The 218,596-nt window shown below is 43.1% G+C and overlaps 3 protein-coding genes, 2 non-coding genes and 1 pseudogene across 10 annotated transcripts; 5 read left to right on the top strand and 1 right to left on the bottom strand.

Annotated features, from left to right (window-relative positions):
- Window positions 1–6,069: 6,069 nt before the first annotated feature.
- Window positions 6,070–33,546, top strand: MCOLN3 (mucolipin TRP cation channel 3). Its single transcript, XM_045064798.1, has 13 exons — window positions 6,070–6,394; window positions 9,699–9,928; window positions 13,612–13,779; window positions 18,093–18,246; window positions 19,803–19,887; window positions 19,968–20,064; window positions 23,979–24,078; window positions 27,067–27,179; window positions 27,261–27,410; window positions 29,107–29,208; window positions 29,302–29,424; window positions 30,249–30,455; window positions 32,356–33,546. Exons 2-13 carry the CDS (start codon window positions 9,701–9,703, stop codon window positions 32,488–32,490), a joined length of 1,662 nt encoding a protein of 553 aa, XP_044920733.1. The 5' UTR covers window positions 6,070–6,394; window positions 9,699–9,700; the 3' UTR covers window positions 32,491–33,546.
- Window positions 33,547–35,887: 2,341 nt separating this feature from the next.
- Window positions 35,888–90,723, top strand: MCOLN2 (mucolipin TRP cation channel 2). Of its 5 annotated transcripts, none has more exons than XM_045064793.1 (14): window positions 35,888–36,156; window positions 54,066–54,225; window positions 60,283–60,456; window positions 62,443–62,596; window positions 66,650–66,725; window positions 66,830–66,926; window positions 68,714–68,813; window positions 74,481–74,593; window positions 75,815–75,964; window positions 77,406–77,507; window positions 77,614–77,736; window positions 85,583–85,789; window positions 87,415–87,536; window positions 89,871–90,723. In XM_045064793.1, exons 1-14 carry the CDS (start codon window positions 36,080–36,082, stop codon window positions 89,905–89,907), a joined length of 1,692 nt encoding a protein of 563 aa, XP_044920728.1. In that variant the 5' UTR covers window positions 35,888–36,079; the 3' UTR covers window positions 89,908–90,723. The 5 variants fall into 5 exon arrangements, with proteins under 5 accessions (XP_044920728.1, XP_044920731.1, XP_044920730.1 ...); XM_045064796.1 differs by lacking the exon at window positions 35,888–36,156 and adding an exon at window positions 36,449–36,605; XM_045064795.1 differs by lacking the exon at window positions 35,888–36,156 and adding an exon at window positions 36,538–36,822.
- A 10,981-nt stretch (window positions 90,724–101,704) lies between these two features.
- Window positions 101,705–196,794, top strand: LPAR3 (lysophosphatidic acid receptor 3). 2 transcript variants are annotated; one of them, XM_045064792.1, is made up of 4 exons: window positions 101,705–101,915; window positions 111,717–111,784; window positions 145,767–146,523; window positions 194,997–196,794. In XM_045064792.1, exons 3-4 carry the CDS (start codon window positions 145,788–145,790, stop codon window positions 195,323–195,325), a joined length of 1,065 nt encoding a protein of 354 aa, XP_044920727.1. In that variant the 5' UTR covers window positions 101,705–101,915; window positions 111,717–111,784; window positions 145,767–145,787; the 3' UTR covers window positions 195,326–196,794. The 2 variants fall into 2 exon arrangements, with proteins under 2 accessions (XP_044920727.1, XP_004752739.1); XM_004752682.3 differs by lacking the exons at window positions 101,705–101,915; window positions 111,717–111,784 and adding an exon at window positions 119,466–119,635.
- On the top strand, window positions 150,286–150,382 carry LOC123387501 (annotated as a pseudogene).
- Window positions 196,795–209,860: 13,066 nt separating the features above from the next.
- Window positions 209,861–209,986, bottom strand: LOC123387463. Its single transcript, XR_006601915.1, has one exon. It is a non-coding gene; the product is annotated as a small nucleolar RNA ACA64 (small nucleolar RNA).
- A 5,143-nt stretch (window positions 209,987–215,129) lies between these two features.
- Window positions 215,130–215,320, top strand: LOC123387464. Its single transcript, XR_006601916.1, has one exon. It is a non-coding gene; the product is annotated as a U2 spliceosomal RNA (small nuclear RNA).
- Window positions 215,321–218,596: the final 3,276 nt, after the last annotated feature.

Genomic DNA, 218,596 nt, shown 5'->3' with positions numbered 1-218,596 from the left:
ACACTTTCAAAACCAACTCCTGATTCTCCCCCACCGAGGTGTTGGTCCTGCAGTCAGCTTCTCCTCCACTGATGGCAATTCCATCTTTATGGCTGCTCAGGCCAACATCTGTGAGTCATCCTTGACTCCTTTGCTTTCATCTTTCACCCTTTTGGGACATATTTTTTCACTGCATCCAGAGGGATACACTTTTAAAACATAAGACAAATCATGCCCATCCTCTCATTAAAACCATCCATTGGCTCCCATTTCACGCTACATGAAAGCCCAACTCCACACAATGGCCTCCGGTTGTGCTCCAGCATAACCTGGCCCCTGTTGCGAGCCTCATTTCCTCCCAGTTGTCCCTGTGGCTCCCACTGCTGCGTACATACTGGTCTCCTTGGGGTTGCTCAAACAGACCAGGCACATGCCTGCTTTACACTGGCTGTTCCCTCTGCTGGAATACTGAAAGCAGATAGCTTTCAAGTTTTTGCTAAAATGTTAACTTCTCAGTGAGGTCTATCTCCACCCAATTGATAATAGCATCTACTCAACATTCCTCCTTCTCCTTTCTCTGATTTTTTAAAAAAGATTTTATTTATTTATTTGAGAGAGAGAGTATGTGTGTGTACAAGTGAGGGGAAGAATAGAGGGGGTGGGATAGAATCTCAAGCAGACTTACTGCACTGAGTACGGAGCTCACAATGGGGGGTAGGAGGGATATCTCATGACCCTGAGATCAAGACCTGAGCTGAAACCAAGAGTCAGGGACTTAACAGACTAAGCCACCCAGGTACTCCTCTCTGAGTTATTCCCCCCACCCCACAACATTAATTGCCTCCTAACACAGTCTATAATTAATTTATTATGGTCATTGACTATTTTTGTCCACTGAAATATAAACTCTGCAAGGACAGAAATTTTTGTCTTTTTTTTTTTTTTACTGCTGCACCCCCAATGTCTGAATCTCTGCCTGGCATATAGATAATACACCATATAATATTCAATAAATGATTTGGAACAACTGCTTTGGGGAGTAATTTGGAAGACCTATTAAAACTGAAAATGTACATAACCTATACTCTAGCAATTCTACTCCTGGATATTCACCTTAGAGGAACTCTTACATATGTGTGTGAGGGAATGCTTCATAGATGTTTACTGCAGAATTTCTTTGGCAAAAGATAGAAATAACCTAAATGTCCCTCAGTAGGATAATGAAAGGTGTTTTGCTTTAGTCCACAAATTATCATAAAGCTGCCAAAATAAACAAACTTGCATGGATACAGCTCAGAACCAAAACGGTGAGGTAAACGTTGAAGATTATGTACAGAGCATTGTCATCCTTGTGAACAAAAACATGATGCACAAATTATTTCATATCACAAATGAACTGTTGAGATGATTTCCACCAATTCATGATGGAAGGTTACTTTTGGGGATAGAGGTTAACTTTATAATGTTTTGTTTCTTATAAAACAAAAAGACTGGAAGGAAATCAAATGGCATGTAAATGTGTTGAATTTGGAGGCTGTGAGGGGCAGAAGAGGGACAAGGAGAGAGAATCCCGAGCGGACTTAGTGCTTGAGCACAGAGCTCAACATGGGGCTTGATCTCACAACCCTGAGATCAGGGACCTGAACTGAATGCAAGAGTCAGATGCTCAACTGACTATGCCTCCCAGGTGCCCGATCAGTAAACATTTTAATTTTAAAAACAAAGAAGGAATTAAGGGGGAAAGAAGATGAGTGATACAGATATAAAGAGAAAGGTGAAAAATATTGGGGGTTGACATATGTGTGACTTAATACTCAGGCTACCTGAGACTTTCCTCTGTTACACCGAAACAGGATTTTTAATACAGTGAGAAGAAAAAGGTGTGAAAGAGCTCTCTTTTACCCATCAGATGCAAAGAATGCTGTAGAGATTCATTGGTTATTGTGGTAATATTTCCCAATTCCCAACAAATATTAACCTTGGGATTCAGGATCAAAAACAAAAAAGAAATTCCTAAAATTGTGTTATTTTGTATTTTTATAACACTTTATTTTTATGCTTTTTTAAATATAATGAGTAACCATTATAATGAACAATGAATCATTTTCCTGCATAGGGTTATACTAAAAGCTCCAGAGCTTTCTTTCTGTTTAAAAAAAGATAATAATAAAAGAATGGCTTATTATTATTATGAACCAATATGTTGGACAAGAGTATATATTTCATTACATGCAACAATGATCACTATCTATTACAGACATTTCATAAAAGAAGTCATTAAAAGAAGGAAGCATTAAGGCAAAACAAATTCTAAATAAAAATAATTTTTAAAATAAAAAATTTAATACTTAAAAAGTTACTCTTCAAGTGATAATTTAAAACACATAAGACACTAATGTCTTATCCAATGGATTTGATCTTTGTTTTGTGACAAATATTCCAGATAAGGAAAAATTCCTCTCATTCTGTGTTTGATACTGGTTTAGCTGTTAGAAGCACTTCCAAAACATTACCAGATCAGGCATCAGGGCATATACAAGTTCATTTACTTTATTAGCAATGAAAATATTTTGTTTGTTCTATAAATAATTATATCTTTTAGTAAATAGTCAAACACTGGAAATTGCAGCAAACATGATTAGATAATAGTCAAATAATGTAACAATTGGATCTCCTAGAAAGATCAGCAGTCTTAAATAGAAGTATGTTGACACTGCCAAGTTAGGGAGTTATTTTTCTTGCAAAACTTGTTATTTCTTGAAATACCATGCCATGTGTATTCACTATGTATATAAGCGTAGTCATGTTAATTTTATTTGCAAGAAGTACTCACCAGCAAGGCCATGAGCACATCCTCATAATATGACAACAATAACAAGCAAGATTGATTAGCTCCTAACTGGTGCTTTCTAATGTCCTCCTGTCATGCTTTCCAGAAATGTTGACCTTAATCTTTGACTCTGCCTGTCAGCATTTCCTGTCTTCCTTTTGACTTGATGTCAGTATATTCTTTTGAACCGATATTATTATGTTGAATGTTAAGGTTTAAGTTTGCCCTCTACATTTGTTTGACATCTTTGTCAAAAATCAATTGACTGTACACAGAGATAAAAAATTAAAAGTACAGCATTGGGAAAATAGTCAATAATTTTGTAATAAAATTGTATGCTGACAGATGGTGACTACACTTATCATGGTGAGTACTAAGTAAGGTACAGAATTGTGGAATCATTATGTTGTACACCTGAAACTAACATAACGTTGTGTGTCAACTGCATCTCAATAATAAAAAAGGGAGACGTAACCAAATACCAAATAAGGGAAAAATTCATTTCATATTAAAAAAGCAAAAGAGAAGAAAGAAAAGAAATGAATTGACCATGTATATGTGTGGATCTATTTCTGGATTCTCTAGTCTGTTCCATTGTTTATTCATATTTTTATGTCTCTTTTCATGAATACCAAACTGTCTTCCTTAGATATGTTTTATAGTTAAGTATTGAAATCAGGTAAGATAAGTTCTCCAATTTTGTCTTTACTTTTAAAAATTATTTTGGGGTACTGGGGTGGTTTAATTGGTTAAGTGCCTGCCTTAGGCTCTGGTCATGATCTCAGGGTCCTGGGATCCAGTCCCCTGCATCATATTGGGCTCCTTCCTCAGTGGGAAACCTGCCTCTCCCTCTCCATCTGCCATCCCTCCCCCACTTGTGCTTTCTAGCTCTCTGCCAAATAAATAAATAAAATCTTTAAAAAAAAATTGCTTTGTTTATTCTTGGCTCTTTGCATTTACATATTAATTTTATTTATTTTTTTCTTTTCTTTTCTTTTCTTTTTTTTGGAGAGAGAGAGAGAGAATGAGAGCATGAATGTGTGTGGGGGAGCAGATGCAAAGGAAGAAGCAGGCTCCCCGCTGAGCCGGGAGCTTGATGTGGGGCTGGATCTCAATCCCCCTAGACCCTGGGAACATGAGCTGAGACCAAGGCAGCCCCTTAACTGACTGAGCCACCCAGGTGCCCATACATACTAATTTTAGAAACATTTTGTTAATTTTTGCAAAAGAGTTTTCTGGAATTTTGATTGAGCTTGGGTTGAAAATATAAATGATTTTGATGAGAATTGATATATTACTAGTATTGAGCTTTGCAATCTATGAACATGGTTGATCTTCTCATTAATTTAGATCTTCCAAAAATAAAAAAGATCAATATTTACAAGCACATAAAATATGCCAGGCACAGTAGTGGGTGTTTTACACGTATATTATTAATTAAAATTTGTCATTCCTTTCATTAGATTAAACACAGAAGGAAATATGGAGGGGAGAGGCTCAGTAATTCTGCACAGTCAGTAAGTGGAATTAAAGAGAATGTGAGCCCCATTTGTCAGATTCAATTTTTTCTTCAATTTGCTTAACTCGGCTCCAGCAAGGGTTGACTGTGGGCCATCATTTATGCCTGTGAACCTCTCCAAAGTTCAGATTGTTCTTGAACAATCAAGCACTTCAAACTCCCACTGTCGAGAGAATCCTCACTGTTATGGTAAGGAAATAGTGTGAAATCATGTGAAGGTATACAAGCATTAGAGATTAAATTATATTTTCCAAATTACACTTAAAAATCAAGTGTGCCAATTGCATGCCTTTTAATATTTAGCATGTTCAAAGCACCTGGAATTCAGGTTTATGAACAACATAAAATTCCTGTACCCCATTACAAGAAAATCTATTTCTATTTATAAATTATCCAAGTAAACTGGTTTAGGAATTTAAAAAGGTCTTATAAAACATCAGACAGCGGGGCACCTGGATGGCTCAGTGGGTTAAAGCTTCTGCCTTCAGCTTGGGTCTTGATCCCAGGACCCTGGGATAGAGATAGAGCCCTACATCTGGCACTCTGCTCCGCAGGGAGCCTGCTTCCTCCTCTCTCTCTGCCTGCTTCGCTGCCTGCTTAAAAAAAGATCGGACAGTTTTGATATAATTTAAGGGAATTACCTGTTAAGGATATTCGGTGACATTTACAAACTTATATGTGGCCGCCTAATAATAATAATAATAATAATGCAATTAAAACAAACCTGAAGTGGTTGTAATTAAAATTAATCAAAGTTCCTGATCTATTCCTGATAAGAAGTAATCTTAGGTTTAATTTTTAAACAGAATTTATGAAAAAAAAAGGGTTATAATTGAAGATCTCTTAAGGAAAAGAAGAGTGGATGACACTCGATTAAGATTGTAAGGCAGAACTTATTTAGGACCTTCAAGATAGTTATAGGAACCCCTGCAATGGGAGTTTACAGTGGGGGAGAGAGATGAGGCTCAACTCCTCAATACAGCATGGGTAAGTGGAAATTGATAGCCCAGGAGCAGGGCAGGGGTCAGTGAATGGAAAATTACTAAGAGGAAAATGACAAGGTTGTTTTGGCTAAACCCACCTAACAGGATTCTTGCTAAAAACAGCCCAGGGTGATCAACCTTCGCCGCGGGGACGGGGGGTGGGGGGGGCGGGGGGTGTCATGGAAGATGAGGAACCTAATGACATATTGAGGGTGATCAGATATTGAGGGGTGTATGTGGGGCGAGTGTTTTGGTCAAATTGACTTAGCAGGGTTCTTGATAAAACTGAATTTTACAAGGAAATGCAGAGATGAGTCTAGGAGGTTTGGCGGCTTGGCTAATGTTTGGTCAAGTAAAGAGAATCTTTGTCACGACCTCAAGTATAGCCGGTCACAGTTCTCCCAAGGCTTTCCAGGGCTTTCTGTCCCAGCACCTGGTCTAGAGGATTTCTGTAAAGCCTGAAGGCCTGGAGGGCGTGCAGGACTCAGGCTTGCCAAGTCTACACTTGCTGACTTCCCCTGTACGCAGACACCAGAAGGACTGCTGCTTGAGAGGACTGCACACTCCCCCGAAGCCAGGCTCCTTCCAGGCTCCATCCTCGCGTCTATCCGCCCCCGACCTGCGACAAGCCTGGGCCGGGAAGGGTGGCCCCTCGGCGGTCGGAAGCCTAGCACTTGCACTGCACGGCGCTTCACCCCTGAGCACCGGAGAAACCCGAGTAGGGCTCTGCGGGTCGCCCATGGGAACAGGGAGGGGCGTGAAGGGGTGCCCGGAGACTCCGACAGCGCCGGGCTCTATCGCAGGCCTCCTTCGCTTCCCCGGCCGGCTGGAAGTCTACCAGGAAGGGCGTGGAAAGGAGCGGGAGCAAAGGGGAAGCGGGTCACGAGTCAAAGCGGCCGAAGTGGGGAGGATGCCGCCGGCCGCAACTCGCGGCCGCGGGGATCGGGTTGGACCGGGTTGAGCCCAGTCTCAGAAACTTCCGGAGCTGGGGGCCGAGGTGCCGCGCCCCCTGCCGCTGAGAAGACCCGGCGCCCCTCACCCCCACCCCCTGGCAGCCCTGCGGCCGCTGCCCAGGAGCCGCAGGTGAGTCGAGTCCGGCGCCTCCCGGAGCATCAGGTGTCTTGGGAGCGGCGCCCGCGGCGTGCAGGGAGGGACGGCGATGTGTCGAGCCGTCGGAGACACAAAGCGGGAGGGTCAGGCCCTCGGACGTCGGCGCCATGGAAGGGACACAGGTGGGACTGGGGTGCGAGCTGCTGCGTTTCGGCACGGCGTCCGCTCCGCTGCCCGCGCAAGGTCAGTGGCGGCTCGTGGCGGCCGGGGTACTGGCTGGGGCCCCCGGGATGGGTCGGCGCTGCAGCCGGGGTCAGCCCGCACCTCTGTCGCGCAACCCCGCCCGGCCGTTCGCCCATCGGGAAGCCTAGGGCAGGGACCTCGGGAGCCGGAGGCCACCTGCGGCAGAGCCGCCCCCGAAGACCTGGGCGGGGGGCGAGGCGAGGGGCGAGGCGGGGGGCGGCCGGGGACTCAGAGATGCTCCTGAAGTCGCGCAGCCAGCCTCTCTAGACTCCAGGGGCCTTTATTAGAGGCGTGGCGGGGGGCGCAGATGGAAATGGGGGCGGCCTCCAGCCGGCCCGGGCCGTCGAAGTCGCTGGCGGCGCGGAGGCCGGGGAGGGGGCGGGCTGCGGCCCGCGGCGCTCTCGGGAGAGCTGCACCTGCTCCCGGCACCCGCCGCAGCGCTCCGGGCTGTCGGTCCCGAAGCCGAAGCCGCAGAAGCGAGGAGGGAGGGCGGGGAAGGAAAGAAGGAAAGACGGAAAGGAGTCCGGTGTCTGGTGAAGTGAGAAAGCGCTTCTGAAGAAATTAAGTAGTGTTACTTGATCAACCATGAGGTTTTTCTATTTACACATATTCCCCGGTTTTCCCTAACTTTCTGCTGCTCGGGCCAATTAAGCCTCTCGTCACCGTCAATAAATAACCTGTGTGTGTCAGTTTGTAGATCCTCAGAGCGCGCCTAACACTGTGGAGGGACTCTCCAGACCCGCATCTCCGCCGGCCGCGCGTGGCACCGGGCTCCCGCCGCGTGTGAAGCGTGGTTGGCACTCCTTCAGCCGCTGGGGGTCTGGACACTGTGCAGCTTTTAAAAATTATTTATTTATTTATTTATTTATTTATTTATTTATTTAACGTGCAGCCCCGGGACGCCTGGGTGGCTCAGTCGGTTAAGCGCCTGCCTTCCTCTCAGATCGGGATCCCCCATCTGGCTCCCTGCTCAGCCGGGGACCTGCTTCTTCCTCCTCTGGCTGCCATTCCCCCCTGCTTGTGCTTTCTCTCTCTCTCTCTCTCTCTCTCTCTGACAAATAAATAAATAAAATCTCTTAATTAAAATAAAATAAAGTGCACTCCAGAAGGGCTTTTGTGACTTGGTAAAGCTAACACAGCAAGTATAGTGGTCAGTCCTTGTGAATGAAATGCTTGCTTCCGAGACAGCTTGATGCCATGTGCTGAATAAATTAGTTGTGGCTGGCTCATTTTCTCTTTGTTCCTGTGTGTTACTGTTACAGGGCGTGTTGTCTTGTTTGGATAAAGTTTACTTTTCCCTGTATCGAAATAGAAAGGGCTTGATGTGTCTTCAAATCTGTAATTCACCAACATGCTTTATTGTTACCAGCTTCATTGCTATTGTTGGTATTCATGGGCCAGTTTTGATTAACATAAAATCACCTTCATTTTACATCCCATAGATAAGGACTCTTTAAATGCTGGTTTTTTGAAGAAGGAAATAAAATGTTCTTAAGTGAAAATCCTAAGGGATTAATAACATTTTCTTTCCCTTATGTCTTCAACTAAGAGTTTCTGTACTCATACTTTGACGGGCATTTTAAGACATTAGAACCATACCTGAATGAGTTCTATCATAATTATTTCATTTTGAAGATTCTGCATATGCTATTTTTATGTCATTGTAAATATGTTTCATGCTTTACTGACTCAGCACTATCCTTGTTAATCTTTTCAATATTGTAAAAACTTTCCCTGTAGCTAGTTTTATAGCCAGTATCAATTACTTGGAGATGCTGGGTTTGCTAAAAATGTTTGAATTGGAACTAAATATGGGATTCTATGGGTGGAAAAGCAGGGTGATACCTAAACAGTGAGTTGTTAGATGTTTTATAATAGGCTGATTCTCCTCTATCCCCATCTTGACTTCTGAGTAGAAGTCACCGTAAAAAAATATCACTACAGAACCAGCCTTTCTAGTCTACCTGGATGCACCCCACTCTCCCAGGTGATTTGGGGTATTTTATTTTGAACAGGTTTCCATAATATTAATTAATCTGAGTGAAAATCCAAGTTAATCCCCACTTCTGGAGTGACATCTTTGTCATTTTGGAAAAGTTGCTACAAAGATAATAAAACTAACCCAATCCTTTCCAAAGAGACAAAAGAAATAATAGATATGATATACTCTGAAAAGCAAAATGTACTACATAAATGTAAGGCCTCCAGTAAAAATCAAATACAAGTGATGTAGCTCATTGGGATTTGGGCTTATATTGAGCTTCTGCGTTCCCCTTTGTTGAACAGTAAGTTTCCTGAGCCTCCACAGACCCTTGAGAATCCTGTTGCCTGTTTAGGAAACTCCCCTGGCTACTGGGGCTGTAGGGAGAGTGAGGCTGCTTGCTCAGTGTTGGACCCTATACCAGGGCTTTCTTTGCATTTTTAAGTGTTCAGAACCTATAGGAGGATAGGTATTGTTATTACCATTTTGCAGAAGAAAAGACAGGCTCAGACTTGACTTGCCTAGGGCTACAGAGGTGTCAAGTTGTAGAACCAGGGTTAGGCACCAAACATGGCCTTAGTTCACATTACACTACACTTCACTACCTTTAAGTCAGTGGTTTTAAACTTATTTTGATAAGCTGATGAAACTTTAAGTATCACTGCAGGAAAAATGGTCATATTTTCATGTATATAAGATTTTGCATATAATTCCAGGGTCCACCTACCCTCTAAAACCCTTGCATAAGCTTTCAGGTCATCCTGTTCTAATTATATCTGTTACTGAATGAGGCAGAGAGTGTATACATTACTGCATATATGTACATATAACCCTTTACTAATAGAAGCAGCCCAAGTATTCAGTAACTTTTAATTGGGTGAAAATTTCCTTAGTAACTAAAACAAAAAGAAACATGATATGTCACATTCTACTTGATTCAAAAAGAAACATGACATGTCACATTCTACACCTGAAGTGCAGTTTAGAACAATGGTGCTTATTTGAAACCAGATCTTTTGTTTGGGCTTCCTCAACTCTCCAACTATCACAAAGAATATAGATTTGTGCCTTTAGTTACAGGATGGAAACAGTCTTTTTTTCCCCTCTCCCCAGAGATGGCAAGTCCTGTGGTTGTTATAAGTAGCTGCAGCTCTCCTGAAGAGGAAAATCGTTGCACTTTTAACCAGCACACATCACCCTCTGAGGAGCTTCTGTTAGAAGACCAGATGAGGCGAAAACTCAAATTTTTTTTCATGAATCCTTGTGAGAAGTTCTGGGCTCGGGGCAGAAAACCATGGAAGCTTGCCATACAAATTCTAAAAATTGCAGTGGTGACTATACAGGTAAGCATCTCAAATCATGCGTTTAAAGAGCCCTCTTTTAGTAGCAGAGGAGTAAGGACAGTGGTTTTTTTCTATCTTTGAACTGTATGTATAAGGGAGAACAATAAATAAGGAAACACACAATCTTAAACCTTTCTCTTTAATATTTGTGAATGAAGCCTTTAGGTCTTTTTTTCCCCTTACTTTTTCCCCCTCTTCTCATCTCTTATTAAATTACAATTTTAGTCACATAATAGAATCAGTTTTTAGGAAAAGAAAATTTTAATATTTGGTCTGTAATAGAGAAGCTGAAGGTTTCTAAATCAGCTGTGAAAACTAGCTGTTACCCAACCAGAGGATTCTTTTCCTTCCTAGATTCCTGGGAATTTCTCTCTCTTCAGAAACTTCAAAGGTTCTCTGTTAAGGCAAGTGCTTGGATTCTCACAACGCTACAGGGGAAAAAAGTGGAGTTCACTAAAAAAGAGTGGCATAGGTAGTGAAATATGTGATTTCATTTTAAGAGAATTTGAATCTCATTTCCTTGACTTCTGTGGACATTTTTGGGGGAAACCGTATTTTGTAATTCTTTATATATACTGATTATGATTTGTTCTTGTGAAGATATATTTTCCTACTGGTGAGAGTAATTATCCCCATTTCAAAGATGAGAATATTGAGGTTTAGTAATGTAAAAAAAAAATCTGTCATAGTCAGGAAACTATAAGAGTGGAGCCGAAAATTAACTCAGATTTTACTCTAAGACCCGTGTTCTTAATTACTCCCACATTTTTTAGGGATCTCATCTAACTATCCTCTGTTTCCTAGGGTGGTCAAGAGGAAAAGTGACCAATGGTTTAAGATGTTAAGCCTTTTAGTAATAAGCATATAAAAGGCATTTAGGTACATTCCTAAAAGGAACTGAGGGGTTTTTTGTTTTGTTTTGTTTTTTAAGATTTGATTTTTAAGTAATCTCTACACCCAATGTGGGACTTGAACTTAAAACTCTGAGATCGAGAGAGTCGTATGCTCTTCGGCTGAGTCAGCCAGGCACCCCATCTGAAGATTTTTCTTTTATTTTCTTCTTCTTTTTTTCGATTCATTTTTTAATTTGAGAGAGTGTGTGATAGAGTGTTAATAGAGAGTGTGTGTGTGTGAGTAAAGGAAGAGTAGAAGAGAAAGAGAGAGAGAATCTCAAGCAGACTCACTGCCAAGCATGAAGCCCGACAGAGGGCTCAATCCCACAACCCTGAGGTCATGACCTGAGGTGAGACCAAGAGTTTGTTGCTCAACCACATGAGCCACCCAGTTTTCCCCAAGGGTTTTTCTTAATTGTGATGTTTCCTTCATCTGTATTAGAGCAACCAAGCAAATATGACATAAAGACATTGTACCTGAGCAAAACAGGGTGACTGTGTGACAGCCTCCCTCTTTTCAGGAGAAAGAAGGTGGACTTTCTGTTCATTTGGAGATTTTATGTCTGCAGCTCAAATGAAAGATGTCTCCGATGATAGGCACCCTGCTAAATGTCCCCTTTCCCCAAGGCCTGGTGCAGTTTCTGAGTTACAGGGAGTTTCTGTCTGCCATGGGTACACCCTTGAGGGCAGGGACCATTGTTTCTGCATTGTATTGTTGGGACCCAGCTCAGTGCCCTCAGGTGGAGGGGGGGTACTCATTGGTAATTGGTCCTTAGGAATTCTCTGGAGGCTTTTCAGTCATTAGCTTCATCAGATATAAATATCAAGCTGTTTTCTTCTTGCAATTTAAAGAGGACAATTGGCTTACAGAGGCTCTTCAGAAACAGAAGTCCAGTTAGCTGGCGGTTGCTGGTATGTGTAGGGTACAGGGTGTACATCACAAGGAGAGGTGAGAAAAGAAAAGATTTGCATGCTCAGGTTTTTCCCCAGTCAGTCTCTGTACTTTGTGTAGCTTGATAGGGTGGCTAGAGCTTGCATTTAGTCTGTTAGACTTGGGTTCAGATTTTGACTACACACTTGGCAGTGATGTGACTTGAAAAAATTATTTTACTTCTCTGGGCCTTTTTGTACCCATCTTTAAAATGGGTGTTTAAGAAGCTGTGTTGTGGGATTGGTATGGAGGAAACTCCTGGTATGGCACATAGGTGCTCAGTGTCGTTTCCCTTTTCCATATAAAATACACCCTGTTTCACTCTGAGATCCAAATTGGAATGTATGTTCTAAACTTAGCAGCATGTGTGTGTGTGTGTGTGTGTGTGTGTGTGTGTGTCTGTGTGTATGTGTGTGTGTGTGTGTAAGACAGAGAGAGAGGGAGCAAGAGAAAGAGAGGGTGGGGGGGGAGGAACAAAAGGAGCAAACAGCAAGAGATTGAGATGGTTTTGGAGGGAAGAGGAGGTGAAAGAGATGCCAGGACTAAAGTCTCAGGCATGACTGAAAGAGCTTGTGTTAATAAGACAGCAGTGCAGTTAAACAACTTTTTGTGCATGAATAACTGAGTTTCATTTAAAACTCTGGGGTCAGTCCTGCCTGAATAGTAAGGCTATATTATGTTAATATTCTTTAATTTAGAAATCAGTTGAAAGGATATTTTTATTTTTGGTCTTATTGTCACAGTTTTGGCAAACTGACAACTATAGTGGTTTGATTGGAGGTTTAGATTTTTTAAGGCACTACTTTTTTTTTCCTAAAGATTTTATTTATTTGACAGACAGAGATCACAATTAGGCAGAGAGGCAGGTGGAGGGGTGGGAGGTGCGGCGGGGGGGGGGGCGGGGGGAAGCAGGCTCCCTGCTGAGCAGAGAGCCCAATGCAGAGCTCGATCCCAGGACCCTGGGATCATGACTGGAGCCAAAGGCAGAGGTTTTAACCTACTGAGCCTCCCAGGCACTCCAAGGCACTTCTTAGATTGCATTGTACACCTGCTTCAAAACCTTGGTGTCCTGCACAACTCATTTAAAAATCTTGTACTTGCCTTTTAAGCCCCTGCACCATCTGCCTCCAGTTTTTCAGCTGACATTTTTTTTTTCTTGCTGTTCTTTCAGTTGGATTGTGTTGGGATCCTCAGCCTCCCACCACCAAGTGCTAAGTTCAACTCTACCTTCTTAGCCTTTTAGCTGTGCTCCTCAAGTATCCCCACCCAAGTTAGGCGCATACTTTAGGGGTTTTCTATCATTATTTCTTTCTTAAGGAAACCTTCCCATTTCTTTTTTTTTTTTTTTTAAGATTTTATTTATTTATCAGAGAGAGAGAGGAAGAGAGTGAGCACAGGCAGACAGAGGCAGAGGGAGAAGCAGGCTCCCTGCCAAGCAAGGAGCCCAATGTGGGACTCCATCCCAGGACACTGAGATCATGACCTGAGCCGAAGGCAGCTGCTTAACCCACTGAGCCATCCAGACATCCCATCCTTCCCATTTCTTTAGCCAGAGTGACCTTGCTTCTCTGAATTCCTAATGGAGGACTTCCCTGAAAGTGGTGTTGAGGGGCAATGATATAAGTAAGATCATACTTGAAAATGTGCAAAGCCACTTTCTTTCATTTTAAAACTGGAAGCCCACTTTATCTTTAAGGCCAAATTAATTCACAGATACAAAAAGTTTAATTTCTATTGAATTTTGTCCAGATCTTAACTTAGGATTAATTAATATTCAGACTTGAATTGCTAAGTTGACTGTTAAACGGAGACCTTTTATTTCATTGCTTTTCAACCCCTTTTCCTTTTCTTCTTTTAAGCTGGTCTTTTTTGGGCTAAGTAACCAGATGGTTGTAGCTTTCAAGGAAGAGAACACTATAGCATTCAAACACCTCTTCTTAAAAGGATATATGGACCGAACGGATGACACGTATGCAGTGTACACACAAAATGACGTATACCATCAGATCATCTTTGCAGTCAACCAGGTAAATCAAGTATGTGTGTTCTTACATGGGAGAAAGAACAGACTGGAAAACTACTAGCAATGTACATAACAGAAACCAACATTCCACTGCAGAAGGGTGTACATTTCTGTGATGATATGTACAAAACCATTTTAAAATTAAAAAAAAAACAAAATGACATCAAACTTCCATGAAGCTAGAAATTGAGAAAAGCTTTTGTTTAATAACAGAGAGACAGAAACTTTAAAGACTTAATTAAAAGAATCAGAGCTAGGGGTTGGCACGAGTTACTCAAAGATTTAAAATTAACCATGGACCTGGTTGTAAGTAGTCATTAAGTCTTCAGAGTTTATAGGCTCAGGGGCCCTTAACAAATAATGAGATTAACTCTGGAGAGCATATATAGCCACTGAAACCTGAACATTCATTTAAAAAATAAGTAAGGTCTTTATGTCAGACATGACAATGATTTTATTGTAACCTTGATTAACTGTCCAAAAAAAGTAAAAATTCTGATAGTGCAGTTATGGTTCTTCATTATCTAGAGATAATCTATGCACAGTGAGGTAGTAAATTGCTAAGATGACATATGTATTTATGGCACCAAGGCTTTCTGTTAACACTTGGATTGTGAAATTGACCAGAAATGTACAGTGAAGGAAGTAAGCTGTGTAAGTTAGTAAACAGAATCATGGGTCTGTGTGAAGGATTCCTCTGTCAAGGTAGAGCTGCAGAGGCAAGGGAGGACAGATGCCCAGCCTGATTAAAGCCCGCAGAGGCCACAGCCACTTGAGGGCCCCATTGGTCAGTTCCATAGGTCACCTGCCTTCTGGCCCTAGTCCCACATACCTCATTCCTGTCCCAGAGTCCTCTGACTCAAGCTCCAGGGCTGCCCTTTAGTTGGACATAGTCCTTCCACTTGCTCCTGACCATCCAGCTCTTACACAGACCTCCACATCTTCTTAAGACAGTAAGGAAGTTTGGCTGGAGCATTTCTCATAATGTTAGCAGGTTACCTGCATCCCTGAGCCTTGGATCTTCTGTTTCAAGATCCTACTAAGTTCAAGACACACAAGTTTCTGTTCGTCAGGAGGCTCAGATCTTTAGGCAAGTCCTGTGAGGATTGCTTCACAAATACTAGGCACTCAGAAGGGCTATAGGACCCCATACTTGTATGACTCTACCTCATGATCCCTGCCTGTCTTTCCAGCTTTACCTTCCTTCACACACCATTGCAGGCACACTGGTCTACTTTCGGACCTTACCACACTCAAGATCTTTTCATTTAATGGACAGTTTACCTTTTACACCCTCCTACCTCTAATATAAAACTACCAGTTTGGCTCAGAATAGCTTTAGCAAGGCTTAATACACTTATTTCCTTCAATAGAGAAGAAAAACCTCAAAGCCAAATATCTCCACTGCTATCCTATTTGCCCCCTACATGTAGGACGTAAAACTACTTAACAACTTATACAGCTTCCTTTTATTACCATAGTTTTCTGGCCCCTTTCCCCAGACCCAGTGCTAACAGAGAGCTTAGTGCTGTAATTACATATCCTATCCCAGCAGTTTAGCATCTCACTGTGACTAGATTAGCTCTAGTAATGAAGACCAACAATTGCATTTTAATTTTTTACTTTATCTTAATTTTGACAAATATTTGACTACCTACTTTATGCCTACCACTGCTTTAAGTGCTGGGGTTAGAGCAGTGGCTTTGATAAGTTCCTTGCCCTGTGGAATTTACATTCTAATGGAGGAGATGGATTTTAATAAGTTTAACCAAAATCATTTGGTTCAGATAGTGATGATTTCTGTGAAGTAAAGTTAAATAGCCTGAGAGCATTAACAGTTGCCTCAGCGTGGTCCAAAAAGGCCTCTCTGAGGACTTGAAGTCTAGGGAAGAATATTTCAGGCTGAAAGAGTGACAACAACAAAGACTCTTGAAGCCAGAAAACATTCAGTATGTTTGAGGAAGTATGAAGGGGGTGAGTATGGCTGGGTTAGGTCTGGTCTCTCAGGGCTTTATAGACCCTGGAAAGAAGCTTTGAAATTTATTCTGAGAGACACTGCAAGCCATGGGAGGGCTTTCAGTAGGTGAGAGACTGTAAAATAATGTAATTATATTACATTAATTGCTAGTATATATTAGCAAAGGCTAATATTTATTCCTTCAAATAGTTAATATCTGTTGTGTATCAGATACTGTTTTTTTTTCTTTTTAAGGTTTATTTATTTATTTGAGAGAGAGGGAGAGAGAAAGTGTGAGCAGGGGGAGGGGCAGAGGGAGTGGGAGACAAGCAGACGCTTTATCAAACAGGGAACCTAAAGCAGGGCTTAGTTCCAGGACCCCTAGATCATGACCTGAGCTGAAATTAAGAGTTAGATCCTCAACCAACTGAATCACAGTGGTGCCCCTCAAATACTGCTTTTGCTGCCTGGATACTACAGTGAACAAATGGACAAAGTTGAGGTAGTCATATTTTAAAAGGAAGAAATAAGCATTAAGTAAATAAGAATACCATTTGTCACTTGGTTATAAGTATACATAAGTATACAAATGTACATAAAAATAAAAATAAAAGAAGAAGAAGCATCAGGCAGAGTGAATGACTGGAATGAATGGAGGTGGTCAGGAGAGACCTTGCTGACAAATGACAGGTGACAGGGCAGACCAGAGTGTGGGGAGGCAGCCGTCTCAGGGAGGAGCCCTTCAGGGAGAAGGGAGGGAATGAACAGAGCATAGAATGGTTTGTGTTTTGGGTATTACTATCCTAAGGCATTACATGCAATAATTCACTTACTCCTGTAACAGTCCTGTGAGTTCCATATGGAGACTGGACTGTGGGATATAATTTGAAAGTAATGTATGACTTTCTGACGGATCACAAGTAGAGTGTGAGAGAAAGAGGCTAAAGGGTCATCTCTAAGTTTTGGCCTGTGAGGCTGCGTGGCTTATGGAGTCACTGACTGAGAAGGGCATTTTTGTGGAAGGAGCTGGTTTTTCTGTTTGCACGTTTGTGTTTGAGATACCTCTTAAACACTAGGGAGAGGTGTCAGGCAGGCAGATTGCTCCCCAGGTGTGGAATTCAGTGGAAAGGTCAGGAGCTATAAATTTAGGAGGTATCGGCGTACAGATTGTGTTTCAACATTGGTACTGGTTGAGATCACTTATGGAGGGAATGCAGCTGAAGAAGTCGAGGGTTGAATCCAAGGTTACTCAGAGATGTAGAGGTTGGTAAGAGCAGGATTCAGCAAAGGAGACTGAGGTGAGGAGCCCATGTCTGAGAAGTCAAGTAAAGGATGTATCCTGTGCAAGGGAAAGCACTCAGCTGCATCAGACACCATGGGCAGGCTAAGTTAAATGAGAGCTGAGAACCGTGCATCAGATCTGGTAAAATGATGCTCTTGGCGGCCTGGACAAGGCCCAGTTCAGCATCCGTGCCATAGGCTCAGATTATAAAAGATTTATTTAATTTAACTTAGCATGTTTCACATGCATTGTTTGGTAGAATTATCTATCTCTGTGTCCATCGCACTAAATCATTAATTCCAAGAGATGGATACCATAGCACTATCTTAACCAACTGAGCCACCCAGGTGTCCCACCATAGCACTATCTTTGTATTGCTAATTGTGCTGAACAGCATTGCTCATGGTAAGCTCTGAAGCACTTTATTTTCTTTTACAGAGGTCCGTGCAGGGTTTAAGTTGATGATTATCCCAATAGTCCCATAAGATCCTCATTTGTAAAATTATGTTATTTTATTTATAGGACTCCCTAGGATGAGGGAATATTGCTGTGAAAGTGATTAACTGTATTCTTGCAATGATAAAGATGAAACTTTTTTTTTTTTTAAGTTTTCAAGTTAGCTTGGAACAGTTGTATCCCCCTTCTATACTACAGGGGCAAAGAAGAACTCTGACCTTATAGGAAATGGTTCAGACATAAAGTTTGTATTCACACTGAATGCAAAAATCAATTCCTGAATATAGATCTTTAAAGAAGGAAAGATGGCAGAGTTGATGCGGTATAAGTCTTTCATTTTGTAGACAAGGAACTGGAAGCTCAGAAAATTTGTGACGTGTTCGCACTCACAGAAATGAGACTGCAGCCCAGAACTCTAATGTGGGAATGCTTTCTGCTGGCTGCTGTCCTGGTGCCCAGTAGCAGGTCCTGTGCTCTGCATATCAGTGTGAACGTGAACGTGAATATCTCTGCCCAGAGAGCAGGTTGGAACCTCCCATTTCACAGGCAGGTGGGCAGGGAACCATGGCTTCATTTCTGTCTGGCTGGTGTTCCCATTTTCTGTTTCTCTTTTCGGATGAAGTACTTGCAGCTCCGCAATACCTCGGTTGGGAATCACGCTTACGAGAAGAAGGGTACGGAGCAGTCTGCCATGGCAATCTGTCAGCGCTTCTACAGGCAAGGAAACATCTGTCCTGGAAATGATACCTTTGAAATTGATCCAGAAATTGAAACTGGTGAGGTTCTTCAAAAAACTAGAGCTTCCTTTTTTTTTTTTTTTTTTAAGATTTTATTTACTTATTTCACAGACAGAGATCACAAGTAGGCAGAGAGGCAGGCAGAGAAAGAGAGGGAAGCAGGCTCCTCGCTGAGCAGAGAGCCCAATGCGGGGCTTGATCCCAGGACCCTGGGGCTTTAACCCACTGAGCCACCCAGGTGCCCCTAGAGCTTCCTTTTTTAAAAACTCCTTGATTTATCCTTAAAATCAGTAATTTCATCTCTAAAAATGCCATTTGATCTGTGCTCTTAGGTCACAGTAAGAAACTATGTAGGAATTATTATGTGTCAGGTACTGTCCCAAGCCCTTCACTGTAACTCATGATTTTTCAAAAATAGCAAGAACAAACCAATAAGGGAAGATATATTGCTATCCTCACTTTATAGAAGACTAAAGTATGGCTCAGAGAGTTAAGTGATATGATCCAGATGGAGCTAGTAAGAAGCAGTGCTGAACTTTGACCGAGGCTCTCTGTGCTCTGAGCCCTATGACATTGTTAACCTCTATATGCCAGTTCCTCTTGTGCTGGATAAGCCAGTTACATAAACTTACATTATCCTTACAAAATGTTGTACTTGCAAATTCATCATGCATATAAAACTCCCTCCCCTCAACTGCACTTCTCTACTTAGTATCTTTGATGGTGGATTCAGGGAAGAACCAGAACCAGGAGTTAGAATGGTTCTAACACCAGACCTTGCACTTCTTCTTCTTCTTCTTCTTCTTAATTATTATTATTATTATCATTATTATTATATTTTTATTTTTATTTATTTTTTTAAGTAGTCTTCATGCCCAGAGTGGAGCCCAGTGCAGGGCCTGAACTCACAACGCTGAGATCAAGATCTGAGATGAAATCAAGAGTCAGTCACTGAACCAACTAAGCCACCCAGGTGCCCTTGAGTGGCTTATTCTTATTAGCAAAGTTCTATTTACAATGTGTACTTAAACCTTAACTTAAATCTTTGAGTTAAAAATTAAGTATCCAGATACTTTTAACTATAGTCACTGGGACGTTTTTTGGAGATGGATAGTAAAAGGATTACAATACAGATTAGTGGAATCTTTTAAAATGCTGTCTTCCTTTTTTTTTTTTTTAAATTTTAAAATAAAATAGAATTAAAAAAATAGATCCTTTAAATTTAGAAAATTTTATCTTAGGTACTGCAAGCACTTCACACTTATGCTTAGCATACAAAAAAGGGAGAAGGGACTCAAAGTTTAGGCTCACAAAGGCAGGAAGGAAGATAGCATTCTATAGAAGACTGATGAGACAGAGTTCAGGTCTCCTACCCTTCACCCGCTCCAGAAATGTAGCCACTTGTGCCTTAAAAACAAATGACTCATTGTAACCAAGTAATATAGATGTTTAGCTTTTAAATCTTAATTCAGAAGAGCAGTAGATCTGAATATCTAGTCTTAAATGTATTATCCTTTCAAGACACCGTTCACTTATTTATTTTAGGCAATAAACATAATGTGTTTTGGGTTTTTTCTTTTCCCTTTCTATGGCAGAATGTTTCTTTGTAGAGCCAGATGAACCTTTTCACATGGGAACACTGGAAGAAAATAAACTCAACTTAACTCTGGACTTTCATAGGTGAGGAAGCAGATGGGCGTGTACCTTGTGTGTCTCTGTGTGTATGTTTTCACTGCACTAAAGCCTCCTCTGTTCCCTAGACTCCTAACAGTGGAGCTGCAGTTTAAACTGAAGGCCATTAATTTGCAGACCATTCGTCATCATGAGCTCCCTGACTGTTATGACTTTTCTCTGACTGTAAGTGTGGGCTGGGCTGAATTTGGTCCCAGGCTAAGGGAAAAATGTTTGATTTAGTTACATGTTTCACCTACCCGTATTAAAGCATGATCAGCTATACAGGATGTTTCCATTTGCCTGTGCCTAGGGGAAGCATTGGCATAGCTGACTCTGCTTTGTTATGATAACTTGTTTACTTCTTAATTATCTGTTCTCTGTACCTCAGTGTTAGTCCTGTGAGGGCAGAGACCTTGCCTGGTTCAGTGCAGGGTCTCTAGTGCTCAGACCAGTGCCTGGCACAGGGGAGGTGTTCAATACAAAGGCGGCAGAGGCTTGTAGGTCCTCTCTAGTTGGCTCTTACCAGTCTGTGGCTGTCTGCTTATGGTCATTGCCAAGGGTTTGGCTGCTGATGCTCTTCAGTGTAGATGTGTGCAGCCTTTGTGTTATTGCTCACAGGGCCTTCCTTAGGCTGCCTCTGGATGCTCTGGTTCCTCCCCGTTCAGCCCACCCTGACACATCTCTGTTCTCTTTATTCCAGTTACAAATGGAGCTCTGAACGCTCTCTAGAGAGCACAAGATGCCTCCCCTGTGAGCTCCTCACCCTATGAGGCTCAAGGTTAGCAATCCAATGCTGCATGGGGGCATAGGTGGAACAGCATTTGATACAACTTGCCTTCACACAGTCCAGATTGCTGTTACTTAACACCAGAGCCCTGTCCATGATATTCAACTAATTGGCTATGAGAAATCAAGTCTTCAGAGGTCGAAGTTCCAAAGATCAGAATAGAGTGTAATTAATAATTATGCATATCATTTAACAGAAAAGGGCACTAATACTATAAGACTATTTTTGTATTAAGCTACAAATTTTGATCCTAATACTAAGTCATGGATTTTCAATATTACTTGATTTTTTAAAAATTGAGTGATTATCCAGAGTTTTGTCTCTTCTCCCTTCTCTCCCTTACCACCACCTGCCCCACTCTCAGACTAAGAAATGGCACTTTTCAGAAGTTCTATAATCCTCAGGGCTCAGCTCAACCGACACCATCTTCCCAGACCCTCTCTGCGATGTTCCAGTTAGGAACCCAGTCTGTGCTCTGAACTCCAGGGTTTTATTTTTGGTTTTGTTTTTATATTTTATATGGACTCACCCACCTTCTCTTTGGTTTTAGGATTTTCTAGGCCTTTATCGTCAATTCTGCTAGACTGAAAGCTCCTTGAAGGCAGGAATCAGTTTATTAATCATTGCATCCCTCAAAGAACATAGTAGGTGATATCAATATGTGCAGAATGAAACATGTATAAAATGTAGACCCTTTCCCGTGACTCGATACAGTGGCGAGAGTAACTTGGACTGTTAGCCGCATGTGGATGCTCTATTTTTCCTGTCATTGCTGATTTGACCCAAGCTATGTCTGTACCTTGTAAATTTAGTAGTGTGTCTCGCAGAACTATAGTGCAAATGATGCCCTATAGGGTGGTTTAATAATAAATGTAATTAGTGCCACCCTATGGTTATAAGTAAACAGAAGCTGGGCCCGTATATGCCTGATTGAAAATGCAGGGGTTTTGGAATGAGGCAAGCCTAGATTTTAATTCCAGCTCACCAGGTAGTATCTTGTAACTTTAGGCAAATTACTTAATTGGTTTCAGTTCCAGTTTTCTCATTTGTAAAAGAGAATTAATGATCACCTACCTAACAAAATTGTTGTCAAAACATCTGCTCTATCATACTTCATATGTACAAGATATTTAAAGGCCTTCCTCGGCATCTGGTTTATAGCAGTTATTTGATTTATGTGACAGCTATTTATGAAAACTGCCTGTGTGTGCCTCTAATTTGGATTTATAATGTAAAAGTGGTGCATTAACATTCATTCATAGTAAGTTAATATATTCTTGCATCATGTACTTTGAAGTTTTTTTTATTAGGTGTACAAACATCTAGGATTCTTGCGTTCATTTGAGGAACTTTTACTTCATTATGAAATGGTACTTTTCACCCCAGTAATATTTTTTTCTCTAAAACCTACTTTGTTTGATGTTAATATAACCACTCCAGCTTTCTTCTAATTAGTGTTAGGATGGTATATCTTTTTCCATCCTTTTGATATTAACCTGCTTGTATCTCATGTTTAAAGTTGGTTTCTTGGGGCGCCTGGGTGGCTCAGTGGGTTAAGCCTCTGCCTTCGGCTCGGGTCATGATCCCAGGGTCCTGGGATCAAGCCCCGCGTCGGGCTCTCCGCTCAGCGGGGAGCCTGCTTCCTCCTCTCTCTCTGCCTGCCTCTCTGTCTGCTTGTGATCTCTCTCTCTCTGTCAAATAAATAAATAAAATTTAAAAAATATTTAAAGTTGGTTTCTTATTAGGCAGTATAGAGTTAAGTCTTGCTTTCTTACCCAGCCTCATAATATGTAACTTTTAAGTGGCGTGCGTAGACCATTTAAATGACATGTGGTTATTAATATAGTTTCTCTCTCTTTCTGCCTGGATTGAGTATTTTTGGGGTCCTAGCTTAGCTCCTGTGTTGGTTTGTTAGCTATAACTTTTTATTGTATTATCTTGGGGTTTCCAGTACACATATTTAAATTATTACCATCTGCCTCAAGTGATATTATGCCACTGCCTATAGAGCACAGGAATCCTATAACAATCTATTTCTGTGTCTCCTATCTTGGATTTTATGTTGTTGTTGTCACACAGTTTATTTCCAGATGTTTTACAAACTATACAATGCATGGTTAGTAGTTTTTGTTTAAATAATTATATTTTAAACAATTTAAATAATAAGAAAAAAAAGTATATTGGCCCATGAGGTAAGCATTTCTAACATGCTTCATTCTTTAGTGTAGATCCAGGCTTCCATCTGGGATCGTCTTCCTTCCGTCTGAAGGGCTTCCTTTGACATTTTTTATAGTGCAGGTCAGCTAAAAGGTTTTTATATGCTTAAAAAAGTATTCCACCTTCATTTTTAATTCTTTATATAACGACTTTATTTATTCATTTGAGAGAGAGCGCCTGCAAGCAGGGAGAGTGGCAGGCAGAGCCAGAGGGACAAGCAGGCTCCCTGCTGAGGAGGCGGGACTCAGTCCCAGGACCCTGGGATCATGACTTGAGCTGAAGGCAGATACTTAACTGATGGAGCCACCCCTAAAGAGGCACCCTTAAAGAGCAGGTTTTTGAAAGAATGTTTTTTCTTTAGAACTTAAGAGAGAAGGCACTAAAAACAAACCAAACAAAACCACAACTGATTTCCTTGCTTTTCCTGTCTCTGCTTGAGCAAGGTGGAGAGAGCTAGAAGGGAGGCAGTAGGACTATGGAAGGTGTTCTGGTGGCTTTGTCCTGCTTGGTGCCTGGTGTCTGAAATGGTGATCCTTGAAGCAAAACATGGCTGTTAACTCCTTGTCACCCCATCCTTGCTGGTACATACGGTACTAGAGCAGTCTAGGCCCAGAATAAAAATCAGAGAAGCTTCCCCTGAAATGTTGTAAGCCTGAGATCATGAATCTCTGTGTTCGTAAGAAGTACAGCAGCACTAATTGTCCCCAGCCGAGCTTCTGAGCTGAGGGAAAGCACATTTGTACCTGCTCTTGCCCTTATCAAGAGGGCATCTGGAGGTACTCAGAGTGGGAAGGAGAGAGATCTCTTGCTTTAAAAGGTGTCCAGGGCTGGAATACCATCCTAGAAATACAGGGTTTTAGAGACTAAAAGGTCTTGACAGAAGATCTTGTCCAACTTTCTCATTTCACAGACAAGTAAAGGGCACTTCCCAAAGTTGAAAAGAGTTAGCATCAACTCGAGGATGAGAGTCTGGGATGAGAATCTGGGTGGATATCCTGTTACCTTGAAAGATATGCCTCCTAATTAATGCATAGAGACATCTTGGTTTCAAGAACTGTAGGTATGTTTTTGACCCTTTTCCTATTCTTCACAGATAACATTTGACAATAAGGCCCATAGTGGAAGAATTAAGATAAGTTTAGATAATGACATTTCCATCAGAGAATGTAAAGACTGGCATGTATCTGGATCAAGTAAGTGGTGAATTTTACTAGTTTTCAAAAATGGTTATTAAATAAAATAAGTTATTAAATTACTGGGATATGTGGAGCATCAAATGAAAGAATCAGATCATTCCCAAGTTCCTAACTCTCTGCAAATAGATCAGCTCATTGTGGGTGTCTGGTGTTCCAGGCAATGAGTAACTTATTGGTAATTGAAATGACTTTTGCTGACCCCCTATATGTTTTTATCAAAAACATGCACAGGACCCCGCAGGAAAAAAAGTCACATATGCCTAAACTAATATTTATTGAGTGCTTACTGCATAAGGACTTCCACCTACATTTTAATATTTTTTAAATATCCTTGAGATAGGCAGCACTCCTATTTACACAAATGAAGAAACTAAGGCTTAAAAGTGAATCTTGGGGCCTCTGGTCATACAGCCAGGGAGGGTCAGGTAGGATTGGACCCTGAAGCATCCTGCACTAATATTTTTATACTTAGGAATGAGGAAAGGGTACATTTTTGGAAATATGGACATGAATTCAAGTATAGACTAAGTACGATTGGAAATTTGGGGGAAATTGACTGGAAAAAAATTGATCTGTCATTTTTTTAGCCCCTTTAGTATGTTGCACTGGATTAGGTCAGGGGTTCTTGGATTCTGGTGAGCAGAAGAATCACCCCAGGTCCCGCTTAGATGTAGTTTCCCCAGATCCCTGCAAGGCAGTCGATAGGTCTGGGGTGGGGCCTAGGAACGTGCAGATCACCCTTAATCATGCAATACTTGGAAAATCATTGCCTTAGGGCCTCCTACTAGTTGATCCACAAATATCAGAAGTGATAATGAGATAGTGAGGATAAATGAAATTTCTTCATTCCAGAATTCTTTTCATTATGAGGTAACTTCACATATTTGAGGCTCGTGAATCACAAATTTTATTTCAATACAAAATTATTTATTTGAAACACAAGCCTGTCTTGTCATACGTAAACCCTACAATACTTCTCCACAAACTTTGGAATAGAGAAAATGAGAGCATATGAAAGTATGTTGGCATGGAGACTTTCTCTCAAAAGTTTGTTTCTTAGTTTTTAAATTTTCCTAAAGTAGATGCAGACATTTTGGTAACAGCTAGATGCCCCTTGGCCAGTATTAATGGGATGCTTCATTATAGAACTTTCAACTATAGAACTATAGTCTTAAGTGTTTGTCTTTTTATCAGTGGGGAACAGTCTACCTTGTCAAATAAAGACAGGCTGTGAGGCAGAGCATATGAGGGCTGAGACCTCTGCTCATCTCCCTTCACCCAGCTGCACTCATGCTGGCCATGACTTTGTACTTGCCATTCTCCAGACTCTCTGCGTGGGTGGCTCTGTCTTAGCACTCAGGTCTCGCCTGACACCTGCTGCCCATTGCTATGCCAGATAAACGAGCCTCTTCGCCCCGTTCCCCCCACACCAGCCTCTCTCATTTAGGCAGTGATTCTCAACTTTAGTGCCATCTGAGCGAGCTTGTGAAAATGCAGTTTCTGATGCAATGGGTCTAGGGCAGGCCTAGAGAGTGTGTATTTCTAACAATTCCCAAGGGATCCCCAGAACCACTCATACAGAGTGACGGATGCTGGAGACAGACTGCCGAGGTTTGAATCCTGACTCAGCCATGTACTGGCTATGTCACCTTGGGCAAGTTTCTCTGACCTCTTCGTGCTGCATTTTCTCACCTATCAAGTGAGGATAACCACGTACCCCTGGTTGGGGTTGGGCTGAGGATAATATGACTTAATACACATAAAGTGCTTAGGACTGTGTGTGGCACAGCAACACAAGGTAGTATTATGCCTATTTTCTCCATACCACTCCCTCCTGGCTGGGAGCCTTCTGTTCATTTACTTGTGTGCTTCCCTACGTGCGGCGCTGCAGTTAGTGGGAATTCCACAAGTCGGGGGCCTCTCTTGGTCACCACTTGTACCCTCAGCATCTAGAGAAACACCTGAGACACAGTGGGATCTTAATAAGTATTTTACATCCAGATAGTATATTTTAATAGGATGTCAGGAAGGCTAACTGCATTAAGTACCAAAGACCATAGGCTGATAATTAAAGATCTGTTATTGATGGCTATAATAATTTTTAAAAGAAGGACTTGGAAAATTTCTTGAAATACTCACATGAAGAACACTTAACCAGGGCCTTTTCACTCTGTTGTCTTGGCAGAAAGAATGTCTAAATTATCTAAATTATTTTAAAAAGCAGCTGAAAGGGTTCAGATAGAGTTTGAAAATGCTTCTGATGGATGCAGAAAGAACTGAGTCGGTGGAGAGGCACATCATATTTTTTTGGATAAGCGATTTTACATTATGTATATGCCAATTCTCCCTAAATTAATTTATAAATTTAGCATGATCCCCCCCCCAAAAAAAAATTACCAGTAGGATTTTTGTTGGAATTTAACAATCTGATTCTAAAGAACGTGTGGAAAAATAAACAAGCAAGAGTAGCCAACACAAATTCTAGAAAAGAGTGATAAGAGGGGTTTGCCTTAGGCATTAAAATACACAAAAAACATCAAAAGGGTAAGAGATGGTTCTCAAATACATACAGTAATTTGGCAGCTGATAGAGATGGCATTTCAAATCACTGGGAATAAGATTGGCTCTTTTGATTGGCAAAAATAAAGTTATTAATTTCCAACGGTGGAGAAGATGTGGGGGTATGTAAATTGGTGTCATCTTTTTGGAGGGCAGTTCCTTAGGGTTTCTTTTTAGAAACATGTATCTGCCTTACCCCAACAATTCCATCTCTAGATATTCATTTGTCTAAAGAATCACTTGCACCTGTGCTCAGAGAGGACAGATTACAATAGGAGTGTCCTTATAAATCTAATACATCTATCCTGTGGTATGCAATGCAGCAGTTCAAATACATGAGGCTAAGAATGAAAAGAAGAACGAAAGAAGTAGCTCTCACCATACTAATGTCCCATTGCATAAGCAGGGCCCGCTCTTTCCTTCCAGTTCAGAAGAACACTCACTACATGATGATCTTCGATGCCTTGGTTATCCTGATCTGCCTGGCCTCACTAATCCTGTGCCTTCGCTCTGTGGTTAGAGGACTTCAGCTTCAGCAGGTAAGGCTGGCTGCTTTCTAGAAATGCTACGGACACTGACTGACGGAGAAATTCATGGTGCTTCCCATCTTTTCCCTAAAGGAATTTGTCAATTTCTTCCTCCTCCATTATAAGAAGGAAGTTTCTGTTTCTGATCGAATGGAATTTGTCAATGGATGGTACATTATGATTATTATTAGTGACATATTGACAATTATTGGATCAATTCTGAAAATGGAAATTCAAGCTAAGGTAATTTTTTTTTCCTACTTATGCCATCATTAGTATCAGATTGGCACTCACATTTTTCCAGAATGTGAACATTTGCAGAGTAAATTATTTCTTTCAAACGTTGAATCGAAGAGACTTAAAATCCATAGCAGTAAGGTTCTTAGATCTCATCAGGAAATCTCTTGGGCAGAGCTGTCCAAAGGTGATACACAAGCCTCTGCATCAGAACCATGTGGGAACCTCATGATGACCTATCGGCAGATTTTAACACTGCGAGGGCTCCCTCTTTGTTGGTGTACTTTTTCACTAGGCTATCACTTGCCTGGTTTCCACCCTAAATCACAGGCTGGTCTTCTGACTCCCTTTGCTAGATCCTTCCATCTCTAACTGACTAAAGGGCCACTGCCTGAAGTGCAGTGCTTGAACATGTGCTCTTTTCTGCCACTGTCTTGGTGATCTCCTCCTGTGCCATGGCTTTGAATAGAAGCTCTCTGCCAGTGATTTCCAAATCGTGATCTCCAGCTTGGAATTCTTGTCTGAACTCTAGTCTCAGATATCCAACTGTTGATTTCACGTTTTCATTTGGATGTCTACGTGGCCTCTCAAATTTAACATACCTAAAACAAAGTTCCCCAAATCTCCACCTCCACAGTCCAAACCCGCTTCTCCTTTCTGACTTCAGTTAATGCCAACTCTTCTCAGTTGTTGGAGACCAAAGCCACGGATGCAGCCTTGACTCTTCTCTTTCACTAATCCCCTCTGCCCTCCATCTAAACCAAGAGGAACTCCTATCCATCTGTCTTCAGAAACTGTCTTATCACCTCCACCATGACCAGCCTGGTCCCAGCCACCATCAGCTCTCACCTGTATTATTGCAATAGCCTCACTCTTCTGATAGTCTGTTCTTTTTTTTTTTTTTTTTTAAGATTTTATTTATTTGACAGAGAGAGAGAGATCACAAGTAGAGAGAGAGGGGGAGAAGCAGGCTCCCTGCTGAGCAGAGAGCCTGCGGCAGGGTTCCATCCCAGGACTCTGGGATCTTGACCTGAGCTCAAGGCAGAGAGTCTTAACCCACCCAGGCGCCCCTGACAGTCTGTTCTTAACAACAGCAACCCAAAGGGGATCATATCACTCCTGTTCAGAGCTCTCAATGCCCCTCACCCCCAGCCTATCAGATCAAAATGCAAAGTTGTTAAATCACCCACAAGGCCCTAAACTACCTGCCTCCTTAGCTCTATGACTCTGTACTCTCCCCCATGGCTCCCTCCCTCTGGCTGATTCGTTGTCTTGCCTGGCACCCTCCTGCTGTGGGACCTTTGCCCCTGCTATTCTCTGTGCCTAGAACACTCCTTTCTTAGTTTTTTCCTTAGCTTGCTCCCACACTGCCTACACAGTCTTTTTGTTCACATACCACCTTTTCAGGGAGACCTTCCTAATCACCCCATTGAAAATGCAACCCAGATAGCCATTCTCTCTACCCTCCCCTGAATTTTCTCCCCAGCACTACCATCAGCTAATGTACTGAGGGTTTTGTCAATGTATTTCTGTTCTCTCTCCCCTCCACACACTAGAACGCAAGCTTCACAAGGGAAGGAAATTTTGTCTCTTGGTTCATTTCTTTGTTCTTAGCACCTAGAACAGGGCCTGAGTCACATCAACCCAAAAAATATTTTTTGGCCCCAATGAATAATCTACTTTTCTACCCCTCACTCTTTAGAGTCTAACAAGTTATGATGTCTGTAGCATACTTCTTGGGACTTCCACCATGCTCGTGTGGCTTGGAGTCATCCGATACCTCGGCTTCTTTCAGAAGTACAATGTAAGGATTCCGTGGATCTCTGTGCTGCTGGTATTGCTGTCTTTCCTTGGCTGAGGGGCGAGTAGATTCTAACGGCCTCTCTTCCTTTCCCAGCTCCTCATTCTGACCCTGCAGGCAGCGCTGCCCAATGTCATCAGGTTCTGTTGCTGCGCCGCTATGATTTACTTAGGCTACTGCTTCTGCGGATGGATTGTGCTGGGGCCATACCATGATAAGGTACCGATGAACAACTTTTTTCCTGTTTCTGTTAATTCCTAAAATAGTGCCACAGGGTCATTACCCTTTTAAAATAAGCCTCTTCCATTTTGTGATATCAGCCTGAAAATGTTGAAGGTAGAGTATATCTAGCACCATGTTTATAAAATGGGATGGTGTGACCAGCTGGAGAGAATAATTAATTCACTCAACTACTTCACCTTCTTTTGTGGAATGTATCAGATAATTACATCTTTTTTTCCCCCCCACCTATGAGGTCAAGATTAGTCCATTGGATTCATCAATATATATTAGAGTAAGCTATTTAGGCAAGATTTTTGGAAATGTGACTTTATTAAAAAGATAGTATAGAGAGAAAGTTGAATAAATATTTGAAAATTTTGTTACCAGAGTTATAAACTGGATTATAAGGCCATGAACCTAAGTGGAGTGAGCTTTAAAATGAGGAGTATAAGCACACATGGTTAGGACTTGGGTATCTCTATTGAAGTGTTTCTAGGATCTCTTTCTATGTAGGTAAAGCGGATGGTAAGACTTGACTCCGAAAAGCACCAAGAGTGCCGGCTGGCCCCTTCTGCTTCAGTTCAGGCTATCCCATTAAGGGGAGCATCAAGAAAGAGCTGCTTGTTCCCAGGGAAATAGTAGGCGTTATACAGGCTGTAGAGATAACACAGCAAATGCCTGTAGTTTCGTTAAATTAAGTACATTGTTTGCAGAGGTAACTTGGGATATCTGGTCCTATTATTTTTAATATGCTGTCATGAACAAAATCTTCACTGGGAAGGAATGTGGAGTAAAGTAAACTTTCTCTTTTCTTTTTCCAGTTCCGTTCTCTCAACATGGTCTCTGAGTGCCTTTTCTCTCTGATAAATGGAGATGATATGTTTGCCACATTTGCAAAAATGCAACAAAAAAGTTACTTGGTCTGGCTGTTTAGCAGAATTTACCTCTACTCATTCATCAGCCTCTTTATATATATGATTTTAAGTCTTTTCATTGCACTGATCACTGATACATATGAAACAATTAAGGTAGGTTCATTAAGAGTGGTAAGTAGCAACATTTCCAGAACTTGTAGAATGGCAATAAAATATGGTACCTAAGAGAGAGGAGATTGGATAGAATGTCAATTTTTTCAGGGTAGAAAAAAAAAAAAAGACTTCAATTTTAGATACTGAGACACAGAAAGGAAGAATTAGAATTTGTAGAATGTTCAAAGTTTTGTCTCCAAGCAAGCTTTTTCACACAAACTTTCTAAACTTTTATTAGAATTATAAAGATCAGGGGTGCCTGGCTGAAAGTCAGAAAGCATGTGACTCTTGATCTCAGGGTCATGAGTTCAAGCCCATGGTGGGTATAGAGAGATTACTTAAAAACAAAGAAACAAACAAACAAAAAAACCACCTTAAAAAAATACTTCTAAAATTTAGTAGGTTTTAAGTGAGCAAAACATATGACCTTTCAAAATTTTATGGGGAAGTTTTAAAATCCAATTTTCATAAAGAAAAAACGACCTCTTAGTTTAGAATGTGCTGCGACTGAACCCATACTCTTTGCAAAGCCCTGCCTGGGACTATCCTAGAGGCCAGTCTCCGGGAGAATGAAGGGATTAGTATATCAAGTACTAGCCATGTATGCTTTATACATATCAGAAATATGATGTGAAAAGCTGTTATTTATATTGTCACTCACATGGGATATTTTATTTTATTTTATTTTTATTTTTTTTTTTGAAAGAGGTTTTTTTTTAAAGATTTTATTTATTTATTTGACAGAGAGAAATCACAAGTAGATGGAGAGGCAGGCAGAGAGAGAGAGAGAGGGAAGCAGGCTCCCCGCCAAGCAGAGAGCCCGATGTGGGACTCGATCCCAGGACCCTGAGATCATGACCTGAGCCGAAGGCAGCGGCTTAACCCACTGAGCCACCCAGGCGCCCCAACATGGGATATTTTAAAAATAAGTTTGAGCCCTTTGAAATATGGAAAGGCAGGGTAAATATTCATGTACATTTAAATTTCTAACAATATACCACTGTCATAGGCATTCCACTTGGGGACTTTCTTTTGGGTATGAGAAGGGTAATGAAAGATGATGTCATACAAATGGTCCCACGGATAGAGCAAAGATTAGCAGGAGTCAATGGGCTATAAGTTGATAATTATACGTACCTTGCTAATGAAGCCAGGGTCACGACTTCATTTTTACTGAATCAGATTTCAAGAACTGAGTGTCCTCAATACTTGCTTGGCAGATGTGTCCAAGCAAGAGCACTGGGAAGAGTCACCAAGAACACTGGGAAAGAGTATAGTTGTACCTGTCCAAATCCCTCCCCCTGTGCTCTAAAAATTCACTGTCTTTAGCTTTGCATGCAGAGAACTATATGCTATTTAAGGGTGATATCCCAGGTCTCAAAGAGTAGTAATATGAGTTGACAACTCTTGATGACACAAGTCTGAGACTCACAGTTTAGATGCTTACCTCTTTCCATGAGCTCAGAGCACCTGTCAGGTGGGCAAGTGATAGCTGATCTTCTCTGGTCAGGGCATGTTCTAGAGACCTTAGACCCCAAACTGAGGTTAATACAGGGCCCTTAAACAAACCTGTCTGTCTGGAAGAGAGACTCCAAAAGAGTGTATAGGTTGAAATCTCTCTGAAAAGACCACTCAGACTCAACATGCCCATTTTGTGTTGAACCAGACCCACAAAAGAGCCTATGAGGACACTGCAGAGTTCTAGACTCACTTTTCCTTAGCTAGACTTAAGAATGGCTCTAGAGGCTTTATCTACTTGAAAATACTTGGAAGTGACTGAACTATTCCTCTAGAAAGATCCCCCTCCCTTGCCAAGTGATCCATTTTGAATTTGGAATATAGCTGTTTTCAAGGGACTTATTGATGAGAGGTTTTTTTTTTCCCTAATTCTTCTATGTAGCATTACCAACAAGATGGATTTCCAGAGACTGAACTTCGTACATTTATATCAGAATGCAAAGATCTACCCAATTCTGGAAAATACAGATTAGAAGATGACACTCCAGTATCTATATTCTGCTGTTGTAAAAAGTAGCTATCAGGCTAATCTGTGCCCTGGAGGGAAATATAATGTGTAGCTGAGTTGGGAAACTGTATGGATATTTTAAGATCAAGTGTCATAGGTTTAAAGACTATTACTTTGAGCAAACTTGTAATTCATCAAGAACTATTTATATTTTTAAAAGAAATATTTAATGTCTTTTGCAGCTTTGTGTTGGGTTTGTGTGTGGGTTTTTTTTTAAACTAACTTTGATGAGAGAAGATGTTGGGTTCTTGTTATTTCTTGTTTATTTTGCCATAGCTTTAAAATGTAGTCTCCATCCCCTCTTTAGCTCTTAACCCCTTACTTCCAGCTCCTCTGACTTGGTTGATTGTATCATGAGTGGAGAACAATGCCTGGTCGGAGTTCACATAACTCACTCACCCTGGTCTTGACCACTCTCTTGAGGTTCACCCCTGAGAGAGAGGGGATATGGTTGCTGTATATCAGTAATCATTGTATTTTAAAATCTTGTCTTAAAGGACAGAGTAATAAAGAGACAACTGTCACCAGCAAACAGTCTAAAATTTGGTTCTGAAGGACAACTGTTATGTGATGCTGCTTTTAGTTCTGGAAAGGATGAGGTTTTCTTAGTATTCATGTATAAGTTTTTTCTCCTTCAGTGTTAAAGTACAGAGTTGAAAGAGTATCCTCTATAAAGTGCACACTTTATCCATCCTGCAAAGATTAATTTACTGCTTGTGTGGACTTGCACAAACTCTGTGATGTACTGTGCCCTTCACGGGCACATTAGGTCTCATGGAAGGGAGTGTTTCAGTGTCAGGAAATGCAGTTTCAGGGGGAGAGGTTCTAAAACTCACATTAAATATATTTTGAAAAACATCCTGAAAACGTAAAAATAAGTAGGAGATGTCTGCCTTAAAAAGACACAGAAGCAAAGTCTCCACTCCTTGTATACTGCTGATTGAAATTTTGGGGATTTTTCCAGTATGCATCTTTGTTTTGTGTGCTATTTATTCAGATAGAAATGAATTCAATGATATACAATAAAGGTTTTCTCAAAGCACCTTTTATTTTTGTAATGGAAACCAATTTGTTAATTTTTAATTTTGTTTTATGGGTTAAATGCATATTACCTTGAGATACTGAAGTCTTACTATTTAACATAATGACAATCATAATAATGACTCCAGGTGTTGAAATGTGAGGTTTTACAATGAGTATAAGCTATTCTTCCAGGACTTATGGCCTTTAAAAAAATGGAAAATCTAGGTCTCTGGATCCCCTGGTGTTTTATTTGCACATTGAAATTTGAGATACTTGGAGTTCCCCACTGCAACTATTTCTCCCTCTACAGTGTTTGATAAGGATTCACTTCCTGTTTTTTTAAAAATAATACCTTTATAAAAATTAAAAACAATACCTTTATACCTATCAATACTGTATCTATCACCAATTACAGGTATTTAGGTCCATGTATCTCTTCTCCACTTGGTGAGACTAAGGAAACTTCTCCAGATCAGGAAAGCCATTCAAGGGCAGTAACTGTTAATTATGTCTCCATCAGTGTGGCAGTGTGGTGAGAATAAAGGCTTTGGAAACTCAAAGTCCTGAATAGAAACCTTGGATCTACTGCAAATTGTGTGGGTGACCTCAGGGCAGTAACTTAAGCCTCTTGGAACCCATTTTCCTCATTTCAAAAGGAGAGGATAGGACACAGAGTGCTGAGTGTTCTGTGAGATAACATGTAAATCAAGCTTCATAACCGGTGGGTGCTCAGGGTTACTCTGGTCCCTTGAAGCACACAGCCCTTGCACATGGTGAATGTCCATAATAAATGCACTGTTAGGGGTGCGTGGGTTGGCTAAGCCTCTGCCTTTGGCTCAGGTCATGGTCTAAGGGTCCAGGGGTCCAGCCCCACATCAGGCTCTCTGCTCAGCAGGGAATCTGCTCCCCCCCCCTCTGCCTACTTGTGATCTCTCTGTCAAATAAGTAAAGTCTTAAAAAAAAAAATAAATGCACTACTAACAACGAATTTTCTTTTTAAATACCCAATCATAAGTTATTTAGTAGGAATATGAAGTTTTAGAAAACACCTGTAATGAGAAGTCGGCTGATATAAAAAGAAGTTATCCCAGTTTACAGTCCCTCTCTAAAGGAATTGTTGTTCTTAGTGGAGTCCTAGCGTTTTGAGATTAATAGGTAAATTTTCTTTCAATTAAAAAGCCTTGAAAATTCCTTAGCGTAAAAACTGTGCATATACATATACTATATACAGGATATGTAATATGTGTACATATTTACACAATATATATATAAACACAGTATGTCTTACTTTCCATATGCTTCCTCCAACATTTTCCAATCAAGCCACAGTCTGTCTTTTTCATGGAGTCCACATCCTCCCCACAAAAACCACGCTGTACCATTTCCTCTCCTCTTCCAAAAAGGAACCTAACCAAACTACCCTTGCGCCCACCTATAGGACCAGTATTACGCAAACGGGATTTTCCAAGCCTGTCTGCACCAGTGGGCACCTTTGGTGAAAAGAACTCTAAAATAGGCACTTTTGCCTTAAAAGTGACTTTCAGAAGAGGATCCGTTATGTATATCTATTTATCTCATTCTGTCCAATTATGTCTACCTGCAGGCGCATTTTAATATAATTACCTGGCAGAATATTCTACTATAGCTAACCCCAGAAACCTTTTAAGCACTTGCCGATCCAAATCGCCTGAACTCAGGACTTTGCTGCTGCTGCTGCTACCACTGGGAAAGAAGGAATAGGACTCCCCGGAAACGAGGCTGTGGGCAGGGTCCAAACTGCCAAGTCAACATTACCCGCAGCTGAGCATGACATTTGAGCACGTGCCCGAGAACCTCATTTCCAAGATTCCTGCCCGGTGTCCAGCAGGCCGGTGTCCTTTCCTTTGTGCCCTGAGAGGGAAGAGCGGCGGCAGCCGCAGGCTCGGGCTCGGGTCCTGCACGTCTGTGCGATCCCTTTGTTCCGCCCAGGGCCACGCGGACGCGCACTCCCTGCGCCGAGGGTCCGCTCCAGCTTCCTCATGAGAGCGAAAGGCGATTTGTTTCTCTTTTCCTCGTGCCTTCGTAGCGCTTAATATCTCCGGGACGTGGCCCTTGCGCCGTGTGATCGTGTACTTAAGAATACAAACACGGTCTAACGAATGAACTTACCCGATGAACTTGCCGATGGTGCAAAGTCCTAGAGCAGAGGGCCGTCTCTTTCTTATCCCGGTGTCCATAGTGCCCAGCATCCGGCTTGGCACCGAGTCCCGAAAGTATCAAAATAGAAATGACTAGAGTAGTGCGCGGAATGGTGTAGAAAACCGGAGCCCAGAAAGGCAGGCAGCCTCGGAGGGCAGGGAGTGCGCGCCCCCGCCGCCCGGGGGCAGTGTGGAGCTCCATCACTCGGTTCCCTTTGGACGGCGTTTCTCCCCAGCCCGAGCTCACGGCAGACACGCGGGACGCGGGGCCGGCCGGCCGCATCTCCCAGCATCACCCGAGACCAGAAGGCGGGGTCCTCGGGAGGGTTCCTCGGGGCCGAGGCAGGTGCACCCGTCCCACCCTCGGCCTCCTGCTCCTGACTCACGGGGGCCGCACCATGCCTCCTGGCGTGGAGGCTCTGGACCTGCCGGCGTGGAACGGAGCCTCAGGCGCGTCCTGGGGGCCTCGAGGCAGGTCAGTATCCCCGAGGCGCCCGGCTCCGCCCGGCTCTCCAGCATCCCACGGTCCCTCCCCGGGGACCCCACCGCCGCCCCCTCCCCGGGCTGCTTTCCTCCAGGGGTCTTCTGGCGGACGCACCTCCGCTCCATCTCCCACCGGCCCTGCCGGCCTCCGCTTCGCTGCCTCCCGCCCTCGGGGCTCCGAAAGGCCCGCGGGGTTCCACGTGGGAAGAGTGCCCTAGGGCCCGAGTTGAGAAGCTCTCCACTAGATGCCCGGTTTGCCTTGCCCCGGCGGGAGGCTACGAGGTGGAGGAGGTGGCTCGGGGGCGGGGCGGGAGCACCTGGGCCACGCGCCCTGGGCTCCCGGCGCGCACTTTTGAGCCCTGCCGTCCCCGCGGCGGCCGCCGTCCTCACCCCCCCCCCCGCCCCCGCCCGGGTCTGCGCGCGCCGGCGGCTGCAGGAAGGGTAAGAGACGGGAGCCCGCCTGGAAGGTCTCCGACTTTGGAGGAGGCGTGCCCGGGAAGGCCGAGATGCGTGTGCACTGAGCGGGTTTTCTTGCTCGGAACCCCGAACGAAAGCTGTGGAAAGTTTGGAAGGCGGAGGCACTGGCCCCGCAGCCTTATCGTTTTCCCGGGGCCGGGAAGCCCGAGACAGGATCAGGTGTTTTCAGGCTAACGATCAGGTGAGGCGCCTGAGCTGTGTCTTTCAGGATGTCAGATTCTGGAGGAACTCTCCTCAAGTGGATGCCTTTACTGTTCTAAACTGAGCTTACTTGGGGCCTTGGGAGTGCTTACATTCACTGCTTGCAGTTGGTTAAATAAGGCTGGGCTTTGCCTTCCGGAACAAACAGGCCTTTTCCTCAGGTGGGAGGGTTACAGTGCGGCTAACCCCCATTCCTCTGCTTTTATGAAAAGGCGTACAGTTCAGCTGGGTGATGCTGCCAAGGGGCCCCACCTCCGTGGTCAGAGCTGCAACCACCCAACTGCGCAGCTGAGCCCGGGGGTGGGGGTGGGGTGGGGGAGGGGGGTTGAGTACAAACAGGCCTTGGCTCCCCCGCCTCTGCTACAAAACAAATGTAGAGGTGGGCCGTTAAATTTTCTTAAAATAAGGTAGAGACTCTCCTGCTTTTCCTGCGTGGCGTTCTCAGTGTTATTATACACGGACTCCATGCTAGCAAGGAAAGCCAGAATTCAGGAGAAGCACTCACTTGATCTCTGCTGGCCGTCCAGGTAAGTAGTTCCAAACAAGGGTGGCATATACTTTTCTAGTGTATGTGGAACCCATGTTCCACTCTTCGCCTGACTGTTCCCACGCGGAGGTCAACATAATGGTGCCAGTATGATTTAATTTCCTGCCCTTAAACATCGGTATATCCTGATGAAGTATTTGAGGAGTCCGTGTTCTTTTCTCGCAAGGAGGGGCATATCGAAAGTGGTGTTTTTAACAACAGAATAATAAATATAAAATCTCCTAATGAAGCAAGGAGGAAAAGTAGGGAGACAAATTTTACAAGGTCAGTTTTGAATGAGAAGACATAACTTTGATACAACTTTTTTGACAACTGGATACTGGTCAATGTTACACCAAAAACGACCATCTCTTTTAATGCTAGGTGTCTATTTTTAATGGGGCTGATGGGCAGAAATTATACATTTCTTCCATCTGCTGTAGCTCTAAACCCCTGTTCTGAAAGGGGGAGCAAATGGACTCTGGCTTTATTTATGGTGTTCGTCTTGGGCTGGTAAACAGGCTGGTGTTTATGGTGGGTGTGGTCTATAGGCTTTCTCTTTTTTAAATCTTTATGCCAGTATTTTTCTCAGCCTATTTCCTCCAGGAGTTAACCATTTGCATCCACTCCAGAGAGTATCTCCAGAGGCTCCCACTCTTTTTTTTTTTTCTTAATTAACATAATGTATTATTTGCCCCCGGCCCAGTACAGGTCTGTGAATTCTCAGGCTGACACACTTCACAGCACTCACCATAACACATACCCTCCCCAATGTCCATAACCCAACCACCCACTCCCTACCCCCCAATGCTCAGTTTGTTTTGTGAGATTAAGAATCTCTTACGGTTTGTCTCCCTCCCAATCCCATCTTGTTTCTTTTTTTTCCTTCCCTACCAGAGGTTCCCATTCTTACAGTGTGGAACACGTACTTGGCTCTACCCACAAACAGCTTTCGAAGGGATTCAGATTTGAAATATATGTGTGTGTATGTCTGGTTGTGCGGTGCCAGTGGGAAATTGGATTGTATCATTGTAAACTGAGAATGGAAGAAGGGGTCATTAAGAGACAGGTGGAGAAGTTCTCTAGAACATCAGGATAGGAATTCTGATGTTTTCTGTTGAAGGGACCAGCTACCTTGTTCTCTGCAGAGGTGGGATGTGGGCTTCACACTTTCAGGAACTGCTCAACATCTCTGTGATGTGCTAACCAAATAGCCCAAGTGTGGGGGAATCCGGCAGCTTCTTCCTTTTGAGTCAGCAGTCTCAAGATTCTAGCTCATCTTCCTCTTCATACTTTGAGTCAAACTCCCATGACTGTAAACTCAGCCTTCTGTAGCAAACCTCCCCTAAACCAGGTTCTGTGGCCTGGACCCATTTTAAACACCCATGTTCCATTCTTTGCCTTACTGTTCCCATGCGGAGGCCAACATAATGGTGCCAATTTGATTTAATTTCCTGCCCTTAAAAATCGGTAAATCTTGGGGTGGCCTGGGTGGCTCAGAGGGTTAAGCCTCTGCCTTTCAGCTCAGGTCATGATCTCAGGCTCTTGGGATGGAGCTCCACATCGGCTCTCTGCTCAGCAGGGAGCCTGCTTCCTCCTCCTCTCTCTCTGCCTGCCTCTCTGCCTACTTGTGATCTCTGTCTATCAAATAAATAAATAAAATCTTAAGAAAAAATCGGTAAATCTTGATGAAGTATTTGAGGAGGCCATGTTCTTTTCTTGCAAGGAGGAGCATCAAAAGTGGTGTTTTAAACAATAGAATAATAAATATAAAATGTTTTCTAATGAAGCAAGGAGGAAATGTAGAGAGACAAATTTCGAACAGAGTGGCAGAGAATAGAGAACTGAAAGTCAGGAATGATTATATTCATAAACTGAGCTCTTCAGGCTCGTTCTCTGTCAGTGAAGTGAAACCCAGGATAAGACAAACCTCAAAGCTTAGTGGGAAAACAGGTGGCTTCTTGTGGCTACAACTTACAAGTAAAATCAGTAGCTGAAAGAAACCCTTTTGGCCAGAAAGTTAGAAGTGGGATCTTCCCTGAGGCTGGGCTGTTCTAGGTTCCCTGTGTCATTTCTGAAGAGTGAGAGCTCCCTTCGGGGAGCTCTGACATCACATGTTGTGAGATTCATAGAGAAAAGAAATTTTATTTCCAGACTTCATTCTTTTTACTCAGACTGCAATATTCTTCTCAGGGGCAGATGTTTAATGCCAAGTGTTGATTGGTTGGTTGGTTTGCTTTGGCAATCATCTGGGGTGGGGGGGTTCATCCCATTTTCCTTAGCCTACCCCTAGCTGAGCTTTCTACTCTGTTTTGATCTTGCGTCTCTGCTGCCTTCCCTCTCCCTCCCCCCAAGTCCCTGGGTGACAAGACAGCTTTGGGGGTGGGAGGGATGCCAATATTCCTGTCCCCTCTGTTGGGAGATGGCTTCCTTTCTTCTCCTTTGAAGGTGATCTCCCCTTGAATACATCTGGTATTTCAGCGTAAAGCATCTGTCAGGCAATAATTGGTGACTAGTGAAGCTAAAGGTTCGGAAATACTGTCCTTGCTATAATTCCAGGACACCCATAATTTAAGTGGTGGGCTTAAAAAAATCATGCCACCTATGGTGACTGGAGGGAATTGTTAGAGATAGGGTGAATCTAGGGATTCCCCAACCGACACGGAGGTGGGCTTGTCTAAAAATAAGGTAAACTCATTTAGTGGTTTGAGGAGAAAATGATTAATTATGGCTTTGTGGCTTTTAATTTTACTTCTCCTTAGGGATAGGCATCAGCATGACCCTGTTAAATTGGGCACTTATTGATATGTTAGAGAAAGAAAAATATAAGGAATGTCATAATTCCAGTTATTTTCTCAAGCTTCCAGCTTTTTTTTTCCCCCTTAGGCTGGCTCCGTGCCCAGCGCAGAGCCTACGTGGGGCTTGATCTCAGGACCCTGAGATCATGACTTGAGCAGAGATCAAGAGTCCGAGGCTTAACTGACTGAGCCACCCAAGCACCCCATCTTCTCCAGCTTTAAGTGCTTTGGGAATCCTGTATTGCTGAGAAATGAGTTTTGCTTTACTTATCTCTGCCCTAGAGAGCTGATTGGTCAGGATGTGTTTTCAAAAGGGGTGTGACTTGTACAGAAGAAGCACTTTTAAAATGCGCAGACTAGTTCTGCTTTTCTGCTGCTCAGAGGCAGCAGAGTGGTGATGGGAGATGATTTTATAGGAACTTGGTGACATGGTTGGTCATGTCTAGGGAAATTCCTGAAAGTTGTAGCATGCACATTCTTTTTTTTTTTTTTTTTTTTTTTAAGATTTTATTTATTTATTTGACAGAGGGAGATCACAAGTAGGCAGAGAGGCAGGCAGAGAGAGAGAGAGGAGGAAGCAGGCTCCCCGCTGAGCAGAGAGCCCAATGCGGGACTCGATCCCAGGACCCTGAGATCATGACCCCAGCCGAAGGCAGCGGCTTAACCCACTGAGCCACCCAGGCACCCTAGCATGCACATTCTTAATGAGTAGCTCTAGTGGAAAATGAAAAGCCCTTCAGTCTTCCTTCCCAGTGCTTCTCAGGATGAGAATGGGCACCTCATTTATGTTCTGAGAGCTATGCTTAGAGGGTAACCAAGGTTTCTTACTTTGACTTTCTTTCCTTTTCCTTTTTTTTTTTCCCCCCTCCTTGACTTCCTTTAGTTAGGGCCTAACTACCCCAGAGCCTCAGCTGTCTGGATCACTCTCTTTCTCTTTCTCTCTCTATTTCTCCCTCCCATTCATTCCCTCCCTCTCCCTTCCTCTCTCTGTCTCTCTCTCAGCAACTCTTCAAATCATGACAAAATCAGTTCATTGCAAGAAATGGAGTAGAAGGGGCGCCTGGGTGGCTCAGTGGGTTAAGCCTCTGCCTTCGGCTCAGGTCATGATCTCAGGGTTGTGGGATCAAGTCCCGCATCGGGCTCTCTGCTCGGCGGGAAGCCTGCTTCCTTCTCTCTCTGCCTGCCTCTCTGCCTACTTGTGATCTCTGCCTGTCAAATAAATAAATAAAATCTTAAACAAACAAACAAACAAAAGAATTGGAGTAGAAGAAAAAACCCAATGTGGTTTGTTGGGATTTTTCTAAAGTCTTCCATCTGCCAGATTGCCCTGTGATACCCCACCCCTGGAAACACCGAAACGCCGCAGTTCAGCCTCTGCATGACTTCCCCACTTTCTCTCTCCCCCATGAATGTTGGGTGGGGAAATACTGGATTACATGTATTATTAGATCCTCTTTGACATAGGTTATTTTAACTCATAATGGTAACTCAAGAATCTGTATGTCAGTCACTAAAAATCAAGAAAATGTGGAAAATTTAAAGAAGAAAATTAAGATTACATATAACACGACTTCACCAGATTACCAAGACTTTTTTTTCCTGGTTTATGCACTTCTAGACCTTTAAGATGTCTAATTACAGATATAAATGTCAACATTTTTGGAAAGATAGAACCTCAATATATTTGTTTTGTAACTTAAAAAAATTAACAATATGCATAGACATCTTTAGGCCAATATAAAGTTGTCAGTAGGGTTACAGTGAACATTTTTGTAGCCATCATTCTGACTGGTGCTTGTTCTGAAAAACTCACACCTCCTTTGAAAACCTTATCTTGTTTTTTGTTATGCCACATTTGTGGCATAAATCCATAGAAGTTTGATTCATAGATCCCAGTTACTGTCCCAAGTGCCCTTGGGAAATTTACATTTCCATCAATAGAGTTTTGTTCTCATTATGATAAATAAAACTTCAGATTTTCACCAATTTGTCTGTTAGTCCATATTTGTTGTTGTTGTTGTTGTTTAAAGATTTTATTTATTTATTTGACAGACAGAGATCACAAGTAGGCAGAGAGGCAGGCAGAGAGAGAGGTGGAAGCAGGCTCCCCACTGAGCAGAGAGTCCGATGCGGGGCTCCATCCCAGGACCCTGGGATCATGCCCTGAGCCAAAGTCAGAGGCTTTAGCCCACTGAGCCACCCAGGAGCCCCATTTTTGTTGTTGTTAAATGTTCACTGACTGTTCAGATCCTCGGCCTGTGATTACACTGGGTTGTCTTTTTCTTACTCGTAGCTGAGAGCTCTCTACAGATAACAGGTCATAAGCTTTTCTGCCTGTTCAAATATATTGCAGACCTTTCCCGCATTCTTTTAACTTCTTGAAATCATAGATGTTTGTGTAAAGATCTGTCAGTCTTCTTCATTGGCTTGTAAATTTCATCATCTTTAGAAAGGCCATGTCATGGGGCGCCTGGGTGGCTCAGTGGGTTAAAGCCTCTGCCTTCGGCTCAGGTCATGATCCCAGGGTCCTGGGATCGAGCCCCACATCGGGTTCTCTGCTCAGTGGAGAGCCTGCTTCCTCCTCTCTCTCTGCCTGTCTCTCTGCCTACTTGTGATCTCTGTTCCAACCAATTTTATTTGCTTAAATGTATCTAAGTTTTACTTTTGCATTTAATTTCAAGGAGGACACTCCTTTTCTCTCTCCCCGATGGATTGTGAGTTTTCGTGATAACTCATGGAATCATTCATTCTTTGGAAAGACTTTAGGAATATTAAATGAAACAAAAATCGGGTTTCTATCAGCAAACCAAGCACCTCGATTACCTAAAACTCTCTAATGTATCTTGGCTAAGCAAACCTTTTCAGTATATTTTTAATTCAAATTTTCCTACCCGTGTTTTAGACTTTGCATTCTTGTTATTGTATTGCTTTTATTATATTTGTTTCTGTGGCTGGCATTATTATTAGTTCACTTTATCAGGTGCTGGCCAAGGAAATGTTCATGTTGTCAGTATTGTTGTCTCCTTCATTGACCCATTTCTTCCCAAAACAAGTATTCATTGAACACCTCTTATGCATTAGGTGCTCTGCTGTATGCTAGGGGATATAGTGACTAGCAAGACCAGGCCTTCATGCAGTTCTCTTGTAGGGAAGACCAATGAAGAATGTGATCTTAGTTATAAAGGAAATTCAGTGATGGGAGAGGCAGTGGGGAGCCAGGCATGCAGAGAGCCGGGCAGAGAGGAGGGCAGGTGAAGCAACAGATGCGTATGTCCAGATCAGGATGTTCCAGGGCCAGGAAGGAGGCCAGTGGGGTAGTGAGGAAGAGGAAGGGTGGGTGTGGGAAGGAGGGGGGCAGGAGACTTTTAGGCAATGATGTGGCGGGAGGTTGGGGGGGGGGCCTTGGATTTTAGTTTGAGAGCTGGGGAATGCCACTACAGAGTTTTCAGCAGGGAATGATATCTGACTTGGGCTTTTAACATTACCCCTCTGACTAACCTGTGGGACAGCGAAAGGCTGTTAAGTTGTCAAGTGAGAAGTGACAGGGCGTGGACCAGGGAGGCTGCATCAGATAGAGAGAGAGATGGAGACTAATCCGTGACGTGCTTTGAAGGAAGACTTGATCAATTGGATGTGAGGATGGATGAAAAGGAGGACCCATCGTAGGGCTCTGGAGCACAAGTTCCTACACTTCCCTGCCCACTAGAATCACCCGAAAATCTTATCAGAAATCTTGATGTTCAGCTCATAACTGGACCGCAATTAAATCAGAATGTCTAGGAGCTGGAAGCCAGGCACTGAAACAGTTTTTAAAAGTCCCCAGGTGCTTCTACTGCATAGCCAAGGAGGGGGTAACCTCCACTAATAGGGGAAGTGATTACCGCTGAAGCCTCTGAATAGCTGCAGGGAGCAGATGGGTGGAGAAAGGGGTGGGGAGTTGATTGAGAAGTCGCTTAGACAGGTGGGTGGAGTATCAAGGTAGAGGTTGGATAAGGGAGTCTGTTCGAGAGAGAGAGACTCGCAGGAGTGGCAAACGTGAAGAGTCCACATCACGGGGGTCGTATTTAAAGCCACAGGACAGGGCAAAGTCTTCTAGAAGGGAGGACAGGGCAGGGGATGGAGGTACCCTGGGACATGTCCTGAGGCGCTCCCATTCATATGGGAGAGGAGCCAGCGAAGGAGACTGGGAAATGCCCCGTGAGGTAGGCAGAAAAACCAGGGCAGTGGGGTGACCTAGAAGCAGAGAGAAGAGGTGGTCCCAGGGCATGTCGTGGTCCGCTGTGTCAATGCTGCCGAGCCCTTACGCTGCCGCTTGAGGAGTGGCAACTGGAGCCCGCAGCAGGGAAGGGTGCACCTCAAGCAGTTCCAACGGGGCCGAACAGATGGAGTGTTCTAGATAGTCAGAAGCCCGCAGAGACCCTGAGCAAAGTAAATGTTGGATTTGTCCCATCAGATGGCTTCACCTGTTTTTTCTTTCTCATTTTGATAACATGACCATGTAGAAGTCTCCTGATCTTAGAGACTAGGATTCTATTGTCAGCTAAATTCCGCACATATCGAAATGGGAGAAAGTGTATTTGAAATACTAGTTTATTTGCACATAACACTTTTTTTCTTCATTCTTTACCATCCTACAGGCCATGATTCCTTAAGAAATATTTAATTCTGGGATCAGGAAGGAATACTGTTGGGGTCAGCAACTTGCATTCTTTGGGGCGGATCGCAATGTTAGGGAACCTTAGTTGTCTTATTCATAAAATAATGAGACAGAAACTGTAATCTCTCAGGTAAAGGATTTCAAACTGGGTGCACAGTAGATTAACCTGGGGATTTTTTAGAGCTCCCCCTACCCAGATGCCCAGGCTGCACCCCCACCAATGAGGCCAGAATCTCTGGGGGTGGAAGCTGGGCTTCCGTGGTTCTCAAGTGCCCCCAGGTGACTCTGTGTGTGGCTGAGTTGGTGAACAGGGGTTTTGTGTTTTTGCCTAGCTCTTCTATTGAATGACCCTATTCTTGGGTGTGAATATATTCCTTACTCTCAACAAAATCAGGAAGAAGGGAGGAATGGATACAGGGCAGGCAGTTAGCAATGTCTATCAAGGGAAGGCTCAAAATTTAACCTTCCAGGCTTCCTTTCACAGGCAGGGATGGATGGATACTCGCCATAAAAATGAGGGAATAAAGGAAGTCCTGGAAATGCGGAATCCAATTTGGGAAGAAGGTGAAGGGAATTCCCAAATGGATGGCTCTTAATAGGGATTAGGAGCAACCAGTGTATAGGTTGGAGCAAGAGGATGTATGCAGAATGATGAGTTGAAACAAATTGACAAGTTGCCCCACTTGTTTGACTATATTGAAGGGAGCTGGCAATTCAGCCAGTTTAGTGATAAGCCCTTGTCGGTATGCTGAAAACTGAGCAAATGGGGAAAAAGGCAATTAAACACCAAAATCTTCTTTTTACAAGAAAGAATAAAAAATAGGGTGGGGGGTTGCCTGGTTGGCTCAATCAGTAGAGCATGCCATGCTTATTCTCAGGGTTGTTAGTTCAAGCCCCATGTTGGGTATGGAGCCTACTTAAAAAAAAAAAAAAAAAGAGAAATATATATATATATATACACACACACATATATAAATTACATCTATATATAATATATGAATATAATTTATATTTATATTTATAAAATCACAGTGTACTACTGGCTCAACTATGAAAAGCATTTGCATATTCACTTTGTAAATTTTGAATATTAATTTATCTAAAAGTTTCATTAAAATTTTATTGGGACAATGGAGAGGTGAATGTATATGTTTGCTGGTGGGGAGCAGATGTAGGAGCTAAAATCATCTTTTCCATAGGAGGATATAAATTGATAATATCTAAAAGAGTAATAAGTAGTAGGGTAACGTTATTGAGAAATATTAAAATAAATAACTGAAGAGAAACATGAAAGAAATTTCCTCTAAGGAATGAAAATCAGGGGTGAGGTTTGTTACTGTTCTTTTGAAATTATGTACACTCTTAAATTTGGGAGGAAAAGATGACATTGTTGGGGGGGAAGGTGGGACCAGATGAAACAGACTCCCCAGATGTGGGTTCCAGGAAGGCTGGTGGTACTTATTGGTCCCTGTGCTAAGGATAGAGAAAGCATCGATTGGGGAAGTGGTTCCCCTGCTTCTGCTGTGTCATCCTCTAGGACGAATAAGAGAGTTGTGGATTAGGAAAACCATCCCGTTCTATCACCACTGCATCGATATGAAATCCCCAAGCAGTGATGTCAGGAGCTAGGGGAACAAACCCCAACTCCCCCCAAGCTAAGGAGTTTATAATGTCAGCAGGGACAACAGAAGAACAGCCACTGAGGTGTGGTTGGAGCTCTGAGAAGCTCCAAGACTAGAGAAGTTGTTCCAAAGATTTTTGATAATTTACCCGATCAACTAAAAGAACATCCACCATCTCTGAATGTGTATCTGTATATTGTAAGTAGAATCATATCTACTATGAAAAAGGTGACCATTTTTAGAGGTGGGCAGAGGAAGAGGGAGAGAGGATCTCTTTTTTGTTTTGTCAGAGAGAAAGAGAGTGAGTATGACCTAGCACAGGCAGACAGAGGAGAAGGGAGAAGCAGGCTCCCTGCCAAGCAAGGAGCTTGATGTGGGACTCGATCCCAGGACGCTGGGACCATGACCTGAGCTGAAGGCAGTTGCTTAACCAACTGAGCCACCCAGGCATCTCAAGGGAGAGAGAATCTCAAGCAGGCTCATGCCCGGAGTGGAGCCTGTTGAGGGGCTTGATCTCATAACCCTGAGATCCTGACCTGAGCCAAAAGCAGATAGTTAACCAACAGAACCACCCAGGTACCTCCTAAAGAGCTTTCTTGATAGATCTGTTTCTTTTTTCCAGATCAGATCTACTTTTCATCTTTTTTAAACTCATGGCAAGCAAAATTTGCACTAGGAGAGTATTTGAGTTTCCACTTTCTTGATGTTAACATGGGCCCTCATTCGTTTTCCAGTGATTCTCGTTTTTTTTTTTTTTTTGCCATAACATTTATGTCCCTTCCCCACCTTGTGAGGGTTGACTGACAGGAAAGTATACTTCAAAAGTGCTTAAATGGGCCACATAAGCCTTTAGTGGTAGGGCCATGCTGAAAATCAGTGAGGCCACCACCATCAAGCCCCTACTTTAGGAAATCGCTTTCTTCCCCAGGGTGTGCTGCTTACCTATGTGAGGCACAGGCATCCATCGTTCTGACCAGGGGAGGGCAGCTTCCGTGTGATACACAATGATCCCTACATTAAACCTCGTAAATCTTCACTTCTGGCTTTGCTAGGTTAGTCCACTTAGAAGCCCTAACCCTTTCTTCCCACATACCAGTAATTGGCTTTAACTCCCACTTGTGTGCACACACCCCCCTCTTTGGATGCCACTAGAGTAGAAAACAGTATTTTCTACCTCTTTCTATGTAGGGTAAGGGTCATGCAAGCTGAGAAACTAGCAGCCTGGGCTGGTTAGCTTATTTGCTGAGCTGATTGCATGAATAGGAACAAGGTGCCATCATCGAAATTTGTGTGCATTTTTCTGAGGCAAAGATCAAAAGCTTTCACTGGTTCTCATAGGGGATTATGACCCCCGTGAGATTAAGAATTGATGGTAACTTGTTTTCTTTTACGTTTTTTAAAACTTCAAGCTTCCACAGACTTTCTTAGTTATTGATTTATTAAAGACGGAAATGCCCTTGGTCACACGATAGCCTTAAGTGTAGCTGACGTGGCGTAGTCCTGATTATCTGAGGGAAGAGTAGGTTTTCTTAGTAACAGACAGTAGCTTTGATGCGACTTCTCCCCATACTACCCAGGCTCGGGCGTCTCTCTTTCCCAAGTGCTGTTTACTTTGCCATTGAGCATCTCTAGCTTTCATTTAGCCCATCGTGTGGGTGCATTTCCATCCTGTCCCAGATCTTGTTTTTATGCTCCCCAGTCCTGGGCTTTTCCCCTCCGATACTTTGGTCTTTAACAGTTCTCTTTATTAAGCTCATATAATCCAGATCATGCATTTCCTTTAGTTTAGTGAGACATAAATAATTCGTGAGTCCTGACTGTTCTTATTTATTTCGTGCAATTTCAGCTTCACGACTATGCTGCAGTGGATGGGTCCGACTTAGATCTTCGTTGATATCTCTCCCTTACCTCTTTTGATGGTGCAGTTTCCCTTCCCCCAAACTGTGTTACGAGTTCTCGGTTCTCTGTCCTTTTCTCAACCTGTTGGTGCATTTTCATCATCTGTGATCGAACCTGCAGTGTTTCTCCTGCCGACTTAATTCCTGCTTCTAAAGTTGGGATCGCAGCTTCCAGCCTCTTGTACCAAACACCCCTTTTGGTGTTCAGCGCAGGAGGGTGTTGGATGTCAGTGGGTGTCGAATGCGGGGATGTTTTAGTCCAGTGATACCCTCTTGCCTCTTTTCTTTTTTTCGTTTTCCTTCTTTTTCACTTTGTACCATTTGTTTGTTTCGCACCGTTGTATTTTTGTTCTAGGACGTCCAGTTGTATGTGGGTGTGTGTTTAATACCCTTCACTGACCAGGGAGATAGGGCAGATCTACAAACTAGGAAGAGTAGGGCAAGAAAGAACGCTTAGAAAAGTGAAGATTGGAAACCTGAAGCATTTACATTACCCTGAGATTCCAGAATTCTTGAACCAAAATATTATTACCTTTTCCTCCAAACTTTAGTTGTTATTTCTTTGGTAGAAATTTACTTATTGATTTTAGAGGGAGGGGCAGAGGAGGAGGGAGAGAGAACATCAAGCAGACTCCCCGCTGAGCACAGATTCCCACTCCGGGCTCCATCTCACAACCCTGAGATCTCGATTGGAGCAGAAATTGAGTCAGAATGCTCAACCAACTGAGCTACCCAGCCCCCACCCCCCAGATGTTATTTCTAAACTTAAGCTGGACTTATTAAAAAGAGCCATCTCATAACTTTATTATTCACATGAATTCTTTTTTCTGTACTTCTATTGATTACATTCGACTAGTGCTATCCTTTATTTCATGAAGGGGCTCCTGTATGCTTGAGGGGAAAGTTATTCATACTGGCTTTTCCGTTTTTCTTTTTATCCTTCACCATGCCATAAGTATTACAGCTGTTCTATAAGTAAAAAACTTCTGGTGGATAGAGTTGTGTAAATAATTCAACACAATAAACCCTGATGTTTATGATCTCTTACTTTTTGTGTGTGTGTGAATTATCTTTTTTTTTTTTTAAGATTTTATGTATTTATTTGACAGAAAGAGAGAACGACAAACAGGGGGAGCAGCAGGCAGAGGGGGAAGCAGGCTCCCTGCTGAGTAGGGAGCTTGATGCAGGGCTCAATCCCAGGACCCCAGGATCATGACCTGAGCTGAAGGTAGATCCTTAACCGACTGAGCCACCCAGGTGCCCCTGTGAATTATCTTCCTAATTAGGCTTCTTAGGGTAATGTTAACATCAGTTACCATGTTTTGAACATTTAGTGACAAAGTAGTCAAAGAAACTAGCAGCTGAAAGAATACTTGAAGCAGTTAGGGCACTGTGTTGTCTGTGGCTGGGGTGTCCAATGCATATTTCATTTACAGCATGGAACATGTTTTATTGTACATTCATGTATTCATAGATCTCATTTCTACTGCACTGAGGTGGAAGACAGGAGAGTGTCTCTGGCACACCTGGGCTCACAAGGTGTTTACTAAATGTTTGCCCTAATGCCCTGTGTTTCACACCACTGTTCTCGAGAAAACCATCTCTGTCTTCAGTATGGTGTTTCTCACGCTAGAGACCAAGGCAGGAGTTTCCATGCTGTGTTCTGAGGGTTTGATCACAACTTTTCAGATGCCTTCTTCCTTTTATTAAATGGAAAAAGTACTGTGAATCATCAGGATGACTGTATTAGCCACACAGGTCCGCTAAATCAATGGTGGTTAACTCTAAATTTGGTACTGCTTAAACATGCCCACGAAGATTTCTTCTGGCATGTTCTCAGGGCCTGAAATCTCACCTCCGAGGATGTTGCTGTCAGGCACAGTTAAGATACCACATTCTTCTGGGAAATACCTAGGTGCTCCTTGTCAGGTGCCCCTAACCCCCTGTGTGTTATGAGGGGATTTCCCCTTGGGCCCTGTGAACCCCTGTGTTAGAGTTAGGCCTGTTTCCACAATGCTTTTCACACTCGGGTACAACATTCATGGAGCTATGTGGTAACTTGGAAATATGCACTCAGGGGTCTCTCTCTCTCTCTCCTCCCAGAGCCCGAGCATCTGCAGTCAGGGGCACTCTCCAGCACTGAGTCCAGAGCACCCAGCTCAGTCCCAGCACCGTGCCTAGTAAGGCGGTCTGATCCGATCCAGAGCAGACTAGAATGGACGCAGGCAAACACATTGCAAAGGTCTCCTCGTTCTCTTGAGATGAGACTCATGGTTGTTGATTTTTCATTTCTAAAAGTAGTTTTTGTTTTTCCCAAATTGGTCTTAGAGATAATTTTACCTCTTCTTATCATCCAATACACTGAGCATGATGGTCTTTCCAACCCATGTCTGATTCCTATAGACTTGGTCCTGGTTCTGGTCCCTGTCTCTAAGTAGACTGCTCTAGGGACCTGGTTTCCTTATGTGCTGGCTTATATATTACGACCTGCTGATTAATGTTATTTTAGGTTCTGTGGCAGAGTGTTAGAGAGGCCACATCCTGGGATGAACCTCTGGAGAGTTCTGTGGGAGTTTGCTAGGAGACAGGACAGCTCAGTCTGGATCTCCTGAACCGAGCAAGCTCTCATGGTTTGAAGTTCTTGGACTCCTCGGGGTGTGGGGCTCAAAGGGCTGTGTTGTGAGCATCATTTCTCAGGATGGGCCTTTTTTTTTTTTTTTAAATTTCCTGTTTCTTTTCTCGCTTTGAAACTACTCTGGCCTTCTCTGTAGCCCTCTAAGTTTGGGGACAGGTAGTTGTGAGGCAAGGTATTTTTCTGAGAGGGTGGCCCTTTGGGGATCCCCGTCTCAATTTGAGGAGGGTCTCCTGTAAGATTGTGGGTGAGCTTTGGGCCTGAGTCCTGGCTCCCTCTTTCCCCTTTCCTGGGGCTGCAGACGAAGCCTAAGTGGGCATGAATGGCAGTGGGCTCCCACTTCTCCAGGATCCCACCAAGCTAGACTGGGAGTTCCTTGCTCTTAAATCATTCTGTGTTCTTAGAAACATCTTTATTATGTATATTTTTTTATTTTAATTTTAATTTTTTAATATTTTTTATTTTTTATAAACATATAATATATTTTTATCCCCAGGGGTACAGGTCTGTGAATCGCCAGGTTTACACACTTCACAGCACTCACCTTAGCACATACCCTCCCCAATGTCCATGTATTATATGTTTTTTAAATTGAAATATACTTGGTATATAACATTGTACAAATTTAAGGTATATAACTGAGTTGATACATTTATATATTGTAATACAGTGGCTACTGTAGCAATAGTTAGCTCCTCTCTCACCTCACAGAATTATCATTTCTTTTTGGCTGTGAGAATAATTAAGATCTTGTCTTTTAGCAAGTTTGATGTTTATAATACAACATTATTGTCTAGATTTACTATATTGTGCATTAGATCTCTAGGACTTACTGGTCTACATTTTACTCCTCAGTCTTTTACAGGTACTTCCTCCATCTGCCTCCCCAGAGTTGTATGGATTTTACCCAGCCTGTCTTTTCTCTTCTCTTTCTTTTTCTTTTCTGACCTTCTTTCTAACCTCCATCTTCTTCCCTTTGCCTTTCTCTTTCCTTCCCCCCCCTCCGTCTTCCTTCCTTTTTCCTTCTTTCTTTTTTCCTTTCCTCCCTCTCTCCCTCCCTCCTTCCTTCCTTTTGCCTACACAGCAGGAAAATTCTAAATAATCTAGCCTACTCGTTATTCTGGAAATAGGAGATCTAAAAACCAATTTAAAGATAGAAAATTATTCACTGAGTATAAGTCTTAAATTAATCTTAAAATAAGCCTTAAAAGCGCTTCCCTTTTTAGTCTTATTATTTATTTATTTATTTTTACAAATTTTAAGTAGGCTCCACACCCAACATGGGGCTTGAACTCACAACTCTGAGATCAAGTGTCGCATGCTCTACTGATGAGCCAGCCAGGCAATGCCTCCCCTGCCCCCCTCCACCTTTAAGTCTTTAAAACTTGAGGTAGATAATGTAGATCTGAAGTCAGTATACAAATAGGTCATTTAGATATTTCAGGTGAAAAGATGCCCCCAAATGACCCCCAATTATAAAAATTCCCTAGAAATGGGTACCTTGAATGATTGGCTGAACTTAGTAAAATTTAATCCTTAAATTTACCATCAAGACACTTCCTGTTGTAAGAAGCACAAGACTAACTCAAACTAGCATAAACCCCAAAGAGTATTCATTAGCTTACATTGCAGGTCTTGGGATGAATGGCTGTAGGCACAGCTGGATCCAAGAACTCAAGTGTTATCATTAGGTTTAGAGTCTGTCTCTTGTCTGTTCTGTGTTAGCTCCACTCTCTGGCACGCTATTCTATGATGGCAAGGTGTCTTCCGCAAACTCCAGACTCACAGCCTTTCCTTTAAATCTGTGATCTCCAGGCTTTTTGATTATGTATCCAATGATAAAAGTCAAGCACCTGTTCTCAATGTGTGTATACCTACTTATAAATTGTATGTGATTATATATGACTGTTAGCCTATATGTTATATGAGTTAGTAGAGTTCAGATTTCTTTTGTTTCTTAGATAAAGAATAAAATAGGGGCACCTGGCTGGCCCAGTTAGTAGAGCATGTGACCCTTGATCTTGGAGTAGTGAGTTCCGCCCCCTGTTGGGCACAGAGTTTACTTAGAATAAAAAATTAAACTATAAACTTAATTTCTAAAAAAAAAAAAAGAAGAAGAAGAAGAAGAAAACAGAAGTACTAATACTTTCTACACTGCCAGTGGATTGTTTTGCACACACAATTTGGCGATAGTTTAGTAGGCCTCTCTCCCATCAGATACAGTCACTGTCTTGAAACCACAACTCATTCTTTTGGGTCTAGCTTGAGTCACATGCCTGTTCCTGAGATCGGAGCCCTCAAAATAGTAAAAGCAAACTTTACTAATGTAAAGTGACACAAATACCTGACAAGGCATAACTAGATACTATTTTAAGTTTTTAAAGGTATTTACATTTTTGAACCTTATTATCATTAGTATATTATCAAAAAAGGGACATAATCATTTAGTACCACATTTTAGAACAAAGATTCTCTATTTTCATAGCAATTTATTTCTGTTAGTCCATACTCAGTTGCTGCGATTTCATACCTGGTGTATCATGAATGTGTCCCTTCTAGTTTTTGTTAATATTCCAGTGACAGGTGAATGCTATATGTTAAGATACAGGAATTGATGAATCTTGCAAATAAAATACTATTCTTACACATTTTGACAGTGGCCATTTTGAACAAGATAGATAATTGTGTGGGAAGGCAAATGATGGAGGGTCCTGAATAATTTTCAAATTTCCAAAGAGAAGAGGATGTCACTGGTTGAAGGGAGAATTTTGCTTGTAAGGATGGGTAAAGAACATGAACAGAAAGTATTATTCAGAAACTTTCTTTTTTAAAAAAATATTTGAGAGAGAGAGAGAGAGAGAAAGAGAACGAACTAGTGGGGAGAAGGGCATAGGGGAGAGAGAGAATCTCAAGCAGATCCCATGTTGAATGTGTAACCCAACACAGGTCTCTATCCCATGACCCTGAAATCATGGCCTGAACTGAAACCAAGAGTCAGACATTTAACTGATTGAGCTGTCCAGGTGCCCCTCAGAAAGTTTCTGATGAACAAGATGTTCTTTGTATTTAAAAATTGATCTTGTGTGACAGAAATGCAATGGCTCATCTTGATTCTGAGGTGAAAGAAGAATGCCTGAGGGAAGACCTGAAGTTTTACTTCATGAACCCTTGTGAAAAATACCGAGCTAGACACCAGATTCCTTGGAAGCTGGGATTGCAGATTTTGAAGATAGTCATGGTCACCACACAGGTAATTCATATTATCAGTTTGTTTGCTGTTTTTTTCCCCCTTATCCCAAGATGAAACTCTTTTCATGTGTTCCACCCTTGACTTTTGTTCTGAAAAGTCCACACTCGAGTTCATAGAACTGTGAAATTATGTTGACTCTAGAGTCAACACAATTTGGCGATAGTTTAGAAGGCCCCGTTAGTAGGCCTCTTTAGTAGATGGTAGGTTGAAGTTCAGTTTCAATAATGACCTTCTTTTAGTAAGGGATCCTGAGGTCATCTTCCCACAGGCTCTACAAATAGAGATAAATGGTAGGTCTATGTAATAGCAGATCGATATGGCAGTGGGGTGGGGTTCTGTATCTGAATGAGGCTACAGGAAGTTGCTCAATCCCAGGTGAATGTGTTCTTGAAATTTCTCATCTCCTTTCAGATACACTTTTGAAATTGCATTTTTGACTGTTTTGATTTGAGACTTGACAGAAGTCTATTTCCCTTCCATCAGTAGCTAAGTCGATCAGTGAATACTTACCCTTGGGCCTGTCAGGAGAGTACAAGGTCTACCTTGGGATCTTTGGTTGAATTTCTTGTTGTTGAGACTTTATCTCCAGGACCAAAACAGCCATCAGAGTTGTCATCTAATTTTTGAGACTGTGGTTTGGAAGCTGTTTCAGGGAGGCTCCTGTCTAGATAACTACATTTGAAATGCGTGCCCGTTCTAAAAACATGATCAGCCTGGGGTATTTGGCTCCCTTGGCAAATAATCATCTTGTTATCAGTGTAAAGATGTTGTTCATAAAGATGTTATTTCTGGAACACAAAAATAAAGACCTTTCTAAAAATAGCTTTGTGTAGTTTTAGAAATGAGAGGAGGTTCCTGTTGTAACTGAAGTTGCATCTTTCTCCTCTGATCATAAAGAAGTCTTTTCACTGAAAGACATACTTTCCATTACACCAAGTTTTAGGATAACCAAGTTGCTTTAAAAGAAACAACGAAGTTGAAAAAGAAAACCCAACAAAGTTGAGGTATAGGGACCCCGTTAAATGTATATGCTTGGCTTTTTCTGTTTAAACATCTTTTCATTTTAATTCTTGGGTTTGAAATTTCAATTCCGGCATCCTTGGCATCCTAGAAAGTAGGTACATTATTAGTCTTACTTGGAAGAAGGAGAAATAATGTCCCCTTTTTCATTTGGTTAATTGTAAGTGTTTCCTAATTTCTTCTCTAGCCAAATCAGCTTTCGGTTCAGCTTCTTGATCTATAAATGTTACCAAAACTCCACCTTATCTAGGCATAGAACATCCCGATCTTTGACTTACCTTCTTTGTTCTGAAGTCTACTAAATCTCATGGGTTCGTCCTTCAAAACTGTGTCTACTGTGCTTTACCATACTCACCATCTTCTCTCTCTAGCCCAGACTCTTATCTGATTAATTTACGATATGTCTGACGCATCTCCCATGCTGTGAGTCCTGCTGGGAATACAGCTGGGAATACGTCACTGCTGCTGAGAGGTAACCTAACATGTGGCATAGCATTTGCCATATGCCAGGCAAGGTGCTGTCCGCATGTTCATTCATTTCATCCTCACAGCCCCCCTGTGAGGTGGGTCCGTTATTGCTCCCATCTTGTGGATGAGGAAATGGGACCAAAGAGAATAACTAATTTGCTTATGGCCATTCTGTTCATACGTGGTAGAGTAGGATTGGAGCCCTGTGGTCTGACTCTAGGGTCTGCACTCTTACCTTCAGATTGGTTTTATCCCAGGCATGGGTCTTGTCCTCCTCAGTTCGTGGTCTAGGAATACAGTCAAGTTTACGGGTCTGCTTCCAGACTTTGTCTTATGCCATCCTTCCTTGTCCACACCCACACCAGTGTGTTCAATGCTTATATCAAATGAATTTTTCTTAGAATATCTTCATTGGGTCACTCTCCTGCTCAGAATCTTTGGTGGTACCTGTTTTCCCACAGAAGAAAATCTTGACTGTGTACCTTGAAATTCAGATTTCCACAGTCTACTTTGACTTGCCTTTCCAATGGGTTTTCATTTATTTGCTCCCCAATCCCAGCCAGCTGGATGCACCCAGGGATTCTCATCCCTGCCCTGTTTGCTCCACCAAGTCTGGAGTGGTTCTTTTTCTCCATCATCTTGCAGGTGCCCTTGGATGTCCCCCGCTGGTCTTTCCTGACCACTCCCCACATGGTTTTCCTGGGGACACTGCTACCTGTTGCTGTCTGTTTCAATGCTTTTGCTTTAAATAGACTACTTCTGGGGGGCACCTTGGTGGCTCAGTGGGTTAAGGCCTCTGCCTTTGGCTCTGGTCATGATCCCAGGGTCCTGGATTGGAGCCCCATATTGGGCTTTCTGCTCAGTGGGAAGCCTGCTTCCCGCCCGCTGCCTGCCTCTCTGCCTACTTGTGATATCTGTCAAATAAATAAATAAATAAAATCTTTAAAAAGTCTAAAAGATATAGTATAAATAATAGTCTACAAATATAGACTAAATAATGGTCTAAAACATAGACTATTTCTGGGAAATGATAATTTGCTTCTTGTGTGGGTACACCTTGTCTTCCCTCACAAAGTTGGGAGGGATTAGGTTCTTTCCTGCTGGAGGACCATTCTAATAAATTTTCCTACGTGGATGATATCTAATTGGAGCAGATTTGACAGATACCTTTCTTCCTTCTTTCAGATCCCACTTGTCCCTCTTTCTCTTTTTCTGTCTCTTAGCACTCCATCCTCAAGTCTAATGGGATGGGTGGCATTTTATCAGGGTTGATGAGGAGGAAACTTAAAAAAAAAAGACATTCCTATTCTGCAGTAATTTATAATATTGAGGGAGGTGTCCACATACTTGTTCTACTTGTTCCTTCCCATTCTGTGTACATTATTAGAGTAGAATCTTGTTTTTTACCTGGTACAGAATATTTTCTCCTACACTGATTTCATAATAAGGTCTTACCTTCACGAAGTGCCAAAGTGCACTTAATGAGTAACTATTCTGTTTTCTATCATAGTCTTGGCAAATCTTAAGATCTAGTTAGTGGGGCAAGAGTGCATTCTTATGTCAACCATTAGGCCAAAACCATCATCTTATTCCATGGGGAATATTGGGTTCTGCCATAGCAGAAGGGGGACTTATGATCTCCTCCTGAGGGTCTCTCTTCTCTATTAACAGATGCTTTAAAAATCCCAACCCTGACATGATGCTGGGCCATATAGGTAGATCTTAGCTTGTTCTAGGAATGATGGAATGGAAGAAATTTCTTGTTTCTGTTGCCAGATGAAGTGGTTCCAAGCAGAGATTACAGCTTCATGTTCCCTCGTTCCGAAAGTTGAGCTGATAAGCTTTGAGTTTAAATAAGGTGGTAGCTTAAAATATCAGCAAATAGTATACCACTTTCTTGGTCAAGTTATCCATTCCCCATTCACATTTTTTTGGTGTGGTTTTTTTGTTTTGTTTTGTTTTGTTTTTTCTCAAGTGTGAATGTGGAAGGAGTAGGTCGAATATCCCTGCTTCTAGAGTTAAATTTGCAGCATCTCAGAGAGGTAGTGGGGCCAGATGGTCCAGAGAAGGGATATGTAAGCCTAATAGACACCTCACTGACATTTTCTAGCTGTTCCAACTTGAATAAGTTCCCTAACTTCAGCTGCACATGTATAAAATGGGATTATATTCATCAGTGGGTTCTGTATTTGACTCTGGCATTGTGATAGGCACTATTTCAGTTCCTAAGTGGGGAGGGGGATCCTATCCTTGCGGAGCCCAGTGTAATATCCCCCTCAGAGAGTGTTGGCAAATTAGATTTTATTAAAATTATAATTTTTGGCAAAGTCCCTGACACTCAGTAGGTAAGGGTTGTGATTCAACACCATGCAACTCGATCTTGCGCACATCGTATAATAAGCACTCAGCAGACTTTGACTGAAGAACTCAATCCATGTGTGTGTATACCAATTTTTTTTTTCATTTGTGCATCAGTATTTAATAAGGCCTTGAAACAATCGTATGTATTGGTTCCCTGGTTGACTTTTGGCTTTCAGAAAGCGACATGACCCTTTCTGGCATCTCCTACAGCTACCACTGACAGATGTTACATGCTTGGAAAACCTTTGGCTTCCAGTCGCTTGATTTCTAGCCCAGCTGGATGATGTGGGGTTTCTTATCTGGGTATTTTCCTTAGACTAGCTGGGATTTAACAATTGCTCAATCCTTTGACTTGGTATTTGAGGAATGTGACCTGGTGAGGCTCAGATGCTAGAGTGTCAACTAAGTCTGTTCTCAAACGGTAGTGGCCGTTCTCGAAAGCCAGCACCTAAATTCTTTTCTATAAGAGTCCCAAAGCAGATTCTTCAACAAAGATAAATTGTATAGCACAATAGGGTGACTTTGGAGTTAGACCTGACTTTCATTCTAGTTAGGGGACTTAGGGCAATTTCATGGGGCTAAATCTCAGTTTCCACAAGCATAAAGTGGGGATTAGCCATAGTCACGTCACTTAGAGTTGGTGTGTTAGTAACAGAGATAGTGCTTATAGTGAAGTTCCGTAAGCACCTGGAGTATAATAGTTGCTGAAAAGTGGTAGCTATTTTTTTTTTAATTATTCAGCCTTTTCAAAGAGTCAGATAAAACTTAAAAGCTAAAAAATATAAATCATTAAAAATAGTATATATATTTGCATATGCAGATTCCCATGTGTTTCATCTGAAAGTGTCACTAGTTGAGGTCCGATCCAGTGCCATGGAGTCTCTCATAGCCAGCCGCGGAGTGACTACACATAGCAGAAACGCCACAGTCATCTAGCTGGACCTGCTGATTTCACACATGAAGAAGCAGTCCCAAATTGCTTTGGAGACTTACCAGGATAAAGATTTAGGGCACAATTTTTGGACTTTTATTGTCTTATGAAGTAGATGAGGAGACAAAATAGGTAGATGGGGAAGGGTGTGTGGGACAGAGCTTAGAAAGGACTGACTTATCTTCTGCCATTACGTGTGTGTGTGTGTGTGTGTGTGTGTGTGTGTGTGACAGAGAGACAGACAGACAGAGATTGTTAGTGTGTGTATAATTTCCTGGGTTTTTTTGGTACACATTTAGTGCCTGCTAATTTTCCCCACTTACTGGATTCCAAGATGGGCAGGAAGAATACATTCCCTCCTGGTAAAGGGAGACCTTGATGCCTGAGCTTGGACTAGGATACAGTGTAAGGCAGAGTAAGTAGTTTTATCACAATAAGGTGGGTGCTTACTGACAGTGAATGGGTTTGAACTCAGAATGGTAAAGCAAGCCCTGTAATTCTCTCAGGCGCTTTGATGCTATACATTTTGGAGCAGGAACTCCTAGGTGTAAATCTTATACAAAAGTTCTTGCAGAGGGGTGCCTGGGTGGCTTAGTGAGTTGGGCCTCTGCCTTTGGCTCAGGTCATGATCCCAGGGTCCTTGGATTGAGCCCTGCATTGGGCTCTCTGCTCAGCGGAGAGCCTGCTTCCCTCTCTCCCTCTGCCTGCCTCTCTGCCTACTTGTGATCTCTGACTGACAAATAAATAAATAAAATTAAAAAAAATTCTTGCAGAGCTGGAATCATTGAATTCCTTTGACAACTCTTACCTGTTAGTTGGAGTAAGAATCATATAGCTCACTTTTCAAAAAGCATCCTTAAAAGCTATATATAAAACATAGTTGTGATTTTTAAAAAAAATTGCAACTTCTAAATGTTAAATCAACAAAAATGACTTATTTTATTGAGTACATCAGTTTTTAAGACGATTAATTTGAAGCTGAAGTATACAAAAAATGGATTCTGACTTCACTGATTTGAATTTCTCCTTTTTCTCCTTCATTAAAGACCAGTAGGGTTGGCAGTCACTGGGAGTGGTAATTTTCTCTAATTTTACACTATTTTGACTTGGTGATGAGTTTAATGAGGATTTTCTTTGGGGGGACTTGTATTTGGACATAAATAGAGTCAGTAAACCCTGACTGAGGTTTCCAGGCAGGGGTTGATGATAATAAGAATGTATTTGCCTGCCCTGGTAAATGGAAAAATCACATCTTCCTATTTGATTTTCTTTTCTAGCTTGTTCGTTTTGGTTTAAGTAACCAGATGGTGGTTGCTTTCAAAGAAGAGAACACTGTTGCTTTTAAGCACTTGTTTTTAAAAGGCTATTCTGGCACGGATGAAGATGACTACAGTTGCAGTGTGTATACCCAGGAGGATGTCTATGAGAGCATCTTTTTTGCTCTCAGTCAGGCAAGTGTTTTGTTGTGAATGACCTACACTTTACAAATATGTTGATACTTGGTTGTTTTTAGCAAAAAAATATTATACATGTATTAAAATATTCTAATTTAAATTTTGCCTTGCCTGCCCAAAAAAGTTCATTTCTATTTCTCTAACTACATTTCCACATGATAGATTTTGCTTATTTAAGTTTCTTCTTCAAGATTTGTGTATTTTATTTATCCCTTTACACCCACTACCTTTGGGAGATTACTTTCCCCCAAGTTCAAATTGCCGAGAGGGGATTTATAATCTCAGAAGTTTTGATGAAGGAGATACCAAATCTATGACTCCAGTGTCTCAACATCGGTGTCTTAGCATTAATAAGCCGAACTGGATCTTAAGAATATGGAGGATAGGATATAGTTGTATCTAAGCAAGTATTGAGAAGCCAGATTGATAGGCCTGAAGAAAGCATTTAGGGGCAAGAAATCATTATTCTTCTTTTTTCTTTTCTCATTCATTCAAGAAATATTTGGGTGCCTACAATACACGAGATACTGTGCTAGACACTGGGAATGCCTCATGAATAAAATGGACAAAAGCCCTGTTCTTACAGAACTTCATTGTAGAGGAGAGAACCAGACAAATGAGAGGTGAAATGGATAGCACTGAGTGCTAGCTCCCCGAAAACACCACCAGGAAAACACGTTGATAAGCAAAACTGAGCTTATTGCTTACAGAGGTAGGGGAGATGGTCCCTGGATCCTTCTCCTTAGCTCCTTGGGTAAAGAGGGCAAAGTCCAAATACACATTTTGAAGACGACATAGGGTGGGTCTTTCAGTGTGAGGGGAGCTCAGTTAGAATTGGGTAAAGATAGGATGTAATAGTTTTGGATTGGAGGGCACAAGAAGGTGAGGGTTTTGGGGAGAGGGGCATGGTTTCAAAAAGTCTTGGATTTATTAGACTCAATCATCAAACTGATTATCTGCTTAAATGGGTTGGTTTGGATATTCCTGAAATGAACAGTAGGGTTATTTGTAACTTGTGTTTCTGGGCAGTATTTTTCTGGTATGGGGTGCCAGGGTGGCTCTGTCGGTTAAATGTCCAGCTCTTGATTTCTCTGCCGGTCATGATCTCATCTTAGGGTCTTAAGCTCAAGTCCCAGTTGGGCTCCACTGCCACGGGTAGGGGTGGGCATGGAGCCTGCTTAAGATTCCACACCCTCCCCCTCTCAAAAAAGAAAATAAAAAGTTTCCCAGAATAGTAAAGTCATGTTAATGAAAGGTGGCAGCTAGGAAAGCCCTCTTAACCCTCTTAGTGCAGGCTGGCGAATGGTAAAGTCATTTGATGAGAGCCACTGTAAGTTCATATAAGCCAAGGCCAGTTGTGCTAACGTGAGCTGTGGGGAGTAGATAGATGGCTTGGGTCTTCAGTGATGTGTCAGAAAGTGATGGTGCTGTGAAATAAAGCAGGGGAGGAGAAGGGCAGTGCCTGCGGGAGCCTGTGCGCTGGGGATGGATGTTTGCTACTTGCACTGGACGGTAAGAGAAGACCTCACCAGAGTGGTAATTTTTGACTCAAGATCTGAAGGGGTGAACCCAGCAGATAAGTAACACAGGGTTCCAGGCAGGGGCAACAGCGAAGGCTCAGGCAGGAATGTGCCTGGCAAGCTCCAAGAAACGCCTGGAGGCCAGGGTGGCTTGGGAAGGTGGGGCTTGGCACCAGGAGACAGTACTCTGCTGTGAGGCCACAGCACCCCGGCTTTGGCCGTCACTGCAGTGGGGTGGGGGAGGGGGCGTCTGTCAGCATGTTTACATTAGCTCTGAGTTCCGTCAGACAGTGTGTTTCCTGCCCAACCATGAGAAAATTACCTTGTGGTATTTTACACAGGGGAGTTCTGTTGAAGGATTGATAGAAACAATTTAAAATAGCTAAAAGTGTATTCCATATACTGTAACTTCTGATGAAATCCTTAAAAGCCTGTATTATTTTTATTTAACTATTTTTAACAGTATCGTCAACTAAAGAACATATCCCTGGGGACCCTTGGTTATGGAGAAAATGAAGACAACAGAATTGGCTTAAAAGTCTGTAAGCAACATTACAAGAAAGGGACCATGTTTCCTTCTAATGAGACACTGAATATTGACAGCGACATTGAAAAAGGTAACACACAGATAATTTCATTATATACTCTTATGGTCTTCTGTGGAAAGAACAAACATCCCCTCATGTGCTGATGACCCAAATGGACCCATGTTGCTTTTGTGACAGCTAACTTCATTGAGGCTTGAATATATGCCTGCAAAGGGCTTTGCCTCAGGGAGCTTCAGGTCTACTGAGTTAGGACTGGGGAGCATTTTTGGAACTTCTTGTACCACTCAAGATTATTGGGGATTGAGGTAAATGTTTGTTGAGGTTTTTCCCTCACGAGGAGACAATTGGGCTTTTGAAAAAAAAAAAAAGAGTCTATTTATAAATAATGTATGTTAAAATGCTTGGTACTCTTGAATTATATGTTAACCACATTAATGTTCTACAAAGATAAATTGGGGTTAGCAACTCATTTTCTCTTTGAGGAAGTTGTTTTGCAAAAAGTTAATATCTAATCAAGTAGAAGTATTTTGTGCCACTCTGTTAAGAATTTAAAAACACTGTATGTAAGTGCAAAGTGGTTGACTTAAGGCTCTGGGGGTTTTGCCATTCATTCAACAAATCTCTGGTGTAGAACCTGTCATGCCCAAGTCACTTCCTGTTTCATGTACTGGGGTTCTGTACTACCAAGATTCATCATCATGACTCCTCAAGAAGCTAACAGTTCAGGAGTGGTGGGGGGGTCCTAGGAGCAGTTTAAATGTGGAATAGTTTTATTAAGAGAGCATCGCACAATGCATTTGACGGTACTTCCTATAATCCCATCTTAAGACACTTTGGTAAAATAATCAAAGAACACATCTCTCAAATAGAGGTTCTGAGTCTGTTTCCACAAGCTGCCCACTGAGAATCTCTTCATGAGTCAGTGTGTCCCATGCTCTTAACCCTGAAAGAAGCAGCCCTTAAGCAGCACCACCAAGGGTCACAGGGTGCTTTGAGAGGTCATCTAGGTGTCTGCAGTGTGGTTCTGTGGTCAGCAGCCTTGAAGTACCTCTTGTCCTCTTAAAAACATGCTTACAACTATTTTTCCAGTGATTCTTACATCGTTTTTCTCAACTGATTTTTCTTGGAAAATCGATTAAAGAAATGTGGCCAGAGTCAGTGTCAGTGGCTGCGTAGGACAGGTAGTGCCAGAGAGTAGGATTTCTTACCTGAACCCCAGGCAGTGGTGTCCTTGTTTGTTTTCCTTCTATCAGAATCCGGAATAGTTTTAACCAAATGGAGAGAAGTTGGTTATTACTTTGACTTTATTTTAAGAGAGATGAGCAAGTTAATTGTATTTTTGACTTAGGAAATGTGACTCATCAAAGAGAACCCTTTGACATATCTATTGAAAAGATGTAAAGAATACTATTAGAATGCCTTATACTGGATCTTAGACTTTTTTCTCAGATATGTTGGAGGAAGCCTGCACATGATGGGAATAGGGGTTGGTGGGGTGTTACAGTTTATGTGGGTGAACTAGCAGAAGCTGTTCTAGATTACCTATGCATGAATTTTGCATCATCTTTGTTATTAAGAGTCATCCTTCGGTATGCTAAATGCAGAAGTCACCATCCATGCCCACTTCCTTGGCGGGTCTCTATTTAATTGCATGATGAAATGTGCCCTTCAAGCTAGAGTTTCCCTTAAGTCATTCTATGGGCATATCATTCTTCTAGATCTATAGCTTTAGAGTTTACCCTCATTGGGGGGACTGTTATAAATTTCTCTTTTTAAAAATGTTTTTACAGGGGCGCCTGGGTGGCTCAGTGGGTTAAAGCCTCTGCCTTCAGCTCAGGTCATGATCCCAGGGTCTTGGGATCGAGCCCCGCATGGGGCTCTCTGCTTCGCAGGGAGCCTGCTTCCTCCTCTCTCTCTGCCTGCCTCTCTGCCTACTTGTGATCTCTGTCTGTCAAATAAAAAAATAAAATCTTTAAAAAAAAATGTTTTTACAACATTTAGATTGCTATCATTTTACTACAGTAGTGCTTTGTCTTCTGTGACACAGATTTTGAATTCATGTTCTCATTTCCACATGTTCTCAGCCTGAGACTTACGAGCATTTCGTCATTTTCCCTGTTGTTGTAAGAACATGTAAACTCTACCTTCCCTTTATCTCTAAGAGCATCGTTATTTCATTTGCTGGAGTATTCTGCCTTGTAAATGAGATTCTCTGAGTGCTGAGGCTGCTACACTAATACCAGTTCGTTCTGTTTGAGGTTTGATGTTTTATTTAAGGCTTTTGCTGTCCTTAAATAAAAACCCAAAACCCAGTGCTTCGATTTTATTGCCAAAAGGTGCTTGGTGTCCTCATTAGCAGTGACTGTAACACAAGATCAGCCAGATCTCAGAGAGTCCTGAATGTGCATTTAGAGGAATGTAACTCCATATTTAGAATTACAAGACTTGAATAACCAAATAGACTTTTACAAGGCGAATTTTACATAAAGTATAAAATTAACAAATGCTATGATATTTCTCTGAATCTAAGGTGCCATTAACATTGTTAAATATAAGTATAAATATTAAAACTCTTCTGTTTCAGAGGTATTCAAAAGTGAAAAAAAATATCTTAGAATGAGTGAAATACAGGAAAAAGAGACCTTGGACAGAACATGGCACATAGATTTTGAACATGTTCCTTCTCTTTTCAAAATCCAGCCACTTAAATCACTTTAAATGTTTTATTTTCTTTTACTTTGTCTTCCAATAAGAATGTGAGAAGTGGAAGGACCTTAAAAATCATCAGTTTGGCTTTTACTTTACATCTGACGAAACTGGTGTTCAGTCAGGCGAGGTGGCTAAGTCGAGGTCATGTCCTGTTTAGTGATGGGAGGTCATTGCTACTCCAGGCGCAGCGGGAGAAGATGCTTAAAGAATCAGCCATCAAGTCTACCAAGGTTCTCAAGAACCTCCTGGGTACTAGACACTGCCGCAGCCCCAACTTCTCCATTCCAAAGGCAGCATGAAGGGGCAGCAACAGCCTCGGCAAGAGTCAGCCAGGCTGGCTTCCCCCTGTTCTGTGTCAGGGCTTTGTGACCTTGAAAAGCATTCACCATTTCTAGACCTCCTTGCTTTCCTGCCAAGGTGTTGAGCTACCCAAGGACGAGACTATTTTTATGGGAGGCTCTTGGAATTGTTCTTTTATAGTTTACAGCTCATAACTTGCTTTTACTTGAGTAAAACCTAAGTTCCTTTCTTTTCTCTTTTTTATTTTATTTTATTTTTGGGTTTTGAAAAAGCATCAGACTTAACAGAAAGGTTGCAAAATAGCACAAAGATTTCCTGGTATACCTTTCATCTAGATTTTACAAAGGCTAACATTTTACCACTTTTGTTTTATCATTCTTCTAATGTATAAATATTTCTCCTGAAATGTATGAGAATAAGGTACAGACTTGATGTCTCTTTACCTCTAACTACTTCAATGTGCATTTTCCCTAGACAAGAACATTCTCTTACATAACCACCATACAGTGCTCAAAAGCACCAGGGAACCTGGATACAGTACTGTAATCTCCAAACCCTATTCACATATCACCCATTGTCCTGTTCTTTATAGAAAAATAAAACTGCCTGCGCATCCCCCTCCCTCCCACCATTGCCATGGGCCCTCCCCACCCCCGGGCACCTCCCTGGGCCAGGATCACATAATACATTTACTTGTCAAGTCACTTTAATCTCCTTTAATCTGGAGCAAAATGAAATTCCTGAGCCCTTTTTTTTTAATGACCTTGACATTTTAAAAGAGTAGAATGTTCCTCACCTGGGTTTTTCTATTTCTTTATGACTTGATGGAGGTTATTATGCATTTGCGGGGAGAATACCACATAGCACGTTATTTCAGGAGGTTCATGATGTCTCTTTATCCCATTACTGGTGATGTTAACTGTGATTATGTGGTTAGGGTGTATCTCCAGGTTCTTCCCTTTCAAGTTACAGGTCTTGTTACAATGAATACGGATTTTGTGGGAAGATACTTTGGAACTTTTAAGTGTCCTGCTTCTCAGCACACCTTGCCCCACTACTTATAGCATTTGATTGTTGCCTGAAACAATCCTTCTTGTTGTTTCATTGCTCTAGACTGTGTTCACTTAGACCTCTCCAAGTCCCCTCAGGACTGGAAGAACTCGTCATTCTTCAGACTGGAATTTTATCGGTAAATATGTTTTTAAGTCTCATTTCCCAGGAGACAGGGGTGGGGAAAGCAGAGTAGGAGAGTAAGACCATGACAATTTATACCTTGTAATATTTCTTATCCAGGCTCTTACAAGTTGAAATTTCCTTTCACCTCAAAGGCATTGACCTACAGACAATTCATTCCCGAGAGTTACCAGACTGTTACGTCTTTCAGAACACGGCAAGTGTCTTGTCATACTAAAGGTTTTTATTACTTTTCTCTACTCCTATTGCAGATGCCAAAACTACGTTTCTTTCTTTTTCTTTTTCATTTTATTTTATTTTTTGGTTTTTAAAAAGCATCAGACTAACAGAAAGGTTACAAAATAGCACAAAGATTTCCCCCTATTGCAGATACCAAGTGGAAAACACACCAGCCTCTAAGAGATGTGTTAGGGGTAGTTGTGTTTAAAACAACTTAATGACATTTTCTAGTGCTGTTGGTCCAGAGACCATTCCTTGGGAAAATGAACCAAACCCTTTCCAACATTTTAAAACCAGAAATTTTCAAAATTAGCTTTAACCTAGTACTCCCATAATATATTAGGGAAAAAAAGTTGATGACAAGTGTTTTGAGTATTTCTGATGTTTCTGCTACTTTCCGAGGAAGGTCTTTGCAACTGTTATAGCAAATGTTTTCAAACCCCTAGGCAGAAAGTGCTCCCTCTCTCCACTTGATCTGAGGGCCAGTCTGCAAAGGATTAGTTGTTGTTTTTTTTTATTTTGAGGGGAGGCACGTGCACTAGAGGAGAGTGTACGCTCCTGTGGGGAGAGTAACTGGCCCTCTCGTTCCCTGAACGTTCCCTCTTACCCTCCCTCTTTCGATCCCGTTTATAGAGGGAAAAACCAAAGGCTAAGCCAACAGTTGTCTGTGACCACCCTTTAGCAACTCAGAGGAGTGCTCTGTTCAACAACAGCCAGTCAGTATGGAATGAGTGCCCCCTACGCACCAGACACGGCCACAATGTCAGGGTGTAATGGTCCTCAGGAAACTTATAGCCCAGTGGAAGAGCTTGCCTGGAAAACACGTACACAAAGAAATAAAAGTAATTCTAAATCTTGACATGTGGTGAGGAAGAATGTCTCTGGCACAGAGGAGTATGATTAATCTCCCTGGGGTGTCCTACATATTACAGAACACAATGCAAAAACCCCCAGTACTCACAGTCAGAGAGCTCGTAGAGCTGCATGTGTAGGGGATCAGTAATGAAATCCACAGGTGCCCCAGCATCTCGCCCCATGAGCCACACTCCGTGTAATCCAAGAATATCCCTCCAACCAAACAAGAGGCTTGAGAATTAGACCTGTGAGCCCCACTTCAGGGCCTGTCACCTGTGAGAACACCCCCACTAACCCTGGCGCATGCACAGCCTCGTCCTCCCTCGGAAAAGCCCCCCAAATACTGCTCTCAAGCCTTAAGATCTTCTGCTCTTCCACTTGTAAACAACATGACTGAAATATAAGTGGAAGGTTGAGGCTGTTTGGAAATCTTAAATTCAGCCTGCAGCCTGGGAGCAATCTTTGTCACTTCTGAAAGCATTGTAGCATTTGAAGCAAACAGAAAAATAATTTCCATCCTAGCGTAGACCTAACATTTCATTCCCAAAGGACTAAGTTGAAGCAAATGCTTTTAAATTCCAGTCGGTATAGTAAATGAGATCAGTGTGTTCTCTTGTCAAAGACTGGTGAATCTTGGTTTTGTTCCGAGGACTGGTTAGTTGTTATGCTCTCAGATTTCTCTGAACCCGAATGTGATTGATTATAACTGCACGTGTTCACCTTTTGGGCCCTATTTCTTCATTAGTAACAGAAACGTGGGAAGGAATCATGTGACGAGGGCATTTTCATCAGTATCATTGTTCTGGAATCAGTGTGCTGTGTGAATGCCAGTGGTGTTTGAAGCAGAGTTGCTCCAGTGGGCCATACTTTCTGCTGGGCAGTAACCTTGCCGTGCATTTGTGTCTCCAGATCACCTTTGACAATAAAGCTCACAGTGGCAAGATCAAGATCTATTTTGACAGTGAAGCTAAAATTGAAGAATGTAAAGACTTGAACATATCTGGTTCTAGTAAGTATGTCACCTCCTTGCTCATGATGGATCATGGACAATTTTTGACACCTTATTTTGGGATTGGGGGTATTTAAGTGGGGTGATGGGAAGAGCGAGCTCCAGAAGACTCTTGAGCATTCAGTCCTATGCGGTATATCCTAAAGCTTTGCCTTTTTGTTCAGCAGGTGCTGACTGCACACGTCTTAGGAGAGGCCGTGTGTTCCCAGTCCTTAGGACCCATGTCTAGAGCCAGACTGCCTGGGTCTGGGTCTTGATTCTAGTCACTGTGCATGTGATCTTGAACAAATTACTTAACCTCTCTTTTTCTTAGTACCTTTCTCTATAAAGTGAGGGTGATGATAGTACCTACCCTCCAGGATGTTGAGTATTAAATGAATCGCATCAAGGAAAACACCCAAACCACGAGTCGGCACACAGTGATTGCTAGGCACTACGGAAAAAGAAAGGAAATGCCTCAGGAGAGAGGTTGACATGCCGGTGAAATCTAAGTGGTGGAGTTAAAAAGGGTTGAGGATGAAGAAGCAACGGTTAACTTTGGGGCAGGGCGAGGAAGAAAAACCAGCAGTGGTTTTTGGAGAAGGTATGCTTTGAGCCAAGCATTCGACAATGGACCGAGATCAAAACCTCGGAGGTCAGAGAGCAGGCTCTACAAACACTGAGTGGTTTACTCAGTTGTTGCTCAGAAGACCCCTCTTCATCCACAGGTTAAAATGGGTTATGTGGGACTTCTTAATGAGGTGGTCCTGATGGTGTTCATAGTGGATCGTCAGTATTTTTTTTTATTTAAATCTAATGAATTAACATAATGTATTACTAATTTCAGAAGTCAAATTTTTTTTTTTTTTTAAGATTTACTTATTATTTGAAAGAGAGAGGGAGAAAGCATGAGTGAGTGGGTGGGAGGGAGAGAGAGAGTCTCAGGCAGACTCCCCGCTGATCACAGAGCAGGGCTCATTCCCTCAACCCTGAGATCCTGACCTGAGCAGAAATCAAGACAAGCAGAAATCAAGTGACTGAGCCACTCAGGTGCCCCAGATTGTCAGTATCTTTTCCATTAAAAAATAATAATAATTTTTTTTTTTTTTTTTTTTTTTTTGGAATCAGAGATAGAGTAAGCACAAGCAGGGAGAGCAGCAGGCAGAGGGAGAAGCAGACTCCCCGCTGAGCAAGGAGCCTGATGTGGTACTCTATCCAGGACCCTGCAGTCATGACCCGAGCCAAAGACTTTAGTGGGCTGAGCCACCCAGGTGTCCCTTGTCAGTATTTTTTAATTTACCAGTTTTGTTGAAGTGAATTTGCCTTTGATCAGATTATTAGAACCAAAGAAAATGTAAAATACCTGTGGTTTTTTTAAACTGTTTTAGATTTATTTTAATCTAGATTTGTGTGTGGTCCAGGGCTGTTTGGTTATATAATATATCCCAGTGATTCTGAAGGTTTGGTTTTAGTATTTCCATTAACTGACTCAAGGCTCTGATCAGCATAGACAGTTTTAGTTTCTTTCTGTTTGAAAGTGGTTCCTATTTCCCAGCAGAGATACCCCCCCCCCCGCCCAAAAAACACATAGATCACATGCATATTTGGCAAGTCCAAGTGGAGATTCAGCTATTTAATGTGAGAAAAGCTAACCGTTGTCGCACATGAAATGTGGTTTGGAATAGTCATTCTGATCGAAAGAATTAGTGGGTCAAATGTGTTGCCAGAACCTGGTTTCCTTTACCCCCACAGGGCTGCTAAGATGTTGGGGAGTTTTTGGTGCCTGTTCTCAGAAGAGAAGAGCTCTGGCTCCCTTCTGTGGCCAGTGAGGAGAAACACAAACCTCACAGACCACTGAGTAGAAACATGAACATTCATCTTTCTCCCAGACCTGTGTCCTAAGTAACCAGATTCTGTTACTAAGAGAATATGAATTTTACATGATGTGACGCAAAAACCTTAAAAGCTGAAGTTTGGAAACCAGCTTAGGAAGTGGATTCCCCCCCCCCCCCATCTATGGAAGCTGTCTGGTGGATGGATTGAAAGTGGGAGAAAGGCAAGGGTGACATCTGGTGGGATCTATGTGCTATTTCCAGAAAGTTCTGAGGCTCCTTCAAGTCTATATTCGTACCCTGAAGTTTATCTTTTCCTCTTGTCATTACCTGTGTTATCTCAGGAAGAATGATGAGGGATCGTCCATCTTCACACACAAACCTCACGTTGCCTTTTATGACTTCTAATACCCATCCCCAAGCGTGCCACTCATCTTCACTTTAACTGGATTTTATAAACATAGGAAGGAGAGTATGAGGGGCTGAAGACGGTAGGGACTGGTGAGCAAGATCCCCCACTAAGGGGTGATTTCCCAAGTGTCACAGGGAAAGAGCAGTTAGCAAGCAGGGGAAGCCCTGGGTTAGAGGCCCTCAGGTGGAAAGTGGCAGTTAGCACAGGACTCTTCAGGACCTCCAGGAGGAGGGGCGGTGTGTACGACTTCCCTAACCAGGCTGGCAGGGGCATCTCTCTGGATTAGTGTTTTATAACCAAAATTTAAGAAATGTTCCTGTGGCAGGAATATAGATTCAATGGAGTAAGAAAACAATTGCAACGTTCATAAAATCCGTTTTTTTAGCACACCAACTAGTCTTTTCAGTAGATAAAAATTAAAACAGAATATGAGAGAGAGACAGATAAACCAGGAAATGGGCTCTTTTTTCAAAATTTTTTATTTTTTAAGATTTTTTAAGATTATTTGAGAGAGAGAGCGGGGGGGGGGGAGGGGCAGAGGAAGAAGGAGAGCATCCTAAGCAGACTCCGTGCTGAGTGTGGAGCCCAACACGGCTCGATCTCGTGACCCTGAGTTCATGACCTGAGTTGAAACCAAGATTTGGACAAACTGAGATCAGACATTTAACCAACTGTGCCACCTAGGTGGGTGTTGACATATAACTATGTCATACACCTGAAACAAATATTACACAGTATGCTAACCAACTGGAATTAAAGAAAAAAAAAAAGATGTCTGAAGCTAATATGACAAGAAGAAGAAGAAGAACAAAGCCTGAATATGAGATTGGTTTGTCTGTTAGGGTGGGTGGTTTATCCTTCTAGATAGGGGCCTCCATTTGTAAATAAGACCCAACACAAGTAATCATAGAGATTTTGTTCTGGTTATGCGCCAGCAAGGAAAGTACTAGATGCTGTCCTTGTGTTTCGTCAGGTTTTCAGGCCCATCTTCCCAAGCACTGTACCTATTCCCTCTGTCCCATCCCAGGCAGGCAGACAGACAGACAGACATAGATAGATAGACGGATTGGAAGGAAAGAAGGAAAGAAAGTCTTGGGTTCTGGTTATGTTATGTCGTTACCTACCCATCAGATGATATCTCAAGAGAACTAAAACTTCATAGTTACAAAATGGCCATAAGTAAATGTAAGTGCTAGGTGCTAGGTGCTGTTCTAACAAGCACTTGACGCGGATTATTTCACCTAGTGTCCTGACAGCCCATGAAGAAGGTACAGTAGGCTCTGTTTTGTAGGGGAGGCATCTAAAACTTCGCAAGGCTCAGTAATTCGCTCAGTGAACTACATTTCCTAGCTGGTTCTGCTCATAACCCACAGGATGAGCTGTTTTGCCCTCAGACTGACTGGCCACTGTTGCTCATGCCCTTGAATTATTAAATCCATGGATACTTGGTCTTTTTGTTAAAGGCCTTTTTTGTAGAGGGCTCTGCTTTCTAATCCCCCCGCCCCCCCCCCCGGAGTGCCCCACTGTAGGTCGCCTGTCTTCAGTGCCATTCTCTTCTCCCTTGGCCCTTCTCAGTCTACTTCCTAAGCTCAGCTCCTCCCACAGTTCCCCACCTTGCGGCCCCTCCTCCCGTCCTTCCTAGTCCCTGTTCCCCTCTGTGGTCTCAGTGGCTGTGTCTGCACCCATGGCTTTAACTGCCACCAATTTGTCCTCTCTTGTCGTGAACATCCAGACTGAGCTCAGTTTACTCAAGACAGAAAATCGGGAGTCATTCTTGGATGGTCCTTTTCTCTTACTGCTTAGGTCCCTCTGGAGACCTTGTCTCTCACAGCTCTGTGCCTTCTCTCCCTCTGCATGTAATGAGCTCAGACCTACACGGGTTCTAACTTGGGTTATGCAATAGTTTTCTCATGTTCTGGAGGCTTTGGAAGCCTCTGTAAGCATCCTGAAGCATCGGGAAAGCACAGACACCGTCGTGTTGAGCAAATGTATGTGGTCCCTGCTCCCTAGCTAGAGTCAGTCATTTGGTGGGGAAGATAGACCGACCAGTGATATCCAGTAGGAAGCACTGGAAATGCTGTTCTTTCCCTGGGGCTCTTCCAGGGGCTTTAATCTATGAACTTGTTTCATCCTCACAACTGCCCTGTGGTGGAGGGGTTTTTGTTTTCCTACCTTTTTTTTTTTTTTTTTTTTTTGGACGAGACATCTGAGGCAACTTCCCCAACGCTCCACAGCTTCTGAGTGCAGACCTGAGATTCAGACCCAGCTCATTAGGCTCCCGAGACTGTCTTTGCTGTTTTGCCCTGTCTCTGGGCCCCTTGATGTGCTGTCTTGGAAAGTGTGTGTACTTGTGCACAGTGCTCTGAAAGAGTATAAGAGGGGGCTGATACGGATGGGAATCTAGAGAATTCTCTTCTGAGGAGGAAAATATTTCATCTCAAACCCAAAGCTGAAAAAGAAGAATTTAACTTGAGGGGTGGGAAGGGCCCTGCTCCAGGCAGAGGGATCAGCCCTTGCAAAGTCCCTGAGGCAAGAGAGGAAGGAAACCTGATAGGAGCGGGGACAGAGGAACAACAGTGTGGGCTCAAGGTCGAGAAGGTGGGGAGAGAGGAGGGACAGGTGCCGAAGCTGCAGGAATGGGCAGGGGAAGAGGCGTTGGGAATGCGGCCATCAGGTCTCAGAGGAGCTGGGGTTCCAGGTGCATATTCCTGCAGTAGACTACCCTGTGCTACAGTGAATTCCACCACAAAAATGTGTTGTTGTTACTTCTGTTTTAAGGGGCTCTTTGCCCCATGTGCAGAAGCAGCTCATTGGATTGGCATTATTTACTAGTCAGGTACAAAGTAAGGTTGAGAAGCAGAAACAAGATTCTGAGGAGTGGTGTTTTAAATTGGTCCCTCACGGGCGCCTGGGTGGCTCAGTGGGTTAAAGCCTCTGCCTTTGGCTCAGGTCATGATCCCAGGGTCCTGGGATTGAGCCCTGCATCAGGCTCTCTGCTGGGTAGGGAGCCTGCTTCCCCTGCATCACCGCCCCTCCCCCGCCTACTTGTGATCTCTGTCAAATAAATAAATAAAATCTTAAAAAAAAATTGTTCCCTCATAGATGGAGAACTTGGTGTTTTTGCTTTTATGAAAAAGAACTCAAGAGTATGTCCCTTTTGCCTCTTTTTTGAGTAGAGCCCAAATGGACCACCCTCTGTTGAGTTCTAGCCCATTGGAAATATTTTTAGTACATGTAGCAGAGAGTTTATATGTTTTTAAATGTACAGTTCTTAACATCAGGGAATGTTTTACCTTATGTAAAGACTTCTGAATGAATGCAGTGTGATTTGTTTCTGATGTTCAAGCATTTATCATTTGAACTTCTCTTCAGACTGCCATTCTGTTTGTAAATTATTACCAAGTAACATGAATTTGACATTTGAATTCTGTTTTTGTTCCTCAGTTCAGAAAAATACTCAGTATGTCCTGGTGTTTGATGCATTTGTCATTGTGATTTGCTTGGCGTCTCTTATTCTGTGCACAAGATCCATTGTTCTAGCTCTCAGGTTACGCAAGGTAAGTGTGTGTTCAAGTGTTCTCTCTCCCTTCTTGGCCTCCGCCCTGTTTGTCCAGACAGTGGACCCTTGATGTTGGGTCATCCTGCCCTTTCTGGAGCTCTCAACTAGATTGGATTCCTTTGAATGATCGCTGCCCGCCCCCCGCCCCCCAAGGCATTAATCAACCTGAGGTCTGGAGGGTGAGTTAAGGGCTCCTGACATGTCTGGTGGGATCAGATAATTATCCTGCTTAAAACTGAGCTACTAGGCACAAGTGCACAGTGGTGAACTCTCAAGCTTTTGAATGTTTCCAGAATAAATGAGAGACCCTTTTAAATTCAGGAGCGATCTTAAAAAACAGTAATAGCATGTGTGGGTTTCATCTTTTGTCTTTAAATCAGAGTTCATTTTGACAGGGAGGCATGGCAAATGGGTTATAATGAAGCATAAAATACTTTATTCTATTTTTATAAATAGTTTAAAAATTCTCTCCTGAGTTTCATTTTACTTTTTTACCCTCCAAGTTCTCTAAAATGTATACTTCAGCTTCCCACAAATCTTATTCTGGTTTGTGGCACATAATTAAATGCAGACTGGGGTCAGGGGAAAAAGGAACTCATCTGTTCTGGATACCATTTGGAGCAAGAAAATAGTCTACATTCTAGTTTTCTTATTCTTGACCTTTGTTGACTTATATTGTAAATATCCACTTCTCCTGCCTGTCCCCCAAGTCTCTTGACATTCTGAATCCAAGGTCAGGGTCCTGGGTCTGCCAGAGTTAGGGGCCATATCATTGAGAGTCATCCTGACTCCCACCATCATGTACACACATTCTGGAGCCAGGCTGCTGGGTCCAGACCATGGCCTAGCCTTTCTGTGCCTCTGTTCCCTCTTCTGGAGATAGGCCTGATTCATGGGGTTGTCAGAATGAATGAGATGGTAACAGGTAAAATATTGGGAATGTCCTGAGTGTTATGTATTATGACAGGAGTCTCTTGGCATTAGAGCATAACCCTTTGATGTGTGAGTTAACTTAGCAGGTACTGAAATGCTGACTTATAGCTTTGGTAGGTTATAGGAGAAAGTGGGGGCCATAACCACCACCCTTGAAGTGGCTCCATCCAGTTGGGAAAGGTAACGCCACATCACTTTACAAGCAAGAGCACTGTTTTGCACCTGTCTTCTCCTTCCAGAGGGCAGTGTGGTTTATAAGAAATGCTTTTTAAAATGTTCGCCACAGAGATTTCTAGATTTCTTCCTGGAGAAGTATAAGCGACGTGTGTGTGACGCCGACCAGTGGGAGTTCATCAATGGATGGTATATTCTGGTGATTATCAGCGACCTAATGACAATAATTGGATCCATATTAAAAATGGAAATTAAAGCAAAGGTGAGGGGCAACGCATTTTAATCTTCAATTCTTTTCATCCTCCTGGGTGACCCCAGGTGCTTTGAGATATAAAATCCTTATGGAGACTCTGAGTCTCGTATTTTCTCTTCTCACATCCATGTAACTGAAGCTTCCTCTGACTTCATTCCTCATCAAGGGAACATATGAAAGCCATTGTTCTGTGGAAGGTAACATTCCTACTAGTCTTCCCCAGAGACTCAGCAGCACCTTCAGAATAGGAACTGAAGTTTGAGAAGCTTGACAGTTTGGGTGGGCTTCATTTTTTTTTTTTTTTTCAAGTTGCAGAAGAAGCAGCTGGCCCACAAACCAAACATGTCAGGAGCCAGTAGTGACCCTCCAGGACAGATGGGTGCTCTGGGAGGGGAGTGAGGGTAGGAGTGTTGAGTGACCACCAAGCACCTGATGTTCTCTTGTGGTTGTTAGTTGATTTGATCTCATGACTCCATCTTGCCTCCTCCATCCGGCTCTTTCCCCCTGTATGCTGCCAGCCGGCAGGTCTCACCTCCTTTACCTCATGACCACCTACCGTGCCTCCCTCCTCTCCACTCTGACGACGCTGGCTCCCTTCAGATTATCTTCCTTTCTGGCCTGGATGCTACAACAGTCCCCGCACTGGCTTTCCTGCCTTCCACCTTCTATGCCTCAGACCCATCCACACCACTGTCAGACTCATTTTTCTCAAAGTATGGAAACCCACTGCCTCACAGGGCCCCCACTGAGATGCAGTGGTCTCCCTTCAGCGTGGTCTCTGGGGTCCTCATTCTCTTGCTCTGCTTCCCTCCTTGTCCTAGCTCTCCTGAACCCATCAGTCTTCCTCACCAGGACATCCTGCCCACCCTTGGCCTTGGGTCTCTGTTCAGCCTTTATCCGTTGACCTACAGTCCCTCCCCCTCCCCCCCCAGCCTGTCCTCCAGGCCCAGCTCCATTCTGGAGTCACACCATGGAAAGCGACTGTGACAAGCCAGGCGTTGTGGCTCTCATTGCCCTTACTATATTAAGTTAGAGCTGTGCTTTTGTGTGTTTGTCTCCTCAGGGAGACCTAGAAGTCCTCAAGAGCAGGCACTGGCTTAGCAAATCGTGTTGGAGCTTTCCTTCAAAAATAGCCGAGTGGTACTGTTTGGTATTTACCAAGCACTATCACCTTATATTCTTTAATGCCTGGGTCAGTAGTCAAGGCAATTTCTCTTTCAGGATATTGTTTGAACAGAAACTCAATTCAACCAATTCAAATACAGAGAGGCAATGAGAGACACATTTGGAACTGAGCTATTTTCTCCTTCAGTGTGCAGTGCTTGGTGTCACCGGAGAGAAGCAGGCGGTCCATTCTCTTCCAAGACCATTCTTTTCGAATTAAAGTGAGATTAACAAGCTGAGTGGAGTGGAATGTCTTGCTCACATCTATTTTTTCTTCTTGCCTTAGAACCTCACAAATTACGATCTGTGCAGCATTTTGCTCGGGACGTCTACGCTTTTTGTCTGGGTTGGCGTCATCAGATACCTGGGGTACTTCCAAGCATATAACGTAAGCAGGTGGCCTTGGGTAGGGCACGGGGACTGAGACTCATTTCTTCACTGGGTCCTGGTAAGCCACTGTTGAATTCCCCTCATTCTGTTGATTTTTCTTTCAGGTGCTCATTTTAACGATGCAAGCCTCGCTGCCCAAAGTTCTTCGCTTCTGCGCTTGCGCTGGTATGATCTACCTGGGTTACACGTTCTGTGGCTGGATTGTCTTAGGACCGTATCACGACAAGGTGTGTAGCCCCGATTCTTCCCGCTGCACGTTAGGCACTCAGAGCCCTTCCAGGAGGGCTCCCCATGCTGCCCTGCTTCCCACTTGGCGCCAGCAGGTACCCTCGAAGTCAGTAAGACATATGTTCGCATTGGTTTTCTTTGCCTTTTCAGGACACTGCAGTGACTTTGGGATATCAAAACAAGAACTGTAGAGCTGTAACGAGAGAATACATTTCCTAGTTGTCAGGGACCGGCTTCAGGGGGCAGATAGTAACCCAACCGATCACCAGCTGAGAAATGTTTGGACAAGAGATTGCTGTATTGAAAATGAAAATTAAATAAGGAAAATTATTATGGTAGTCTTCTCACCTAAAGTATTAGGGTTCTCATCCACATTAATTGAGAGAATGAAGGTAGACAAAGACTGCCCAAAAGGACCATCTTAGTTCTAGGATTACAATGATATCACACGTCTTTGCAGGTGGTTTTGATTACAGAGTCATCTATGTGCCTTATGAAAGATCAGTATCTGAATTCTAGACTATCCTTGGGCTTTGCGTCTCAGGGACATCAAAGTTACATTCAGATGTTCTAGTTTTTTTTTGTAAAGATTTTATTTATTTATTTGACAGAGATCACAAGTAGGCAGGAAGACAGGCAGAGAGAGAAGAGGAAGCAGGCTCTCTGTAGAGCAGAGAGCCCGATGCGGGACTCGATTCCAGGACCCTGGGATCATGACCTGAGCCGAAGGCAGAGGCTTTAACCCACTGAGCCACCCAGGCGCCCCAATGTTCTAGTTTTAAAATGATAAATTTGATTGATAGATGCCTCGGGAAATGAAATTCAGTAGGCCTTGCTTTCAAACAAAAAAAAAGTAAAAGGAATTACTACATCTTATCGTTTTCTTCCATGGGCCTCAGGCAGCTGGAGCAACAGAAACAACACGATGACCAATGATAACTGGTAACCACGGTTACCAGATGCCTGTATGTTGGGTACTGTGCTACGCATGGCTCTTATTTAATCTCTGCAGCCCAGGGACTGGGCTTGCCTTAGGTTCTCTGTAAGGAGAAAAGAAGTAAACACACAAAGGGTGGTGTTGAAGCTTATAGAACAGCTCACCCTTAATTCTGGAGCTAGATGGTTGCACTAAACAAAACACAATATCAAATCTCGTTTGCAAACTACTCAGAAAGTGAGTAGTCCACAAGGTTCTAGCTTTCTGTGTTCTCATACTAAAATAAATCCTGTACCTTGACACACAGGCAGGTTTTCTCCTCTGGAAGTGTTACATTTAACATGTCCAAAGAGAATGACTGTTTTACTATTTGAGCAACTGTATAATTAACAGTGACAAGCCCTGGGTTAATAGTAAATCTTGGTAATCTTGTTGCTCTTCCATTTCCATGCCACTGCTTTAAAGGTGACTCATGAGTAAAAATTATGCTTTGATATCATCTCTCTGATCTGGAGAACTTACTGTCTTAGTGCCTAGGAAAATTTACATTTTTCTTCCTTGCCAGCCTCCTGCTCTGAATGCTTGTCCACATTTTTGTCACTAGAGGGCAGTGTTGCACTGCGTGGAATGAACACTGAGCATGAGACTTGCATCTCCAATTCACTGGCTCCAAGGCCTCAGGTTGAGTGCTTCTGTCTCCTTTGCCCTCCATCTCCCTTACCCTACCATTATTCTGGAAGGTGATTAGATAATGTTGCTCGCATTTTGCCAAGAAAGCTACCATTCTCGAGCATTATATGCGAATAGAGATAGTGCCCAAGTTCTCTACCTTTTGCTATGTCAACCCTCCCAGCAGCCCTGTGGGGAGATATTATATTTCTTTTACTGAAAATAGGGTTCTTAATATGTTAGTTTACCCGAGGTTATACAGCTACTAAACGGCAGAGATAGGATTTACACCCAGGTTTGTCGACCCCAATACACGTGCTTTGATCAATACCCTGCAGGGGTTTTCTTGGTATTGTCTAAAACAGATCCTTACAAAAGAGCATTTCATTTCATCTGAGAGGAGAGCTGTGTAATCAGTCCTATTTCCTTTAGTGTGTCGACCTTGAAGAAAACGATGTTATTCGCTTTGCAGGTCTGAGTGTGTTTTCATACGTTGGCTCTGTCCTTTCCAGAATCCAGGCGAGACTGGGGTGCTCTGGACAGCACTGCAGTAAAAATACGAGAGCTCCAGAGGAGAGCCACAGCTGTCCTTTCACATATTCTAGGAGCCACATTAAGAAAAGAAACCGATGAAGTGACTGAAGTTATGTATTTATTTAATTCAATATATCCAAAATATTAGTGGGTTACTTTATCAGGCACTCAATATAAAAATATCGAGAGACTCTCCATCCCCACCCCCCCCTTTCTCGGTGCTTGGGAATCTGGTGTGTATCTTCTCCGGAGAGCAGCTCTCAGCCTGGACTAGCTGCTATCGATCAGGTGCTCAGTCATCACATGTAGCTAGTGGCTGCTGTTGTGTACAGGGCTCCTCCTGAGTTGTAGCTCCCACTCAGTGCCAGCCCTCTGTTTCTCCCCCAGATGAGCAGAGAGACAAGGGCTGTGTGGCAGGTCCATCAATGGCATCTATCTTTCATCTCTAGCCAGACTGATATACTGGGGCAATGCACAGTTGAATTAATGCAGCAGATGCCTTAGTGGAAGCGGAAGACCTTCAGTCTGGTTCTGGACTTCTGTGATTTTCTTCTCTACTTTGCTTCTTCTTCTTCTTGGACTCTGAAGTTTAAAATGTTGATGGCCCCCTGCAGCTCTCCCCCTGCAAATTAATCCAAACTTTCTGAATTTTTAGATTTTGTCAGCATCTATTGAATCAGAAGACCTTTTGAATAACCTGAGGTCTTGAAAAGCAGGGCACCCTGGCAAGCATTTCCTAGGATTTCTAAAATATAGCAACCTTGGGTATGGAAGCGACCTCTTCCTTTAAACCAAACACTCTAAGAGGAGGTATCGGGAAAACTAGGTTCACACGGCAGTTTGATTGGCAGCAGGCCTCCCATATTTCAGCTTCCTGCTTTCCTGTCAGACATTGGATTTTGGTGGTTCAGCTGAAAGGGAGTGAAGGGACCAGTGTCCTGCCAACACTGATCCCAGCACTAATGGGCTTTGGCACGGCACCCTTTCAAAATGTCTGGGCACGGAGGACTAGAGTCTGTTGGTGTTTAATAATTCAAGATGAGGGTTGGAAGAACATTATTCTAATGTGGCTCTTCCATTTCCAGAGGACTTTTTAGCTGTGAAGAATAAATCAGTCTTACCTTGTCCTCGTTTTACAAACGACAAGACCAAGCTGTTGAAAAATCATTGGGACTTTGCTGATGGCCTGGGTAGAAGTTGGGCAGAATCTACATGACATCCTCATGCGTTTAAGACTTCTCTTCGTAAACCAAGCTCCTCTCTTATTCAAAACAACAGTTAGCTAGTTAAAATATTTCAACCTAATGTTGCATGAGGTTCTCAGGACCAGCTCTTAAAGCAAATTTTTATGTCATTCTCCATAATAAGGCACTGTAGGTTAGGTTTTCATTCAAATGAAAGTTCTTTGTGGCTCAGTCACAAAGTGTGGAACAAATGCTCAAGTTCTCACTCTGGTCCCATGGAACCTAGGGGAACTCTTTATGGAAATAACCATTTAATATTTACTAAGTGTACACCAAGTCTTGTTGGGTTCTTCTAGATTGAGTTCCCTGAATGACTGTGGCTCCTTGCTTTTTGCATTCCCCATGTCCAGCATGGTGTGTAGAATGTGGTAGAGGCTCAGCAAGTTTTTTAATGAACTAAGAACAGAGAGATAATAGAACCTGCTTTTTAGGGGCTTACAACTTCGTAAGAACCAATGCAATTCCCTCTAAATGTAGTATTTCTAGACTGGAAGCCCACGAGGCTCTTCTTCTCCTTACCTTGGGTATTACTAAAGTTCACTCCTGCTGTGGAGTTTGGCCACCAAAACTGACTGTGTGGTTCACAACCACTTCTTATACAAAATGGCAAGCTGTGTATCACTTAACTTTATTGCGTCTCTTTTAAATTTCTGGTGGGTTAAATAAGTCTCGTGTGCATAGAGGAGAGGGAGTTACACTGGTTGTGAATAACATTAACATTGTGGCAGGTGTCACGTCTAGGCTGATACACGTACGCACGGGAGACTGGGGAATGAATTTGATACATACTCACCAACTGCCCATTTGCCCTTTTGGAACCCAAAGTACATATTGTTACGGGTTCTTGAAACTAAAGAAAGGACTTGACCAGAGTCCAAAGGAATTATTAATGGTGCCGGCAGAGCTGTAATTCACATTCGTAGAAACCAGCTTTGATTTCATTGTCTCAAGGCTGGTAGGGATGGAAAATATTTACTCTGAGAACTGCCCGTCCTACTGTTAAATAATCTGCATATTGTTAAGCGGTCACTCCCGTGGATGTTACCTCCAGATCTCTGGGGAGACCAACTTCAGAGCTTCTCAGAGATGTTGCTGATGTCCTGAAGGTATCGGCACAATCTCCGTGTGGGCTACATTTGTGTACTCTCCCTTGGTTACAGGCTTTACCCTGTGGGTTCAGTCATGGAGCAGGGAGGTTAGGACGTGGTGTGCATTATCCAGTTGGGGTATGGAGAAGCATATAAACCGATTAGAAGACAAACAAGTTTGGTTTCCTCGGTGGTTCTTACTGATCCAGGGAAGGGACTAGAGCCACCAGGGTGGTCTGGCTTGAAGTGGACTTGGAAGTAGCCCTTTAGTGTTGGTGTAATGGGATACACAGACGGGGCGGTGGCGGGGAGAGGAAGAGGGGAAGGAGGGCATCCCAGCAGGTGAAGAGAACACATCCACGAGGAAAAGAGAAGGAAGTGGGCCTGGTGTGTGGGCGCCAACAGGAGCAGGACGCTATTGACAGTGAGGAGAGGGGAAGAGGCCACGTGAAGAGGAGATGGATCCCAGCCTTCTTGGTTGGGATTTTCACTTTGCATCCTAGCTTTGTATATTCTTAAGCAAGAGAAATGACCCGAAAGCTATGTTCAGTGAAGTTTAGATTTTCCTGAAGTTTGGACTGCAGAATGAAGAGGTTGGGGTAGACTTGCTTGGAGGTTTCTGTAACAATCCAAGCAAGTCTACCCCAAGTACTGGTGTCGGAGCGGATCAGACATCCTAGGAGCAGACAGACCTTAGAAGATTGAAGACAAGGGAAGACTGATCAATTCGATTACTCAATTATTTTGGAGTAAATGTTTCTTTGATAGGAGACAGAAGTCACTGATAGAAACAGGGAATTAGAGGGAAAGACCAGTTTCCCGGTCAGGGGTGGGAGGTTTTGCCTTGTGGCATGTGAAATAACACCACCACCTCTGAGTGGAGGCACCCTGGAGACATTCGTCAGGGACGGGGCTATCCCCAGAGCCATGTGAACTCTGTGGACATGTGCATCTCGTGCTCAGAACAGAATCCGGTTCAAAACTCTACACGAACGTGTTCCCTTTGTGTTTGAAAACTTCACTGTCTTTGGCCTCTGAGGTCATTATTGTTCCTTAGGAGCTTTTACATTCCGCAAATGTTTAATCCTCTGGCCCTGGAGATGTCCCGTTATTAAGCACCTGCTGTTTGTTGGTAGTTGCTGTAGCAATAGTTTGTCAACCACTTCGAGCCAGGATGGCTGCCTGTGGGGTTCCGGTGGGGTTCCCTACTGCGTAGCTCAACTCCCGAACTCCCACTAACCTCCTCATAGCAGCATTTCTCCCTGGCACCTGGGACTTGCTGCACGGAAAACGGAGTTCCCTAGGTGTGTCTGTCCTTTTGCAGATGTATGTTCATCTACCTTCCTCTTCCTCTCAGTCTCTCCCAGATTCCTTGCAACCTGGGGCTGCTGCATGCCTCTGTCTCTTGCCTCCCTGCTCCTAGGCTTTGCGCATTCTAGATCTTCCAAGTGCCATGGTTCCCTTTAAGGAACACAGATCAGATCATGTCATTGCGACATGAAGCATTTTTCTGGTTTCGGGTTATGGCCTGTATTTGCTTGAAGTGTGAAAAAGACCACAGGGGCCCTTCAGCATGGCATAGACAGGCCTCTCCGGCTGAAGTCCAGGCTGAGCTCATTACTTCTCCCGAGTTTACTGAGTAAATCCTGACCTTTCTCCTCTCACAGGTGAACGACACAGCCTTCCGGCCCTGGTTTTGAGGGTCGCTTTCCTTCCACAGCGCCCCCTAGCGGTACACAGGGTACTACTGTCTAAGTTAGGGTCTGTCCGCTGTTAGCAGGGGAGCCCCTGGAAGGCACAAACCATGATCCCTCATCTTTTGACACTTTCCCACCCTTGGAAATCTTTAGTTTTTAATGTGCTAAAATTACTTGGACCGACAGTTGGAAAGGCGAATGTGAAACCCTCCATGTAGCAAAACTTTCTTGAGCCTGTGCTATGTCCCAGACACTTCCCTCTCTGCTGGTTGCAGAACACAGCAGCCGCTGTTCTTCCAGAAAGCAGTTTGGCAGATGAGACCCAATAACAGGAAAAAACACTGTGCTACATTGTTCTTTATTATATTGTGATGTTCTTTATTATATATCGGGATGTCTAGCCAGAGGGAAATAGTTAACTTTGACATCTAAGAAATGATCTGTTATATTAAAAAAAGGCTTTCTAAGTGTGAGTAACATAAGAAAATGTTCAGTAGGAAAAAAAAAAAAATCAGGATCCCAAACTGTTAGATGATATGACCAATAATATACACAAAGTGCAAAGGAAAAAAAAATGAAGAAAATATCAAGAGATTATCTTTATAAGCACAGAGGAGAGTTTAAAAAGAGATTTATTTATTTATTAGAAACAGTATAAGCAAGGGGAGAAGCAGAGGGATAGGGAGAGAAGCTGACTCCCTGCTGAGCAAGAAGCCTGACAAGGGGCTTGATGTCAGGACCCTGAGATCAAGACCTAAGCCAAAATCATGTCAGGTGCTTAACCAAATGAGCCGCCTAGGTGCCCCGAGGAGAGTTTTGAATAATGTTTTCTTGGTATCATGGTATATTCTAGATGTCTTTTTATTTAATTTTAAAGGTTTTATTTATTTATTCAAGAGAGAGAGCACAAGTAGGGGGAGGAGCAGAGGGAGAAGCAGGCTCCCCATTGAGCAGGGAGTCCGATGCTGCACTCTATCCCAGGACTCCAAGATCATGACCTGAGACAAAAGCAGATGCTTAACCAAGGGAGCCCTTCAGGTGCTCCTAAAATTCATTTTAGAGCATCTAGAAAAGGGGTGCCTGGGTGGCTCAGTCATTAAGCATCTGCCTTTGGCTCAGGTCAGGATTCCGGTGTCCAGGGATCGAGCCCCACACCGAGCTCCCTGCTCAGTGGGGAGTCTGCTTCTCCCTCTGCTCCTCCCCCTACTCGCGCGCTCTCTCTCTCAGATAAATAAATAAAATCTTAAAAAAGATAAAATGAGGGTGCCTGGCTTGCTCAGTGGGTTAAGCCTCTGCCTTTGGCTCAGGTCACGATATCAGGGTTCTGGGATCGAGCCCCGCATCAGGCACTCTGTTTTTTTTTATTAAAAAATAAAAATGAGTACTAATAATAGAGACAACAACAAAATAAGTTAACTAGATACTTTCCTGCCTTTTATTTTTTTAAGATTATTTATTTATTTATTTGACAGACAGAGTTCACAAGTAGGCAGAGAGGAGGAAGCAGGCTCCCCACTGAGCAGAGAGCCCGATGTGGGACTTGATCCCAGGACCCTGACATCATGACCTGAGCCGAAGGCAGAGGCTTAACCCACTGAGCCACCCAGGTGCCTCAATACTTTCCTGCTTTTTTGGACCATACCTCTTAAAAACTCATTTGGGTTTCCCCCCTACAGTTTGAAGATCTGAACACAGTTGCCGAGTGTCTGTTTTCTCTGGTCAACGGCGATGACATGTTTGCGACCTTTGCTCAAATCCAGCAGAAGAGCATCTTGGTGTGGCTGTTCAGCCGCCTGTACTTATACTCCTTCATCAGTCTTTTCATATACATGATCCTCAGCCTGTTCATCGCACTGATTACAGATTCCTACGACACCATTAAGGTCAGTCACATTTCCTGCCAAAAAACGACATCAAATTCTGTATGGGTTGGAACATAGGAAAATGCTACACTTTCTTTCTTTCTTTCTTTTTTAAAATTTAAAATAGTAGTCTTTTACTTGGATTTTGAGATTTTTCTAGAAAAGAAACTTTGTAGGTGCTGGTGGTGAGTTTCAGATATGCATTTCAGGCATTGTCCCTGTCACCCAGACCGAGGCGGACTGGTTTGGAGGTGTGCTGGAAAAGAGAAAGGATGTGGGTCCCAATGGGCTGAGTGTGGTCAGTCAGGGAGCTGGGCTGTCAGTCTCCACAGTGACAGCTGTACCTGCCTGTCTTAGAGCTTAAGCTTAGAATAATAAGCTTCAGCGATAAGGGATGATGGCCACCTTGACAGCCTGTCCAGCTTCAGGCACGCCTGGACGCTGCATGACATGGCCATCAGCATGGTGCAAGTTTCCTTGAGATGATAAAGGCTTAGGCTTTTGTGGCTGCCTCACTTCTTGCCTCCCTCAGCCGCCCTGTGGTCTGCGTGCTTTTAGACCGATCTGCATTGTTGCTCTGTAGCTCACAGGAAGCTCTGTGCCCCCTCGTGGGATGGCCCTTCCACAGCAGAGGGTCATGCTTGGAAAATCCCATTTTGGGACTCGCATCTGAACACCTAGAGGTGTTATGTCAATGCCTTGGGGTTTTTGTCCTCTTCTTAAACTCAAACTAATTCAGAAGAAGACCATCCATTGAGGGGCACCTGCGTGGCTTTGCTGGTAAGCATCTGCCTTCAGCTCAGGTCGTGATCTCAGGGTCCTGGGATCGAGCCCATATTGGGCTCCTTTCTCAGGAAGGAGTCTGCTTCTCCCTCTCGCTCTGCCTGCTGTTCCCCTTGCTTGTGTTCTCACTCTCTCTGACAAATATGTAAAATCTTAAAAAAAAGAAAAAGAGAGAGAAGAAGAAGACAACAACAATGACAATGACCACCGTCCACTGGAAATGCTTCCGAGTGCTCTGTTGATGGGGAGACAAGTGCTCACATGGGGATGGGTGGTTGGCTCCAGGAGCAGGGTTGGGCATGGAGATGGGCACTGCACACTCTTGCCCTGGGGGTTCCTGTCTTTGACGAGGCCATGGTCCTGGGAGTGGGTCAAGCTTCAGTGCCCTCAGGAAGCGTGGGACAAGCGGGATCTCAGGCAGGGTCTTTTTGTCTATTGGGAAGAACTTGCTGCCTTCTGCTCCACTGAGTGACCAACTTCTATAAAAGTAGAGGAAACAGGTCTTACTCCTCTCTAGACTCTATACTGGCAGTAAGAGAAAAGGGAGATCTTATCTGGTCTTATAATTAGCATTAAAATTTTAGACTTTTGACTATTTTCTTCATCCCCCTTACTAACCTGCCCCTCCCCTGCCCAGTCATGGCTTTCTTTCTGGAACTTTTGGATTGTTTCTGTTCCCATGGTGGCCCTGGCTTGGCTTTTAGGACTGACAGATTGATGCATCACTGTTAATATCAGTTCTTGGATCTGAGCTAGCAATGTGGGAGAGTTTTATTTTAGCCAAGGTGGGCTTGATGTGTTGACAAAGGGAGCAGTTTCTCATGCTCTATAAATAAGGTAACAACACTGTGTACTTTTTACAGAAATACCAACAGAATGGGTTTCCTGAAACGGATCTTCAGGAATTCCTGAAGGAATGTAGTAGCAAAGAGAAGTACCAGAAAGGGTCCTCAGCCTTCTTGTCGTGCGTCTGCTGCTTGAGGAGGTTAGTATGGTGTTTAGTCAGGTCTCCATGCTCCTATGAGGAGCTTCTCCACGGCCTTAACAAAGAGTTCTTCCAAGGTTTACTCTGCACTCAGAAATCAGCTCATTGTGGAAAATGATTTGTCTTTCATTTTCTTTCCTCCCACTGAAACTGGCTTCAGAAATGAATTGTTTCTTTTAAAACGGGGTAGAAAGCCACATGACATGGTTGAAATCTCTTGGGGCTATTATGAGACTCTAAAGGGAAGTCATGAGTTATGTCCCTAAAGTCAAGAAGGTGAACTCTGAGGTGGCCCCGTAAGAGGTCCAAACTCTTATTTTTTGAGGTGCAGCTCTGGGAATGTCAAAGGCCTTTTCCTTTGCTGCAATATTGGGTACAACTAACCTTTCTTGAGCAGAGTGGGAAACCTGCTTGAGAGGAGGCCTTGGCTGGGAGCACACATCAGTAGCTCTACCTTGACCAACTTTGCTCATGTCAGCAGGACACTCAAGCAAATGGTCTACACCTCGACGGCAAAGCCTCCGCGTGGTGTTTTGGGGGCTAGAATGGAGGTCAGATGAAGATAGGTTGCTTGATTGTACCCTTGTTTGTTTTCATGTGAAGTCAGAGGTGGGGTTGTTAACTAAAGATACCCCAACCGGGGTTTTCTGAGAATTCTCTAAACCAAATTCCTGAAGGCAGACAGAAGAACATAATTGCTACTTAAAACCACAAGATGTATTTTCTCTTAATCAATTCATACCGCATCTTGGGATTTTGAAATGATATGATTAAGCATTTCCAAAGAATGTCTGATAAATACGAAATGAGGTCTTCTGAGGAAAGTGAAGTTTTTAAGAATCACATTTCTTCCTCTCAGAGCATTAAATTATTGCCATAGGAGCTGAGATAAAGGGAAATTAACTTTCCTAATAGACAGTTGCTGCCCAGGAGGCACCTTGTATAAGAAAAGTCTTGCGAAGTTGCTCCTTCTCATGTGTATTTAACTGTAAAGAAAAAATATTCATCAGAGAAAGTAATTGTGAATTCTGGAAAGTAAGCAGTCAGTCTTTGGTGTTTGGTTTTTGGACCTTGGTGTTCATCACAAAAAGGCACAGGTGATTTTTTAAATGTTTTCTTGTGCAGCCAGATGGAATGAGTAAAAGGTTTAAGGGGTAGAGGAGAAAAGTTCTTGATCAGATTGGGTCTGAGGGCTGAGAAGAAGTAGCAGTATCAGCAGACTGTCCTCTATAAGCTGTGCTAGAGGCCGTTGAGAAGATGCTGGTTCAGGGGAGGGTCTGCTGGTCATGATGAATGAAAGAAATAGAATGAAGGCATCCACCAAGGAAGTCAACTGAAGAACTAAAATGTTGAAAGTTTTGAGCAAAGGGATCTCAAAAGTGATAACAGTAGTGTCTGTTACTAAAGACGGTCATGGGTGAACTCCGCTAGAGCAGTTTGACTTGACTCATCAGATCAAGGTCTGGATCCTGGGCAGATTTGGATGGGCTCTGATGAGAGTAAATGAAGGTCATGGGACTGAGGCAGGGAATGGATTGTGCTGAGAATAAGTGATGGCTTTGACTCCATCAAAAATTCAGCACCCCTGTGTATGTTTAAAGGCTACAAATCTAAGAATGGTTTAATTGAGGGAAGCCATAAATGGAGAGTAAATATTGGAGAAGCACCTCACTGAGGGAACCTGGGGATGGAGGGCGTCACAAATGTTGGTTTCTTGACCCCCAGCTCGTGCCTGTGATGGACAGCCCCAGCTATCACAGCTCTGCCTCCTGCAGAGCACAGATGGGTGTCACACTCTTTTAATCAAGTGGTCCGGCGACCACCACAGACTGATTCACCTTCAAATTATTGCCAGAGCCTCTAGCCTGATCCTCAGAAGACCTGGGTTTCTGTTTTGGACCCTACCGGTTACTGAATGTGTCCCCTGAGCTCTCCTTAACCTCCTGATCTTTCCAGTGCCACCAGCCTGTGACATACGACCTCTGAAACGTCTTCCAGTTCTAATGTGATGTAATTCTTTGGAAAGATCTACTGGGGTGGACAGATGCAGAATTGATCTTTCCCCTTCTTCACGGCAGTAAAGGGGGAAAATCTGTTGCAGCCGTTGAGTGAGGCTTTGTCAATATAAGGAGATGCGGGGTCCCAGGACAGGGACAGCTCCTCAGATATGCCAAAGGCATCCACTCAAACCAAAAATAATGTGCATTGTCCTTCTTAGCCTTTCTTCCTCTTCCATGTGACACTCAGCAGCTCTAGAACCTGAAGTAGTCTTCTTCCCTCTCGCAGATTTTGAAATCATTGTTTTCTCTTTCTTCATCTCCCTTTCTGATACAGGAAAGGAAGTGAGGATCACTTGATACCTGTCACCTAAAGTCCTTCTGCTAAAGATAACCAAGTTTCAGGCCTAACTTTACCAAGTGACAATGCAGAGGGACCCTGAACAGCTTGGACCAGCACTCCCCAAAATAGTGAATTATTTATTGGTGGAGCAGGAAAGAGGACTATGAGCTGGTTGAACACAACTGAAGTTCCAAAGTTCCTTTTATGAACTTGGATGATGAAGCATAGACCGCAGTCAACTACTGGGCATGAGTGCAATAGAGCCGTGATAATGACATTCCGCTTTGGAGTTTACTTTATGACGTCACAGTGATGGGATGGAAAAATGTATCAATTTCAGAGTGGGCAAAAACAATGGCACTTGAAAATGTGCGTTGAAAGATGTGTGTTGATCATCCAATAAGTGTTTGTTTTGAAAGTGATAATTGGATTTGAAAACATTTGTTAATTCATGGTGTGCACAGCAATGAAGTTGGTTGTGATACTAAGTTAAAATTCCAAGCTGGAGAACTAGTAAGCCTTTTAAAGAGCACACTTACATCAACAAAAAGACCACTTGTAGTGGACATGTCTGGGCCTATTTGTGTGTGTGTGTGTGTGTGTGTGTGTGTGTGAGCATGACAGGAAGCAGCTGTTGGTATGGTCAGTGGGATAAACTGGAAACAGTCATTTGGAGACCTTGTCACTTGTGCTGAGTGTTGACTGTTCATGTGACATGCGGACGTGAACTGTAGCAGTGCTCACTCATTGTAACAGTTGAACTCTACTATGGTGGTGATTTGCCCTTGTCAAGCAAATAAAGATGGTATTTTTTCCCCCAAATAAATTTATTTTTATCACAACAAAAGGAGCTGCTGCTATTTTTTTTAAATGTAGTATTTCTTAATAGCCACTGAGTGCAAAATTCAGATCATATCTCTTTTAACTATCTGGTCTCCAAATAGGATTTCTCACTTTCTTAAAGGCAGTGAAGGAAGGGTTAATGTATCGAAGTTATTCAATAAATATTTATGATAATGACTTAAGAGTAAGATCACTTCATGCATGGATTTATCTCATACTGTCACTATCTTTCAGGGGTCAACTATTTTAAATTTCTTAGAGAAGAACAGAATTTGAGTTAAGCAGGACACTCATCCCAAGGTTCTCCCTCTTTTTTCCCTGCTCCTCCCTGCCAAGCCCCTTTCAGGTTTCCTTTCCCATACCCTGCCTTTGCCCCCCACCCCCGCTTTCACCAAATCTAGGCCAAGAAAATCATTCACTTAATACCATTAAAATTAATAAGTAACTCTACACACAAGATACTTGGCAAAAGTGATCATTTTAGTTAACTTTATTTTTTTAAAAAAAGATTTTATTTGTTTGAGAGAGAAAGAACATGAGCAGAGCGGGGAAGAGACAAAGGGAGAGGGAGAAGCAGACTTCACGCTGAGCAGAGAGCCCGATCTGTGGCTCGATCCCAGGACCCTGAGACCACAACCCAAGCTAAACGCAGATGCTTAACCAACTGAGCCACCCAGGCGCCACATTTTAGTTAACTTCTTACCAAAAAATGTCGAGTTATGTTCAACTTTTAAACTAAGGGACCATTTAACTGGTAGTTCTAGGGTCATTCCCAAGACTCCAGAATCAGGTATGCAATTGGATCCCTCGCTCACTTCTGAGTATATCCCCAGTATTTAGTCTCTGAACTGCTATTAAAGCCTTCTGTAGTCTGTAGCTGTGTGACGGCCATTTGAATAGAAGATGAAGGATGGTCTTCTGTGCTCATGTTTTTCTTTTATTGGCTTTCATGTTTCCTTTTCTCTCTTTTCCCTCTAGCTAAACAAAACCCTTTCAGGAGGAAAACTTTTTCAAGGTTACCCTCTAACCATGGAAGCCTTGTTTTCTCTCTTTTTAGTAATTTTAAATGATTTCCATTTTACCAACGGTATTATCCATTTGGGTTTTATTGAACAATGTTGCTTTCACAGTTCTGCTCATAGACACATCTGGGGCAAACGATTTTCTTTCCCACCAGGCCTCCGCTTGGAGAGTTCCATCATGGAAGGTGGCAGATGTGTTCTCCTTGATTCTGTTGGTTTCATCCTGGATCTCCAACCCTTGAGGATGACCCTCCCAGACAGATGCTACTCCCTGGAGCTTGTTGACTGGGGGGTGGGAGGAAAGAGTCTGGGTGTGGGAGCCATCTGGACTGACTCAAGTGAAAGTCTAAGCTTCCTCTGGAGCTCTGTCCTTCTAAATGATGGTGATAAACCTCAACAGAGGATTTGCATGTCAGAGAACTCGGGCAAATCCAGCACTGAAATTGAAACCTGAGCCATTCTTTCCTTCTGATTCTTCTGCCATGTTTGTAAGTAGGTTCCATAGTATCAGACAATAGTGAATACGTTAAGATGTTTAGTCTGCATCCCTTCTTCCTGGGATCCTGTCCTCTTCCTACTGAGTCTCCTTGGACAGATCCCCCAGGGCCTCAGTTTGTACAATGGGGACTAGGAGAATTAAATGAGCCAAACATGAAGTGCCTAGAACTGGGCATGGTTCCTGAGTGCCTGGTGACTGTTATGTCTTTGAGAAGCTTTTCTAGCATAGTATACAAGTGTGCAGATCTATTCACCTCGGCTGGCCAGGAAGATCTTTATTTTGTTGTGAGCTTACCACCCACTTTTAGTGGACTCTGTTCCAGTTAGGACTTTAAGTGTGGAAATACTCCACATCCAGTCCTGTGGGGAGTAGGCTTGGTGAACTGCTGCTGTGGTCTTGACCATGGATTGTTCCTGCCACTGCAAAGATCTGTGGTATGTAAAGACAATGAGTCCCATCATCTGAAGGATTCCCTTGTAGCCACCACGTATTTCAGTAACTTTGGATGACTAGATCATGCTTTACTCTTAACAATGTTCACCTTTGTTTTCATATAACTCGAGCAAATTTTATTTTGCTACTCCTCACTTCAAGTTTGAACATCCCAGCCATAATGTTAATGGAGTCTCTCTACAAAATCCAGAATAATATTACTTGTGAGACACACAGGAAGCAGCTCTTGTGGGATAGTAAGACCGAGGAACACCATACGAACCCCTGAGCATGGTGTTCAGATCGGAGGCACTTGAGGAAGGACCGTGAGCTCTAGACACGGAAGGGAAAATGTGACAGGCCAAGTTGGAGTGAGGGCAGAACAAGCTAGGAACCCAGCATTGTACTTTGTCTTCAAACTGATGGAAATTTAATGAAAGGAAAGAGAGAACCTGAGTACATTGGCAGGTTGGATGCCGGGTTGCTCACTTTCCCCTTATGCCTCATTTGCTTACTTTCTATTCCGTGTGTTTCCCTTGACAGAGAGGCAGCTGGGGGCAGTTCATCCTCTAAACTCTAGCATGTTCACCCAGGCACCATATGACCTCTGACCTGGCTCAGCAAAGTCTTGTGGGACCTGCTTGCTCCCCAGGACAGTGGGACGCTCTCTCTCCAAGCTCTTTGCAGCCATTTGCTGGTGGAATGAAAGGCCTGTCTTGAATGGGGAGATGTAGAATTGCTAAATATGTTGTGTGTTGGAGAAAAGAACATATTAGCACTGGGAAGATGTCAAGATGAACCAAATCTCAAAACATACATTTAAGTTGTTAAGGAAAACAATACAATTCGAGGCTGTCCTACCATGGGCTCCTTTCCAGCAAATGCTGCTGCAAACCAGTGGGTGAAAATGGTGGCAAATGTCTCTCCTGCCATCTGTCTCTGCCGGAGACCTGGGGAGTGAATGAGAAGCTAAATGAGTCACATACAACATTTCCACACCATCTTGTATAACAAGGACAGCACAACTCTGACTTCTTAAAGACCCCCGGGAGCTATTGGCTGTGGTAAATGGGAGAGACAATTTATTAGGGTGATGTATGTTTCTTAGTTTCTAATGATACATAAATTATCCCATGAGCCATGATACATATGGTTTAAAGAGAATTTTAAATGAAAGCAATTTTTTCCCCCAGCAACACTAATTGCCTAGCAGCAGTAAATTACTCATCCCCCGCTGCCTGTGGGCTGTGGTCATTATTCTCTCCTCGAGGTTGTGCAGATGTCCCCCAAGAGGAATGTTTGCTTTGACAAAGTGAATTTACATCTTCACTTGTGTGTCTGCCATGCTGGGTCTACCAGAGGAGAGAGTATTAATAGCACCATTTGGACCTAGCCCTGTGGGTTGTGCCAGCCTGTGTGTGTTATCTGTGATAGCCGGACAATGAGTTGGTCTTAGCTCTTGGTTGCCTTTGGGGAAAAATTGGGGAGCTGTTATCAATATTTAATTTTCTCCAGCTGGAGAGTTTGAGAGGTAGACTTGGCTAATAAGCATGGACGTTTCCTAGATGACAAGTTGGGCAAGGGAAGCGATAAGCACCACTAATTTGGGGGAAACACTAGGTAACCACATGATGTGTAGATGGAAAAAGGAGATGCTATTAAAGACCATTCATTCAATGCATATTTGTTGATTTCCAATACTGTAGTAGATACTAAGGATGCAAGGAATGAATGCCATGATCTCTGGGCCCCAAGAAGTTTGGAGTCGAGTGGGGAAGACAACAATGTACAAAGCAAGGATAAGACAGGGTCACCCGAAGTGCTGTGTGACAGCAGAATGGCCATAGTTCCTGCCTGTCTGAAGGATAAATTAAGGCTTCTTATGGAGAACTGGACAAGGTTGGAAATGAGACTTGAATAATACATTGTGCTTGGCCAGATGGCCGTGGTGTGGGGTCAGGGTGGAGCTTTCTGGAGGAAAGCAATGGGAGGCCAAAGGCATGGATATATGAAAGAGAACCCAACCCGTTACAAAAACTGTTTGGGGGTGGTTAGAATGCAGGTTATGTATTGAGGAAAGTAATAGAAGACAAGACCAGAGAACTGGTTGGCAAGGCCATAGGGACCTTAGGGACCAGGGAGCTACACGGCAGAACAGAGCACCATGAAGGACAGATTAGATTTGGGTGAGATGAGCAGGAAAATTAGTTACAAATCTGCTGCCATCATCCAGATTAAAACAGCAACGGAGTGATGCCATTTCCCTGTAATTAAGCACAATAACAAACACAAGGAGAAATTTGTCTGAAAACTATCTCTAGGGAATATATCAGATCTCATGTATATGTTTTATCTACCTGTATACATATTTTTTTTCTTTCTCAGAAGACTTTTCTGCTTAATACCCTGTCATTTTCTTGGGAGTTCATGCTTTTGGACTATGCATTTAGAGAGGAGGGTCTGTTTCCCTAACTGCTATTATGGAGTAATACACTTATTAGGAGGAAAGGCTTGAATGCATATTTCTATTGTATGGGCATTTCTCCTTCCCATACACTTAAAAGAAGTTTATCCAAGACTTTCTGTTTCTGCAGCATCCGGCCACACCTGCCCTATATACACACATGCACGCACGTACACACATACATGCACACCACGCATGCACACATGCACAAAGACACACACGTACACATGCGTGCACATGCACTCTGTAGTACCAGACCTTAAGGTCAGCCACTGTTTGCATCCGTAAAGGTGACAACATGTGTGTGTGTAACTGCCATTAAAGCCAGCCTGACTTCCATTGTCTGAAGCTTACAGATGGCACAGAGACTCTGTGAAGAAGTCCCTCTTCCTCACCGCTCCCCCATGGCCGCTATCAAAATTCACAAAGGTTCACAAAGGTTCAGAACTAAGTGGAGCTCCCTGAGAAAGGAGGGTGTTCCAGGTAATGCTAGGAGGTGCTTCCCGTTTAGGTCTCCCTTAGCCAGGGGCCGTGAGTGGGGAGGTCGAGGATTAGGGGATGGGGGCGAACTGACTGAGGGACTCAGAAGACTGTCTTCTGCCCACCTCCACTGCCTCGATTTGGGGGATGGTAACGAATGAGGTCATGTTAGAGGAGTATTCCTGAGCCTGATGGCCCAGGAGGGGAGTGTGTGTCTGAGGGGGCAGGGCAAAGAGGGTGGCGTGGCCCCCACCTCACAAATGAAGAAGACGTGGATTTGTCCACATGCCTGAGTGCACATGGGGCTGATCTGCCTATTTCTTTCCAGAGCCCAACAGAGAATGGCAGTGGTTTGTGCCAAGACCAACCCCAGTGATACCTGTTTGCAAGCTCTTTCTGACTCTGGTAAAACAACTCTGTGAGTACTGTGGGTAGTAAACCCTTAACACTTCCTTAACATGCGGAATGCGTGGGGCGGCAAGGTGCTAGGAAACCCCATCAGGAGCTTCGGTACCTCCCAGAGCAGGAGGTCAGAGGAGCCCAGCTGGGCATCGGTGGTGAGGGAGAATGCTCGAAGCTCTGCAGGCTGACCATGGAGCAGGGAGGCTATGCGGTCCCTGAGAGGTGCCGTAGGCAGCTGGCTCAGGCTGCATGCTCAAAGGACCAAACCGTGGCCTCAGCAGGCTCCATACCCGCACTGTGACACTGGCTGAGCAGCAAGACATGCCGTGGGGAAACTACCATGTCCATACTCACCCTTGGCCAGTGAGGTCACCCAGCCCAAGTCCGATCTCTGGGAAGGTGCGTCTGAGCTGCCAGCTAGACTAACACAGAGACTGCTTCCCATATCCTTTTTTGAGTAGGTCACGTTCTAGAACAGGTTTTAAGGACCCAAAGTAACAGATTGAGGAAGGGTTACATGACGATTCTACTAGAATTTTCTTTCCCTCTCATAAATGCTTCCGTAGTACATCTGGAAAAGATGACCATAAGATGACAGGCAGTTGAGGGAAGCTTTAGTGTGAGTGTCTATAGCTAATACAGTGATGACATGACTCTCTCACAATTTTCTATAGGCTTAGCATGCCCTGACCTTTAAACCTCATATAAAATATTCTGTTTAAGTTTCACATTTATATTACTGAGGCAAAAGAACTGACATTGATTGTTCTACCTTAAAAATGAAGCAAGTAGGGGCACCTGGGTGGCTCAGTGGGTTAACGCCTCTGCCTTCAGCTTGGGTCATGATCCCAGGGTCCTGGGATCGAGCCCCGCATCGGGCTCTCTGCTCAGTGCGGAGCCCGCTTCCCCTTCTTTCTCTGCCTGCCTCTCTGCCTACTTGTGATCTCTGTCTGTCAAATAAATAAATAAATATAAATAAATAAATAAATAAATAAAATGAAGCAAGTAAATGGGATAAAACCCACCGATATACATTTTCCCCTTCGGCCTTTTTCAAAGAATGGCAGTTCACGTTTATGGCAGACAACTCCGAGGGGAAGTTATGGAACAGAAATGGGTACAAACCAAATGAGCTGCCAGTATCATAAGCCAGTATGATCAGGAATGTGTCTTAAGAAGATGACCCGTCCGCACCTTAGCACCATGGAGCCAAACAAATTCCGAGCGGATTAAAGATTGAAGTGTGAAGAACAGTCTGCAACAGAACTAGAAACAAATATAGATGAACACTGATCTGACGCGAGAAGTAGAGAAAGGCCTTCTGGGTTTAAGTCTATCAGTAAACCATAACAAAACTCATTTAGATTTACTCCACAAAAGCGAAAAATGTCAGAGAATGAAGAATGTAAACAAAAGGGGCACCTGGTGGCTCAGTCCGTGGAGGGTCTGACTCTCGGTTTCGGCTCAGGGCTCAGATCATGAGGTCAGGGTTGAGGTGGAGCCCCACCTCGCATCCCCACTCAGCAAGGAGTCTGCTTGAACATTCATTCCTCTGCCCCTCCCCACCCCTCTCTACAACACATAACGAAATCTTCAAAAAAGTAGAATGTAAACAAAATTTTAAAAGCGTACTCAGAAAAAAAAAAAAAAAACAACTGTGGCATATACAACTGGCTTAGAATCCTTGCTCGATGAGGAAGCACTACAAATTCCTGATGGGTGAGCCCTGACGGCAGGGACAACGTTTTCTGTGTCCCATGTTTCATGTGCATAGCAGGGCTCCTGGTAAGTAGCAAGTGCTCAAACAAAAGTATATATATGTATATACATTATATATATATATTTTAAAGATTTTATTTATCTATTTGACAGAGAGATTACAAGTAGGCAGAGAGGCAGGCAGAGAGAGAGAGAAGGAAGCAGGCTCCCTGCTGAGCAGAGAGCCCGATGCGGGGCTCGATCCCAGGACCCTGAGATCATGACCTGAGCCGAAGGCAGCAGCTTAACCCACTGAGCCACCCAGGTGCCCAAAAGTATATATTTAAAAAGGTATTTTGGTTGAATGCCTACTATGTACATGTAGTATTGCTACCCATCACAACATCCGAATTTCCATTTTTACCAATGGAAACTGAGCACAGAGTAGGTGGCAGAGGCTGGCTTCATGTCCAAATCTTCTGGCTCCCAAACTCTCCCCCATCTCCCCCTGCTTCCTGCCTTCTAAATACTGCTTGCTGAATCAAACCGAATAGCAGAAAATTAAGCGTCGCCTGCTTAATGAGAAGTGTGACTTTTATTTTTGAACCACACCTTGGTCAAAGGAAACAAGGAAACAAGTTTCCTTGAAGTCACACAACCCTGGTGCTAATGGAAGACAAATCTCTGTCTTTGTAGGGGAGCTGAGAAAGCTCCACAGAAGCTCCCAGCCGTAACATGGAATTGCCACGCGATTTAGACAACTCGCTGAGCTGCCCTAAGCCTCAGTGTCCTGATCTGTAATACAGAGATAATAAAAATCGAGAATACAGGAAGGTACAGGAAGGTAAAGGAGCTTTCCAACGTCACACCACAGTAGACACCAGAGCTGGGACACAAGACTGAGGGAGAACATCTTTAGAGCTGAGTAGTTCACAAGGTAGACATCATGTCTAGGAGATAATGGACGTAAGCAGCTTTGAAAAGGATAAACCGGATACACTGGTGAGTGGAGGTAAAACTCAAGGTTATAATCCCGTGTGTGTGTGTGTGTGTGTGTGTGTGTGTGTAAGAATCATGAAAATCAAAGCTTGATGGGGACATCGCAAATGTCTGGGTATGTCCTTCTCGACCTATTATGTGTCTTTTAATGGACATGGCTGGAAATGTCTGCTGACAGACTGGCCATCCCCTGTCTCGCACCCCCTTTATGTAAAGCAGCGTGGTCATACTGACTAATGGATCAAAGTCAGTATGCCCACATTTAGAATCTCATCTAACAGCCTCCTTGTTTTAAAAAAGATTTTATTTATTTGAGAGAGAAAGAGTTAGTGAGAGAGCAAGAGAGAGAGCACATGCATAAGTAAGGAGGAGAGGGAGAAGTAGGCTCCCCCCTGAGCAAGGAGGCTAATGCGGGTCTTGGTTCCAGGGCTCAGGGATCATGACCTGACCTGAAGGCAGACACTTAACTGGCTGAGTCACCCAGGTGCCCCTAAGAGGCTCCTTTAAAAAAAAGAAAAGAGAAGAAAATGAAAGTAAAATATAATTACAGACAGTGGGTGGACTTTCTGGCAAGCGCAATAATGAATCACCACATAGTTGTGATTGAATAATAAAACCACCCCATAAAACTTCGACTCAGCATGTCTTTCATCTCAGTGGCCAGAAGCCAAGAGAGCCAGTGTTGGTAACATATTTTAATATCGCTCATGTATTTTTCATGTCTCAGTGTAGTATTTGACCATTGATGAAGTCAGCAGTGGTACATGCAACTCAATGCATGTACCTTTCAGAAAATGTCCTTCATATTCTCTGTATCCCTAATTTATAGAATTTATTTTTCTGAACCATTTGAGAGAAGGTTGCATATATTATGCCTAAATACATCAGAATGTATTTCCTATCAAGAATGGCTTCTTGGGGTGCCTGGGTGGCTCAGTGGGTTAAGCCTCTGCCTTCGGCTCATGTCATGATCTCAGGGTCCTGGGATCGAGCCCTGCATCGGGCTCTCTGCTCAGCAGGGAGCCTGCATCCCTCCGCCCCCACCCCGCCTGCCTCTCTGCCTACTTGTGATCTCTGTCTCTGTGTCAAATAAATAAATGAAATATTAAAAAAAAAAAAAAAAGAGTGGCTTCCTATAGAACCACAGTCTGGTGATCAAACTCAGTAAATGAAGCATTACTACAACACTTTCATCAAATCTTGCATCGCTTAATCCAATTGCATCCGTTGCCCCAAGAGTGTTCTTGCCACCATTTTTCCCCTCCAGCATGGGACCCAATCCAGGGTCACTGCTGAGTTTAGCCGTCACGTCTCCTTACTTTCCTTTTGTCTGGAAAACCTCCCCAGCCTTTCTTTGTTTTCCATGGTACTGAGATTTTTTAAAACTACTGGTCATTATTTGCGTGTAACCCCTTAACGTGGATTTGTCGATCCTTCCTCATGGTTAGATTCAGGCTACGCATGTTTGGGGGACAGACCACAGAAGCACTGTGGTGTCCTCCTCTGCATATTGTATCAGAGGTACGTGATATTGGTCTGCCCCTCATGGGTGATACTCGTTTTGATCGCCCTATAAGGTGTTCTCAGGTCTCTCCATCCTTGCTGTAGCCACGAAAATGCAAGGCCTGGCTCTCCTGCTATGAGGAGCCCCCTGGCGGCTGCATCTGCTGCCGGGCTCTACCCCGAATCCGTCTGCACCTGCCTGAAGTTGAGCTTTCCATGGATCACTTGGCCAGTGGGGGATGCAACAGTGGTCCTAAAGCAGGCTCATTTCTGGTACGCGGGGAACCCTCTGGTGGCCTCCCTATCAGCTTGGTTGGAACCCTCTCAGATTTGGGCTGCTTCTAAGACTTTCCTACTTGACATTCCTCCTCTGCCTCTGTCCATCTTGGGGTCAGACCCACACTGCAGCCTCACAGCCATCCTGGCCTCCACTGGCTCAGTCCCCTTTTTCCCTTACAGGAGCTGGCCCACAAATCCTGTTGCATTTCTAGTACTATATATTGGCACTCTGCCTCTTGGAGGGTCTGAAGTAACACATCACGGTCCTGAAAAAGATGGTTGAAACGACATGTAAGACGGAGATCTGAGCCTAGTTTATTCATCCCTGGTAGGCGAAGAGGGTGGGGCTAAGAGAGTCCCTGATACAAGCCAGTGGCCCACCTGCCAAGGCTTTCCCTGGTGGTGACCTGGGAAAGCGTCTTGGTGGTGGGGACTGCTGTCACAGCTGCAGGGATTTGGAATGATTCCAGCATTTAGAAGACACGGTGAAAAGGATGCTTACAAAGACAGTAGAGTTGTTTCATCACTTCTAAGTTGATTGACACTCTGCGGAGAGATGAGAAACTGTAGGCTGAGATCAAGTAGTTAAGGCCAAGTAGGAGAGCAGAGGTCTTGGTCGAAGCCTACCTAGAGCCCCTGATTCCCTGTGGTATAAGAGCACACAGGCTGGGCAGCAGACCGAGCACCCTGTTTCGTAGACTTCCTCACCCCTACTTGATATGTCGGTAGATTTCCTTGTCCCTGTTTTAAAATGGAGGCTTGAAGAGATGATGTAATCGCCTTTCTTCACCCACATTTCCGACAATTCTGCCTGCCTCCACAGCACTTAACTCTTTCTTCAGATGCCTTTCTATGGATCCACAGATTCTACAGAAGAAGAAGAAGGGGGGCACCTGGGTGGCTCAGTGGGTTAAAGCCTGTGCCTTCGGCTCAGGTCATGATCTCAGAGTCCTGGGATCGAGCCCCACATCAGGCTCTCTGCTGGGCAGGAAGACTGCTCCCTCCTCTCTCTCTCTCTGCCTGCCTCTCTGCCTACTTGTGATCTCGGTCTGTCAAGTAAATAAATAAAATCTTAAAAAAAAAAAAAAAAAAAAGAAGGAGAAGAAGGCCATGGCCTTTGGAGGGAATGCTGCTATCTGCTCTCTACTGTCTATCCAGCCTCATCCCCTCTTCTCTACAATTTTGACTGCAATTTTTTTCCTTACCAGATTCACATTATTTACCTCAAGAATTCAGTGTTATCTACATAAGAGGAGTGAGTCAAGTTATAAGAAGGCAGTGCAATATTCTAGCCATACTTACAAGAGCCACAGAACTCATTATTAAGGAGAAAATTTTCACACTAAATACTGAAGCAAGTTTTCCTTGTCCTTCAGTGTATCTGTAGCTGTGTGGTGTGTTTGTCCAGCAAGAGAAAGGTAAGCAGCTGTTTTATTTGTTTTATTTGTGTAAATATATAGTATTTGTGTAATATTATGTTTTATTTGTGTGAATAATATTTGTGTAAATATATAAATGGGAGTAGTTTTACTCTTCAAGATTAGATAAAACTCAGCCACAGAAAATTGAAATTTTACAGACACGTTCAAGGAAGGGCAAGTAAGGCATCTTAATATGAACATTCCATCCCAGGACCATGGATTCATAATGGTCTCTTACATTACATAATGCTTAAAGGTTTGCAAAGAGCTTTCCCATGTATTATTTAGTTTTATCCTCACAATAACCCTACCAAGTAGAGCAAGTTTTATTACTCCTAGTTTGCATATGTGGAAGTGGTATTCTTTCACAAACAGAAATACTGAATGAGAAAATTAATTGAAATGCCCATGCATTATGGGAAATATGTTTGAAACCTGGCATAAGAAGAACTCAGTTTTTGAAACTACTCATTGTTTTGCCTTGAAACTTTAATTTCTTTCAGAACATTTAATATTTAATGTAATTGCTAATACACCGGAGTCAGTGTTTCCAACCTGCAGAGAACCCTCACGAAAATCTATAATTCCTTTTGCTGCTTAGTGCTTATTGCACTAAGGATTTAATAAATAAAGTAACAGGAGTGCTCAAGATGAATCCTTTTCCTTCAACATTGCTGAAAAATTTAAGTGACTTTAATCCTTTTAGATGGCCATGGGCTTAATTAAAAAGGAGAGAGAAAAGAACCAAACTCGGTCATTTAGATCTGATTTATTTGGGGGGTTGATAGGAAGGTGTTATTATTTTTTCCCAGTAGGAATACTTCTATAAAAGTTGCAATGGAAGTGGTGAGAATACAGTTTTACGGACAGAACTTTGCTTTTGAACAAAGTAATAATTGGAGAATTATTACTTTTATATATGTGACAATTCTCTTTATCACAATAACACTTTTTGCCTTAAGGTCTCTTTTGTTTGACATTGACAGTTAAACAGGGTTTCTTTTGGTTAGTATTCGCGAGCTCTGTTTTTCCTGTCATCACAGCTTACATAGATCTCAATCATACAGCACATAGCTGGATTCCTTGGGTCCACTGCAATCTCTCTATGTCAACTGAGTTGTTTGTTTTACTTACATTGTTATGATAATGAATGTATTTGGACTTCTTTCTATAATCCTAGTTTGTGTTTTCTATGAATTATACTCTTTTCTTTCTTGTTTCTCTCCTCCACTGCCCACCCCCCATCTTTCCTTTTTATGGATTAATGGAACGTTCCTTGATTCACCTCCACTTCTTCTCTTTTATTTATTTATTTTATAGAGATTTTATTTATTTATTTATTTATTTGACAGAGAGATAGAGAGCACAAGTAAGCAGAGCAGCAGGCAGAGGGAGAGAGAGAAGCAGGCTCTCTGCTGAACAGGAAGCCCGATGTGGGGCTCGAACCCAGGACCCTTGAACCATGGCCCGAGCCGAAGGCAGTGGCTCAACCAACCGAGCCACGCAGGCGCCCACTTCTTCTCTTTTAGTATGTACTCTTAACTTGTCAACTTCTCACCTGACTTAGAAAACTGTAAAGATATTCTAAATATCTCCGCCACTCTTCACTCTTCCCCCAGATCATCTTCATTCTGTTTTCCTTGTCTACTACGTTAGTTCCTTTTTCCATTTTTCTTCCCTTGTTGTTATTTTTACTTAGTATCTGGTACAGACAATATTCCCTCAGTTTCACTCGTGTTTTTACCACTTACCGTAGTAAAAATGATTTCTGCAGACCACTTCTTCTTTCGGAGTCCAATTTCCTTCTTTCTTTGGTGGTATTTTTGGTTTATTGAGGCTCAGTCTTCATCTGAAAAACATTTCCATTTCACCCTTGGTTTTCAGTAATTCTTTAGTTGGACATTAAATCCGAGGTTGCCCCTTTTTTCCCTCAACATGTTGGTAATAGAATTCCATTTTCTCCTGGTCTTTATTGTTGAGAATGTTATCGGTCCAAGGAATCTGACTGTTCTCCTGGATTGCTTTTAAGACTTATTCATCTTTAATATTACATTGTGTGTGCGTATGTGTTTTAAAATTTAATTGTTCGGGCGCCTGGGTGGCTCAGTGGGTTAAGCCGCTGCCTTCGGCTCAGGTCATGATCTCAGGGTCCTGGGATGGAGTCCCGCATCGGGTTCTCTGCTCCGCGGGGAGCCTGCTTCCTCCTCTCTCTCTCTCTGCCTGCCTCTCTGCCTACTTGTGATCTCTCTGTGTCAAATGAATAAATAAAATCTTTAAAATAAAAAAAATAAAATAAAAAAAAAATTTAATTGTTCGAGGGGCGCCTGGGTGGCTCAGAGGGTTAAGCCTCTGCCTTCGGCTCAGGTCATGATCTCAGGGTCCTGGGATCGAGCCCCACGTCGGGCTCTCTGCTCAGCAGGGAGCCTGCTTCCTCCTCTCTCTCTCTCTGCCTGCCTCTCTACCTGCTTGTGATCTCTGTCTATCAAATAAATAAATAAAATCTTAAAAAAAATTTAATTGTCCGAGATAATTGTGGTTTTTGAATTAAAAAAATTCATGTCTTTCCTCAATTCTGAAAACTACTGAGTCATTGGTTTTTTAATTTTTTTTTTTTTTTTTTTTTTACTATTGTTTCCATCTTTCCATGGCCTCTTGCGCTTTCTGACTCTGATTAGAAACAAGTTGAGGGGCACCTGCGTGGTTCAGTCAGTGAGTCTACAACTCTTGATCTCGGGGTTGTAAGCTTGAGTCCCACGTTGAGTGTACAGATTACTTTAAAAAATAGAATCTTTAGAAAAGAAAAGAAAGAAACACTGTGAACATTCTCGTTTGTTCCTTCTCATTTCATCTCTTAATCTCTTTCATATTTTCGATTCCCTTTCTCTTTCTGCTATAGTCTAATGGGTTTCTTTAGAGATATTTTTTGGTTCATTAATTCTCTCTTTAGCTGCTTTTAAGTTTTTGTTTAATTGGTTCATTGAGGGTTATTTGTTTTGTTTTTGGCACATAAGCAACACACATTTATTTCTCGTAATTCTGGAGGCTGGGAAGTTCAAGATCAAGGTGCTGACAGATTCAGTGTCTGGGAAGGGCCCACTTCCTGGTTCATAGACAGCCATCTTCTTGTTATAACCTTACTTGACGAAAGAGTCAAGGGAGTGCTCTGGCACCTCTTTTTAAAAGGGCTTCACTCTCATAACCTAATCATATCTTAAAAGCCCCACCTCCAAATATCATCACATTGGAAATTAGGTTTCAATATATGAATTCAATATATGAATTTGGGAGGTCGGGGGATACAAATTTTCAGTTTGTAATACTCCCCATTATCTGCTTCCTTTTCCCCACCAGCGCTATAGACAACCACTTTACTTTCTGTATTTATACATTTGCCTATTGTGGACATTTAATTCGTTGAGTTTTGTTTTGTTTTGTTTTGTTTTGTTTTACAATGACTTGGTTTTTCATTTCTAGAAGTTTCTTTTGGGTTTCTTTTCCTTTCTTGTGTGAGCTGGACTCAGTAAGATGTGAACAGAACATAAATTTCATCTTTCCCCAGCTACCCATTTAAATCTAATATATAATATGACCTTTTTCTTGCCTTTTGGGTGAAATCTTAGGCAAGTCTCATAAATGTTCTAGTTATTATTAAATAATCAGGCCTCCTGGGATTACTTTTAGAAGAAAGAATAGTCTTATTTCAATAATTGTGATGTCCTACCTGGTATAATAATTAAATTTCTGAATTTCATTTAAAGTCAAAATTTCTCTCCTTCTAAGGCTTGTGTTTTTCCAGCTGGAAAACCTGAAGTAGGAGAGGGAATCCTGGCTTTCTTTGGTCTTCTTTTTCCTTCCTGTATCCCTCTACCCAATTGTCTTAGTTTCTAACCTTGCAGGAGCTAGCCAGGAGGAATACAAGCAAGGAGACATTCGTATATGGCTGATGCTGTCTTGTCTGGATTTGGGACTCTCTGGATAGAAAATATTCAATAATGGTTTCTTTCTCTCACAGGACGTTTCTGACTTTCTCAGAGATGACTCACTTTCCCAAACCCCCTGCCTCCCAAAACCCTTAGGAAAAGATAGCTGCACAGTCCAGGAGTGGGCAAAGCCTTACTTGTAGCCAACTGCTTCCTTTCCCAGTGTTGGTCCAGGAGCTCTCATCATACATCCCCAGGGACTACTTTGCTCAAGAAAAATCCCCTTCAAACCAGCCTGAGACTGACAGCACATTGTGTGGATCTTGTTTGATTCACAGAAACACCAACAACTCTGTGCTGCCTTGGGTGAGAGTGCACTGGGCTCCCACTGTGGCCCTCTTTCCTCCTCTGTGCTACCCGCAGGGTGACTTGGACACAGTTCCTCATTCCAGTCCAGAGGCTCACCCAAAATCTAAGATAGTGTCTCTCAACCCTTAATGCACATACCAGTCCACTGGAGAACACTGTGAAAATGCAGATTCTGGCTCAGTGAGTCTGGGCTGGAGTTAAGATTCTGCATTTCTCACAAGCTCCCAGATGATGTCCGTGATAATGATCTGTGGACCACAGTTTGAGGGTCTAGGGCATATATGTCAAGTTCACTGACTGGTGTTCTCATTTGCTTGAGATGGGGAAGAAGCGCCTTAGTCCTTTACCTGAAGTCAGGGGACAGAAAACAATCCTTACTGAGCTACTGTTCAGTAACATTTTCCAAAGAAACCCCCTTGTTTGACCTCTTCCACTTTCACCCTCTTGTAGGTTGTAGGGGACAGATTGCCCATGTTGGAAGAAACAGTTTTACAGTCATTTATATGTTGTGCAACTGGGGTCTAGCATGTCATCTTAGACTACAAGGTCCTGCTGTCTATTTTGTTTTGGACACTTGAGGCTTCAGTCAAATCTGAAAAGGAGAGAAAGCCATTAAAGCAACTTATTAGAATTGTTATATACTTTATTAGCTTAAAATTTATGCTATGGAAATTTAAAAATATATCCAAATATAGACAGAGTCATAATTTAGTACAGATTTTCAGTGTGACAATCACTGGTTTTTAAGAAACCAGGATATAGAATGTTTTACTCCCAGAAGTTCTCTTGAGCTCCTTTCCAATGAATCCTGTGACTCTGATTTCTATCAGCATACCTTGGTTTTGTTTGTTTAAACTTCATATAATTGGAATCGTATTCCATGTCTGAAATCTTTCATGCAACCTGATGCTTTTTATATTCTTCTCAGTTGTTGCTATGTCAATAGTTCATTATTATTTTTATTGTCAAGTTGAATTCCATTGTATAGTTATATAAAAATGTGTTCCTTTACCTGTTGAGAGACATTTGTGTTATTTCTAGTTTTTAGCTATTACAAATAAAACTGCTTTGAGTACTACTATAAAAGTCTTTTGGTGGACATACGTTCTTATTTTTCTTGAGTAAATAATTACAATTGGAATTGCTGAGTCATAGAGCAGGTGTATGTTTAAACGTATACGAAACAGCCAAACAGGTTTTCAAAATGGTCATACATTTTATACTCCTACTGGCAATATACAAGACTCCCATCTGTCTCACTTTTTGCCATATTTGGTATTTTTAATCTTTTTACATTAGTCATTTTGTGTATGCAATGATAAGTCCTGGCAGTTTTAATTTGTGTTTTGCTGTTGACTTTTAATTATCTTTTCATGTGCTTATTATCTATATCACTTATATTCTTCTGTGAAGTATCTGTTCTAATGGTGTGTGCATTTAACAATTTTTTTATTATTGATTTTTAGGAGATCTTTGTGTATTTCAGGTGCAAATCCTTTGTCAAATTCTTGTGAAACAAGTATTTTTTCCCAGTCTATAGATTATATTTTCATTTTCTTAATGATGTCTTCTGAGAAGAAGTTATAATTCTGAAGTCTAATTTTTTTTTTTTCTGTTAGTGCTCTTCGTTTCCTGGCTAATAAATGTTTATCTCTATCAATATAATTTCCTATAGTTTCTTCTAGAAGCTTTATAATTTTAACTTTTTTGGATAGGTCTGTGATTCATTTTGAAATAATTTTTTGGCATTAGATTAATGTTGAAGTCCGTTTTCTTTCCACATAGATATCTAGCTGTTCTGGGGCCATTTGTTGAAAGACTTGTGCTTTCTCCACTGAATTACCCTGACTCTAGTTGAAAATCAATTCGCCGTGTGTGTTGTGACCTGCTTCTGGGCTCTATTCTGTCCCACCGACCTATTTATCCAACCCTGCATCACTGTCATGCTATATTTATTACTGTAACTTAATATTCTTGAGATCAAATAATGTAAGTCCTCCAACTTTGATCTTTTTAGAAATTGTTTTGGTCATTTTAGGTCCTTTGCTTTCTCATATAAATTAAGAATCAGCTTTTCGATGTCTATCAAAAAAGCCGAGGAGAAGGGAGTTGGGGGAAATTGGAAGGGGAGGTGAACCATGAGAGACTATGGGCTCTGAAAAACCATCTGAGGGTTTTGAAGGGGCGGGGGGGGTGGGAGGTTGGGGGTACCAGGTGGTGTGTATTATAGAGGGCACGGATTGCATGGAGCACTGGGTGTGGTGCAAAAATAATGAATACTCTTATGCTGAAAATAAAAAATAAATTTAAAAAAATAGAAGGGAAGGGGGTGGGGGAGAGGATAAGAAGGTGATGGATATTAAGGAGGGTATGTGTCACAATGAGCACTAGGTGTTACAAAAAATAAATCCTTAAATATTACATCAAAAAAAAAAAAAGCCTAGTAGGATTTTAATTGGGATAGCATTGATTATAAAGATTAAATAGGGGAAAATTAAAATCTTAACCCATCAACATGGTATAGCACTTCATGTATTCTTCATGTATTTCCAATATGGATGGGCTTTTATTTTGTTTAATTACCTTTTTGCACAGCTGGAGTTTCCTGTAGAATTTTGAAGAGAAGTGGTAAAAATGAATATTCTTGCTTTGTTCCCAATCTAAGAGTCAAAATGTTCAACATTTTGCCATTAAGTATGATGTCAGGAGTAGGTTTTTCATAGATGGCCTTTATTACGGTGGGAAAATTCTATTTTATTTCTAGTTTGCTGGGTATTTTTTAATCATAAATGGATGTTAAATTTTTTCAAGTACATTTTCTGCATTAATTGAAATGATCGTGCTTTTTCTTCCTATTCTGTTAATATGGGAAATTACTTTGATTTTTCAAATGCTGACTCAACCTTATATTCATGAGGTAAATTTCACTTGGTTGTATTGTGTTATCTGTATATTTTGCTAGATTTGATTTACTAATTATTTTTGAGGATTTCTTTTATGTATTCATAAATGATATTGGTCCTCTGCTTTCCTCATAGTCTTTTTGTTAGGTTTTGCTCTTAAAACTATTCAGGCTTTACAGAATAAGTAAGGAGGCTCTTCTTCCTCCTCTATTTTCTCAGAAAGTTTTTTCTATAAAATCAATACTATTTTCTTCTTAAATATTTGATAAATTACCAGTGAAACTATCTGAACCTGCTGTTTTCTATGTGAGAAGGCTTTTATTTATATTTTAAATTTCTCTGGTAGGCATAATGCTACTGATTTTCTATGGCCTTTTTTGTCAGTTTGGTAAGTCCTGTTTCCTAAGGGATTCGTCTTTCTTATCATAAGTTGTCAAATTTGTCAGCATAAAGTTGTTCTCATATTATTTTATTATCTTTTTGTTTTGTGTACAATTGAGAGTGAGGTCCCTCTTTCATTCTTGATATTGTTAATTTGTGGCTTTCTTCTTCCTTACCTAGACCAATCTAGTATAGGCTTATCAGTTATATTAATCTTTTCAACTACTCAGTTTTTAATTTCCTTGATTTTCTCTGGTTTTGTTTTCTATGTCATTATTTCCGTTTTTTAAAAAATTATTTCCTTTCTCTACTTTAGGTTTAATTTTCTCTTCTTTTTCTAGCTTCTTAGATTGTTAATTTTTAAACTCCATTTCTTTCAAATAGAAGCATTAGAAGCTATAAACATCCCTCTCTAAGTACTGCTTTGGCCAATAGCCCCTAAATTTTGATTTGCAATGTTTTCATTATCATTCGATTCAAAGTATTTTCTAAATTCTCTTGAGATTTCTTCTTTAAATCATAGGTTATTTTTAGGTATGTTAGTTTTCAGATATTTGGGGATTTTCTAGACGTTTTTTGGTTTTGGCTTCTAATTTATTACCCTTTTGGCCAGAGAATAATTTTAGTCCTCTTAGATTTACTGAAACTTGCTTTATGATTCAGAATATGGCTTATCTCCTGATGTTACATGTATACTTTAAAAATACGTATTTTACAGTGCTATTTTATAGCATTATGCCCATAATGCTTCATAAATGCCAATTAAGTCAAGGTCAAGTTGGTTGATAGTGTTGTTCAAATCATCTATAACCTGATTTTTAATATTTTACATATTTTATAAATAGAAAAGGTACAGTATAAGTCTCCAACTATGACTGTGGATTTGCCTATTGCTTTTGGATTTGTCAATTGTGGATATTGTCTGTTGCTCCTTTTAGTTATGTTAATTTTTATTTTATTTATTTTGAAGGTCTTTTATATGATGACTCTTTTATTATCATGAAATAACTGTTTTTTTCCTAAAAATAAACATCTTAAAAATTACTCCAATATACTATTTTTTTAAATTCTCACTATATTTGGAGGTAATTAACTTTGTTGCATTTATAGCTATAGACACTGAGTGAAACTGGGCACGATTGTCTAATAACTATGGTGGAGCATACTGAAGTTTTTGAACTTGACAACAAGTCTTAGAAGTTATAGATACTTTAATTAACACAATCTTCTATGATAAACTTCTATAACGTGTCTTATTTTTATTCTTTTGGTTTTCAGTACTTAAAAAAGTTTTTTTTTAAAGATTTTATTTATTTATTTGACAGAGAGAGACACAGTGAGAGAAGGAACACAAGCAGGGGGAGTTGGAGAGGGAGAAAGAAGCAGGGCCTTCTTTCTGTTAACCCGGGAGCCCAAAGTGGGGCTTGATCCCAGGACGCTGGGATCATGACCTGAGCCAAAGGCAGATGCTTAACCAACTGAGCCACCCAGGCACCCTTGTGTTAGTATTTTTTAATTGATGTTTATTCCTACATACATGAGTCATCATTATCCTTACTAATATTTATACTTCCCCCTCATTGTCATTTGCCTCCACTATATCCATTCCTAGTATAATACAGTATAATGAAAGTAAATCATACCACAGTAATTAAAAAAAATTAAGATTTTGAGTCTCCTAAAAAATCTTCTTCTTTTACAGCAAAATAATTTATCGTGATATTTTCTTGTTTGTAAGTAAAATGTTTATTAATGATTGAAAAGCCAAGTATAAAATTACTTGATACAATTACTATAAAGTGTTTCTTTTGTAAAATTACAAAATCCCATTTTATTTTATACTGTATTTTAGTTTATATTGTATCTTGTATTGTATTTCTAGTTTCAAACTTAATCACATTAAAAAGAACTCAAAACTTCTTAGCTCTTGATCTTTCATTTTGAATGAGTCAACCCTCTATTTTAAATGGGCTAAAGATTAACAGCTCAAATTGTTTTTATAGTGCATTCATGTCCAAGTCAATTGTATTATTCAAATTATACAAGAACATTAAATATTAATCTGGCCAGTCTTTATCAAATCCAATTGAATAAATCAATCTCAGATATAAGAATGTTAATGTCATATTACAGCTTTCTCTTGCAAAACAAGGGGAAAAGTTTAGTGCATAGAATGCAGAAAATTCTAACAAACTATTTACAACTCTCTCCTTTTTCTCTATCAGGTTTACCAGAATAAATATTTGTGCAGCCAAAAGTGTTGCTAATAGCAGATTCTTGGTGCCTGACTCAGGTAAGGCAGATATCTAGTCAATAGCTTGAGCACCAAGTTTGGGAGAAGTTAGCCTACTATACAAGGGGTTACCATTGCCCACACATGGCTTCATCCTTATCTGAGCGGACCCTCAGCACCCCACGTTATGGAATATATGCCCCCTCCATGATGCCCTCTTAGAGTATCCTGGTGTGGTGTATACAAATTTCTCAGGCTGCCAACTTTGCAGGAGAACACACAACTGTTTTTCTAAAAGTGAATCTAAACTCTATCTTGTACCTCCTATTTCTATCACTGACAGAACTGAATGTTACTGTTACTGTCATGTCCTGTTACTTGCCAGGTAAACTCGGGCCAGTTCAATGACCTTGGTCATTTGAAGTTTATCTATCCTTAGGCTTCTGTCCCTCCCATTTCTTTCCCTGTTGTGGGATCTAAGTAACAAATGGACTCTGCAATGTTCAGGAGTTGGGGTGAAGCGGGTAGGTAATGAGAACCTGCTTCACTACATCCTTTTGAGAAATGATCCCTTCTCCTAATCATTCTGACGTCTGTCCCTGCTGCATCTGCTGCCAGTGTTCCCCGTTAGGTACTTTTCTGTGAGGAACTGACGTCAGTGCTGTTCTGCCTCACTCTGGGACCCACAGAGAACTCAGAGAGAGTGGATTCAGTTCCTCTTGTGTTTAGCTATGCCATGTCACCACTTGGGTATCGCTGTTCCCCTGTCACAGTGACATGGAGCACGCATGTATGAACGCTTCCTATCCAAGTCTCAGATGGACAGCAGGGTATAGGACTCTGTGCTTGTGTGGGTTAGGACAGGCTAGGTTATGCTGCGGTGACGAATGCCCCCCAAATCTCAGCTGCTTAGAAGGACAAAGGTCTACTTCTTCCTTGGATGTCATTCAGGTCAGGCATGGTGCTCCTCCATGACCTCCTCCTTCCTGGATCCAGGCTGATGGAGCTGCCTCTCTCTGACACCGCTGATGCCAGGGCAGGGGGAAAGAGAACACAGAGAACCTTCTGCTGGATAGTACATCACACACTTTGTTCGCCATAGCAAGTCAAATGGATAAGCAGAGAGGTATAATTCTCCCCTAGGGAGGGGCAGCTTTTATTTTTAATTAATACAATCTATCCTATCATCCCTGGGTTGCTAACTCAAGGGAGCATCTATGTTGCTCTAACAACTTCGCCTGAGGAAGGGTGAGGGGTCAGAAACCTCCGCCCAGAGCTATCTCAGTGTTGCTTCTTCTCCAGCTCAAATTCTTCTCCCCAGGCAGGAGACCTTATCTCGTCTTCAGGGAGGGTGGTCTGGTTCTCCCATCTGTTTTCTTCTAGTTGACTGTTTCTGGGGAGAAAAGAAAAAAAGAAAGTTTATATTAAGCTTCTTTCAGCATGTAGGGCTTTGAAATTCAAGAGTACCCATCTTTTACAAAGCACAAACCTTGGTGTTTATTTTGTGCATGTGTGTGCTATGAGTTTAAGGAAATCTGTTTAGGAAACCAGGAGCTGAGAACTGATTTCTTTTATTCTTCCAGGTTTTTTTTCTCTGAAAGACATGTTGTTTTGTGTTCTCCTTTATTAAATGCTCCAGAGAACAATGAATGATCAGGAGTCAGAGGGGCAATAAGGAAAAGCAGTCAAAGAAAACCTCAATTATTATCTCCAAATGCAATTTCATCATAATTGTAAAGAAAGTGAAGTGGTTGTGAAAATGAAGTCTGCTTGGGGGAGGGGAGATTTGGGGCATTGTTATCTTGAGTGAAAAATCTCACTTTTCCCTGGTGATGGTGGATGACCATTTCCCATGCCTTGTTCTCCAAGGCTCATTATAAAGGATTTTGGTAAAGGACTCACAATTGCAATGCTAGCCTCCTAGCTTTTGCTTGGGACGTTTCCTTTGAGAAGTGCTGCGTTTGCCTGTGGTAGCTCACTAGCCAAGTTCACAGATATGAGAAATCAATATTCCAGTGAATCTCCACTAAAAGGAGTCAAGCAAAAAAAGCGTAAAACAAGAAACGAATCTTTTGCCCTTAGAATCTGGTTTCTTGGACCATATAAAATTGAACAAACCCTCCCATCGCTATTTGATGATATGCTTTCCTTATTCATAGTTATTTATATTTGAAAAGGTATGTGATCCACAGGACTATTTATTTATAAGAATTTACCACTTAAAATATTATTTGTAAAACATTTAGGCTACAAAAGTTATACATGCTCATGGCATAACATTTTGAAAATACAGCAAAATATGCAAAAAATAAAAATGTACATAATCTGGCCTGCCCTTTATATCTACAGTTAACATATAGGGGTAGTTTTCTTTTATGTAGGCAAACGTGTTTTCAAGAGAAAACAGATTTAGTTAAATGGTTTTGTTTTCTACTTTTTATAAAAATTTAATATGAAATACAGTGGGTATGTGGTTTCCTTTTGGGGTGACAGGCATGCTTGGGGACATAGAAGCACTATGAATGTACTAAATGCCACTCTATTATTTATTCACTTTAAAATGCTTCCTTTCATGTTATGCAAATTTTGCTTAAATAAAATAAAAATAAGAAAATTCAAATTGACACATTGACTGAATTTAATATGCAATGAGGAATATCTTCCTAAGTCATTATATATTCTTTGAGAACATCATTATTAAGGCTAGATACCATTCAGTCCTATGAATGTGTGCTAACTTATTTGATCAATTTCTTATTGAGTTTTGCAGGTTAGACTTTTAGGTTGTTTTTAACATTTCAGTTGTATAAATAATACTGAAATGTTTATATTTGTACTAAAATTTCTGCATGCCTCTAATGGTGTCTTTAGGATAACTTTCCAAATATGAATTTGCTGGGTCAAACAGTATGAACAAATGGTATGGGTTCTTAATATATCATAGTGCATCATACCCAAGGTCTCATAAATTGTGATGTGCACTGTTTTTTTATGTGATACCAAAAAGGAAGATGGTGCCAATTAAACACAGTGCTTTCTTAACACTATATCTTTTATAATTATTGAAAGAGCTTTCTCTTTCAATAATTGAAATCTTTCTTTATTGAAATTGTATTTCAAAATACAGTTAACTTATATTTTATTATTATTATTTTTAAAGATTTTATTTATTTGATAGAGAGAGAGAGAGAGAGCAGGCAGAGGGAGAGGGAGAGGCAGGCTCTCCACTGAGCAGGGAGCCTGAAGTGGGACTCAGCCCTAGGACTCTAGGATCATGAGCTGTGCTGAAGGCAGATGCTTAATGGACTGAGGCACCTTGCAGGGGGGACAGCTTGTATTTTGTTCTTTTGTACCCGGAAAGAAGAAGCAAAAACCTTGGCTAAGGTATTCATTCCTGAACTTCCTCATTCTTTGAAATCACTTTTTGACACAGTGTGGTCCACGGACTGAATGCATCGGAAGCATTTTGATGCAGCATATATTAAAAATGTTCTCCACTCTTTGCTCCAGGATTCCATCCAACAGCTGACACCCAGTCTTCAAAACCTGGTGCACAGAGGCAGCCAGTGGTAACTAACTCACGAGCACTGCTTGGCTGACGGGGATCATAAAACGCATCTCAATTTAGAGACACTAAAATGTGAAAAACAACTGTGTTCCTGGGAATGAATGGAAGATACTCGATTGCAAACTGTCCACCAGAAAAGTTTTCCCAATTTGAATTCCTACCCACACCACAAGAAGTCACCTTTTTCCCTTATACCTTAGCTCGTATTGGCAATCTCTGTAATCAAAAACCTTTGCCATCGGATAGGTGAAAAGTAGTCTCCCATATTCATTTCCACTTGTCTTACTATTAGAGTGGTTGAAATTTATCTTCATATATTTTTGGTCACGTGTATTCCTTCTTTTCCAGTTGCCCATATACTTGCCTTATTTTTGTTTTGATGTTAATCTTTTCATTTTCTACATGCCTCTCAATAACTAAGGTAGGAAGGGTGTTAATCTATCACCTATCACATGTGGCAAATGGTCTTTCCCCAAGTTTCTAGTTTGATTTCTAAAATTTAAATTTACAGGACTATTTTTATTATGTGCAGGAGCATCTAATTTGCATGCAATCAGCTTAGTTAATAATTTTTTGTGTGATTTTTTTCCCTTGCTCTGAAGTTTAAAAAAGTTCATCACAGGGACACCTGGGTGGCTCAATTAAGCATCTGCCTTCAGCTCAGGTCATGATCCCAGGGTCTTGGGATCAAGTCCCACATCAGGCTCCTTGCTTGGAGGGGAACCTGCTTCTCACTCTGCCTGATGCTCCCCCTACTTGTTCTCTCTCTCTGACAAATAAATAAATAAAATATTTTTTTTAAAAAAGTTCATCACAAATTTTATATTTTTATTTTTTACAAGCTTTAAATCAAATATATATTAATCTTTGCTTCTGCTTGTTTTATGGTTCCTTCTCCTTTTTAACAAACTAACACTTTCATGCATATGAGTTGCTCTTATAAGTGTCTAATCTTATTTCTCCACAAAGGTCAATGAATTAGAGCAGGGCAAATGACTGAATAGGCCTTCCCTTCCCTACTGATTCAGGATGTCAGCTTCTTCTATACTTACTATGATTTGTATATGGGATGGATAGGTATTCTGGTCTAATATTTTGTCTTTCTAGCTTCGTACCAGTGTCATATTGTTTTAATTATTAATTAAATTCACCATCTAATCTAAATCAACCAAACCAGGCTGCTTTTGCAAGTGAATTATGCCTGCATGACAGGCTCAAATCTGAGTCCAGGGGCACCTACTCGTGATGCTTTTATAATGTATTTTCATTTTTGCTACAGCAAGATTCTCATCATGACTTTTGTTTTCAAAATTGGTTAGTCTTATCTAAAGCATAAAAATATGTGGAAATTAAGAAATGATAAGATGTGTATCTAAGAAGAAATTTTGAATGACTTACATACATCATATGAGACAGTTTGCTCAATTTAAATGAGCTTGAGTTGGATTTTTGATTTTTTGGTATTTGTTGAATATTTCTGTGACTTTGCTCCTTTCCACTTCGAGTTACATGCAGTTGAGAGGTACTCTATGGGGCCATCATCTTGCTTATGCCATCTCTCTTTTCCTTTGGGTTCTATAGAGTTACCCTTTTGCCTCAGTCTATCCTCAGCATCTTCTAGCTAACTGTTATTTCAGATACCACTTACATCTCTTCAGATGCCCTTCCACTTTCTCTCACTATTCATCTGCTGTAGGCATCTTCATTGCCAATTAGTACAGAGGAGCAAAATTTTAACAGTTTCAGCTCAGACTTCCCAAAGTTGAGAATGATAAGTCTATGAATTTCTGCTCATGCCATCAGAGGTCCAAAACAAGTAGGGAGCAGAGGAACATGAGTCTCTTACCATAAATCCTGAGAGGGAGAGATGACATGCCTGAGTCCTGTGTTGCCGCTCACTATAGTAGGTGTCAGGCTGAGTTTTAGTTTTATCTGTTTACATATTTATTGTGCAGCAGTTATTCTTTGCTAAGTAGATGTTGGTAGACAAAAGTTCTCCAAGGCTAAAATTGCTCCTTCAGCCATCACAATTCCTTTCATTAAGCGCTGTGGAATGTCCCTTTCTTGCCCTTATAGAAACAATGTTGTAAATTTTTGTATCTCCAGGAACACAAAACACAACACTCAGGACATAGGAACCTCATCAGCAAATGTTGAAAAAGTTTTGGATGAGTTTCCAACCAATGATCTCTAAAGCTAAGTATACCCTCAACCATGGCATTTGTCATTTTCCACGGCAACTTCAGTTTTACTAATAAAAACATTTTGGTAGAGAAGTGAGACACCACAGAACCTATAAGGACTTAAGGAAGGTTCTGGTGGATACTCCCAACAGAAGCTTCTTTTCAAACATGAGAATTTGGGGCCACATCTTTCTTTTTACTTGTGCTTTGCCTCTTGTCCCTTTTGTCCTTTCCTGCGCATAAGTCTATAAGCTGGGTATTCTCCCTGCCTCTTCCCCTCGCTTTTCTTTTCTGGTTAACTTTCTTGCCTTTCCCTCACTTCTGACCCACATTAGTTAAAAAAAATCGTCTAGCTGGAATGTCTGTTTCCTTTCGCAACCCAGTTCACCATATTCCCTTCACCTTTCTCCTTTGTTTAGGACTCCTATATTAATGGTAATCACATTTGGCTTTCCAGAATCCCTGTTCTCTTTTGCAATGCTCAAGTTCAGGAAGTTCCCAAGTTACAACACAATAATGTTTCCCCAGTGCCTTTGCTAGTAAGTTGTTTGGAACCTGGAAAAATTTTCCAGCAAAAGAAGGCTTCAACCGGTGTTTACAGTTGCTCGTTTATAGTTACAACAACTTATTCAACATACTACACGTTAGCAGTGTCTGAGTGCTGGTGGTTGCGAATTTTTGTGTTCGCCCGGTTGCCCTTTCAGCACTGTAGCTGTTGGAGTTGAGCTGTTCACTCCCCTCACCTTGTTCTCATATATCATCTGCCACGTTTTTCCTTGTCCCAGTAAACAGGATCTTTCTTTAGCACTAGCTCTGCAAGTTGTAGCCCTCCTATACCATTCATCTGTAGGACACTACAGGAATTTTCTGAACACCCAGGTGAAGCAACGAAAATTGCCACATGTCACTCAAGATTTATCCATATCCCTGTGAAAGCTGGAGGTGTAGCAGGATGTCATGCTCTCTGGGATGAGGTCCATCACGTAAGAAATAAAACATTAAAATATTATCTTCAGAGAAAGTTCCATTTCTTGGATGGTAAGGGGCAATTTACCATACAGTCCATGTCCTGGCATATGGTTCCTAGTTGACAGGAGGTCCTATTATCAACATTGAATGGACAAGGAATGAACGAATGGCCAAGGGCTACAGCCAGACCTCTGGGCACAGGCTCTTGGCCTTTCCTGAGGTTTTGAAGTGTGAGTAAGAAGGATCTCACTTCACAGTATTTTTCTCTGTGAAGTTATCAGGAAGTCCCAGCCTTTAGCATGTCTGCGACTTCATTTTGCTTTGCAAAGTTCAGAGAGAACAAAGTCTTGAGAACAGACATTGTTTCCCTTTGCATCTTTCTTTACCAAAGGTGGGTCAACGCAGTCTATTTCAGCTCTGAAAAACAAAGTATCCGGAACTATTTACCCCAGGAGGTTAAACAGCCTCTCTCAAGAACTTGTAAATTTTTTTGGTTTTGTTTTTGTTTTTTAATATCTTGTTTCAACAAAAAGATGCCCAGGAAAGGCTCCAGGTCAGAAGCACGTGAATATGCTTGCCCTCTGGGGGCTGCCTGCACCCTGGGATAGCTTTAGGGTTCAAGTTTTAGAGCAAGCATTCAGCCTGGCAGTGAGCCTGCCTCCCCTGGGGGGTTGGGCCACACTTAGCCGCAGTCCCTTCACATCTCTCCCAGGAAGAGTGAGCAGAGAGGGACAGCGCTTTAATACCGCGCTCCAAGGTATGGCTCTGTGAGCCCCGTGGCTGCTCACGGTCCTTTAGTGGGTGCCATGTCCTGCTTCGGGCCTGCCACCCTCGTGGGGACCAGTTCCAGGCAGGTCAGCACCCACAGGAGCGCCCGGGCGCACAGATCCGTGCCTCGCCGGTGGGGGGCGCTCTCCCGTGGGAACGCTCGGACGTCTGGGGCAGGGCGGGGCAGGGCGGGGACGCGCCCCCTCGGCACCACCCCTCGCTCCGCCAAACTTTCCTTGGGCTCCTGGCGTGTCACAAGCGGCTGGATAGGAGGCGCGCCGCCGCCCGCCCGCCTTGTCCTCCACTGCCCCGTGCGCCCGGCCAGAGCCCGGCCTCCGGTCGCCTCATCGCGCTCGGCCCCGAGGGCATGCGGCAGCCGCAGGGGCCCCCGCTCCCGGGCTCGGTGGCGGGCGAGCGTGAGCGGTGAGTGCGGGCACCGGGCGCTGGGAGGGTTCCCGGAGCCCGGGCGGGCCGGGGCGCGCTTGGGGAGAGGCTGGGGCGCACCTCCGCCGGGCGGGAGCCGCGGCTCTCCAGGGTTGCCTGGCGGCCCGGCGGACGCCAAACCCACTCGGAGCACCTGGGACGAGACTCTCTGGGGGGCGCATGTTGCCCTCCCCCCACTGTTTTCCTTGGCGCGAGAAGCCACCGGGATGCCAGATCGGCGCTGCCCCCGCGCGTGCTGTGTGGTGGGGCCGGGCGCCGGGAGCGCGGCGCAGGCTCCCTCCGCTTTCGCCCAGGTGCTTTTCCGAGCTCGGCTTTAACACCCGTCGACGGTTAACTGAGATTCTCCCGCGGAGCCCAGGGATGTCACATTTTTCAGCCTCCATTTACGCCCGGTACGATGGTGTGTCCGGAGAAAAGCTGGATGTGTGCAAGGCATAAAGATTCCGGAAATAGAGATTATTAACCAACTGGTAACACTGTGGGGGGTGGTGCTTTGTGAGTGAGCGAAGGTGCCCGCGATCCCCCTCACCAGCGACAGACAAAAGTGCTTTGTTCTGTAGCATTGTTACTTTATTGCATTCCCGCAGCAAGTTGCGACGACCCAAAATTGCTTAGAAGTTTCTCAACTTGTAATTTGAGTAGTGACGGTGAATATTGGAAACAATTTAGTCTTATTAAGGTAATCATTACAACGGCCATTTTTAACCGAGTAATTTCCACGAAATGTGTCTCTGTAATTTGTTACTGTCTTTGCAACGCATTTCTCCCTTCTCACGCCTTTGCTGCCCAGAGTATTACCTGGTCTTGGAATGTTACTTTAGAAGTTCAGGTCCGCTTAGCTTTTCAAGGTTTAAGTCGGAGAATAAACTAATGGCAGTTACAGACAGATAATCCCTTCTTTACCAATAGGTTATGCGTCCATACACTGTCTGACATTTCATCAGTGCATGGACTTTTCTGTTGCTAAGGAGAGTGGTTGAAGTTCCTAGTAAAGAATCCCTAGTTGCTAACCCTGCTTCCCCTAAGACATTTGTGTGGTCTGAGTACAGTAAATAGAATTTTCCTTTTTTTTTTTTTTTTCCCAATTGGAAGTCATAGTTAGAAACACACAACCTTGGTTCTGTTAACCTCATGCTTGTCTAAACAAACTAGACCATTCTAAAAAGAGCGGCAAACAAATCCTGCCAGCAAGGTTGATGTACTTGAGATAAGCTTCTAGAGTTGTCTCCTGTGCCTTGAGACTGTATGGACCTAGATCATGTACTAGACATGATCTGGACATTTAACCATCTGAACAGAACTGATCCTGATTGTCACTACCATGTGACTAGGAAAGCAGATCATTTGGGCACATTCTTCTTATTTTTTTTTATCATTAGCATTCCAAATTTCTGGCTTTGATTTAACTATAAATGACATGTCGTCTTCCCTAAATCTGACAAATGTGTAAACTGATACCAGCCTCTTTATATTAAATCAGATCTATTTTAGGTATCTGGTGGTTTTATAGGAGGTTTGATAGAACAGATCTGCGTATGTTTCCTATCAATGAAGACTGAAATGAAAACAGTTAAGACATGTGATTGCTTTTTTGGGGTACGTTCCTCAGAACCTATTTGAGAGTCTACACATGCTCATGCTTTCTCTCATCTTTCCAAAACACACACACTTAGGGGGACAGATGCACACACAGCATTGTAGCCAGGCAGCAACCAAGACACACCCTCTCCAAGTCATATATACAGACCCATGGTGGGCTGCTTCTCCCTCAAGTTCTCCGTCTTTTTGACGCGGGGCAGAAATGCACCATAATTTAAGGCCAGCGTCTTATTTCTTTGGGCTGGGGCAAGGGGAATCCTTGTAACTCAAATGGGAATTACTATAACTCAAATTACCTATTAGCCATTCCCCTTGGAGGATACATTAGTTCAGAATGCTTTCTTGTCTGTGATTAGACCCAACAGAGTGGTTAAGCCTGATTGCAAGCTTCTAAATGGCAGAGCCCAGGCCCAGGGCATTATTAATGCAGTATAAGGAAAAGAGCAGGGCTTCACAGTCAGGCCAGCCTTTGTTCCAGGCCAGGCTTTGTGACCTTGCTTCATTTCTCTAAGCCTTAATTTCCTTGTCTGTAAAAATGAAGCTTATATCCACCTCCCAAGATTAGAAAAGAAAGCACTTAGCAGAGTCTCTGATATACATACAGGAAGTACTCCTTAAATGCTGGTTGCCATCTTTTCCTCCAAGATAAACTTTAAAATATTGGTATTTCTGTAAACATGGGTGCAAATGTACGTTGTTCTGGCAAGAGTGCAAATGTAGATCCCCACGGCGTAGGTGAGGCGACTTAGAGGTGTTGCCGTACTTGGCTTGCTTGCTCTCCCCAGTTTCCTGGCCCTTTTGCTCTTCCCTCCATCGTTCCTCCTGCAAGGACTGAGCCACCTCCTCTTTGGCCTTGCTGCTCCTTTGTTGCTCACCCTGGATTCTGCATGGCCGTGGAGGAGTCCCCCCCGGGACTTAGTCCCACCGTGGATGAGGAAGGTGGAGGTGAGAGGGGTGTGGCCCTGTCCGCAGAAGCCCCGAGACTTTGTGCTTTTAGAATGCTGAATTAGAGAGGCCCTTGGAGCACAGCAGTCTGGGTTCTAGCCCCAGCCCTGCCTTTGTGAATTCTTGTGACCTTGAATAAACCACGTGTTGTCCTTGAATCCGTTTTCCCATTTATACAGCAGGGATAGTAATTCCTTTTCTGCCTACATGCGTGTGTGGTGGGTTCCATGAAATCATCTATGTGAAAGAGCTTTGCACCCAGAGAGGACTACATAAACATTGTGGGACACCCCAGGCAGGCTGCGTGGGGGTGGTCGGATGTCCGTGTGGGTGTTGGGTGGGCTCAACTGCCGTCCCTCCACACCTCTCTCTCCTGCCCTCTCATGTTGAAGCGGACTTCAGGGAGGAAATCCTGCCAGAGGTTGCGAAACTGCCCTATGGGGAATGCACAAGGAACAGAAGTTTCAGGATTGAGTCGGCCTAACCGTGTGTGATCGGAGGCACAGGGCAGAGTTCTGAAGAGACTATAATTCCCTTTAGAATCACCTGTACTGTTTGCTCATCTCAGTGCTTAGTGGACAAAAACACTGAGCCGGCTCACCAGCCAGTGAGTCAGAAGAGCGTGGTTGTGCAGTTGCTGGACATTGGACAGGACTGCCTGATGCCACCCTCCCTGGCCTGTGCCTTCTTGCTAACTTGGGTCTTTAAGATCCACCCTGCAAAGCACTAAACCAAAACGGTGCATTTCCCTGCTGTAAACAATTAAGCTAATTACTTAATTTGAGTCTGAAAGATGTGTTGCTCTCCTGGTGAGCCAGGAGAGTAGTACCCAGTGAGAGGAAGGTTTTGGTTTCCCGGGTGGCACCTATCTCTCTTTGTTCCCCAGGCTGATGTCCTTCTCCTTATCCCTCATCCGTCTTTATCTGCTGACCCTTCCTGTGTGGTACCTGACACCTGTCCTCCAGTCCTGTCTGCCTCTTGCCATGAACTCCTCCTTTGCCTTGACCCCTGACATCACCAGCTCCCGCAGACCTTGCCTCCCCTCCTCAGATGTGAATCATTCATACATCTTAGGCTGGGCCAGACTGGGTGTCACTCTGAAAACAACCTGCCCTGTACAGCCTGCTTCAGCCCTTCCTAAAGATGTTAGTCAGCCCCCTACTTACTCATCTGTTAGCCTGGTGGCTATATTGTTCTCTGGGACATGAGGCTGGAGGTGCTGCTAGCTCTGGCCTTACCTTAGCCCCATGCAGATTCTGTGGTCTTCTCAGGGATGGCTTGGCAGGTGGCAGGGCTGGGTTGGAGGGCAGTTAAGCCCCTCCATAAACACCACCAATTTATCCAAAGGCCCTCTGAACAAACATGCTGTCTGAACGAAAGCAGTGGGCTTGCTTTGTAAATAAAGCTTTAAGGCTGCCCTGGTCTCCCCTCACAGATAGGTGGCCCCAAAGCCCTTCCTCTACAGAAAGGGGTGCCTGGGTAGCTCAGTCAGTTAAACATCTGTCTTTGGCTCAAGTCATGATCCTGGGATCGAGTCCTGCATCAGGCTCCCTGCTCAGTACGGAGTCTGCTACTTCCTCTTACTCTGCCCCTCCTCCCCGCTTGTGCTATCTCAAATAAATACATAAAAATCTTTAAAGGACAAAAAAAGAAATTCTGGAGCCGCGCCCAGATAGAGTCAGACCTTATAAGTCAAAGGTGGGCAGTGGAGTCGGTCAGAGGCATTTTTTTCCCCAAAGAGAGCTAAAGAAATCCAAAGTTAAGCTCTTGGGGGTAACTAGTTGTTGAAGACCAAAACAAGAGTTCAGATAGAGAACTCACTGACTCATTTGCCTCCTGCCCTGGTTGATTTTTTTTTTTTTTTAAAGATTTTTATTTATTTGACAGAGAGAGATCACAAGTAGGCAGAGAGGCAGGCAGAGAGAGAGAGAGGAGGAAGCAGGCTCCCTGCTGAGCAGAGAGCCGGACACGGGACTCAATCCCAGGACCCTGAGATCATGACCTGAGCCAAAGGCAGCGGCTTAACCCACTGAGCCACCCAGGCGCCCCCCCTGGTTGATTTTTAATAGGTTAGTCCTTTGAATGGGGGCCTTTTCCCTAGACTAAACTGGAAATAAGTATGACCTTTTTCTATATCCCCATTGCATTTGCATTTGCATTCGTCAGGGTTTTCCAAAGAAACAGAACCGATAGGCTATATATAGAGAGAGGTGTGTGAAGATGCTTATTGAAGGAGTTGGCTCATAGGGTCATGGAGGCTGGGAAGCCCCTTAATGTGCCGTCTGTAAGCTGGAGAACCAGGAAAGCGGGTCATGTCATTCAGTCTGTCTGAAGGTCTGAGAACCGGAAGCACTGATGTCCAAGGACAGGACGTGTGTCTCCCAGTTCAAGCGACAGGGCAAATTCGACCTTCTTCCTCTTTTTTGCTCTACTCAGGCTCTCAGTAGAAGATGCACCCACTCACGTGAGTGAGGGCGATCTTCTTTAGTTAGTTCACCAGTTCAAGTGCTAATTGCTTCTGGAACACCCTCAGGGACACACCCAGAGAATATTTTACCAGCTACCTGTGCACCCCTTAACCCGGTTATGTTGACACACAAAATTGGTCATTGTGCCACCAAATCATGAAGTTGACCATGGTGCAACTCTCTACCATCCAGTCTACAGAACCCCTTCCTAATTCATCAGTCATTCCCCCAATGCCCCAGTGTCTCTTTTCTTGCTTTTTCTAGGATCCGAGTTAGTTCCTCTGACTTACTCTGTTCCTAGGGTCCTTGCAGCTGTTCCTGGGTCTCACACTCTGTAGGTGGATTCCCCATCTGGGTCTGGCAGGTGTTTTTTCAGAGCCAGACTCAGGTGCTTTGTCTTTGGTGGTCTCCTGCTCTTCTGGACACAGCACATTAGAAGGGGCTCCGTGTCAGACTGTCCTACCACAGGTGCCTTGAGCACCTGGGTATGTTGGTGTCGTCCAGATTCCCTCCCCTTAAATCCCCTTAAATCCGCCATTTTCCCCTTTGAAATTTCCTGGTGTTTGTGGGGAAGTACTCTGAGGTTATATGAATAGCCTGTTCCTCCTTAAACCTCCGCCTGCCACCTTTACCATTCCTCGGAGGACTTCTGCCTGAATTACCCACCTCTCTGAAGGTTGCTACCTGATGCTGCTTTATTTCCATCACTTCATAGTCAGTGTTCACTCATTAGCATTATACTCTGAGGAAGAACTTTCTCCCTCGTGTATTTATTCATTTCTTTCGCATGTATTCATGGATTCCTTCTGTATTCGAAATGTTGACATCTGTTACCGTTATTATTTATTCTGATGCTCAGTTTGTCCTCATTTGGCCAGCGGAAGTCCCTCTAAGCTGGCTCCTGTGTCCTTTTGATATTTCCATTATTCGTCGAACATTTAAAATGTCTTTTTTTTTTTTTGTTCTATTTTAATTACTTATTTGAGAGAGAGGGAAAACGAGAGAGAGAGAGAGAGAGAGCGCACTAGAAGCGGGAGGGGCAGGCAGAGGGAGAAGCAGGCTCGCCACTGAGCAGGGAGTCCAATGCCATGCTGGGGCTCAACCCTAGGCCCCTGAGATCATGACTTGAGCTGAAGGCAGACACTTAACCACTGAACCACCCAGGTGCTTCTCACTGAGCATTTAAAAATTTTCTGGCACCACAAGATATTCCAGGCTTCTGTTCTACATTCCCTGACCTAGTCAGTGTCCCTTCTAGTAAAGAATGATATTATAAAGATATGGAAGGTTGATGTGCCCATTGTTTCTGGAGTGTCATTGCTTTAGACCTTTCAGGGGACAGAGGTAGGAAATACACGTATATATGTATATGCACGTGAACGTTTATAAATCTTTCCACAGAAGGCTATGTATTATGAAATCATGAATTCATAACAAATGCCTCCAACTCCAGCCCAATGCCCAGAAATCTTTCTATTCTCACCCCTTTATATCTTCGTACATACCTTCTCTGGCAGTAGGAAGCTTGTAGCCCATTATTCTTAATCTTTTTACTTTTATTTTACCTTTTTTCCCCTGTTCTACTCACGCTAGCCTGTCTCGAAACCAGAGGCCATCTGGCCTCCCCTGTACCTGGTTCTGTCATGCTACCTCTTCTTCTCAGCTGCCCGGCCTGCCCCCCCCCCCATCCCCGCCCTGCCCCGACCTGCCCCAGGGCCTCGGGCCTCTCTGCGCCTTTGTGAGAGGCCCTGCGCTCTCCTTGGCTCTCCAGCCACAGCCCAGGCTTTCATGCCTCTCCCACTCTGCCTCCCATCACACCTCCTTCTCATCCGCGAGCTGACCCTGGGGAAGGAAGAGAAGGGAAGGCAGAGGAAGAGGGGAAGATGGGAATGGAAAGAAAGCAAAGATAGAAATAGTATATATACGTTTTTAAAGCTCTTAATGCGTGTTGACCCGTGGCTCTCCCCACAAGCTGTATCCCTCCACGTTCTCACCCACGCCGTCTGCAGATGCCATTTCCCTAGACCCTTGCCAGCACTATTTCTGTCACCTGTTTAGCTACCTCTCTGCTAGCACCTCACTTTTGTCTCTCTGCTAGCTCACACCATAGTCACCCTGCTGCACTGTGACACTCTGAGTTGTCACCCTGATCCTTTAGATTCGGCTTTCTCAAGCTTGGCACCGCCGACATCTTGGGCTCCATAATTCTTGGTGGTGGGGCCCGTCCTGTGCCTGGTAGCACGTGTAGCAGCCCCCCTGGCCTCCACCCACCGGATGCCCATAGCACTCGGGCTGGGTCTAACACATGTGTCTCCAGGTACTTTGAGATGTCCTGGGGCAAGGGTGTGTGGAGGATGAGCCCTGGTTGAGCGCCTGCTGCTCTAGATGATGAGCTTCCCGGGGGCATTTTCCATCTTTGAAATGTTTGCACATCTCTTGTCTCTCTCTCCTGCATAGAATGAACACTGAGGAAATGTTAGCTGGACAGGGATGAGAGGGATCCATGGTGGAGTAGTGTTCCCCAGAACAGGACGAGTGGAACTCACCCATCACGTAGTTGGAACTTGTCACATATGCAAATTCCATGAATACTCAACAAAGGGAAAAGAAAAGGAATGTCAGCAAGGCTAGGTCATTACTCGTCTTTCTTAGTTAATTTCCAGTCTAATTTCTTATAAGTCAGGTAATTGAATTCTGTGGTCTAGTTCAACTGATAGACTGTGCTGTTGATGGGGAAAGCAAAATGCTTTAAGAGAAGGCCTTTCTTCAGTTAGATTGTTCAGGGCGGTAGAGGTCAGCCCAGTTGCTTGTTCTTCTGAATTTTCTCTGAAGGAGGCAAACTGAATCATCATTGCTATTTTTTGTTATGTATTTAGAGTTTTATTCTGTTGTTTTCATTGGATTATATGGACTTTTCCCCATAAACTTTTGCCAAAACTTCTAAGTGGGGATACACTTACAAATTTTATTGACATTTACTATAATCATATTATATTTCTTGTGGAATCCATAAATGCTTGCAAAAAGCATTAATGTCGTTGTAAGAATAGATCTCCATTATTTCATTTCTCATGGGGGCATAGAATTAAATATGGGAAAAAGGGTTCCAGGGGCCTAAGAGTCTGGGGGCCAGAAAGATGAGGGCTAGTGAGAGTGAATCAGGCTGTCCCTGTTTTAGTTTTCTTCTCTGTAACTACACTGTCCTCTCATGGAGGGATCAAACGGGAAAAGAGGTGGGAACTTACTTTGACCACTGTTCAGTGGTATGTCAATGAATGTGTTTTGATGGATTATTCTAAGATCCAGACAGAGTGGCCTAGAGCAAGCATGGTAGCATAATTAGAATGTTTCAACCCAGCTGGCTAACCTCCTCTTACACATATTCATCTAAGTGTTTTCAGTGGTAGTGAAAAACACTAGTTCGTGACTTTAGACAGGGTGGTAGAGGAGAGATAGCCTTGACTTTGGGCTTGTTATGTTGGTGACCCACCCATTCTGAGGGAGGGGTATCCTCTTCTGGTCTCCCCTTCCTAGAAGTCTCTGTTGAGACCCCCACTTCCTGTCCTACTGGGAACAAGGCAATTTATTGGACTCTTCTGACTCCTCTGGACTTGGAAGTGGGCTGAGGTCTTTACGTTGGTTACTTCATTCATTTTGTCCTAATTACGCAATAACCTAACAATTTAGAACTTGTCTCCCTTTTACAGCAGAGAAAATTAATGCTCAAAGAGGGTAAGTAGCTTTCCCAAGACCCTATTGATAATGACTGTAAAGGAATGTCAGATTTAAATCTGTCAACAGTCTTAGGAAGAAGATACTCTTATTATCCCTGTCTTAAAGATGAGGAAATTAAGACACAAAGAGATTAACTAACTTGCTGGTAAGCAAGGCTTCTGACCTAGGTCGTGTCACTCCAGAGGCTGTGCTCCTTTGCATGGGGATGCCAAGTTTCCCAAAGAGTATTTGTGGAAGAGACTGTCTTTACCCCACTGTGTCTTCTGGGCACCCTTGTTGAAGACCAGTGGACCATGTATGCATGGATTTGTTTCTGGGCTCTCCATTCTGTTTTTTGGTTTCTATGTATGTCTTTTTGCCAGTACTGTACTGTTTTAGTTACTGTACCTTTGTAATATGTTTTAAAATCAGGAAATATGTAGCCTCCAAATTTGTTCTTCTTTCTCAAGATTGTTTCAGCTTTTGGGGATCCTTTGCATTCTATATGCATTTTAGGATTTCTTTTTAAAGAGCCATTGAGATCTTGATAGGGCTAGTTCTAAATCTTTAAGTCACTTTGACTAGTATGGACATTTTGACAGAATTGAGTCTTACTAGCCACTAACATAGCATGTCTTTCTATTTATTTGTGTCTCCTTTAATTTCTTTCATTGATGTCTTGTAGTTTTCATTGTCTAAGTCTTTTGCCTCTTTGGTTAAGTTTATTTCTCAGTATTTTACTCTTTCTGATGTTATTGTGCATAGATTGTTTCTTAACTTCCCTTTTGAATGGTTCATTGTTAGTGTATAGAAGTACAACTGATTTTTGTATGTTTATTTTATATCCTGCAACTTTACTGAATTCACTTATTAGATTTTTGTGCAGCCTTTAGGGTTTTCTCTATATAAGATTATGTCACCTGTGAACACACAATTCTACTTCTCCTTTTCCCATGTGGATCCCCTTTCACTCTTTGTCTTGCCTAATTATCCTGGCTAGAACTTGCAGTACTATGATGAACAGAAGTGGCCAGAGTGGGCATCCTTGCCTTGTTCCTGATCCTAGAGGAAAAACTCTTAGTTTCTGACTGCGGAGTCTGGTGTTTGTGTGGGAGCCATGCTTTTTTTTTTTTTTTTTAGGATTTTATTTATTTATTTATTCGTCGGGGGTGGGGGTAGAGAGCACCCACAGCAGCCAGAGAGGCAGGCAGAGGCAGAGAGAGCGAAGCAGGCTCCCCACCCAGCAAGGAGCCCAATGTGGGACTTGATCCCAGGACCCTGGGATCATAACCTGGCTTAACCGACTGAACCACCCAGGCGTCCCAGAGAGCCGTGTACTTTAACTACTCTGCTCACCTGATTATCCGTTGGTGTCTGAAGCCAGACCCTGAGGTCTGTGTTCCTCTACCCCACCGTGCTGTCGCTGCTCTCCCTCCTCCGCCCCCTTCTCCATCCCTGCCTCTCTGCTTGGTGTCAAGCAGCAGCAGAAGGAAGTGGTAGTGCCTTCAGCTTAGTCACTGTGGCCCTGGGCCCACTCTCAGGCAGGGAGGAACTCCTTCCAACCGAAGTTATTTTAGTATTTTAGTCGTCCGTAGGATGAATTTGTCATTACTCCTTATTAGATGATGGTGTCAGAGCATGAACGGTTGAACTTCCAGAATGCCGGTTGTATATTCCACTGAATTTATTTTTTTTTAAGATTTTATTTATTTATTTGTTAGAGAGAGAGAGAGCGAGAGAGAGCGTGAGCATGAGAGGGAAGAGGTCAGAGGGAGAAGCAGATTTCCCACAGAGCAGGGATCCTGAAGTGGGACTTGATCACAGGACTCCAGGATCATGACCTGAGCCAAAGACAGTTGCCCAAACAACTCCATCCTCCACTGACTTTTTAAAAGAAGTGTTGAGCTACCTAACTTTCTTAGAAAGTACTATTTGCCATTTAATACTTCCTATGTGCTAGACATCTTGCTAATCACTCTATAAATACTGTTTTAATTCAGTCCTTCAACAATCCCAGTCATTGTAGTTAGGGTGCCATTTTTATGGAGAAAGGGAAAGGCTCTGGCTGGATCTGCAGGTGTGCCAGGTCAAAGCTCTTGCTGAGTGTGACGAGCCTCCCTCTGACCCAGGGCCAGCTGATGCCAAAACTTCTGCTCCTTGCCCCGGGTTCCCTTGCCCGCCCGGGTGTCATGGCCTGCTGTGCTTGCCTTGAGAGGGTTTAGTTTACCAGATTCCACAGGGCTAGCCTTTTCCTCTCTAACCTCTGTTTTCTCTGCCAGTGCTGAAATATTCGTTTCTTTCTTTATTCTGACTAGTTGGCATCTGCTATCTCATAGAAGAGGAGAAATGAGAGAACCACATAAAAATAAAACTCTCCCTCTGAAACAAATAATACATCATATATTTATTTAAAAAATAATAAAATAAAACACACCAATATAAAAATATAAAATAAAACAAACTCCCATTCAGAGGAACAGGAGACTGGTAGCAGTCACAGGCGCCTAGAAATAATAAAGCCTGCTGGGCAGGAATGAGAACCTCTCGGCCCCAGCAGCGGAGGCATTCTGTGGCTGGTCCCTGCTTCTGCTCTCCGGGAGAGGCCTCCCGAGGACCCTGACCTTGACTTTGTTTCCTGTGAAGCTCTTCCTGTCCGTTCCCCTCTGCAGCCATATCTGAAATGAGTGTGGGAGAAGGTGTGCACCTTGGGGGAGAGTGAGCAGGGGCCTTTCCAGGCCCAGCTGTGGCTTCCTTAGCAACATAATAACCTTAAGAAGTTCCCAGTCTTTCCCGCCTGTTTGGTTCTAGTCAGTCCCACTCAACAGTCACCCCATTCACATTTCATTCTGGACCAAGTTCTTTTTTTTTTTTTTTTAAATTTATTATTTGACAGACAGAGATCACAAGTAGGCAGAGAGGCAGGCAGAGAGAGAGAGGAGGAAGAAGGCTCCCTGCTGAACAAAGAACCCGATGCGGGGCTCGATCCCAGGACCCTGGGATCATGACCTGAACCGAAGGCAGAGGCTTTATTTAACCCACTGAGCCACCCAGGCGCCCCGCTGGACCAAGTTCTTAAGCTTGTCTGACTTCCCAGCTTTTATGCTTGGCCCACCTCTGTCGTCCCTCTCCTTTGATCCCCACCTTGAAGTCCTCCAAAACATGGACTTAGGCAGGAAAGTGCACCTTTCTGTGGATCTTTACTCGAAGCCTGTGGTCCTTGGCTTCTCTGCAACATCTTCTTGAGAGGCCTTCAAGAAAGGCTGTGAGTGGTGATACTATCTTCTGTTCTTTGGGGTCCCAGCAGTTAACATCTCTCATCTCATCTCCAGATACTGTCTGTTCCTTTGCCTCTTTGCTTACAGACTTACAACAGTTCTTCCCTGAGCTCATCTCTTTCTTGTAAGGCTTTGCTGAGAGCTGCAAGGAAAGAGCAGCCAGTGCATGTTCCCATTCTGTTTCCTGCCAGTACCTTCACCTTCAGCTGCAGGCTTCTTGGGCAGAGTTCCCAAAGCACAGTGGCTTGACCAAGGCAGAAGTTTACTTCTCTGTCTTGCTCACAGTCCCGAGGTGAGTGGTTCGGGTTTGAAGGGTCCCTTTCATCTCGTTTTTCCACCATCCACTAGGGCAGTGCTTCTCAAACTCTCATTGTTTATAGACTGGTTTTCTTTATTTCCAGTACCACAAAGACCAGTAGCTGTGGTTTATACTCCTCTGATCATGCACTTTGTCTTTCGCAGTAATATCAAAGTGCTGTAAACTTTCCTAGGTGTTTATTTGCAATTTCGGTGCTTATCTCCTCATTGATAGAAACTTGCCCATGAACTACGTGGAACTGTGCTCCTCTAGGGCTTTGCCCTGCTCGAAAAGCTGAATGCAGAATGTCAGGCCAGCCCTACTCCAACTTGCAGGAGAGTGAAGAGCATGGAGGGGCACACACGATGTGTTTTAGGGTTAACCTAGAAGTAGCAAATGTTTATGTTCACATTCCACTGCAGAAACTTAGCCTCAAGGAGGCTAGGGAATGGAGTTTGTTGCAATTGGAAAACAATTTGGTAGTCTGTCCATAGAACAGAAAGCTAAATATAGATACAAAAAAATAATCCTGAGAGAAGTGGCAGGGCAATATACAATTATGCGCCAATGAGTTAGCAGAATGAGTTCAGTGTCGTACCAGGCAGAACAGGGCTTCTGAGAAATGGAGTCAAAGGTCCTGTTAGCCCTTTTTTGCAGTCTGAGGGTCAGAGGCCTGCTGCATGGTATGGTTAATAAGGGGGAGTTCACTTGAGAAGAGGCTGAGAACCATTCTCGGGGGGAAGCCCAGCAAGGATATAGTCGGGTTTGGAGCTGAGTTAGAATCTCCAAGAGCACATCCAGAGGACTGGAGCAGGAGCAGATTGAGAACCCAGAACATTATAGCAGTGAGGACCCGGTGGAGCATCAGGGAGAGGGCCTCTACTAGTCTCCCTGGGCCTAAGCCAAACACCCAAGGTCCTGGCCAGCATGAGTGGGACAAAGGCTGCCCCATTCCAAACCTTTCTGCTAACTTCCAAATGCTGGACTACAAGCAAGGAGTGAGGCTTGACACCATCATTCTAGCTCCCTACCTTGAAAACTTGGTGTTTAAACCTATGACTTTATTCTTTTAAAATATTTTATTTATTTCTTTAGCCAAGAGAGAGAGCACATGCAGGGGAAATGACAGACAGAGGGAGAAGCAGGCTCCCTGCTGAGCAGAGAGCCCGATACGGGGCTCGATCCTAGGACCCTGGGATCATGACTTGAGCCGAAGGCAGTTGCTTAACCGACTGAGCCACCCAGATATCCTGAAGCCTCCAACTTCATTTTTTATTATGGTCTCATTATCTCCAAGGGCCAAAAGGAGGGACGTTGCGAGTTCCAACCTACATATGTTCTATGTTTAGGGTGACTTTCTTCTCCTTTATCTGGCAGTCTGGGAGCTTAGCCTGGGGGGTTTTGAGAGATGTTGGGGCTTGAGAGAGTCGATCAGAAGTCATCCATAGAGAGGGAATAATGTAATTAGGTAATATGTAATGTAATGTAATAACGTAAGCAATCGTAGTGCTGGAGGAGGGAAGTTTAAAAGGAAGAGAAGAGGAGGCTGAGGACCAGTGTGGGAGTGTGTACACGGCAGGGCTGGTGGGAGAACAGGGGACAGAGACACTGAGGACAGCGGGAAGACACTAGGAAAGGATAGAGTCCCCGAGGCTCAGGTGGGGAGTTTCAAGAAGGGAATAACTGTCTGTCAGCTCCACAGTGAACCAACGGAAAAGAGGACTGGAAACAGAGCATTTGGGGATTAATAGAAGAGGAACGCATTTTTATTTTGTGCTGATTACAAGCTAGTATCTTTTTGTGTTTCACAGGACAGGGGCAGGGAGACAGGATACCAGCTGTGTATGTAACAGGTTTGGAGCCAGTGTCAGGACGAACATGCAGTCAAGCATGCTGAAAGCCATAGAAGAGGCACCGAGCTTTTCTCAGCCACGTTTCTTGAAAGAATAGCCTGCGCTTTCTTTTTACTCCTGTTATCATTCAGCATGATGGGACGGAGTTTCCACTGCCTTTACTCCCCACAGGCTAACTGAAACTAACCAGCGCAGGCACCGAACATTTATTGGGTATCCGCTCGTATGCTCCTCTGTTGGTCATCAAGTGCACACATGTCAGTAAGAAACCGCCCCAGCCCTTGAGAAGCTCACAGTCTGGGCAGAAAGGCAGACTCTGGGTCACAGATGCTCCTCCCATGCACGCTCAGGGGCGTTCTCCCCAACGGTGGCTAGAGCAGAGTCTGAATCTAATGTGTGAAGAGTCAGTTAGGGCAAGTCAGGGTATACGGATAGGAAGCTGAGACTTGTCTAAGCTCCAGAGTCATGGATGACCTCTGATCTCCCCCGAGCCTGTTTGGGTTCGTACTGGAGGCAGCAGGTGGAGGACCAGGGGTGAAGAATGCTAGCGTAGGATGGAGCTACTATTGGGATAAGGACGAGCTTATTCCTGAAACATCCCCCACCCCACCCCACCCCTCCGTGCTTTGAACCCCCCCAGCTTCTTGGCCTCTTCAGGGACTCTGTCTAAAGATCGTCTGCCTTTGTAGCATCCCCAGAGCATCTGAGAGAGCAGCACCAATGCGGGATTGCCCCCAGCCGGCCATGCCATCAGCCCTGCCAGGGAAGGGTGGCTCGGTGGTGCCCCTACACATAGCCCTTGTGGGATGTCTGCACACTTTTGCCTCGAGTTACGCCGCGCTGCTTGCTCAGCTCGGGTTGTCATTACCCCTGCCCCCGCCACGCCCTGCCCTCCTCACAGGCATTATAAGGAAAAGACTACTTATTCCTTCACCATACCATTGGGTTTCAAACCTGGCTAACCCTTAGGCGGAACTTAACACTTAAGTCCGAGTCATTTATCTCCATGGTATCTAAGACCAGCAACGCAGGCGGAGCTGGGGCCCATCCAGGATGGCGCGGAAGGACATCAGTGATGTAGATTCCAGTGTGCTGGGATCTGGTGGAATCCAGCGGCATCACCTATATTTTATAGAACCCCTCTTACTTTGGGTAAATCACCTACTGAGTAAATCACTCACCACATGTAGAGAAATTTAGTAGGTTCCGGTGCAGGTATGGGACACTGAGAACATCAAAGGAATGGTGATACTGGTCCTTGCCTTCAGGAGTATGATTTATTCCTCTTTCCTCCTCTGGGAGTTGTTATATTCACACCCAAGAAATGTCACAGTGTAAATATAACTAAAAGATTTAAGAAAACCTGTAACATATTAAACCCTTGAAAATGCCACTTTTTGTGGTATTACAGTGCACTGGAAATGGCATCTGTATTATCAGTGTTCCACAAGAAACACAAGATACGGTCAAACTGGAGCTGGAGGAGGGGGACGGTAACTTGGTCCGTGAGGGAAGGGTAGAGTTCACAGAAGCCAACAAGAGATGGCACAGTGTCAACCAAGAGCTGGGAATAATAGCAAGGAGCAGTTAGCACCCCTCAACCTGAAAGCCGGGGGCGGGGGAGACGAGGCCGCCTGCGTGGGGAGGCCGGCTCACAGGGGCTAACCTGGTCCATCCAGAGCAGCCCAGCAAGGAGGGAGCAAGGAAAATCAGTGTCCCAGCCTGGGCCTCCTGCCACCCCATCTCTTGCTGTCCCTCTCAGTGGCAGGAGCAGAAGGACAAGGCCCGCTGACGCAGTCCTGCAGGGTAGGGAGCGCAGGGAGAAGGGTGGAGAGGGGAGTTGGAGGGCCAAGGGGCCAGCGGTTGAGGTCAGACCCAGCACTCAGATGCCTTTATCTACATCTCCATGACCTGGCCACCTTGGCTCAGACGCGCCCTTTTACGTTGGGGCAGGCACAGGGGGGGAGAGGGGGGCAGGCTGGGGAGGGCTGTGAGCCTCCCACTTTCCTGATGAATCCTGCTTCCTGACCAAGGTCCAGGACTCCTGCTGGAGGCCCTGTGACTTGTTCTTTTAGCTACAGCGTTTCTCTCCTGCAGAATCTCAGAAGCCTTGTTTACAACAGTGGTTTCCTATTGAGGCCACATGCTTTGAAAATACGATTTCCCTTTCTCTGCACTTGTAGGGTTTAGTCACGCACTGACCTGGGCTGCTGTGGTCTCCAGACGCATGGAGATGTCACTTCAGATCACCGTCGACCCATCGCTGCTAACAGTGTGGGATTGTTGGGAACAAATGGTGTTGAGCAAGAGGCTCTTCAGTATCCTTTTTAGGACTGGAGGCAGGGGACAAGGTCATGAAACGGAATGAGCGAGGGAACACAGTGCTACGGTTAGGTTAGGACGAAGGGTTGGGACCAAAATTTTGTCTGTTGTGGATTTTACATCTAAAGACACCTAATTTTCTTTTCACGCAAAGTCCTTGCCATAAGTAGGAACTCTGCAAAGTTTCTCAAAATACATTTTCACAGCGACCGAGTTCTTCCTACAAGAAGAATATCTTCTTCAGCTATAAATGTCCACGTTTTAAATTTTGGCACTTTCCTCCTTCAGAGAGTAAAGCCTGTGATTGCATAATGGTCTCAAGTTTATTAGCTATGCAGCAGAACATACATAGTCATATTCTGTGTAAACATCAATTTCAAGCATTATGATTAGCATCTTTACTTTTGAGAGGGTCAAAGGACAAAGTATATCTGTCGTCTTTCTAGCCTCCTGAGTTAGATGAGATTAAAATTTTATAATAGATTAAGCAAACACAATTAAATATTTACATTATATTCAGATACGTTATGTCAGGGAATCTGCTGATCGTATAAAACCTGTATCTCCTTCGGTTTGGTTCTAGATGTTTTCCGGTAGGCTTTCCTGTTTAGTCATGAGGTTTAAGACGGACTTCAGTCATCGGTGACATCTGGGGAACAATATGTTTGTCCACGGTTGTTTATTAAACAAGTCCTCCCTCCCCACAGGCCTCCTCCACACCGCAGTGGCATGGTGACCCGTTTAGTGTGCAGAGCTCCAGCTGCCGGGCTCCCCTGTGGGTCACCACCTCGAGGCCAAGAAGGACTGGAGGCCCAGATGTTTGTCATTTCCCAGACATACCCCGAGGGTGCCTGCCCTTCCCCTTTGTGGCCACTTCCCAGGAGGCACTGGCTGTGTCGTGGAGACAGAGGGTCTCCATCTGTATGCCTGACTTCACCTTCCCTCCTTAAGAGATGGAGTAGCGTCCTGTTAGCAAAGTTGAGTTCTTAAGAGAACTGATCTAGGGGTACGGAGATAGGGTATCAGATTTGTGCACTTAACAGCACCCCTAAGTCAACATATTAGCCTTACCCGATGACAACATAGGCTTTCCGCACTCTGTCCGAAACAATCTCCATTTACACCGAGCCCCAAACAAATTGCCTTTCGTCTGTATATTTTACCCTAACCGAGGATAGGGACGGTTTAGGAAACACGCGAGCTCTGTTTATCTTAAAATTACTGGAGTATCGTGAAGTTCATAACCTCTCCTCCTCTCTCTTTTAGATCTATTTTAGAATTTATTTATAGAGCAGTTTTATATTGACAGAAAAATCGAGCAGATAGTCTGGAGTTTCCACGTTACACTTAGTTCCTGCACATGGTATCTCCTATTATTTACATCTTCGTCGGTGTGGTACATGTGTTATCATTAGCAAATGGATATGGAGACAGTATTATTAGCTAAAGTCCGTATTTTATTCAGACTTTCCTAGTTTTCACCTAATGTCTCTTTTCTGTTCTGGGATCCAGGATACACATTGCATTTACAACTTGTATCTCTATCAGTTTCTCTTAGCTGTGACAGTTTCTCAGATTCTCCTTGGTTTCCAGAACCTTGACAGTTTTTGAGGAGTCCTGGTCAGGAATTTTGCAGAATGCCACCCAGTTGGGAATTGTCTGAGGTTTTTCTCATGCTGAGCCTGTGGTTTTGGGTTTGGGGAAGGAAGATCACAGAGTAAAGTGCCATTCTTAATGTATATCAAGATTACAGATTGGCAACATGACTTATGACCACTGTTGTTGTTGACCTTGATCACCTCGCTAAAGTCATTTGTTGGGTTTCTCCACTGAAACTTGACAAATGATTCCCTACTTCTAACCCCCACCCCCTGCCCTTTCCCTGCTGCCCTCTGGCAGAAATCATGTTCCCTTCTTTTAGAGCAGAATGTCTATATAATTTATTTGGAATTCTTCTGCATGGGAGATTTATCTCCTCTTTCTCATTTGTTATTTTATTCCATCATTTACTTACATCAGTATGCAGTAAGGATGTTTAGTTTATACATTGGTTTATAGTCGAGTGCTATTTTATTTTGTTGCTCAGATTGTTCTAGCATTGGCCATTGGGTTCTGTTCTCTTTTGGGAGTTTTGTTTAAAAAGGAGCCATGGCTATCAGACACATGAAAAAATGTTCATCATCACTAGTCATCAGGAAGATTCAAATTAAAACCACATTGAGATACCACCTTACACCAGTTAGAATGGCCAAAATTAGCGAGACAGGAAACAACATGTGTTGGAGAGGATGTGGAGAAAGGGGAACCGTCTTACACTGTTGGTGGGAATGCAAGTTGGTGCAGCCACTTTGGAGAACAGTGTGGATATTCCTCAAGAAATTAAAAATAGAGCTTCCCTCTGACCCTGCAATTGCACTACTGGGTATTTACCCCAAAGATACATATGTAGTGAAAAGAAGGGCCATTTGTACCCCAGTGTTTATAGCAGCAACGGCCACGGTCGCCAAACTGTGGAAAGAGCCAAGATGCCCTTCAACGGACGAATGGATAAGGAAGATGTGGTCCATATACACTATGGAGTATTATGCCTCCATCAGAAAGTATGAAGACCCAACTTCTGTAGCAACATGTATGGGACTGGAAGAGATAATGCTGAGCGAAATAAGTCAAGCAGAGAGAGTCAAGTATCATATGGTTTCACTTATTTGTGGAGCATAACAAATAACACAGAGGACATGGGGAGATGGAGAGGAGAAGGGAGTTGAGGGAAATTGGAAGGGGAGGTGAACCATGAGAGACTATGGACTCTGAAAAACAATCTGAGGGTTTTGAAGGGGCAGGGGTGGGAGGTTGGGGGAGCCAGGTGGTGGGTATTAAGGAGGGCGTGTATTGCATGGAGCACTGGGTGGGGTGCAAAAACAATGAATTCTGTTATGCTGAAAAGAAATTAAAAAAAAAAAAAAAGGAGCCATGGTTTCTAAGAGAAGTAGAGAAGTCTGTACTGTGCACTTTACTGTGACCGCCCTCCAGACCACCCTGTTCAAGGGTGGCAAACTCCTCACACCTCTTGGCCAGCTGGGCTTGGGGCCAGCTCTGTGGAGGGAAATGAAAGAGTTGTGAGATCCAAATTGGAGAGTTCACCAAAGAAGAAAGCAGTAATGCTCAGTCTGGATAAACAGTGAGGGGCATGCAGGCATGTGTGCGCAAGGACTTGCTTTCCTTCTGCAGTTAACAAGTGTTTACTGAGTGTCTACTATGTGCTGGGCATTGTTCCAGGTACTGGGGAGGCCCCATAACGACACAGCGTCCCTGGCTTCCTAACGCATAAAACCAAACCCTAAGCCCAGTAGAAAGATTCAGGTATTGAGAAATGTTGCGGAGAAAGACCAGGCAGGACATAGAATGGAAGCTCAGCAAGGTGGTGTGAAGTGTACTTTTAGAGAATGGCGGAGGGATCTCCGATGCCATGACATCTGAGCAGGAATGATGTGGGGAAATGGGACGATGGCTGTCTGGGGGAGGAGCCTTCTGGATAGAGGGCATAGCAGGCCTGAAGACTTTGAAACTTATGGCTAAAATGAACCTCAGGGATTGTTATGTGGATTTAAATCTCCTATGCTATCCTGATTTCACCATTAACATGAATTACTGGAAAGAATTCAATGAGCAGATGTGATTGCTTATGCAGGTCTCTTCCCTGGCTGTGGGCACATTAGCTGACCAAACCTCTAACTTCCATCTGGCTGGGGTTTTCATAGAGGAGAAGAAAATATGCACAGTGCCCACTGACCTCGTTTAGGATGACCCCTTTTCATCCTAGGAGGCAGAGGGGAGCGTTACCAAAAGGCCAGCAGCACCAGGTCCTGTAAGAGGTAGCTAGAAATAAAAGCTGCTTGAGTGGTTTTCAAATGTCTTAATTTTCATAATTGTTTCCACATTATGGGCTGGCGGAACATTTTTTCAGAGAATCAAGTTTGGGAGAATCTAAATGAGAGCTTTGCTCATGAAGTTTTCATTTGGATTCCACATATAGACTTTCTAAACCATCATTTTATGAAGTCTCAAATTACTGAAGTTTGAAGTTGTGGTAATAGCTCCAAAGTTTAACATCTTTTGTTTTGGGGTCACAACTAGCCAAATCCTCTAAACCTTTGGTATAAAAAAAAAAAAAAAAAAAAAAAAAAAAGAAGAAGAAGAAAAGAAAGAAAAAAAAACAGTTCAGGATTTGGTAGAATTAAAGTTTAGCAACATTAATCTTGAGATTGACCATATCATGGGTCTACTTACCATAAAATTTGAAAACATATTTTCAGAAAAATGCCTCTTCTGTGCTTCTCAGGGCTATTCAAAGAGAACAAAGAAACCCTAGGGACACCTGAGTGGCTCAGTCACTTAAGTACCAGACTCTTGGCTCTGGCTCAAACCCCACATCTGGCTCTGTGCTCAGTGTGGAGTCTGCTTGAGATTTTCTCTCTCTCTCTCTCTCTCTCTTCTGCCTCTCCCCATCTTGTGGCTGTGTGTACGCTCTCTCATATGAAAAAAATCTTAAAAAAAAAAAAGAAAAAAGAAACCCTAAAGGCTATTTATAATGCCCTGACCCGCCTTTTTCTTATAGTGCAAGATAGTCTTTGAATGTGTTTTGATTGGCTCATTCTATTTTGGTGACACTATAGTTATTGTAAGTATGACTATAGTTCTTGGTCTGTCTGGTGTTTTGTTTGCCTGTGGAGAGAAAGTCTGATGTTATCCATAAGCACGCAGGTCGGAGAGCACGACTTCCCCAGCACAATCCAGGGTCTTCTTTTCTTGCTTGTATAACTTTCAGTTTCCTCATCAGCAAAGCGGGTTTGATAATAGAATCTACATCACTGTTGGGAGGATTAGATGAGATGACCAGGCACAAAGCAATCCCTCAAATACTAGCAATTAAGAATAATAATAATGAAGTGGAGATATTCAGTAACTAACCCAAGAGCACAGTTAAATGAAGCTGTTCACTAACTGACCTACTTAGTGGGTGATGTGTATGTAAGTCTGCAAAGATGTTTAATCGAACTTGGTATTTTAGTGGTGGAAGAGGCAGTATAGGACAGAGATTCATTCATCCCATCCACAAATGCTCAAGCTAAGGATGTGATCTTTTTTTTTTTTTTTAAGATTTTATTTATTTATTTGAGAGAATGAGAGAGAGAGCCTGAGCAGGGTGAGGGGCAAAGGGAGAAGCAGACTCCCTGCTGAGCACAATCTTAGGACTTTGGGATCATGACCTGAGCCGAAGGCAGATGCTTTACTGACTGAGCCACCCAAGCACCCCTATGGATGGACGTGATCTTAAGAGGCAGGGTCCCTGCTGTATTGAGCGGAACAGTCTAGCAGTGGGGGATGGGTGTAAAAACAAGCGAAAACGCATAACAACTGATAGGTGCTCTGGGAAGATAAACAGGTCTTTAGGGTTACTTTGAATAGATTGGAGAAGGTATCTCTGTGGAGGAGATGTTGAGGCTGGGATCACAGAATCATATTTTAAGATTTGAGAGAGTTCGAGAGACGATTCATTGATTGGTTGTTGGAAGCTCCCTGAAGTTTTGGTAATTTCCCACTAAGAAAATATGGTGATCTGTCATTAGTATATCCCTGGGACTGTCAACAAGCTTGGCAGCATATGGCAGGGAAGGGAAAAAAGTAAAAAGATCAAAAGCACTAATTCACAAGACTGCCAGTTATTCATTCATTTTTGGAGCTCTGGGATGATTGCATTAGGAAATGTTTTATAGGAAAGTTGGGTAAGTGACGTCCTGATTTCATTATAGTTGTCAACATGTAAGGTTTTACAGCTACATGAAATTTTAAGTAGAAAACCGTTTTATTTTCATTATCACTGAAAAACTCTAAAGTGTGCTGTGCTGGTGAGAGTAGTAATAACGAACATAGTGAATCCTTGGGGCTTTTCCTTTGAACATCAATTTTGATTTTTTTGGAGCTGTATTTGTCAAAGAAAGGTTGAATCATTAAGTAGAATGCATGCTCCGAAGACAGAATTTTAAACTAGCATTTAAAAGTCTATTTATTTACTGGGGCACCTGCATGGCTTAGTTGATTGGGCATCTGCCTTCAGGTCAGGTCATGATCTCAGGGTTCTGGGTTCAAGCCCCACATCTGGCTCCCTGCTCAGGGGGGAGTCTGCTTCTCTCTCTCCTCCTGCCACTCCCCCTCACCATGCTCCAGTGCTTTCTCTCAAATAAAATCTTTTTAAAGAAAAGTACAATAGCATTTTTAAAAAGTTTGTTTTTTATTACAGAAAATGTGGAACAGAGAAAAAATTGGAATTGTTTTAAATGATCCCTAATTCCACTTAATGAAGTACTTATACTTTTAAGATTTTTTCCTTTTTTTCTATATTTTTAAAAGATAGTCAAGAAATATGTGTATGTATATATCTTTATATCTGTAAAATATGTGTGTAGATGTATACATACATATATAATTATTTATAATTAAAATAATGGCATGTGCTTCTTCTCATATTACCACAGCTTCATGGTAAATATGATTTTCAGTGGCTATGTAATATTCCATCCTGTGGACTGTTTTTCAGTTTCCCCGTATGAACTTTATTTGCTCTCATTGTGTTTCTCCCGAAAGTATGATTTGAGGCTGTGAGATAGGGAGCTGTTTGGTGGGAGTACTGATTAATTATGTTTTCTTCTGGGACACCTGGGTGGCTCAGTCGGTTAAGCATCTCCCTTCACCTCAGTGTCCTGGGATCCAGCCCCACATCAGGGTCCCCACTCAGTGGGAAGCCTGCTTCTCCCTCTCTCTGCCTACTGCTCCCTCTGCTTGTGCTCTTTCTCTGTCAAATAAATAAAATCTTTTTTTAAAAAATATGTTTTTTTTCTGTGTCTTCTCAACTTTGGAAGACAAAACTGCTTCTCAGTCTCAAGATGATTTTTTGTTAAAATATGTCTAAGAATGTGCCACTTGGGTTTTGATGGGGGGGAGCTGAATATGAAGACTTTTCAAATAACTATCATTAAGGTTTTCTGATATCATATAATTATAAATTTCTCCAAGTTTGTGAACCAAAGCTAAAATGTTAAGACCCCTTCCAAAGGAAATAAGGAAATTATAAATTTTTTTGGTAGTATCTTCATACCAACATCTTTCTGACATCTTAATTGATATTGTTGATGAGTTAGTCAAGGATAATGTAACTTTTAAATTAGAAATGCATTTCTCTTAGCTATCCAGACCATCTAGCAAAATAAAATGAAATATTTTTTATTAGTGAAAGGACACATCATAATTGCACCATGAAAATTTCTCTTGAGTTATTTGTCTTGAATTTTTATATACTTCCAACACTATTGAATGCTGAATTTTCTCCTTGAATATTTAAATTGAATTTAATTAGATTAGTATCTCCTGTTCAGTTCTCATATGCTGCTGATAGGATTGGAAATATGATTTGTCTTAAGGACAGTTTGACAGCCTGTATCAGAAGTCTTTAAATAAATTTATATTCTTTAGTTCAGCAACTTGAAATGTGTGGATTAATCCTAAGCAAATAATTGACCAAGTATGTAGAGATTAATGCACAAGAAAACAGCCTTGCTTATAGAGGGTAAATATTGGAGACAACTGAAATATCCAACATTTAGGCATTAGTTAGGTAAGGTGTGTTATGATCATTACTGGGACATTGTGAAGCTATTAAAATTATATTTCTGTATTTTTTTTAAAGATTTTATTTATTTATTTGACAGAGAGAGATCACAAGTAGGTAGAGAGGCAGGGGGAAGCAGGCTCCCCACTGAGCAGAGAGCCCTATCCAGGGCTCAATCCCAGGACCCTGAGATCATGACCTGAGCCGAAGGCGGAAGCTTAACCCATTGAGCCACCCAGGTGCCACATATATCTGTATTTTTAATCTGGGAAAATGTCCAGGATGCAGCATAGGTGTATTGGCCTACTGTATGGAGTTCGCTGCTATTGGCAGTTGAACATTGGTGAATGTCTGCCAAAGAGTAATTTTTGTTTTGTCATTAAAATCAAGTCCCCTTCCTTGTAATTGAGCTTCTAGAGCCATTTGTCTCTTGAGACCACTCCCAGTTTGCTTATTGTAAGCTTATTAAATGGTATTTTACCTTCCATTTGCTAAGGCACAGAAGTATGTATCTAATTCATTTAAAAGTATCCTTATACCATTAAAATATAAATTAAGAAGAACACTGTCTAAGATATATTTGTATTTTGTGCTACTTCAAATTGCTCTCTGATCTGCTTATCCTGATTCTTGGATATGGTATAGGACAGCAGAATTTATGAGAGTCTTCAAAGCTAGGCATTTCTATTAAGATGTTGGTGTTGGAGCCACTTCATTCCCATCAGTGGATTGCTCAGTGCCTGGGCCTACTGGATCTCTGGTTCTCCAGTGAACAAATCACCACCTTGTTCCTTGAAAGGGAGCTCACAGGCATTGTCACGCTAAATTCCCCAGCTTTCAGCTCCAGTCTCCTTCGACGGGACCCTTCAGAGCTGTGGCCAGACCACTGTGAGGCAGAACACCTGGTCTTTCCACCAAGATAGTGGAAGAGGCATCCTTAGCACCCCTCCCAATCCTTCCTTGGCCAGAATCCCTTAGTTTTGGTGTCCAAGAGATCTTGTCCTGAGATGAGTGTCTTCTGTCTGCCCAGTTTGGGCTGATATTCCAGTTTGGGGTCTACTTTCAGACATATGTCCCAAGGACTTGCCCTCACTTGGCAGGTATGCTCTCACATTCTTGAATGTCTGCCCAAACTCCAGAGCTCAGTCTTGTCCCTGGAGCCAGGCTCTTCTACCAACTGCTGTGTTGAAAGCCCAGGGAAGGAACCTGACTTAAAGTGGTTGGGTTGGAAAATCCAGTAAGCACATTCACCACCGGTACAATTTGGATTAGGACAATAAGGAAAAAGTGAACGAAAAAGGAAAGAGGAGTACTGAGAACACAGTCTTTAGTCCTGTGTCACATGCTCAATAAATGAGCCTTGTCATTATAGCTTGATACCAAAAGATGGCGGAAGGAAGCTCGGGAGTGGAATCTGAAGTGGTCGAAAAATGATCTCTTGGGGAATCCATTTGGTTATGTGAAGAGTAACTCAGCACTCAGTTATCTTGTTGACAGTGTGCCTGGCATTACCAACTTGCCCTTGCCTAGTGAACAGAGCCCATATATAAGGAATGGGCTGCCATGAGAAAACATTAATGTGCTATGTTGTAATTATTACTGATGCAGAGTGATATTGCAGGACTCAGAATTATTTGATCTGTTGCCGATCCACGATCAGTCAGTTTGCCAGCCGTTTGTCAAACACCTGTCATGAGGCAGACAGGGCAATTGGGTCTTGGGATTAAATGGCGACCAAAAGAGACATAGACCCTCCCTCCCTGAGCTTGCACCTAGCCTGGAAAAGAGACAACAGTTGCTGATGCTGTAACAAGAGGTCAGGAGCCAGAATCCTGGAGCAAGGGACATTTATGTTGGGATCCAAAGGATTAATGGACGTTGGCTGGAACTGGGGCTAAGCAGGGGCAATTGGTGGTTTAGTGACTGAATTTGCAAAGAGTGATGTTTGTTTGTTTCTTTAAATTTCTTTCTAGGATGTTCAGTCCTTCTCCACAATGAATGAGTGTTACTATGACAGGCGGATGGACTTTTTTTACAACAGGAGCAACACAGACACTGCTGATGAGTGGACAGGAACAAAACTTGTGATCGTGTTGTGTGTTGGAACATTTTTCTGCCTGTTTATTTTTTTTTCGAATTCTCTAGTTATTGCCGCGGTGATCAAAAACAGAAAGTTTCACTTCCCCTTCTACTACCTGTTGGCTAATCTAGCCGCTGCGGATTTCTTTGCCGGAATTGCCTACGTATTCCTGATGTTTAACACTGGCCCCGTGTCAAAAACTTTGACTGTCAACCGCTGGTTTCTCCGCCAGGGGCTCCTGGACACCAGCTTGACCGCCTCTCTGACCAATCTGCTGGTGATTGCTGTGGAGAGGCACATGTCAATCATGAGGATGAGGATCCACAGCAACCTGACAAAAAAAAGGGTTACGCTGCTCATTTTGTGTATCTGGGCCATCGCCATCTTTATGGGGGCTGTCCCCACCCTGGGCTGGAATTGCCTCTGTGACATCTCTGCCTGCTCTTCCCTGGCCCCCATTTATAGCAGGAGTTACCTCATTTTCTGGACCGTGTCCAACCTTGTGGCCTTCTTCATCATGGTTGTGGTGTACCTGCGGATCTACATGTATGTCAAGAGGAAAACCAATGTTTTGTCTCCACATACGAGTGGGTCCATCAGCCGCCGGAAGACACCCATGAAGCTGATGAAGACAGTGATGACTGTCTTAGGTAAGAAGGAAGCAAGTGAGCCCTTATTCTTATTTACTCAGCAAACATTTATCTTTTACCGATCACCTAGAGTATGCAAGGTATTTACCGGGTAATAGCAATGTGGTAGTGAGTAAGAACAGTCATAAATCCCCAACCTACCTGGAGCTTCTACTCCAGTAGGGGAAGACAACATAAGTATTGTATAGGGATTAACAAAATAATTTTATAGTGCATTTTAATATAATACTTATAAAATAAGGTAAGGAAGCTAAGCAGGTCTAGGTTGCAATTCTAGCTTCAGCTGGAAGATGACTTTTGAGCAGATGTGAAGATGGTAAGAAAGTGAGTCATGTGTGTCTGGGGAAGGTCACCAGGCAGGAGACGCAGTAAGCGTAGGAGGCCAGAACAGCAAGGCGGCCCGTGTGGCTGGAGTAGAGCAAGCCGGGAGAATGGGAAGATATGAGGTCGGAGGGCTAGTGGGAGGTACTCAGATTATGTAGGTCCGTGTAGTTATCATAAGGACTTTGGCTTTCCCAAGTGAGAGGAGAAGCCATGGGAAGGTTGTGAACAAGGAAGTAACGTGATGGGACCTGCATTTTAATGGTATTTCTTTGGCTGCCATTTTGTGAGGGGAATGGGCAAAGGCAAGAAAATTGCTAAAGAGGGTATTTCAGTACTCAGAATGGTGATAGTGACTGGGACCAAAGGGCAGTTGGGAGGTAATGCCATGTGATTGGATTCTGGATGTTTTTTAAAGGTCAGGGTGATAGGATTTGCTGACAGGGTAAGGTATGAAGCAAGGTGAGAGGAGGAGGGAGAGTGGAGAGTATCATTCACAGAGATGGGGAGGCTGAAGAGGTTTGTGGGGAATATCAGGAGTCTGCTTCTGGACAAACTACATTTAGAATTGTATTAGACGTCCAAGTGAGTTATTGAATCAGGAGTTCAAGAATTAAGTCTGGGCTGGAGATTCACTGAGGGAAGAAATGGTCTTTCAAACCTCAAGACTGGATAGGCTCACTGTGGCGAGGTGCATGTGGATGGTGAGCATGGGGAAGAGGACCGAAGAACAAACCTTGGGATGCTCTGGTGTGAAGAGGGTGGGAAGGCAAGGAACAACTGGCAAAAGAGCCCTCCCAGGAGTAGCTAGAAGACCCAGGAGAATATGGTGGCCTAGAAGCTGCGAGAAGAGAGCCATCAAGGAAAGGGAGTATCAGCAATGTGAATATTCTTTTGGGAGGTGGAGTTAAATGAGGTCATACTGGGCTTAGCTTAGCAAACAAGTAGTTTTTAGGGGACTTTGAGGAGATCAAATCTGGTATAGCCAAAAGCCTGATCAGAACAAAATGAAAAAAGGGAAGAGAGACCTTAGGATAGCATGTTTGAACAGCTCTGAGGACTTCCACTTTGCACCACCAGCCCTGTTCCCAGGAGACATATTTGGTGCAAGAAATGTTCCCTCTGTTTTATTTTCTCTCTGGTAGGCTGCCCCCCCAATTCCAGTCCGGTTTATAGTTGGAATTGGTGCTACGTGGGCTCAAAGGCCCTGTCTTCTGTGTCAGAGAGGGCATTTCTTAGCATGTGTGATGGCCGCAGCAGTGGGGACTATTCCCGAGAGAGGTTCCAGAGCATGTCCTGTCAGCCCCGATGTGAAGGAATTCTTGGGCAGCAATTCCTAGTCGAGGACGCAGGGACTATGTGGTGTGGGACGGGAGCCATCAGGATATCTCCAGGCCCTGAACTTGCCAGTACGGTACGAAAGTCAGCAGACACACAGCATGATGGTTAAAATGATTTCAAACTGAGGGTGTATTTTAAGTTAACAAGTAGTTATATAGTCCTTACTAGGTGTCAGGCATTGTCCTATATGTTTTATAGATGATAATCAATTCCATCCTCACGCCAATCTTGTGATGTAGGTGCTACCATTAGCCTCATTGACCAGATGAAGAAACTGAGCAGAGCAGCCTGCCCAGGGCCCTCAGCGATGCATGCATAAGGGCGCTAGTGTCCCTGGGCCATTGGCTTTTGGAGCCTATGTGTTTAGCACCATATTCTGCAGCCAGTTTTGATTCCTGGCTTTTGGACTTTTACTGACTTCCCTGGTTTCCTCTTTGTCCCAGCTTTTGGTTTGGCCCTGTCATTCTTTATTTAGCCTCTTGACAAGAATGTAGGCTAAGAGTAAGAAAAGGAAGGGGGGCGATTCACATCGATCAGTTTTTGCACCCTTGAACTAGGCAGGATACGGATGTTTTTGGCAAAGGTAACTAACATTCAGTACTTATTGGTATTGTCCATGAATTTGGTATTTTCCCTTCTTGACTTGCAAACATCATTGTTTGGCCATGTGTCTTAAAGGCTGTATGTCAAGAAGGTAATGACCTTCTTGATTAAAGAGAAAGCTCTCTCTCTCTCTCTCTCTCTCTCTCTCTTTTTTTTTTTTTTTTTTTAGCATTTTATGTATCATATACAGGGTGAGATAGAAAAGGTGTTATCTTAGGTGGGGAGAACAGGACTCAGTAGGACAGTCTTGGTCCCTAGCTTCAGCTCTGAATGTAACTTTGCCTGGAGTGGTTACAGAGGGTAAAATATAGGACCAGTGAGGTTTGGGTAGGTCTGTTTGGATGAGGGGGGAAAAAACGGAATAAAGAGTGAAATTGCTAAGTAAGATGAGAGAAGTTGTGGTGCTGAGATGGAACAGTGTGGAGGAATTGGTTTACGGCGGGAAGAAGGTTTGATGGTGAGGACCTGGGGAAGTTCCTTAGTGGTGAGACAGAGGGATATCTGGTGGAAGACGAGAAGTCTGGGGACAGAGGAAGTGAAACTGAAGGGCTGGATGGTATGAGGTTTTTGGGTTTCTAGATCCTGATTTCTTTAGATTATAGAAGGTATGGTTTTAGCCTCAAATCTGTCATTTCCTGTAAGGGGGATCTGAAGTACATTATTAACTCACCTTTTCCTGATTAAATTTCATCCTTCGAGGTGGAATAGATAATCTTTTAAATTCTTTCCAACGATAAAATCCAACGATCCTGTAATAATAGTAAGTAACCAAAGTCAACACAGAGTTCAGTGTGTTGACTGTGTATCAAAGCAGAGTCTTTTTCCATGAAAGCATCTCCAACAGCAGCTCCTCAGGGAGGAGGCGTCTCTGTTGCTCACTGGGATGCATGTAAAAATTCTGTTGCCTAACACGAGTGTCTCCCAGATGATAGTATCTTTGAAAATCAGCAGTGCTGGCTCTTCCATCATTGTAGTTACTGGTTCTAAGTATGTGTGTTTGTATTAATAGCTTAATACTGATTTCTGTAATGAGTGTCTGATTTAATCCTTTAAACCTTTTTTTGGCTTACATTGATATATATGTTGTAGGAAAGGTTAAGATGTAAGTTTTCTAAAAATATGCCTTCTTTTAAAATATTAGAAAGTCATTCCGTAAATATATGTTAACCATCCCTTAAACAGCGTCTAAAAGGCAGAGATGCATGAATTCAGGGAGCTGAATCTCATTTCAGAGATGGAAGCTGGGATGGACAGGTGCTATTTTCCCTTCTTGACTTGCAAGCATCATTGTTTGTTTGGCCATGTGGGGACGGCTTCCTGGAGGGCTTGGGATGTGATCTGGAAGGATGGGTGGGACTTGAATGGGTAGGGGGAAAGGTATTTTAAGCCAGAGAAATGGCAGAGTCAAAAATGGCAGTAGAAACATCTAAACTTGGGTAGTACCACAGGGAAGGCCCATGCAGAGGCAATCGTGGTACAACAGGAAGTAGCTCAATTGTGCAGCACATAGACTAAAATTGGAATGATATAGAGATGATGAGCATGGCCCCTGGGCAAGGATGACATGCAAATTCATCAACTGTTCAATATTTTTTCAGCCATCAAAAAAAGAAAAATGCAATCTTGCCATTTGCAACAACATAGATGGAACTAGAAGGTGTTATGTTAAGCGAAGTAAGTCTATCTGACAAAGACAGTTGTCATATGATCTTACACATAGGTGGAATTGAAGAAACAAAACAGAGGATCATAGGAGAAGAGATGGAAAACTAAAACAAGATGACCTCAGAGAGGGGGACAAACCATAAGAGACTCTGAATCATAGGAAATAAACTGAGAGTTGCTGGAGGGAAAGGGATTGGGTAAATGGGAGATAGACACTGAAGAAGACTCATGATGTAATGAGCGCTGGATATTGTATAGACTGATGAATCACTGACCTCCACCTCCGAAACGAATAGTACACTATTTGTAAATTAATTTAACTTAAATTTTTTTTAAAAAAGGAAATAGCTCCGTTGTGAGCCAGGAAAGTTTAGTTGGCCATCGTCTTTGGAAGGAAAGAGGGAGACCAGATGACCTTCGCGTTTCTTTCCAGCCTTAGTATTTTGGTTGCCTACAGAGCTTACAGAGCTGGACGGGGGCAGACTTTTTCTTTGTTGAGGGAGGTGGTAGTAGTGATGATGGTGGCATGAATCTTGAATCTGTCTATGAGTGGAAAGGCACCTAGGCATCATGTTCACATTTTAGCAGCCCTGAGGCAGAGGCTTGCTCATTTCTGAGTCACGATGTGTGATGAGCTCTTGACATGAAAGAAGTTGCTTATTGAATATTCCCATGGAAAAGACATTGTGGACATCTGATCCTGTTTTCTACAGGGCAGCAGGGCCCTGCCTAAGAGAGAGTCGTGAATTTTGAAATCCTACCTGTTAACAGGGCTAATCGGCCTTAGCAACCAAACAGAAAGCCTTCCGCATGGAAGAACATCTGTTGTCAGACAACACACCCTGTGAGCTGTGCACATAAGGATGTTCCTTTCCGGGAAGTGGACTGGATTTTCTTCTATTTTGCAGTGTCTTGAAAGGCAAAAGAAAAGAAGGCTGAGGGGATTTGTGAACCATACTCTTGAAATCTTACACACACGCACATGAAATCTTACACACACGCACACACACACACACATACATCTTCCATAAACCTTCTTGTCTCTCAGGGTGGTGCTTTTTCAAACCTCAGGTGGTGACCCACTGGCAAGTCATGAAATCCGTGAGGAGACTGTCACTGACCCTTTCTGCATGTGCACAGGATTGTGATATAAAATGTATTTCTTAACATGTGTTATGGCCAAATATGTTTGAAAAGTCAAGGTTTGGGGGTCAGGGTCTCCTTTCTGGCAGATAATGACTGAAATCTTCTAAATTACGAGAAGCATCACGGTGAAGGGACCTTGAAGAGCTTTGTGGTCATTGAAACAAAGAGCTAGATGTTTCTCTTGTCCTTTCTCCCTCCCGCCACTCCACTTAGGTCAGTGCTAAACCTCCTTGCTTTCTCTCAGTGGAGAAACCGTCCTGGGAGTGCTCACACTGGAAGGAAATGGGTGAAAATGAAGTCCATCGGGAGCCTTGCTAGAGCGCTAATAGTGAGCATACACGATGTTTCTGTAGCACTTTTTCAGTGTTTTAACATGCGTTCCCATTCCTTCTCGGGAAATCCTGCAAGGTAAGTGGGAAAGGTATTATTCCGCTTTCCTGCCACTCCCTTAGATGGGCCCTCCACTCAGCTGTAATGCTTATTGTTTTTGTGTTTGGCGTCTCTAAGCCTTGCATGTGGTGGAGCACCTTCCCCCTTGTTCTGTCTGGGAAACTTCCATTCATCTCGTAAGACTCAGCTCAAGGGCCTATCTCCTGTGACTCTTTCCTTGCCCTACCTGGTAGATCTGATTACGGCATCCTTTGGGTCTCCCCTCTCTTTTGTTCATACTTTATCCTCCCCCCCCCCGTTTTTTTTTTTTTTTTTTTGAAAAGCAGTGTTTATTGAGGAGTCTGGGGGGAAAGTCTTGTGATAGTAAAAATAGTAAAGTCGAATGTAAAAAGCGCCCTGGGTGGCATGGCGTCCAGCCTCGAGGCGTGAAGGGTGCACCACAGCCCCTCCCAAGAGGCGCTGGGTGCACAGCGGGCCAGTGAAGCTGCGCCAAAGGACAGGTGCTACCTGGGGACACCGTCCCAGTGAGACGCCCCCGAAGGGACCAAAGTGTGGGAAGGGCTTTCTGGCCACTGTGATTAGAAACCCCAGAATACAAGGGAATAGTATAACACACAGCAACAGGCTGCAACCTCGTTCCTCTGCCTCCGGGCGAGACAGGCCTGGCCTGCCCCAGGGAAGGGACCAGGCCTGCGCGCCACAACCAGCTGCTGCTCGTTTCCCCAGGCCGGGCCGAGACAGCTGGCGGGAGGGATGCAGGGGCCACAGGCAGGGCACCCAGACCCCACCTGCACGTAGCTGCATAAGGTCCTTGACCATTTCCTACGTGACCCTAATCTTTCTGAAGGCCAAGGCCGTGTCTGGAGACCGAGATGCATATTTTATCCCCTTAATGGTTACCCGCCTTCATCTTGAACTGGAGTGTGTGTGCTTTGAAGTCAGAGATGGTCCCTTGTTTCTCTCTCTTTCCATGTCTATCATGGAGCACGCTGTCTGGAACATATGTGTTGAGATTATAATAGCATGAGTGAATGAATGAGGAAATGGTGGTTTAGGGAAGTTAAGTGGCTTTTTGAAAGCTGGAACTGAAAGTAGAAACTGGGTTTCCTCACATCTAACCTGGCCTTTGGCAGGATCTGGCTGTGACAGGCCTGTGAGGTGGACGGTGACCGTGGAATGGGTGTGTCTCCCATTTTATAGTATGGGAAACTGAGACCTTAGAAGGGTGAGTGGTAGTGCTGTCTTGGGAAGAGGAAAACAAATGAAACATATTTTGAGCGCCTACCAGTTGGAAGTCTGCGAGTTACATGTTACGCAGATCTGTTTTGTGGAAAAGGAAGTCTGGGTGGACTTAAGCGTCTTTCCCACATACCCAAAGTAGCAAAAATAACTACAATATCTACTCTGTGCTATACATGGTTCTGAGCACTTGGCGTGTTCATTTAATCTCCATGACAGGTCTTTAAGGGAAGTTCTGTTATTATTGCCAGATGAAGAAACTGAGGCCCGGAGAGGTTCAGTGTCTTGCCTAAGATTAGTAGCCAAGCTGAGCTCTGAATCCAAGCAGACTGGCTCTAGGACCCCACACTTCAAGGTTGATGAGCAGTTTCACCTAAGTGGTAGGGATAGAACAACAGCAGCTCTAGTAATGAGGTTTATAACTTGTATCTCCCTCGATTTCTAGTTATTTCTGTGAAGTGACCTGGACTCTCAACATTGCGTTCATCATTGATTTGTGCTGAAGATTTTTGCCGTATGGTGGTGACCGTTTTGAAGTCATCTCTTGGGCAATGACAGCTGCCCACTCCTGAAACTTTATGCAAGATATAGACAGCAGGAGCAGGTGCTTGGGAAGAGGGAGGGAACCAGATTTCAGTCCTGGCTTTGCCACTTTCAGGTTCTGTGACCCTGAGCGATTTACCCGACATTCTGTGACTTAGTTTCTTATACGTGGGGCTAATATCAGTTCCTCTGGCATGGCAAGCTTTTGAGGATGCAATGAGAGAATACACATTACGAGAACCTAGTGTAGTGCTTGGCACATAGTATGTGCTAAGTAAACATGGCTACTCTTCTGAGGCCTTAGTTTGACTCTGAGGAGCCTGGCCCTGCATTTGGGCAGAGTGCCCTTTTATTCCCAGTGACGTCACAGGTCCTGTGGAGAGGGAGGCCGGGGGCCTACCGTCGGTACCCTCACAAGGGCCGGTTTTGTAATGTGGACAGATGGTTGGGAGGAAGTTGCCTGGGTGGGCCGCCTGACCTCTAGTGACAGCACCCGTTCAGTTCCAGAGAACCAGGCTGACCAGAACATATAGGCGCCACGAAACTAAAAAGCTCGTTTGCCTGACTAGACCCCGTACACACCAACGCCAGCCGTGAAATTCTGTTACTGATTCCTGTCTCTGACAGATGATCTTTGCATTCATAATTCATTTCACTTTTGCAACACTTATGAATAGAAACATTATAAGCGAGACCCTCACCACTAAGTGTTGGCTTATTAAGAATCCCGTAATACAGCACCATCTTGTGTGTCATCTAGAAGACATTCCTCCTAAGAAACAGTCCCGTCTTGCTAATGAATCCCACCAGGATGCCTTGTTAGTCGAGCGCTGTTGCCACCTTTTCCAGGGTTGGGAAGTTGGCTCTTTGTCTGAAAACAGCTGAGACCAGACCCTGGGCCTTTTCATATTATTTATGGGTTTCCTCAATGAAGTGTCCTTTTTCCAGTAAAAAAAAAAAAAAAAAAGCGACACACGCACATACACATACACAAACACACACACAGAGAAACCAGGAGTCAAGAAATGCTAAGAGACTCCCAGGAAATCCTATGCTTGTTTTCAGCGTTGGTAGTCTTGGAGTAGCGTCTGCAGGGCAGGAGCCTACCTTCAGTGTTTGCAGCCTTGCATGCCTGAGTTATCACATATCTGCTTAAGAAAAAAAGTGAAAGCTTTGCCTTAAGAAATGCTGAAACGATCAGGTCGCTAGTTGGCACGCAGGAGCTCTTTTGTTGCTGGGCAGTCCCATCAGGCCGAGAATGTCTAATTCTTTTCAGAGCCAAACCATCCCGGCACCAGGACTTACTCCACTGAGTCCAGGGCTGTTCAAACTTCTGTTTCAAAACAGCTTATCCAAGGAGCACCTTTGCTGCAGAGCCGTTCTGTGTGTGCTTCTTGGCATCACCACGGGTGCCTTCCAGGAAGGACGCATTGGCTTACAGGATGAGCTGGGAGTGCTCACGTGGCCCGCCTGGGTTGTGGCCTCCCATACTACTGTTTGGCACACGCCCTCTGTCCTCAGGGGGACATGGTGATGGAGAAGACCTCACGGTCCGATGTTACAAGGAGGTCAGGTTCAAGTTCCACCCCACCCTGTGTCCCCCTCCATCCCACCTTTTCAAGGTGCCACGGCTTCTTCACAGCTCGCCCACCCAGACGTGTTTGGAAATCTGGGTCTCCCCGCTGTCTGCCTAGGTGGCTGTTCGGGTCTCTCCGGCTCCCGGTTCTTTTTTCCCCCTCCTGCTTCACTCCTTCACATGCCTCCCTCTGCAGTCAAATCTAAAGTCACTTTTCGAACTCAGCATTTTCATTTCCAGTTTGATCCCCGCCCTGCCTACTTTCTTCCATTTCTTCCACACAGCCCTTCCGTTCTGTCACACTAAACATGACCCAACTTCTTTTATCCCCCTAGCACTCTTCCTCCTTCAGAACAGTTTTTCTGGCTGTTTTTCTTTTTCTTTTTAATATTTTATTTATTTATTTGACAGACAGAGATCACACGTAAACGGAGAGGCAGGCAGAGAGAGAGAGAGAGAGAGGGAAGCAGGCTCCCCGCCGAGCAGAGAGCCCGACGCGGGACTCGATCCCAGGACCCCGAGATCATGACCCGAGCCGAAGGCGGAGGCTTTAACCCACTGAGCCACCCAGGCACCCCTGGCTGTTTTTCTCTTTAAAGAAACCTGAAACCTTCTTCAGCTGGAACGAACAATTATTGACAAATAATACCCGAGTGTGAGGTACAGACTCACTTCTGTACTTCTCAATTTCTTCTCCCTTCTCAAATTCTACCTTTGTGTTTTCCTCCAACTTTTTGAAGAACAATTAACACACATAGCATAGCTGGGTATATTTAAAGACTCGAATGGAACGATGTGATTTACATATATGTTGTGGAATAATTACTAAGATGGAGATAACTGCCAGACACAGGACCCTCCCGCCCCCCCACCCTGCCTGCCTCCCTTCCTTCCTTCTTTCCTTCTGCCTCCCGCTTGCTTGCTTGCTTCCTTCCTTCCTGTTTTGCAGTCAGAATGCTTAAGATCTATTCTCAGCAGATTTCAAGTACACAATCCTGAAATTATTAACTGTGGTCATTGTGCTGTACCTTAGGACCTCAGAAATTACAGTGCTTATAACTAAATATTAGTCCCTTTTGATCTACATCTCTCCATTCCCCTTCCCTCAGCCACCACCATTCTATTCTCTGTTTCTATGAAATTGGCTTTTTTCCTTCTACATATAAATGATACCATAACAGTGTTTGTCTTTATCTGTCTCGCTTATTTCACTTAGCAGAGATGTTCCATTACCCAGCTACGTCCAGTCCTCCTGCCAGCACCCAGCCAGCCTCCTGGGAGGGTCAGATTTCCAGAACTCAGTAAAGCCTTCTCTTAGGGCCTCAAAGTCTGGGAAAGGGGGTGTGGCTATCGTCTGTTACCCAGGTGTCACACCACTGGGCTCATACCTGGCATAGCAGGGTATGTGCTGACCCAAGTCCGTGCTAACATCGTTTGTATCTTCAGACTTTCAGCTGGGGACCGTTGCTCTGTGTGTAGCTAAAACAAACAGGTTGGGTGGGAATTGGGAGTAGAGTTGTTTTCTGGAATCATGCCTGGTCAGACGTAGGAATCAACGTAGAAGCTGGGATAGAGGGCAGGTGAACCAGAAGGATGGGCTGGGGGACACCATTGGTGAGCAGCCTTCACCCCACCCTGACGGTGTCCCCCTACTCCAGCCACCCACTCTCCCTTACACCGGATTGTTGGTATAACTGCAGCGTGTGAGAAGGAACGATCCAGTTACCTTGAAGAATCAGTATCTGTTGAGAGGTTTGTCCAAGTTTACCTTGTAAGTCCTTGCTGGTGTTGAGGCCAGAGCTCTGGATTTCCAAGTTCCTGCTTCTTCTAATGGGTCTCTCTTCTTGCCCTGGTAAAATATGCTTGTCCTTGGACGGCGAGGTGACCATGATATATACCAAGGGTTGTTTGTTTTTGTCAGGTCAGAGAGTTCACGGCCCAGCCCTGAGCCTGTTTTATCCTTTTGATTTTCTGAACATGGAGAGATTTCTGGTTTTTATATTTTTTTCGTCGTAAACATGTATTGGGTATCTCTGCCCTAAAGGTGCTACAAATTTGGGCTTGCTGTGATATTTTATGGTTGTCAGGAGGTGACCAATGTTCATGAATCAATCGTTGGGTCATGTGGGAGGTAGATTATACAAAGGCAGGTCCTCTCTGTTGGTTTTTTGTATGTAAGATTTAAAGGGAGCTCTGCTTATAGGCTGGTCTGAGAAAATAAGAAGGTTACAAAACAAAAAAGGAGGACAACTGAAGGAACAAATAAATACATAGAAGGGCCAAGTGAGGGTGCCCAGGCAGAAAACGCTGTGGGTTTGAATGGTCTGTGGAGGCTTCCTTGAGAGGCAGGATATAAGCCTGATCTCAGTATAACAGGTAGAGAAGAGAGGGCAAAGCCTTGCAGACAAGTGGAATATCAGGATGGAAGACGGGCATACAGATAGCCGGGGAAACCATACTTGGGCCAAGAATGGGAAGGGGAAGAGGATAGATTGATTTCTGGAATAATGGGTTTGCAGAGTAATGACAGTCTGGTTTGAGAAGCATACTGGAGTCAGAGAATGGAAGCCTTGAATCCCAAGATAGCATGGACTTCATGGTCAAATGTCTACAGAGGCTGGGCAGATGACATGGATGCCTGGGTTGGCCTTAGACTTATAAGGCAATAGGGTAGGAAGACACCTGTCGCTGCCTACACAGATTCAACTTTTGTTCAAAGACTCTGTAGGTCTGGGGCCACAGCTCAACTGCCTCGTCTGGCAATGGAGAGCCCTTGTGGGGTCTGGAGAGCATTGATAGTTTGAGAGGAAGGTGGGAGTTGCTAAATGCAGAATTTTAGAAAGATAGGGGATGGTTGGAGAAGGAGAGATCATTTAGGAGATTGCTAGAATTGGCCCAATACTCTGTGGGCGCTAGGGAGCCCAGATGCCACAGAGAAGGCAGAGCTGGTCCTGTACAGAGCAGGAAGGTAGAGCTGTTAGCAGGGGCTAAGTCCACATGGGCCAGGAGGAGCAGCCAGGGAAGCCCAGCAGCTGGGGAGTGGAAGGGGAGAAGGCCAGTGGAGCACAAGCTGCAGAAATCTAACAAGAGGCAGAGATCAAATAAGCAGAAGGCCAACGGCAGAGAAGCTTGGAAGCAGGAAGCAGAGATCCATCCTGGAGACTAAGATTCAGGGGCAGGAATTCATCCTGGAAACTAAGATTTCTTAAAGCCTTTGAGCTTTGCCCTTTCTCAACCCATAGCTGACCTTACCTTCCTTGCTTGCTTCTAACCAAGAAGATACAAGTCTAATGTGAATGTTCCTATTACCATTCCCTCCACCGTCTTAGCTAATCCAAAAAGGCCTCCTATTTACCTTCTAGCTTTCTATGAGAGCCCGTTACTTCCAGCCTTCCCAGGAGCCTTTTCTCGTTATTCTTGCTCTGCTGTGTATTTGGCCTTAAAATATATAGCCTCGAACCCTACGTCCCCTTTCTAAGGGCTGTTCTGTCTCTCTTCTTTCATTTCTTATCCTATTTTCTTAGTACCCCAAGCCATAGTAAGCTAGCTCTGCCCCTATTAAGATTGTGCGGATGAAGCCTCCATTGCCCTCCTAACTGCCCGCTCCGGTGATCTGACTTGAGCTCCCTGTTGCCCTGCCTGCTTCATGCCACCTCTGATGCTTTCTTCCCCCTTCAGTTCCTTCTCTGTCTCTTGGCCAGTCCCTGCCATCTCTGGGCATCCGGAAATGACCTTTGTTCCTGTCCTTTGTGGCTGCCCATGTTCTCTTAAGATGACCTTCTTCTTGAGGCTTGGACCACTGCCTCGCTGTGAATGCTACTCAGAGACCTCTCTCCATCCTGGACCTCTCTTCTGAGATCCAGATACCTTACAGGTCCGGCAGACTTCCTACATACTGCCAGCCGAGGCCCATCCTAAAGAACACAAGGAACTGTCTCATCTTTTCTGGGCCCTTCTTGTATTCTAGATAAAGTCCAAATTATCGGGCGAGCTGGAATTAGGAGGCCGTTTTCACAGTTCTGGTCCCAACCTCCTTCTCTCAACGTCCCACCTTCCACACAGCCCAGGCTCCTACGGTGCTGAGCTTCTCCCCATTTCTGCAGTTGTGCGGGTCTGTGGGTCTGCCTGATGCTCCTCTTGTGGGTAATCCTTTTTTTTTTTTTAAGTATAAAAAGTATATATTTTATATATTTTTTTAAGTATGTTTTTTATTCTGTGTAAAAAATTTTTTTTAATTTTTTATTTTTTCCGCATAACAGTATTCATTGTTTTTGCACCACACCCAGCGCTCCATGCAATCCGTGCCCTCCTTAATACCCACCACCTGGATCCCCCAACCTCCCACCCCCGCCCCTTCAAAACCCTCAGATTGTTTTTCAGAGTCCATAGTCTCTCATGGTAAAGTAATCTCTACGGTCAGCGTGGGGCTCGAACCCATGACCCTGGGATCAAGCACAGAATGCTTTACCAACTGAGCCAGCCAGGTGCCCGTCTGAGTATTCTCAGTATGCAACTCTCTAATTACCTTTTAAGATCCTTCTCTGTGATAGTTTCTGACTCTCCCGAAGTTAATTATCCAGAGCTTCTATAGCATACTATTTATATGTATAAAAGTATTTATTTAGCTCATTTTATTGTAATTTATTTGCTAAGTGCCTGTATCTCTTACTAGACTGAGCTTGTCAAGGACAGCACTGTGTCTGTCTTCATTTCTGCAGTGCCTGGCACACAGTAGTTACTCAACAAACGTTCACTGTTTATATAATGATCTAACAAACATATTAACCAGATGGGTCCTGGGACAGGCACTGAGCAGCTGCCCCAGTCTCCATCCTTGGCTTCGTCATAAACAGGGGAAGGTCCTATGGCTGTTTGGATCATACCCTGTGATGTCATAACATGATTTGCTTTCTGGAATGCCACCCTCGGTGTCCTGATCTTACCAATGGTCTTTTTGAGCTGGGGGGAGTTTGAAGTGGATAAACCTTAAGTGAGTGACTCTAAGGCATAAAAGGAAATTTCTTTTGTGGGAATAGGATCAGAGGTGGAGAAATCACCAGAGAATACAAGGCTATTGTCTTTAATCCCCTCCTTCTTGGATGAACTGGTTACTTGGAAGGCTGTTATACAGAGCTATGGACTGGACTGGCTACACAATTCATGGGCCCCATATAAGAAAGGCAGGAAAAATAAGTGCGGCCAAAGGCACTAAGATCTAAAACTCCTTCCTTTCTTCCGGACATCTCCGCTCACACTCATCCCCTGTTGTCTTGCCAAACATCGCTTACCAACTCTTAAGTTCAAAGGTAAACATATTGTGGATTTCAAGACGGAGACAGCAGATCTTGAAGCGAAGCTCAGGGTGCTGGTGAACGTGGGCCGTGTGTGACCATACGGGCCACACGCCCACGAGACTGGCCTGGCCACTGAGTATAACCATCCGGCCTTAACTAGCCCCCAACCACATGCAGAGACTCCACTCTCATTGAATTTATCCTCCCCCAGGATTGCAAGGGCTGACTGTGAGTGTTGTCTCACGATCCATCTCCTCCATCGTGAGAAGTCTTGTCTTACAAGCTTCCTTGCCTTCTTCAGGGAAGGCTCCTTATCACCAGTCCTGAGTACAGATGGGGATACACGGGGCCTGTGCGGCTGAGCCCTGTATCTGCTCTCAGTCTTCCTAGCTGGGCCCAAGGCAAAGCTTGTCAGTGCTCTATCCACAACAGTCCCCATCATGACTGGGCTCACCAAAAGAGCACCACAACTGGGCCTCATATGAAAGGTCAGAACTTTTTGCGTGACTTAAAGAGTTCCTCCTTGGAATATCAGCGTTATCCTTCCCGGGATGTGTTCCAAGCTCCTGGGACTCCCTGGAGTTAGGCCTGATGTTCTCTTGAAGGCTCTGGGTTCTGGAGGGGTTAACACCGAGTTTGCTTAGATTGGGAAAACTGTAGCAAAGTTCCTGGGATCAACACGGCCACTGGGATGTCTGCCTTTACTCCAGGGACACACAGCAGACTTGTGAAACCCTCTGAGTAGAGTTCCGCGCTGTCTGCAGCAGCTGAGGCTCATCCTCGGGATCCTGCATTGGCCCCACAGATGCAAGTGGTTGTGGGCTCTGCAACTTAGAAGCTGAAACTCTGTCCTTTCAGTAGCATGGAATGGACCCTCAGAAGGACAGAGAAGTGGTCCTTCAAGAGGTTTGTGCTCATTCATGGGTTACTACTACTAGACTCTCCTCCATTTGCTCTGACTTGGAAGGGAAATATTGTTCCTTTGCTCTAAGGCAGCTTGCACTTTAGAGAGCGTCATGAACCTAGAGAGTCTTTAGGCATCCTGATTCTTCTTTCCTGGCCTCTGTATAATAAGGGATCATGCTGAGTCTTCTGACAGGGAGAGTCTCTCTAGATGTGGTGAGAGAGCGATAATGCCTAGATTCTGAAACTCTGTCATTTGGGGTGAGGGGCAGTGCTACACTGGGGATCCTGCAGGGGCAGTCTGGAAGTTCTTAATTTGGGGGCTTTCTGGAATTCCTTTAAGTTTAGAAAGGGGAGGTAACATAGGAGAGTTCACTGGGTCATTGGGCTCAGTTGGGCTCCTCAGCCTGAAGACTGTCAGTGATTGTGTGGTAGAGGGGCTGTGACCTTCAGGATCCACGCAGAGAGATGGGGCTCTCTGCTCTGAGGAGTTCTCTGGAACTTGGCTCTGCAGCCCCTCTTAAGCACCATGGGCTAGCCTCTTGGGACCTCAAGAGGCTTCAGGGTCTCAGGAGAAAGTCTTTAGACTTTAGCCATTTTGGATCATTCAGAGGCTGGTGTGACCAGGCACCAGACATTCAGAGAACACAGCTGAGCCAGGGGTAGCCTTGGACAATAGAAAAGAGGGTATATTAGGGTCTGAGGGTTCTGTAAGAACTCCATTCACTTACAGTCCCTTGAAGATATATTGGAGTATATTAATGCAGGTTCTGTCATTATCAGTCAGGAGACAGGAGGCTGAGACAACCCATTATCCACTGAACAGCTTTGCTGGATGCAAAGCTCCTAGCACTTAAGTCTCCATTGGAGATGAAGGTCTCTAGCAGCCCCGGGGTCCTCTTGAGTTTTCTAGAGAGATCTCTAGGCATTCATTTGGCATGGGAAATAGATGGACACCTGAAGGGACATTTGGCCTCCTGGGTGGAGCTTCTCCCACACCTCCAGACCAGGAACGGCTCACAAGGTGATGACAGAAAGGGGTACAGATGGGAGCTGCCACATTTGGATGGAACACATTTGTTCCCTTCAGGCTGCCACTGTCCACGCTCTGTGGCAGGTGTAAGGTGGAGGTGGCTGCGAGGGTGGGGCCAGGGCTGGGGGATGATGCTGTGGAGCAGGGAGCTGGCTGGATGTGGGCAGGCTCACAGAGGCCCGTGCCTGCTGTGTCAGGCGGTGCTCAGGGAGCGCCGCACGCAGATGAGGGGGAAACTGGCGGGTCCTAGAGGCCAGCACAGTAGCATGAGCCCTGGAATAGTGCCAAGAGCTAGCAAGGAAGGGCTGGGGACAGCAGATACCACATCCACCAACCACCAGGTGCAGGAAGCTACCTCAAAATCAGTGGCTGGATGTTGGGGAAGCTTGATTTCAGGTAAGGGGAACCTGGTCATTGACCTGAGCCAAGCTGGGCATGAGGGTGGGTGGAGGCCTCTCCCTGAGAGACCGACAGGAGTCAGGGAGAGGCCCAGGCTCAGCAGACCTGGTACCAGTCAGGTTCCCACGGAGACCTAATTAGCGGGACTAGAGTATAAAACAGAGACCAGGAATGTGGCCGAACTGAGGCTGCAGGCTCCTCAGAGTCTTCCTGATCGGAAGTGGGCTCCAACTGGCAACCAGTGCTCGGCTGCGAGTGCTGCAGGAAGAGTACCCAGACAGTTGGTTCCAGAAGTGAGGCTTCCGGTGGGATGGGTCACTGTATCAGGATCACACACGGACAAGCTCTCCCTCCCCTACGGCACACACACTACCACTTTGCACTTCAGCGGTCTGCTGGTAGAGCCCTGACCCGCACGTTTTGAAGAAACTACCCAGCCCCATGCAGAAACACTTCAGAGGAAAAAGAGTTACTGTGATGGCAGTGAGAAAACAGGAAACATAGACCCAAAAGGCATTAAAAGGACAGCTGCCTCAGGAAGGGGACACATGCCACGCACGAGGGGAGCAGCAAAAGGATGAACCCAGCTTCAGAGCTTTGAGTTTGGATGACCGAAAGAGCAACAAAAAAATGCTTTGTAAGTGGAATTTCAATGAAAGTAGAATCTCTGATATTCTTAGAGAACATACAATATCATATTTTTAAAACGTGTGGAAAATACCCCCTAACACCAGTCTCTAGGAGAATAAAAGTCCCTCAGAAGTTCCAGGTAGCACACGGAAGCTGCATCATCTGCTCTGAGGGGACCCGTCTGTTCAGTACATCTCTTCTCTCCTGCCTGTGTATCATCAAAAGACCTAGCAAGTTTTTGTCATTGTCTTGTTCTTTTAGTTATCAGGAGTGAACTATTTTGTTAGGTTGAAATGAGCCAGTTTGCATTTGTATCAGGTCTCATTTGCTCTGACACAAACAGTCCCTTCGTGGGTAATGAAAACAATTTAATGGTGTGGTTTGAAGGAGAAAACAGTATCACTCAAGCTATTAACACCAAGGGACTTCTCGCTGACCTCTTGCAATGACCTGCAAACTGTGCTTCCACTGTTATTGCCCTTCTGAGGAAGGATGGAATGAAATCTTGCCCCACAATGTTTCAGAGAGCTCTTCATGTGAGAAAGTCACGAAAGAAAGAAGGAAGGAAGGAAGATGGGTAGTTAGGAGGAAGGGAGGGGCCAGGACAGAGAAGTAGCTGTAAGGAGAGGGGAGGCAGGACTTCCAACATTAACCTGATGACAAGGTTGACTAGTTCGAGCAGCATGTCTTCCATATCAGGGCTGGAATTGGGTACGGGATGCTGTTGGAGTAGTATCTTGAAAATAAAAATTGTGTGGGGTTCATATTGTGTTTTGAGATTCTCTAATAGATCCGGAACTTTCAAAGAATTGTAAATTGTAAATTAGGTGTAGCTTTTCCAACCTTAATTCTCTGTGCTAGGTGGCCCTCTTTGGGGCAGGGACTGCTACATCTCATTTGTCCTTATTTGCATAGCGCACTGTACATTGTAGGACTCAAGCGGTAAGCAAAGGCGTCTTCAAGAAGACAGTCTTTTATTGCTATGAAACCTCTCTGGATGACTCTCCCAAGGAAGAGAGAATAATTATTATTACTTAAAAAATAGTATCTAGCAACAATGTAATCAGTAGTTATGTAGTTGAAACATCTTTAAAATGCCTTTTTTTTTTTTTTTTAAAGATTTTATGTATTTATTTGTCAGAGAGAGAGCGAGCGAGAGCGAGCATAGGCAGACAGAGTGGAAGGCAGAGTCAGAGGGAGAAGCAGGCTCCCCACGGAGCAAGGAGCCCGATGTGGGACTCGATCCCAGGACGCTGGGATCATGACCCGAGCCGAAGGCAGTTGCTCAACCAACTGAGCCACCCAGGCGTCCCAGCCGTTTCTTTTTTTAAACAGGAAAATTTATCTTGGAATCCTTTTTGATGATCTTTGATGATCAGTGAACCTACTCTCTTGAATTTGTTAATTCTATTTACTCGACCCAGGCTGGTGCCTGGTAATGGACAGAATGGTGTGATGTTGAGATAAAACTTGATTGCCAGCAGCTGAGGGCTTTGGAACCCACCCACCTTTAGAAGTGAGCTCTCTTACTTGAAGCCTTGGCAAAAGCAGTAACCTTTTGGATCATGACTGCGTGGGACTAGTAGAACACATTGTCCTGCCCTCTTGTTTGTATATAACGGTAGCATTGCCATAACAAGCAAAACTTTACAAACTTTCCAGTGGATGAAGTATCCCTTTCCTCAGTTTAGTGGAATGACCGCCCCTGCTTTTTTCTAAATGTTGCATTTTCCCTCCAAGTAAAAGCATGTTTGTTTTAGCAAAGGCCACATTTTCTTTTTGTCTTTTTAAAAATCTTGACGATTTATTCTGAAGAGGTTTTCTTAAGGTCTTATGGCTTGGGGTGCATAAAAGCATTATCTGAACGTAATTTGTGGACCAACACAAATGCAGGATAAGAAGCTACAGTTTTTTCACTGCATTTTACTGCATTCGTTTCATTTTATAGTTCTGAGGGTGCCTGGTCCTGCTCCTGACTGTGCCTGGTATCTTCCATCTGGGAGGGACCATGCTCCTCAGGGCCTTTTCCTCTGCCTTCTCTCTGGGTAACAACTGGAGTGGAACAATGGTGTAAAGTCGGCCTTGGATTCTAATTCTGCTGTCTGAGGGAGAAGCTTCATTTCTCTTTACCCGTTTCCTCATCTGTAAAACACAAATTAACACAAATCTGAGTGTCTTCTAAGGAGCAAATGAAATTTAATGCTAACAAGAAGTTTCAACAATAGTATGATAATATACATAATGGCTTCTTGAATTGACTTAGTAATTTCAAAATGTTTTCAGACTTCACCCTGTGAGTTTGCTTTAGCTGTCCAATAACCCCAAGCAGCAGACAGGACAGAAATTCCTAGCCTCATCTTGTGGCTCAGGAGTAAATAAAGCCTAGAGAGTGACAGAACCTGTGAATCTGGACATCGAGGTTAGAGCTCCGAAGGTAAATAGTTTTATAAATATGCAAGTGCTTTGGCTCCAGATTTTAAATATATTTGAAGCCTTAATTATTTTTGTTATTATGAATGTAGTCCTTGCTGGTTGCCAACATTTACATATTACAGAAACTTGGGATTTAGAAAGTGGAAGTCACCCTCGGTCCTCTCTTCAGAAAGATCAGAACCACTATTAACTGTTTGATGTGTTGTCTTCTAGACCCTTTCCTTGCAAATAACGTGTTTGTGTGTGTGTTTGTGTGTGTACTCACACATGCATAATAATGATTTTTGCGTAGAAATGTGTTGTTGGGATGCCTGGGTTTCTCAGTCCACACTCTCACAAACAATGTGGTGTCTCCTTCTGCTTTCTGTCAACAACAGGTTTTTATAACTCACATACCTTTATGTGAAGCATTTCTGCTTTAGCACAAAACGTTGGGGAGGGTGGAGCTCTGCATGTGTCAACCCTCGTCAGCAAACCATGCACAGAAAGCATAGAGGAGTAAATGAAAGCAGACAGGGAGATGAGCATCTGTGAGGCTAGACATGGAGCTACATGCCTTCCATTCCTATTTATTCATTCAAATAGCGTCACCGAAGGCTGTTATGGGCCAGGCCCTATTTAGGTTCCGGGAATTGAGTGATGAACAAGATGAAGCTCTTGCCTCCATGAGCTTATATTCTCATGTGGGTGAGCCAGAAACAGATAAATTAGAATAGGATGTCAAGTGGTGTTAAGATCTCAGATGAAAAATAAGTCAGGGGAAGTGATGAATAGTGGTGGGGCAGAGACGGGGGAAGGGAAGGCTGCTTTAGGTCAGGTGGTCATAGAAGTTTCTCTGCGGACAGGCCAACTGCAGAGAAACCCAGCTGTGACGAGAGCTGAGCCCCGTCATGATGGGGGACAGGTCCCCCGAGGCAGGCCCGGCAACAGCCAGAGCAGAAGCCTTGAAAGAGGAACGATTTCGCAGGTTCCCTGACCTCAGAGTCTCACTGACTTTTGATCTGACACAAGAGGTCCATCGGGCTACTTAATTTCTTTGTAAAAGACCACCGCGTTCAAGTGAATGAACTGGTGAAAGACTAACCTTTCTTCGGGAGGGTGATGCTGTTAGTTGTAATTATTGACGAGATTTTAACCCCTGAAAGCCTTTGAGGCCTCTGCCAATGGCCAGCAGATGGGGAGCTGCCCACAGCCTCTCCCCCCCACAAGAAGACCGTTTATATGAAACTGATAAAAATGTAAACCGAGCCCACTGCCCCTCCAGTGTGGAGAAGGTCAGGCCTACACTCATGATTAGGTCCTTCCTACTTCCTTGCCTCCTAAGAACCCAGTTCACTATTACATGTGTTTTAACACAACTGAAGGGAAAAATCATCATTTAAAATGAGGTTTGGAGGTGCCTGGGTGGCTCAGTGGGTTGGGCCTCTGCCTTCAGCTCAGGTCATGATCTCAGGGTCCTGGGATTGAGCCCCGCAATCGGGCTCTCTATTTAGCAGGGAGCCTGCTTCTCCTTCTCTCTCTTCCTCCCTTTCTGCCTACTTGTGATCTCTCTCTCTCTGTCAAACAAGTAAATAAATAAAACGTTTAAAAAAAAAAAAAAAGAGGTTTGTTGGAAGGTAGTCACCGGAGAAGCTGCCACACACCAGGCCTGGAAGTTACTCCTGTGTCTAAGGATGGATCCCCACCCATCTTCCCTCCTAACTCAGACACCCCCAGCACTGGCTGAGAGGTGCCGCCAGGGGCTTGAGGAATAGCTGGGGGGGGGGGGCAGGGGGAGGACATGATGGAAGAAAGGAGGCAGTTTTTAAGTGTGAGGACAGAGACAGGAGTTAGAATTTTCTGCAAGCTCAAGCCGCTTCCATAGGCCCTGAACTTTGGGCTCAGCCCTGTCTCCCACCAGGCTTGACTTGATCTCTGCCGTGTAAAGACCAAGATGGGAGTTTCCTTTCTCCTCAGCACTTGATCCCCCTTATTTGACCTCATCTTTTCTGGAAAGGATGAAATTGCTTTGCTGTTCAGCTTAAAGAGGCCGAAGCATTGCTTCTTGGGTGTTTTACACTAGTTTCTTCATGTCTCAACATGTAGTGAATCTTTTTTTCTTTGCTCTCCTCCAAGAGTCTTATGCAAGAGGGCTCAAACAAGAAAAACCTCCTTGTGAACAAAACAGCACCCCTGGAAGACTTTGAAATCCATGCCAAATGTGATATTGAACTTGAAATTCAAACATAGGACTGTTATTATTATCTTCTGCTTCTAAAAGAAACTCCCCAATCTACCCTCACTTACCTACATAAAGGAAAAATGTGCTGACTCATAAGTACTTTCACAGCTCATTTTCTTCTTAAATGACAATTTTTAAGAGGGCTATGAATAAACAGACTGATAAAGTTTATAATCTGCATGAATATTTCATCAAAATGAAAACTAATCTACTTAAGTGTATTTCTTCAATATATCTCTTTAAAGCTCTAACTCACAAAGCTAAAGGAAATGTAAAGAAGATGGTTTCTACTGATTCATTTACATCATTAAGAGCACTTGTGTAGCCCATCCATTATAGTTTTTTTTCTTTCTTTCTTTAAACTCTCTGGGAACTTTTTGGCTTTGGACCATGGACTTAACTTCTGTTGTCTAAGACTCTAAAATTACAGGGACACCGGGGTGGCTCAATCGATTAAACTGCTGCCTTCGGCTCAGGTCATGATCCCAGGGTCTTGGGATCGAGTCCCACATGGGGCTCCTTGCTTGGCAGGGAGCCTGCTTCTCTCTCCGACTCTGCCTGCCACTCTGCCTGCTTGTGCGCTCTCTGTCTCTCTCTCACAAATAAATAAAATCTTTAAAATTGCAGCAAAAGATTGATCTGATAGTGGTAGATATGACGTATCTGAAAGAAACCATATATTTCAGTTTGGGGCCCTATACCTAAATTTGGGCTTCTATTCATGTAATAACTACGCTTTGGATTAGAAAAACAGGAACCAACGCTTGTCACTTGGGTGAAAAAGAAGAACAAAAGTGTCATAGAACCCAAAGGTGTGTAGATCACCACGCCTAAGGAATAGCCTGGAATTAGAGGAAGGAAAGCCCTGTGTTATCCAGAAAAGACTATTGATTTTTTTTTTCATCTTAGTTTCTCCCATGTGCTCGTTTTATTCTTACCTGAAATTGAAAATCTGAATGTGAAATCTGCTTTTCTTCCTGCTACCCCCTCAACCCCTGCTACTTCCGTATCTATTGTGTAAAACATGGCAGCCAGTAGTTCCTACCTCTATATATCAAGGTCTCTGTCTTTCTTGCATTTATAAATTTTCTGGGAAGGGACTCACCTGGCCCAGCCTGGAGTCAGATGCCAACCCTTAGACCATTCACATCTGGCCAGAAGCTGCAGATTTTAACTGGTTCATTATGGATCTGCTGCTTCAGAGGAACTGGTTTTGGTCAGGAGTGGAATCAGGCCAGGAGCTTCACCTGTATAGCCATGTGGCTGGAGGGTGCGTGTTTATGGCAGAGAGACAGACAAAGAGAAACAGAGACAGTTAGAGACAAGGAATGTGATACTTAAATACTGAGAGAGAAACCAAGACAGAGCGATTAATTGAGGGGGCGTGCAGCTAGAAGCAGTCACCAGAAAAGAAGGAATTTGACTTGGTGTCCATTTTAATCTCAAAACATAAAGCCATATGTACCAAATGACATCAAAGTGTAGAGGCTTAAGCTTGGAGAATGTCAAAGCTGTTGAGAATTTCCCAGATCTCATGGTGGCTTCATCTATTTTTCTTTTCCACAAAAGGACAAATTCCTCTTCAGCAAAATCCAGGGCTTCTCATACTTTTAGCCATAATGGGGTCTTGTTGTTTCAAAATTTTAAAAATTAAATTAATGAATAGAACATTATTTGTCATGAGGTGCCATTGTTTGTTTTTGCAAACTTCTCAGGCAGATAAAAATTTTAATGATTTTGCTGTTTTTTAAGTAGGGTTTAATTTCTGTCACAAAAATGGGAAATGGAGTTTCAAGAACTCATTTTTTAAAATTTTATTTATTTGAGAGAGGGAGAGAGTGAGAGAGAGAGAACACGAGCAGGGTGAAGGGCAGAGTGGGAAGCAGGTTCCCTGATGAGCAGGGAGTCCGATGTGGGACTCGATCCTGGAACCCCAGGATCATGACCTGAGCTGAAGGCAGACACTTAACTGACTGAGCCACCCAGGCACCCAGGAATTCATTTTTACATGTGGTTTAGAAAGAAAATATATGAACCTCAATGAATACTTTACTGTTTTCATTGCCAGTCTTTGCTAAACAATGGATTACTGCTGAGAACCAAGGGGTATTGTTAGAGTAAAAATTCTGGTTGCTGTTTCTTTACCAGGAAATTCCCATGAACATTTAAATGGGTTACGGACGTGAGGACCAAGCCTTTGGATTGCTCAGCAAAGGGTCAACTCTGAATAAAACTTTCCTCTGTGTTTTGGTGAAAACTCGCCACTGTTTTCAGCCACTGGGGTCTTCATTTCAGTAACCTGAGCAAAGACAATGTGCGTAACAAGGAATGCAGTACTTAATTAATGCCATGAAACCCTGTCTCAATGTTTACTCCTTCGATTACATCTTTTCATAGACAACATTCTTACTTTGAAAAGACATCTGCTTTGCTTTTAAGAGCACACAACTAAATCCCCTGTCAAGGTCTGAGGATGCAAGTGTTTTCACTGTGGGGAAGTAGTTTGTTCAGGGAATTTTCTCTATAAAACGCAGCTTCTTTAGTCCTAAACATTCTGGCAAATCCAAGATGGTCCTGTTGGTCTTAGAAAACATTTCCTTGTAACCTTCTTCTAAATTTGGCCCCCACATGCAGCAGTATATCCTTTATCCAAGTAATTGGTGTGTTCTGAAACCTCTAGATCATCTCCTCTTTGGAGTCGGTCAGGAGGCCACTCATTCATCCGCTGTTGTCTTTGTTGTTGCTGTTTTTAAAAAGTCTACTGATGGGATCTTTTGTAAGACATCCTTCAGCCATGTCTCTGATGCATTGTAACAACTCTTTGGATGACAATACTTAATTTTAGAACCGGCGTACACTTGAGGATTGTCACTTGATTTTCATCAGCTCCTCTTGCCAGAAAATTGAGCTAATGGTATTTATTCCATTTCATGAACGGTTTTAGTTCCTTCACTAACATGAATGCTAATAATAGCAAACACTTATATAATCATTATATATGCTGGGAACTCCTCGAAGCACTCTACAGTACTAACTTACTTAACTCTAATATGAAGTATATGTTATCATTATCCCCATTCTAGGTAGAGGGGTTAAATGACTTGCTCAAGGTCATACAGTTAGTAATTGGATTTGGATGCAAGCAAGTGGGTTCTAGAATGTGCCCCGAACCTGTATCCCATATAGTCGAGCACTGTCATCACTATTAGTTCAGCAGACATTGAGTGAGCTTCATCTAGGAGATCTCGAAAAACCAGATGTGTCTTTTTCCTTTAGGACCTATAGTTTATAGTACAGAAAATTGGGAAGTTGTATAATCGTATGTTTTATGGTAAACGCAGGGGGTTCTGGGAGCACTTAGAAGCATATAACCCAGCTTTGAGAGATCATGGCAGCTTGTTTTTAAAAGGGGAACATGATAATACTTACCTCAAAGGGGTGATGTGAGGATTAAATAACTTAATGCATAAAAATGCTTGGAACAGAACCCCTCACACTGAGTGTCAGCTATGACTTTTATTAAGCCAGCACTGGGAGCTGTGGAGTCATGTGAAGAATTGGGGTGTGGGTCTGTAAAGCATGTGGAAAGCAGAGGAAGCTCTAGCGACAAAAGCCCAGCAGTGAAAGGCAGCATGACCAGCTCAGGGCATTGCAAATAACACAGAGCACGGAGGAACGAGGAGGCTGGTGGGTCAGGCATGCTGAGGTCATGAAGGTCCTGTCTGTCAGGCTGTGGACTTTGGGCTTGTCCTGAAGACTTTCCAGCAGGGAACAAGCTTCATCAAACTTTCTTTATATACAGATTGCTGACCCCGTTTTGGAGAATGAATTAGAGGGTGTAAAGACTGAAGGCAGGAAGTCCACTGGGGGGGCTATTAAATTAATCCAATAGATGATGGTAATTTGATATAAGGGATGGTTAGGCTGGATGGAAAGAAATGAACAGATTGGAGTGATATTGATAAAGTAGAATTGATAATGCTTGATGAGTGTTGCCACGTGTCCCATGAGGGGGACATCTAGGATGACACCCACATTTCTGGTTTGGACAACTGAGAGGAAAAAGTTCTGATGCCTGTAACTCAGAGCATATAACTGTTTACATGAAAGCAGATCCTGGAATCATCGAGAATGGGACCGCAAGAGATGGTAGAGTTTATAATGAAAGAAGGTGATCTACGAAGGAATTCATGGTGGATCCAGCATCAACCCTGGGTGGCACGGGTTTCTTAGCATTCAGGCAGAGAGGCTAATGACCAGACTATTGGCACAGGTCTGCCGACAATAGTGATCCCCACCCCCAGATACCTTTTGCTCCAAGAACCCTCCCACCCCCCATCTCCTAGCCTCCAAGGTCTGCCCCAGTGGGTGGTGAGTAGCAACTTGTTTCTCCATGAGTTGGCCTGGAGTTCTTCCTGCCCCCAAATACGTGTTTTTCAGAGCTCTGGTGTTCTAGGGAGATTTCTCGAAGTCCTTCCTATTACACCAGCTGGAACCTTAGAAGCCATCCAGGGCAACCATCCAGGACGGTATTTCACAAGACACATGATAGGATCAAATTATGTGCATTGTAAGGATACCATTTCTGAATCATTTTTCTTCTAGTTCCAAATAATAGTTTTCACCCTAATTCTTGTGCAAACAAGAATATAAGTTTCTACCCTTTGATTTTACTGTGGCCCAGCAAAGAGGTGCTATGTAAAGCCTCACTGCCCTCCTGTTTCCATATCTCATTACCACTGGGAATATTTTAGCCTTCCTTTTCTGTGGCATTATTCTGATAGTCGTGAGTGTGTGTGTGTGTGTGTGTGTGTGTGAGAGAGAGAGAGAGAGATGCAATAAAGACTTTACTAATGGACTATATTTCCATGTTTTATGATGAGAAACTCCTGCCTAAGTTTGGCATTTCATATACCTTCTGTTGACTCCATTAGCGTTAATGTCACCTTGTTTTTTTTTCTAGAAGGGGAAAGAACCTCAGATTCTCTTTACTGGCCCCAAACTAACTCAGAATTTGCAGGGAGCACAAGGTGCTGACTTAATGGAATCGGCCTAGCGGAGTTCTCTTTCTTGAAATAACTGAAGTGCTGTGTTCATAGAAAGTGAGTTTTTAGAATTAATAACTGATAGAATAAGTGTTTCTCTTTCAGTGGTAGGTTTACCTTTTTCTTAAGAATATAGGTATTTTAATTTGCAGGGTGGATCAGCCTTAATTGTATTATTTGCTAATGAGATTTACTTAACCTATCTGTGTCTCGGTTTTCTCATCTATAAAATGATGCCATGAGGGCAACCCTCTCGGGTCCCCTTCCTCTTAGGGACCTTTGAACTATCACTTTACTATTCCTCAATAAACTTTGTTCTGGGGCGCCTGGGTGGCTCATTCGGTTAAGCGCCTGTTTTCAGCTCAGGTCATGATCCCAGGGTCCTGGGATTGAGCCCTGCATTCAGCTCTCTGCTCAGCGGGGAGCCTGCTTCTCCCTCTCCGTCAGCTGCTACCCCTGCTTGTGCCCCCTCACTCTTTCTCTGTCCAATAAATTAAAAAATCTTTTTAAATAAATAAATAAAATGAGGCCATTAGAAAGCACAGAAATGGTTAATTTTGAGACAGGTGGTTTTAAGGTTTTGTTCTAATCTCCTATAAAGTACCATGTAAGCTATTATGGTGATTGAAAATGAAATTTCAATCACATGTGTATGTGACACATGTGTATGTGAAAAGAAAAAGAATACAACTTCTGTGAACTTTAAATTTCATTTTCAAACCAAAAGATTTTTAAAAAATATTCAAATCTCAAAAGATTTAAAAAAAATTTTATAAATGTGAACGATTTTGTATAAGGTCATAAAATAAGTCCTGAATTTATACTGCTTAACTATTTGTATGTTTTATAAAGAATCATATGCTCAGCAAATTGTGGAATGGATTTTTTTTTAATTTTATTTATTTATTTGACAGAGAGAGATCACAAGTAGGCAGAGAGAGGCAGGCAGAGAGGGAGAAGAGGAAACAGGCTCCCTGCTGAGCAGAGAGCCCGATGTGGGACTCGATCCCAGGACCCTGAGATCATGACCTGAGCCGAAGGCAGCGGCTTAACCCACTGAGCCACCCAGGCGCCCTGTGGAATGGATTTTTAAGTGGAAAAAAAAAAAGTGGTGTTCCAAAGTTACCACAGAAATTGAATAACAAATTAACCTGATTTACATTTTGTGATAAGGTTGAGGGGTGAGTAGATAATGGGAATGCTGTGGATGGTATGCATGTGGCTGTCCACAAGGACTTTGGTAACTAGACATACTATTCTGGTTACCAAGAACTGTGGGCAGAGTGATAGAGCAGTCAGGAATTTCACCAGTAGCTCACAATTCCGTTCCAAGCCTGGTGATAAAAGACAGGATTGATACCACCCTGTCAAGAATCTCAGGAGCTGCTAGGATTCTTGCCCTTGGTCTATATTTCCCCAGCAAAATAGCAATGACTTAGAGAAGATATAAAAAAACGTTGCTCACATTCATGGCAGAAGGAGGCAGGAATAGCTAGTCTGTTAGGGACGAGAGTCCAGATTTAAACAGCTGTTCTCAGAGTAGAAGGATATGCCAAAGCAAGCAAGAATAGCATTTTATAAGAATAGACCTGGTCATTAGGTTTATATAAAACATACCCATGCACACGTTGCAACTACACAACCACAAAGGTAAGGTAGACCTCCTTTTAAAAAGTGCATGTTTGGACCAAAGAAGAGAAAGATCCAAGGGTTTTTCCTGACCAGCTGACCTATCATGTTGTGTGGTTGCGCAAAGAGGAATGTGGTCCTAGACATACTAACCGAACATGAAAAATCCAGTTAGAGAAGTTGTCCTGTTTTCTCTGGATACAAGTTCAGTCATGGAGGCACCGTGAGGCCCGTTATGGACATCACATTTGGAAAGGAATATTGTCAGTGTGGTCAGCATCTGGGCTTTCGAAGGATCCAGAACAAATAAAGGAATTGGGGAAGTGTCACTAAAAAAGGGGGGGGGGCGTAACAGTTATGTTTTATTTTATATTTATATATTTTAAGAATTGTTACCTGGAAAGGAAATTACATTTCAGAGGTTTGGCAGTTAAAACTAGGGTCAAGGATAAAAATTACAGAATGGATATTTGAACTCATTATTGGAAGAGTTTTATAAAGATTCAAGTTATTCTCCAGTGGAGCTGGCTGTCTAGGGCAGTAAGGCATGTTCCCACTTGTTGGAAGTGTTACATAGGTGTTAAGTGCCCCTGTGTCTAGTGTTACTTAAGGATTCTTTCACTGTGTGGGAGAGATAGACCAACTTTAAGAATTCTTGCAAGTCTCAGTCTGTGACTCTACAAAACATTTTTATTAGATTTATCTACTTGATAAGATTTTTTCATAAGTATGGGAAGATATCTTGATCTCATTTGAAAGGCACAAGCATTAACTACTTTAATTGCATGGGTGTGTATCATTTGCAAAGAACAAAACCATCTTGCCAAAGTCCCTGTGCAATCCATTAGCTCAGGATGGGCTAATTAGAACTGACAACCAAACAAGATGATGCATAATAAGAGCTCCATACAGTAAAAAACTAGGAACTGTGAAATTGAGGTTCCAGGTTATAGGAATGTTACTCCTGTTCATTTATCTTCTTCCTTGCTGTTGGCTTAGTCCTAGTGATCTCAAGGGTCAAATTTGGCTCTGTTAGTGTTAAAAAGTCTTCTTTAGGGGTGCCTTCGTGGCTCAGTGGTCAAGCGTCTGCCTTCGGCTCAGGTCATGATCCTAGAGTCCTGGGATCAAGCCCCAAGTCAGGCTCCCTGTTCAGCGGGGAGTTTCCGTCTCCACTGCCTCTCGCTCTTGTGCTCTCCATCTCTTTGTCTCTCTCCTTCTCAAATAAATAAATAAATTCTTAAAAAAAAAAAAAGAAAGTCTTCCTGTAGAAGCTCCATACTCTTTTCCATAGTGGCTGCACCAATTTACATTCCCACCAGCAGTGCACAAGGGCTCCCTTCTCTCCACATCCTCACCAACACTTGTTACTTCTTGTCTTTGATTTTAGAATGACTATGTTGTACACATGAAACTAATGTGACATTTTGTGTCAACTGTACCCAAGTGAAAAAAATTTAGAAGAATAAAAGGTCTTCTTGCACTTGGATGCATACCTACATGTATCTATCTATCTATCTTTCTTTCTTTCTTTCTTTCTTAGCATTTTTTAAATTTCTTTTCAGCATAACAGAATTCATTGTTTTTGCACCACACCCAGTGCTCCATGCAATACGTGCCCTACCTAATACCCATCACCTGGTTCCCCCAACCTCCCACCCCTGCCCCTTCAAAACCCTCAGATTGTTTTTCAGAGTCCATAGTCTCTCATGGTTCACCTCCCCTTCCAATTTCCCTCAACTCCCATCTCCTCTGCATCTCCCTGTGTCTTCCATGTTATTTGTTATGCTCTACAAATAAGTGAAACCATATGATACTTGACTCTCTCTGCTTGACTTATTTCACTCAGCATAATCTCTTCCAGTCCCATCCATGTTGCTACAAAAGTTGGGTATTCATCCTTTCTGATGGAGGCATAATACTCCATAGTGTATATGGACCACATCTTCCTTATCCATTCATCCGTTGAAGGGCATCTTGATTCTTTCCACAGTTTGGCGACCGTGGCCATTGCTGCTATAAACATTGGGGTACAGATGGCTCTTCTTTTCATTACATCTGTATCTTTGGGGTAAATACCCAGTAGTGCAATTGCAGGGTCAGAGGGAAGCTCTATTTTTAATTTCTTGAGGAATCTCCACACTGTTCTCCAAAGTGGCTGCACCATCTTGCATTCCCACCAACAGTGGAAGAGGGTTCCCCTTTCTCCACATCCTCTCCAACACATGTTGTTTCCTGTCTTGCTAATTTTGCCCATTCTAACTGGCGTAAGGTGGTATCTCAATGTGGTTTTAATTTGAATCTCCCTGATGGCTAGTGATGATGAACATTTTTTCATGTGTCTGATAGCCATATATATGCCTTCATTGGAGAAGTGTCTGTTCATATCTTCTGCCCAGTTTTTGATATGATTATCTGTTTTGTGTGTGTTGAGTTTGAGGAGTTCTTTATAGATCCCGGATATCAACCTTTTGTCTGTACTGTCATTTGCAAATATCTTCTCCCATTCTGTGGGTTGCCTCTTTGTTTGTTGACTGTTTCCTTTGCTATGCAGAAGCTTTTGATCTTGATGAAGTCCCAAAAGTTCATTTTAGCTTTTGTTTCCTTTGCCTTTAAGAGCTGGAGCAAATAATCCTAAAATTTGTATGGAATCAGAAGAGACCCTGAATTGCTAAGGAAATGTTGAAAAACAAAAATAAAACTGGCGGCATCACGTTACCTGACTTCAAGCTTTACTACAAAGCGGGTGATCACCAAGACAGCATGGTACTGGCATAAAAACAGACACATAGACCACTGGAACAGAGTAGAGAGCCCAGATATGGACCCTCAACTCTATGGTCAAATAATCTTCGACAAAACAGGAAAAAATATACAGTGGGAAAAAGACAGTCTCTTTAATAAATGGTGCTGGGAAAATTGGACAGCTATCTGTAGAAGAATGAAACTCAACCATTCTCTTATACCGTACACAAAGATAAACTAGAAATCGATAAAAGACCTCAACATGAGACAGGAATCCATCAGAATCCTAGAGGAGAACATAGGCCGTAACCTCTACATGTATCTTTAGACCCTTCTTGTATTCACTTATCTGACCATTCACTCATTGCTAAACATTAAGTGCCCACTGTATATATTATGCTAAGAACTGGGGATACACAAGTAAATTGGCTGAATACAGTTCTAGTCCTTGAGGTCTGTCTGGTCTAGTGGAGAAAATGGGCATGAAAATGAAAACAAATATTTGCAGAATGTAGAATAGAATAGAAATATGTGGACTAGATAGAACTCAGCAGGCTACTCCTGCCACTCACATCTTTTTCACTTGGTTCCTTCTGTACAGCTCTGTTCTAAAAGACTCCCTTTGCTTTAAAATCCTCTGGGATTCCTTAGGGAAGAACAGGACATTCCACATCTCATGTAACTCTGGAACCTTAGTATTTTTTCACTTTTTTGGAAGACTCTTGACTTTGATTCTGACTGCCTTTAAACCTGGAGAGCAGGGCGCCTGGGTGGCTCAGTGGGTTGGGCCGCTGCCTTCGGCTAGGGTCATGATCTCAAGGTCCTGGGATCGAGTCCCACATCGGGCTCTCTGCTCAGCAGGGAGCCTGCTTCCTCCTCTCTCTCTCTGCCTGCCTCTCTGCCTACTTGTGATCTCTCTCTGTCAAATAAATAAATAAAATCTTTAAAAAAAAAAAAAAAACCTGGAGAGCAGGATCAGCACAGGAATGTCTAACACATGAGGTCATCTTCTGTGTCAAGCACTGATCTGTATACTTTATGAATAATCAGTCATCTGGCTCTTACAGCAACTACAGGAAGGGACATGGGGGTAGGATTCTTATTGTCTCTATGTTATGGGTAAGGGAGAGGCATAAGGTACAGGTGCATTAAATAGGCTTCACAGATAGTGCCCAAGGGAACCCAAAAGCAAGTGGTAGGTCTTGGATTTGAACCCAGCCGTCTGGCTCTTGAGACCAAGCTGAGAAAACACTATATCATAGTGCCTCTCTCACCGGTGCCATGATAGGTTTTCCAAATATGAGATCACAAAAGGTCTTTCCTGGAGCAATCCTAAGAGATGATGATCTTGACAATGACCTTGTGCTAAATGCTGCAATGAAAGGCCTTGTATTCCTTTTTTTACTTGGGCCTCACCAGCTCGGGGATGGGATGAGATTTTTATTGACTCTGTTTTACAGGTGAGGAAGCAAGGCTTAAGAGTTTAATTATCCAGGTTTACCTAACTAGTAGATCCTTCTGTATATGTATGTCATTAGGTAAAAACACCAAGAAGTCATTGTACACAATAATAAACACACTTGTTTCAGGAAAATAAAAAGGTATATGTTGAAAGAGGAAGGATTTAATGTTTTTCCTGGGGTTGGCTAAAGGGATAAGAAGATGAGCCTTTTGTTACCTATCATGATATCTTTAGTTCTACCATTTGAGTGAGATAGTATCCCAGACTGTTTTATTTGCCCTTTATTGAATTGAGGGTATTCGGTTTGTTAAGAGATGGTCTAATTCAAGGAGTCCTTTAAACTGAACAATCTTTCTTTTCCTCTGTATTAATGTGGTTTGGATCTTTCTTCTTCACTTGTTAACAGTTTACAAATTACTTGCTGTTTACACATTCTTACTTACTAATCTCATTTGATTACTGGGGTGGTAAAAGTTACTTTTTAAACAGAAGGTTCTTTCAAACAATGATGCAGTATGGCGTATATGAGTTTGATGAACCCAAATGTGGAAAAGCATGGAGTGTTAGAAGAGCCGTAGATTCTTTGTTCTAGATTGTTATAAACCATCCCAATTCAGAGGAGGAGTCCTTGGCTTCCCAGGTACCTGTGATAACGTGGTTTACAGATCCTTGCGTGAGCTGTGCACTGGGAGTTGTCTCAGCTTCCTTTTATCACAGCACAAGGTATGGTGCCTGATCTCAAAGGTGCTGGGTGTACTCCTATGCTAGACCTCTACCGGGTGTGTGGGGGGACAGTTCCCCCCACCTAGTAATTCCTGTGTTTCCTTCATGATCCCCCTCAAACCCCATGTTCTCCATCAGGACTTCAGTCACCCCAACATGTGGAGATTTCTTCTCTGAGTTCCTATATTACTCCCCCATTCCATTCATTGGCTATGTGTCATTTACTGCCTTAATGGTAATTTATTTTTATGTGCATGCCCTTTCTGCCCTCCTAGTGAGCAAACACTTTAAGGGCAGGAACTATGTCTTACTTGCCCAACACTTACTGCTGAGAAAAATAAATGTGTTAACGATTACCGGAAGACACAAGAAAGGCAAAAGGACATTAGCATTTTGCATAGGAGTCCTTCAGGGGGGAAGTAGACTGATTGGCAGCACAGATTGGAACCATGATCATCTTGCCCATAGGGGAATGTGCTGGTTGGTTAGGTAGTATCGCTTTGTTAGCACAGACAGTCCTCACATTGAAGCTGGCTGCTTGCTTTCCAGGATAAAGGGATATAAACTGAGTTCAATCTAATTTTCTGTAGAAACGATGTCTTAAAAGGGAACTAATGTTCCCACCCAAGGGCCTGGAATGTTCAGGCTTTCTCTAGAGGAAATTTTAACCAATACTTGATTTTATCAACTTTGGATTAAATACTTGTATATAACGTAAAGCGAGTGTATGTATTGAAAGTATGCATGTATGTGCATATGTGTGTGTCCCCGCATTATACAGGGTAAATAGAGTAAGCTATTGTATGTTTTCAGGTTTAACTGAGTTTATTTTCAAATACAAAGCTGTAAGAAATGTATGAAAAGGACTGGAGGTTCTTGAAGAACTAACCAGAGGAGAGGTGCGCCTCTAATGCTCTTTGCAGGAACTGCCAGGGCCTTAGGCCAGGCGAGACTTGCAGTTTGGGTGGAGACTCCTGGAAGTTCTTGCACACATTAGCAAGGGTCAAAAGGGTCTAACTGGTCAAGGATGAATCAATGAAACACCGTTGCAAATCAACTTGCAGTTAGCCTGGAATTGCCCATAATGTAACCAACGATCAATGGGTGAAGTGGGCATTTTTGAGGAACTCAAAGCCATGTATATCAGTTGTGCTCATCACAAAGTTTATTTTGAATTCCAGCCAACCAGCTTTCTCCATTTGGGAACAAGCCATTAAATAAATTCATAAGGTGGGTCTCCCCTGGTGCCTTACACTTCCCTTGATGGCACAGAAATGTGATCAGGGCTGATTGCCTGGGAAATGTTCTGCCTGAAACCAGTGCCTGGGGATGTGTCATTCTAGTGAAAACCCAGCAGAGAGACAAATTAATTTTCTCCTGTGACACCTCTGTTTCCTCTCTGTGACATTCCAGCTTTCCTTGCTTTCCACTAAGCATCCAGTCCTGGTTGGGTGTCGGGAACCCAAGGTGACTGTGGCAGCATTTCTGCCCTTCGGGTGCTCTCAGTCTAGCTGGCCGTGGAGGGACAAGCCACTCAGGGCATCTGGTTTGACAGTAAACCTCTGGAGAGTACCATGGAAATGTGGAATGGGGAACCTCTGACTCAGCCCGGGGTGGTGTCTGGGGAAAGCTACGAAGAGCAGGTGACAAATGAGCTGAACTTGAGAGAATAAGGAGAAGGTAACCACACAGTAAAGGTGACAGAGGCAAGAAGGTGAGCAAAGTGTAGGTGTCACTTCCACTTGCTTCCTTCCTTCCTCCCTTTGGCCTGCTCTCTCTTAATTACCGAGGGGTTCCGATACTCAATACCTGGCAAGTCCAGTTACAATCAGAGGTTGCCTTTTGTGCTGAATCAGAACATCAGAGACCTCCCAGCCACACAGACTGACCTTGGCTGAGAACTTTTCTCCCTGGGAGCTGCATAAGGTACTTCTGGACATCCTTGGCTCCAGGGACATTCTTTCCCCTAAGACGTTATCGCCTTCGGTCAGATTTCAGTAAAGCTGTTGCAGAACCGAGAATCTCTTTAAGTGACTTGGGTCTAGGGCTTAACTCAAAGAGCAAGCTTTTTTCTCCCATTGCCTGGTTCTCAGAGGATAATAGCTTCATGGCAGCTCCACGTGTGTCTCACAGTGGCTGTCTTTCCTTCCATCATTACCTTGTACACATATTCTATTTATGTCCTCCAGCCTTACTTTGCTGTATACATAAGCCACCCATTTCCTCATATTTCTCCCATCAAACAGATTTGCCCAATGCAAACTAGAAATATGTTTCCAAATTTGTTCTTTTCTTGAGTAGAAACCTGACCAATAATGGTTTTCATAAGCTCCTATTAGGAGCTAATCCAATCCCATTAATGGGCAGATGAAGAAATTGGTAGAGGAGAAACAGAAAGACCCTTTAAAAAGCATAGTCTAGGGTCTGGACTTGAATAGAGATCCCTTCATTTAAGAAGCTTTTATTAAGTACCTACTGTGTGTGGGGTGCTTGGCTAAACACTGGGTATCTCAAGTTGGATAAGATACAAAAGGGGTCTTCCTGAGGATGTCAGCCTAGCAGGGCAGCCAAATGCATGAAGAATTAGGACCAAGTGTAATAAATGGTGTGTGTGTGTATGCACATGTGGGTACTCAACAGCAAATAAAACACCCTACTGGATGTGTGTATGCATTGTCTTAGGAAGCACAGCAGAGGAAATAACCAACACTCTTCTCTCTGGGCAGTCAGAACTAACATTTTCTGTGTTGGACACACCATGCATTATCTAATTAGATTCTTACAAAAATTTTGTCTGGTCAGTATCATCATGCTCATGCCATAGCTTAGAAAATGGTAGGAGGCCTAAGAAGGTGAATGGATTTGCCCATGGTCCACTCAGTATCAGCCTGATCTCCAGCCTATGCTCTTTTTACGATAATAGGGATGGCTTAAGTGGGTTTCATCCCAAGGGCAAATTCCATCTGATTGCTAGACGCTGCTTGGAGCTGTGCTATGAAGGATTCAAGGCCATATGTGGATTCAGACACAGGTAGTGTGGTGGATTAATAATGGCAGCCAGCATGGGTGGCTGGGGGGTGGGGGTCATAGCTTTTGTGTCAAGACATAGTAGTTCCTAAACTATAGCATGCTCTTGCTGCTCTAGGTCCAACTTTCTCTAAGCCAGTCCTGCTCCTTCTAATTCCTGTTCCCTTCTTTGAGCTCTGAATCGTGTTTTGTGCCATCTGGGTGGCCAGAATCTTGTCTTCTATTCAAGCCAACTTTCCTGTGCAGTGTCCCATATTATAGCCTTTTTGAAAATTTTCAACCCCATCGAATATATCCCTTTCCCATCCCCTGAGAACCCTGCTCTGCACCAGTGACCGTTTATGTGATAAAATATTATATTCCTATAGCTTACTGTGTTTACATTTTCAGGTAGGGTGCAGCAGAAGCCTTCCTAATCCAAAAGAGTGACTCCAGCAAGAATTTCAAATCCTTGGACTAGTTGGGATCTGTCTTTAAAATTTTACCCAAGGGTGCCTGGGTGGCTCAGTGGGTTAAAGCCTCTACCTTCGGCTCAGGTCATAATTTCAGGGACCTGGGATTGAGCCCTGCATCTGGCTTTCTGCTCAGCAGGGAACTTGCTTCCCATTCTCGCTGCCTGCCTCTGCCTACATGTGATTTCTCTCTCTGTCAAATAAATAAATAAAATTAAAAAAAATTTTACCCAACAAAGACCTGTTACTTTGCCAATACACGCAGCTGACCTCACACCTTTTCTTAGATGCTGGAGAACCCTTGTTGTAATAGTCAGTGAGGTACTGAGGTATTATTGGTCCATACATATTATGCTTAAAGAGGAATCTGGAGGTGGAGATGGTGTTCTCTTCCTTATTCGGTTTATGATTTCCAGCTGTTGCCCGGAGTTAAACACTAGAATTAGGTCTAGGCTGTGGTTCTAGCTGCTTATATGCCTCTCCTTTAAATTTTATCTCGTAACCCTTTGGCACTGAGATTTTCAATTTCCCAGAGCTGGCCGCAAACTTAAAACAAGTGTCTAAAACCAGTTGTTAGAGTCAAAAGACCCGACAGAAGTGACAATAGTGTTAAATGAATCATTTGTGGAATGCTTAACTGCTCATCTTCTATTTGAAGTGTCTCGGCGTTTTCTTGCTTTCTGTAGTAAAAATAAGTTAGGTTTACTAGAAGTATATATTTTCATTCCTTTCTCATATGTGACAGTCTATTTTCTGAATTATTGGATTTCTGAAACACTGTGGGTAAACGAATACGAATTTAAATGCAAACCACATCTGGAAGTGTTATTTTGAAATTATTGAACAAATTCTTCACTATCCTGAAAGCATTTCCACTTAAATATTCTGTAAGTGTGTGGCTTGTGCATTATAACACTTCTGATCATGGACAGCTTTTTACTTTAAAATTTTATTTGAAATTAAGTTTCTTTTTAAATAAGAAGGGAGCTTCCCTTGGATGAGGTTGACAACCAAATTTATGTAGAGTTGTAATTTTCTATTTTAGTAAATCAGACGGTCCTGCGGCTTACTAGGTTAGCATTATTGCCTGTGCCCTGCCACTCTTTCCTGGACTGAAAACAAAGAATAACAGAGTGAACATATTTAAAATATATCCCCTGTTTGATGAAATGAGTAGTCTGTGTGCCAGAGTGTGACTATTCTGTGTAAGTGATTGCTTTTATTGTTACAGATGTTTTATTTGTGGGGCACTCACATGTCAGGATTTTTTTTTAATTGCATGTGTGAATTTTAAACTGGTGAAAATATGGGTACAAGTCGGACTAGTGGAACAGAAAAAAAAGTATGAGTTTTGAAGAACAGGTTTCATGTACCTTGAGGTCTTCAACTTCAACTTCAACTTCTGCCCGTCCCCAAGAATTCTGAACTATCTTAATTACATTCCAGGGAGAGGCCCTTCTTCCAGAGGGGCTGCTATTCTTCTTTCTGATTTCCTATATATCATGGAAGTGAAGTATTAACAAGAGGATTTTTTTTTAGATATTTTGAAATCTGCCAAATAAGAGAAGAGGGCTGTTACAGATTTTCTAACATGATATTGATTAGGGACTTGGAAAGATCTTTGATTTCATTTGTCACCAATATTTTCATTTGTAATTCTGTCTTCTGAAGTGTTAGACATTCCTTAATTTGATATTTCTGATTACCTTAAATTACAGTCATTAAATATCATTTCAGCACTGTAATTGCATATTCTAGTATATGATTCACTGTGCTTTAAAAATTAACATTGAACTCATGGTACTGGCTTTTGAGCCTAGCACTGAAACTAGTTTATTTAATTACCAGAGGAAAGCTCATTTATAGTGTAATTGGACAATTAGTGAGTCTCTTAAACAGGTATTGAAGGAACATAGTGCCTCATTAGAAGAAAACCTTATTGCTTCTTGTCAATGTAACTGACCTGTCACTTGGCAATAGAAGAAAATTAGATTTGTTATCCAAATGTAGTCATCATGGGAATATTTACTCTCAGTAGCTGGCGCAGGGCGGGTGATGGCTTAGTAAGTACTTAGTAAGGACAAATGGCCGAAGCGCCCGCCTACTGCTGATGACTCCCAAGTCAACATTTCGGTTTGGAGCTGTCAGAATGCAGAATGCCTTCTACACATCTCTGCCTTGAGGAGCCACAAGTGCTCCACTTACCTACCTGATGCCTAAAACTGAACACTGTCTCCTTCTAAATTGTCCCTCTTCTGCCTCTCTGCTTGGTCATCAGAACCACGTGCAGCCCAGTCACTCTCCCTCAGTCCCCACAGCCAGTTCTTTCAAGTCCTTCCATCTCTTCCTCCTCACCATCTGCTTGTAACCGTCCGCTTCTGTCCATCCCCTCCAGCACTGCTCTTGCTATCCTTGTCATTCTCACCAGAATTTTAGCCCATCTTCACGTGAGTCTCCCTGTCTAGGCTGGTGGTTCTCACGCTCTGCTATACGAAAGCCTTCCCTAGGGTGCTAGCTCAACCTGGAGATGTCCAGATTGTACTCTCATCAGTTTCTCACTCAGCAGGTCTGGGTGGGGCCCAGAAATCTGAATTTTAAAGAGCGCCCCCATCCCCCTCCGCCCCGGGGTTCTGAGGCAGATAGTGTTGAATAAGCAGAATAAGCAGACTTGGAGCTCCCTGACCACTAGTGCATCCTGAGTGCTGAAAGCTTTGCTCTAGAAGACTTACATGTGTTCTGTGGTTTTCAGAGTACAGATCCTTTATGTCTTTACCTCTTCGGCTAGGTTTATTCCTAGGTATCTTACGGTTTTTGGTGCAATTGTAAATGGGATCGATTTCTTGATTTCTCTTTCTTCTGCTTCATTGTTGGTGTATAGAAATGTAGCTGACTTCTGTGCATTGATTTTATATCCTGCAACTTCACTGAATTCCTGTATAATTTCGAGCAATTTTTTGGTGAAGTCGGGTTTGTTTGTTTTTTTGTTTTTGTTTTTGTTTTTTTGTTTTTTGGGTTTTTTTTTAGAGAAAATGAGAAAGAAAGCTTGAGCAAGAGGGAGGAGCAGAGGGAGAGAGGGAGAAGCAGACTGTCTACTGAGCAGAGAGCCTGATATGGGGTTTGATCCCAGGACTCCAAGATCATGACCTGAGCTGGAGGCAGATACTTAAGCAGCTGAGCCACCCAGACACCCCTGTGGAATCTTTTGGAATTTTCTGCAGAGTATCTTATTGTCTGTGAAGAGTAAAAGTTTGACTTCTTTGTCAATTTGGATGCCTTTTATTTCTTTTTACTGAGGCTGGGACTTCCAGGACTATGTTAACAACATTGATGAGAGTGGACATCCCTGCCATGTTCTTGGGAGAAGATATTTACAAATGACATGTCAGACATGTCAGATAAAGAGCTGGTATCCAAAATCTATAAAGAACTTACCAAACTCAACATCCAAAAGCCACAAAATCCAGTCAAGAAATGAGAAGAAGACATGAACAGATATTTTTCCAAAAATGACATACCAATGGCTAACAGACAGATGAAAACAGGCTCCACATCACTCGGCAGCAGGGAAATACAAATCAAAACCACAGTGAGACACCACCTCACACTGGTCAGAATGGCTAAAATTAACAAGTAGGAAACAACAGAGGTTGGCAAGGATGTAGAGAAAAGGGAATCCTCTTACACTGTTGCTGGGAATGCAGGCTGGTGCGGCGAGTCTGGAAAACAGCATGGAGGTTCCTCAAAAAGTTAAAAGTAGAACTACACTATGACCCAGGAATGGCACTACTCAGTATTTATCCAAAAGATACAAACATAGTGATTCAAAGGCACACATGTACCCCAGTGTTTATAGCAGCCATGTGTACAATAGCCAACATCTGGAAAGAGCCCAGATGTCCATTAACAGATGAATGGATAAAGAAGATGTGTGAGAGAGGAAGAGAGAGAGATAGTGGAATCTTACTCAGCCATCAGAAAGAATGAAATCTTGCCATTTGCAATGATGTGGATGGAACTAGAGTGTATCATGCTAAGCAAAATAAGTCAGTCAGAGAAAGTTAAATACCATATGAGTTCACTCATATGTGGAATTTAAGAAACAAGACAGAGGATCATAGGGGAAGGGAAGGAAAAAGAAAATAAGATGAAAACAGAGAGGGAGGCAAACCGTAAGAGACTCTTAACTCTAGAGAACAAACAGTTGCTGGAGGGATATAAGTGGGGGATGGTGTACCTGGGTGAACGGCGGCCAGTGGTGTTCCAAGTGAGCCTCAGTGTTTGTACACGTGTGGAGCGGGGGTTGTGGTGTGAAGGGGAGTGAGGATTCTGCCATCAGGGGCCTTACTCAACCCCTCCTCAGCCCCTGCTCCTTATCTCTCTCCTTACAGAATCCTGGATTTTGAACTTTTAACAAGAGATTTCCTTTGGGAAATGTTTCTCTACTTTTTAAAAAACTGATTTGAAAAATCACTGATCTATAGAAGTGGCTTGTACCTTGTTTTTTTTTTACATCAGGACTCACAAGAAATAGTGTACATTTGATATCATGGCCCAGTACACATACACCTTTTTGTGTGTAACTGAAACAAGTTTTATGAAATGTACTCTTACTATACCTGATGGGCTCTGATGTTTTCTGTTCTGTTCTATTTCATCTTTCAGAAAATTGCTGGTTGCAACCCACTAAATTGATTTCCCAGCTCACTAATGAGTTGCAATTGAGCCTGAAAAACCTCTGGACTAGCCTTTCTCAATGGGATTCTTTGATGAACCATGGAATATAGGAATATTTCTTCATCTTCCTAAGGATGCAGTATGACTCCTACCATTCTAATTGCTTGGAAGAGAAGCTAATTCATTACATACAAGGGGCACCCAAGGGCAAAGGCTATGGGGTCTGATATCTTCACAATAAATCCAACTCTTGAGTGTTGCACGCAGGGCCTTTGCTCAGAGGTACTTGGGTGTGGGTGCGTGTATGGGGGCGAGGGTGCCGTATAAAGGCAACTGGGTCTGCCCCAGGTGGTCTCTCAGACTTCATCATACATCGTCAGTCACCTCTCTGACTTCAAACCATCCTGAATTCTTTGGAATTCCTCCAGTGCCTGATGCTGTGTCTCACCTCTGCACAGCTGGGCTTAACCATCAACACTCTGCTTGCTCAACTGGCTGTCGCTTCACCTGAGAATTTTCTTGACCGTAGTCAAAATTGTCACACGTCGCATCCAGGTTCAGACCAGACGCCATTCACAACGCAGCAGCTGGCGCAGGACCTCGCCCCATGAGGCCTCTTGTGAGAACTCCTTACCTTCCACGGCCTCGTCTCTGCTGAGTGGGGGGCTCCATACTTAGTTCTGAAGATACAGACTGGTGATGAGGCACAGCCCACACGCTGAGGCAGCTTATAACAGGCCTGAGAAAGAGGACAGATGTATTAAAAACTACCTCCAGTTTAGTCCGGTGCCCAAGAGTTTGAGTGGGGGAGTCCAACCTGGGTTCAAATTGTGACTCTTTTTGTCGACTTCTAGACCCAAGACAAATTCTTCAGCTACTTCTACACTTCAAATCACTGTCTGTAAGACCGGGCTAATAGTAGGAGCGGCAGCCTCACTGGGCTGGGAGTTTTAAACACCAGGTGCGTGTAAGGCCCTGAGCACACTGGCTGGCCCAGAGTTCTCCAGAGAGGTGAGAGAGAGAGTAAGCAGGGGACATGCTCAGCGCCACGTGGCTGTTGTAGAGGGAAAGGGCCCCACGAGTTGAGAGGAAGCAATGATCACTGCGGTGGGACAACGGGAGAGGCCCGGGGGAGGAGGCAGAATTTCAGCTAAGCTTGGAAAGAAAAGTAGACCTTAGATTAGGAGGTGGGAAGGCGTTCTTGGCAGGGCAAACCAGAGAGCCGACAGAGGCCCGAAGAGGACGTGCGTGTCTTGCCCATGGTCTAGTTGCGCTGCTGGTATTCGTACATTTATTCATGTATGTGATGTGCTCAAACATTTTTCCAAATGGAAGCTGAAGGTACTGAGCTCTCGAGTTGCTTATTTGCTTATTTTAAAGAATTCTGCCCCCTCTCTCTTTTCCATGACTCTTTGCCAGGTCTCTACAGAGTCTACAATGTTGCTGACAGGGTCAGCTTGAATAAGCCGTTTTGAGTCAGCTTGGAAAAATGGTTCTGTAAGAACTGGCCATGTGTCATTACCAACCAGGGAGCCTTTTCATCCTACAGATTTCTGCATCCCACCGCAGAAGTTCTAACTATTGGGTCTGATGTGGAAACAGGGAATTTGTATAATTTTTTTTTAATATTTTTAATTTATTGGGGCACCTGGGTGGCTCTGTCATGAAGTGTCCATCTTCAGCTCAGGTCATGATCCCAGAATCCTGGGATCGAGCCCCACATGTTGACCTTCTGGAATGGCCTGAGAAAAGTCTATGTGTCTTGTTTCTATCTGATGCCCTTTCAGGCTTTTGAGGCAGTTAGCACATCATGTCTTTCTTAAGCCCTTTCTTCTCCAAGGGGAACATACTTGATTTTTTCCACTGGTTCCCAGATGGGTAACTTGGATCCACTCCTATTTGTGAATGCCTGGTTTAAAAAAAAAAAAAAAAGTGATTAAGACTTGTCATGACCTCTCTTTGAAACCTCTGCTTATTCCCAGCTGGTATGGTCTGAACATCGAGCCTGAATACTCACAAAACATTTCCATTAGTTTTTTCTTCCAAAACTTCTTAGAACTTGATAGGGACTGACTGATCTATATTTCCCAGAATCTATCCTCTGTCCCCTTTGTAAGAAATAGGCCAATTGCCCCTCGGTTTGTTTATGGCATCCCCTGCATTTTCTAAGAATTTCTCTGAGATTACAGATTCCCAAGGCCAAAACCATTCCCAATATGTTCTCCTAAATCTTTTTGGGGGGCTCATATCTAGCTGCCGACCTACAGTAACCTCCCCCCCAAAAGAATGAAGTGTTAGATGAGCCTCACATCTCTGCTGAGATGTGTTTGGTGCAGGAAGTTGGCTGTTGGGTGGAGGAGTCTGGGAGGAGTATCTCTCCCAGGGTTCATGCCCCGTGTGCGGCCGTCACCTCAGACAACATGCCGCAGCTCAGGGTCTCTGGCAGCGGAGGGTGTCTGGGCTCCTCTGTCAAAGAAGATTTGCCTCTGTTGTTCTTGGAAACAGTAGAAAAGAAAGGTCAGCAGATTTTTGTTTCTTCTGACTCCTACGGCTAGCCTATATTTTTGTTGGAATTCTTTCTACCTTCTTTCGTCCCCTCCTTCCCTCCCTTCCTTCCTTCCGGACAGAAAATCTTTATGCTAGCAAACCAAAGCACGATTTAATTGTTATATATGAGCTTAATTGTTATATATGTTGTATAGGAGTATGTCAGATGGGACATACACTAGATGGGACTCTAAGAGCTCTAAGTCCCACTAAGATGGGACTCTAAGCTCTAAGTGGGACTCTAAGAGAAGTGCCCTTCTCCCTCCCCCATCGCTCTCTTTAGTAAACAGACTCTTTGTCCATTGCTGAGCAGGCATGCATGTGGACAGGAGCACAGCCCCTGGTGCCAGGCTGCCTGGGTTCAAATCCTGGCTCTTCCGCTTATCAGCTCTTTGCCTTTGACCATATTACCTCGCTTCTCTGGACTCCCATCTTCCTCAGGTTTAAAAAGAGAGTAGCATTAGTATTTTATTAGGCGGTGTTCATAATATTTCTAGGGCTGACATGAAGATTAAATGGTTAATGCATATAAAATTCTTATAGCAGTGCTTGGCATATATAATCATTGCTCAAGGTAAAGTTTGTCAAGTGTTGATCGAATGAATTATTGTATGTAATGCAATGCAAAGGGAAAATATACATGAATTACTACATTGTGACAAACAAGACATCAGTTTGGAGATTTTATTTAGAGTGTTTAGGTCCCCGGACTAATCTAAACTAGAATTTTATTCTGAGGGGAAAAAAAGCTTTTATGATTTAAAAACAAAATTGATTTAAGAAACAGTTTTCAGGAAAGCAAAGCATATTGGCAATTTACTTTTGTAAATGTGTATGTGTGTATGTGTATGTGCAAAATAGATCAAACAAAATTATAAACGACATATGTATCGTATAAAGAATAGCACTTAAAGGAATTTAAAAAAACTTTAAAAATCCCTATGTAGGGGTGCCTGGGTGGCTCAGTCTTTAAGTGTCTGCCTTCAGCTCAGGTGGTCCCAGGGTCCTGGAATCAAGCCCCACATTGGGCTCCCTGCTCAGCGGGAAGCCTGCTTCTCCCTCTCCCACTCCCCCTGCTTGTGTTCCCTCTCTTGCTGTGTCTCTCTCTGTCAAATGAATAAATAAAATCTTTTTTTTTAAAATGTCTATGTACCTGCCAGGCAGCATAATAGAACATTTGCAATATCTTCAGCATTGCCTATGTGGACCTGCCCTAATGACCACCACCTAATAGAGAAACAACCATATTATAAATTTCTTGTTAATCATCTTGCTTTTCTTTATGGTTTTTACCACATATGGATGTAATGGTAGACATCAAATTGTTTAGATTTACCTGTTTCTTAAAAAGCAATACCACAATTAACATTGAGCTTGACTGTCAGTATATTTGGATTCATTTCCAGTATCTTCTTTTGTTCTTTCTTTGTCCCACTTTTCTATGTTTGACTTACCACCCCTCCTCCTTTTCTTATGTTGAGATCTTGTTTTCCTTCCTTTGGCTCCATCCTTCCCCTTCCATTGGTTTGGAAGTTAAATACTTTATTAAATGTTGACATGCATATTTAACAAAGTATAAAGTTAATCAATATTTTTCCCTCTTTCCCATTAACACAAGGACATGAGAATTCTCCCACTGGGATTTCTTTGGAATTATGCAGTTTCACACAGAAAGGAGTCTTCACATCAAAACTGGCAGCAACAGCTTCTGATGTCTGGTTTGTTTAGTTCTTGCCTTTTGACAACATAGTAACCCTCTCTCGGGAAGAACAGAGAACAAAAGTGTTACTGTTAGGGGAAATACAGACCATTGGAGCTGGAGGGGCCTTCAAGATTACCTAAACTAGTGTTTTCCAAACTTTTTGACAAAGACCAACAGTAAGAAATAATAGTTTACGTCATAACCAATATTCACGTAAACATAGTATGTAAAACTGAAATGAAAGTTGCATGAAACAAAACTTCCCTTGGTCTGTGCAGTATACTCTGAGCGATTCCATTCCATTCTTGCATTTAAAAATCCTCCAACTTAGGGCGCCTGGGTGGCTCATTGGGTTGGGGCCTCTGCCTTCGGCTCGGGTTATGATCCCAGGGTCCTAGGATCGAGCCCCACATCTGGCTCTCTGCTTGGCGGGGAGCCTGCTTCCTCCTCTCTCTCTCTCTGCCTATTTGTTATCTCTGTCAAATAAATAAATAGAATCTTAAAAAATAAAATAAAATAAAAAATAAAAATCCTCCAACTTGTCCAAACCCGTTAAATTGACCACATACCCACTAAGGTGCCCTGGCCCCAAACTGGAAAAACCCAACACGTGCCTAAAGTTCTCAGTTTGTAGTTTAGGAAGCCAAACCCCAGACAGATGACATGGGTGTCCCAGGGTTGTACAGTAAGTGAAGGATAGGACCCAATCTCTGATCTCTTATCTCCAAGTTCTTTATTCACATATGTCAGTCAGAGCAAAAATAACACAGAAAGGAGTGAAAAGGGAACCATTTGTGAGCTGTAATTACTAAATGGGGAATTAAACCCTCCTGATAACTCCTAAACATCTAATTTTGGCCAATGGCTTTGACAAAGCATCTCATGACAGCCACCACTTAGAGAACCCAACTCAGTGTTGGGCACCACTCGCCATGACTTCTGACCTCTCCTAACCACCCACACAGTCGGGATTGTTATCCTTATTTTATAAATGAGGGAATAGGAGGCCGCTGGGGTGGCTTGGTTGAGCTTCTGACTTTGGCTCAGATCCTGATCGCAGGGTCCTGGGATGGAGCCCCGTGTCTGGCTCCCTGCTCAGCAGGGAATCTGCTTCCCCCTCCCCCTCTGCTCCTCCCTCACTCATGCTCAAGCTCTCTTTCTTTCTCTCTCTCAAGCGAGTAAATAAAATCTATAAAACAATAAAAAACGAGAGAACGTGTGGTCAGAAAAATACAGTGATTTGCCTCATTTGTGCACTCATAAAGTGAGGAGCTGGGCACACCTGTCTGACCCCGAGGCCCACGACATTTTATGGCCTCACACAGCCGTTTTATGGCTCTTGACTTATTAGTGTATCTCTCAGAACGAAGATAAAGCGACAAGAGGAAGACTGTGCAGGACTAATTCTAACCAGTCAGGATAAGTAGTTGGTGATGTGATTTATAGACTTGCTTGTTTATTCTGTCTCCCCGTTAGCACTTTAGCTCCTGGAGTGTATAGTCGTTGTCTCTTTTACTGTCTAGTGCAGGTTCTGACACACTGTAAGCTCACAGGGAATGTTTGTGGAATGGATAACCAGGGGCATTTAGAAGTGATAAGGACTTTGGGGGAGGAAACCATATCACAGTACCAAGACAGGTGACATACGTAGTGGCCGAGAGCACAGCCTACGGAGAAAGACTGCTGACATTCAAAATCAGATATCCTTTCCAAGCTGTCTGATGGTGAGCAAGTTACTTAACTTTCGTTGCACCTCCCTTTTCCTGGGGATGATAACAAGGCCCGCCTCACAGTGTGGTTCTACCAGTTAATAAAGGAAGGCATTTACACCAGCGCCCAGCTCATAGTAGGCATTGTGTAGAGTTGAGCTCTCGCTGATACCCAAGGTGATGGCGACAAAGCAGGGGAGTAATTGAACCTCGGGCTTCTATTTTAAGGAGAACGTGTCCGAAGCTTTAGTGGTTAGCCAAGTATGATCAGATGTCTGGGGACTCAGAAGACACTGCCCTCCATGAACAGTTGGTGCTAAAATTGTGCTAAATCAATCAATCTGCTACAAGCACATCTCTACCTCATCATGAAACAGAGAGATTTATTTCTGACAACAACCAACGAGAACAAAAAACTGAACCCAGAGCAGAGAATTAAACAGATGGCCCATGAATCTGTCAAAAAGAATACGGTGCTTACTCAGCACCAGCACAGATTTATAAAGAAGAGCATTCGAGAGCAGGGGACTTAGGAAGAGACGAGGAGAATGCCACAGTGTGGTGTGTCTTCTTGTCAGGAGAGCATTCAGAACATCTGAGTTAGAGAACAGTGGAGCATTACACTAGAGTAATGTTAGAGAACAGGAGCATATACTCCTGGCATCGGGCCTTGGTTTTCTCATCCACAAAGCAGGGATGATGACCACAGCAGCCTCCTAGTGTGCTTTGGAGAGCTGATGGAGAAAAGGTCTGTGGAGTGCTTAGTAAGCGGGAGGTAACTGTGACCCCCTCGGGACAAGCCCTGGGTAAGCAGCTAAGGAGTTGAAATAGAACGTGGCGGACAGTCAAGGGGGTGCCTGGCTGTTGGTGTCTAATAAGCCCAGGTCTCCAGCCCTCAGAGGAAGGGTGGAAGTTTGCTTTGCATTTGTCAAAACAGATCCTTAAGGTCCCTTGGTGCCACTGACTGAAAGCTGGGCCAGAAGAAACCTCAGTAAGCAGCCCGCTTCCTTTTGTCTCCCCGCAGGGGCCTTTGTCGTGTGCTGGACCCCAGGCCTGGTGGTTCTGCTGCTTGATGGCCTGAACTGCACGCAGTGTGGTGTGCAGCACGTCAAAAGGTGGTTCCTGCTGCTGGCGCTGCTGAACTCCGTCATGAACCCCATCATCTACTCCTACAAGGACGAGGACATGTACAGCACCATGAAGAAGATGATCTGCTGCTTCTCTCAGGAGAGGAACCTGGACAGACGTCCCTCCCGCCTCCCCTCCACCATCCTCAGCAGGAGCGACACGGGCAGCCAGTATAAGGAAGACAGTAGCAGCCAAGGCACGGTTTGCAACAAGAACAATTCCTAAGCTGTGGGTGTCCCCATGCCCACAAGGGCCTCCTCTGGGAGAGGAGCTGTGAAGAATGGCTGCCTGTCTCTAACAACACCCACCCACCTACAGTGTTATTTCAGGTCTCAACCACTGGTGGATTTTTTTGAAAAATTATTTTACATAGTTTCAAAGCATGGGCAGCAAAGAGGGGACACGATGCACTTGGAGAAAATGCACAAAAGAGGGAAGACAGTGCAGTGGAACCCTCAGTGATGTCCTTGGAACCGCTCAGAGCACCATTCCGGGCCCTGCCGCCATCTTGTAGCCATTCTCTTTGTGTTTTAAAAGGATGTTGTTGATAGAGGGCTTAAGCCAAGATAAATAATAATGTTACTTGAGCCACTTGATGTAGCTGCTTGGAAAGCCTATGTAGTTCTTTCTGCATGCATTTAAAATTTTGAAAACGCTTCATCTGTGATATTTGTTTCCTCAAAGAAACCATGGCCCATAGCTCGGTGTTCAGTAGGGATCTCAGAGTCACAAATCAGTAAGGGCTCCAGATTAGACTTGATTTTTAACTAAAAGAACATTCCGAGGAAGAAGATTTAGTTACTAACAAAAAAAGGTAAATGTTAGAAATTTTTCTTGAAGCAGGAAAAAAGGCCTTGATGTGGTCATCTAAGTGTGCATGGGTGTGTGTGCACACACTTGTATGTTTAAACATTTCTAATTTGTATTTAAAGACCTCAAGGACAGTAATGGTGAAAGAAAGTCACTGGCCATTGAGACTGTTCAGTCTAGGACTATAGCTGTAAAAATGACCTTTGTGTTCTAAAAGAAAAGAGAAAGAGGTGATTCATTGGCAAATAGACATGCAGACATACAGCAGGGTGAAAGGTGATATTGATAAATGGGCTGAATTCCATTCATATAGAATAAAATATGAAGTTGACTTAAGCCTTTATCTTCGTTACCTTTAAACCACTGATGGCTTGTCAGACTTAGTATGTGGAATAATTTTCTTGTTTCATATTTTGCCCACACTTACCAACATATATTTCTGGTATTTATCTTACTTATGAACTGGATTTTGATCTGTGCTCAATTTTAAAATTTTCTCCTTCAAAGAACTAAGTAAGCAACATGAAAAGCTAGTCAGTTAAAAAAAAAAAAAGTGTCATACACATAGGCTACTGACCAAAGTTTTTTATATACAGAATTTAGAATATATTCAGATTTTAAAATAAGAATAACTTCAAGGCAGTTATAGTATTTATGTAGTTTGCAAAAGAAGTTTACATTTTTTTTTGCTATTGTGATGTAACATTTACGTGCAAGAACTACTTGGAATAAAAGGATTTGAGAAGTTGAGCTTTTTCGATGTAATAGCCTAAAATAGAGAGTATTATGATTTGAAGGTGTAGATTTCACAAACTCCATGTAGTAAGTGGGTCTATCTGAAGCTTATATCAAAGCTACCGATATAATAAAATAAAATAAAATAATTCGTTCTCTCTTGTTGAGGCGCATTATTGCTTTGGGTATTTTCTAAGTAAAAATACAGTCTGTGGTGACTATAACACACATTTCTATTGCAGAAGAAAAATCAGATTTGCCCTGAAGTACATACCCTCAGTGTTTTGTGGAAGCATTTTGAATCTACAGCTGACCAAAGGGTGGAGGATTGAAATTGAATTCCAGTCCCTGAATAGCTACTAAGGGATCTTTAAAGGTTTTATATTGAAGAAAGCACCATTTTTAGGACTCTGCAGCAGAATGTCATATTCAGAATAGTGTCTGGAGGAGATCCAAGTGTGGAAATTTGTGATGGAAATATATAGCCTTTGTTTTTATGTGCACACACATACCTCCGAGATGGTGCAAGAGTCGAGAAGTTGTGTGCCTTTGGAAATGACAAGTGGCAACAAAGCTCACCCAGAGCGTGGCGAGCCCATCTCTTAGTTGGAGAAAAAAAATGAAGAAAGAACATATTTCCTCAAATCCTGGGACCCCACGCTTACCCGCAAGTCATTGAGAGGATGGTTCTAAAAATTCAGCCTAGACCTGTTCAGACCAACCCTTGACACAAAGCATGGGCTACTCCCTGGCCAAACAAGATTTAATTTTCTTAGATTTGTAGCAGTGCCCAACGTGTTCTCATATATCTGTGTTGGTGAAGTTTGGTTCTTTGTGAGGATTGCCTACTTGGAAAGAAAGAATTTGCAGAAATAAGTTGTTGAAGATATTTGGTGAAATTTGTTTTAAAGTGAATGGTAGACTTTGGACCATAATGTGACCTTCAGAACACTAAGTACTGAAATAATTATGGCCCACATTTGTGTAATTCCAAATGCAAACAATACTAAACCATAGAATAAATGTAAGCCTCTAACAGAGCTCTACTTGCCCTTACCATCACCCCTTTGATGCTTTTTTAAATAAATACTGACAATCAAAATTTAGAAATTTTACTGCCCTTGTTTTACTGGGCTCGCTAAGCACATGCATAGCCCGTGGTCCAGTGGGCCAGGATCCAGGACTGGGTGACGTCAGCAACATTAGTACCAGGTGGCGGGGGGGGGGGGAGGGGAGAGACATGGGAGCAGGTGGTCCAGCTCTGTTCATCTGCTGATGCCACCCTTCAAACTATAGGACATGCCATGTCCCGGGTCTGTAGACTCATTTCATGAGGTTGGAAGTGTTTTGTGCGTATTAGCTCATTAATCCTTTAATCATTTGGGGCGGGGGAGAAGAATACTTAGCCCTCTTTTAATTAACTGAATAGCCATAATGAAGGTAAGCCTGTGGAGACACCCGTGAAGGTGACTTGGTGACAACCTCAAGCCCTATTAGAACCTGGAGTAAAAATAACCAAAGTGTTATTCTACACAATTATCTATCTCACTGTGTACTAAAAAAAATTTAAAACTTGCAAGCACAGATCTGACTCCTGGGATACCTCCCAAAGGATTCTCTCCCCTTGGTGGACTAGTAAGTATAATACTAAATTGGAAAGCCCTAGGGCTCTTTCCAGTTTATACAGCCTTTCAGACATAGGTGCAGGGGTTAGAATCACTTGAAGAAATGAAAAAATTGTAAAGTAAGGGAAGCTACATGTTGTGTGTATGATGCTCTCTTGAACTCATGACTTAATTTAACATACTCATCATTTAAGATCTGTTTTCACCGAAGAATAATGTTGGATGGAAGATGCTGTTGCTGTGGGGGTTGGGTTTGGGGGGTCCTAATGCTGTATTCTATTTTTACATCACTCTCCCTGGTACTTTTCAGAGTGTGTTCCCTCCAAAATTAACAGATGGTCAACTATCAATGCTAATGATTAAGACTGCAGAGTGTTTTATCATCTCTAACTTCTGAGCTAAAGGTTTGTAATGCAAATGGCAGTACAGTGGTGACCAGAATCACATGTGGAGGTTCCAATGGACATCAGTAAGAACGTGGGTCACAACTGGGCTGTGGATACAATGCAGTACCCTTGCATCCCAGTCCACAAACATGGTTTGCAATTCCCTGGGTCAGCTGGCCTTGGAATGCACAGTGCTTGCCAGCTTTGTCAGGAGTTGCAGTTTTGTATAGTAAAACTTTACAAAATTTTTCTATATCAGCCTCTTCAAGTTTGAACAATTCAAATTTCCATAAACCATCTGTATTGTATTTGTTACTGAGATTAGAGCCTAGCACATTCTGTATTAGTCAGACGGTTATATCAAAAAAGTGGGGGAGGGAAGAGGCTGCCTGTCACAAGCCCAGGTTACATGTTTGTGCATATTAGAAAATGCTAGACCTTCCTCAAGATACTCAGCTTGCATCTATTGGAAAATCATCTATACTAATTCTGTTAGAAATTTATTACTATGTATCAAAAAACTGTACTAATATATAAGCATGTCCACAATATGATTGGCATACTTAAGAGTTGTTCATTTCACCACTCATACAAATGTCCATGACCATCATCTTAAAGAAAGCAGTAGATTGCAGGCGCCTGGGTGACTCAGTGGGTTAAGCCTCTGCCTTCAGCTCAGGTCATGATCTTGGGGTTCTGGGATTGAGCCCTACATTGGGCTCTCTGCTCAGTGGGGAGCCTGCTTCTCCCTCTCTCTCCACCTGCCTCTCTGCCTACTTGTGATCTCTCTGTCTGTCAAATAAATAAATAAAATCTTTAAAAAAATAACAACAGTAGATTGAAATTCAGAATACCAGGATTCCAATTTTTGTTCTTCCCTAAACAATGAAACTCTAGGTATGATTGCTGGCCTACTAAATGAGGAGGTTAAATGAGAGGCTTAAATGATCTATAAAAACATCTTTAGCTACAAAATCCTGTGATTCTATATATCGCCTCCCATATATGAATCATGTAAAGAATGCTAGCTAAGTCTTTGGATTCTTGCGATTTCACTCCTTGTGGACATTTGAAAGAGAAGGAGCTCTATGTTTGCTTATTACAATGATTCTCAAGCTTGGGGCACCTGGATGGCTCAGTCGGTTAAGCATCAGCCTTCAGCTCAGGTCATGATGTCAGGGTCCTGGAATTGAGCTCCATGTTCGGCTCAGCAGGGAGCCTGTTTCTTCTCCCTCTGCCCCTACCCCCACTTGTGCACTCTCTCTCTCTCTCAAATAAATCTTTAAAAAATGGTTATTGGGCTTTAGTGTACAATAGAATCACCCAGGGAGACTGTCTAAAATCTATGAGGGCCTCCGGGGTGGCCCAATCTGTTATGCATCTGACTGTTGATTTTGGCTCAGGTTGTGATCTCAGGGTCTTGGGATCGAGCCCTACATCCAGCTCCCCACTCAGTGGAGAGTCCATTTGAGATTCTATCTCTCCCTCTCCCTCTGTCCTCCCCCCATGCACATGCTCTCTCTCTCTTTCTCTCTCTCTCTCAAAATCTTAAAAAAAAATCTGTGAGATTAAGGTAGATGTAAAATGTGTAGTTATAAATCCATCACCAATACAGGAGAAAGGATTTCTGGAGTAAAATTAAATTGCTCATCAAAATAGAGAACCTAAGAGACCTGATGGCCTGCTTATCTGTACTAAAGTGAACTTAAATGTGAAACATGTAAACCACTGATTGCTCCAATTTAAATAGAAACCCACACGTTTATTTTGACATTTACCAAAATCTTTGAACATTCCCTAGGTGCTAGGGAACAAATAAAAAGTCCTATCCAGGGGCGCCTGGGTGGCTCAGATGGTTAGGTGTCTGCCTTCGGCTTAGATATGGTCCCAGGGTACTGGGATCTAGCCCCACATTGGGCTCCCTGCTTGGCAAGGACCCTGCTTCTCCCTCTCTCCACTATCCACCCTGCTTGTGCTCTCTTGCTCTCTCTGTCAAATAAATAAAAGCTTAAAAAAAAAAAAGTCCTACCCTTAGGGGTGTCTGGGTAGCTCAGTTGGTTGAGCCTCTGACTCTTGGTTTTGGATCTAGGTCATGATCTCAGGGTTGTGAGATCAAGCCCATGTTGGGCTCCACACTAAGCATGCAATCTGCTTGAGATTCTCTCTCCCTCTCACTCCCCCTCTGCTCCTCCACTCCCTGGGTGCTCTCTCTCTCTCTCTTTTTCAAGTAAATAAATAAAATCTTTTTTTAAAAGTCCTGCCCTTAGAAGAATTAACAAAATCATAAATCAAATACAGGTATATATAGATAACCCAAGGGACATAGAGTGAAAAGGAGCTGAAGATACTAAAGAGGGACAGGAATAGATGTAGCCATCCTCCAGGTATCACTTTGTAACATTGGTGATACTGGGGGTATGTTTTTTAGATCTGTCCTCTGTGGTGTAATTCTTGATATAGAATTCTTAAGACCTGACAGAAGAAAAGGAAATCACATAAAGGGGTGACTTTTTGGGTTAAAATTAGTTTACAGTTTATGGGTTAGGGATCTGTTACTGGTAATCTAAATTAGATTTGTGTTTCTCTTAGGTGAAAGCCTGATCACAGGTTTATATAAATTTGGAGATGGGACACATCAACCAGGCTTCAGTTGGGAAAACAGAAATCATTCTGGGTACTTGAAGCAAGAAAGTATTTAAAATAGGCAACTAGGCACTTATAAAACAGTTGGCAAAGTTAGAAGAGCAAAGGTAAGGGAAGCCCATAACCAGTTCTCAAGGTTTACAGCTAACTTTCTGGGATATGTTGCCACACTGGTCAGGATCTTTTGGAAACTGCCTCCTGAGGCAGTTAATTTGTGAAAGGACATCCAGAGACCAATACAAAATCCCACATCCATTGCTAGAGGAAGAATATGGCTTCAGCTTCCCCTCTGCCTTCCTCTTCTCTCATAACTGTCTGGCACTGACAGCATCAGGACTGGGATATTTGCTGGCTTTGTGTTCCGGGAAATATGGTTTCCATGCTTCCAGCCTTTCAGATTCAGGGGCGATAGAAAAGATGAGCAACACAGCAATACAGCTGATGGCAAACAGCCAGTCCAGCACATGGAGAAAGGAAAAAGGGAGAGGGGACTTCTTGGCTTCTAAGAATTTCCCCTTTCTGAAATATGTATTTTTAACTGATGGTTAGTTCTGCAATAAGGGGTGAAAATTCTCTAAAAAATAATGTGTTGGTACATTTAATTTACAGGTTCCACATTTTGGTATATGTAACTTCCGAAGGCTGAATGGGAATAAGACAAGAAAGAACATAAAAGCAGAGTTCACTTATTATTGGCTATTCATTATCCAAACCTATAATATCAAAGTTAAGATTAAAGCATGAGAAATAAAATATTTTTATCACATACAATCGTGACAAATATAGCTTATTCAATCTTTCCTTCAGGTTCAGATAGTCAAAGAGGATCTTGAAACAATTAGGAATGAGCCAACATAGATGTAAAACTCAGATTTGCCAGAGTCAAGATGGCGGAGAAGTAGCAGGCTGAGACTACTTCAGGTGGCAGGAGATCAGCTAGATAGCTTATCTAAAGATTGCAAACACCTAAAATCCAACAGGAGATCGAAGAGAAGAAGAAGAACAATTCTAGAAACAGAAAATCAACCACTTTCTGAAAGGTAGGACTGGCGGAGACGTGAATCCAAAACGACGGGAAGATAGACTGCGGGGAGAGGGGTCGGCTCCCAGCAATTGGAGGAGCAGCAGAGCACAAAATCAAGACTTTTAAAAGTCTGTTCCGCTGAGGGACATAGCTCCAGAGGCTAAACGGGTGAAGCCCATGCGGGGTCAGCAGGGTCACAGAAGGATCGGGGGTGTCTGAGTGTCGCAGATCTTGCAGGTATTAGAAGAGGGAAGCCGGCTACAGAAACAGAGCTGAGGAGTGAGCTCTCAGCTCGGGGTTACCTTGAACTGGTCACAGGCTCGGTGAGCTCAGAGTGCGGCCAGAGTCCAGGGAGACGGGAGTAATTGGGCGCTATTCTCTGAGGGCGCACTGAGGAGTGGGGCCCTGGGCTCTCGGCTCCTCCAGGCCAGAGACTGGGAGGCCGCCATTTTCATTCCCGTCCTCTGGAACTCTACGGAAAGTGCTCAGGGAACAAAAGCTCTCGAAAGCAAACCCGAGCAGATTACTCAGCCTGGCGCCTGGTAAGGGCAGTGCAATTCCGCCTGGGGCAAAGACACTTGAGAATCACTACACCAGGTCCCTCCCCCAGAAGATCAACAAGAAATCCAGCCAGGACCAAGATCACCTACCAAGTAGTGCAGTTTCAATACCAAGGAGTGCAGAGGAATTCCAGAGGAGGAGAAAGCAAAGCACGGAACTCATGGCTTTCCCCCCATGATTCTTTAGTCTCGCAGTTAATCTAATTTTTTTTTCTTTTTCAATTTTTTTTCTTCTTCTGCAAATCTTTTTTAACTTTTACCCTTTTCCTCTTTAATGCTTTCTAACTAGTTTATCTAATATATATTTTTTTCTTTCTTTTTTATATTTTTTCTTTATTCATTTTCTTTTTGTAATTGTTTCTTTTCTTTTCTTTTTTTTCTGAACCTCTTTTTATCCCCTTTCTCCCCCGCCCTCCACAGTTTGGGATCTCTTCTGATTTGGTTAAAGCATATTTTCCAGGGGTCTTTGCCACCCTTTTAGTATTTTACTTGCTCCTTCATATACTCTTATCTGGACAAAATGACAAGGTGGAAAAATTCACCACAAAAAAAAAGAACAAGAGGCAGTACTGAAGGCTAGGGACCTAATCAATACAGACATTGGTAATATGTCAGATCTAGAGTTCAGAATGACGATTCTCAAGGTTCTAGCCGGGATTGAAAAAGGCATGGAAGATATTTGAGAAATCCTCTCAGGAAATATAAAAGCCCTTTCTGGAGAAATAAAAGAACTAAAATCTAACCCAAGTTGAAATCGAAAAAGCTATTAATGAGGTGCAATAAAAAATGGAGGCTCTCACTGATAGGATAAATGAGGCAGAAGAAAGAATTAGCGATATAGAAGACCAAATGACAGAGAATAAAGAAGCTGAGCAAAAAAGGGGCAAACAGCTACTGGACCACGAGGGGAGAATTCAAGAGATAAGTGACACCATAAGACGAAACAACATTAGAATAATTGGGATTCCAGAAGGAGAAGAAAGAGAGAGGGGAGCAGAAGGTATATTGGAGAGAATTATTGAAGAGAATTTCCCTAATATGGCAAAGGGAACGAGCATCAAAATCCAGGAGGTGCAGAGAACCCCCCTCAAAATCAATAAGAATAGGTCCACACCCCGTCACCTAATAGTAAAATTTACAAGTCTTAGTGACAAAGAGAAAATCCTGAAAGCAGCCCGGGAAAAGAAGTCTGTAACATACAATGGTAAAAATATTAGATTGGCAGCAGACTTATCCACAGAGACCTGGCAGGCCAGAAAGAGCTGGCATGATGTATTCAGAGCACTAAATGAGAAAAACATGCAGCCAAGAATACTATATCCAGCTAGGCTCTCACTGAAAATAGAAGGAAAGATTAAAAGCTCCCAGGACAAACAAAAACTGAAAGAATTTGCAAACACCAAACCAGCTCTACAGGAAATATTGAAAGGGGTCCTCTAAGCAAAGAGAGAGCCTAAAAGTAGTAGATCAGAAAGGAACAGAGACAATATACAGTAACAGTCACCTTATAGGCAATACAATGGCACTAAATTCATATCTTTCAATAGTTATCCTGAATGTTAATGGGCTAAATGCCCCAATCAAAAGACACAGAATGGATAAAAAACCAAAACCCATCTATATGTTGCCTACAAGAAACTCATTTTAAACCCGAAGACACCTCCAGATTTAAAGTGAGGGGGTGGAAAAGAATTTACCATGCTAATGGACATCAGAATAAGGCAGGAGTGGAAATCCTTATAATCAATTAGATTTTAAGCCAAAGACTAAAATAAGAGATGAAGGACACTATATCATACTCAAAGGATCTGTCCAACAAGAAGATCTAACAATTTTACATATCTATGCCCCTAACGTGGGAGCAACTATATAAACCAATTAATAACAAAATCAAAGAAACACATCAACAATAATACAATATTTAGGGGACTTTAACACTCCCCTCACTGAAATGGACAGATCATTCAAGCAAAAGATCAACAAGGAAATAAAGGCCTTAAATGATACAAGGGACCAGATGGACATCACAGATATATTTAGAACATTTCATCCCAAAGCAACAGAATACACACTTTTCTCTAGTGCACATGGAACATTCTCCAGAATAGATCACATCCTCGGTCCTAAATCAGGTCTCAATCGGTATCAAAAGATTGGGATCATTCCCTGCATATTTTCAGACCACAATGCTCTGAAGCTAGAACTCAATCACAAGAGGAAATTTGGAAAGAACCCAAATACATGGAGACTAAACAGCATCCTACTAAAGAATTAATGGGTCAACCAGGAAATTAAAGAAGAATTGAAAAAATTCATGGAAACGTTTCAACAAAACAGTTCAAAATCTGTGGGACACAACAAAGGCAGTCCTGAGAGGAAAATATATAGTGGTACAAACCTTTCTCAAGAAACAAGAAACAATAAACCTCTTTCTCAAGAAACAAGAGGTTATGTACCTCTACAGGTACACAACCTAACCCTACACCTAAAGGAACTGAAGAAAGAACAAGAAAGAAACCCTAAACCCAGCAGGAGAAGAGAAATCATAAAGATCAGAGCAGAAATCAATGAAATAGAACCCAAATAACAATAGAACAAATCAACAAAACTAGGAGCTGGTTCTTTGAAAGAATTAGTAAGATTGATAAACCCCTGGCCAGACTTATCAAAAAGAAAAGAGAAAGGACCCAAATAAATAAAATCATGGATGAAAGAGGAGAGATCACAACTAACACCAAAGAAATACAGACAATTATAAGAACATACTATGAGCAACTCTACGCCAACAAATTTGACAATCAGGAAGAAATGGATGCATTCCTAGAGACATATAAATTACCACAACTGAACCAGGAAGAAATAGAAAACTTGAACAGACCCATAACCAGTAAGGAGATTGAAACAGTCATCAAAAATCTCCAAACAGGGGCGCCTGGGTGGCTCAGTGGGTTAAGCCGCTGCCTTCGGCTCGGGTCATGATCTCGGGGTCCTGGGATCGAGCCCCGCATCGGGCTCTCTGCTCGGCAGGGAGCCTGCTTCCTCCTCTCTCTCTGCCTGCCTCTGCCTGCTTGTGATTTCCATCTGTCAAATGAATAAATAAAATCTTTAAAAAAAAAAAAAAAATCTCCAAACAAACCAAAACCCAGGGCCAGACGGCTTCCCGGGGGAATTCTACAAAACATTTAAAGAAGAACTAATTCCTATTCTCCTGAAACTTTTCCAAAAAATAGAAATGGAAGGAAAACTTCCAAACTCATTTTATGAGGCCAGCATCACCTTGATCCCAAAACCAGACAAGGATCCCATCAAAAAAGAGAACTACAGACCAATATCCTTGATGGACACAGATGCGAAAATTCTCACCAAAATACTAGCCAATAGGATTCAACAGTACATTAAAAGGATTATTCACCATGACCAAATGGTATTTATTCCAGGGCTTCAAGGTTGGTTCAACATCTGCAAATCAATCAATGTGATACAACACATTAATAAAAGAAAGAACAAGAACCATATGATACTCTCAGTAGATGCTGAAAAAGCATTTTACAAAGTACAGCATCCCTTCCTGATCAAAACTCTTCAAAGTGTAGGGATAGAGAGCACATACCTCAATATTATCAAAGCCATCTATGAAAAACCTGCCGCAAATATCATTCTCAATGGAGAAAAACTGAAAGCTTTTCTACAAAGGTCAGGAACATGGCAGGGATGTCCATTATCACCACTGCTATTCAACGTGTACTAGAAGACCTAGCCTCAGCAATCAGACAACAAAAAGAAATTAAAGGCATCCAAATCAGCAAAGAAGAAGTCAAACTATCACTCTTCGCAGATGACATGATACTATATGTGGAAAACCTAGAAGACTCCACTCTAAAACTGCTAGAACTTGTACAGGAAGTCAGTAAAGTGTCAGGATATAAAATCAATGCACAGAAATCAATTGCATTTCTCTACACCAACAACAAGACAGAAGAAAGAGAAATTAAGGAGTCAATCCCATCTACAATTGCACCCAAAACTATAAGATACCTAGGAATAAACCTAACCAAAGAGGCCAAGAATCTATACTCAGAAAACTATAAAGTACTCATGAAAGAAATCGAGGAAGACACAAAGAAATCGAAAAATGTTCCATGCTCCTGGATTGGAAGAATAAATATTGTGAAAATGTCTATGCTACCTAAAGCAATCTACACATTTAATGCAATTCCTATCAAAGTACCATCCATCTTTTTCAAAGAAATGGAACAAATAATCCTAAAATTTATATGGAACCAGAAAAGACCTCAAATAGCCAAAGGGATATTGAAAAAGAAAGCCAACGTTGGTGGCATCACAATTCCGGACTTCAAGCTCTATTACAAAGCTGTCATCATCAAGACAGCATGGTACTGGCACAAAAACAGACACATATATCAATGGAACAGAATAGAGAGGCCAGAAATAGACCCTCAACTCTATGGTCAACTAATCTTTGACCAAGCAGGAACTAATGTCCAATGGAAAAAAGACAGTCTCTTTAACAAATGGTGTTGGGAACATTGGACAGCTACATGCAGAAAAATGAAATTGGACCATTTCCTTACACCACACACAAAAATAGACTCAAAATGGATGAAGGACCTCCATGTGAGAAAGGAATCCATCAAAATCCTTGAGGAGAACACAGGCAGCAACCTCTTCGACCTTAGCCGCAGCAACATCTTCCTAGGAACATGGCCAAAAGCAAGGGAAGCAAGGGAAAAAATGAACTATTGGGATTTTATCAAGATCAGAAGCTTTTGCACAGCAAAGGAAATAGTTAACAAAATCAAAAGACAACTGACAGAATGGGAGAAGATATTTGCAAATGACATATTAGATAAAGGGCTAGTGTCCAAAATCTATAAAGAACTTAGCAAACTCAACACCCAAAGAACAAATAATCCAATCAAGAAATGGGCAGAGGACATGAACAGACATTTCTGCAAAGAAGACATCCAGATGGCCAACAGATACATGAAAAAGTGCTCCATATCACTCGGCATCAGGGAAATACAAATCAAAACCACAATGAGATATCACCTCACACCAGTCAGAATGGCTAAAATTTAACAAGTCAGGAAACTACAGGTGCTGGCGAGAATGCAGAGAAAGGGGAACCCTCCTACACTGTTGGTGGGAATGCAAGCTGGTGTAACCACTCTGGAAAACAGCATGGAGATTCCTCAAAATGTTGAAAATAGAACTACCCTCTGACCTAGCAATTGCACTACTGGGTATTTACCCTAAAGATACAAACGTAGTGATCCTAATGGGCACGTGCACCTGAATGTTTACAGCAGCAATGTCTACAATAGCCAAACTATGGAAAGAACCTGGATGTCCATCAACAGATGAACGGATAAAGAAGATGTGGTATATATACACAATGGAATACTATGCAGCCATCAAAAGAAATGAAATCTTGCCCTTTGCGACGATGTGGATGGAACTAGAGCGTATCATGCTTAGCAAAATGAGTCAATCAGAGAAAGACAACTATCATATGATCTCCCTGATATGAGGAAGTGGTGATACAACATGGGGGGTTAAGGGGGTATGAGAAGAATAAATGAAACAAGATGGGATTGGGAGGGAGACAAACCATAAGTGACTCTTAATCTCAGAAAACAAACAGAGGGTTGCTGGGGGGAGCGGGGTTGGGATAAGGGGGGTGTGGGGAGGGTATGTGCTATGGTGAGTGCTGTGTAATGTGTAAACCTGGCGATTCGCAGATCTGTACCCCTGGGCATAAAAATATATTATATGTTTATAAAAAATTTAAAAAATCATAAAAAAACTCAGATTTGCCAGGTCATTTAAAGTCAGAACTCGAGTTTCATGGTCTTAAAAGATGCAAAGGATCAACCCCCTCCTGAGTAGAACAGTCATAGATCTAAGTTTCATAGTTTGTGGTTTGCTTAGGGGTAAAGTAACACTAAAGTTTTTTCTTTTGACAGTAATTAGGACCCGATAAGTGTGTCTTTGTGAGGAAGTTGTAATGTTGCGATTATCTTGAATTTACAAATACAGAAACTGAAGACCGTAAGATTGAATAAGTATGTCAGATTCACAGTGACTAAATCAAGGGTCAAACTTGGGTATTTCTCTAGATTTTCTTCTCTTTTCAGAGAACAGTCCTTAATAACCATAAATGACCTCAGATTTCAAAAAGCCAATGTTAAATAATAATAGGTTAGCCATTTTAAGGATTAAGAATGCTCATGCTCTTTGAGCTATTCAACTTCTGAGAATGGTTCTAAATTAGGAAAAGGCTTTGTACCCAAAGGTGGTCAAAACAACATCTCTAACAGTGGAAACTTCTGAACAATGCAATTATTCAAGCACCATGATAAACAAGTGTAGAGCACTGTAGGCAAGCACGTGGACTCTCGAACGCTACTGCCTAGGTATCTCAGCTTTTTCACTTGCTGGCTCCGCGACTCTGGGCTAGTTCCTCTTCAGACAATTCCACCTATCATAGGCTAACGGAGATTAAATAAGTTATGCCAAGCGTTTAACACGATGCTGGGGCACTCTGCATGTGTCTTTATTGTTATGGATGGAACGCTGTTCAGCAATTTTAAATTAAGGACATGGTTAATGTAATAATACTGAAAAACATGTATGATGAAGGATTTGCTGATGGATTGGATATGATAACGAGAGATGTGTCTTAAAGAGACTGTTAGGGTTTGGGTTTGAATTTCTTTTTCTTTTTCTTTCTCTTTCTTTCTTTCTTTTCTTTTCTTTCTTTCTTTCTTTTTTAAAGATCAGCAGCTTTACTGAATGTTGAGAGCTCCCTTCCTCTTGCGTGCCAGCGGCCTGGGCCTCAGGGTCAGTCATCTGGGGCATCTGGCAGGCAGACCACAGGTCAAAGGTCAGAGGCCAGAGGCCGGAGTCCAGAGGTCAGAGTCCACCTACACCTGGTGGGGCCCCAGAGTGGCGGCACATGTGGGAGCGTGGCTTTCACCTTCCTACCCCAAGGTGGGCTGTGAGCTGGGGACCCGGGCACCGCTGGGGTGTCCTCTCTCACTGGGAACCACAGACAGAGCCACAGGTGGCCAAAGCCGATGCTGACCTCCCAGCTATCACCCCATGAAGCCCTTGGGAGTTTGAGGGAATAGGGGCAAGGAACGTATCTACAGCCACAAAAAGTAGAATTTCTTCTCTCTTAGATGGAGAAGTTGGTTGGAGCAGGAGGTTTGGAGGGGTGGGGGAAGGAATCAGGAATTCAGTTGTACTGTGACCTTCCACGTACAGAGACAAAACCAGGTGCAGATATCGGGAAGGCAGCTGGATAAACAAATCTGTCCGGGCAAGAGAGGTTCATCTGGGAGTCACAGTATATGAACGGCATTTAAAGCCATGGGGTTAGACTAAATCACATAGACAGTGAGTGTAGATAGAGATAATAAAAGGTCTGAGAACTGACTCCTGGGCATTTGCAGTGTTTGAGGTCAGAGAAGAGTCCATTAAGAAGACAGAAGGGGCAGCCAATGATGCAGGAAGAGAACCAGCGAAGAACCAGAGTGATCCACTGTGTCAAATGCTGCAATGGGAAGCTTGAGAATTGACAGTGATTTGGCCTTGGAGGTTTCGGTGGCCTTGACAAAGCTGTTTCACGGCAGTGGTGGGGACGAAGGCTTGACTGCAGGGGCTTTAAGGGACACTGGGAGGAAAGGACCAGGAACAAGTAAGGACTAGCTAGTTTTAAATTGCTGTTTTCTTTTCCTAAAAAGGGACCCACAGGTGGGAGAGTAGTTGGAGGGGTGTGTGCAGGAATGAGGGGCCTTTTTTTTTTTTTTAAGATTTTATTTATTTATTTGACAGAGAGATCACAATAGGCAGAGAGGCAGGCAGAGAGAGAGGAGGAAGCAGGCTCCCCACCCAGCAGAGTGCCCAATGCGGGGCTCGATCCCAGGACCCTGAGATCATGACCTGAGCAGATGGTAGAGGCTTAACTCACTGAGCCACCCAGGTGCCCCGGGGGGGCTTATTTTAAGATGGGAATTATTATAGCATGTAGTCACTGGTGGGAATGGTCCAGTAGAGAGGGATTAAGTGATGATTCAGGAAAGTCGTACTGATGATTGCTGGAAAGGGTGAGCTTCAGGGTTTAAGGGAGGATCTGGTCTGTCACAGAAACAGGGATGTTCCATTCACAGTAAGAGGAAAGAAAGCAGGGTATGCATGCAGGGAGCCAGAGATGTGCCGATGTGGTATGCTCAGGGCTTTCCTCCTGTCTTATCAGTGAGTACCACAGACCAGACCGTTAGCAGAGGGTCATGATAAGGCAGGAGGAGTTCGGGAGTTGAGGGAGAAGAGGAAGTGAGAAGTCACGCCCAGGAGAGCGGGACAGCGAGTGGACGAGGAACTCAGTAGGGCTGCTGCACCGAGGCCCACCTAGTGAGGTGAGTGGGTACAGATTTAAGACCATTCAGAAAGTTTCTGTATTTCCCTCCAGCCTGTCTAGCTGCTTGGCTGCAGCCATGATGCAGACAGAGAGCTGAATTATCAGTCAAGTAACGTCTGGGCTCTGTCCCAACCAATTAAGTCAGAATTTCTAGGGTTTGGACCCAACCATGGTATATATCTGAAGGGATTGCCATGTGCAGTCAGGCTTCAGAACCATGGATTAAAGCAAGAAGGTGAAGGGAAGGTTCAGGGAAAAGCCTACGATCCAGGACACCCTGCTGGGAAAAATTCAGTGTCTGTTTAATTACTAAGTGGGGACTGAAATTTTAACTGAGCAAAGGAGCCCAAGAGAGGAAACTAACATTAAGTGAGTGTCTACTAGGGTTAGAAATTGTGCTGTGTGCTTCACATGCTTGGTCTGATATAAGATAATAATTAGGTAAAACTCTTAGAGGTAAGAATTTTTAACCTCTGCTTTTGCAGTAAAGAACCTGAAACTCAGAAAGGTGATGTGAGTGGCCCTTGGCAACCCGGCTAATAAGTAGTAAAGCCAGGACTTGGATCCGGACCAATTTGCTCTAAAGGTTTTGCTTAAGAGTTCATGAAAGATGTGAGACTACAGCTGTTGTGTTCAAGGAGGAAGTGGATTTTGATTTTGGACATGTAAGAGGGCTTCTCAGCCAGAGGGATCGTCAGAAAAAAGGCCTGGAAGCCAGAAAGAACAGGACAAATATGAGGAATGTTCGGGGAGAAGGACGCCTCCTGTGGCCAGGTGTGTTGAGGTGAATAAGAGAACATATGATCCGACCAGCCAGCAAAATAGATGAGTCGGGGGAGTGGCTGTCCTCGGTGGCCAGATCGCCGGGCAGCCTGCCAAGGTACTTGGGGCTCAAGGAAGCTGCATTGCGGAACTGCTAAGCAAATGTTCCCTGCATTGTTTGTACAATTCATTATTTTTAAAAAATGATAGCTGTTGGGCTCCATTGAGATAAAAGATGGCCTCTGAGTATAATCTCATTATCATCTGTCACCATGGCTGGGGAGCTTTATGTGTCCACAGAATCTCAGAATCTATATTTCTCTAGCTTTAATCTCAGGGTCGATATCCCAACACAACACTGCTCATAATAAATAGCTCGTAGTAAATGATAAAGTAGGCTACTGTGTTTTATTTTATTTGGCTTTCAAGCCAATCAATTTTATAGCTGTCTGTTTGAGTGCTGAAAAAAAATTCTGGAGACAGCAAAGAATCTGATGAAAAACTAGAACACGCTGACAAAATGAATCTTTATCTCCCGGGCTTCTCCCATGGAAAGAGGCCCTAGGTAGACTGTTGATTACGCATCTAATAAGGCGGCTACCCATGGAAATGATCCTTTTGATTGGTTTGCAGACGAGCTCTATTTTATGCCCCTTTGGCCAGTGATAAAGCTTCTCATATGCACTGGTACAATATATTCAGTAATGACATTGGTTTGCTTGCCTTCTGTCAGTGATTTTTTTTTTTTTTACTTTGAGAATATGGAAAATCATAATTCCTGAAATGATAGCAAAAGTGAGAGAGGGAAAGAGATGAAAAATAGAAATAGCATCTATCCTCAATAGAACTGCTGATTAAAAAACGGAATCTACTCTCTTTCTGCCTAGTATTCTTCCTGGAAATATATGTGGTTCATATAAGGTGGAAGGTGTCTTCCCTGTCCTGGGGTAGAAAGTCTGCACTTTGGAGTTTGTTTGTTTTTTTTTTTTTAATGTTAGATGGGGAAAAGAAAAAAAATATATAAATGATCTGGTCAAAAACTATGCCATGAATTTAACAACAAAGGCAACTTCTAGGTGTAATTGCTATTCTTGTCTGCGTTTCAAGTTTCTGACCTAGGAAGTCTGTTTGGTTTGAGCCATTCTTCAGGACAGCAGGCATTCATTCATTCCCTGAGCAAACTTGACGTTAGACAGTACCTACCATGAGCCAGACAGTGTGCTCAGTATTGAGAAAAATCCCAAGGGAAATAAGATAGACCCTGAGTTCAAAACCAGCTTACACTAGCGACTAAGGGTCTTCCAGTAGATATTCATGGGACAAGAAAGGGACTGATAGTCACAGGTTGCACCCGCTGTTCAGAATGCATGACCAAAGTTATGGCTATTCAGAGTGTGATTTGGATTGCCTTTGTCCAGCTTGTAGGGTATAGTATAAAGGTCACGATTGCTGTGGGATCAACAGAAATCTTCCTAAGAATCAGTGTCTGCGAGGGCATTTGCATGAGATGTGTATATTTTATGTAGATTATGTGAATGAGTTGTAGGCATACTTTTAAAAAATCATCATGGCTACCCTGAAGTGTATGTCTTGATTTTTATTTCCTTTATTATTTTTTAATTATTAAAATTCATTCGATTCCCTTATGGAAGTCCATGCAGAAAGGTAAAAGATGTTTCGCTGGAGAGGAAGAGTCAGGGCTACAGCCGAGGTGACCCGAAGGGGCTCGCTGTCAGCACATGGAGGACATTCTCAGAGTTAGCTGCAGACTCTGGCGCCATGGAGAACACAGCTCCTTGGCTTCCAAAGCCAAACATTCTCTTCATTGTCCCTTCTCAGTCTCTTTTGCTGGTTTTACTTTTCTGCTTCACGTTTTAATCCTGGTGGGGCCCCCACCAGGGACCACTGGTCTCGCTCTCTTTTCCTTCTACCTTCACTCTTGGTCACATCATCAAGTCACTCGGCTCTGAAGGCCATCTATATGCTGACCATCCTCAAATGTCTATCTCTACCCAGGACCTCTCTCTTTCTGTCTCTTTCAAACTCTAAACTCAGGTAGAAAAGTCCCCTTCAGTGTCTAGTGGTCATTCCTTCTCACCCCAAACTTGCTCTCCCCACAGCACTCCCCATCTCAGTTGACGGTAGTACAGTCCTTCAGGCTGCTCAGGTCAAAAATCTTAACATCTTCCCTCACCTCTCTTTTCCTCACCCCACATCCTGTATATCAACAAATAGTGCTTTCCAGCATAAAAGAAAATCTGACCACTTCTCACCACTTCTAGTACTGTGTTCTGGTGTGAGCTACCTTTGTCTCTTGTCTGAATTCCTACATACCCTCTGATTGGTCTCCCTGCTTCTACCCTGCCCTCCTACTATTTATTCACACTGTGGCCAGAGTGATCCTTTTAAAATTCAGGTCCGATCCTGTCATCCCTCTGCTCTTGGTCTTGTGATGGTCTCCTATCTTACTATAGGGGTGCCAGTGACCTTCATTGTCTAGGCCTGTCATCTCTCTACCTTTTCCCCTTCTACCCTCCCCCTCTCTCCCAGTACTCAAGTTACCCACTTGTCTTGCTTGTCCTTGAACGTGTCAGAGATGCCCCCAGCTCAAGGCCTTTACACTGTTGCTTCCTCTGCCTGAAATGCTGTCTCACATGTATCTGTATAGGACTTATTCCCTCAGCCCCTTCAAGTCTTTACTCCAGTGTCCCCTTCTCCATGAGATCTGCCCTGACCATCCTATCTAGATTTCAACCTGTCCCACTCCTGGCACTCCCCTGTCCCCTTCCCCTGCTCCATTCTTTCTATAGTACTTTTCACCTTCTATAAACCTCCCCCAACCTCATCCCTCCATGAAACAGGGATGATTGCCCGTTTTATTCAGTCATCATCCCATGCACTTAGAACAGTGCCCAGCAAATACTAGGTGCTCAATAAATATTTGAATATAAAAATGAATGAATATATGATATGCAGGAAGGAACCTCCTTTTAAGGAACATTTCTACCTATACCAAATTTGTGTTCAAATAGTCCCTAAGGATCATTTCTCGGCCTTTTGGCTAAGATCAAGTATAATATCTGTTCTTATCAGTTTAATATCTGATATGTCCTCTATCCAAGGACAATATATTAAATGGATTTTTGGAGTAGGGAGTTGGAATAGGAGCTTGCTCCTTCCACTCCACGCATCGACCTGGTATTGCAGTACCTCCAGGAATGGTGCACCCTCCCCACTAAAGTAATAAATAAAAGATTTGTTTAAGAAAAAAAATAGTCCCTAAGGAAACATGGAAACACTCTTCTGAAATTCTAGTGTTCTAATCACTAACACTTTTTGTGTGCTTGTTATAAACTGGGCACTGAGAAAAGTACTGTATGTGCACCATCTCTCTTAGACCTCACAACCCAATCAAGTAACTTGGAATGATGTTACCAACACCTTATATACAGGCATACACCAGCTCAAAAAGACTAGCGAGTTTTCCCAAGCCACCAGCTTATACATAGAAGAGTTTCTTTACCACTCTACAATGCCATCTCCTTTAAGTAAAGACCTACTATTGAATTGGTTCACTGAGACTCATTTTTTCAACAGCTTGTTCAAAGTCCTAAGAGAATTCCTAACCAATCGTTTGCACCTGGCAATGGAATGACCTTAGAAGTATGAATGACTAGCCAGGCAGAACCATAAGAGAGATACAGAAATTCAATTGGATACTCTTTTAGTAATCCTAGATATTGATGATTTTAACTGATTGGAAGGATATGAAAAGAATCCAGGATTCTGTCAAGTACAAATGCCTTTAGAGATAACCACATAATATATTTATATACGTTAAGAGTCAATAAATGAAAACCCTAATTGAGTAAAGTGTGTAGTCCAGGTAGGAGGAAGTTAATGTAGAAGTCTGTGAGGAGATAAATCCAGTAAGACAGAATGGGAACTCAGAGCCGTGAACTATGAGACAAGCTCATCTGAAAGGCACTGAGAGTGGTGCTGTAAACAGAACTAGGAAGTCAACCAGTGTTGCTGCCAGAAAGGCACTCAGCTACCACCTCTGGGCATTACCATGATTCACTGGAATGACAAGTCCCCTTGTAGGTAGAGAGGGTTGAACAGTGGTGGCTCGTGCCCCATCCCACCCCACCCCAAATATCTCCACATGCAAATCCCTGGGACCTGTATATATTCCCTTCTTTGGAAAAAGGATCTTTGCAGATGTAATAAAAGTAAAGATTTTGAAATAAGAGCAGTGGTCCGATGACAAATGTCCTTATAGGAGACAGAAAAGGAGGCACACAGACGAGGCAATGTGAGGCTAGAGGCAGAGACTGGAGTGATTTGGCTTCCACAAGCCAAGAAAGACAAGGAATGCCCAGAGCCACCCAAGCTGGAAGTGGCAAGGAGGGATGCTCCTCTCAGCCCTCCCGAGGGAGCAGGGCTTGACCAGCACCTTGATTTCAGACTTCCAGCCTCCAGACTGAGAGAGCAGAAACTTCTGTTGTTTCAAGCCACCTCATTTGTGGTCATTTGTCACATAGCCCTAGGGAGCCAGTACAGCACCTAAGTATCACTCAACGCCAGGCTGCTTTAGGTTTCAGTATGGATGTGTTTAAGGAAATCAACCTGTTGTATATTAATATTATGTGTGAGGGAGAAGTTTATATTTAGTGTTTCATGTACCTGTAATGTTTGAGACAATTTGACCTAATATTAAAATGAATAGGATTTAAACTCCAATTTATAATGTATGAATAATTGCTTTAGATTTTTAAGTTGTGCTTTTATTAAGTTTATATATACAGTATTGTAATATTTAAAAGGTTAGCCCTCCTTACAGGTTTGACTTACTAGTGTTCTTTGTTAGTTGAGTACTCGGGAAGTTATGTTAGTTCAATCAAAACATTGAAATAATAAAAAAACAGAATGCATTGAGTTATAAATGCAATTTAAAATGCTTGAAGGTATTAGCTTAGAAATAGGATCACATATTATTCAAAGGCCTTTACCATAGTTTAAGAATATGTAACAGGCTATATACATAATAGACAAGAAACAGTAAGATTTGATGCAGAACTTAAAAGCTTCAGGAAAAATTAGTTTTTTAATCTGCAACCTTAATAAATTGAATATTAATTTTTAAAAACAATGTTAACCTCTGAATCGTTTTTATTGCCTCAGAACCACTCAAGGGCACCAAAAAACTCACATTTAATAGAAGCAACATAAAAGAAACTTTCTAACTATGTCATCCTTCAGGAAGAGGGCCAGGGGAGGCAGTCAGCAGGAGTGAAATCAGCGTCTGGACAGTGTGAAGGTGATCTGTGCTCTGGTGGGAACAGCAGAAGGCCATGAACTTCGCTGGTGGGTGCCTTTGTTCTGAGTCAAAGCGTTCCTTGGCACGCGGAGGAACATCAGGTCCAAAGGCCTCTAGTGACTGAACAGATAGCGTGAATTCCATCAAAGCTCCGCTCCGCTCATCCCTGCCTCTCCTTCCCAAGACGGTGCAGGGAGTGTGGCGTTCAGGCAAGCATTTGATGTTCTCTTTCTTTATTAGTTTAATTTGAGGAACCAACTCTGTCCCCTTGGAAAAAACCATAGAATGATCATTTTGAAATGGTAGCCACTAATGGTTTTAGCACTCAAATTCTTATTCACTGCTGCATGTGTCGCTGGTTTCCTTACATGCGGCTGCTGGTCCTAATTTCCATTTGCTTCCGCATTGGGCTGTTGGTCAGGTCCGAAGGGCAGAGCCCTGGGCAGGTGCTTTCATGACCTGGAATACAGGGTGTTGATCTTCACGTTACTATAATGAGAAGTCAGAATCATCACAGTGGACGACTGAAGACCTGTAATGGGGCAACCATAAAGAAACAGAAATGATTTTATATGAAGAAGATGAAAGGGGACTTGATAATGATCTTAAATTATAACCAGTTTTAAGGCGGTCGGTAGTTCTGGCCACTTTCACCTTATGTTGACTTCCAAGCTCCCGGGGTGCCCTAGGGGCTTGTAGAGGACAGTGGGGGAAGCAGGGTAGAGGGAAGGAGCATGTGGTTGGCACTGCCCTGCAGAGAGGCATTCCCCAGTGCTGGATGCCGGTCTGACTCCAACTGCAGAAAGCATAGCACTCTTTCTCTGCTCTGCGCTCTACCTGCCAGTTCCGGAAAAATAGGAACCATTCCACTTGCTACCTCCCACTACCCTACGATGAGAACAAGAACACTGGTGTGCGGTGGGTTGAATCAGAAGGGTATTTTTGTTTTTCCCTCCAAGGGGATTACTCAGGAGGAAAACAAAGCCCAGCAAACCAAGATTTTCATTATATTTCACTGGAGATTGTTCCCGAAGTTCTTTAAAGAAGTTCAGTGTCCAGGCACACCTGGGTGGCTCAGTGGGTTAAAGCCTCTGCCTTTGGCTCAGGTCATGATCCCAGAGTCCTGGGATCAAGCCCTTCATCGGGCTCTCTTCTCAGTAGGAAGCCTGCTTCCCTTCCTCTCTCTCT

The sequence above is a fragment of the Mustela putorius genome, unplaced genomic scaffold (assembly GCF_011764305.1).
Source record: "Mustela putorius furo isolate JIRA1106 unplaced genomic scaffold, ASM1176430v1.1 tig00003853_pilon_pilon_pilon, whole genome shotgun sequence".
Classification (NCBI taxonomy): Eukaryota; Metazoa; Chordata; class Mammalia; order Carnivora; family Mustelidae; genus Mustela; species Mustela putorius.
Note: the sequence above shows the minus strand (reverse complement) of the source record. Positions and strands in the feature narration are given on the sequence as shown.

Coding starts and splice junctions, on each gene's coding strand:
- MCOLN3 (XM_045064798.1), top strand. CDS start 9,701: ATGGCAAGTCCTGTGGTTGTTATAAGTAGCTGCAGCTCTCCTGAAGAG. Junction 20,065..23,978: donor GTTATGACTTTTCTCTGACT/GTAAGTGTGGGC, acceptor TATTCTTCACAG/ATAACATTTGACAATAAGGC. Junction 29,209..29,301: donor GCTTCTTTCAGAAGTACAAT/GTAAGGATTCCG, acceptor TTCCTTTCCCAG/CTCCTCATTCTGACCCTGCA.
- MCOLN2 (XM_045064793.1), top strand. CDS start 36,080: ATGCCTCCTGGCGTGGAGGCTCTGGACCTGCCGGCGTGGAACGGAGCC. Junction 36,157..54,065: donor TCCTGGGGGCCTCGAGGCAG/GTCAGTATCCCC, acceptor CTTGTGTGACAG/AAATGCAATGGCTCATCTTG. Junction 60,457..62,442: donor TCTTTTTTGCTCTCAGTCAG/GCAAGTGTTTTG, acceptor TATTTTTAACAG/TATCGTCAACTAAAGAACAT.
- LPAR3 (XM_045064792.1), top strand. CDS start 145,788: ATGAATGAGTGTTACTATGACAGGCGGATGGACTTTTTTTACAACAGG. Junction 146,524..194,996: donor GACAGTGATGACTGTCTTAG/GTAAGAAGGAAG, acceptor GTCTCCCCGCAG/GGGCCTTTGTCGTGTGCTGG.